The sequence below is a fragment of the Chiloscyllium plagiosum genome, unplaced genomic scaffold (genome assembly GCF_037043375.1).
Source record: "Chiloscyllium plagiosum isolate Xiang-an unplaced genomic scaffold, Cpla_swu_hap1 HiC_scaffold_26, whole genome shotgun sequence".
Classification (NCBI taxonomy): Eukaryota; Metazoa; Chordata; class Chondrichthyes; order Orectolobiformes; family Hemiscylliidae; genus Chiloscyllium; species Chiloscyllium plagiosum.
This window is the reverse complement of record NW_028270164.1, coordinates 52,170,982-52,459,339: the sequence shown is the minus strand read 5'-3', so window position 1 is coordinate 52,459,339 and position 288,358 is coordinate 52,170,982. Positions and strand designations below refer to the sequence as shown.

The window sequence follows — 288,358 nt, the reverse complement described above, 5'->3', positions numbered from 1 at the left end:
AGAATGAAATGTGCCTGTAAACAATGGTAGATGTTACAGACAAATAGATAAGGTGCTGTGAGGGGAGGGGGTGTAGGTTAAGCTAGATATGCCAGTACAAACAGTAGTTATAAGCATCTGTTTCCCACTTCTGCAAAAACAAAAACAAACCCCAATTAAAAGGTCATAATGCTCAGTATGGATGAGGAATGGGTAGAAATGTTACAAGTAAGGGAAACAGATGGTAGTGAAGGAGGAGAGACCTAACAATGGACCACAGCAGGATGTGGTGAAATGGCCATGAAAAACTTGTATTTGGATAAGGCTGGATAAGGAAGAGATAAACAATAGTAATGGGTGCTGGGTTTAGAGTGGTGGGAGGAGGGAAAGAGAAACGAATCCTATATAAGATATGTACTTGCTAAACTCTGTGTGTCTATTTCAGGCATCACAATTGCAAGCGTATAATAAACAATACTGTTGCTTCAGATCTTGTCTCGGACTGAAATTATTGAAGTGAATGAGTTCTATTTCCCACAACCATCAACCATGTTCAGAGAGGACTGCTACCATCTCCCAGCAGCTATTATTGTGTGGAATGGACCTTTCCAGCCCTTGAAAATAAGCAAGAGCCTAGGTGTTATCCATGATACAGGCAACTTCCAGGGAACCGAGCGCAGACCTCTAAGATATAGTTGTGATAATCATAGATGACGTGGAACCTTTTCCTATTCTAATAAATTTATCTGCATTATGATTTGGCTTTGGAACCTTTTCCTATTTTAATAAATTCATCAGGCTGCAGCATTGATTTCATCACAGGAAGACATAATGAAGCAATGTGATCTTGCAAAAACTGCATCCGCAACAGTCATGATCTATTTGTGTATTGAGGTATCAATTGGAGGCAGCTAATTACATAAAAATTAGCATTGCTCTTATAATGATGACTACTGGAATCGAATGGACACCTATCCCTTCAAAGATTATTCTAGTACAATTAGTAAGTTTTTAAAAAAAGCACATCTGCCTAACTTGAGTGCCGTTACAGGAGTTCTGATGACAAAGAACTTTGACCTAAATACTCACAATGAGAAACATTGTAGTGCATTATTGTCCAGCAGATACTTTAAGCAACCACATATTTTTCACTTCTTGGAAACTATAAACTGAAATGAAAGTTAGACACATATATAGTGAAACACAAGAGAGTTTTGCAATTTCAAAATTAAGTGTTACATATTGTTGAGCATGATATTGTAATGCACATGAATTTATTCAAGTAAGGAAAGGTTCCACATCATCTATGATCATCATGACCACATCTTAGAGGTCTGCACTAGGTGCCCTGGAAGTTGCTACATGTTTAAATTAAGGAAATTATACCTGACAACAGCCTTCTGATTGGTTGAGATGCAACATGTTCACAGCGCCAGGGACCCGAGTTTGATTCCAGCCTCGAGTCTGTGTGGAGTTTTCATATTCTCCCCAAGTCAGCGTGGGTATTCTCCGCATTTGGATGGGTATATGAACAGGAAGGGTTTGGAGGGATATGGGCCGGGTGCTGGCAGGTGGGACTAGTTTGGGTTGGGATATCTGGTCAGCATGGATAGGTTGGACCGAAGGGTCTATTTCCATGCTGTACATCTCTATGACTCGATGTGCAGGTTAGGTGAATTGGCCATACGAGATTGCCTGTAGTGTTCAGAGTTGCCTGTGGGATTGCTGTAGGTTAGGTGCATTAGTCAGGGATAAATGTAGAATAGGGGAATGGGCCTGGGTGGGATACTCTTCGAAGGGTCAATGTGAACCTGTTGGGCCAAATGGCCTGTTTCCACAATGTGAGATAGAATTGATTGCCATGCATTTGATTAGATTAGATTACTTACAGTGTGGAAACAGGCCCTTCGGCCCAACAAGTCCACACTGACCCGCCGAAGCGCAACCCACCCATACCCCTACATTTACCCCTTATTACCTAACACTAAGGGCAATTTAGCATGGCCAATTCACCTAACCTGCACATCGTTGGACTGTGGGAGGAAACCGGAGCACCCGGAGGAAACCCACGCAGACACGGGGAGAATGTGCAAATTCCACACAGACAGTCGCCTGAGTCGGGAATTGAACCCGGGTCTCTGGCGCTGTGAGGCAGCAGTGCTAACCACTGTGCCACCGTGCCATGTAGGGATTCTCTGATCCTAAGTTAAAAAGTTAAGCTAATGTCAGCAAATGCAGAAGAAACATCAGGAGCCTGCAGACTGAAAGTATCCCTCTCTGCGTTGGGAAATGACAGCAGTGTTAAAGCAGGGATTGATAGTTTCTGTGAGCCAAAAGAATTAAGATAGAATCATAGAAATGTACAGCAGAGAAACAGACCTTTCCGTCCAACTCATTCATATCGATCAGATATCCTAAATTAATCTGTTACCATTTGTCACCATTTGGCCCATATCCCTCTAAACCCTTCCTGTTCTGGTATTTGGCACAAAGACGAGTATTTAGATTTGCCAAGACATCACTAAATGATGGAATGAGGTTGTGAAGCTAAATGACCTGTTGTTTCTTTGTAGTGTTGCATGTGCACGGTGTTCCTTCTATGTCGTGCACTTTCCTCATTGCTCTGCCAATTGCTTGTGAGTGGGTTATATCCTCGATAAATGTTGTTAAATATTTGCATTGATTTTGAATACTGATGACTGTATCATCTTCACTGTTCAATAAAGAAATGTTAATATGGCTTGAATTAAATAGACACATTACCTGTCGCCATAGTCTTAATTGGTTGTTCAGGTTGGAAATAACTGGATAAATAAATCCCTGAGACTGGGACAAGCTGTATTTTTGATCTGCTTTTTAAATTATGAGACAGGGACATTACCAGGAGTTATTGAAGCTTTTTATTTTACAGTGTTTTTGTGATCCCAGAGCATTTGTGAGGTACAGAAATGATGCACCAACTGCATTAGTTTGAATTGCTGCATTCAGTTCTCGTGTCTTTGGAATTTTTCATTAAATATTAGAATCAGCAGCAATTGAAACCTATCCTTTTTTTGAAACTAAATGTTTCCATAACTGAGCCCACCTCATAACATCCAACTGGTTGTGACTAGCTCAGCAAAAAGGACATTTTCTTCTGTTCTCTTACGTGTTATTAAATGGACCAGAGATGGGAATTTAAATATCAGGGTCTTGTATGATTCCAGGTTCAGATTCAAATTAGGCCAATCAGTTTAAATTATACCCTGAAAAATTCCAAACTCCAATCAAGTTTGAGTTTACTTTATTGACAATCTTAAAAGCCAATGACACAATCCAATGCTGTTGGGGGTATGAGACAGGGGAACAGGTGGTAGGAGAACTACCAAGCCACCAGCATCTGCAGACTGCCCAGAGAATAGCTCTCATAATGGTACTTTATCGATTAGTGACCTGTGAAACAGAAATCCCTGAGAAAATCTGATTTTCTAACCATCTCAAACCACTAACCCAATCCCATGTGCTTAATTTTACACATTAATCTCTTATGTGGGACTTGTTCTGAAAATCAAAATAAAACACATCCACTGGCTCCCCCTAATCATCTCCTACTAGTTACATCCTTGAAGAATTCCAGTAGTTTGTCAAGCATGGCTTCCCTTCTATAAATCCATACTGACTGTGTCTGGTTCTAAAATTGTTTTCTAAGTGCTCTGCTATAAAATCCTGTTAATAGACTCTCGCATCTTTCTGCTCTCAACATCAGACTCACTGGTCTATAATTCCCTGTTTTCTCTCGACCTCCCTTTTTAAACAGTGGGGTTACATTAGCTAAAGTCCCTATGTTTGCACTCATTTCTGGTACATTATTCATGCCCTCCTTTGTGAAGACAGAAACAAACTATGATTGTAGTTCGTCAGCCACCTCTTTTTCCCCATTCTAAATTACCCGCTTTCTGGTTGTAAGGGGCTGACATTAGTTTTCACCAATCTTTTTCTTTTCAAATACCGATATAATTCACATTTACAGTCAGTTCTTACATTCTCTGCAAGCTTACTCTCATCCTCTCTCCTTCTTACTCAATCCCTTGGTCCTCCTTTGCTTGTGAACCATTCCCAATCCTCAGGTTTATTGTTTTTCCTTTCCAATTTGTATCTCTTTTTCATATCTCTAAGTTCCCTTGTAAACCATGATTTTATGACTGCTCTCTTTGCACTCTTGCGCCAGACCGGATTAAACAATTTTTGTTTATCACCCATTCACTCCTGAGTATTTGCCACTGCCTATCCACTGTCATTCCTTTCAGGAACATTTCCCAAACCATCATAGCCAACTCATACCCAGTATACCATCGTAGCTTCCCTTATGAAGATTCAGGACACGAGTCTCAGAACTAAATATCTCCACTGAGGAAGTTTGGGCTGAGGTTAGAAACAGGAAAGTAGAGGTCACCTGTTGAGAGTTTTTATAGGCCTCCAAATTGTTCCAGGGATGTAGAGGAAAGGATAGCAAAGATGATTCTCGATAGGAATGAGAGTAACAGGGTAGTTGTTATGGGGGACTTCGACTTCACCAATATTGACTGGGAATACTATAGTTCAAGTAGTTCAATGTGTGCAGGAGGGCTTTTTCACACAGTATGTAGACAGACCAACAAGGGGAGATGCCATACTGGATATGTTACTGGGGAATGAACCCGGCCAGGTGTTAGACTTGAAAGTAGGTGAGCACTTTGGCGATAGTGACCATAATTCGGTTATGTGTACAAAGGCAATGGGCAGGGATAGGTATATACTACAGGGAAAAAGGTATAACTTGGGAAAAGGCAATTATGATGTGATTAGGTAAGATTTAGGATGGGGAAGGAAACTGCAGGGGGTGGACACTCTTGAAATGTGGAGCTTCGGAGTATACTTAAGAGGGAAATCAGGAGGGCAAAAAGGGGACATCAGATAGCTTTGGCAAATAGGGTTAAGGAGAATCCAAAGGTTTTTTTCAAATAACTTAAGGAGAAAAGGATAACTAGGGAAAGAATAGGGCCGCTTAAAGACCAGCAAGGCAGCCTTTGTGTACAGCTGCAGGAGATGGCGGAGATATGAAACAAGTTTTTTGTATCAGTGTTTACTATGGAAAAGGACATGGAAGATATAGAATGTAGGGAACTATTACAGAGGAGGAAGTGCTGGATGTCTTGAAATGCATATAAGTGGATAAATCCCCACAACCTGATCAGGTGTACCCGAGATCTCTGTGGGAAGCTAGAGAAGTGATTGCTGGGCCTCTTGCTGAGATATTTGCATCATTGATAGTCACAGGTCAGCTGCTGGAAGATTGGTGGTTGGCTAATGTGGTGCCATAAGTTAAGAAAAGTGGTAAGGCCTAGCCAGGGAACTATAGACCAGTGAGCCTAACATCAGTGGTGGGCAACTTGTTGCAGGGAATCCTGAGGGACAGGATGTACATGTGTTTGGAAAGGCAAGGACTGATTAGAGATAGCCAACATGGCTTTGTGTATGGGAAATCATATTTCACAAAATTGATAGAGTTTTTTGAAGAAGTAACAAATCGGATTGATGAGGGCAGAGCGGTAGATGTGATCTATATGAACTTCAGCAAGGGATTCGACAAGGTACCCCATGCGAGACTGCTCAGCAATGTTAGAGCTCATGGAATACAGGGAGAAATAGCCACTTGGATACACAACTGGCTCAAACGTAGAAGACAGAGGGTGGTGGTGGAGGGTAGTTTTTCAAACTGGAGGCCTGTGACCAGTGGTGTGCCGCAAGGATTGGTACTGGGTCCACTACTTTTCATCATTTATATAAATGATTTAGAAAGGAGCATTAAAGCTAGAGTTAGTAAGTTTACAGATGACACCAAAATTGGAGGTGTCGTGGACAGCAAAGAAGGTTACCTCAGACTACAACGAGATCTTGATCAGATGGACCAATGGGTTGAGGAATGGCAGATGGAGTTTAATTTAGATAAATGTAAGGTGCTGCATTTTGGCAAAGCAAATCTTAGTAGGACTTATACACTTAATCATAAGGTCCTAGAGTGTGTTGCTGAACACAGAGACCTTGGAATGCAGGTTCATAGCTCCTTCAAAATACAGTCACATGCAGTTAGGATAGTGGAGAAGACATTTGCTATGCTTTCCTTTATTGGTGAGAGTATTGAGTACAGGTGTTGGGAGGTCATATTGCGGCTGTACAGGACATTGGTTAGGCCACTTTTAGAATATTGTGTGCAATTCTGGTCTCCTTCCTATTGCAAGGATTTTGTGAAAATTGAAAGGGTTCAGAAAAGACTTATACGGATTTTGCCAGTGTTGGAGGATTTGAGCGATAGGGAGAGGTTGAATAGGCTGGGGCTGTTTTCTCTGGAGCTTCAGAGGCTGAGGAGTGACTTTATCGAAGTTTATATAATCATGAGGGGCATGGATAGGATAAATAGACAAAGTCTTTTCCCTGGTGTAGGTGAGTCCAGAACCAGAGCGCATAGGTTAAGGCGGGGAGGGGAAAGATATGAAAGAGACCTATGGGGTAACATTTTCCTGCAGAGGGTGGTGCGTGTGTGGAATGGGCTGCCAGAGGAAGTGGTGGAGGCTGGTACAATTAAAGCATTTAAAAGGCATCTGGATGGGTATATGAATAGAAAGGGTTTGGAGGGATATGAGCAGGGTGCTGGTAGGTGGGACTAGATTAGATTGGGATATCTGGTCGGCATGGATGAGTTGGACCGAAGGGTCTGTTTCCGTGCTGTGCATCTCTATGACTCTATAACAGCTACTGCGGGTCCTTGGTAAATATATACCTATCAGGCAGGAAGGTAATTGTTGAGAGTGGGAGCCATGGCTTATGAAAGAAGTTAAAGCTCTTGCCAAGAGAAAGAAGAAGGCTTATGTGAGGATGAGTGTGAAAGCTCACTGAGGGAGCTTGAGAGTTATAAGTTAGCCACAAATATCTAAAGTGAGGACTAAGATCAGCCAGGAGTAGACATGAGAAGTTGTTGGCTGATAGGATGAAGAAAAACCCTAATCAGAAATAAAAGAATGATTTGAGTAAGATTGGGGCCAATCAAAGATAGTACTGGGAAGTTTCAAAGGAATAATTTGATTAGGGATAGTCAACATGGTTGTGTGAAGGGTAGGTCGTGCCTCATGAACCTTATTGAGTTCTTCGAGAAGGTGATAAAACAGGTGGATGAAGGTAAAGTGGTTGATGTGGTGTAGAAGGACTTCAGTAAGACATTTGATAAGGTAGGTTATTGCACAAAATACAGAGTTTTGAGATTGAAGGTGATTTAGTGGTTTGGATCAGAAGTTGGATAGCTGAAAGAAGACAGAGGGTGGTGGTTGATGGGAAATGTTCATCCTGGAGCTCAGTAACCAGAGGTGCGCCACAACGATCTGTTTTGAGGCCTTTGCTGTTTGTTTTTTATAAATGATCTGGATGTGCGTAGAAGGATGTGTTAGTAAATTTGTAGATGACACTAATGTAGGCAGAGTTGTGGTTAGTCTGAATGATGTTGTGGATTACAGAGGGACATAGATAACATGCAAAGCTGGGCTGAGAAGTGGCAAATGGAGTTTAATGTGGAAAAGTGTGAAGTATTCACTTTGGAAGAAGTACGGAATGCAGGAATGCAGAGTATCAGGCTAATGGTAAAAGTCTTGGCAGTGTAGATGAACAGAGAGATCTCGGTGTCCTGGTGCATAGATCCCTGAAAGTTGCCACCCAGGTTGATAGGGTTGTTCAGAAGGCATTTAGGATGTTGGCGTTTATTGATAGGGGGATTGAGTTTTAGAGACATGAGGTCATGCTTCAGCTGTACGAAGACCCAAATGCAATTGATACTTCCACTATTCGATAAAAAATGAACTAAGTGAGGGCAATCCCACCACAGAATGACAGATGATACTGTCAAACATTAGATAAGCATTGTAAACATAGGCTAACTGAGCACCATCAGTCTGTTGTCTACTACAGACAGCTGGTCTCTAATCCACCCCAGTATAGGGTGTACAGTTGACAACCATTGATGCTATTGGCTTGGTGAATCGAAGGAATCTGGGCAGCACTATTTTGACATGACATTAAGCAAGCGAATGTTTAAATCCTACACATCTCATGAAGGATGCCTCAATTGTTATCAATGTAGAAGACACATACAGGTCCCTTATTCCCTGTAGGGGGCACCATGCAGCTCACTTTTCAACTCTAACTCCTCGTGCAAAGCCTAAAGACTGCGACCAATTTTTAAAAGACATTTCTTCCACATGATGTGGACATTACAGACAAGGTCAACGTTTGTCCCCTTAGAATCTTGTTTGTTTCAATAAGGCCACCTTTCATTCTTGTAAATCCCCAATGGATATAGGCTCAACATCTCTGCATAACAATGTCCCTCCATACATGGGAGCAACCTGGTGACCCTTCTCTGGATTGCATCCAATGCCCATATATCATCCCTTGGATAATGGGACCAAACCTTTTCACAGTGTTCCAGATTTGGTCTGACTAGTGCCTTATATAGCTTTAACAAGGCCTCCCTATTTTTATGCTCTGTTCCCTTTGAAATAAAAGCCAACGATTCCTACTGCCTTCCCTATTTCCTGCTGAACTTTATGCTAGCTTTTCTTTAAAATTATTTACACATGAGGACTCCTAAATCCCTCAGTGCTGCAGCTGTCTCATTCAAGTGACATTCAGCTCCTGCATCCTCACTTTGCCAAAGTACATTGTCTCACAATTTTCCACATTAAATTTCATCTGCCAAATGTTCGCCCAATCACTTAATCTGTCTATATCCCTCTACAGACTGTCGTCCTCACTATTTGCCTTCTCACCTGTGCACGTCATCTGCAAACATAATTACACTACATTCACTTTCCTATACATTATAAATAATTGTGGCCCCAGCACCAATCCTTGTAGCACTCCACTAGTCACAGGTTGCCATCCTGAAAATGTCCCTCTACTCAAACTCACTGTTTCTATTGGCCAGCCAATCCTCACTACCTCTAAGAACATGGGTTTTTATCTTATTAAGTAACCTCACGTGTAATTTATCGAATGTCTCCCAACAAAATGTGTATTACATGCACATTTCTGGAATAAAATCTTTAAATTATCAGAAAGTGATTGCCAGATTTAGCGCAGAACTCTAGTTCAATAAATTGTACTTAGGTACAATTTTACACAATAGGAGAACATAACTGAAAAGTAACTATCATCAGAGGTAACTGTCCTCATCCTTACCCACTCACCACCCCTCTCCCCAGAAATAAAGAACAAAGCATCTACAAGAATAAATCTAACAGAACAAGCACATTAGCTAACATTTCCCTCTCTAAAAATAGGCCATTTTCAGACCTGAAGCACTATGAAACATGCTCGTAGAAGTCTGTGTTCATCAACAGCTACCTTCAAGTTCATCTTCACATTTTAGTCTGGTTCTCCTCTCAGCACACATGAATTGGAAGGAGCTGTCAGTGTTAGCAATTCTACAAGTTTAACTCCTGGACTTATTCAAAAACTTACCAATGAAAGTTATGTTATTTAATACAATGCTGTCATAAAATATTCAGTGATTTACTGGGGGTATGGAGCCTTAACCAAGAATGTCCAAAGCCAACTTGTAGAAAGAAAACTGTTTCTGCTCTCACAACACATCTCAATGGATGTGAACATTTGTCATCTGAAAATGTTTTACCTGCTGCAGCTATTTATTGGGAGATTGCTCCTAAACACACATATAAAGCCACTTTTAAAGTGTTTCGAACCTATGTTTTGCAGCATAGGTTAGACACCCAAAATTTCCCAAAAAGAAGAGTGGGAATGGGGTGGCCATTTTGGGCTGATCCCAAAGGCCAAATCAGCATGTTGTGGATGCATATCCTCAGAATTCACTGGAGTGTTTTTTTTTAAGATTACCTCATCCCAATCCATGTTTTTCTCTGATGATGCAGTCAGAGATTCTCTTCACAGTACCTGTCATGATTGGAGTGCTTTATTTCCCCTCCAACTCTATTTTGATTTAGTCCCTGCCCTCCCCTTCACACAGCTTTGCACATTGATGAAAAGGGCTGACTCCTCTCTTCCTGGTGGTGGAAAATGAATAAAGTTTTGCTCATTTGTTGTTCTTCACTGTGTCTCATACTTACACACAAACATCATGGGTACTGGGGAAAATACAAGCACTACCGCTGTTAGGCGGTAGTGTGGGGGAGAAAAGAGAAGGAAGAAAAAAATATAACCAGGAGATTTAGAATCTCCTCAGTTTAGGTGACTGACTCTGTGCTGGCTGGCTGGCTCCAGTCAGTGTTTACTGTTGACCTGGGAAAATCAGGAAAGCCCTGAAAAAAAATAACTAGGAGAAGGGAGAAGTGGGGCACTGCAGGCAGTGGAGTGTTTTATTTCCCTCTCCAACTCTATTTTGATTTAATCCCTGCCCTTCCATTCACTGTTTGATCACGCAGCATTGCCCTTTGATGAGAAGGGCACTTTTTGTCACTGGCTACTCTGCTGTTTCCTTTCTTCCTGGTGGTGAACAATGAATAAAGATTTGTACAGCCGTTATCTTTCACTGTGTCTCACACCTGCACACACACAACATGAGTGCTGGGGACAAATAAGCACTATTGCAGTTAGGTGGTAGTGTGGGGGTAAGGAAAAAATATATATAACCGGGAGAAGGGAGAGGAGGGCACCGCGGGGAGTGGAGTCTTTTATTTCCCCCTCCCATTTTGTTTTAACCTAATCCCCACCCTCCCCTTCATCTTTGGTTTCATGTAAGCATTGCTCACTCTGGGCTTTGCTTGTCACTATTTCAGAAAAAAATATAACCAGAGGATTTAGAATCTCCTCAGTTGAGGGGACTGACTCGGAGCTGGCTGGCCACACCCAGTGTACATAAAGGGAAGACTTGGTGACGGGATACAAGCCCCTGTGCAATTATTTCAGCTCCATTTGTAACAGTACTGGCCATCATTTTTCCCTGCCCTTATTAAGGAATTGGTCTATGTTTTCACTTTTCTAATGGACTGTCATCTAGTCTATTTACCCGACTGATTACAAAAATATCTAAAATCACAAAAATCTTTCGATCTGAGTTTTCAAACAGATTCATCTTCACGGGAACTGCAAAATATAGCATGCAGTTGGCAATTGCTGCTTTGTAATTGTTTTAAGAGGTAAGGAGTTTACTAGTTTTAAACATAAAACTGACATTTTACTGAACATGTCATGCTTCTTTTGTGCACAAAGATAAATGGATCGAATTCCCTTTTAATTCTCAGTCCAATAGAAATCATTGACGAAGAATGGCAAGAGACCGACCTTTGATTACTCTTCTGGTGCCAGGCTTCCAGATCAGAGCTTCAATGAGTCAAATTGTGTTCACAAAACTGACTTCACTGGTTTGCATTGTGCCATGGCTTCAAGTACCCCTTCTTTTTCCATTTCATTGGATAAGTACACCCTCTAGTGTCCCCCGAGTATTTCACATTCGCACTGAAGGTCTCAGGAATGATCCCTGGGCTGCCCGTGCATTATAGCTGCTAAAGTTACATTGAGTACCTTCACTAAGGAGGGGATTGATAAGAACTCCTGATTCAATCTCACTCTCTCTACACAAAATATTGGTGGATAGGCCGTGCTGAATTGCCAGTAGTATCCAGGGATGTGCAGGCTAGCTGGATTAGCCTTGGTAATGGGGATAGAGTGAGATACTCTTGGAGGGTCGCTTCAGACTTGATGGGTGGAATGGTCTCTTCCTGCACTGTAGGGATTCTATGAAAATTGGATCTTTTAGGATGTTAAAATGGTGATTTGATCTTGTAAGACAGTCTGAGTATGTTAAGTTCAGAATCAGATATAAAAGAATGGCAGGTTTCTGGTCACTATGCCAAGTTTATCAAGTGAGTGATTGAGAGGCACTGACCAGAGTACATCCTTGGCCTGTTCTGGGTTAGACAACCTTACTTTGTCCAGCAGTATGGATGTTATAGTTTGTGTCAGCCAATTTAAGGAGGGAAAATCCACAAGCCTGCCTGCCCTTTAATACCCTCTTTATGAACTTGCCTGCCCACACCCCATAGTCCTTCAACACATTACAAATTACAAATCTGACCGACATCCGTCACACTCTGGGGGAGTGAATTCCACAGATTGCCAATCCTTTGAGAGAAGTAATTCCTCCTCATCTGGACTTTAAATCTCCCCTTTATCTTAAAACTATGGCCTCTCATTCCAGACTGCCCTGTATGAGAAAATATCATTTCTACACCTACTTTGTCAATCCAGTTTAGTGTCTTATATCCCTTAATTAGATCTCCTCACATTCTTGTAAACTCCAAAGGGTGTAAATTTAAACTGCTCAATCTCTCTTCATAAGACAAACCCTCATCTCTGGAATCAATCAAGTGAACCTCCTCTGACCTGGAATGCAGTGCAACCACGTCCTTCCTCAGGTAAGGGGACCAGAACGTTACACAATATTCTGTGCACAATAGTGCAGTCTTGCTAAGATTTTGTATTGATGGAGCAATACTCTATTCCTTAAGCAATAAATGCCAAAATTCCATTTGCTTTCCTTCTTACCTGCAAAGTAGCTCACTGTGAATTATGGACAAGGGCACCCTCTGCACCTTTTTTTCCTCCCAGTTAGAATCATAGAATCTCCACAGTGCAGAAAGTGGTTATTCAGCCCATCAAGTTTACACCAACCCTCTCAGGAGCAATCCACCCAGAGTCATCCTCCCACCCTGTCCCTATAATCCCACAATTACCATGGCTAATCCATTAGCCTCTACACCTCTGGGACTGTGAGAGGAAACCCACACAAATATGGGAAAGATGTGCAAACTCCACACTTCCAAGCGTGGAATTGAACCCAGGTCCCTGGCACTGTGAAGTGGCAGTGCTAACCACTGAAGCACCATGCCACCTCTGAGTGTCTCTCCATTTAGAAAATAAGTTACCTTTCTATCCACCTGACCAAAATGGACAACCTCACACTTAGGTTAAATTCATCTACCAAATTTTGGCCTATTCACCTAACCTATCCATATCGACTTTGTCTTAACTTTAGTTCTTCATTGCAGCTTATTTTTCCACCTATTTTGGAATTGTGCAGTTTTTACTAGAGTAACTTCTATCTTTACATTCAAATCATGTAAGTAGGTTGTAAATAGTTGAAACCAGAGGATCAAACAAGTTACGTCTTGCCAGCAAAAAAAAAGTATCTATTTATTCTGACTCTCTGCTTTCTTTTGGTTCAACTGTAGCTTAATAGTATCCTTGCAGTGGGTCACAAGATTCTGGATTCAAGTTCCAATCCAAGACTTGAGATCCAAAATTAAGGCTTCCAGAGCAGTAATGAGTGACTGTTGCACCATTAAATCTGCTGGTTTTTGGTGAAAATAGATTTTTCATTGTAACATTGCAATTTGTGTGAGCATGCTGACTACAAATTAGGTAATATGTTTCCTACATTACAACAATGACTAACAGCACAATTATTGGTACATGAAAGATGTTATTACTTGTTAAAACCTGCGCATTTCTTTTGTTTGAAAAATTGAGTTTATTGAACTTCTAAAGTAGCTGCCACTAACCACAGAGCGTCACATTCTCCAAAGATCCAGAAGCTTCTAAAAGTAGATTGTAGGTGGACCCAGCTGGACAGATCACCCCTGTGGAATGGTTTGCTTGCTTTCATGTGGAAATGCCGCAAAGCAGCAAAACAATGAGGTTGAGTCTCCAAGCCTGGCTCAGTAACAGAAGAAACATTTCAAATTTCATTCTCTGTACAGTGGTGTTGAAAACAACTATCCCTCACTCAATAAGTATTAACAATGGATCTAACCAAGGCTGGAGAAACTCCATCATTAACTTAAATAACTCATTAACGGCTATCTATTGCTCATTAATAATATTTGATGACCAGAGTCACATGATCGGTACTTTAAAAAAATTTTGCAGCGTTTTAATCACATGTTCTGAAACGTTGGCATAGCTTGGTGCCATCAGGCAAGAAAGCAATAGACTCCAGGTTACCAGCAATACCTGCCTGAAAGGCAGAGACCTGTTTCTCAAGGATCTTGAACTCACCTTGAAAATGAAACTAATTCTCCATCTACCACACTTACACAGATTTGTCATCTCATGTCGGTTTCTTATCCCACCTCTGAAGGGATTCTTCAATTCGTGACTCAAGCTGCTTGCATTCTGATCTTTCAGTGAACTGTTAATCATACTTTGTCATTTTTATATCCATAGACACAAAACTCCTTTCTTTTAATATATGCTTGTGTGTGTTCAGCCAAATTCACAGCAGACCTAGGAGGAACCAGTGTGGGTGAGCTCACAGCACAGGGACAGACAAATGCATAGTTTTTAATGTGTAACCTTGATGTAAGTCTACGGTAGTGACTACAGTGGGTTCTTTCTTGATAATATGTTTTATTGAGATCTGTCTCTTGATAAGTTTTAAAAATAAAACCATGAGTACTAAATTAGCCTGGAGCACTGTTTTGTGGAGCAAAAAGATGGTGTTATTTTCTGAGTCTGTGGATTGTGAAGGAGCAAAGACAGCCTTGAGTAGAGTGATGGGCTCTTCCTGTCAGATGTGGGAGTTTAGGGAGAGTTTCCATGTTACTGATGATTATGTCTTCAGGAAGTGTATTTGGTTACAAATCCTATCATATCGCATGGACCAGGTGGAGCACCAGTTAGAGGCAATGAGGAATTTTCAGGAGCCAGGGGGTGTGATGGATGGCAGTTATAGGAAGGTAGAAAAGTTGCAGAAACAGTCAGGTAAATGGATTAACTCCAGGAAAGGTAAGAGAGGTAGGCAGGTAGTGCAGGAGTCTTATGTAGCTATCCCCATTTAAAACAAGCATGCTATTTTGGAAAATGTAGGGAGTGGTGGACTCTCAGGGGAATGTAGCACAAACAGCCAAGTTTCTGGTACTGAGACTGGCTCTACTATAATAAGGGGTACGTTGGGCTCAGAGCAATCGATTGTGATAGGGGACTCTCTAGTCAGAGGCACAGGCAGACATATGTTTCTGTCGCTAGCAGCGAAAAATCAGAGTGGTGTGTTACCTCCTTGGTGCCAGGATCAAGGATGTCTCAGAGAGGGTCAGAATGTTCTCAAGGGGGAGAAGGACCTGCAGGAGGTCATTGTACATATTGGAATTAATGACATAGGAAGGGAAAAGGATGAGATTCTGAAGGGGAAAACGTAGAAAGTTAGGCAGGAATTTAAAAAGGAAGTCCTCAAGAGTAATATTATCTGGATTATGTCTGGTGCTATGAGATAATGAGTGTAGGAATAGGAGGAGAGAGCTGATGAATGCATGGCTGAGGAACTGATGTATGGGCGAAGGATTCACATTTTTGAATCATTGCAATCTCTTCTGGAGTAGAATTGACTTGTACAAGAAAGATGGATTGCACCTGAATTGGAAGGGGACTCATATACTGGCTGGGAGATTTGCTAGAGCTGCATGGATTTAAATTAGTAAAGTGGGGGTGTGAAACCTAGGGCGATAGTGAGAAAAGAGATCAATCTAAGACTGGTACAGTTGGAAAAAGGCACGAGTCAAACAGTCAGGGCAGGCAGGAACAAAGCAGAGAACAAGATAGGACTGATAAATTAAACTGCATTTACTTCAATGTAAGAGGCCTAACAGGGAAGGCAGATGGTTAGGAACATGGGACTGGGATATCATAGTAATTACAGAGACGTGGGTCAGGGATAGACAGGACTGGCAGCTTAATGTTTCAGGAAGGTTTTGTTATAAATGCTACAAGAAGGATAGAAAGGGGGGCAAGAGAGGAAGAGGAGTGGCATTTTCGATAAGGGATAGCATTACAGCTGTACTGAGGGAGGATATTCCCGGAAATACATCCAGGGACGTTATTTGGGTGGAACTGAGAAATAAGAAAGGAATGATCACCTTATTGGGATTGTATTATAGACCCCCCAATAGTCAGAGGGAAATTGAGAAACAAATTTGTGAGGAGCTTTCAGTTATCGGTAAGAATAATACTGTGGTTATGGTCGGGGATTTTACTTTCCAAACATAGACTGGGATTGCCATAGTGTTAAGGGTTTAGATGCAGAGGAATTTGTTAAGTGTGTACAAAAAAAGTTTCTGATTCAGTATGTGTCTGTACCTAATAGAGAGGGTGCAAAACTTGACCTACTCTTGGGAAATAAGGCAGGGCAGGTGACTGAGGTATCAGTGGGGGAGCACTTTGGAGCCAGTGATGATAATTCTATTAGTTTTAAAATAGTCATGCAGTCATAGAGATGTACAGCATCGAAACAGACCCTTCGGTCCAACTTGTCCATGCCGACCAGATATCCCAACCCAATCTAGTCCCACCTGCCAGCACCCAGCCATATCCCTCCAAACCCTTTCTATTCATATACCCATCCAAATGCCTCTTAAATGTTGCAATTGTACCATCCTCCACCACTTCCTCAGGCAGCTCATTCCATACACATACCACACTCTGTGTGAAAGAGTTGCCCCTTAGGTGTCTCTTATATCTTTCCCCTCTCACTCTAAACCTATGCCCTCTAGTTCTGGACTCACCGACCCCAGGGAAAAGACTTTGCCTATTTATCTTATCCATGCCCTTCATAATTTTGTAAACCTCTATAAGGTTCCAGGGAAAACAGCCCCAGCCTGTTCAGCCTCTCCCAATAGCTCAAATCCTCCAACCCTGGCAACATCCTTGTAAATCTTTTCAGAACCCTTTCAAGTTTCACAACATCTTTCCGATAGGAAGGAGACCAGAATTGCAAGCAATATTCCAACAGTGGCCTAACCAATGTCCTGTACAGCCGCAACATGACCTCCCAACTCCTGTACTCAATACTCTGACCAATAAAGGAAAGCATACCAAATGCCTTCTTCGCTATCCAATCTACCTGCGACTCCACTTTCAAGGAGCTATGAACCTGCACTCCAAGGTCTCTTTGTTCAGCAACACTCCCTAGGACCTTACCATTAAGTGTATAAGTCCTGCTAAGATTTGATTTCCCAAAATGAAGCACCTCACATTTATCTGAATTAAACTCCATCTGCCACTTCTCAGCCTTTGGCCCATCTGGTCCAGATCCTGTCGTAATCTGAGGTAACCCTCTTCGCTGTCCACTACACTTCCAATTTTGGTGTCATTTGCAAACTTACTAACTGTACGTCTTATACTCGCATCCAAATCATTTATGTAAATGACAAAAAATAGTGGCACTCCACTGGCCATAGGACTCCAGTCTGAAAAACAACCCTCCGCCACCACCCTCTGTCTTCTACCTTTGAGCCAGTTCTGTATCCAAATGGCTAGTTCTCCCTGTATTCCATGAGATCTAACCTTGCTAATCAGTCTCCCATGGGGAACATTGTCAAATGCCTTATTGAAGTCCATATAGATCACATCTACGGCTCTGCCCTCATCAATCTTCTTTGTAACTTCTTCAAAAACTCAATCAAGTTTGTGAGACATGATATCCCATGCACAAAGCCATGTTGACTATCCCTAGTCAGTCCTTGCCTTTCCAAATACATGTACATCCTGTCCCTCAGGATTCCCTCCAACAACTTGCCCACCACCGAGGTCAGGCTCACCGGTCTATAGTTCTCTGGCTTGTCTTTACCGCCCTTCTTAAACACTGGCACCATGTTTGCCAATCTCCAGTCTTCTGGCACCTCTCCTGTGACTATCGATGATACAAATATCTCAGCAAGCGGCCCAGCAATCACTTCTCTAGCTTCCCACGGAGTTCTCAGGTACACCTGATCAGATCCTGGGGATTTATCCACCCTTGGAGGAGAAAATGAGGACTGCAGATGCTGGAGATCAGAGCTGAAAATGTGTTGCTGGAAAAGCGCAGCAGGTCAGGCAGCATCCAAGGAGCAGGAGATTCGATGTTTCGGGCATGAGCCTGAAGAAGGCTCTGAAGAATTCCTGAAGAAGGGCTCATGCCCGAAATGCAGATTTATCCACCCTTACCTGTTTCAAGACATCCAGCACTTCCTCTGTAATCTGGACATTTTGCACGATGTCAACATCTATTTCCCGTCAGTCTATTTCTTCCATATCCTTTTCCACAATAAATACTGATGCAAAATATTCATTTAGTATCTCCCCCATTTTCTGCAGCTCCACACAAAGGCCACCTTGTTGATCTTTGAGGGGCACTATTCTCTCCCTAGTTACCCTTTTGTCCTTAATATATTTGTAAAGGCCCTTTGGATTCTCCTTAATTCTATTTGCCAAAGCTATCTCATTTTGCCTTCTTGATTTCCCTCTTAAGTATACTCCTACATCCTTTATACTCTTCTAAGGATTCACTCGATCTATCCTGTCTGTACCTGACATATGCTTCCTTCTTTTTCTTAACCAAACCCTCAATTTCTTTAGTCACCCAGCATTCCCTATACCTACCAGTCTTCCCTTTCACCCTGACAGGAATATACTTTCTCTGGATTCTTGTTATCTCATATCTGAAGGTTTCCCATTTTCCAGTCATCCCTTTACCTGCGAACATCTGCCTCCAATCAGCTTTCAAAAGTTCTTAAAAATGTGTTGCTGGAAAAGCGCAGCAGGTCAGGCAGCATCCAAGGAGCAAGAGAATCGCGTTTCGGGCACAAGCCCTTCTACAGGAATGACGAAGGTGTGCCAAGCAGGCTAAGATAAAAGGTAGGGAGGAGGGACTTGGGGGAGGGGCGTTGGCAATGCGACAGGTGGAAGGAGGTTATGGTGAAGGTGATAGGCCGGAGAGGGGATGTGGGCGGAGAGGTCAGGAAGAAGATTGCAGGTCAAGAAGGCGATGCTGTGTCTGAGGGTTGGGACTGAGATAAGGTGGGGGGAGGGGAAATGAGGAAGCTGGAGAAATCTGCATTCATCTCTTGTGGATGGAGGGTTCCTAGGCGGAAGATGAGGCGCCATGTTGCCATGGTCTGGTGATGGAGGAGGCCAAGGATCTGCATGTCCTTGGCGAGTGGGAGGGGGAGTTAAAGTGTTCAGTTGGGCTGGTTGGTGCGGGTGTCCCAGAGGTGTTCTCTGAAACGTTCCGCAAGTAGGCGGCCTGTCTCCCCAATGTAGAGGAGGTCACATCGGGTGCAGCGGATGCAGTAAATGATGTGTGTGGAGGTGCAGGTGAATTTTTGATGGATATGGAAGGATCCCTTGGGGCCTTGGAGGGAAGTGAGGGGGGAGGTGTGGGAGCACTCTGATCTGCTCTTATTGAAAGTGGAGGGAATTCAGTTTGGCAATGCCATTGAATATCAAGTGATAATGGTTAGATTCTTGCTAGTTGGAGATGATCAATGTCTGTCATTTGTGTGATGCAAATGCTACTTGCTACTTGTCAGCCCAAGCCTGGCTATTGTCCAGATCTTGCTGCATTTGAACATGGGCTGCTTCAGTATCTGAGGAGTCACCACTGGGGCTGAGCAATCATTGGTGAAACATCCCCATGTCTGACCTCATAATAAAGAGTGAGATTCTGGTAAAGACCAAAAATACAGGTGTCCAATACCCATACAAGAAACAGGCAACACATCCTTCGCATCTGCAAATAAGAGAATGATTGAGTCCTAAACTGCAAAATTAGCTTGTCCCAAGGCAGTTGGTGCCTGGATTGTTCTCTCTGTGCCCTGTGTGCCCCAATACTGGGCATGCCCATAGTCCTAATTGTATTGTGCTTGCTGACTTCATTCTTTTCTGCTATACATTGCCAGCCAGTTGTGTGTGGCTGGAAATTGATCGAGAATGGACATTAGCTTTGTGTACATTGTTGGCTGTTGTCCCTGATGTACATCACATTTCAGTCCTATCCATGTACAACCCAATATGTCCCATTGCTTCACCCTTCATCTGTCCCGAATATATTCCTGTGCTAAAATACCAGGAAACTAGCCAAGGTGAAGCTGGGTTTGCCTCACAGCATGTTTTTCTTTTGTCAATATCAGGTTTGTAATTTTCTTTTTGTAAATTGCATGCCTGAGTCTCCAGCAGGCAATCTACTTTTAGTTGCTCAGATGCAATGAAGCAGAAAACGCGAGATGATATGATATTCTCAATCTTCCACTGGCTGGTCTATCAGTCTCTCAGCATCTGCTCTCCCAAATGCTATGCTACAAGAAGGAAGATACTGTTCATCCTGATGAGAGACATCTCATGTAGACTTGCTGCTGTTCCACAGTGCTCTTTTATTGGAATGACTAAATTCAGGAGCCAAAAATCACAGCGGAGTGCCCAGATGATGTGATTTTAAAGGGCATCTTGGTGGATACACAGGGGCCTGGGTGGACATAAACTGAGCAGCACACTTTAGGAGTCCTCGTGCTATTATCACTGGGCTGTTAATCCAGAGACCCAGGCAATGCTCTGAGGACCCAGGTTCGAATCGCATCACAGCAGATGGTGGAATTTAAATTCAATGAAACAAACATCTGGAATTAAGACTTGAATGATGACCATGAAGCCACTGCTGATTATCAGAAAGGTTTATCTGTTTCACTAATGAAACTGCCATCCTTTCCTGATCTGGCCTAGATGTGACTCCAGACCAATGGGATGGGCAATGAATGCTGACCTAGCTCAGAGATGCCCTCATCCCCATGAATTAATAAAAAAAAGTCCTCAACATTGACTCCGGATCCCCTTAAGTCTCATGGCTTCAGGTTAAACATGGGCAAGGAAACCTCCTGCTGGTTAGTACATACTGTCCTCCTTCGGTAAATGAATCAGTACTTCTCAATGTTGAACAACACATGGAGGGGGCATTGAGGGTGGCAAGGGCATGGAATGTACTCTGGGTGGGGGGTTTCAATGTCCACCATGAAGAGTGGCTCCCAAGTAGCACTACTGATCATGCTGGTCAGGTCCTAAAGGACATAGCTGCTAAACTGGGTCTAAAGCAGATGGTGAGGGAACCAACAAGAGGGAAAAACATACTTGACCTCGACCTTATCAATCTGCCAGCTATAGCTCCATCTATTCTTGACAGTTTTGGTGAGAATAACCACTGCACAGTTCTTGTGGAGATGAAGTCCAGCTTTCACATTGAGAATACCCTCCATCGTGCCGTGTGGCGTTATCACAGTGCTAAATGGGACAGATTTCAAACAGATCTAACAACTCAAGACTGGGCATCCAAGAGACGCTGTGGGCCATCAACAGCAGCAGAATTATACTCCAGCATAATGTGCAACCTCATGGCCCGGCATATCCCCCACTCAACCATTGCCAGCAAGGCAGGGGGGTCAACCCTGGCTCAATGCAGAGTGCAGGAGGGCATGATAGCAGTAACACCAGGCATACCTGAAGATGAGGTGTCACCCTGATGAAGCTACCAAACAGGACCACTTGCAGCCAAACAGCATAAGCAGCAATGATAGACAGAGCTAAGCAATCTCACAACCAAAAGATCTACAGTCCTGCTACATTTAGTCATGAATGGTGGTGGAAAATCAAACAACTCACTGACAGAGAAGGCTCCACAAATATTCCCATCCTCAAAGATGGAAGAGCCCAGCAAAGTAGTACAAAAATATGCTAAAGCATTTGCAGCAAATTTCTGCCAAACGTGCTGAGTGGATGATCTATCTCGGCCTCTTCCAGTGGTCCCCAATATTACAAATACCAGTCTTCAGCCAATTGGATTCACTCCATGTGATATTAAAGAACAGTTGGAGGCACTGGATACTTCAAAGGCTACGGGCCCTAACAACATTCCGGCAATAGTACTGAAGCCTTGTGCTCCAGAACTTCCCATTCCCCTAGCCAAGCTGATGCAGTACAATTACAATACTGGCATCAATGCGACAATGTGGAAAACTTCCCAGTATCCCTTACATAAAAAGCAGGACAAACCATCCCAGCCAGTTACTACAGTCTACTGTCGATCATCAGTAAAGTGATGGAAGGTATCACTAATGGTGCAATCAAGCAGCATTTGCTCAGCAATAACCGGCTCAGTGACGCCCAGTTTGGGTTATGCCAGGGCCTCAGCTCCTCACCTCATCACAGCCTTGGTTCAAAGATGGACAAAAGATCCGAATTCCAGAGGGTAGGAGAGAGTGATGGTCTTTGACATCAAAGCTGCATTTGACCAAGTGTGGCATCAAGGAACCATGGCAAAACTGGCATCAGTGGGTATCAGGGACAAACTTTTCGCTGGTTAGAGTCATACCTGGCACATAAGAAGATGGCTGTGGTTGTTGGTCAGTCATCTCAACTCTAGGACATCTCTACAGGAGTTCCTCCGAGTAGTATTCTAAGTCCAAACTTGTTCAGCTACTTACGGTGCAGGTTAGATGGACATCAGATTAATTTCACAGGTCGGCACAACATCGAGGATTGAAGAGCCTGTACTGCGCTGTAACGTTCTATGTTCTATGTTCTATGTTCATCAACAATCTCCTCTCAATCATTGGAAGTGGGGATGTTCACCAATGTTCAGCACCTTTTGCGACTCCTCAAATACTGAAGCAGTCCATGTTCAAATGTAACAAGATCTGGACAACATCCAGGCTTGGACTGACAAGTGGTAAGTAACATTCGCGCCACACAAATGCCAGGCAATGATCATCACCAATAGAAGCAATCTAATCACTATTCCTTGACATTCAATGATGCTATCATCTCTGAACTCCTCACTATAAGCATCCTGAGCATTACCACTGATCAGAAAGTCAACAGGATTCGCCAACTAAACACAGTGGTGACAAGAGCAGGTCAGAGGCCAGCAATACTGTGGTGAGCAACTCACCTCCTGACTCCCCAAAGCCTGTCCACCATCTACAAGGCACAATTCAGGAGTGTAATGGACTACTCCTTACTTATCTGGATGAATGCAGTTTCAATAACACTCAAAAGGCTGGACACCATCCTGGACAAAGCAGCCCTCTTGATTGGCACTATATCCACAAGCATCCACTCCTTCCACCATGGATACTCAGTCCCAGCAGTGTATACTATCTACAAGAAGCACTGCAGAAATTGACCAAAGATCCTCAGACAGCACCTTCCAAACCCATGACCACTTCCACCTCGAAGGGCAAGAGCAGCAGATATATGGGAACACCATCACCTTCATGTTCCTCTCCAAGCCACTCACCATCCTGACTTGGAAATATATCGATGTTCCTTCACTGTCGCTGGGTCAAAATCCTGGAATGCTCTCCCTGATGGTATTGTGAGGTGGACTGCAGCAGTTCAAGAAGGCAGCTCAACACCACCATTTCAAGGGCAACTAGGGATGGGTAATAGCCAGCCAGTGATGTTCACATCACAGCAATTAAATTAAAAACGTCACTGGGGAAGTTAATTACACCGAACCCAGGATCCCCAAATATTCAAATTCTGTTCTTTGTAGCTGTCTTCTTAGTAACAGTTGCAAACACACTTTTCAGAATATTGATGAGTATAAGATCAAAACACAAGAAAACAACATGTAGAATAAGGAATATGAAGTAATTAGTATTCAAAGCGATATTGTTCTGGAGCAATACAGGGGACTAGAAGACAACAATTCCCCTGAACACGTTAGTCTAAAACCAATAGTTGGCTGTAGAGTTCATGGATGCATTGCTTTGGATCTTGATAGTGTATCCCAGTCAATGTTGGGAAAATTAACATCTCCCATCACCACTAGCCTATTGCCTCTACATCTTTCCATAATCTGTTTACCTATTTGTTCTTCTACCTCACGCTCACTGTTGGGAGGACGGTAATACAGCACCCTTCTTATTTCTTAGCTCTACCCATAATGCCTCACTACCCAACACCTCCATAGTGTGCTCCTTTAGCACAGCCGTGATATCATCCCTGACCAGCAATGCAACTCCACCCCCCTTTTACTTCCTTCCCTGTCCTGTCTGAAACGTCTATATCCTGCAACATTTAGTTGTCAATCATCATGCCCTTCCTTCAACCAAGTCTCTGTGATTGCAATAAAGTCATACTCCCAGGCACCAATCCAAGCCCTAAGTTCATCTGCCTTACACACTATACTCCTTGCATTAAAGTAGATGCATTTCAGGCCACCAGTTCTTTTGCGCTTATCTGCTGTCTGCCTACTCTTCTCTTTATTAATGCTATCTTCATGATTCTTACAGTCTCCAGTCTCCACCTCGCTGCCTACTTGTTTTCTCTTCTGGTTCCCAGTCCCCTGGCACATTAGTTTAAAGCAGCAGTAGCAAAATCTCCCCAAGGATGTTGGTTCCGGTCTGGTTCAGATGTAGACTGTTCATTTTGTAATAGTCCCACCTTCCCCAGAACCGGTCCCAATGTCTAACAAATCTGAACCCCCCCTTCCTACACCATCTCTCAAGCCATGTGTTCATCCTGCCTATTTTTTCACTTCTACGCTGGCTAGCACACGGCACTGGTAGTAATCCTGAGATCACTACCTTTGAGGTCTTCCTCTTTAACTTCTCTCCTAGCTCCCTGAATTCTTCTTTCAGGACCTCATCTCGCTTTCTACTTATATCGTTGGTGCCTATATGCACCAACCCTCCCCTTTTAGAATACTCTGCAGCCGATCGGTGACATCCCTGACTCGAGTACCGGGGAGGCAACATACCATCTGAGAGTCTCATTTTCGGCCACAGAACCGCCTATCTACTCCCCTCACAATAGAATCCCCTATGACTATGGCCCTACGAGTCTTTTTCCCGCCCTTCGGAAAAGCAGTGCCCACCACGGTGCCAGGATCTTGGCATCTGCTGCCCTCCCCTGGTGAGCCATCTCCCCCAACAGTATCCAAACGGTATACCTGTTTTGGAGGGAGATGACTGCAGGGGACACCTGCACTGCCTTCCTATTCTTTTTCTGTCTTTTGGTCACCCATTCACTGTCTCCCACAGCAATTCTAACCTGCGGTGTGACCAGTTCACTAAATGTGCCATCCACGACCTCCTTAGCATCGCGAATGCTCCACAGTGAGTCCATCCGCAGCTCCAGAGCTGGACATGCTGGTTGCAAGTGTAAGAGTCAGGAATGTCAGACACGTTCCTAAGCTCCCACAACAAGCAAGAGTCACATGCCATGGGTCTGAGGTCCCCTGCCATTGTAAGCTTAGCTTTACATGAACTAACTAAACCCAAACAATGCACTTAAATATATGAAAAAGAAAAATAAAGAAAAAATAAAAGCCTTACTTTACAGAGTTTTTTCTTCTGGTTCGAGGAGGGATGCGGGAGGGAGATACTACACGTGTAGTATCTTGGGTTTAGCCACTGCCCAAATATAAACTATGCCCTACCTTCCCGGTAGCCCCTCGCTTCACCTCACTTTCTCTCCTCGCCGCTTTATCAAAAATCGTGACGTGAAGAAGGCGTTTGGTTACTTTGCCTTTATGGGTCAGTGGATTGAATATAGCACTTCAGATGTCATGTCACGGCTGGACAGGTCATTGGTTAGACCACTTTTGGAATAGCGCATTCACTTTTGGTCTTTCAGCTATAGGAACGATTTTGCTAATCTTGAAAGGGTGCTAAAAAGACTTACAAGGATGATTCTGAGGTTGGAGGGTTTGAGCTACAAGGAGAGGCTGTTTAGGCTGTGGCTATTTTGCTTGGAGTGTCGGAGTCTAAGGGGTGATCTTATAGAGATTTATGAGGGGCATGGATAAGGTGAATAGCCAAGGACTTTTTCCCAGAGCAGGGTAGTCCAAAACTAGAAGATATAGGTTTAAGGTGAGAGGGGAAAGATTAAAGAGGACCCTGTGGGGCAATGTTTTCACAGAGAGGATGGTATGTGGATAGAATGAGCTACTAGAGTAAGTGGTGGAGGCTGCACAATTACAATATTTAAAGGGCATCAAATGTGTACATGATTAGAAAGGGTTTAGAGAGATATGGTACTCGATTCATTTAGGATATCTGATTGTTGTGGGTGAGTTGGACTGAAGAATCTTTTACCTGTATAACTCTAAGAATTGTACAGTCACTACAGTGCTGAAAGAGTCCACATAGTCCATTGTGTCTGCACTGGTTCTGTTCCTTAGTGACAATCTCCTACCTTTGCCCTTCTTTCCTGCTCACCATATCAATCCAAATAATCATTCAATGCCCTCTTGATTTCTTCAAATCAACCTCCCTCTATCACATTTCCAGGCAGTGTATTCCATATCCTAGCTACTCACTGTGCGGAGAAAATTTTCTTCTTGTATCACCCATGCTGCCTTTGCACATCACACTACATGAATGCCCTCTTGTTCTTTCTTCTTTTCAGAGTGGGAACAGTTTCTCCCCCTGTACTCTATCCAGTCCACTCATTTGAAAACCTCTATCAGATCTCCTCTCAGACTTCTTCTCTCCAAGGAGAATTATCCCAACTTTTTCGATCTATCCAGATAACCAAGGTTTCTCATTCCTTGAACCATTCTTGTAAGTTTGTAGCGGCTTTGATAGTTTCCTGTTTACAACATTGCCTGCACTTCCAAACTACTTCAGTGGGCTTGAGACAGCTTGAGGTACAAAAGGCATTAGATCCATGGGAATCCGTTACTGTATTTTCTTTCTTCACAAGAACAAAAAAAGGTTAATTCTGAACATTTTAATCATAATATAATTAATGCTTCTTTAAATAATATGCTTCTTTTGATCTCCCTTCCAAAATGAACAATTTCACATTTTCATACTTCACTTGCCAACATTTTGCCCACTTATGTAAATTATAATTATCTGTCTGTAAACTGTTTGTAATCCCTTCACAATTTGCATCTTCACCCATCTTTGTGTCATCTGCAGATTTGGCTATTGTACATTCACTTCCTTCCTTGAAGTATTTATTGACTGGATGGCTGGTTTACAATGTTGACGTGGTGCGCTCAACTCCTGTGCCCCGACGTGACCATGAAGGACTCTCCTTCTCAATTTCTCCCCTCACCTGAGGCATGATGACCCTCAGCTTAAGCTACCACCAATTGTCTCTCTCTGGTGGGAAAGTAGCCCTATGATCCTCTGGGACTGTGCTGACATTAAACAAAGGAGTTTCATTAGATCAGTGGGCTGGATGGTTGGTTTATGATGAAGTGGAGAATATGGTATTGGACTGGGATGGACAAAATTAGAAACTATATGACTGGGGTGGCACAGTGGCTCAGTGGTTAGCACTGCTATCTCACAGACTAAGGACCCGGTTTCAATTCCAGCCTTGGGTGTCTGTCTGTGTGGAGTTTGCACATTCTCCCTGTGTCTGCGTGGGTTCCCCCCTGTCCCCCCACAACCCAAAGATGTGAAGGTTGGGTAGATCGGCAATGTTAAATTGCCCATAATGTTCAGGGATGTGTAGGTTAGATGCATTAGTCAGGGGAAACGTGGCATAATAGGGTAGGGGAATCTGTCTGGGATGGGGGTTAATCTTCGGAGGGTCAGTGTGGATGTGCTGGGCCAAATGGCCTGTTCCCATGCTGTAGGCATTGTTCAAGTTCTAAGAACAGGTTATAGTCCAGCAGGTTTATTTAGAATCAGAAGCTTTCGGAGTGCTGTTCTTTTGTCAGGTGAAATGGTTTATGATGTGCAGTGATGCTAAAGTGTATGAGTTCAATTCTCAATCTGAGGTCACCATGAAGGTCACACCCTCTTGATCTTCCCCCTTGCCTGAGGTGTGCGGACCCTCAAATTAAATAGAGTCATACACCTGTACAGCACGGAAACAGACCCTTTGGTCTAACTCATCCATGCCAACCAGATATCCCAACTCAATCTAGACCCATTTGCCAGCACTCAGTGACTTTACCTTTTGTACACGACTGTTGTTCAGAAGACCCTGACAGGTCTGGGGGCGTCTCTTGACTCCCTACAGAGTGGTCAAGGTACAGAATGATATTTCAACAGGTGGAAAACCTGCTCAGTAAGTGCAATGGTGTGCTTAGGTTGTGTTATTGCTTGGATTGAGTTTGACAATCCCTCTGTTTATATTAAATGCCATCTCCTTAGAGAGTGCCCATCCCTTGATGCCCAGAATCAACCCACTTCCTGGAGTGAGGTGTGGGGGGGGAGTTGGGATGGATGATCTGAGGCAGCCTTAGTTTACAGAATAGGGCGGAATAATACCTGCTCCTGGAAAACAAGGACAGAAGTTCTTCTTTGGGCCACAGACCCCCTACTGGCCATTGTTAGAATGGCAGTCTTTCCTCTTAATTATTCAGCCTGGTGTTTGCATGGGAATCTTTATTGTCACACGGGTGCTGTCCATTACACTGGCACAAACAGACTAGTGTTGCTAAACCCATTGCGTTATGTTTGTGGGGTCACGTCTGTTCGGAAACTGTTGGTTTCAGTGAAGAGAGCATCCACGACCGTATGAATATAGTGACCAACAGTCAATTGGGATACCCAGCTGTAGAGACCAATACTGAGAGGTTAAAGATCATGGTCACCTCAGTGCCAGCAGCAGGGCTTATCCAGAATTGTTGTCTGGATGAATTACACTGTTACAGTGCATGAGGCAGCCATTAAGCACACCATTTTTGCACCAGATTTCTGAAAGAGTATTCTGACAGTGTCTTTCTCCTGCCTTTATGTATTTAATCATCTAATACCCTCTCAAATGCCTGGTGATCATTAAGGAAGGCTCAGGGGTTGGTCAATATCTCGACTGGCAGCTAAAACCTCCTCCTGCACTGGGGTTCAGATATCTCCAGGAAAATGAGTTTGTTGCAGTGCGCACGATACTGAAATGTTCTCAGTTTGCACTTCTCGATGGTGCCCGCAACTCAGAGTGTAGGGGAATACTTTTCCAAACTATCCCACACCTTTGAGAAACCTTCTGAGCAGATATGCACCCTTCCAAAGCCCCCCGTGCAATGCACAGAACACTGTGAAGCAACTGTTCCGTCAGTCTCCTGAGTGACACATTAAGTCTCTTCTGTTGTGTGTCTTTGGAAAACCCTGCCCTTTTGATGTGCCAATGAAAATGGCCAGAGATACATGAGGCAATTTCAGTATGAACTTGGCTGCCATTTTCCCAGTACACAGTGGGATTGGGAGGGAGGCAGTGGAGGTGAGACTATCCTGGGGGCGGTGGGATTGATTGCAGAGGAATGTGGTCTTGAGACTCTGGAGTTTAAACAGGGGCCAGAGTCGAAGATGCACAAGCAAGTAGGCGTCGGCAGATATATTTCTGGCAGGCCGAAGGGGCCCAGCCTGTGAATTAAATGGTTTTCCTGGCTGGGGAAGGGGGGGATTAGGGGATTAGAAGGAGCCAAAGGTGAACTGAAATGATGAATAAAACAGAAATTACTAGAGAAATTCAGCAGGTCTCGCAGTATCTGTGAAGAGAAAACAGTTTATGTTTCGAGTACAACCACCTTTCTTGAGAAATGGCTAGATCATGCTCCCTTTCTCACCCTCCTGATTTCCTTCTTCAGTAACCTCCTGTATTCCCTGTATACCTCCAGGGATTCCCTTGATCCCAGCTGCCTGTACCTTGAGCCACGCCTCCTCCTTTTTCCTGGTCAATGCCTCAATGTCTGTTGTCATCCAGGGTTTCCTATTCCTGTCATCTTGCCCTTCACCCTCACAGGAACATATAGACCTTGTACTCTAGCTATCTCACTTTGAAGAACCCCCACTTGCCAGAGGTCCCTTTGTCTGCAAACAAACTACTCCAACCAACCCCTGCAAGCTCCAGTCTAATTCCATCCAAATTCACCTTGCCCCAGTTTAGAACTCAAACCTGTAAACCAGTTTTGTCCCTCTCCATAACTATTTTAAAATTAATAGAACTATGGCGACTGGTCCCAAAGTGCTCCCCCATTGTCACCTCCATTTCTTGTCCCAAGAGTAGGTCGAGGTTTCCCCTTCCTGAGGAGGACCCTGCTTGAGGAAACCTTCCTGAACGCACTTAACAAACTCCACCCTATCTAAGCCCTTAATGCAGTAGCATATCATAGAACATTGAACATCAAACAGTACAGCACAGTACAGGCCCTTCTGCCCTCAATGTTGTGCTGACCTTTTATCCTCCTCTAAGATCAAACTAACCAACATATCTTTCATTTTACTATCAAGCATGTGCCTATACATGAGTCAGTTAAATGTCTCTGATGAATGTAACTCTATCTCCACTGCTGGCAGTGCATTCCACGCACCCACCACTCTCTGTGTAAAGAACCTATCTTTGACATGTCCCTTAAACCTTCTTCCAATCACTTTAAAATTATGTCCCCTCATGATAGCCATTCCCACCATGAGAAAAAGTCTCTGGCTTATCACTCTATCTGTGCCTTTTATCATCTTGTACAACTCTATCAATGCACCTCTCATCCTTCTTCACTCCAATGAGAAAAGCCCTAGCTCTCTCAACATTTCTTCATAAGACATGCCCTCCAATCCAGACAGCATCCTGGTAAATCTCCTCTGCACCTTCTCTAAAGTTTCGATATCCTTCCGACAATGAGATGGCCAGAATTGAACACAATATTCCAAGTGTCGTCTAACCAGGCTTTATACATCTGCAGCATAACCTCGCCGCTCTGAAATTCAATCCCCCTGCTAATGAAAGCCAATGTACCATGCACCTTCTTAACAACCATATCAACTTCCATGGCAATTTTGAGAGATCTATGGACATTGACCCAAATTTCCCTCTGTTCCTCCACACTGCCAAGAACCCTGCCTCTAACTCTATAACCTGCAGTCAAATTCGACCTTCCAAAATTAATCACTTCATGCTTTTCCAGGTTGAACACCATCTGATCCTTCTCAGCCCAGCTCTGCAGCCTGTCAATGCAACCAACAACAGCACAGCCCTCCACAGTGTCCACAATTCCACCAACTTTCATGAGATTGGCAACCTTACTAACCAACCTTTCCACTTCCTCATCCAAGTCATTTATAAAAATCACAAAGAGCAGAGGTCCCAGGACAGATCCTTGTGGAGCACCACTGCTCACTGTGCTCCAGGCTGAATACTTTCCATCTACCACCACCCTCTGTCTTCTATGGGCCAGCCAATTCTGTATTCAGGCAGCCAGATTTCCTTTTTTCCCATGCTTCCTTATATTCTGAATAAGCCTGCCAAGGGCAATCGTATAAAACACCTTGCTAAAATCAGGGTCACCAGGAATTGGTGTTGGAGAGACTGTTAGGTCTGAAGGTTGATAAGTCCCCGGGGCCTGATGGTCTACATCCCAGGGTACTGAAGGAGGTGGCTCGAGAAATCGTGGATGCGTTGGTGATTATTTTCCAATGTTCTATAGATTCAGGATCAGTTCCTGCGTATTGGAGGGTGGCTAATGTTGTCCCACCTTTTAAGAAAGGAGGGAGAGAGAAAGCAGGGAATTATAGACCAGTTAGTCTGACCTCAGTGGTGGGAAAGATGCTGGAGTCAATTATAAAGGATGAAATTACGACACATCTGGGTAGCAATAACAGGATAGGTCAGAGTCAGCATGGATTTATGAAGGGGAAATTATGCTTGACTAATCTTCTGAAATTTTTTGAGGATGTAACTCTGAAGATGGACAAGGGAGATCCAGTGGATGTAGTGCACCTTAAGATTTTCAGAAAGCCTTTGATAAAATTTTACATTGGAGGTTAGTGAGCAACATTAGGGCGCATAGGGTATTGGGGGCAAAATACTGACTTGGATTGAAAATTGGTTGGCTGACAGGAAACAAAGAGTAGTGATAAATGGCTCCCTTTTGGAATGGCAGGCGGTGACCAGTGGGGTACTGCAGGGATCAGTGCTGGGACCGCAGCTTTTTACAATATACATTAATGATATAGATGATGGTATTAAAAGTAATATTAGCAAACTTGCTGATGACACAAAGCTGGGTGGCAGGGTGAAATGTGAGGAGGATGTTAGGAGATTACAGGGAGACCTGGACAGGCTAGATGAGTCGGTGGATGCATGGCAGATGCAGTTTAATGTGGATAAATGTATGGTTATCCACATTGGTGGCAAGAACAGAAAGGCAGATTACTACCTAAATGGAGTCATGTTAGGTGAAGGGGCAGTACAAAGAGATCTGGGTGTTCTTGTACACCAGTCAATGAAAGCAAGCATGCAGGTACAGCAGGTAGTGAAGAAAGCTAATAGCATGCTGGCCTTCATAACAAGAGGAGTTGAGAATAGAAGCAAAGAGGTTCTTCTGCAGCTGTACAGGGCCCTGGTGAGACCGCACCTGGAATATTGTGTGCAGTTTTGGTCTCCAAATTTGAGGAAAGACATTCTGGCTATTGAGGGAGTGCAGCGTGGGTTCACGTGGTCAATTCCCGGAATGGGGGGACTATCTTACGTTGAAAGATTGGAGCGACTGGGCTTGTATACCCTTGACTTTAGAAGGCTGAGAGGGGATCTGATTGCGACATATAAGATTATTAAAGGATTGGACACTCTGGAGGCAGGAAGCATGTTTCCGCTGATGGGTGAGTCCCAAGCCAGAGGACACAGTTTAAAAATAAGGGGTAGGCCATTTAGAACAGAGTTGAGGAGAAACTTCTTCACCCAGAGAGTGGTGGGTGCGTGGAATGCTCTGCCCCAGAGGGCTATGGAGGCCAACTCTCTGGATAATTTCAAGAAAGAGTTGGATAGAGCTCTTGAGGATAGTGGAATCAAGGGTTATAGGGATAAGGCAGGAACAAGATACTGATTGAGGATGATCAGCCATGATCGTAATGAATGGTGGTGCTGGCTCGAAGGGCAGAATGGCCTACTCCTGCACCTACTGTCTATAAGGGTAGCAGAGATAATCCAGGTAATTATAGATCAGTGAGCCTGACGTCAGTGGTAGGGAGGCTGCTGGAGAGGATATTGAGGGATAGGATCTATTTACATTTAAACGAAAATGGGCTTATCAGTAATAGACAACGTGGTTTTGTGCAGGGTAGGTCATGTCTTACCAACTTAATAAAGTTCTTTGAGGAAGTGACAAAGTTGATTGATGAGGGAAGGGCTGTAGATGTCATATACATAGACTTCAGTAAGGTGTTTGGTAAGGTTCCCCATGGTAGGCTGATGGAGCAAGTGAAGTCGCATGGAGTTCAGGGTGTTCTAGCTAGATGGATAGAGAACTGGCTGGGCAGCAGGACAGTAGTAGTGGAAAGGAGTTTCTCAAAATGGACACCTGTGCCCTGTGGTGTTCCACAGGGATCTGTGCTGGGGCTACTGTTGTTTATGATATACATAAATGATCTGGAGGAAGGTGTAGGTGGTCTGATTAGCAAGTTTGCAGGTGACACTAAGATTGGTGGAGTAGCAGATAGTAAAGGGGACTGTCAGAGAATGCAGGAGAATATAGATAGACTGGAGAGTTGGGCAGAGAAATGGCAGATGGAATTCAATCCGGTCAAATATGCAGTGATGCATTTTGTCAGATCCAATTCAAGAGTGAACTATAAGGAAAATGGAAAAGTCCTGGGGAAAATTGATGTACAAATATATCTAGGTGTTCAGGTCCACTGTACCTTGAAGGTGGCAACGCAGGTCAGTAGAGTGGTCAAGAAGGCATACGGCATGCTTTCCTTCATCGGACGGGGTATTGAGTACAATAGTTGGCAGGTCATGTTACAGTTGTATACAACGTTGGTTTGGCCACATTTGGAATACTGTGTACAGTTCTGGTTGCCACATTACCATTACCTTTTGGATGTGGATGCTTTGGAGAGGATGCAGAGGAGGGTCACCAGGATGTTGCCTGGTATGGAGACAGTTTGAGTAGATTAGGATTATTTTCATTAGAAAGACAGAGATTGGGGGGGGGGACCTGATTGAGGTCTACAAAATCATGAGAGGTATAGACAGATAGAAAGAAGTTTTTTCCCAGAGTGGGGGATTCAATTACTAGGGGCCACGACTTCAAGGTGAGAGGGGAAAAGTTTAAGATATGCGTGGAAAGTTCTTTATGCAGAAGGTGGTGGGTGCCTGGAATGTATTACCAGTGGAGCTGGTAGAGGAGAGAACAATAATGTCATTTAAGATGGATCTAGACAGATATGTGAATGGGCAGGGAGCAGAGGGATACAGGTCCTTAGAAAATAGGCGACAGGTTTAGATAGAGGATCTGGATCGGCGCAGGCTTGGAGGGCCAAAGGGCCTTTCTGTGGTGAAAGTTTCTTTGTTCTTTCATCCCTCCACTGTCCCTGATGGGCCCCACATTCCTGATGAATGGCTTATGACTGAAACATCGACTCTCTTGCTCCTTGGATGTTGCCTGAATGGCTGTGCTTTTCCAACACCACACATTTAAACCCTACCCACACTCTGGCCATCTTACACTTCACATAAGTGTGGAATGCCTTGGGGTTTTCCTTAATCCTGTCCACCAAAGCTTTTTCCTGCTCCCTTCTAGCTCTCCTAAATCCATTCTTCAGTTCCTTCCTGACTACCTTGTAACCTTCTAGAGCCCTGTCTGAGCCTTGCTTCCTCAACCTCATGTAAGCTTCCTTCTTTCTTTTGAATGGATGTTCCACATTTTTGTCATCCAAGGTTCCTATCCTTCTCTAAGATTATAATAAAGATCAGGACGTTGTGATCACTAGCACCGATATGCTCTCCCATTGAGATCTGACACCTGACCTGGTTCGTTGCCAAGCATCAGGTCCAGTACGGCCTCTCCTCTGGTCAGCTTATCTACATACTGATTCAGGAATCCTACCTGGATACACTGACAAAATCTGCTCCATCCAAACTATTTGTACTAAGGAAGTTCCAATCAATAGTCGGGAAGTTGAAGTCACCCATGACAATAACCTTGTTATTTCTGCACCTTTCTAAAATCTGCCTCCCAGTCTCCTCCTCTGTGTCTTTGTTGCTATTGAGGGGTCTATAGGAAACTTCCAATCAAGTGACTACTCCTTTCCTGTTTCTGACTTCCACCCATACTGGCTCAGTACACAAACCCTCCTCGAAGACCTTCCTTTCTGCAGCTGTGGTACTATCCCTAATTAGCAATGTTACTCCCCCACCTCTTTTATCTTCCTCCCTTTTCCTTTTAAAACATCCAGCAACCATTCCTACTCCTGAGATATCCAATTTTTCGTAATGGCCACAACATCATAGCTCCAAGTCCTGATCCATGCTCTAAGTTCATCATCCTTATTCCTGATACTTCTTGTGTTAAAATACACACACTTCAACCCTCACACTGACTGCAACATTGCCCTATCAATTGTCTACCCTTCCTCACAGACTCTCTGCACACTGTATCTGCCTATTCGCCAGCTACCCCATCCTCTGATCCGTAGCTCTGGTTCCTATATCCCTGCCAAACTAGTTTAAACCCTCCCAAAGAACTCTAACAAACCTCCCGCCCAGGATATTGGTGCCCCCCTGGTTCGGATGCAACCCATCCTCCTTGTACAGGTCCCACCTTCCCCAGAAGGTATCTCAATGATCCACATATCTGAAGCCCTTCCTCCTACACCAGCTCTGCAACTACATGTTCAGCTGCACTTGCTCTCTGTTCCTGGCCTCACTAGCCCATGGCACTGATAGGAATCTTGAGATTACTGCTCTGCTTTTCCTGCCTTCTAGCTTCCAACCTAACTCCCATTATTCACTTTTCAGGTCCTCATCCCTTTCCCTAGCTATGCCATTGGTACTGATGTGTCCCATGCCTTCTGGCTGCTCTCCCTCCCCTTTAAAAATCCTGTAGACTCGATCCCAGACATCTTGGATCCTGGTACCCAGGAACAACATACTATCTGGGAGTCTCATTCACGACCACAGAACCTCCTGTCTGTTCCTCACCATTGAATCTCCGATCACTGTCACTCTCCTGTTCTCTCCCCTTCCCACCTGAGCCACAGAGTCAGACTTAGCGCCAGAGACCTGCCACTGCAGATTTCCTCTGGTAGGTCACCCCCCCAACAGTATCCAAAGCGATATACTTATTATTGAGGGGAACGGCCACAGGGGATCCCTGCACTGTCTGCCTATTCCCTTTCCCTCTCCTGACGGTCACCCAGTTACCTTTATCCTGTAACTCAGATGTAACCACCTCCCTAAAACTGCTCTCTATCACCGGCTCAGCTTCCTGAATGATCTGAAGTTCATCCAGCTCCAGCTCCAGTTCCCTAACGCGGTCTGTGAGCAACTGGAGTTGGATGCCCTTCTCGCAGGTGAACTCAGCAGGGACATGAGTAGTGACCCTTACCTCCCACATCCTGCAGGAGGAGCCTGCGGCTGTCCTAGCTTCCAGCCCCTCTGCTCGAAATTACCAAAAGCGATAAAAACAAATCCTTATCTTACCAACCCTCCACACAGAGCCTATTTTGTTTTAGTGAAAGGAGGAGAAAGAATGGGAGATGCTATGCGTGTAGTGTTTCAGGTTTAGCCACTGCCTGAATGTATTAGTTCACTTACCCAGCAGCCCCTGTGTCCGCCTCTGTTCCTGTTCAGCCTTCGCTCTGCTGATTCATGAGGTAAGTATTTAATATTCAAATTGACCTTCCCGACTGCTCCCTCACTCGCGCTCTCTTGATTCCCGCTGCTCGAATGTCCTTTTTAAACCTTTCTCCAATCTTCTTAAAATATACCCTCTAGTTTTGAACTCCCCCCACACCAGGGAATAGACAGCTGCCATTCCCCTTATCTACACCCCTCATGATTTTATAAATCTCTATAAGGTCACCCTCACCCTCCTACATGCCAGGTGAGAAAAGTCCCAACCTATCCATCTTCCCCTTATAACTCAAACCCTCCAATCCTGGCAACATCCTGGTAAAACTTTTCTGAACCCTCTCCAGTTTAAGAATATCCTTCCTATAGCAGGTTGACCAAAACTAGACACAGTACTTCAGAAGAGACCTCAGCAACATCCTGTACAATCTCAATATGACATCCTCATTCCTATACTCAAAGGCCTGAGCAACGAAGGCAAGTATGCTAATGCCTTCTTAACCACCCTGTCTACTCTTCAAAGATTTATGTACCTGAACCCCAGGTCCCTCTGTTCTACAACACTACCCAGGGCCCTGCCACTATTTGTATAAGTCATGCCCTTGTTTGTTTAACCAAAATGCAGTATATCACATTTATCCAGATTAAACAAAGTTTTTTATATAAGATCACAGTACATTACTTTACTCTCACAGTTTCAGTGTTCACTTGCTTTTGGATATCCTAATAAAAGCTGAAATAATTTACATTTTCAAAACTAAATGTTTATTTGAAAATTTAGAGTGTAACAAAGGTTTAAAAAGTTTGTTTTGCTTCCATCACATTAAGGCTCGTGTCATTTCTACTGCTTTGTTGAGCGTTGTTTACGCGGACTTTAGTAAAGCCTTTGACAAGGTTCCGAACGGTTGACTAACCAGTACGGTTAGATCACACAGGATTCAGGGTGAGCTTGCTCATTAGGTACAACATTGGCTTCCATGACAGGAGACAGAGAGTGGTGGTGGAGGACTGTTTTTTGGACTGGAGGCCTGTTACCCCCGGTGTTGAACAGGGATCAGTTCTGGGTCCACTTTTGTTTGTCATTTACATAAAGGATTCAGATGAGAATGTAGAATGCATGGTGAGGAAGTTTGCAGATGACACCAAAACTGGTGGTATAGTAGACAGTGTAGAAGGCTGTATAAGGTTTCAAAGAGATCTTGATCAATTGGGTCAATGCACTGAGGAGTAGAAGATGGAGTTCAATTTGGATAAATGCAAGGTATTGCATTTTGGTAAAAGAAACACGGGCAGGTTTTATACAGTTAAAAGTAGGGCCTTGGGTAGTGTTGTAGAACAAAGAGACCTTGGGATTCAGGTACTTAATTCTTTGAAGTTTGCGTCACATGTAGGCAGGCTGGTTAAGAAGGCAACAGAAACAGGAATTGCTGGAAAAGCTGGCAGTGCCTGTGGAGAGAAATCAGAGTTAGCGTTTTGCATCTAGTGACCCTTCCTCAGAACTGGACCTGAAACGTTAACTCTGATTTCTCTCCACAGACGCCACCAGACCAGCAGAGCATTTGTGGCAATTTCTGTTTTTGTTTCTGATTTACAGTTCTTTCAGTTTTGGTTAAGAAGGTGCCTTTATGCTTGCCTTTATTGCTCAGACCTTTGAGTACAGGAGTTGAGACATCATGTTGAGCTTGTACAGGATATTGGTGAGCCCTCTCCTGGTGTACTGTGTCCAGTTCTGGTCTCCCTGTTATAGGAAATATATTAAGCTAGAGAGGGTTCAGAAGAGATTTACCAAAATATTGACAGGAATGGAAGGTTTAAGTTATAAGGAGATGTTGGATCGGCTGAGACTTTTCTCACTGGAGCGTAGCGGTTGAGGGGTAACCTTACAGAGGTTTATAAAATCATGAGGGGTATAGATAAGGTGAATGGCAGGTGTATTCTCCGTAGAGTGGGGGATTTCAAGACTTGGGAGCATATTTTTAAGGTGAAAAGAGAAAGATTTGAAAAAGACGAGGGTCAATTTCTTTACAAGGAGAATGGTTTGTGTATGGAATGAACTTCGAGAGGAAGGGGTGTATGCGGGAACAATTACAATGTTTAAAGACATTTTGATAAGTACATGAATAAGAAATATTTGGAGGGATATGGGCCAAGTGCAGGCAGGTGGGACTAGTTTAGTTTGTGGTTATAACTGGCATGGACTGGTTGGACCAAAGGTGTCTGTTTCAGTGGTGTATGACTCTGACTCTATTAATCAATGAGCTAATTTCACCTGCAAAGTTTAAACTCCAGATAAACATTAAAAAAGCACACAAATGTGAATATTGTATCAAGAGAAACGATTACATTGATATCATGAAGGTCCTCCAGATTTGAAGCCAATGCCAAAGCAGCTAGTCTGAGCCAGTCCTGTCTGTTTACAGGACAGTCACTTCCAGCTGGTGCCAGTGAATCGGAGAGCGACAAGTGCCCTCAGCCCCCAGAAATATGAGAAAATCTGGTGGCAAATTTGATGATGCTGCTCCTTTAACAAGGTTATGTTGTCCTTGGTTTTTGTTTTCAAAGGGGTCGTAAAGACACAGGTGCTGAAATGCCGAGGTTTATCTACTTGAAGAAGGTTTTAAGTTTAAGAAAAACACTTGGACAATTGAAAGGGGAGTGGCTGGTTCTCCCAGCTCAGCTTTGCTCTAGTTTGGTTTGTTTTTAACAGTATGTTAAACATACTGTTTTTAACATACTGTTAAAACTGAGTCAGTTTTGAGGCTGCAGGTCAAGGAAAGAGCTCCCTACTGATCCTCTATCGCTCTCTCTCTCTGACATCTCTCCTGTAAGGACCTGGGTTTGATTTTACTATTTATTTTCCAAGTATTTGGAACAGCATCATTAAGTTGCAATAGAGTTGATTGGGTTTTTAAATAGTTATATTGGTGTAGATTCAGTTTTATTTTGTTCATGTATAAATAAATCCTGTTTTGTTAAAAACTGAGTGGTTGGGCCAGGTACATCACTCCTGGAGTATCCACTTTACACCTGCTTCAAACAACTAGAAAGGTTAGGTGCGAGTTACGTTCTTGAAATGTTCTGAGGGAGTCTGGCCTGGTCCTTAACATGGATAACTGGGACTTACAGTATGGGGAAACCCATACAGACACAGGGAGAATGAACAAACTCCACACAGACAGTCACCTGAGGCTGGAATTGAACCCATATTCTTGGTGCTGTGAGGCAGCAGTGTTAACCACTGAGCCACCATGCCACCCTCAATCCTGAGCAAGCTTGTGAGAAGACATTCCCAGTTACAGGGAGTTGGTGTTTCAGACTGGGGAGCTGGCAAGGGGCAAGGAGCAAGGCTCCCCCAGAACCTCACCCAATTCCACACCAATTGCCTAATGTTTCTTTCTTCCCCTGAGCCAGATATGTGTCTTTTTCTTGTTTTAAGCAAAGCTTTGGATGAACACTGGATGGCAGCTTGTGATATATTACTGCTAATGAAGAGAGCGTGATGAGTGTGGGCCTTGTACAGATTTGGGACAACTCTGCACAGAGTTAAGTGTAGCTCAGAGAGTTTGCCCAGTCAGTAGCTGAAACCTGGGTTTATCCTCAGTGTGGTTTCTGCACCTTTCTGTTTGTTGCTGTGATCCGTACACAAATCAGGAGAAGACACGGGGTGTTTGTTTCACTTCCTTCCGCATTTATTTCCAGATGTTAAAGTTCAATTATTTCAGCCAATTAAACAATGTGTATAAAACCAACAGCAAAGTGACAGACAGAAAAGACCCTATTGGTCTATTCAGCCTGTTCCACACAACAGCAATGCCTTGTACATCTCAATATTCACCCTCCTCCCAAAGCCAGCCCTGACCAGGTGATCTCCTGGGAGAGGTGAAAAACCAGATCAAAAACTTGGATCAATTTGGGAAAAAGGATCTGGGAAATTCTCCTCCGACCCCTTTCAGAGTCCAGGAGATCACACTGGCGCCTGACAGGATGACAGCTCTCACCATTCACTCTGCTGACCCTATATGAGCGGAGACTGAGCACAGTGAGCTTACACCACACTCACTTCCACACATATATACTCAATCACACACTCACTCACACACAATTATACTCAATTACACTCACTCACTCACACACACATATACTCAATTACACACACACATATATACTCAATTACACACACTCACTCACACACACATATACTCAATCACACACTCACTCACACACAATTATACTCATTACACTCACTCACACACACACATACTCAATTACACACACTCACTAACATATACATATACTCAACAACACACACACAGGCACACAAATATACTCAATTACAAACACTCACACACACACACATATATTCAATAGCACACACTCACTCACACACACACGTTCCCAATAACACACACTCAATCAAACACATGCTCAATTACACACACACACACACATATACTCAATTACTCATACTCACTCACATGCACATAATTATACACACTCACTCACACACATATACTCAATTACGCACACTCACTCGCAAGCACACACATACTCAATAACTCCCACTCACACACATGTATTCATTTACACAGACTCACTTAAACACATATACTCAATTACACTCACTCGCACACACAATATACTCAATTACACACACACAAATATACTCAATTACGCCCCTCACTCACACACACATATACCCAATTGCACTCACTCACTCACATAAAAAATCATTTACATACACACATATACTCAATAGCACACACACACACATATTCTCAATTACACACACTCACTCACACACATATACTCAATTATACTCACTCACACACACATACTCAATTACACTCACACACACCCGTACTCAATTACACACACTTTCATACATATATAGGAGAAAGTGAGGTCTGCAGATGCTGGAGATCAGAGCTGAAAATGTGTTGCTGGAAAAGCACAGCAGGTCAGGCAGCATCCAGGGAACAGGAGAATCGACGTTTCGGGCATAAGCCCTTCTTCCCGAAACGTTGATTCTCCTGTTCCCTGGATGCTGCCTGACCTGCTGCGCTTTTCCAGCAACACATTTTCAGCTTCATACATATATACTCAATTACACACACTCACTCACACAGACTCAATTATCCTCACTCATACACACACATACTCAATTACACTCACATACACACGCATACTCAATTGCACACACACTCACACATACACTCAATTACATGTACTTATTCACACATACACACACGTACTCAATTACACTCACTTACACACATATAGCCAATTGCACACACTCAAATAAACACAATTACACCCCTCACTCACACACACATATACTTAATTACACTCACTCACACACATATATATTCATTTACACACACTCTCACACATGTATACTCAATTACACACACTCACTCACACATACATACTCAATTACACACACACATAATCAATTAAACACACACATACTCAATTACACACACTAACTCACTCACACTCCTACTCAATTACACAGTCATTCACATACACATATACTCAATTACACACACTCACTCACACACACTCAATTACACATACACACTCACTCACATATGCATATACTCAATTATACGCACACATACACACATGCTCACTTACACACACTCACTCACAGACACATATACTCAATCACACAGACTCACACACACGTATATACTCAATTACACACACACTCACACACATGCTCAATTACACACACTCACTCACATACACATATACTCAATTACATACACACACACACATACTCAATTACACACATACATGCTCAATTACACACACACATGTACTCACTAATACACTCACTCACACACACATTCAATTACACACTCACTCGCAGACACATATACTCAGTCACACACACATGCTTAATTACACACTCATACACACATATATTCAATAACACACACTCACTCACACACACACATATTCAATTACACAGACTCACACACACACTCAATTACACACACTCACTCACACACACATACTCAATTACACACTCACACATACATACTCAATAACACACACCCTCACACACATACTCAATTACACACACTCACTCACACACATATACCCAATTACACTCACTCACTCACACACACAGAAATACCCAATTACACTCACTCGCACACACATACTCAATTACACACACTCACACACACAAACATATACTTAAGTACACACACTCACTCATGTTTTCAGTTTCACATGCTCATATGTTCTGTAACATACACTTACTCACACACACATACACTCCATACACATACACACTCACACAAACATATACTCCATCACACACTCACTCACACACATACTCAATTACACACACTCACTCACACACATACTCAATTACACACACTCACTCACACACACATACTCAATTACACACACTCACTCACACACATATATACTTAATCACACACATGCTCAGTTACACACATTCACTCACACACGCATACTCAATTACACAAACTCACTCACACACACTCAATTACACACACTCACTCACACACATACACTAAATTACACACACTCACTCACACATACTCAATTACACTCACTCACAGACACATACTCAATTACACACACTCACTCAGTCACATATACTCGACCACAAACACACTTACACGCACATGCTCAATTACACACGCTCACACACACATACTCAATTACACACACTCAACACACACATATACTCAATTACACACACTCACTCACACACGCATATACTCAATTACACACACATACACACATGCTCAATTACACACACTCACTCACAAGCACATATACCCATAACACACACTCACACACACATATACTCAATTTAGCACACTCACTCACACGTATATACTCAATTACACACACACACTCACACACAAACATAATTACACACACTCACTCATACACAATTATACTCAATTACACTCACTCACACACACATATACTCAATTACACATATTCTCTCACACACACATATATTCAATAACACACACTGACTCACACACACATATTCTCAATTACACACAATCACTCACACACATATGTACTCAATTACTCACTCACTCACACATATACTCAATAACACACTGCCACTCACACATACTCCATAACACACACTCACTCACACACACACATACTCAGTTACTCACACACATACTCAATAACACACACACTCACAGATGCATATACTTAATTACACACACTCACTCACACACACACATACTCAATTACACACACATATATTCTCAATTACACACAGTCACTCACTCACACTCCTACTCAATTACACACAGTCATTCATATACACAAATACTCAATTACACACACTCACTCACACACTCAATTACACACACTCACTCTCACACACATACTCAATTACACACATGCACTCACATACGCATATACTCAATTATATACACTCACACACACATGCTCAATTACACACTCACTCACAGACACATATACTCAATCACACAGACTCACACACACATATATACTCAATTACACACACACTCACACACACATGCTCAATTACACACACTCACTCACATACACATATACTCAATTACACACACACTCACACACACATGCTCAATTACACACACACATACATGCTCAATTACACACACTCACTCACACACATGTACTCAGTAATACACACTCACTCACACACACATTCAATTACACACACTCACTCACAGGCACATATACTCAGTCACACACACATGCTCAATTACACACACTCACACGCACATATATACAATAACACACACTCACTCACACACACACATTCAATTACACAGACTCACTCACACACACTCAATTACACACACTCACTCACACACACATATAGTCCATAACACACTCACTCACTCACACACATACTCAATTACACACACTCACACACATACATATACTCAATAACATACACCCTCACACACACACATATTCAATTACACAGACTCACTCACACACACTCAATTACACACACTCACTCACACACACATATAGTCTATAACACACTCACTCACTCACACACATACTCAATTACACACACTCACTCACATACACATATAGTCCATAACACACTCACTCACACACATACCTAATTACACACACTCACTCACACACATATATACTTAATCACACACATGCTCAGTTACACACATTCACTCACACACACATACTCAATTACACAAACTTACTCACACACACTCAATTACACACACTCACTCACACACACATATACTAAATTACACACACTCACTCACACATACTCAATTACACTCACTCACAGACACATACTCAATTACACACACTCACTCAGACACATATACTCGACCACAAACACACTTACATGCACATGCTCAATTACACACGCTCACACACACATACTCAATTACACACACTCAACACACACATATACTCAATTACACACACTCACTCACACACGCATATACTCAATTACACACACATACACACATGCTCAATTACACACACTCACTCACAAGCACATATACCCATAACACACACTCACACACACATATACTCAATTTAGCACACTCACTCACACGTATATACTCAATTACAACACTCACTCACACACAAACATAATTACACACACTCACTCATACACAATTATACTCAATTACACTCACTCACACACACATATACTCAATTACACATACTCTCTCACACACACACATATATTCAATAACACACACTCACTCACACACACATATTCTCAATTACACACAATCACTCACACACATATGTACTCAATTACTCACTCACTCACACATATACTCAATAACACACTGCCACTCACACTCACGTATACTCCATAACACACACTCACTCACACACACATACTCAGTCACACACACTCACATGCTCAATTACACACACTCACTCACACACATACTCAATAACACACACACTCAGATGCATATACTTAATTACACACACTCACTCACACACACACACATACTCAATTACACACACATAGATACTCAATTACACACAGTAACTCACACACTCCTACTCAATTACACACAGTCATTCATATACACAAATACTCAATTACACACACTCACTCACACACTCAATTACACACACTCACTCTCACACACATACTCAATTACACACATGCACTCACATACGCATATACTCAATTATATACACACACACACATGCGCAATTACACACACACATACATGCTCAATTACACACTCACTCACAGACACATATACTCAATCACACAGACTCGCACACACATATATACTCAATTACACACACTCACACACACATGCTCAATTACACACACTCACTCACATACACATATACTCAATTACACACACGCTCACACACACATGCTCAATTACACACACACATACATGCTCAATTACACACACTCACTCACACGCACATTCAATTACACACACTCACTCACAGGCACATATACTCAGTCACACACACATGCTCAATTACACACACTCACACACACACATATATTCAATAACACACACTCACTCACACACACATATATTCAATTACACAGACTCACTCACACACACTCAATTACACACACTCACTCACACACACATACTCAATTACACACACTCACACACATACATATACTCAATAACATACACCCTCACACACACATATTCAATTACACAGACTCACTCACACACACTCAATTACACACACTCACTCACACACACATACTCAATTACACACACACATATACAATTACGCACACACTCACAGACACATATACTAAATTACACACACTCACTCACACATACTCAATTACACTCACTCACAGACACATACTCAATTACACACACTCACTCAGACACATATACTCGACCACAAACACACTTACACGCACATGCTCAATTACACACACTCAACACACACATATACTCAATTACACACACTCACTCACACACGCATATACTCAATTACACACACATACACACATGCTCAATTACACACACACACTCACAAGCACATATACCCATAACACACACTCACACACACATATACTCAATTTAGCACACTCACTCACATGTATATACTCAATTACACACACTCACTCACACATAAACATAATTACACACACTCACTCATACACAATTATACTTAATTACACTCACTCACACACACATATACTCAATTACACATACTCTCTCACACACATATATTCAATAACACACACTCACTCACACACACATATTCTCAATTACACACAATCACTCACACACATATGTACTCACTTACACACTCACTCACTCATATACTCCATAACACACTGCCACTCACACTCACATAAACTCCATAACACACACTCACACACACATACTCAGTCACACACACTCACATGCTCAATTACACACACTCACTCACACACACACTCAATAACACACACGCTCACAGACGCATATACTTAATTACACACACTCACTCACACACACACATACTCAATTACAGACACATATATACTCAACTACACACAGTCACTCACTCACACTCCTACTCAATTACACACAGTCATTCATATACACATATACTTAATTACACACACTCACTCACACACTTAATTACACACACTCACTCACACACATCCTCAATTACACACACACATATATGCTCAATTACACACTCACTCACAGACACATATACTCAATCACACAGACTCACACACACATATATACTCAATTACACACATACTCAATTACACACACTCACTCACATACACATATACTCAATTACACACACACTCACACACACATGCTCAATTACACACACACATACATGCTCAATTACACACACTCACTCACACACATGTACTCAGTAATACACACTCACTCACACACATATTCAATTACACAGCTGAAAATGTGTTGCTGGAAAAGCGCAGCAGGTCAGGCAGCATCCAGGGAACAGGAGAATCGACGTTTCTGGCATAAACCCTTTCCTGAAGAAGGGCTTATGACCGAAACGTCGATTCTCCTGTTCCCTGGATGGTGCCTGACCTGCTGCGCTTTTCCAGCAACACATTTTCAGCTCTGATCTCCAGCATCTGCAGACCTCACTTCCTCCCCATTCAATTACACACACTCACTCACAGGCACAGATACTCAGTCACACACACATGCTCAATTACACACACACACACATATATTCACTAACACACACATATTCAATTATACAGACTCACAGACACGCACTCAATTACACACACTCACTCACACACGCACTCAATTATACGCACTCACACACATACATATACTCAATAACATACACCCTCACACACACACATATTCAATTACACAGACTCACTCACACACACTCAATTACACACACGCACTCACACACACATACTCAATTACACACACTCACACACATACAAATACTCAATAACATACACCCTCACATACATACTCAATTACACACACTCTCTCACACACATACCCAATTACACTCACTCACTCACACACACAGACATACTCAATTATACTCACTAGCACACACATACTCAATTACACACACTCACTCACACAAACATATGCTCAAGTACACACACTCACTCATGTTTTCAGTTATACACACCCACTCACATGCTCATATGCTCTGTAACATACACTTACTCACACACACATACACTCCATACACACACTCACTCACAAACACATATACTCCATAACACACTCACTCACTCACACACATACTCAATTACACACATTCACTCACACACACATATACTCCATAACACACTCACTCACACACACACACACATACTCAATTACACACACATATACTTAATCACACACATTCACTCTCACACGCATACACAATTACACAAACTCACTCACACACACTCAATTACACACTCTCACACACATACACAAGTACGCACACTCACTCACTTATACTCAATCACACACACTTGCTAAATTACACACACTCACTCACAGGCACATATACTCAGTCACACACACATGCTCAATTACACACACTCATTCACACATATATTCAATAACACACATTCACTCACACACACACATATTCAATTACACAGACTCACTTGCACACACTCAATTACACACACTCACTCACACACACATACTCAATTACACATACACACACATATACTCAATAACACTCACTCACACACATATATACTCAATTACACACTCACTCACACACACATACTCAATTACACACACTCAATTACACACATATATACTTAATCACACACATTCACTCACACACGCATACTCAATTACACAATTCACTCACACACACTCAATTACACACACTCACTCACACATATACTCAATTACACACACTTACATACACAATTACGCACACTCACTCACAGACACATATACTCAATTACACACACTCTTACACACATACACAATTACGCACACTCACTCACTTATACTCAATCACACACACATGCTAAATTACACACACTCACTCACACACACATGTTCAATTACACACATTCTCTCACACACACATATTCAATAACACACACTCACTCACGCACCCATATACTCAATTACACACACTCACTCACACGCATATATACTCAATTACACACTCACTCACACATGCTCAATTACACACACTCACACACATATACTCAATTACACACACTCAAACACACACACATACTCAATTACATGCACTCACTCACACATACTCAATTATACATTCACACACACGCATATACTCAATCACACACACGCTCAATTAAACACACACTCACATACTCATACTCAATTACACACGCTCACTCACACACACACATATACTCAATTACACACACTTAGTTACACACACGTACTCAATTACACATACACACATATACTCAATAACAAACACTCACTCACACACATATATACTCAATAACACATGCTCACACACACACATACTCAATTACACACACTCACCCACACACATACATACTCAATTACACTTTCACTCACACACACACATATACTCAATTACACAGACTTGATCACACACACTAATACTCATGTGTTCAGTTATACACACCCACTCACATGCTCATATGCTCTGTAACATACACTTACTCACACACACATACACTCCATACACACACTCACTCACAAACACATATACTCCATAACGCACTCACTCACTCACTCACTCACACACATACTCAATTACACACTCACTCACACACACATATACTCCATAACACACTCACTCACACACACACATACTCAATTACACGCACTCAATTACACACAAATATACTTAATCACACACATTCACTCACGCGCATACTCAATTACACAAACTCATTCACACACACTCAATTACACACACTCACTCACACACATATACTCAATTACACATTCTCACATTCATACACAATTACGCACACTCATTCACAGACACGTACACAATTACATACAAAATTATGCACACTCACTCACTTATACTCAATCACACACACATGCTAAATTACACATACTCACTCACAGACACATGTTCAATTACACACACTCTCTCACACACATATTCAATAACAAACTCTCAGTCACGCTCACATATACTCAATTACACACACTCACTCACACACATATATACTCAATTACACACTCACTCACACATGCTCAATTACACACACTCACACACATATACTCAATTACACACACTCAATCACTCACACACATATTCAATTACACACACTCACTCACACATACTCAATTACACATTCACACACACGCATATACTCAATCACACACACGCTCAATTACACACACTCACTCACGTATGCATACTCAATTACACACGCTCACTTACACACACATATACTCAATTACACACACTTAGTCACACACACATACTCAATTACACATACACACACATATACTCAATAACTAACACTCACTCACACATATATATACTCAATAACACACACTCAATTACACACACATACTTAATCACACACATTCACTCACACACGCATACTCAATTACACAAACTCACTCAATTACACACACACTCACCCACATATATACTCAATTACACACTCTCACACACATACACAATTACGCACACTCACTCACAGACACATATACTCAATTACACACTCTTACACAGATACACAATTACGCACACTCACTCACATACTCAATCACACACACATGCTAAATTACACATACTCACTCACACACATATGTTCAATTACACACACTCTCTCACACACATATTCAATAACAAACACTCAGTCACGCACACATATACTCAATTACACACACTCACTCACACATATATACTCAATTACACACTCAATCACACACACATACTCAATTACACACTCACTCACACATACTCAATTACACATTCACTCACACACACACATACTCAATTACACACACATATACTTAATCACACACATTCACTCTCACACGCATACACAATTACACAAACTCACTCACACACACATATACTCAATTACACACTCTCACACACATACACAAGTACGCACACTCACTCACTTATACTCAATCACACACACTTGCTAAATTACACACACTCACTCACACACACATGCTCAATTACAAACACTCACTCACAGGCACATATACTCAGTCACACACACATGCTCAATTACACACACTCACACACACATATATTCAATTACACACATTCACTCACACACACACATATTCAATTACACAGACTCACTCGCACACACTCAATTACACACATACATATACTCAATAACATACACCCTCACACACACACATATTCAATTACACAGACTCACTCACACACACTCAATTACACACACTCACACACACATACTCAATTACACACACTCACACACATACATATACTCAATAACATACACCCTCACATACATACTCAATTACACACACTCACTCACACACACATATACCCAATTACACTCACTCACACACACACAGACATACTCAATTACACTCACTCGCACACACATACTCAATTACACACACTCACTCACTTATACTCAATCACACACACATGCTAAATTACACACACTCACTCATACACATGTTCAATTACACACACTCTCTCACACACACATATTCAATAACACACACTCACTCATGCACACATATACTCAATTACACACACTCACACACATATATACTCAATTACACACTCACTCACACATGCTCAATTACACACATATACTCAATTACACACACTCAGTCACTCACACACATACTCAATTACACGCACTCACTCACACATACTCAATTACACGTTCATTCACACACGCATATACTCAATCACACACGCTCAATTACACACACTCACATACGCATACTCAATTGCACACGCTCACTCACACACACATATACTCAATTACACACAGTCACACACACACTCAATTACACATACACACACATATACTCAATAACACTCACTCACACACATATATACTCAATTACACACTCACACACACACACATACTCAATTACACACACTCAATTACACACATATATACTTAATCACACACATTCACTCACACACGCATACTCAATTACACAATTCACTCACACACACTCAATTACACACACTCACTCACACATATACTCAATTACACACACTTACATACACAATTACGCACACTCACTCACAGACACATATACTCAATTACACACACTCTTACACACATACACAATTACGCACACTCACTCACTTATACTCAATCACACACACATGCTAAATTATACACACTCACTCACACACACATGTTCAATTACACACATTCTCTCACACACACATATTCAATAACACACACTCACTCACGCACCCATATACTCAATTACACACACTCACTCACACGCATATATACTCAATTACACACTCACTCACACATGCTCAATTATACACACTCACACATATATACTCAATTACACACACTCAAACACACACACATACTCAATTACATGCACTCACTCACACATACTCAATTATACATTCACACACACGCATATACTCAATCACACACACGCTCAATTAAACACACACTCACATACTCATACTCAATTACACACGCTCACTCACACACACACATATACTCAATTACACACACTTAGTTACACACACGTACTCAATTACACATACACACATATACTCAATAACAAACACTCACTCACACACATATATACTCAATAACACATGCTCACACACACACATACTCAATTACACACACTCACCCACACACATACATACTCAATTACACTTTCACTCACACACACACATATACTCAATTACACAGACTTGATCACACACACTAATACTCATGTGTTCAGTTATACACACCCACTCACATGCTCATATGCTCTGTAACATACACTTACTCACACACACATACACTCCATACACACACTCACTCACAAACACATATACTCCATAACGCACTCACTCACTCACTCACTCACACACATACTCAATTACACACTCACTCACACACACATATACTCCATAACACACTCACTCACACACACACATACTCAATTACACGCACTCAATTACACACAAATATACTTAATCACACACATTCACTCACGCGCATACTCAATTACACAAACTCATTCACACACACTCAATTACACACACTCACTCACACACATATACTCAATTACACATTCTCACATTCATACACAATTACGCACACTCATTCACAGACACGTACACAATTACATACAAAATTATGCACACTCACTCACTTATACTCAATCACACACACATGCTAAATTACACATACTCACTCACAGACACATGTTCAATTACACACACTCTCTCACACACATATTCAATAACAAACTCTCAGTCACGCTCACATATACTCAATTACACACACTCACTCACACACATATATACTCAATTACACACTCACTCACACATGCTCAATTACACACACTCACACACATATACTCAATTACACACACTCAATCACTCACACACATATTCAATTACACACACTCACTCACACATACTCAATTACACATTCACACACACGCATATACTCAATCACACACACGCTCAATTACACACACTCACTCACGTATGCATACTCAATTACACACGCTCACTTACACACACATATACTCAATTACACACACTTAGTCACACACACATACTCAATTACACATACACACACATATACTCAATAACTAACACTCACTCACACATATATATACTCAATAACACACACTCAATTACACACACATACTTAATCACACACATTCACTCACACACGCATACTCAATTACACAAACTCACTCAATTACACACACTCACCCACATATATACTCAATTACACACTCTCACACACATACACAATTACGCACACTCACTCACAGACACATATACTCAATTACACACTCTTACACAGATACACAATTACGCACACTCACTCACATACTCAATCACACACACATGCTAAATTACACATACTCACTCACACACATATGTTCAATTACACACACTCTCTCACACACATATTCAATAACAAACACTCAGTCACGCACACATATACTCAATTACACACACTCACTCACACACATATACTCAATTACACACTCAATCACACACACATACTCAATTACACACTCACTCACACATACTCAATTACACATTCACTCACACACACACATACTCAATTACACACACATATACTTAATCACACACATTCACTCTCACACGCATACACAATTACACAAACTCACTCACACACACATATACTCAATTACACACTCTCACACACATACACAAGTACGCACACTCACTCACTTATACTCAATCACACACACTTGCTAAATTACACACACTCACTCACACACACATGCTCAATTACAAACACTCACTCACAGGCACATATACTCAGTCACACACACATGCTCAATTACACACACTCACACACACATATATTCAATTACACACATTCACTCACACACACACATATTCAATTACACAGACTCACTCGCACACACTCAATTACACACATACATATACTCAATAACATACACCCTCACACACACACATATTCAATTACACAGACTCACTCACACACACTCAATTACACACACTCACACACACATACTCAATTACACACACTCACACACATACATATACTCAATAACATACACCCTCACATACATACTCAATTACACACACTCACTCACACACACATATACCCAATTACACTCACTCACACACACACAGACATACTCAATTACACTCACTCGCACACACATACTCAATTACACACACTCACTCACTTATACTCAATCACACACACATGCTAAATTACACACACTCACTCATACACATGTTCAATTACACACACTCTCTCACACACACATATTCAATAACACACACTCACTCATGCACACATATACTCAATTACACACACTCACACACATATATACTCAATTACACACTCACTCACACATGCTCAATTACACACATATACTCAATTACACACACTCAGTCACTCACACACATACTCAATTACACGCACTCACTCACACATACTCAATTACACGTTCATTCACACACGCATATACTCAATCACACACGCTCAATTACACACACTCACATACGCATACTCAATTGCACACGCTCACTCACACACACATATACTCAATTACACACAGTCACACACACACTCAATTACACATACACACACATATACTCAATAACACTCACTCACACACATATATACTCAATTACACACTCACACACACACACATACTCAATTACACACACTCAATTACACACATATATACTTAATCACACACATTCACTCACACACGCATACTCAATTACACAATTCACTCACACACACTCAATTACACACACTCACTCACACATATACTCAATTACACACACTTACATACACAATTACGCACACTCACTCACAGACACATATACTCAATTACACACACTCTTACACACATACACAATTACGCACACTCACTCACTTATACTCAATCACACACACATGCTAAATTATACACACTCACTCACACACACATGTCAATTACACACATTCTCTCACACACACATATTCAATAACACACACTCACTCACGCACCCATATACTCAATTACACACACTCACTCACACGCATATATACTCAATTACACACTCACTCACACATGCTCAATTATACACACTCACACATATATACTCAATTACACACACTCAAACACACACACATACTCAATTACATGCACTCACTCACACATACTCAATTACACACGCATATACTCAATCACACACGCTCAATTAAACACACACTCACATACTCATACTCAATTACACACGCTCACTCACACACACACATATACTCAATTACACACACTTAGTTACACACACGTACTCAATTACACATACACACATATACTCAATAACAACCACTCACTCACACACATATATACTCAATAACACATGCTCACACACACACATACTCAATTACACACACTCACCCACACACACACATACTCAATTACACTTTCACTCACACACACACATATACTCAATTACACAGACTTGATCACACACACAAATACTCATGTTTTCAGTTATACACACCCACTCACATGCTCATATGCTCTGTAACATACACTTACTCATACACACATACACTCCATACACACACTCACTCACAAACACATATACTCCATAACGCACTCACTCACTCACACACATACTCAATTACACACTCACTCACACACACATATACTCCATAACACACTCACTCACACACACACATACTCAATTACACGCACTCAATTACACACAAATATACTTAATCACACACATTCACTCACGCGCATACTTAATTACACAAACTCATTCACACACACTCAATTACACACACTCACTCACACACATATACTCAATTACACACTCTCACACTCATACACAATTACGCACACTCACTCACAGACACGTACACAATTACACACACTCTTACACACATACACAATTATGCACACTCACTCACCTACTCAATCACACACACATGCTAAATTACACATACTCACACACACATGTTCAATTACACACACTCTCTCACACACATATTCAATAACAAACTCTCAGTCACGCTCACATATACTCAATTACACACACTCACTCACACACATATATACTCAATTACACACACTCACACATGCTCAATTACACACACTCACACACATATACTCAATTACACACACTCAATCACTCACACACATACTCAATTACACGCACTCACTCACACATACTCAATTACACATTCACACACACACATATACTCAATCACACACACGCTCAATTACACACTCACTCACGTATGCATACTCAATTACACACGCTCACTTACACACACATATACTCAATTACACACACTTAGTCACACACACATACTCAATTATACATACACACACATATACTCAATAACTAACACTCACTCACACATATATATACTCAATAACACACACTCAATTACACACACATACTTAATCACACACATTCACTCACACACGCATACTCAATTACACAAACTCACTCAATTACACACACACTCACCCACATATATACTCAATTACACACTCTCACACACATACACAATTACGCACACTCACTCACAGACACATATACTCAATTACACACTCTTACACAGATACACAATTACGCACACTCACTCACATACTCAATCACACACACATGCTAAATTACACATACTCACTCACACACATATGTTCAATTACACACACTCTCTCACACACATATTCAATAACAAACACTCAGTCACGCACACATATACTCAATTACACACACTCACTCACACACATATACTCAATTACACACTCAATCACACACACATACTCAATTACACACTCACTCACACATACTCAATTACACAATTCACTCACACACACTCAATTACACACACTCACTCACACATATACTCAATTACACACTCTCACACACATACACAATTACGCACACTCACTCACAGACACATATACTCAATTACACACACTCTTACACACATACACAATTACGCACACTCACTCACATACTCAATCACACACACATGCTAAATTACACACACTCACTCACACACATATGTTCAATTACACACACTCTCTCACACACATATTCAATAACAAACACTCAGTCACGCACACATATACTCAATTACACACACTCACTCACACACATATATATTCAATTACACACTCACTCACACATGCTCAATTACACACACTCACACACATATACTCAATTACACACACTCAATCACACACACATACTCAATTACATGCACTTACTCACACATACTCAATTACACATTCACTCACACACGCATATATTCAATCACACACACGCTCAATTACACACACTCACTCACATACGCCTACTCAATTACACACGCTCTCTCACACACATATACTCAATTACACACTTAGTCACACACACTCAATTACACATACACACACATATACTCAATAACAAACACTCACTCACACACATATATACTCAATAACACACGCTCACACACACACATACTCAATTACCCACACACACATACTCAATTACACTTTCACATTCACACACACACACATACTCAATTACACAGACTTGATCACACACACAAATACTCAATTACACACACTCACTCACACACACATATACTCCATAACACACTTATTCATACACACACACACCTATTCAATAGCACACTCACGCACTTACACACACATACATACTCAATTTCACAAACTCAGTCACAGGTACATATACTCAATTACAGACACTCGCACACAAACATTCTCAATTACACTCTCTCACACACGCTTACTAAATTACACACACTCACTCACACACACATGTTCAATTACACACACTCACACACACACATATACTAAATAATACAAACTCACTCACACACACATGTACTCAATTACACACACACATATACTCAATCACACACTCACTCACACACAATTATACTCAATTACACTCACACACACACACTCACTCACATACTCAATTACACATACTCACGAACATATACATATACATATACTCAACAACACACACACTCAGGCACACAAATATACTCAATTACAAACACACACATATATATTCAATAGCACACACTCACTCACACACACACGTTGCCAATAACACACACTCAAACACATGCTCAATTACACTCACTCACTCTCACACACACATACTCGATAACACACACACATATACTCAATTACACACACTTAGTCACACACATATATACTCAATTACTCCCACTCACTCCCACACACATATACTCAATCACACACACACATATACTCAATTACACACACACGTATATACTAAATTACTCACACTCACTCCCACACACATATACTCAATCACACACTCACTTACATACACACACTCACACACATACTCAATAACACACACACATATACTCAATTACACACACACACTCACACACATATACACTCAATTACTCACACTCACTTATACTCAATCACACACTCACTCACACACAATTATACTCAATTACACACACACACATATACTCAATTATGCACACACTCACACACATATACTCAATGACTCACACTCAATACCACACATATACAAAATCACACACTCACAATTATACTCAATTATACTCACTCACACACACACACATATACTCAATTACGCACACTCACTCACAAGCACACACATACTCATTACCTCCCACTCACTCACACACATATTCATTTACACAGACTCACTCACACACATATACTCAATCACACACACTCACTCACAAATACACACGTACCCAATTACACTCACTCACTCACTCACTCACACATACTCAATTACACATACTCACTCACACACATTTACTCAGTAATACACACTCACTCACACACACATTCAATTACACACACTCACTCACAGACACATATACTCAGTCACACACACATGCTCAATAACACACACTCACACACACATACTCAATTACACACATTCACTCACACACACACATATTCAATTACACAGACTCACTCGCACACACTCAATTACACACACTCACTCACACACACATACTCAATTACACACACTCACACACGTACATATACTCAATAACATACACCCTCACATACATACTCAATTACACACACTCACTCACACACACATATACCCAATTATACTCACACATTCACACACACAGACATACTCAATTACACAGACTTGATCACACACACAAATACTCAATAACACACACTCACTCACACACACATATACTGCATAACACACTTATTCATACACACACACACCTATTCAATAACACACTCACGCACTCACACACACGTACATACTCAATTTCACAAACTCAGTCACAGGTACATATACTCGATTACACACACTCGCACAAAAACATTCTCAATTACACTCTTTCACACACGCATACTAAATTACACACACTCACACACACGTTCAAATACACACGCTCACTCACACGCACATATAGTAAATAATACAAACTCACTCACACACATATATACTCAATTACACACACACACACATATATACTCAATTACACACACTCACTCACACACACATATACTCAATCACACACTCACTCACACACAATTGTACTAAATTACACTCACACACACACATACTCAATTACACATACTCACTAACATATACATATACTCAACAACAAACACACTCAGGCACACAAATGTACTCAATTACAAACACACATACACACATATATATTCAATAGCACACACTCACTCACACACACAGGTTCCCAATAACACTCAAACACATGCTCAATTACACTCACTCACTCTCAAAGACACAAAATCAATAACATACACACATTGAATTACACACACACACTCACACACATATATACTCAATTACTCCCACTCACTCCCACACACATATACTCAATCACACACACAACATATACTCAATTACACAAACACACTCACACACATATATACTCAATTACTCCCACTCACTCCCGCACACATATACTCAATCATACACTCACTCACACTCACTTACATACACACACTCACACACATATATACTCAATTACTCACACTCACTCCCACACACATTCTCAATAACACACACACACATATACTCAATTACTCACACACATATGTACTCAATTACTCACACTCACATATACTCAATCACACACAATTATACTCAATTACACTCACACACACACATGTACTCCATAACACACTTATTCATACATACACATCTATTCAATAACACACTCACGCACTCACACACACATACATACTCAATTTCACAAACTCACTCACAGGTACATATACTCGATTACACACACTGGCACACAAACATTCTCAATTATACTCTCTCATACACGCATACTAAATTACACACACTCACTCACACACACATGTTCAATTACACACTCACTCACACACACATATACTAAATAATACAAACTCACTCACACACATGTACTCAATTACACACACTCACTCACACACACATATACTCAATCACACACTCACTCACACACAATTATACTCAATTACACACACACACACACTCACTCAAACACACACATACTCAATTACACATACTCACGAACATATACATATACTCAACAACAGACACACTCAGGCACACAAATATACTCAATTACAAACACACACACACACACATATATATTCAATAGCACATACTCACTCACACACACACGTTCACAATAACACACACTCAAACACATGCTCAATTACACTCACTCACTCTCACACACACATTCTCAATAACACACACACATTCAATTACACACACATACTCACACACATATATACTCAATTACTCCCACTCACTCCCACACACATATACTCAATCACACACACACATATACTCAATTACACACACACACATATATACTCAATTACTCCCACACTCTCCCACACACATATACTCAATCACACACTCACTCACACTCACTTACATACACACACTCACACATACTCAATAACACACACACACATATACTCAATTACACACACACACACTCACACACATATACACTCAATTACTCACACTCACATATACTCAATCACACACTCACTCACACACAATTATACTCAATTACACACGCACACACACATATACTCAATTATGCACACACTCACACACATATACTCAATGATTCACACTCAATACCACACATATACAAAATCACACACTCACAATTATACTCAATTACACTCACTCACACACACACACACATATATTCAATTACGCACACTCACTCACAAGCACACACATACTCATTACCTCCCACTCACTCACACACATATTCATTTACACAGACTCACTCACACACATATACTCAATTACACACACTCACTCACAAATACACACGTACCCAATTACACTCACTCACTCACACACACACATAATCAATTACACACACTCACTCACACACATGTACTCAGTAATACACACTCACTCACACACACATTCAATTACACATACTCACTCACAGACACATACTCAGTCACACACATGCTCAATTACACACACTCACACACACATATATTCAATAACACACACACTCACACTCATATTCAATTACACAGACTCACTCACACACTCAATTACACACACTCACTCACACACACATACTCAATTACACACACTCACACACGTACATATACTCTATAACATACACCCTCACATACATACTCAATTACACACACTCACTCACACACACATATACCCAATTACACTCACACACACAGACATACTCAATTACACAGACTTGATCACACACACAAATATTCAATAACACACACTCACTCACACACACATATACTCCATAACACACTTGTTCATACACACACACACCTATTCAATAACACACTCACGCACTCACACACACATACATACTCAATTTCACAAACTCAGTCACAGGTACATATACTCGATTACACACACTCGCACAAAAACATTCTCAATTACACTCTTTCACACACGCATACTAAATTACACACACTCACACACACATGTTCAAATACACACCCTCACTCACACACATATAGTAAATAATACAAACTCACTCACACACATATATACTCAATAACACACACTCATATATACTCAATTACACACACTCACTCCCACACACATATACTCAATCACACACTCACACACACAATTGTACTAAATTACACTCACACACACACATACTCAATTACACATACTCACTAACATATACATGTACTCAACAACACACACACTCAGGCACACAAATATACTCAATTACAAACATACATACACACATATATATTCAATAGCACTCACTCACTCTCACACACAGGTTCCCAATAACACTCAAACACATGCTCAATTACACTCACTCACTCTCACACACACATACTCAATAACACACACACATTCAATTACACACACACACTCACACACATATATACTCAATTACTCCCACTCCCACTCACTCTCACACACACATACTCAATCACACACACATATACTCAATTACACACACACACTCACACACACATATATACTCAATTACTCCCACCTTCTCCCACACACATATACTCAATCACACACTCACTCACACTCACTTTCATACACACACTCACACACATATATACTCAATTACTCACACTCACTCCCACACACATTCTCAATAACACACACACACACACATATACTCCATAACACTCACTCACACACACATACTCAATTCCACACATGCATATACTCAATTACACACACACATATATACTCAATTACTCACACTTACATATACTCAATCACACACTCACTCACACACAATTATACTCAATTAAACTCACACACACACATATACTCAATTACACACTCACTCACAATTATACTCAATTACACTCACTCACACACACTCACTCACTCACACACATATACACAATTACACACACTCACTCACAAGCACACACGTACTCAATACTTCCCACTCACTCACACACATATTCATTTACACAGACTCACTCACACACATATACTCAATTACACACACTCACTCACACATACACACGTACCCAATTACACTCTCTCACACACACATATACTCAATTACACACACACAAATGTACTCAATTACACCCCTCACTCACACACACATATACCCAATTACACTCACACACACATAAAAAATCATTTACACACACACATACTCAATAGCACACGCTCACACACACACATAAACACAATTACACACACTCACTCACACACATATTCTCAATTACACACACTCACACACACATAAACTCAATTATACTCACTCACTCACACACACATACTCAATTACACTCACTCACACATACTCAATTCCACACACACATATATACTCAATTACACACACTCTCATACACATATACTCAATTACACACACTCACTCACACTCATATACTTAATTATACACACTCACTCACACACACATGGACTCAATTATACTCACACACACATACTCAATTGCACACACACAAACATATACTCAATTACACGTACTTACTCATAAGTACACACACGTACTCAACTACACTCACTCACACACACACAGACCCAATTGCGCACTCAAATATACACAATTACACCACTCACTCACACACACATATACTGAATTACACACACTCACTCACACACACATACACTCAATTATACTCACTCACACACACAATACTCCATAACACTCACTCACACACATACTCAATTCCACACATGCATATACTCAATTACACACACACTCACATATTCAGTAACACACACTCACGCTCTCACATATGCTCTATAACATACACTTACTCACACACATATACTCCACAACACACTCACGCACTCACACATATATTCAATTACACACACTCACTCACACATGCATATATTCAATCACACACACACATCCTCAATTACACACACTCACTCACACACACATATACTCAATTACACACACTCACACAGACATACTCAATTACACTCACTCACAGACACATACTCAATCACACACACTCGCTCAGACACATATACTCGAGCACAAACACACTTACATGCACATGCTCAATTACACACACTCACACACATATACTCAATTACACACACTCACTCACACAATTACACACACTCACACGCATATACTCAATTACATACTCACACATACACATATACTCAATTACACACACTCACTCACAAGCACATATACCCATAACACCACACTCCCACACACATATACTCAATTAAGCTCACTCACACGTATATACTCAATTACACACATTCACTCACACACAAACATAATTACACACACTCACTCACACACAATTATACTCAATTACACTCACTCACTCACAAACACATATACTCAATTACACACTCACTCTCACACATATATACGCAATTACACACTCACTCACACATGCTCAATTACACACATTCACTCACACACAAACATTCTAAATCACACACACACATGCTCAATTACACACACACATGTATTCAATAATACACACTAAATCACACACATATGTATTCAATTATACACACTCACACACATACATATACTCAATTACATACACTCACTCACACACCTACTCAATTACATATACTCCCACGCATATATGCAATTACACACAGGCTCACACACACATATGCTGAATTACACACACTCATTTACATTCACATATACTCAATTACACACACTCACTCACACACACACTCAATTACACACACACTCACACACACATACTCAAATACACACACTCGCTCACAGACACATATACTCAGTCACACATACACATGCTCAATTACGCACACACGCATATACTCAATTACACACACTCACTCACACACACATATACTCAATTACACACACACATGCTCAATTACGCACACACACATATACTCAATAACACACTCACTCACACACATATTCAATTATACAGACTCACACACACATATACTCAATTATACACACACATACACACATGCTCAATTATACACACTCACTTACACATACACGTATACTCAATTACACACACACACACTCAATTACACACACTCGCTCACAGACACATATACTCAAGACACACACACACACACACACACATGCTCAATTACACACACACATATACTCAATAACACGCACTCACTCACACACAAAGATATACTCAATTGCACAAACCTGCTCACTCACATATATATTCAATTACACTCACTCGCACACGCATACACACTCATACACACATGATCAATTACACGCTCACCCACACACACATATACTAAATTATACACACTTTCTCACACACACATATATTCAATAACACCCACTCACACAAACATATACTCAATTACACACGCTCATTCACACACCTATATACTCAATTACACTGATTCACTTACACACACATACTCAATTACACAAACTCACTCACACACACATGTACTCACTTACACACACTCACTCCATGCACATATATCTAATAACACACACACTCACACAGACACATACTGCATAACACACACACACGTACTCAATTACACACACATATTCAATTACGCACACTCACTGACAAACATACTCAGTCACAAACACATGCACACACTCAATTACACACACTCATTCACACACATATATGTTCATTTACACACACACACATGCACAATTGTCCACTCAGACCCACCTTAGTTCTGCCTTCCCTTGCAGTTTGATGCAGGCACAATGTCAGACAAAGCTTGTCATGGTAGTGAGCAGGCTTTTGGCTTGGGGGGGGGGGGCGGTCCCAGTATGTCATGTCAAGGGCAGCCTCTGATACCAGAGCAGGGGTTTGGACGAGAGGGCGGGGTGTCAGTGAACCACTCAGAGTCAGGATGCTGCACATGTAAGGAGTAGGATGTCATATGTCAGGCTGCCCACCACCCAGCTTGACATCCTCTGCCCTATCATGGGATGATTTCCTACTGCAATAATAGTAAGGCAGGTATTACAAGTGGATGGAAGAGCTGCAGCAGCAAATTAGTGTCCTAAGTGAGTGAGTAGGCAATGCAGAGGACATGCAGGGTTAGCGGTGTCAGAGATTGGGATGCACCAGAGCGAGTGACGGACAATATTGCAGGCAATAGGGACAGTGGCAGAGGATGAGCATTGGTGGGAGCTCTATACAGTAGCAGAGGTAGTGTGAAGTATCAGAGATAAGATGGTGGCACCAATCCTGATGGGGTGGAAACAATCATTGGCCATCTTCCTTTACCTCTGGGCATTGCTGTAGAGATTGCATTAGCCCTCATGACAACCCTGGGCCAGACTGGCATTGTCTAATTCTGCAGCCTTCTTTGTTCGTCTTGGGGATTGAGGAAGTCCTACCTCAGTTCTGCCCTGTCCAGCCACACCTCTAGGTCACTGCCCACAAAGCAGGGCACTGATTTCCTCTTGTCTCCCATGTGCAAGGAAAATGTCAGGAAACATGCAGGGCAGCTCCAGACTGCCAGCAGTTGGCACAGACCATCGAAACACAACACTGATACTAGGGATACAGGTTTGTCAGAGAAAATCTGATGGCTTGCTAACGGTTCTGGGCACAGCGAATGGTAAGAATTACACATGAGAGATGCCATTGGATTGAGGTAGATAGTTCACAAGGCAAGTTGGGTAAGTTACTGTGAGAAATCTCGCTTGGCTAATCCCAGTCGAAAACTCAACGTCACACTCACTCTCAGCCAAAGAAAACTTAAGATTCAGCCTGACGTGTCAAAAGATTTTCATTTTGCAACAATTTGCAAGAAAGCCAGTTCAAGTGGAAAACCAATATTTATTCTGTGTGAGAGGAGAGTGCTGATTTAAGATTAATTCGAGAGATTAGCTCATCTGGTCAACAACACGTCCTTTTGACATTTGAGAGGTTGAATTTGTATCTCTTAACCTATCCCAAAGCTGCTACCTCTGTGCTGTTCAGAATTTGACATTTGTTTTATTCATTGCTCATCTTAACATTGTTCTAAATACCACAATCTTCAATGTAGAACAACACAAACTGCTTGTGACTGCCCATTAAAAAAATCATATAAATTGTCCAGAAAACCGCTCTAAAATACTAAGAAAGATGACAGAAAATATGAGTTATGACTGCCTTTGAGAGTTAAAGCATATAAACGTTCTCCTGAAGCTATATTTCTAATCGTAGAGAAAACAGAAAATGCTGCAGATATTTAGCAGACTTGCTCTGGTTAGTTACAATTAAGGCAGTCATTTTCGGACTAGGTTGCATTTTCTGATATATAATATCGAGATATGTGGAAGATGATTATCACCATTCTATTTGCAAGAGATGATGCGAATAGTACTCCTGAACATTTGTGACATTAAATGAGATCATCGGCTGCACTTATTTTGATGGCTGAACACGTCAGTTCTGAGAAGGCAAAGGTTTCCACACATGAAGACGTCCTTTGACAATGTTGTGGGACAATTTTTGCTCTTGCTTCTGTTGCAGGGTTGGCATCAAAAAGTGTGGCCCTGGAAAGGCACAGCTGGTCAGGCAGCATCCGAGGAGCAGGAGAATTGACATTTCGGGCATAAATCTATCATCTGAGACCGCTTAGGAGTTTTTTGGAATCACATGTCCTAATGGTGGTGGATTCCTGCCCTTAGTTGCCATCACCATTCACATTGATCATCACCTTAAATTTCCCAATTCTCACAGCTCGTTCCATACATGCACCACCCCCTGCATGAAAAAGTTGCCCCTCAGGTCCTTTTTATATCTTTCCTCTCTCATATTAAACCTATGTTCTCCAGTTTTGGTATCTCTCATCCTCAGAAAAAGTATTTTCTATTTATCCTATCCATGCCCCTCATGATGTTATAAACCCTGATAAGGTCACCCCCTTCAGCCTCTGACATCCCAGGGAAAGAAGTCCCAGCCTATTCAGCCTCTGAACAAAAGTGAGGAGTGCAGATGCTGGAGATCAGAATCTAGATTAGAGTAGAGCTGGAAAAGTACAGCAGGTCAGGCAGCATCCGAGGAGCAGGAAAATCGATGTTTCAGGCAACAGCCCTTCATCAGGAATGAGTGCTTCATTCCTGATGAAGGGCTTTTGCCCGAAACGTCAATTTTCCTGCTCCTCGGATGCTGCCTGACCTGCTGTGCTTTTCCAGCCTTACTCTAACCTAGACACGATTCAGCCTCTCCCTATCGCTCAAACCCTCCTGGTTCCATAGAAAGTACAAACATATTTTTTTAAGCGGCTTTTAATCAACCTGCACAGTGATGTTATTACCCATCACTGGAACAGGTGGGACTTGAACCCGGGTTCCTTGGCTCAAAGATAGGGATACTACCACAGCACCTAGCAACATCCTTGTCAATGTCTTCTGTATCCTCTCAAGCTTAACAACATCCTTCCTATAGAAGGGCAACCAGAATTGTACGCAGTATTCTAAAAGTGGCTGCACCAATGTCCTGTACAGATGCAACATGACATTCCAAATCCTACACTCAATATCCTTTAGATTCGGGGTGATGTCAAATGACTGATGATTTGTAAATATTGCATCCTGTTCATAGAATCTTATAAAAGAATGATTCACCCAGCCAGCAACAATAGGCCATTCCGTTTGAACATGGTGGTGGGAGGATTCTGAGAATTCGGAAGCAGAGGGGGCAAGGATGGATCCTTCGGGGGTGCATAAGGTAAGGAGCACAAATAAAAGTCATTACAAGCAATTCTCCGGCTACAATTAGATGGATAAGATTTAAACAAAGTGAGGGTAGTGATACTGAGCTGCATGACATTGGCCATCATTACAGGAGGATGATGCAATCAAGGTCATTAAAGGTGCAGACAGGTTGAGATGGAGAGAAAGTGAAAATGTGTTTTTCTCACAGTCACATAGGATATTATTTTGGTAAGAATTAGTTTCGTATTCTGGCAGGGAGAAAGTGAGGACTGCATATGCTGAATGATTTAAATATGTGTGCATGTGGGTCTCTGTCTGTCTGTGTGTGTCTGTGTGTGTCTGTTTGGGTTGGGGGTTGTGAGTGTGAGAAAGTGTATGCGTGTGTGTGTAGTGAGTGCAGAGTGTCTTAAGTCTGTGAGGGGGTGCATATGTGAGTGTGGGAGTATGTGTGTCTGTAAGGGTGTGTGTGGGTGTCTCTGTGCGTGTCTGTGTGTCCGTGTGTATGTGTATATAGGAGTGCCTGTGTGTGTGTGAGAGTGTGTGTGTGTAGAAGTATCTGTGTGTGTATAGTGCAATGGTGGTCACCTGTAATGTGACATGATCCCAAGGTCCCAGTTGAGGCCCTCCCTATGGGTATGGAACTTAGCTATCAGCCTCTGCTTGGCCACTTTTCTCTGATGTCTGTCCCGAAGTCCACCTTGGCGGATGGTCACCCGAAGGTCCAAGGCTGAATGTCCTGGACCACGGAAGTGTTCCCCAAACGGGAGGGAACCCTCCTGTCTGTTGATTGTTGTGCGGTGCCCATTCATCTGTTGTCGTAGCCTTTGCTCGGTTTCCCCAATGTACCATGTCTCCGGGCATCCTTGCCTGCAATATATAAGATAGATAACGTTGGCTGAGTCACATGAGTACCTGCCATGTACAAGGTGGGAGGTGTTCCCACGCGTAATGGTGGTATCTACGTCCACACTCTGACACGTCTTGCAGCATCTACCGTGACGGGGTTGTATGGAGTTGTCCTGAGAGCCAGGCAGCTTGCTACAAACAACGATCTGTTTGAGGTTTGGCGGTTGTTTAAAGGCAAGCAGTGGAGGTGTGGGGAAGGTCCTGGCGAGGTGCTCATCCTCATTGGTAATGTGTTGCAGGTCACGAAGACCATGGCGTAATTTTTCAGCTCCTGGGAAGTACTGAACAATGAAGGGTACCCTGTCAGTTGCAGCACGTGTCTGTCTCCTGAGGAGGTCATTACGGTTCCTTGCTGTGGCACGCGGAACTGGTGGTCGATGAGTTGAGCATCGAACCTCGTTCTTGTGAGGGCATCCTTGAGTACTTCCAGGTGTCCGTCACGTTCCTCCTCATCTGAGCAGATCCGGTGTATGCGTAAGGCTTGTCCACAGGGGATGGCTGTTTTAATATCTTTTGGTTGGAAGCTGGAGAAGTGTAGCATTGTGAGGTTGTCTGTGGGTTTGCGGTAGAATCCTTGATGGAGACGCATGTGTCCAAGAATGAGACAGACAGTCGAGAGTAGTCCATGATGAGTTTGATGGTGGGATGAAACTTGTTGACGTCACTGTGTAGTTTTATCAGTGACTCCTCACCATGGGTCCAGAGGAAGAAAATGTCGTCAATGTACCTGGTGTATAATGTTGGTTGGAGATCCTGCATAGAGAAGAAATCTTGTTCGAACATGTGCATAAAAATGTTGGCATATTGGGGTGGAAATTTGGTCCCCATGGCTGTTCCATGCGTCTGGATGAAGAACTGGTTGTCAAAGGTGAAGACGTTGTAATCGAGGATAAAGTGGATGAGTTGCAGTTGTTGGTGTTGAGTACTGAGGCTGTTGCCGCGATGCCATCATTGTGGGGGATGCTGGTGTAAAGTGCGGAAACGTCCATTGTGACGAGGAATGTTCCCGGTTCGACTGGTCTGTGGGTGCTGAGTTTCTCTAAGAAATCTGTAGAGTCGCGACAGAAGCTGGAGATCCCCTGTACAATAGGTTTCAAGATGCCTTTCACATAGCCGGAAAGATTCTCACATAGGGTCCCATTGCCCGACACGATGGGACGTCCCGGTGTGTTGGCTTTGTGTACCTTTGGAAGGCAGAAGAAGTTGCCTACAAGAGAAGCATGTGGGATGAGGGCACGTAGGGAACTCTGAAGGACTGGATCCAAAGTTCTGATCAGTGTGTTTAATTCTCGGGTGTGTTCTTTGGTCGGATCAGCTGGTAGTTGCCTGTAGTGTTCCTGGTTTTCAGTTGTCTGTACACTTCCTTGCAGTAATCTGTTCTATTCTGAATGACAATGGCTTCTCCTTTATCTGCTGGTTTGATGACAATGTTGTGATTGGTTTTGAGAGCCTGGATGCATTGCGCTGTGAACGGGTGATGTTTTGCTCTACCTTGTTGGTACGGCTGATGAATCTGGCATTTATATATTTCCTGACAGTTTGAGCATACATGTCGAGCCCAGGGCAGCGGCCCTCTGCTGGGGTCCAAGTTGACACCTTCTGTGGTCGCTCCTCTTCAGATCCCTGTGATGACTGTTCCAGTTCATCAGTGGGATCATTGGGATCACTGCTGGTATCATGAAAGAATTCCTGGAGTCGGAGTCACAGACACCCTCACACACCCTTACAGACACACATACTCCCACACTCACACATGCACCCCCTCACAGACTTAAGACACTCTGCACTCACTACACACACATACACTTTCTCACACTCACAACCCCCAACCCAGACAGACACACACACAGACAGACAAAGACCCACATGCACACATATATTTTGTGGGGTGAATTTGTACTTGCAGGGTTACATTGTACTTTGCTCAAAAACTGCATGCATTCATGTAGAACTCTGAGCTCAAAAACTGCATGAATGTAAAACTCCGTTATCTCACTTTTTAGATTAGAATCAATCTAAGCATCATGGCATAGACAGAGAACACAGGGGGCCAACACCTTCAACATATTGTCTAGCTATCACCATTGTTAACAGCTAACCCGAGAATGCAACTTTTTAAAAAAAAGGTTTTGTGATTTACACATGAAGGAAGTGAAACTATCATTGTATTCTAACAGATGAAAGGCTTAACAATCAATTTTTCAATGTATAATTTCAGTTACATCACACCGTAAATTTTTGCTATAAATTCTGTGTTAGGATTGAGCCCTCCACTATTACCTGATGAAGGAGCGTCGCTCCGAAAGCTAGTGTGCTTCTAATCAAACCTGTTGGACTATAATCTGGTGTCGTGTGATTTTTAACTTTGTACACCCCAGTCCAACACGGCATCTCCAAATCAGTCTAAGTACAGGCTGTGTTGGAGATCACTCTATACTCAACGCATTAGTTTGGCTGTAAATACACTCACCAGTGATCTTCAGACAAGCAGAATCTACATATCCCATTTGTATTAAATTTAGATCACCTAAGAATGCAATGACGTGATGCGCAGCTGAGTTTATTTCTTGAAAAACCAAAACAACGTAAAAACCTAGAAGTTTGGAGTTTAGTGGGTAGGGCAGTAAGAGGAAAATTACAGTAATGCAGAGATTTCCAAAGTGCAGAAAACAGAGGAGTACAAGATTTCTTCACAAACTGGGAATATCTCTGCATTGGCCAGGTTCATGCTGTTGCAAATCCACCTTAGCTAAAGACTATTCCAAATTCAAATGGCCATCAAGTGTCAGCTCATCATTAAACAATGCAAGAAAGCGATCTGCAATTCAGGAACAGCGCTGAGTGAACAGAACAAACACGAAAGCATGTTTTGGGTCAAAATCTAAAAAGAACATAGAGTACACTGCCGGAAGCACAGAAGATTTAAAATGCAAAGTATAAAGTGAAAAACAACAGCAGAAAGGTGGATACCAATTCCTGACCAAGAACGGAAAAGTCATGGATCTCCTATTCAAGTTCAACCTTTCTAAACAAAGGATGCAGCTATGCATCATAGACCAAGCAGTTGCAGAACCAGTTAGGCATGCTGGGAAAATATCCCAACCAATTATTATTAACCTGTTACACAGAGTCCATCCTTTGGAGTTATGTGAAGAGGACTACAAAGATCCAATAAAGATACAGGAAGTGTGAGAAGGTCAGCGGGCATGTGAACTTCAACTTTCGAATTTGTTGCTTAGAACAGTTTCCCTATCGACAAAATTGGTCAATCAATAGATTAATTTGTCAGTGGGTGCTATAACAAGGGTAACACATGCAACATTCCAGGTGGTGAACTGCCAGAATGGATCAGTGAAATGGTGAACACTTGTCAAAACATTTCAAAAAGACCCTTTGGAGAAAACGAGGGTCACAGCTTTGATTCAATGTTAGCGTATGGCAGAAAATATCAAGCCTTTGCAATTCAGCAACAAACATTAGGTGCAGCAAATGGTATTTTCATTATTGTCAGGGCATAAAATCCAAGCAAGCACTTTGACAAGTGAAATCCATCAAATCCACTGCAAAGCTGTCCTGAATTCCAAGATCTGTGTACAGCACACAGGACAAAAGTACTGGGCCAGTCTATGTAAGGAATTTCGCTTCAATAATGCAGCCACAGTACGAAACAAGGCTCAGCCAATCAAGAGACAGGCATGACACGAAGGCAGCAGAGACAATGACAGCTCAACAAGACAGACCCGGGTCAAATCACAGATCGAACAACTTCCAACCAGAGGCTTTTCACATTGTGAATGCAAAAACATTGTGTGCTTGTAATCAAGTAACTAGAAGATCTTGCCGCAATGAACATCAAAGAAAACTGGCCAAAGCACACTTCTGACTTGAAAATATGTTGCCATTTCTTCACTGTCGCTGGTCAAAATCTTGGAATTCCTTCTCTGAGGGCATTGTGGGTGTACCTGCACCCAAGGAGTGCAGTGATTCAAGAATGCAGCTCCCACCAGCTTCGACAGGGCAATTAGGGATGAAAACTGATTACTGGCTTAGTCTGAAAGAAATAAAGCTCTTCAAAATTATTTACGAGGGGAGAAAAGGGATGCATCTGGAAGATGGGGAAGATTTCAAAGCGTAAATATTCAGAATTATGAAAGGCCTTGTTGGGCAAAAAATAAATCCCATTGACTGGAGAGTCAGGAAATAGGAAATATTAACATTGCATCCTGCAGAAAAAGGTGGAAGAAGTTAGGGTTTATTTACACATAGGGCCAAGTTAGGAGAAGGTATACCTAACCAGCGACAGTATTCACAAGAACTTTCAAATCCGATGAAGATAAGTCTGTGATAAGTTAATGAACCAGAGAAGCAAAAGGCAAAGGAATGGAATTGAGAAGTTCTGCTTTATTAGGAATACCATCCAAACACAATGGTCTGTTAGATTCTAATGTTGCAGCAAAAATGAATAATTGAGGTTATCTTCCATGAGTTTTGTTTTTCAGTGGTTTTTGAAGGAAAAGGGAGGGCTAACAAGACGATAGGAATTGGGAAGCAGGCTTCAAACAGCAAGGATTTCTGTTACCTTGTCTTGTGGATTGACAGGTCTTTACTGAACTCTCTCCCTTACCCTTAGAACAGCAACAAATGGCATTCAGATTGTGTGGCCGACATGAAAAATATCTCAATCCATTTCATACTTCAAAATAAATTCATATTTTGAAGTATTTTCATACTTCAAAATAAAATACTTTAAAAAGGAGTTAGCAGTCATACAGAGTAAGAAATCTCATCAAGATCAGACCACTGAACTTTTATGTAAAGTCGAATTGATTAGAGCCACATTGTATAGATTCTGACTATGAAATCATCCAGGATATTTCTGTTTACTGCCTCTGGGGTAATACTCAAAGTACATGGCCTTGAGATAAATTATTTTATAATATTTCATAAATGATTTTAGTCAAATTTGGTCAGATTTTAGAGTCATAGTCACAGATTCATATAGCTTGGAAACAGACATTTCAGGCAGACGAAAGTGGGTACTGCAGATGCTGGAGATCAGACTCAAGATTAGAGTGGTGCTAGAAAGGCACAGCAGGTCAGGCAGCATCCAAGGAGAAGGAAAATTGATGTTTTGGGCAAAACATTCCTGATCTGCTTTTCCAGCACCACTCTAATCTTGAAACAGACATTTCAGTCTAACCAGACTACGCCGATCATGTTCCCAAACTAATGTAGTCCCACCTGCCTGCATTTGGCCCATATCCCTTCCAACCTTTCCATTTCATGCATTTATCCACTGTCCTTTAAATGTTGTAACTTGTACCTTTATGCAATACTTTCTTTGCAGTTGATTCCACACACGAACTGCCCTCTGTGCAAAAAAGATTGCCCCCATGTCTTTTTTTAAATCTTTCTCCTTAGAAATCTTCCCCCAAGCTTTGAACTTCCCCACCCGGGGGAAACAACGCTTGTCATTCACCTTATTAGATTCCCTACTGTATAGAAGCAGGCCCTTTAGCCCAACAAGTCCACACCAACCCTCCGATGAGTAACCCACCCAGCCCCATTCCCTTATCTGAGATCTGTCTCTGACTAATGCACCTAACACTATGGGCAATTTAGCATGGCCAATTCATCTAACCTGTACATCTTTGGACTGTGGAAGGAAACTGGAGCACCCAGAGAAAACCCACACAGACACAGGGAGAATATGCAAACTCCACACAGACAGTGCCCGAGGCTGGAATCAAACCCAGGTCCCTGGTGCTGAGGGGCAGCAGTGCTAACTACTGAGCCACTGTGCTACCCAAATCTATGCCTCTCATAATTTTATAAACCTCAATAAGGTCACACCTCATGAGGAAATATTCATCTCATCAGAAGCGGGTCCTCACTCATGCTTGCTGGTTGTAGGGAGTGGGAGAGAAGCTGGCTGTGAGTGGGGGTGAGTAAGGATGCCGAACCTGGGGATAACGAGACATGAACAACTGTGGTCACTCAGGCACTGAGGCTTGTGTGGAATAGGAAGTGGGGGTGAAGCGCTGAGTTCAGTGGCTGGGAATAAAGATTATCTGCAGTGGAGAAAGAGTTGGGCAGTGAAGAGGAGGAGGGGACAATTAAAAAGGTAGAGGGTTGAGGAGAGAACAGTTTTGAACCTTTCAGCAAAGGAATTGTATGTTTTATGCACATCACTATTGTAATGGACACTGTCATCTGGATAATTTAATACTGAACAGTTTTATTTCAAAAGGCTTGGCATTGATCAGTATTATGTTCCAAAACATCTCACATATTGTGAATTACTCAGAGTTCAGCAACCATGTCGGAGACAAACCCAGCAACCACTTAGCTATGATCTTCCTAGTCATTTGAAAGCAGTTTCATAGTGGGTTGTTTTGTGTATGACTGAGCAAATTCTTAAAGATATCTTGCCAACAGGTAACTATTATCTTGTGCCAAATTAAATGCAACCCTGTCTTGAAATTGAGAGCATCTTTGCATGTTGTAGTTTAAATGAAGTGATGTTGATTATTGGGAATTTTGTTGAAATCTGCTAATTCTGTTTTGGTGAGTTCAAATGCCCTGTACTTCAACGCAAATGCAGACTGTATTAATACTGCATGGCTGCCGGATCTAAAAAAGCAGCTCTTGAGAATGGAAAAGGAGGAAGCCCCAGAAAATCAAAATGTAGTCCCTGCAAATCAAAAGGTGGCCCTCAAAAAAGTCTCGTAGCCCTCGAAACAAAAAGCAGTTGACCCCTGCCTCGGGGCGTATTCTGACCAGGGTGTATCAGCTGAGGAAATGTGTCAAGTCATTATTGGGGACATTTCTTTTGGAAAGATTGAGTTTACATGAATGAGTACCTTCTTTCTGTCAATAAAGGGGAAGAGACCATATCAGACAATAACTTCTGTAAAAGAAATACCGAAACTGGTGGGCAGTGCTTGTTAATTACTCTTCTTATTGGTGAAACAGGTGATTCAGTGATGGTTTATTTAAAGAAAATGCATCTATAGTATAGGGTTTTTTGGTAGATTGGTATTGTCCCTACCTTTGAGTCAGGAAGTCCAGATTCAGGAGCCACTTGCTCCAGAAGGTTGTAATAACATCCCTGGTTAGGTTGATAGAAAATATTTAAAGTTGAGAGTGTGGTACTGGAAAAGCGCAGCAGGTCAGGCAGTATCCGAGGAACAGGAGAATCGAGGATTCGGGCATGAGCCCTTCACCAGGAATGAGGCTTGTGGGCCGGAGGGGTGCTGAGAAATAAATGGGAGGGCGGTGGGGCTGGGGGGAAGGCAGCTAGGAATGCAATAGGTAGATGATGGTAGGGGAGAAGATAATTGGTCGGAGAGGAGGGTGGAGTGGATAGATGAGAAAGATGATGGACAGGTCAAGAGGGCAGTGCCACGTTGGAGACTTGGGACTGGGATAATGTGAGGGGAGGGAAAATGAAGAAACTGGTGAAATTGACATAGATCCCATGGTTGAAACTTTATTGCTGGAACAGCACAGCAGGTCAGGCAGCATCCAGGGAACAGGAGATTCGACATTTCGGGCACAGGCCCTTCTTCAGGAATGAGCAGAGAGTGTTCAGCAGGAGAAGATAAAAGGTAGGGAGGAGGGACTTGGAGGAGGGGCATTGGAAATGTGATAGGTGGAAAGAGGTCAAGGTGAGGGTGATAGGTCGGAGTAGGATGGAGGCGGAGAGGTCAAGAAGAAGACTGCAGGTCAGGAAGGCGGTGCCGGGCTGGAGGGATTCGGCTGAGACAAGGTGGGGGGAGGGGGGATGAAGAAACTGGTGAAGTCCAAGTTCATCCCCTGTGGTTGGAGGGTTCCCAGTCGGAAGATAAGACGCTCCTCTTCCGACCATCGCGTTGTTGTGGTTTGGCGGTGGATGAGTCCAATGACCTGCATATCCTCGGTGGAGTGGGAGGGGGAGTTGAAATGCTGTGCTACAGGGTGGTTGGGTTGGTTCGTCCGGGTGGCCCAGAGGTGCTCTCTGAATCGCTCCGCAAGTAGGCGGCCTGTCTCCCCAATATAGAGGAGGCCACACCGGCTGCAGCGGATGCAGTAGATGATGTGGGTGGAGGTGCAGGTGAATCTGTGGCGGATATGGAAGTTTCCTTTGGGGCCTTGGAGAGAAGTGAGGGGGGAGGTGTGGGCGCAAGTGTTGCACCTCCTGCGGTTGCAAGGGAAGGTGCCGGGAGTGGAGGTTGGGTCGGTGGGGGGTGTGGATCTGACAAGGGAGTCACGGAGGGAGTGGTCTCTACGGAAAGCTGATAGGGGAGGGGAGGGAAATATATCCTTGGTGTTGGGGTCTGTTTGGAGGTGGCGGAAGTGACGGCGGATGATGCGCTGTACATGGAGATTGGTGGGGTGGTAGGTGAGGACCAGTGGGGTTCTGTCCTGGTGGCGGTTGGAGGGGCGGGGCTCAAGGGCGGAGGAGCGGGAAGTGGAGGAGATGCGGTGGAGGGCACCGTCGACCACGTCGGGGGGGAAATTGCGGTCCTTGAAGAAGGAGGCCATCTGTGTTGTACGTATTTTGATCCCATGGGGTTGGAGGGTCCCAAGGCGGAAGATGAGGTGTTCTTCCTCTTAAGCATTGGGTGGTTAGGGTTTGGCAATGGAGGAGGCCAGGACTTGCACGTCCTTGGTGGTGTGGGAGGAGGAGTTAAAGTGTTCAAGCCTATTGCTTTTGCATGAAATGGTCAGAGTTTGTAACACACAAGGAAGTCATGAAGAAGGGTCACCAGGGATCAGGAGCCTGCAGATGTGTGACTGTCCTAAACAGTGAATGAGTCAATGTGTCATCTTGTCTTCCCTTAAAGGCCTTGACATTGTCGGGGCTTTGCAGTCCCCACCCTCACAGTTTAAGACATTGCCCCCTCCAGGTCCTGCTCTGGGTCACTGTCATTGTCCTCCCCACGGTGCAGTTGCAAATTTCAAAGTTCCACCCTTATACGTCAGCGAGGCTCCTGAACATCCAAATCCACTTCCGGGTAGCTCTGCCTACAAACCCTTTTGGTTTCCCTCGTTCTCAGGTCCCTAGCCAACATGGCTACACAAGCCCATAGCATCCACCATCCCCACTCTAATCCCCCGGCAGATGAGGTCAAGTCAGGCCAAGTCTGGTCATACACTGTTCCCAAAAAGGCAGTGTGATGCTGCCATTTTTGACCCCCCTCCTGCATGACCCCATTCCCATCCATGCTTTACCATATTCACCCCGTTCCCCCATATGTACAGCTGCCCTCCTCCTTTACATGCATCATTCCCTCATCCCCTTTAGCCTATAGCTGCCAATCACCACAAGTAGGTTCCCAGTGTTCTTCCCACAGCGGCCCTCTTTTTCCCCCCACCCCACTTACCCCTTGCCTTTTACTTGATGGACACAATGGACTGACAGTGAACCAGACAGGCCAAGACAAAAAGTGCCCACACCACTGACTGATAATTGTACATCATCCCAAATGGGCCAATGGTAACCCCTGGACTGGTCATTCTGGAGCCATTTGACCCATTCCCTGGACAGTAGAAGCACAGATTCGAGTATTTTGTGCTGTTCTGGTCACTACATTACAGGAAGGATGCAATTGTTCTGGAGAGAGTGCAGAGAAGATTTACTGGAATGTTGCCAGGGCTGGAGAATTGTCGCTACGAGGAGAGGTTGGAGAGGTTGAGGTTGTTTTCCTTCAAACAGAGAAGGCTGAGGGAGGCTATTATGGATGTATACAAAATTGTAAGGGCTAAAGACAGAGTAGAAAGGAAAAACCTGTTTCCTTGGCAGACAGTTAAGAAACCGTGGTCATAGATTGAAGTCAAGTGACTGAAGAATTAGAGGGGACATGAGCAAAAATGTTTTTATGCAGAGGATGGTGGGGGTCTAGAATTTGTTGTCTGTGTTGGTGATGGAGGAAGAGACCCTGACTCTTTTAAAAAAGCACCTGGACTTGGACCTTAAGTGCTGCAAGCTGCCGGGTTATGTGCCAGAGGGATGGGATGAGAAAGGGCATAGGGGTGTCCTTGGGTTGGCATGGACAAGATGGCCTCCTTCTGTGCTGGCATTTCCACAGTTAGATGGACCCCTGGACTGAATGCCGTCCAACCAAATGCCTGATTGTAGTCAAACCCCCTGAACTGATTCCCAGAGGCTGCCAGAAGTTTCTGACTCATGGGTGTCTCCATGGACCTCACTGGGGACCACTGCCCTTAAACTTCTGAGTCCTAGCTGTTTGCTTGTAGCATGTGCAGTGTGCTTCCCCCATTCACTGCTGGCTTATAGTGCAGGTGTCAGACTGATGCTCCAATGCACCATGGTGGGATGTCGGGCACCTGGAATGAAGACTGCTGACCAGCTGCCTTGCTCAGTGACTGTGCTCAAAGGCAAGACAAGGATGTTGTGAGTAAGCAGCTAGATGCTAGGTGAGTGAGCACTAAGAGAGCCAGTGAGCAGCCCTGAGCTGTAGCCTGGTCCAATCTGACACCTGGATCTCCCTGTGTGCAAGGTGCCCTTGTAGTGGCAGTTCAATGCCAGTTCCTGATGTGCCCCGAAGTGCAGCTTTAAAGTACAGACGGTTCCTGTAAGTGGATAGGAAAGGTGCCATGAGGGTTCTCTAAGACTGGCGGGGTCCGATGCCGGCTTCATGAGCATGGATTGCTGACACGTTTGGTGCCCTGGAATGTGTTCTGAGATGTTGTTGCTGGGTGTCCAAGATTGGTGCTCAGAGAAGCACAGGGTAAGCTGGTGTCACCAGGTGCCCGCTCTGACTTCCATGTCGGGAATGTTCACTGCCTAGTTTCCTCACGCTGGTGATAGAATCGGAAGCTATATATTAATGAGGCAATATTCATTCTTAATTAAGCTGGCAATGAGTAAAGATCCCCTTTTAAAGACATCTTGCCATTGCCTTGTGAGAATCTCACCTTAATGCCTGCAATTCCGTTTATAAATGGAGCAAGCTGCTTCCGATATCAAGTAAGGTCTCGCTTGACTTCTGACATGATTCTGCCCAATTTCTCACCATACTCCACATTGTTCATGCCCCTATGACATTCCACCCAGAATTCCTCTGTTATCTCTCCAATAGGCTGCCAGGCCTGTTGACTTTCAGATTTCCCAGCATCCACTGAATTTTGTTGATATTCTTCGTAGGATTGAGTTGAGAACAAGATGAAATACCTTAAGAATTGAAATTGGAACTGAGTCGATTCCCTTGCATGGGGAGGTGATGGCATGGTGGTATTATTGCTAGACTGTTAATCCAGAGACCTGGAGAAAGTGAGCACTACAGCTGCTGGAGATCAGAGTCAAAAAGTGTAGTCTCCTCACATTCCTGATGAAGAGCTTATGCTCGAAACGTTGACTCTCCTGCTCCTCGAATGCTGCCTGACCGGCTGTGCTTTTCCAAGGTCACACGGTTTGAATCCAGAGGCCTGGTCATGCTCTGGGCACCTGGGTTTGAATCCTGCCAAAACAGATGGTGGAGCCTGATTTCAATTAATATCTGGCATTAAGCATTTAATGATGACCATGAAAACATTGTCGCTTGCTTTTGTTGCTCAGGCATTTTAAGTAGAGGAGTTGGGATGTCATGTTGAGTTTTTTCAGGATGTTGGTAAGGCCTCTTCCTGTCCAGTTCTGGTAGCCCTGTTATAAAATACTATGCCTCCCAGGGACGATGGACTCCCTTTATTGTGACAAAGTGCAGATGTGGAGGTGGAAAGTCCATCTTGGGAGCTAGCCATTAGCTTGATATAAGCATGCGGTTCACTGTTTGTCTCCAACTAACAGCTGAGCAAAAAAAAACTCAATGGATTTATGTATTTATTAGATTTTATTGTCACGTACTCGAGTCCAGGTGTACATTGAAAAGTGTACAAGTTGTCACTGTCTGGCACCATCATAGAGTTAAAAGGCAGGATTAAAAAACAGGAACACAAATAAATGAAACAGCCAAGAGAAAAGGAAACATTCCAGATCACTCTCCCCTGCCTCCATGAGTCTTCGCTGCCAGACAAAGTCCATCCCGCAGTCTGCGATCTCTCAGATGCCCTGAGTCCCCGAACATTGCTGCAGTTCGAACACCAACACCTCTGCCATCAGGTTACCCGAGTCCAGCCGCAGCCTGGAGCCAGTCCACCGCCACTGGAACCCGTATCACTATCCTTCGGCTCCATCGCCGATGGGATCTTATATTGTGACGTGAATTTGGAGAAAGAAAAACAAGATGTTTATTTTTGTACACAAGGTAAGGGTTCACCAAGGTGTGGGTAACAGATTGATACTGAGCCATATAATAGGCAAGATGGCAAAAAGCTTGGCCAAAAAGCTAGGTTTTGAGGTGGAAGGTTTAATGGAAAACTACAGAACTTAAGCTGAAGCAGCTGAAGGCACACCCAGATAAGTGGCTACAGTTTTAATAAGTACATCCATCTCTCCTTTCAGACCAATCCCCACTGAGTAACCTGCTCTGATGTCAGTTTGACTATGATGGCTAAGAAGGAAACAGAGCTTGGATCAGAGATCAAAAACAATTGTTTCATTCTTCCCAATATTCAATTAAAGAAATTAAATGCCCATTTAGCAATCAGTACTTAGTGGAGGAGTCAAGATTGGTGCGACTGAGGTAGAGGTGGAACTCACCCATGTGCACTGAAATTAATGCAGTGCTTTGAGATGATGGGGAGCAGGTCAATGGCACAAGACACTGGTAAGGCCGCACAGTTCTAGTCACTGCAGTATAGACATAGAATATAGAAAAGTACAGCACAGAACAGGCCCTTTGGCCCACAATGTTGTGTCGAGATTTAATGCTAATGTATAGTAACTTACCCTACGCACCCCTCAACTCACTACTATCCATGTGCATGTCCAGCAGTCACTTAAATGTCCCCAATGACTTTGCTTCCACCAACACGGCTGGCAACGCAGTCCATGCATTCACAACTCTCTGCATAAAGAGCCTACCTCTGACGTCTCCTTTATACCTTCCTCCTAATATCTTCAAACTGTGACTTCTCGTACCAGTCAATCTGCCCAGGGGAAAAGTCTTTGGCTATTGACTGTATTTCTCTCATTATTTTGTACACCTCGATCAGGTCTCCTCTCTTCCTCCTTCTCTCCAGAGAGAAAAGTCTGAGTTTATTCAACCTTTCTTCATAAGGCAAGCCCTCCAGTCCAGGCAGCATCCTGGTAAACCTTCTTTGCACCCTGATTCTGGATAATCCAAGAAGGAGGACGGGAAAAATTTCTGGCTGTAAGAGCTGCTCCTTCTTTTGAGGTATTTTAGGTGCTGGAGGTGATTTCCTTGAATTCCAGGAGCAACAATTACTGTTTTATATGCTGTTGCACTGTTTTTGAACTTTGGAAAAAAAAAAGTCAAAACAACAGCAGTTTTAAAAGGGAGAAAACCAGACAAAGGAAGCACATGGTGAGGACAGTGCAGGAGGGGGGGGGGGGGGGGAAGAGAGAGAGAGAGAGAAAACCTGCACAGTTACTGCCTTTGCTGTTTTTGAATTTGTGTGTCACTGGACACTGGAGTGAATTTCACAACTAATCTGGGATGAACCAGTTTGGGTGAAGTTCACAACACAGAATCAGATAAGTTAATTGTTGTTTTAAGTCTGTCCAAGAGAAAGGCTGGATTAGTGAGTACAGTGGGTTTTTTCTTGATTATATGTTTTTGGAGATAGGTCTCTTGATTAAACTTAAAATATAAGCCATAACTATTAATTTAACCTGGTGCAGGGTTTAGTAGAGGAATAAGACGGTGTTATTTTCTGGGTCTGTAGATTGTGAAAGAGCAAATATGGCCTTTGCAGTGATATGTACTTCTTGTCAGATGTGGGAGTTTAAAGAGAGTTCAAGGGTTACTGCGGATTATATCTGCCACAAATGCTGTTGGAAGCAAATCTTATCAGATTGGTTGGAGAGACAGACAGAAACGATAAGGAATTTGCAACAGTAACAGTATGTGATGGATGGCAATTATAAGAAACAGGGAAAGTCTCAGTTACAGTCACATAGATGGGTTAACTCCAGGAAGCGTAAGAGAGGTAGGCACCTAGGGCAGAAGTCTTTTGTGGATATACCCATTTCAAACAGGTATGCTGTTTTGGAAAATGTAGGGGGTGATGGATTCTCAGGGGAACATAGCACGAACAGCCAAGATTCTGGTATTGAGACTGGCTCTAATGCAAAGAGGGGTACGTCGGCTTCCAAGAGATAAATTGTGTTAAGGGATTCTGTAGTCCGAGGTACAGACAGATGTTTCTGTGGCGAGCAGAGAAAAAGCAGAATGGTGCAATGCTTCCCTGGTGCCAGGATCAAGGATGTCTCAGGGAGGGTGCAGAATGTTCTCACGGGGGAGAGGGGCGAGCAAGGTCATTGTCCACATTGGAACCAACGATATAGGAAGGGAAAAGGTTGAGATTCTGAAGGGAGATTACAGAGAGTTAGGCAGAAATTTAAAAAGGTCTTCAATGGCAGTAATATCTGGATTACTCCCAGTGCTACGAGCTAGTGAGGGCAGGAATAGGAGGACAGAGCAGATGAATGCCTGGCTGAGGAGCTGGTGTATGGGAGAAGGATTCACATTTTTGGATCGTTGAAATCTCTTTTGGGGTAGGAGTGACCTGTACAAGAAAGATGGATTGCACCTAAATTGGAAGGGGACTAATATACTGGCAGGGAAATTTGCTCGAACTGCTTGGAAGGATTTAAACTAGTAAGGTTGGGGGGGGGGGACCCAGGGAGATAGTGAGGAAAGAGATCAATCTGAAACTGGTACAGTTGAGAACAGAAGAGAGTCAAACAGGCAGGGACAAGGTAGGACTAATAAATTAAACAGCATTTATTTCAATGCAAGGGGCCTAACAGGGAAGGCAGATGAACTCAGGGCATGGTTAGGAACATGGGACTGGGATATCATTGCAATTACAGAAACATGGCGCAGGGATGGGCAGGACTAGCAGCTTAATGTTCCAGGATACAAATTCTACAGGAAGGATAGAAATTGAAAAATGTGTTGCTGGAAAAGCGCAACAGGTCAGGCAGCATCAAAGGAGCAGGAGAATCGATGTTTTGGGCATAAGCCCTTCTTCAGGAATGAGGTGGGTGTGCCAAGCAAGCTAAGATAAAAGGTAGGGAGGAAGGACTTGGGGGAGGGGCGTTGGGAATGCGATAGGTGGAAGGAAGTTAAGGTGAAGGTGATAGGCTGGAGAGGGGGTGAGGGTGGAGAGGTCAGGAAGATGATTGCAGGTCAAGAAGGCGATGCTGAGTCCGAGGGTTGGGACTGAGAAGAGGTGGGGGGAGGGGAAATGAGGAAGCTGGAGAAATCTGCATTCATCCCTTGTGGTTGGAGGGTTCCTGGGCGGAAGATGAGGCGCTCTTCCTCCAGGCGCGTGTTGCCATGGTCTGGCGATGGAGGAGGCCAAGGACCTGCATGTCCTTAGCGGAGTGGGAGGGGGAGTTAAAGTGTTCAGCCACGGGGCAGTTGGGTTGGTTGGTGCGGGTGTCCCAGAGGTGTTCTCTGAAACGTTCTGCAAGTAGGCGATCTGTCTCCCTAATACAGAGGAGGCCACATCGGGTGCAGCAGATGCAGTAAATGATGTGTGTGGAGGTGAATTTGTGACAGATATGGAAGGATCACTTGAGGCCTTGGAGGGAAGTGACGGGGGAGGTTTGGGCGCAAGTTTTGCATTTCTTGCGGTTGCAGGGGAAGGTGCCAGGAGTGGAGGTTGGGTTGGTGGGGGAGGGAGTGGTCTTTCCGGAATGCTGATAGGGGAGGGGAGGGAAATATATCCTTGGTGGTGGGGTCTGTTTGGAGGTGGCGGAAATGACAAAGGATGATACGATGTATCTGGAGGTTGGTGGGGTGGTAGGTGAGGACCAGTGGGGTTCTGTCCTGGTGGCGATTGGAGGGGCGGGGTTCAAGGACAGAGGAGCGGGAAGTGGAGGAGAAGCGGTGGAGACCATCGTCAACCACGTCTGAGGGGAAATTGCGGTCTTTGAAGAAGAAGGCCATCTGGGTTGTTCGGTATTGGAATTGGTCCTCCTGGGAGCAGATGCGGTGGAGACGAAGGAACTGGGAATATGGGATGGTGTTTTTACAGGGGGCAGGGTGGGAGGAGGTGTAGTCTAGGTAGCTGTGGGAGTCAGTCGGTTTATAGTAAACGTCCGTATTGAGTCGGTCGTCCGAGATAGAAATGGAGAGGTCTAGGAAGGGGAGGGAGGAGTCTAAGACAGTCTAGGTCGGGGTGGAAGGTGTTAGTAAAGTGGATGAACTGTTCAACCTCCTCGTGGGAGCATGAGGTAGCGCCGATACAGTCATCGGTGGAGCGGAGGAAAGGGTGGGGCGTGGTGCCAGTGTAGCTGCAGAAGATGGACTGTTCCACATACCCAACGAAGAGGCAGGCATAGCTGGGGCCCATGCGGGTGCCCATGGCTACTCCTTTGGTTTGGAGGAAGTGGGAGGATTGGAAAGAGAAGTTGTTCAGAGTGAGGACCAGTTCAGTCAGTCGAAGGAGGGTGTCAGTGGAAGGGTACTGGTTGGTTCGGCGGGAAAGGAAGAAGCGGAGGGCTTTGAAGCCTCCGTGATGGGGGATGGACGTCCATGGTGAAGATAAGGCGTTGGGGGCCGGGGAAGCGAAAATCATGGAGGAAGTGGAGGGCGTGGATAAAAAGGCAAGCAAGAGAGGAGGGGGAGTGGCATTTTTGATAAGGGTTAGCATTACAGCTGTCCTGAGGGAGGATATTCCTGGAAATACATCCAGGGAAGTTATTTGGGTGGTACTGAGAAATAAGAAAGGAATGATCACCTTATTGGGATTGGTTTATGGACCCCCCAATAGTCAGAGGGAAATTGAGAATCAAACTTGGAAGGAGATCACAGCTACCTGTAAGAATAATAGGTTAGTTATGGTAGAGGTATTTAACTTTCCAAACATCGACTGGGACTGCCATAGTGCTAACGGTTTACATGGAGACGAATCTCTTAACTGTGTACAAGACAATTTTCTGATTCAGTATGTGGATGTACCTACTGGAGAAGGTGCAAAATATGACCTACTCTTGGGAAATAAGGCAGGGCAGGTGACTGAGGTGTCAGTGGGGGAGCACTTTGTGGCCAGCGACCATAATTCTATTCGTTTTAAAATAGTGATGAAAAAGGATAGACCAGATCTAAAAACAGAAGTTCTAAATTGGAGAAAGGCCAATTTTGACGGTATTAGGCAAGAGCTTTTGAAAGCTGATTGGAGGCAGATGTTTGCAGGTAAAGGGACGGCCTTCAGAAATGAGATAACAAGAATCCAGAGAAAGTATATTCCTGTCACAGTGAAAGGGAAGGCTGGTAGGTATAGGGAATGCTGGATGACTAAAGAAATTGAGGGTCTGGTTAAGAAAAAGAAGGAAGCATATGTCACGTATAGATAGAATAGATCGATGAATCCTTAGCAGAGTATAAAGGAAGTAGGAGTATACTTAAGAGGGAAATCAGGAGAGCAAAAAGGGGATACGAGATAGTTTTGGCAAATAAAATTAAGGAGAACCCAAAGGGTTTTTACAAATATATTACGGACAAAAGGGTAACTAGGGAGAGAATAGGACCCCTCAAAGATCAGCAAGGTGGCCTTTGTGTGGAGCCACAGAAAATGGGGGAGATTCTAAATTAATATTTTGCATTAGTATTTACTGTGGAAAAGGATATGGAAGATATAGATTGTAGGGAAATAGATGGTGACATCTTGCAACATGTCAGATTACAGAGGAGGAAGTGCTGGATGTCTTGAAACGGTTAAAGGTGGATAAATCCCCAGGACCTGGTCAGGTGTACCAGGGAACTCTGTGGGAAGCTAGAGAAGTGATTGCTGGGCCTCTTGCTGAGATATTTGAATCATCGATAGTCACAGGTGAGGTGCCAGAAGACTGGAGGTTGGCAAACGTGGTGCCACTGTTTAAGAAGGGCGGTAAAGACAAGCCAGGCCACTATAGACTGGTGAGCCTCAGTGGTGAGCAAGTTGTTGGAGGGAATCCTGAGGGACAGGATGTACATGTATTTGGAAAGGCAAGGACTGATTGGGGATAGTCAACATGGCTTTGTGCATGGGAAATCATGTCTCACAAACTTGATTGAGTTTTTTTGAAGAAGTAACAAAAAAAATTGATGAGGGCAGAGTGGTGGACGTGATCTATATGGACTTCAGTAAGGCATTCGACAAGGTTCCCCATGGGAGACTGATTAGCAAGGTTAGATCTCATGGAATATAGAGAGAACTAGCCATTTGGATACAGAACTAGCTCAAAGGTAGAAGACAGAGGGTGGTGGTGGAGGGTTGTTTTTCAGACTGGAGACCTGTGACCAGTGGAGTGCCACATGGATCGGTGCTGGGCCCTCTACTTTTTGTCATTTACATAAATGATTTGGATGCGAGTATAAGAGGTACAGTTAGTAAGTTTGCAGATGACACTAAAATTGGAGGTTTAATGGACAGCGAAGAGGGTTACCTCATATTACAACAGGATCTTGACCAGATGGGCCAATGGGCTGAGAAGTGGCAGATGGAGTTTAATTCAGATAAATGCGAGGTGCTGCATTTTGGGAAAGCAAACCTTAGCAGGACTTATACACTTAATGATAAGGTCCTGTGGAGTGTTGCTGAACAAAGAGACCTTGGAGTGCAGGTTCATAGCTCCTTGAAAGTAGAGTCACAGGTAGATAGGATAGTGAAGGCGGCGTTTGGTATGCTTTCCTTTATGGGTCAGAGTACTGAGTACAGGAGTTGGGAGGTCATGTTGCGGCTGTACAGGACATTAGTTCAGCGACTGTTAGAATATTGCGTGCAATTCTGGTCTCCTTCCTATCGGAAAGATATTGTGAAACTGGAGAGGGTTCAGAAAAGATTTACAAGGATGTTGCCAGGATTGGAGGATCTGAGCTACAGGGAAAGGCTGAACAGGCTGTTTTTTTTTTCTCTGGAGCGTTGTAGACTGAGGGTTGACCTTATAGAGGTTTACAAAATTATGAGGGGCATGGATAGCATAAATAGACAGTCTTTTCCCTGGGGTCGGGGAGTCCAGAACTAGAGGGCATAGGTTTAAGGTGAGAGGGGAAAGATATAAAAGAGACCTAAGGGGCAACGTTTTCACGCAGAGGGTGGTACATGTATGGAATGAGCTGCCAGAGGATGTGGCGAAGGCTGGTACAATTGCAACACTTAAGAGGCATTTGGATGGGTATATGAATAGGAAGGGTTTGGAAGGATATGGGCCGGGTACTGGCAGGTGGGACTAGATTGGGTTGGGATATCTGGTCGGCATGGACAGGTTGGACCGAAGGGTCTGTTTTCATGCTGTACATCTCTATGACCCTCTCCAAAGCTTCTGTATCTTTTCTATCGTAGGGCAACCATAACTGAACACATTTAGAAAATACCTCTCCAACATCGAACCTTTCCAATGTATAAAAAAGATATGACCATTCTGCCCAATCAAAAGCCTTCTCTGCGTCCAAGGAGACAATTAATCCTGGTATACTTCCCTGTTGACAGGCTTGTGTCATATTTAAGTCCCTTCTAATATTATTAGTGGATCTGCGGCACTTAATAAACCCCGTCTAGTCCTCTTTTATGAAGTATGGTAAGATCCTCTGCAATCTTAATGCTAACATTTTAGAAAGAATTTTAAAATCCACATTTAGCAAGGATATTGGTCTACATGATGAGCAATCTTCTGGGTTTTCCTTTTTTAAGAATGAGAGAGATATTTGCTTCTCTCAACAAAGGCTGGAGGCAGCCCTGACTATGTGGGTAATTATACATATTTATAAGTGGCCCAGCCAGTTCCCCTATAACTTTTTTTATAAAACTCAATCTGAATCCGTCTGGTCCAGGCGCTTTGCCACTCTGATTGCGTTGAGTACTTCCTGGGTTGTCAGGGGGACATTCAAGATCGACACTTGCTCCGAGGTTAAGTCCGGAAAGGCCAAGTTTTTAAAGAAGGCCTCCATCTTCTCAGTTCTATCCTCACAGTCCTGCGATTTATACAGTTCAAAATAGAACTTTCTAAAGGCTGTATTGATCTTCTTACGATCACAAGTCAGAGTACCAGCACTTTCTCTAATGAACGTAATAGCTTGAGGAGCATTTTTTTCCTTGCAAGATATGCTAAGTATCTGCCAGGCTTGTCGCCATATTCATATAATCTTTGCTTTGTGAATAATATTTCCCTCTTTGCTGTTTGGGTAAGTGCGGTATTCAAGGCTGCCCTAAGGGCTCTGATCCTTTGTAGCTTAGTAATAGAGGGCCTATCAACATACGCTGTCTTCAAGCGAGCCTCAAGCAGGCGCTGTTGTTCGCCCTTTTGTCTTTTCTGGGTCGCAGAATATCAGATGACCAAACCTCACACATACGCCTTAATAGTCTCCCACATTGTCGACGGGTTACTGACCAGACCTAATTAATTTCCAAAAAGGTTTTGAATTCCTGAGAAAAATATTTTATAAAAGAAAAATATTTTATAAATCCCTGCACCTTTTGAAAAGAGGAGTTATATTAGTTCTCTTCAATCCCCTGGAACTGTTCCAGAGACTAAAGAGAATAAGCTTGAAGGTGACATGAAAACTGATTGTAAAAATTTCTATAGGTATGTGAAGAGAAAAGGGGTATGTGAAGAAAGGAGAATTTTCAACCACAGGTCGCTTACAGCCAAAAACAAGGAAATATAAAGAATCTTGGAAGATGATCACTATTTATAGGACCACTTCCTGAAGTACTCTAGGATGTGGATTATCAGGCCCTGAGGATTATTCAATTTTTAATCTCCCATCAATTTCCCCAACACGATTTCCCAATTAATACTGATTTCTTTTCATTCCTCCCTCTCAGAAGATCCCTTGTTTCCCTATGTTTCTGGTATGCTAATTGTGTCCTTCTTTGTAAAAATATGACTGAATTACACATTCAGTTGGCTAGCTACTTCTTTGTTTCCTATTATATATTCCCCTGTTCCTGACTGTAAGGCACTTACATTTGTCTTTGCAAATCTGTTTCTCTTCATGTATCAATGTAAACTTTTATGATCATGTTCCCCATAGGTTTACTCTCAGAGTCATTGAGATGTACAGCATGGAAAAAGACCCTTCGGTCCAACCCGTCCATGCCAACCAGTTACCCTTTCTGTAGGGTTATGCTCAGGAATTTCTTTTCCATTTAAGCTGCACAACATTAGAAACAAACTTGAATTAATAGCAGATAAATATTGCTTTTACCTGCTTAATTTATTTGAAGACACAATGCAGGTGAATTTTCAAGATATTGTGAAGGAAAACTGAAGTGAATAACTCTAAGCAGCACAAGGGTATTTTTACAATCACAACTGCAAAAAAAACGACATTAGAGTCTGATGCTGCACAATAATAAGAATTTTTTTAATGCTTCAGGAACAATTTGCACACACCTTCTGGCTAACCCTTCCAAAATCTAGGACTTGGCATTCACATAACATGACTAACTCATGCCTGACCTGCTGTGCTTTATCCAGCGCCACACTCTACCCTGACTCTCCAGCATCTGCAGTCCACACTATCTCCAAATAAATAATATATATTTTTACCCTTTTCTTGGAAAGTTATTGCTGACATTTTTTCTTACATACTCATAGTAGAAGACTATGCCAGATAACCAACTGACTAATAGGAATGAGAAAATTAATATCAGCATATTAAAAGTATTGTGGAAACACTTAAGGACTAAAGTTGGCAAAACCCCAAGACCTGAAGATCTACAATAAGTTTATAAAAGAGGCAACTGCAGAAATAGTAAATGTTCTGATTATGATTTTACAAAGGTCTTTGTATTCTAAAATGGTCACAACAGACTAGAAGTTAGAAAACGCAACACATGACATATGATGAGCTCCCAAGTGAAATGATTTGTAGGAATTACTATGGAATGGGGATTTTTGTGGGAATTTACCATTCATTTTCTGGTATTCTAACTGATTTATTTTCTCTCAGATAACGCTGATGATATTGTGTATATAAGCAGGACACTTCAGCAGATGGGTTACCAACTAAATGACAATTATGACCATAATGTGTCATTCATTAAGCCTGCTCTCCTCACCATTGACGAGCTGATAAGCTTAAAGGTTAATATCAGTGCTAAAGCTCTGTCCAGGTCCTCACACCAAAGTCTTAGCCATTAACATAGATTTGCAATTCAAAGACTAAAGCAAGTTGGGCACTCATTAAATCTGCAGGAGGTTGGAGAATTTGAGTGAATTGAAGCTATGGAAGGATCTAAAGACAAGGACTAAAACCTCGGCGTTAATTTACTGGAAGATTCAGGTTAATGATGAGACGGGCTTAATATGGGACAGACTATGAATAGGAATGTTTGGACAAATTGGAATTTGCACCAGAAAGCCACAGAAGTGTATTAGATAATGTTTAAATCGTACATTTTAGCTGTTTCTTTGTTGTGCAAACTTTCGTTGTCGACAAACTCTAAATGAAAACATAAAGTGCTGGATATCACAGCATCCATGGAGAGAGAGTAAGCTACCTCTTCATCTAGACTTGAAATGTTAGCTTGCTGTCTCTCTATAGATGCTTACTAACCTACTGTGATCTCCAGCATTTTTTGTTTTCAGAACTGATTCCAGCATCAGCAGTAATTTGCTCCTACAACTCAAAATGAAAATGCCTCAAACCATACTCAAAAACCATCATCTTACTTTCTTCCGTCTCAAATCTATGCACACAGAAAATGGTATGAAGAAATCATTACTTCTTTCAATTCATTTGTGGGACGCGGGCATCCCTGGCTGGCCAGTATTTATTGCCTATCACTCGTGAAACTTGAAAGGGTCCAGAAAAGATTTACCAGGATGTTGTCAGGGTCAGAGGGTTTGAGCTACAGGGAGAAGCTGAATAGGCTGGGGCTGTTTTTCGAGCAACATCGGAGGGTGAGGGGTGACCTTCTAGGGGTTTATAAAATCATGCGAGGCACAGATCGGGTGAAAATTCAAGATCTTTTTCCCAGGGGAAGGGACTCCAAAACTAGAGGGCACAGGTTTAAGATGATAAGGTAAAGATTGAAAAGGGACCTAATGGGGAACGTTTTCAAACTGTTGGATGGTGTCTACTAGAATTGAGCTGCCAGAGAAAGTGGTTCAATTACAACATTTAAAAGGCATCTGATTGGGTATATGAATAAGAAGAGTTCAGAGGGAAATGGGCCAAGTGCTGGCAAATGGGACTAGGTTAATTTAGGATATCTGGTCAGCATGGTCAGGTTGGACCAAAGGCTCTGTTTCTCTTCTGTACATCTCTATGACTTTAATGTCTCATATAGTTTTAGTTTTTCTACTTTAAAATAAAGGACAACATTCCAATTGCCTTTCCTATTGTCACTGAACTTGAACGCTGGCTTTTTGTGGTTCATGGGCAGGATTCCCATATCTGTGTTCTGTCGCTTTCTGCAGTCTTTCTTCATTTAAATTATATTCATTTTTCTTGCCATAGTCAATAACCTCACATTCCCCCACATTACATTCCATCTGCCTAGCTTTTGTCCCTCTTAATCCCTCTATCCCGCTCTGCAGAGTCTTTGTGTCATCCTCACCACTTGCATTCGCACAAGAGTTTATGTCATCTGCAAACTTGGCCATAGTGTATTCACTTTTCTCATCCAAGTTTCTAATATTGTGAATAAATGTGGCCTTGGCACTGACCCCAGTGGCCATGAGATACAAGTTTTATTGCTGAAAATGTGCCCATTAACACAACTCTCTGTATTCTGTTAGTTAGCAAATCCTCTATTCATTATAATATTATATGTCCAGTACCACGGGCTTTTATTTGACTAAGTATTGTTATGAACCAGATCCGACTCCCTCAAAAATATTTTAAGAAGGTAGACCAGACCCTAACTTTTTCTTATTTTAAAGGCAACTCTAAAGTCTCTCAGATGCAACATGACTGGTCAAGCTACTAGACAGCATCCAAGGAGCAGGAAAATCAACGTTTCGGGCAAAAGCCCTTCATCAGGACTTCCTGATGAAGGGCTTTTGCCCAAAACGTCGATTTTGGACAGCTTCTTGGATGCTGTCTGAACTGTTGTGTTTTTCCAGCACCACTCTAATCCAGAATCTGGTTTCCAGCATCTCACTTTTTAGATTAGAATCAATCTAAACATTATGGGACAGACAGGGGACACAGGGGGCTAACACCTTCAACATCTCAATATCTTATCTGTGCTGACACCAATTGTTAAGTTAACCTGAGAATGTAACTTTTAAAAAAAGGTTTTGTGATTTACATATGAAAGCAGTGAAACTATCATGGTCATTCTAACGGATGAGAAACTTAACAATCAAGGTATTTTTCAATGTGTAATTTCAGTTACATCACACTGTAAACTTTTGCTATAAATTCTGTCTTATAATTGTGCACACCACAACCACCTGATGAAGGAACGGCGCTCCGAAAGCTAGTGCTTCCAATTAAATCTGTTGGACTACAATGTCGTGTTGTGTGATTTGTAACTTTGGAGAGTTATAACAATTCACGTTTCCTAAATAACATTATTACAAACAAATTGTTTTTAACCAAACAATTACCTTCTTAATCACAGACACCTATGAGTGTTATCTATTAGAGTTTCAAATCACTCAACACCAGGTTATAGTCCAACAGGTTTAATTGGAAGCACTAGCTTCCAACAGAATGCAGACTGGTTCCCGTACTGTAAAGAGCCTGATATAAGGCAACAAGCAAAACAACTATTTCCTACCTTCCTATGCCTTGTAGGGATGAGCAGTAAACAAAACCTTAACGTATTGCAGAGGGAGGTGGTCATGCATTTTCTTTTTATTTACTCCCGGGATGTGGACATTGTTGGCTGGCCAGTATTTCTCGACCATCCCCCGTTGCCCTTGAATTGAGTACAGTTCAGAGTTGACCATATTTCTGTGGCTCTGGAGTCACATGTAGGCCAGCAGATTTGCCTCCCAGAAAGTCATTCGTGAGCCAGATGGGGTTTTCTTACAATCAGCAACGGTTTCATTATCATCAGTTGTTTCATAACTCCAGATTTTTCAAATTGAATGTAAATTTCACCAGCTGCCATGGCAAGATTTGAATCCACATCCTCAGAACATTAATCGTCTAACAATAATAGTCTAACCACTCAGCCATCACCTCCCCTGATAGGGCAGAGAGCACTCAGCATTGTATAGTAAATTCACTGAATGGTTAAACACAGGAGACAACCGCTTGGCCTGTTCTATCTGTTCTGCCTCTCTGAAGGTCAATTCACCCAGTGTTTTCTCCTTTTCTCTGTTAATTTCACATCATGATGTCATTTCTCTTTGAAGGACTTACTTGGCACTGTCCCAATCCCACACTCGTGCAATTCTTTCCAGATTCTGACCAGTCTCTGAGGATAAAGTTTCTCCTCATAACACCATCATTTCTTTCTCAGGTGACTTTCAATCTGGGTCCTCTTTGTCCCTCCAGAAATGGGAAGTTTCTTCCTGTCCATTCTGTCCAAACACTACTATTTTGATCATTTCTACCGAATCCCTGCTCAACCTAGTATTTACCAAGGAGACCAGTTCCAAATCTCCAATCTACCCACAGAACTGAAGTTCCTCATCCCTGGAAAAGATTGAGAATGAGAGGGCACCCATAGAAAGTAGTTGGTCAAAGAAGAAAAAAAATGAGGTGAGAAACCATGCAGAGAGCGTTTAGGGTCAGGGTGATAGTGTCTGAAAGTGTGTGTGTGTGGTGGGTTGGGGGGCAGTTTCAACCAAGGCTTTCAAAAGGAAATTGAGACAGTTGCTGGAAAAGGCAGAGTGTGCAGGGGATGAAGCACTGAGGATAGTAAGGCCACAAAATGTACTCTGGGTGGGAGATTTTAATGCTCACCACCAGGTGTGGCTTGGCAGCAGTACTACTGATCGAGTTAGTCAGGTCCTAAAGGGCATAGCTGCTAGACTGGGTCTGCGGCAGGTAGTGAGGGAACCAACAAGAGGGAAAAAACATACTTTACCTCTTCGTTACCAATCTTCCAGCTGCAGATGCATCTGTCCATGACAGTTTTAGCAAGAATGACCACTGCAAAGTCCTTGACGGGACAAAGTACCAGCTTCACATTGAGAGTAACATCCATCATGCTATTTGGCACTGACACCACGCTAAATTGGACAGACTTCAAACAGATCAAGCAACTCAAGTCTGGGCATCCATGAGATTCTATGGGCCATCAACAGCAGGAGAATTGTACTCCAGCACAATCTGTAACTTCATGGCCAAGCTCAACCCCCCACTCAACCATTAGCATCAAGCCAGGGATCAACCCTGGTTCAACGGTGAATCCAGGAGTGCATGCCAGGAGCAGCACCAGACACACCTAAAAATGAAGTGTCAACCTGGTAAAGCCACCGAACAGGATTACTTCCTCGCCAAACAGCATAAGCAGCAAGTGATAGAGCTAAGCGAGCCCACATCCTATGGATCAGATCTAAGCTCTTCAGTCCAGCCACATCAAGTTGTGAATGGTGGTGGACGATTAAACAACTCACTACAGGAGGAAGAAGCTCCACAAATATCCTCATCCTCAATGATGGAAGAGTCCAGCACATCAGTGCAAAGGATAAGGTAAAGCTTTCAAAGCAATCTTCAGCCAGAAGTACAAAGTGAGATCATCAGGTCTCTCGTCCCTCCATTACAGACATTTACACCACACACTGCATCTGAAAGGCTAAGAACATTGTACAAGACCCCGCAGTCCTCACTCAAACTCCTCTCCCTCCTGCCATCTGGCAGAAGATACCAGAACATTCGGTCTCTCACGGCCAGACTGTGCAACAGTTTCTTCCCCCAAGTCATCAGGTTCCTTAACACAGCGTGATCAGACTCTTTGCCATCTGAAATTTTTTGCATGACTTTGAATTGCCGCTAGAGAAACGTCTATGATTTATCATTCTTCTATTCCACTGTAGCTTGCATGTTTTTCACTTCTTATGCACTTTATGCCATGTATGATTGTGTAGTTTGTGCTGTCCATGTAGCACCCTCGGTCCTGGACGAACACTGTCTCAGTTGGTTACTGTATCAGTTGTATATGGTAGAACTGACAAATAAAAGCTACTGTCTCTCTCTCTCTCTCTCTCAAGTGGATGATCCATTTCAGCCTACTCCAGTGGTCCCCAGCATTACAGATACCATTCTTCAGCCAATTCAATTCACTCCATGTGATATTAAGAAATGGTTGGAAGCACTGGATACTGCAAAAGGTATGAGCCCTGACAACATTCTGGCAACAGTGCTGATGACATGTGTTTCAGAACTTGCCGCTCCCCTGGCCAAGCTGTTCTAGTACAGTTAGAACATACGTATCTATTCGACAATGTGGAAAATTACCCAAGTATGTCCTGTACATAAAAAGCAGGATAAATCTAACCTGGCCAATTACCGCCCAAACAATCAGTCTACTCTCCATCATCAATAAAGTCATAGAAGGTGTCAACAGTGCTATCAAGCAGCATCTGCTCAGCAATAATCTGTTCAGGGATGCCTAGTTTAGATTGTCGTGGAAATTAAATCGACTCAACTCAAGTGCTAGCAAGAGCAAAGAAAAAGCTTTATTTAACCTCTGCAGGGACCCAATACACTTGGCAAAATGCCACATGTAAGGGGCTGAACAACTTTCACATATTCCTTTTATACATTTCGCTTATCCCTACCACATGCTCAAGGACAAGAACTGGGAACATTCGGCTGTTGATATGAAGTTTATGTTTTCCTTGACTCTTGTTGAATTTGACTGTTTGCAAGACTTGCTGTTTTCAAAGCATTGCAAGGCCAAGCTGTCTGCTTGCAGAATCCAGCAAAGCCAGGCTGTCGACTTAAAATTTTAGCCAAGTGTTGGTTTTAGCAGAGTGTTAAATTCAGCAAAATATTCTCTTTCAGGTTTCACAATAAATGTTAATTTTGTTACTTCTCCATTACAGGGTTCTGCCAGGGCCACTCAAAGCCTGATTTCATTACAGCCTTGATTCAAACATGCACAAAAGAGCTGAATTGATGAGAGTGACAGCCCTTGATATCAAGGCTGCACTTGACTGAGTGTGGCATCAAGGAGCCATAGCAGAACTGGAAGCAATGGATATCAGGGGGTAAGCTCTCTGATGGTTAGAGTCATACCTGACACATAGAAAGATGGTTCTGGATGTTGGAGGTCAGTCATCTCAACTCCTGCACATTTCTGCAGGAGTTCCTCAGGGTAGTGTCCTCGGCCCAACCATCTTCAGCTGCTTCATCGATGACCTTCCTTCCATCATAAGGTCAAATGTGGGGAGATTTACTGATGATTGCACTATTCACAACTCCTCAGTTTGTGTCCAAATGCAAAAAAAATCTGGGCAATATCCAGGCTTGGGCTGACAAGTGGCAAGTAACATTTGTGCCACACAAATAGCAGGTTATGATCATCAGGTTGAGATTCTGAAGGGAGATTACAGAGAGTTAGGCAGAAATTTAAAAAGGAGATCCTCGAGAGTAGTAATACCTGGATTACTCACTGTGCTACGAGCTAGTGAGGGCAGGAATAGGAGGATAGAGCAGATGAATGCATGGCTGAGGAGCTAGTGTATGGGAGAAGGATTCGCATTTTTGGATCATTGGAATCTCTTTTGGGGTAGAAGTGACCTGTACAAGAAGGACGGATTGCACCTAAATTGGAAGGGGACTAATATACTGGCAGGGAAATTTGCTAAAGCTGCTCAGGAGGATTTACACTAGTAAGGTGGGGAGGGGGTGGTGCGACCCAGGGAGATAGTGAGGAAAGAGATCAATCTGAGACTGGTACAGCCGAGAACAGAAGTGAGTCAAACAGTCAGGGCAGGCAGGAACAAGGTAATAAATTAAACTGCATTTATTTCAATGCAAGGGGCCTAACAGGGAAGGCAGACAAACTCAAGGTTAGGAACATGGGACTGGGATATCATAGCAATTACAGAAACATGACTCAGGGATGGGCAGGACTGGCAGCTTAATGTTCCAGGATACAAATGCTACACGAAGGATAGAAAGAGAGGCAAGACTGGCATTTTTGATAAGGGATAGCATTACAGCTGTGCTGAGGAAGGATATTCCCGGAAATACATCCAGGGAAGTTATTTGGGTGGAACTGAGAAATAAGAAAGGGATGATCACCTTATTGGGATTGTATTATAGACCCCCTAATAGTCAGAGGAAACTGAGAAACAAACTTGTGAGGAGATCTCAGCTATCTGCAAGAATAATAGGGTGGTTACGGTTGGGGATTGTAACTTTGCAAACATAGACTGGGACTGCCATAGTGTTAAGGGCTTAGATGGAGATAATTTCTTAAGTGTGTACAAGACAATTTTCTGATTCAGTATGTGGATGTACCTACTAGAGAAGGTGCAAAACCTGACCTACTCCTGGGAAGTAAGGCAGGTGACAGAGGTATCAGTGGGGAGCACTTTGGGGCCAGCAACCATTATTCTATCAGATTTAAAATAGCTTGGAAAAGGATCGACCAGATCTAAAAGTTGAAGTTCTAAATTGGAGAAAGGCCAATTTTGGCAGTAATAGGTAAGAACTTTCGAAAGCTGATTGGAGGCAGATGTTCACAGGTAAAGGGATGACTGGAAAATGGGAAGCCTTCAGAAATGAGATAACGAGAATCCAGAGAAAGTATATTCCTGTTAGGGTGAAAGGAAAGACTGACAGGTATAGGGAATGCTGGATGACTAAAGAAATTGAGAGTTTGATTAAGGAAAAAAGGATGCATATGTAAGGTATAGACAGGATAGATAGAGTAAATCCTTAGATGAGTAGAAAGGAAGTAGCAGTATACTTAGTGGGAAATCGGGAGGGCAAAAAGGGGACATGAGATAGCTTTGGCAAATAAAATTAAGGAGAATCCAAAGAGTTTTTACAAATACATTAAGGACAAAAGGGTAACTAGGGAGAGAATAGGGCCCCTAAAAGATCAGCAAGGTGGCCTTTGTGTGGAGCTAAACAAAATGGAGGAGATACTAAATGAGTATTTTGCATCAGTATTTACTGTGAAAAATTATATGGAAGGTATAGACTGTAGGGAGGTAGATGGTGACATCTTGCAAAATGTCCATTTTACAGAGGAGGAAGTGCTAGATGTCTTAAAATGGGTAAAGGTGGATAAACCCCCATGACCTGATCAGATGTACCCTAGAACTCTGTGGGAGCTAGGGAAGTGATGGCTGGGCCTCTTACTGAGTCACAGGTGAGGTGCCGGAAGACTGGTGGTTGGCTAATGTGGTGCCACTGTTTAAGAAGGGTGATAAAGACAAGCCAGGGAACGATAGACCAGTGAGCCTGACGTTGGTGGTGGGCAAGTTGTTGGAGGGAATCCTGAGGGACAGGATGTACATGTATTTGGAAAGGCAAGAACTGATTATAGATAGTCAACATGGCTTTATGCATGGGAAATCATGTCTCACAAACTTGATTGAGTTTTTTGAGGAAGTAGCATAGAGGATTGATGAGAGCTGAGCGGTGGATGTGATCTATATGGACTTCAGTAAGGCGTTTGACAAGGTTCCCCATGGGAGACTGATTAGCAAGGTTAGATCTCATGGAAGGAGAAAGTGAGGTCTGCAGATGCTGAAAATGTGCTGCTGGTAAAGCACAGCAGGTCAGGCAGCATCCAAGGAACAGGAGAATCGACGTTTCGGGCATAAACCCTTCATCATGGAATACAGGGAGAACTGGCCATTTGGATACAGAACTAGCTCAAAGGTAGAAGACAGAGGGTGGTGGTGGAGGGTTGTTTTTCAGACTGGAGGCCTGTGACCAGTGGAGTGCCACAAGGAAAGGTGCTGGGTCCTCTACTCTTTGTCATTTACATAAATGATTTGGATGCGAGCATAAGAGGTATAGTTAGTAAGTTTGTAGATGACACCAAAATTGGAGGTGTAGTGGATAGTGAAAAAGGTTACCTAAGATTACAACAGGATCTTAATCAAATGGGCCAATGGGGCTGAGAAGTGGCAGATAGAGTTTAATTCAGATAAATGCAAGTTGCTGCATTTTGGGAAAGCAAATCTTAGCAGGACTTATATACTTAATGGTAAGATCCAAGGGAAGTGTTGCTGAACAAAGTGACCTTGGAGTGCAGGTTCATAGCTCCTTGAAAGTGGAGTCGTAGGTAGATAGGATAGTGAAGGCGGCGTTTGGTATGCTTTCCTTTATTGGTCAGAGTATTGAGTACAGGAGTTGGGAGGTCATGTTGCGGCTGTACAGGTCATTGGCTCGGCCACTGTTGGAATATTGCATGCAATTCTGGTCTTCTTCCTATCAGAAAGATGTTGTGAAACTTGAAAGGGTTCTGAAAAGATTTACAAGGATGTTGCCAGGGTTGGAGGATTTGAGCTATAGGGAGAGGCTGAACAGGCTGGGGCTGTTTTCCCTGGAGCATTGGAGGCTGAGAGGTGACCTTATAGAGGTTTATAAAATTATGAGGTGCATGGATAGGGTAAATAGACAAAGTGTTTCCCCTGGGGTTGAGGAGTCCAGAACTCGAGAGCATAACTTTAGGGGTGAGAGGGGAAAAATATAAAAGAGACCTAAGGGGCAACTTTTTCACACAGAGGGTGGTACGTGTATGGAATGAGTTGCCAGAGGAAGTGGTGGAGGCTGGTAGAATTGCAACATTTAACAGGCATTTGGATGGGTATATGGATATGAAGGGTTTGGAGGGATATGGGCCGGGTGCTGGCAGGTGGGACTAGATTGGGTTGGGATATCTGGTTGGCATGGACAGGTTGGACCGAAGGGTCTGTTGGGGAGAAAGTGAGGTCTGCAGATGCTGGAGATCAGAGCTGAAAATGTGTTGCTGGAAAAGCGCAGCAGGTCAGGCAGCATCCAGGGAACAGGAGAATCGACGTTTCGGGCATAAGAAGGGCTTCCTGAAGAAGGGCTTATGCCCGAAACGTCGATTCTCCTGTTCCCTGGATGCTGCCCGAAGGGTCTGTTTCCATGCTGATAATGGGAGATGAGTAATTGAATTGGGAACAGCGCAGAGGTCGGGATAATTGAAGTGGGGACAGTGCAGGGAGATACCGGAGTGTGGGAGAAGATGTTAGTTAGCGTGGGGGCATGAGGGAGGGACTAATTGGACTGAAGACAGAACATGAAAGGGAATGATGAAATGGGGGACACTACAGGGGAGGGGGTCATTGGAATGGGGACAGTGCAGGGGAGGGGCAAATTCAACAGAGGGACCATGTAGCAGAGGGGCAAATGGTCCAGTAGATGTGGTGACTGGCAGGGAGGGAATGGCGACAGTGTAGAGGTGAGGATGACTAGCATGGAGACAGCGCAGGGATGGACTAACTTGAGGAAGACAGTGCAGGGGAAGGGATATTCCAAAGTGAGGATGATGTGGCCCACTGCTGCCAAGAAGTAAAGCACCACCCATGCATGCACAGAATTGGAGTGTTGTAGTGCCAGATCACAACAAAGCAAAGGAGGAACGGGTGTTCTTAATAAAGTTGGCCGCTGTCATTCATACTTTCAAGATCTAGAGCATCCCAGCAATTATCAATAGTTTGAGCATACAAGTTTAAATCCTATAGAATGCCAGATTGGAGTCTGTCGGCCATTCCATTTTAGTTAGGATTATTCAAGTGTAAATACAATTATTTGAGAGAATTTCTATCAAGTGCATACTGGTTCAAGGTTTATGAAGCAGGTTGTTTTTGTCGCAATGAGGTCTGCAGGATGTGAGAGGTTATGCACATTCAGATTATACCAGCTGTTCAATCCTGGGGAAACTGTACATCATGAGTCACTTTGGTTCAAAGTCATTGAACACGTGGGAACTCGCTCACTGACTAACACACAAAGGGCTATCCAGATGGGACATATTGCAATGAACCTAGGAGCAGGAGTAGGCCATTATCATGGTTGATCTTTTATCTCAACATCATCCTCCAATTCTCTCCCCATATACTTTGATGTCTTTAGCTTCTAGAAATCTTTTTTTTAAACAATATATTCATTGCCTTTGCCTCCACAACCTTCAGAGGTACAGAATTTCACAGGTTCATAACTAAAGACATTTCTCCTAATTTCAGTCCAAAACAACCTGCAGAATATCATGAGTCTGTGACGCCTTGTTCTGCACTGACAAGCCAGGAGAAACATCATCCCTGAATGTCTGTCAAGCTCCCCCCCTCTTTGTCAGAATTTTATAGTCAACCCAATTACTTCTCATACGACACACTGCCAACGTCCACTCTGTCCAGGCCGTTCAATATTCTGCAAGTTTCAATCAGATCCCCCCCACATCCTTCTAAACTCCATCAAATGTAGAGCCCAAAGTCCTCAAACATTCTTCATATGCTAAGCCTTTCATTCTCATAAACCTCCTCCAGACCCGCTCTGGGGTCAATACATCCTTCCTGAGGTATGAGGACCAAAACGTTGTTCATAATACCTAAATGTGGTCTGACTAGAGCCTTATAAAGTCCCAGTGTGGACTTGTTGGGCCAAATGGCCTGTTACCATACTGTAGGGAATCTAATCTAATCTGAAAAAGTACATCCCTGCTTATATATTCTAGTCCTCCCGAGATGAATGACAACATTGTATTTGCTTTCCTAACTGATGATTCAACCTACAAGTTTACCTTAAGAGTAACTTGGACTAGGATTCCCAAGTTACTTTGCACTTCAATTTTATGAATTTTCTCCCCATTTAGAAATAGTCTATGCTTCTATTTTTCCACTGAAGTGCGTGATCTCACACTTTCCCACATTATATTTCAACTTTGAGCTAAATGCCCAAAGAAAAACATTGCACTGCATCATTATCCAGCAAATACTGTAAAAGACAACATAATTTTCACTTTTTGCTAACTATAAACTGAAATGAAAATCTGACTGTTACAACTGATGCTGATATCGTTACAACTGAAGTTCCAGTAGGGGATTACTTTGGGAATAATGATCACAATTCTGTAAGTTTTAGAATACTCATGGACAAAGACAAGAGTAGTCCCAAAGGAAGATTGCAAAACTGAGGGAAGGCCAACTATAGCAAACTTCAGCAGGAGCTGGGGAACGTGTAATGGAAACAGCCGTTTGAGGGTAAATCAACATTTGATGTGTGGGAGACTGTAAAAGAGAGGTTGATTAGAGTGCAGGACAGACATGTCCCTGTGAAAACGAGGGATAAAAATGGCAAGATTAGGGAACCATGGGTGACAGGTGAAATTGTGAAACTAGCTAGGAGGAACAAAGAAGCATATATAAGGTCGAGGCGACTGAAAACAGTCAAAGCTCTGGAAGAATATCAGGAAAGTAGGACCAATCTGAAACGAGGAATAAAGAAGGCTAAAAGGGGTCATGAGATATCTTTAGCAAACAAGGTTAAGGAAAATCCCAAAGCCTTTAATTCGTATAAGGAGCAAGAATATAACTAGAGAAAAGATTGGCCCACTCAAGGACAAAGGAGGAAAGTTATGCGTGGAGACAGAGAAAATGGGTGAGAGATTCTGAATGAGTACTTTGCATTGGTATTCAGAGGAGAGGGACATGATGGATGTTGAGTTTAGGGATAGATGTTTGATTACTATAGGATAAGTCGGCATAAGGAGCGAGAAAGTGTTGGGTATTTTAAAAAGCAATAAGGTAGACAAGTCTCCTGGTCCAGATCCGTCCCAGGTTACTGAGGGAAGCCAGAGAGGAAATAGCTGGAGCCTTTACAGATATCTTTGCAGCATCCTTGAACATGGGTAAGGTGCTGGAGGACTGGAGAATTGCTAATGTTGTCCCCCTGTTTAAGAAGGGTAGCAAGGATAATCCAGGTAATTAGAGACTGGTGAGTCTGACGTCAGTGGTAGGTAAGCTGCTGGAGAAGATGCTGAGGGATAGAATCTATTTACATTTGGAAGAAAATGGGCTTATCAGTGATAGGCAGCATAGCTTTGTGCAGGGAAGGTCATGTCTTACCAACTTAATAGAATTCTTTGAGGAAGTGACAAAGTTGATTGATGATGGAAGGGCTGTAGATGTCATATACATGGACTTCAGTAAGGCATTTGATAAGATTCCCCATTGTAGGCTGATGGAAAAAGTCGCATGGGGTTCAGGGTACACTAATTAGCAGACAGAGAACTGGCTGGGCAATAGGAGACACAGAGTAGTAGTGGAAGGGTGTTTCTCAAAATGGAGAACTGTGACCAGTGGTATTCCACAGGGATCCGTGCTGGGACCACTACTGTTTGTGATATACATAAATGATCTGGAAGAAGGTATAAGCAGTCTGATTAGCAAGTTTGCAGATGACACTAAGATTGATGGAGTAGCAGACAGTGAAAGGGACTGTCAGAGAATGTTGCAGAATATAGACAGATTGGAGAGTAGGGTGGAGAAATGGCAGATAGAGTTCAATCTGGGCAAATGCGAGGTGATGCATTTTGGAAGATCCAATTCAAGAGCAAACTATACAGTAAGTGGAAAAGTCCTGGCGAAGATTGATGTACAGAGAGATCTAGGGGTTCAGGTCGATTTTACCCTGAACATGGCAATGCAGGTCGATAGATTGGTCAAGAAGGCATATGGCAGACTTTCCTTCATCATACGGAGTACTGAGTACAAAAGTTGGCAGGTTATGTTACAGTTGTATTGGTATGGCCATATTTGGAATACTGTGTACAGTTCTGGTCACATTAACAAAAGGATGTGGATGCTTTAGAGAGAGTGCAGAGAAGGTTTACCAGGATGTTGCCGGGTATGGAAGGCGCTAGCTATGAAGAGAGGTTGAGTAGATTAGGATTATTTTCACTGGAAAGACGGAGGTTGAGGGGGGACCTGATTGAGGTCTACAAAATCATAAGAGTATAGACAGGGTGGATAACAAGAAGCTTTTTCCCCAGAATGGGGGACTCAATTACTAGAGGTCACGAGTTCAAGACAGGGAAAAAGTTTAAGGGAGATATGTGTGGAACGTTCTTTACGCAGAGGGTGGTGGGTGTTGGGAACGCGATGCCAGCAGAGGTGGTAGAGGCGGGCACAATAGCATCACTAAGATCTATCTAGACAGATACACGAATGGGCAAGGAACAGAGGAATACAGATCCTTGGAAGATCGGCGACAGGCTTAGATAAAGGATCTGGATCGGTTTCGGCTTGGAGGGCCAAAGGGCCTGTTCCTGTGTTGTAATTTTCTTTGTTCTTTATACAAAAGTTTTGCAATTTGAATATGAAGTGTCACATATTGTTGAGCTGTGGTATACAATATTACTTTTTCAAAATCATAAGGGAGAATTCAAAACTGAGCAGCTCTGAGAGTGTTTCAAATTAAGGAAATTATATCTGATAACAGCCCTCTGATTGGTCGAGATGCAACATGTTAAGAAGTTAAACCAATATCAGCAAGGGTGGAAGAAACATCTGCAGACTGAAAGTATCCAGTTCTCCCTCTCTGGGAAAATGACAGAAAGACCAATAACTATAATATGTGCAAGAAAATACCCAAGTTTACCTCATCAGTTGTTGAATTGAAGGATGATGGTCATTCCATAGCCAATAGCATAGCATCTTTGCAAACATCAAAAGGACTGTGACCAAAATATCTTTCCAACTGGTAGTCTGGTATTTGGATCTTTGGAACTTTGTTTACCCTATCTATATTTATTTTCACCCTTAGTATATGTGTTAAACTGTGTTAAAAGTCACTTTCTGTCTGTCTTAATTGTGGTTGTATTTGTACATTCAGGGTTTTATACTACAGTTTAAGTTGCATAGCTATACATTAGAATCTTTTTGGTTTTTTCCTGCTAAAGTTAAGTATGTTATAATGCAGCGATAGTTTTCTATTACAGAAAACAAAAGTAATTTGCAAATTTATTTTGTCTGAGTCACAGTCAGTCAGGTAAATTAGTCATTTTGGTCCATTCTTTGAGATTTTATATATTTATACATTTTGTGACAGTTTGTGGACAATAAGCATGATTATCAGCGCACTGTTTCAAGTTAAGTCATGACAATGTTAGCAGCCATGTATGTCACAAATTTATGAATGTTAAGCTACTTTACTGCACTAATTGCTATTTAAGAGATCTGAAAATGTTTCAGACTTGCTAAGTGCCATCAGCGCTGCGCTAAGATTGAAAATTAAAATTGAAAAACTGTTTTTAATGCTATAATTATTTTAAACAACTACAATTCAGTTGTTTGATATTCAGTTTGATATATTGGCAAAAATTAAACTTTTAATGTTTGGATTTCATTTCTTTATGTGTACAAAATTTAGCAGCATTTGCCACTATTGTGCTAAATCTTTCTAAAGCTCCTCACATACCAGACTTCAGGAATGAATCAAAATAAACACTAGATTAAGTTTAACAATAGCGAATTAAAAAAGCCAATCCAGAATTTCAAGAATATTGTAAGCAATCTTAATTACATTCACTTCTCTTCAACTGTATATTGAATGTAAGACGCCACAATGACACCCAACTAATGCTGGGTTTTAAATGGATATCAAAATTGAACAACATAGAATGTTATCAGTATTTCTACAAGGAAAAAAAATGGGCAGAATTCTTTCGTTTCAAAATTAATGACCATATCTGCTGGTGTGGAAAACAATTTGTTATTTGCTTATCAATTTAAATCCAGTTGGTTTTCAGATCGCTTTGTTTGGCAGATTTCGGCACCCCGCTGGAAACCTTGCCACTCTAAGGGATGCACTGGCCCTAAGTAATGAGTACAAAAACAAGGAAGCACCCTCAGAATGATGGATCCAAAGTCAACACAAAATTCATATCAGGTTACAAAATGTGATTTGAAAAAAACTCAAACTTATATTGAAATAATAGATTCCTGACTGATATTGGGTGACTTGCAAATCCTAACCTTACATTCTTGAGGCAAAACCAGAAAATGCATTAGAAAAGCTCAGCAGCATCTGTGGAGGGAAATAATGTTAATGTTTCAGGTTGAGTTTTTCCAGTTTTCTGCTTTTGTTTCTGACATACAGCATCCCCAATTCTTTTGGTTTTAAATTTAGAGGATCGCAGTGCTATCTTAAGGCAGCTGCTGCACTTGCAATACTCAGCTCTGCGCATGCAACTCGCAACCTGGAGGTCATAGCGGCCTCAACTCCCAGAAATTTGGATAAATTGCATTTTGTCCTCATTATATCATTGACAATTTCAGATCAAACTCACACTGTAATACCATTATAACTTTCACAATCTCTCTAATACTGCATTAAAATGCCTATATGGAGAACAAGAACCAGCACAGGGAATCATTTAACTTCCACCAAAGTTTTTTCTCAATCTGTCGGTTTGATGCAGCACACGAGCACATCCAAGTCTGATGCTTATGGTTCAAAATCCTTTGTGAGTAAACAGACTTTTAACAGACTGAGGGAGAACAAAATCCAGTACATATGAATGTTCTTATCAGAATATTTAAATTCTTTATTTTAATGGAAAATGACTCATATGCAATGGAAACTTTACATATATATGCTAGTAAAACTGCCAATTTACCGATTACCTCAGTGAAAGGTGCAGGTGAAATAAAATATAGGCTTGATGAGTTAGAAAAAACTCTTCAAGTTCAGATCATATAAGAATTAAATAACCATCATCCTTGACTGAAACATTCCAACTTATCAATGGACAGAAATATTACTTGACATTTTGATGAGAAAAAACCATTGCCTGCCCCATGGGAATGTGCTGACTTATCTGAATTATTTGAACCTGTCATTTAAAAAGGGGGAGAGGGGGGGCCTCAGAACAAATAAAAAATATTTAAAAAGTTGAGGTTGAAAAATGTGGTGCTGGAAAAGCACAGCAAGTCACACAGCATTTGAGGAGCAGGAAAATTGACATTTCCCCTGCATATGCCCTTTGGGCATGAGCCCATCAGTTGAGAAGAGTACATCATGGTAACCTCAATTGGTGCAGGAATGAACCACATTGTTTTAGAGTGACAAAAACAATAGATTTATTTATTATGTGGACATTTGTGCTTAGATGCAGTGTTTTTGTCACTCTACGTTGCAAAGCAGCCACCCAAACAACTGAGCTAACCAAAGTGAAATTTATGGGAAGACATAAAATAGATTGGGAGAAACTCATTTCCACCAGTTGGAGAGTCCAGGACTAACATGCACAATCTAAACATTAGAGCCAATCCATGCATAGGCATGGTATCCCTTCCATGTATTGGACTTTCCTCATGGCTTTGACAGTGGTTCACATTGTCTTATATCCTCGATATAGGTTGTTAAATAATTGCACTGATTTTAAATATAGATAACTGGATTGCCTTCACTGTTCAATAAAGACATATTGATATGGTTTGAGTCAAATAGATACATTACCAACAGAGACATTTTCTATTCAGTTGACATTTTTCAAGATCTTTATCAATCTATCCTTAGTTATTGGCTCTAGCAATGCCCCTATAACAGAATAAAGTTAACTGGTTTATAATTGTTTGATTTCTCTCTACCAACTTTCTTAAATTTGTGAATATCAGGTACAGTGATTGAATCCAATCAAATACTTTAGAAATTGACATAACCTGATAGCCCCTATAATCTATCTATGATGATCTCACCTTTATATCAAATAGATACATTACCTGTTGCCATAGTCTTGACTGTTTGCTCAGGTTGGAAATAACTGGATACATAAATCTGCTTTCCCTAGGTCCACCCCTGAGACTGGAAGGGGTGTTTTTTTTAATGTGGTTTTTAACTTATAGAGTCATAGAGATGTACAATACGGAAACAGACCCTTCAGTCCAACTTGTCCATGTCAACCAGATATCCCAACCCAATCTAGTCCCACCTGCCAGCACCCAGCCCATATCCCTCCAAACCCTTCCTATTCATATACCCATCTAGATGCCTTTTAAATGTTACAATTGTACTAGCCTCCCGTATTTCCTCTGGCAGCTCATTCCATACAAGTACCACCCGACATTCCCCTGTCCGCTACTTTAGCCCCCTCTTCAAAAATGTCAGATTTATCAAGCCCTTTGAAAGTTTATGCTGTCTGTATTCAGCTGACATTTTTCAAGATCTTTATCATCTATTCTTAGCAATTGGCTCTAGCAATGTCCCTGTAAAGAAATATTTTAGAAAGTGACATAACCTGATAGATTATAGTTATCTATAATGGTCTCACCTTTAAATTCTTTTAAAACCCTGGGAAGGATCTATGCTGTCCTAAGGAATTGTCTCTTTAGGATCATTGATTTCATCGAGTCTCTGTCAGCGTTTCATTGGTTTGTCAGAATTACTTAGCTTGTACATACTTCCTTCGTTCCAATGAAAATATTAATATTTAAACGCTCCACTTAGGTTCCAACCGCCGTCTTTGACCTGAAACAATTGTCATATATTTCGATTTTTATTGTCTTGCATGCTAAAATCAACAATGAATTTAACAAAACATAAGATCAATTATAATTACTATTCATCAGTTGCGGGTTTATGTCGATCCTATTGTAGTTACAGGAAGGTTCACTTTTAAGATCCTTGCAGCATTAAGATACTGTACTCTGCCTGAAATAGAAACTCTTTGATTTTATTTTCTGTTTTAAAAAGTACTTCGTTTGACGGTGGTTGTTTGCCTTTAGAACAAATCACTTCACTTTAAAATTGAAGGCACCAGATATACTTTGAGATGTGCTTAAAAAATCCGTGTTTTTTTCTGGTTCGCAATGTTCCTTACAAAGGTGTTTATGACCTTTTCCAATTAACCAGCTCAGAGATATTAATACAGTCTCTGGACAGGTAGGACGTGGACCCGGGCCCCCAGCTCAGAGATATTAATACAGTCTCTGGACAGGTAGGACGTGGACCCGGGCCCCCAGCTCAGAGATATTAATACAGTCTCTGGACAGGTAGGACGTGGACCCGGGCCCCCAGCTCAGAGATATTAATACAGTCTCTGGATAGGTAGGACGTGGACCCGGGCCCCCAGCTCAGAGATATTAATACAGTCTCTGGACAGGTAGGACGTGGACCCGGGCCCCCAGCTCAGAGATATTAATACAGTCTCTGGATAGGTAGGACGTGGACCCGGGCCCCCAGCTCAGAGATATTAATACAGTCTCTGGATAGGTAGGACGTGGACCCGGGCCCCCAGCTCAGAGATATTAATACAGTCTCTGGACAGGTAGGACGTGGACCCGGGCCCCCAGCTCAGAGATATTAATACAGTCTCTGGACAGGTAGGACGTGGACCCGGGCCCCCAGCTCAGAGATATTAATACAGTCTCTGGACAGGTAGGACGTGGACCCGGGCCCCAGCTCAGAGATATTAATACAGTCTCTGGACAGGGAGGACGTGGACCCGGGGCCCCAGCTCAGAGACAGGGGCATTACCAGGTGTTTTTGAAGCTTTTTGTTTCGGTGTTTCTGAGATCCCCAGGTATTTGCGGGCGCACACACCAACTGTGTCAGAATTGCTGCATTCAGCTCTCGTGGCTTCAGAATTTTTAAATTAAAAATATAATCAACAGCAATTGAAATCTTTCCGTTTATTTTTAAAAAGGTAACTTGTTCCATAACTGAGCCCACCTCATAACATCCAACTGTTTGTGAACGGTTCGGTAAAACCGGCATTTTCTTCCGTCCTCTTGCGTGTTTCTAAATGGACCAGTCTTGGGAATTTATATATCAGTGTATTATGTGACTCCGGATTCAGATTCAATAATTATATTTGAACAAATTGTTTATGAAACAATTCAGACCCAGGCTTCGCCCTCACAAAATGGCGCCGCCGTTCCACAGCGCGCGTCCCTTCCCGCCACAATGAGCGCATGCGCGAGGACACTCTGCCCATCAGCTCCATGTGCTACCGAGATACTGCAACCATTTCATTCTGCAGGCAGCAAACCAACCCATTTCCTTTCGTTAGGATCTCACATGTTGCTGCTTAATTTCCAAACAGAAACATATCCATTGTTTTTGCAAGGTTTGTAGCACAGGTTGAGGTTTAGGGTGTAGGTTTGATATTTCATTACCTGGCTCGGTATCATCATCAGTGGCGACCTCCAAGTGAAGCGAAGCTGTTGTCTCCTGCTTTCTATTTATATGTTTGTCCTGGATGGGGTTCCTGGGGTTTGTGGTGATGTCATTTCCTGTTTGTTTTCTAAGGGGTTGATAGATGGTATCTAGATCTATTTGTTTGTTTATGGCGTTGTGGTTGGAGTGCCAGGCCTCTAGGAATTCTCTGGCATGTCTTTGCTTAGCCTGTCCCAGGATAGATGTGCTGTCCCAGTCGAAATGGTGGTTTTGTTCTTCCGTGTGTAGGGCTACGAGGGAGAGAGGGTTGTGTCTTTTTGTGGCGAGCTGGTGTTCGTGTATCCTGGTGGCTAACTTTCTTCCTGTTTGTCCTACATATTGTTTGTGGCAGTCCTTGCATGGAATTTTGTAGATGACGTTGATTTTGTCCATGGGTTGTACTAGGTCTTTTAAGTTTGTTAGTTTTTGTTTGAGAGTGTTGGTGGGTTTGTGTGCTACTAGGATTCTGAGGGGTCTTGGTAGTCTGGCTGTCATTTCTGAAACTTCTTTGATGTATGGTAAGGTGGTTAGGGTTTCTGGCTGTGTTTGGTCTGCTTGTCGTGGTTTGTTCTTGAGGAATCTGCGGACTGTATTTTTTGAGTATCCGTTCTTCTTGAATACGTTGTATAGGTGGTTCTCCTCTGTTTTCCGAAGTTTGTCTGTGCTGCAGTGTGTGGTGGCTCGTTGGAATAGTGTTCTGATGCAGCTTCGTTTGTGTGTGTTGGGATGATTGCTGGTGTAGGTAAGTATTTGGTCAGTGTTTGTCAGTTTTCTAGATACGCAGGTTTGTAGTTCTCCGTTGTCCTTTCTTTCGACTGTGACGTCCAGGAATGCGAGTTTGTTGTCGGTTTTTTCCTCCTTTGTCATCACAAAATGAAACAAGATAGAAGAAACATTTATCATCATCAACAACACCCTCACAGGCATAATGTTCACCAAGGAGGAAAAAACCGACAACAAACTCACATTCCTGGACGAACCTGCGTACACAGAAAACCGACAAACACTGACCAAATACTTAACTACACCACCAACCATCCCAACACACACAAACGAAGCTGCATCAGAACACTATTCCAACGAGCCACCACACACTGCAGCACAGACAAACTTCGGAAAACAGAGGAGAACCACCTATACAACGTATTCAAGAAGAACGGATACTCAAAAAATACAGTCCGCAGATTCCTCAAGAACAAACCACGACAAGCAGACCAAACACAGCCAGAAACCCTAACCACCTTACCATACATCAAAGAAGTTTCAGAAATGACAGCCAGACTACCAAGACCCCTCAGAATCCTAGTAGCACACAAACCCACCAACACTCTCAAACAAAAACTAACAAACTTAAAAGACCCAGTACAACCCATGGACAAAATCAACGTCATCTACAAAATTCCATGCAAGGACTGCCACAAACACTACGGAGGACAAACAGGAGGAAAGTTAGCCACCAGGATAACGAACACCAGCTAGCCACAAAAAGACACGACCCTCTCTCCCTCATAGCCCTACACACGGAAGAAAAAAACCACCATTTCGACTGGGACAACACATCTATCCTGGGACTGGCTAAGCAAAGACATGCCAGAGAATTCCTAGAGGCCTGGCACTCCAACCACAACGCCATAAACAAACACATAGATCAAGATACCATCTATCAACCCCTCAGAAAACAAACAAGAAATGACATCACCACAAACCCCAGGAACCCCATCCAGGACAAACATATAAATAGAAAGCAGGAGACAACAGCTTTGCTTCACTTGGAGGTCGCCACTGATGATGTTACCTAGCCAGGTAATGAAACATCTGGATATCAAACCTACAGCTCAGTGAGCAAACCTACACCCTATATCCATTGTTTCTATGCGACTTCTACCAAAGCTTATTTAAACAGCTTTTTTTTTCAAAAAAACAGCTTCTGTAACTTTAACCATAACCTTTCTATTCCATGAGCCTCAATTCTGTTCACCCGTGTTTCATGTGGTACTTCTATACTATTTTCATATCATCTTTTGGCCAATGTTCCTTTCCTCTTCATTGTTTGTATTGTATTTGGCTTGGTTCTCACTTTAAAAATTCACTTGACAATTATCATATACAGTAGTGCCTCGACATACGAACAACCCCGTGCACGAACAAATCGGTTTACGAACAGCATTGTACATTGAATTTTGTACGTATGTTGAAGCAAAATTTTAAGTACGAACGAAGGTACGAGCAATTTGTCTTTGGCGCGTGCGCAGTTCGCCTTTGGAGCGTGCGCTGTGAACGCTATCCGAACAATGGGAAAAATTGATTCAGTTCGCGAACTTTTCGGTTCGCGAACCGGGTCCCGGAATGGATTAAGTTCGTTATTCGAGGTGCTACTGTACCTTCCTTATCCTGTTTCATCATACTCTTGATCCCCTTCATCATCAAAGGATCGTTGGATTTCTCACTTGCCAGTTATAAATCCTGTATACCAGAATATCTCTGTTTACTAGCTCTTGCAGATTATTTCTTGATTTTCACCATTACTAATGAGATGGTGATCACACTTACCTTGACCAACCTTATTCCCCACCAGCAAATCCTGCCATGTTCTCATACTGAGGTACTGTAAAACACAGCCTGATGAATCGACAATGTTGCCTGGTAAAATGTGCCAATCACTTCACATCAGTGATAACAAGTTATAACTAGCCAGAGGGAGATATTAGGCCAGATGCCTAAAGAGATTAGATTAGATTTAGAACGTACATTGACAGAGAATAGAAAAACATTTTGAAATAGAATGCACAAAGACCTAGTAATAGATGACAGGAAAAGGGCAACTTCATGGTTGTAATTAGTGAGATGGTGATAGTCGAATATGTAATGATTGATCTGTATTGTTATTTTGGGCAGTCAAGATATTACTTTGGAAAAAACAACTATTTATTATGGTCTCAAATTTTGGAATATAGTCAGATTAATAATTAATGAAGTAAGTTTTGTGCAGTAATGGGTGAATGCTTGCATGTAATACCAGAAGCTTAAGTAAATTAATCCAATATCAAATAATTTAGACAGGTGTAGACCATTTGGCCCTTTGATACTATTCCGCCATTCATTCTGGGTGGCACAGTGATTAGCACTGCTGTCTCACAGCGCCACAGACCCAGGTTCAATTCCCACCTCAGGCAACTGTCTGTGTGGAGTTTGCACATTCTCCCCATTTCCGCGTGGCTCTGGCTTCCTCCCACAGTCCAAAAATGTGCAGGTTTGGTAAATTGGCTATGCTAAATTGCCCGTAGTGTTAGGGGAATGGGTCTGGGAGGGTTGCTCTTCGGAGAGTCAGTGTGGACTTGTTGGGCCAAAGGGCCTGTTTACACACTGTAAGTAATCTAAATATTATAATTATGGAAGATTATCCAATTCAGAAAAAACATTAATTCTTTCCGACATTTTGTTTCCTGTCAGCTGACCAATTTTCTATCGGTCTCAAGCTACCATCCCCAATCCCATGCGCTTTCATTTTACATATTAATCTCTTATGTAGGACTTTTTCAAAAGCCTTCTGAAAGTCCAAATAAACCACATTCACTGCCCCCCTCCCCCACACTAGTTTCTTCCTTGCAGAATTCCAGTAAATTCACCAAATTCCCTTTTGTAAATCCATGCTGACTGTCTGATTTTAAATTGTTCTCTAAGTGCTTTGCTTGTTAATGGACTCTAGCATCTTCCCCACTGTTGACATCAGATTCACTGATCTATAATCCCATGTTTTCTCTCTACCTCACTTTTTCAACAGTGGGGTTCCATTAGCTACTGTTCAATTTGTAGGAACTGTTCCAGAGTCCAAAGAATTTTGAAAGATGGCCACTTCCTTTAATTCTGTGGCAAGGATATTGTCATCCCCTGAGGATTTATCAGCCTTCAACCCCATCAATTTCTCCAATATCATTTCTATGAATACACATTTGCTTCAGTTCCTCCTTCTCATCACTGATGGGGAAGCCTGTGTTCCATCATTCCTGTTACATTATTCATGTTCTCCTTTGATAAGGCAAAAACAAAGTGTGAATTTTGTTTGTGAACCATTTATTTCTCCTCATCATAAGTTGCCCTGTTTCTGGCTGTAAGGGACCTTAGTTTGCACCAATTTTTTTTCTCTTTAAATACCTACATATTTAACATTTACAGTCAGTTCTTACACTCTCTGCAAGCTTACTTTCATACTCTACTTTCTCCTTTGCTGACTTCTAAATCATTCCCAAACCTCAAGTGTATTGTTTTTTTCTTGCCAATTTGTATCTTTTTTTACATCTAAGTTATGTCTAACTATCCTCATTAGCATGATGTTATGACTGCTCTCTTTGCACTCTTGCGCAAGACAGCAATAAACAATTTTTGTTTTTTACCCATTCACTCCTGAGTGTTTGCCACTGCCTATCCACTGTCATTCCTTTCAGGAACATTTCCCAATCCATCATAGCCAACTCATGCCCAACACACCATTGTAGTTTCCCTGATGAAGATTCAGGACCTTAAGACTCAGAATTAACTACCTCACTCTTCATCTTGATGAAAATGTTTACCATATTATGGTTACACATCCCCAAGAGGTATCTCACAACCACCTTACCAATTATTCCTTTCTCAGTGCCTAATAACCGATCTAAAATGAGCTGTTCTCTGGTTGCTTCCTAATGTATTGGACCTGCAAATCATCCAGAACACTCTTGGAATTCTTCCTTTACGATATTGGTTTGCTCAATCTATATGTAGGTTAAAGACACCCATAAGTACAGATGCTCCTTTACTGCATATATCTCTGATTTCCTGTTTAATGCCATTCCTAACATCACCACTACTGAGTGTCTAAATATCCACACTAAGTTTTTTTGCACCTTGGTGTTTCTCAATTCTACCCGTGCAGATTCTACACTGTGTGAGCTAATATCTTTCCTCAGTATTGTGTTTCTATCCTATTTAACCAGTAATGCAACTGCATTGCCTTTTCCTTTTTGTCTGTCCATCCTAAATACTGAACCATCCATGGTCACACTGCATCCAAGTGTCTGTAATCTCAACTACATCATCGCCATTTATATCGATTTGCGTGATTTTTTTCATCCACTTTATTTCAAATGCACAAAGACTTAAGTCTTGTCTTTTTAACACTCCCTGTCATTCTCACTTTTGTTTTACTATGACTTTGTTTAATTCTGGCCTTTGATTCCTCTGCCTATCACCTCCCTTATTCCTCTTTTTTCTTTTGCTCTTGTTCTAGATTCCCCTTCCCCTGACTCCTCGCACAGATTACCATCTCACTGTCAATTTAGTTTGAACCCTCCCAAACCCAACCATTCGAGCAGATACTCCCCTAAAAGACATCATTTGTGATCCCACCCAGGGGTAACCTGTCCAGTTTTTTCCAATTTCCCCTAGAAATCCCAATGCCCCAGGAATCTGAAACCTTCCACCTCACGCCATCTGCTTAGCCACTTATTCATCCAATACATCCTGCTACTTCGACTCTGAATAGCACGTGGCACTGGTAATAATCCTGAGAACACAACGTTTCAGATCCTACTATTCAGCTTACCTCCTATATTTTGCATGTGGGAGCTCATCCCTTTTTTTAAACTGATGTATTTGGTACCTTTGTATACCCTTAGATGTTCATCCTGCCCCTTTTGGGATGTCGTATCTGCTCTGAGATATCCTTGACCCCAGCACCACAGAGGCAACATACCACCCTGGAGTCTTGTTTGTGATGATAGAAACACTATTCCCATTATAACTGAATCTGCTATGTTACTGAATTTCCCCACTTTTTGTTCCTCTCCTGTGCAGCAGAGCCAACTGTTGCGCCTTGAATTTGGCTCTTATGGTTTTCGGCTGTGAGGTCATTCCACTCAAAAGCATCCAAAGAGGTTCATTCGTTTTGCAGGGGAATGGCCACAGGGGCTTCCAGCACTGCCTCCTTAGTCATAGTCATAGAGATGTACAGCACAGAAGCAGACCCTTCAGTCCAACCCATCCACGCCGACCAGATATCCCAACCCAATCTAGTCACATTTGCCAGCACTTGGCCCATATCTCTCTAAACCCTTCCTATTCATATAACCATCCATTTACATTTTGTAATTTACCAGCTTCCACCAATTCCTCTGGCAGCTCATTCCATAGACGCACCACCCTTTGCATGAAAAAGTTGCCCTTTAGGTCCCTTTTAAATCTTTCAAGTCTCACCTTAAACCTATGCCCTCTAGTTCTGGACTCCCGCACTACAGGGAAAAGGCCTTGTCTATTTACCTTATCTATTTACCTTACCTCATGATATTATAAACCTCTATAAGATCACCCGTCAGTCTATGACACTCCAGGGGAAACAGCCCCAGCCTATTCTGCGTCCCCCTCTTCGTCAAACCCTCCGAACCTAGCAACATCCTTGTAAATCTTTTTTGAACCCTTGTAAATTTGATAACATACGTCCTTTAGGTGGGTGGCCAGAATTGCTCACAATATTCCAAAAGTGGCATAATCAATGTCCTGTACTGCTGCAACATGACCTGCCAACTCCTATACTCAATGCTTTGACCAATAAAGGAAAGCATATCAAATGCCTTACTGAAGCCCATAAAAATCATGTGTACTGCTCTACTCTCATCAATCCTCTTTGTTACCTCTTCAAATAACTCAAACAAGTTAGTGAGACATGATTTCCCATTGACTGTCCCTAATCAGTCTTTGCCTATCCAAATACATGTAAATCCTGTCCCTCAGAATCCCCTCCAACAACCTGCCCACCACCAATTTCAGGCTCACCAGTCTATAGTTCCAAGGCTGTTCCTTACCATCTTTCTTAAAAGTGGCACCACGTTAGCCAATCTCCAGTCTTCCAGCACTTTATCTGTAACTATCAATAATCCAAATATCTCAGCAAGGGGCCCAGCAATCATTTCCCTAACTTCCCACAGAGTTCTAAGGTACACCTGGGGATTTATTCAACTTTATGCATTTTAAGTCATCCTCTGTAACATGGGCATTTTTCAAGATGTCACCATCTATTTTCCTACATTCTATATGTTCCATGTCCTTCTCCAAAGTAAACACTAATGCCCTCTTACTCTCTCTGGTAGCCACCCATTCCCTTTCTGCCTGTGAAATCTTAGCCTATGGTATTTCTATGAGATACCCTCTCATTCTTCTGAACACCAGCAAGTATCATTCTGATTGATTCAACATCTCCTCAGATATCAGTCCCAGTCTGGTAAACCGCTGTACTCCCTTTATAACAAGAACATCCTTCCTCAGCTAGGGACACCAGAACTGCACACAATATTCCAGATGTAGTCTCACCAAAGCCTTTTGTAATTCCTGCAAGGCATCCGAGCTCCTGTGCTTGAATCCTCTCACTATTAAGGCCAACATACCATTTGCTTTCTTCAGGTAATGTGAAGAGAAAAGGATTTGTAAGGTCAAATGAAGGTCTCTTACACTCAAAAACAGGGAAATTTAAAAATGCATCCAATATTTATAGAACCACTTCCTTTAAGTACTCTGCAATGTAGATTATCAGGTCCTGGGGATTATTCAATTTTTAATCTCATCAATTTCCCCAACACCATTTTCCTATTAATGGTGATTTCCTTCCATTCTTCATTCTCACTAAACTCTTTGTTTCCCTATAGTTCTGGTATGTTATTTGTGTCCTCCTGTGTAAAAACATAATCGAAGTATGCATTCATTGGTCAGCTATTTCTTTGTTTCCCATTATAAATTCCCCTGTTCCTGACTGTAAAGGACTTACATTTGTCTTTGCCAATCTTTATCTCTTCACATACCAATGTAAACCTTTACAATCAGGTTTTATCTTCCCTGCAAGCTTACTCTCATACTTCTCCTTTCTTAATCAATCCCTTTGTCCTCCTTTGCTGAATTTTAAACTGTTCCCATGCCTCAGGTCGATAATGAAGACGTGAATGAGGGTTTCTGCAACAGATGAGCAGAAACAATGAAATCAAGCATTGTTTGGCAACCCAATCTGAAAGTTTAGGGACTAATAAACAACTATTCAATAGAGTTGCTCTTTTCACCTTTTCAAACCTACTGTCCCCTGAGTTGTGGATTAGGTCTCAAGGATTTTTCTTTCTTTTTAAGTTGCACAACATTTAGAAATGAATTTCAATGAATTGCAGATAAATATTGACTTTATCTGCATAATGTATTTGAAGAGACAGTGCAGATGAATTTTGAAGATATTGTGAAGGAGAAAATAGGTGAATAACTCTGAGTAGCACAAGGGTACTTTTACAAACACAACTGCAAGAAAATCACATTTGAGTTTGATGCTATACAATGATGAGAATAATTTTGTAATGCTTCAGGAACAATTTGTAGATGCCATCTGGTTAACCCTTCCAAACTCCAGGATTTGGTATTCACACAACATGAATAACACATGTCAGCACTTCAATTTGAAGTAAACAATATCACAAATTTTTACCCTTTTCCTGAAAAATTACTGCTGATTTTTTTTTTGCAAACCTGCAGTAGAAGACTATACCAGAATCAAGGGGTAACCAACTGACTAATAAGAATGAGACAAGTAATACCAGCTCATTAAAAATATTATGGAAATACTTGCAGGACTAAAAACTGTCGAAATCCCAGGACTTGGTCTATAAAAGAGGTAACTGTAGAAATAATAGATGCTCTGATAGTGATTTTACACAGGTCCTTCTATTCTAGAATGGTTACAACAGACTGGAAGTTAGAAAATGCAACAAATGACATATGACGAGCTCTGTAGGATTTGTAGGAATTACTGCAGACTGGGGATTTTTGTGGGAATTTACCATTCATTTTCTGGTGTCTTACTGCTCTATTTTCTATCAGATAATGTTGACAATATTGTGGATATAAGCAGGAGACTCCAGCAGATGGGTGACCAACTAAATGACAATTACGACCATAATGTGTCATTCATTCAGCCTGCTCTCCTCGTCATTGATGAGCTGGTAAGTTTGTAAGTTAACACTGGTTTTAAAACTCCACAGACAGAATCATAGAGTCATAGAGATGTACAGCACGGAAACAGACCCTCGCTCTAATTCATCTGTGCCGACCAGATATCCTAAGTAAATCTAGTCCCATTTGGCCTATATCCCTCTAAACCCTTGCTATTCATATACCCAACCAGATGCATTTTAATTGTTACTTGTACCAGCCTCCACCACTTTCCCTGGCAGCTTGTTCCATATGCGCACCACCCTCTGTGTGAAAATGTTGCTCCTTCAGTCCCTTTTAAATCTCTCCCCTCTCACCTTCACCCCATGCCCACTAGGTGTGGACTCCCAACCCAGGGAAAAATACTTTGGCTATTCATCCTATCCATGTCCCTCATTATTTTATATACCTCTATAAGGTCATCCCTCAGCAACCAATGCTTCAGAGAAAATAGCCCCAGCCTATTCAGCCTGTAGCTAAAACCCTCCAACCCTGGCAATATCCCTCAGTAGATTCTTAATTCCAACATCTGTCATGGTGGGATACACAGCCACATCCCCAGAACATTAGCTGAACTTCTGGATTAATAGTCTACTGATAATTCCATTAGGTCATCGCCTCCTCAAACTGGTAGGAGGGCACTCAGAATTATATAGTAGAATCGCTGAGTGGTTTAAATGCAGAAGGTAGCCACTCAGTTCATTTTACCTGTTCTAACTCTCTGAAGGATCAGTTCAACCAGTGCCTTTCCTCACTGCTCTGCTAATTTCATATCATGATGTAATTTCTCTTTAAAGGACTTGGTTGGCCCTGTCCCAACCCCACACTCAGGCAATGCTTTCCAGATCCTGACCACTTTCTGAGGATAAAGTTTCTCCTCATGTCGCCATCATTTTTTTCACAGGTTACTTTCAATCTGGGTCCTCTGGGTCTTGATCCCTTCAGAAATGGGAATAGTTTCTTCCTGTCCACTCTGTCCAAACACTATTAGTTTGAACATTTCTATCAACATTTTCTTCACCGAGGAGATTAGTGCCAGCTTTTCTAACCTACCTACAGAATGTGAGTTCCACATCCCAGGAATCATTCTTGCGACTTGTCTTTGCACCCTCCAGAAGTATGCTGTTTAGAATTCAACTGAAAATTCCAGATGAGTCTGGGCTAGGGTTTTTACAGGTTTATTGATAAAATCCTGACTTTTGTACTTTATATCCTTATTGATGCTCAATGATTTGATAATTGCTGTCTCCACCTGTCCTGTCACCTTCAATGATTTAAGCACATTTACAGCTAGGACCCTTTGCTCTTTTGATTTAGGGTAGGGTTAGAGAGAACCTTTCTTATTGTCTGTCAGCATAATTCTTGTTACCAAAATATTTTGCTTCTCTGAGTTGATGTGTCAAATGTCTGCTCCTCCATCACTCTGTCTACATTCTTTGGAAGTTTTAGAATATCCTTTTCACAGTTCACAATACTGCCACATTTTGAGTCATCTGCAGATTCTGAAATTGTGCTATGTGCACCACATGTTGAATTTTATGAATTTCAGGACCACAGTTGCATGATATAGGCACTTGATGTTCATGAGGCATTTTCAGATCGTCCATTACATTTGATAAGACGCTGCTGTTTGGATGCAATACATTAATAATTACAGTGAAATGGCGAGGAGGGTTGATGCTAGAGAAGGATAAAGAAATAATGAGGGGCATAGGGACTGTAGGAGATTACAGAGATAATGAGGTGTGTAAGGGATGCAGAAGGCTATAGAGATATGCCCTCCCTACCTCTGTAACTTCATCTAGCATCAACATCCCCTCCCATCTGTGTAACCTCCTCCAATCCCTACATTCTTCCTATTACGTATCCTCCTCCAGCACTTGCACTTCTCATTATCTCTGTCATTATCTCTAGGCATATCCCATCCCTATCCCAGTGAACCCCTCCAATATCCACACTTCTCCCTATCTATGTAGCCTCCTCCAGCCCCTTCCTATTGCTGTAATCTATAGTATGTGGTCTGCACTGGTTCAAGAAGGCAGCTCACCACCATCTTTTCATGGGCAACTTGAAATGGGCAATAAATACTGCCAGCTAGCAAAGCTCACTTCCCATGAGCAAATTAAGAAAAAGCAAATAAAAATGTATGACCCATGACCGTTGATAATAGTTCACTGATATCAATGGACAAATAGTCAGTGGGTATGGAGTGTGTGAAGGCAGCAAAGTGTTAGAGGACTCTTTGCTAGATCTTCCCTCAATCCGTTCTCTTCCACTTTTCACTGAAGAAGACAGCTGTCGAATGAGGACTGCCACCTAACAAGGATCAAGATTAGAGAGGTGCTGGAAATGCACAGCGGGTCAGGCAGCATCCGAGGAGCAGGAAAACTGACGTTTTGGGCATAAACCCTTCATGAGAAAGAGGCTGGAAGCCTCCACCCCCAAGGCTCCCAGCCTCATTCCTGATGAAGGGCTCCTGCCAAAGAGTCAATTTTCCTGCTCCTCGGATGCTGCCTGACTTGCTGTGTATTTCCAGCATTACACTCTAATCTCCAGCATCTGCAGTCCTCACTTTCACCTAACAAGGACCACCTAATGAGTACTGCTTGTCAGTTCTGAACACTTGTTGCTTTATCCTGTTTTTGGGACTGATAATTCCCAAATCCTTTTTAGCCAATCAGCACAGGATAATTCTTTACTATGTCAGGACAACCATGGCTTAGTTTCCCAGTTTCATCAGTCGGTTAACTTTCATTACTTTCTTGGGAACAAAACTTTTATTTTCCTAAACACTGTATCAATAATAGGGTACACATAACACAAGATTATTTCTTCATATCAGTTCAATGGAACATAGCAGCTTCATAATCTTTGTGACCTTTATCATACTTTTGTCCTTGTTGATTAGAAACTGTAACAGCATTACATGAGATCTCATAACTACGCAAGGAATAGTGGAAACATTCATCTTTAAAGGGAACCCGATTTCTGATGCAGGGTCTAGGCCATTAATCTTCATACAAAAGAGCAGGGTTTTAACCCTGAAGAACACAACTGCAAACTTTATTCTTGTCTAAAACAGTGCACCACTGGTTTTTGACTCCTGTCAACTAGCCAACTTCATAACCATGTTATTACTGTCCTTTCTTCACATGAGCTCTAACATGATAATCAAGTCCTTTGCAATGGCACCATATGAAATACCTTTTGGCAATCTATGCACACACATCAACAGCATTACCCTGATTAACCTTTTCTGCTTCCTCATCATAAAACAAAAGCAAGCTAATTAAATATGACTAGTTCCATGCTGTCTTTCCTTAAGCTGTATTTTCCCAAATTTTGTCCTGATTATTTTTGTCCTAATTATCATTTCTAAAATCTTTCCCACCTCTGAGGTTAAACTAACTGGTGTGCAGCTGGTGGGCAAATATTCATACTTTTGTTTTGAACAAGGGCATAACATTTATAAATCTCTAGCATCTGGTATCAACATTGAGTCTGACGAAGTCTGGAAAACAATGATTGAGTGTTTTCACTATTTCCACTCTCACTTCCTCAGTATCCCTGGATTTATTACATCTAACCCTGTTTGAATTATCAACTTTAAGTACAGAGAGCATATCTAAGACCTTCTTATAAATTTTAAATCCTTTGAGCCATTTTCCATTTCACCATGATGTGGATAGTGTCATTTTCTTTAGGAAAGACAAATGCTAAGTTTTCATTTTGTTCCTCAGCTATACCCCCATCTCCATGCATAAATCTTCATAGTGCCAAATCCTTCTCTTATGATTACAGATATTTTTAATCATCATGTTCAAACAAGTTATGATACATGGCTGTGACAGGTGTGACTTCAACCTGGACCTTCTGGACCAGAGATAGGGTTGTTACCACTATGCCACCAGAGCTCTCTCCTTTTACTATAATATTCTTATCACCTTTATATTATTTGCTTTGTTCTTCTGACCAATTCTCAATTACATTATCCACCTGATGATTGTTATAGCCCACTTTCTCTGCTGCATCTTTATCTCTCGCCCTTTCCTCATCCAACCCAAACTCTGAATCTCTTTGTCCTACCTTTCCCCTTCTCAGAAAATATAGCCTAAACTACCTTATTTTATTCATTCATGGGATATTGGTGTCAGTAGCTGGGCCAACGTTTATTACCTATTCCCAGACAGATCTCTGGAAAGCACAACCATCTGCCTTTGTGCCAGGTATGACTACACTCAGTGGGCAGCTTTCTGCCTGAAGCCCATACAGCCCAGTTTTGAGCACTATTTTTATTTGAGTTCCTTGATGCTACACTTGACCTTGATATCAAAGGCAGTCACTCTCATCTCCGGAGTTCAGCTCTTTTGTCCATATTTTAATCAAGGCTGTATTTAGGTGAGGAGCTAGTGGAGCCAATTGGCTATGGCCCATTCCAGAGGTTAAGTGGAAGATCTTCTTACTTGATAGCGTGACCTGAAATTCTAAATTAAAGACCAAAATTTAAAGGCCAAGCCCATAGGACCTTCTGGATGAGAAAATTACACAAAGCGGTCTTTTAATCTCCATTTTGTAAGCAACACATCTTACTTTTAAGCTGTTTGTAATAGTTTAATATTTCCCACAAGAAGAAACATCCCCTTCTGTCCACCCTATCCAGTGCCCTTGGGTGCATGTACCTACATTAATGAACTGCAACAGTTCAAGGAGACTGCTCAACACCACTTTATTTACAGCACAGATAAAGGTCCTTCGGCCCATCCCATTCTCGCTATTCTAAAACAGCCACCTGACAATTCTAATCCCAGTTTTCAGCTCCTGGCCCATAGTCTTGAATGCCTAGGCAACACAAGTGCACATCTAATACCTCTGAAATGTGATGAGGGTTTCAGATTCTACCATCAGGCAGTGAGTTCCAGATTCCCATGATCCTCTGGGTGAAAATATTTTCATCACATCCTGTCTAAACTTCTGGCCCCTTACCTTCAATCTACACTCCTTCCCCAGTCATTGATCTCTCCACCAATGTGAAGTGATTCTTCTTGTCTTCCCTATCTATGCCCCTCATAATTTTATACATTTCATTCATGTTCCCTCTCAATATCTTCTGTTCCACAGGAAACAACCCCAGTCTGTCTCATCTCTCTTCATAAGTCAAACTCTCCAGTCCAGACAGCTTCCTGCTAAATCTCCTCAGACCCCTCTCCAGTGCTACCACATCCCTCCTAAAATATGGATTCCAGAACTGCACACAATACTCTCACTGTGGCCTAAACAACATTTTATACAATTCCAGCATATCTTCATAAAAAAACAAAAGAACTGCAGATGTAGTAAATCAGAAACAGAAGCAGATATTGTTAAAAATCGCACCAGATCTGGTAGCGTCTGTGGAGAGAAATCAAAGTTAACATTCTGGGCCCAGGGATCCTGCTTCAGAATTGATGCTGTCAGACGTGCTGAGCCTTTCCAGCAATTTCTGTTTTTGTTCCAGCATTATCTCACTGCTCTTAAACATGTCTAATAAAGGCAAGTAAACCATATTCCTTCTTAATCACTTTATCCACTTTCCTGATACCTTAAGGAGCTGGTGTACATGCACACCCAGGTCACTTAGTGCTTCCCAGGGCCCTATTGTTCTCAAGGGCAACTAGAGATAGGCAATAAATGTTGTTTTTGCTAGTAATGTTCATGTTCCAGTAATGAAGAAAACAATGTTTTGATCTTGTTTCAAGGGTTAATCACTTGCAGTTCCCCAATAATCCTCTAGATGGTACAGTCATTCACAGATTTCTGGAATTCTCTTTTAGTGAATACACTTTAAAATATAAGATGAACACTGTCTCTTATTCAATTCACTTGCCCATTCTCTCTCCCCAGCATACCTACTTACCCCATTCTGTTCCCCAGCCTATGTGTGCAGCTCCCACCCTCCCCTGTCTCCTTTGCCCATCTCACTGCGGTTCTCCCCTCTACAGCCAATTTTCTCTCTCCACTCTATGATTCTTAGACTCATAGAATCTGAGATATCTGCAGCACAGAAAAAGCCCTTTGGCCCAATATGTTCAATCTAGTCAAAAACAACTACCTGACTATCTTAATCCCATTTTCCAGCACTTGGCCCACAGCCTTGTATGTCTTGGCATCATAACTGCACATCTAAATATTTCTTAAATGTTATGAGTGTTTCTACCTCTGTTACCCTTGCTGACAGTGAGTTCCAGAAAATGTTTTTTCTCACGTCCTCTCTAAACTTCCTATACTTTACCTTAAATTAACGTCCAATGCACCTCCCCCTCCCCCCCACCACCCCATCCTCTATCAAATATCCTTCAATCAAGGGGAAAGGTTTCTTCCTATCTACCCAACTTTGGCCCTCTTAATTGTATACATCTCAATCATGTCCCCTCAATTTCCTCTGCTCTAAGGAAAACAATGCAGTATGTCCAACCTCTCTTCATAACTGAAACTCTTCAGCCCCTGCAACTGGTAAATCTCTGCACCTTCTCCAGTGCAATAATATAACTCCAATAATGTGGATTCCAGAACTGCACACAATACCCCAGCTGTGGCCTAACCAATATTTCATACAATTCCAACATAGCCTCCCAGCTGTTAAATTTTATCCCTTTGTTAATAAAGGTAAGAATATCATTTGTCTTCTTAACCACTTTATCTACTTATCCTGAGATCTTCTGGGATCAGTGTGCAAGCTCAGCCAGCCTTGGTGCTTCCTTGGGTGTTATTGTTCATTGTTGCCTTATTATGTCCATGTGCATCAGCTCACGGGATGGGTGCAAAATATATCCTGGCTCCATTGAACAAAGTCCAATTGGAGCTGACTTGTTGTCAGTACTAATGGTAGTCAGGATAGTTAAGGAATTACCTGTGAATGGAGTTGATTTACTTTTTAGAGTCATAAAGTCATAGAGATGTACAGCATGAAAACAGACCCTTCGGTCCAACCCGTCCATGTTGACCAGATATCCCAACCCAATCTAGTCTCACCTGCCAGCACCCAGCCCATATCCCTCCAAACCCTTCCTATTCATATACCCATCCAGATGCCTCTTAAATGTTGCACTGGACCAGCCTCCACCACATCCTCTGCCAGCTCATTCCATACACGTACCACCCTCTGTGAGAAAAAGTTGCCCCTTAGGTCTCTTTTATATCTTTCCCCTCTCACCTTAAACCTATGCCCTCTAGTTCTGGACTCCCCGATCCCAGGGAAAAGACTTTGTCTATTTATCCTATCCATGCCCCTCATAGTTTTGTAAACCTCGATAAGGTCACCCCTCAGCCTCTGACGCTCCAGGGAAAACAGCCCCAGCTTGTTCAGCCTCTCCCTGTAGCTCAGATCCTCCAACCTTGGCAACATCCTTGTAAATCTTTTCTGAACCCTTTCAAGTTTCACAACATCTTTCCGATAGGAAGACCAGAATTGCGTGCAATATTCCAACAGTGGCCTAACCAATGTCCTGTACAGTCGCAACATGACCTCCCAACTCTTGTACTCAGTATTCTGACCAATAAAGGAAAGTTTACCAAACGCCTTCTTCACTATCCTATCTACCTGCGACTCCACTTTCAAGGGGCTATGAACCTGCACTCCAAGGTCTCTTTGTTCAGCAACACTCCCTAGGACCTTACCATTAAGTGTATAAGACCTGCTAAGATTTGCTTTCCCAAAACGCAGCACCTTGCATTTATCTGAATTAAACTCCATCTGCCACTTCTCAGCCCATTGGCCCATTTGATTAAGATCCTGTTGTAATCTGAGGTAACCTTTTTCACTATCCACTACACCTCCAATTTTGGTGTCATCTGCAAACTTACTAACTGTATCTCTTATGCCCGCATCCAAATCATTTATGTAACTGACAAAAAGTAGAGGACCCAGCACTGATCCTTGTGGCACTCCACTGGTCACAGGCCTCCAGTCTGAAAAACAACCCTCCACCACCACCTTCTGTCTTCTACCTTTGAGCCAGTTCTGTATCCAAATGGCTAGTTCTCCCTGTATTCCATGAGATCTAACCTTGCTAATCAGTCTCCCATGGGGAACCTTGTCGAATGCCTTACTGAAGTCCATATAGATCACATCTACAGCATAGTTACACAGTGTGCTTTCAACTTTTCTACCAAACAACTGGAAGCAATTCACAGCAAAGAATATAACCATCATCACTTGTTGTTCAATGGCTTTAACCATCGCTGAATCCCCCATTATCAATCTTCTTTGTTACTTCTTCAAAAAACTCAATCAAGTTTGTGAGACATGATTTCCCACGCGCAAAGCCATATTGACTATCCCTAATCAGTCCTTGCCTTTCCAAATACATGTACATCCTGTCCCTCAGGATTCCCTCCAACAACTTGCCCACCACCGACATCAGGCTCACCAGTCTATAGTTCCCTGGCTTGTCCTTACCACCCTTCTTAAACATTGGCACCACGTTTGCCAACCTCCAGTCTTCCGGCACCTCACCTGTGACTATCGATGATACAAATATCTCAGCAAGAGGCCTAGCAATCACTTCTCTAGCTTCCCACAGAGTTCTAGGGTACACCTGATCAGCTCCTGGAGATTTATCCACCTTTAACCGTTTCAAGACATCCAGCACTTCCTCCTCTGTAATCTGGACATTTTGCAAGATGTCACCATCTATTTCCCTACAGTCTATATCTTCCATATCCTTTTCCACAGTAAATACTGATGCAAAATATTCATTTAGTATCTCCCCCATTTTCTGTGGCTCCACACAAAGGCCACCTTGCTAATCTTTGAGGGGCCCTATTCTCTCCCTAGTTACCCTTTTGTCCTTAATATATTTGTAAAAACCCTTTGGATTTTCTTTTAAATCTATTTGCCAAAGCTATCTCATGTCCCCGTTCTGTCCTCCTGATTTCCCTCTTAAGTATACTCCTACTTCCTTTATACTCTTCTAAGGATGCACTCAATCTATCCTGTCTCTACCTGACATATCTTCTTTTTCTTAACCAAACCCTCAATTTCTTTAGTCATCCAGCATTCCCTATAACTACCAGCCTTTCCTTTCACTCTGACAGGAATATACTTTCTCTGGATTCTCGTTATCTCATTTCTGAGGGCTTCCCATTTTCAAGCCATCCCTTTACCTGCGAACATCTGCCTCCAATCAGCTTTCGAAAGTTTTTGCCTTATACTGTCAAAATTGGCCTTTCTCCAATTTAGAACTTCCAACTTTTAGATCTGGTCTATCCTTTTCCATCACTATTTTAAAATGAATAGAGTTATGGTCGCTGGCCCCAAAGTGCTCCCCCACTGAAACCTCAGTCACTTGCCCTGCCTTATTTCCCAAGAGTAGGCCAGGTATTGCACCTTCTCTAGTAGGTACATCCACATACTGAATCAGAAAATTGTCTTGTACACACTTAACAAATTCCTCTCCATCTAAACCTTTAACACTACGGTAGTCCCAGTCGATGTTTGGAAAGTTAAAATCCCCTACCATTTATTCTTACAGGTAGCTGAGATCTCCTTCCAAGTTTGTTTCTCAATTTCCCTCTGACTATTGGGTGGTCTTTAATACAATCCCAATAAGGTGATCATCCCTTTCTTATTTCTCAGTTCCACACAAATAACTTCCCTGGATATATTTCCAGGAATATCTTCCCTCAGCACAGCTGTAATGCTATCCCTTATCAAAAATGCCAGTCCCCCTCCTCTCTTGCCTCCTTTTCTATCCTTCCAGTAGCATTTGTATCCTGGAACATTAGGCTGCCAGTCCTGCCCATCCCTGAGTCATGTTTCTGTAATTGCTATGATATCCCAGTCCCATGTTTCTAACCATGCCCTGAGTTCATCTGCCTTCCCTGTTAGGCCCCTTGCATTGAAATAAATGCAGTTTAATTTATTAATCCTACCTTGTCCCTGCCTGCCCTGACTGTTTGACTCGCTTCTGTTCTCAGCTGTACCCATCTCAGATTGATCTCTTTCCTCACTATCTCCCTGGGTTCCATCCCCCCACCTTACTAGTTTAAATCCTCCCAAGCAGCTCTAGCAAATTTCCCTGCCAGTATATTAGTCCCCTTCCAATTTAGGTGCAATCCGTCCTTCTTGTACAGGTCACTTCTACCCCAAAAGAGATTCCAATGATCCAACAATGTGAATCCTTCTCCCATACACCAGTTCCTCAGCCATGCATTGATCTGCTCTATCTTCCTATTCCTGCCCTCAGTAGCTCATAGGACTAGGAGTAATCCAGATATTACTACCCTTGAGGACCTCCTTTTTACATTTCTGCCTAATTCTCTGTAATCTCCCTTCAGAATCTCAACCTTTTCCCTTCCTATGTCGTTGGTTCCAATGTGGACAATGATCTCCTGCTGGCCCCTCTCCCCCGTGAGAACATTCTGCACCCTCTCTGAGACATCCTTAATCCTGTCACCAGGGAAACCAGGTGAACAATTTAGCAGGAGTGAGAGTTATAGATTCACCAATAATCACAGAAAGTCTAGTTCAGGCTGAATGGATGGAACAGTTGCAGGTTTCGGGTCGTTTGCCATTGTGTGTATAATGACTAGAGCAATGGCTAGAGGTATGAGTAATACCATGAGAAGAGAGTGGATTGGCTGAAACCTTCTTGCAGGAAATAGTTAAATTCAAAAGAGGTATTTGGCACGTTTTCATTAATTGAGGCTCAAAAGTTGAGTAGGATAGCATAGACAGCTCACACTGAAGCTGAGGTTAAAAGATATTCAAGGTGTTATTATCTTGAAATGTTTGACTTTTGCGATATGGGTTTGATTTCCCAGGGAGGTGTAGCAAAGTGAATGCAATTCTAGTGGGGTTGGTATTAACAAATATTCATTATATGCTATTATTTGTAAAAGAGTTGAAGATCAAGAAAGCCTAAGAAGTTCGGAGAATTTAATACCAAAACCTCAATCCCTTAATTTTGTCCATTACCCAATTAAATTATGAAGGAAGTTTTGAGCAGAAGTAGGTCATTTGACCCTTTGAGTCTAATCTTCCGTTCGATAAGGTCATAGCTGATCTGTTTGTGATCCAAGTTCCACATTCACATCTACCCTCAATAACCTTTGATTCCCTCACCTAACAAGAATCTATTCCCTCTGCCTTAAAGGTATTCAGACTTCACCTTCTGAAACAGAGGGCTACAAAGCCTCTCAAGGCCCTGAAACAAAACATTTCTCTTTATCTTTATCCAAAAGGAGAACCTATCATTTTAAAACTGTGTGCCCATATTTGGGATTCACTCACAAGGCTAAAATTCTTTTCCGTATTCGCTTTGTCAAGATCGTTTTGATGGAAATCATCAAGACTACAGAAATATTTACCAGTTAATTATTAACTTCCAACACATGAAAAACCCCAAGTGTCACAATCCTGAAATCCACAGTGTTCAAGACAAAACATTACCGATACTTTGTGTAAGTGAAGTTTAACACCTTCACGTTTATGTTCAATTCCTCTTGTAATAAAGGTTAACATCCTATTACCCATCCCAATTACATGCTGTACATACCTATTAACCTTTTGTGACTCATGCACTAGAACACCTAGATCCCTCTGCACTTCAGAATTCCATAATTATACTTTGTTTAAGTGATACTGTCTTTTATTCCTCCTCTGGGCAAAGTAAATGATAATTTCCGATATTATACTCCATCTGCCAGATTTATGCCAACTCTAGCTGTCAAAACATCACCCCCTGCTGAGAAAATCATTCTAGAAGTCTATGCTTTCAGCTAAGCATATATAGGAGATGGTCCCATTTCACTGAAGGAGTTCTTACACTGATCCATGGTTCTTTTTATTAATAAGGAGATTTGTGAATGGGTTCTTTTTTTGTTTGCAGTTGCACACTTGTCATTGTGTATGTAGATTGTGTATGCTGGGTGAATGAACAAGGAAGATTCATGAATTGGTACGGAGGGTACAAAAGGCTATTAGGGGTTGGTGTTGGTGTGTGTTGACATGAGTTGACACTGAGTTGGCATGGAAGAGTCCATGTGAGTGGGTGAGGGCCAAGAGTTGGCAAGGGGGGTAAAAGGGTCATGGAGAGTGAGTGAAGGCATGAGGGGGTGGGTGAATAGACTGAACAATCTTTTAATACAACTGGACCGAAGAACTAAAGAACCAAGAAGTCTATTTTAACCAACCTGCATCAGAGGTCAGCAGCCTCTGTTGTCTCCACCAATTCTCTTCAAAGTACAGCAAGCTCGGGTCTGGCTGGCACCACAAACCCTCTCCCTCGTCCTTCCATCTGGATTTAGGGAGCCCAGGTTAAGGATAAGAAGTCTCCCATTTAAGGTGCACACAAAGAGCAATTTTTTCTTCTAGAAGGTCATTAATCTCCGGGGTGTCTACCCCAAACAGGTCACTGAATATGTTCAAGGCTGGGTTAGAGAGATTTTTGATTGATAAAAGATTCTGGGGAATGGGTGACAGACCGGTAAGTGGAGTTAAGGTCACATTTACTGAATGTAGAATAGGCTAGAAGGGTTGAATGGCCTTCTCCTGCTCAGTTTTAATGTTCTAATATTCTGCATTTGACATTTGAGGCCTCTTCTGGAGTACTGTGTGCAGTTATGGTTGTCCTGCTATAGGGAGGAAATTATTAAATTGGAGAGGGTTCAGAAAGGATTTACAAGGATGCTGCCAACAATAGGGGATTGGTGTTATAAAGATAGACTGAAAAAGCGGAGACTTTTTGAACTGGACCAGAGGAGATTGAAGGGTGACCTTATGGAGGTTCATAAGATCATGAGGGCCAAAGATAAGGTGAATAGCAAAGGTCTGTTCCTGAGGGTGGGGGGTTTCAAAATTGGGTGGTATATTTTTAAGTTGAGAGGGGAAATTTTTAAGAGAGACACGAGGACAACTTCTTTACACAGATAGCAGTTTGTGTGTGGAATGAACATCCAGCGGAAGTGGTGGATGTGCGTACTGTTACAATGTTTAAGACATTTAGACATGTGCATAAATAGAAAAGGTTTGGAGAGATATAAGCCAAATGCAGGCAAATGGGACTAGTTTAGTTTGGCAACATGGTTGGCATGGACGAATTGAACCAAATGATCTGTTTCCATGCTGTATGACTCTATGACTGTATCTAGTTTGCAGAATAACTTTCTATATACTAATTAGTAAACAAATATTCACCAGTGGGAAAGTATTATTCTCAATTATATTATTTACTGTTTCTTTATAAGCTGCATAAATATAAATGGAGCTGTCTGCCTTGTGAATGATCACAATGAATGTAGTCCATTCACTGTTCTTCACCTTCCTAATGACCCCTGTTCTTTCTAATTTCTCCACTGTTTATTTACCCTTTTATGGATACAGCACTGGCTTTGCCTTGCAAAATATTAACTGTGCATCATCCTTGATTTTGACTTCCACTCTGGTGATGGTTAGTGTTCCCTGCTCAGGGACAACCTTTTGTGTCTCTTAGCCCTTTCTCAATCTCAGAAATTGCTTACCGGCTCCATCCCCATCCATAAATACCTCTGATTCTTCCTGATGAAGAGCTCATGCTCAATACATTGACTATCCTGCTCCTTGGATGCTGCCTGTCCAGCTGTGTTTTTCCAGCACTGCACTTTTTGACATAAATATCTCAGACCAGTTTAACTGTAATTTGAAGGATAGTTTCTTCCATCCAAGAGACTCTGTTCCTTTCAACTAATAACGAGTAATTGGGTGGATCACAGTAGCCCACTCATTGGATCAGAAATAGGCCATTCAGTCCCTTGAGCCTGTTCACCATTCACAGTCATACAGTCACAGAGTCACGGAGTCATAGTCATAAAGCGATAGTCATACAGTCATACAGAGTCACAGAATCATAGAGACACACAGTCACACAATCACAGAGTCATAGATTCATAAAGTCATAGTGTCACACAGTCACAGTCATAGACTCAGAGTCACAGGGTCATATAGTCACACAGCTAGAGAGTCTTGGAGTGATACAGCTCAGAAACAGATGCTTCGGTCCAACCAGTCCACGCTGAATATAATCCCAAACTAAATTAGTCCCACCTGCCTGCTCCTCGCCCATATCCCTCCAAACCTTTCCTATTCATGTATCCATCTAAATGTCTTTTGAATGTTGTAGTTGTAACCACATCCACCGCTTCCTCAGGAAGTTCATTTCACACTCGAACCACCCTCCATGTAAACAAATTGCCTTTTATGTCTTTTTAAAATCTCTCTCCTCTCACCCTAAAAACATGCCCCCTTGTCTTGAAATTGCCCATCCTTGGAAAAAGACAACTACCGTCAATGCTATCTATGCCTCTCATGATTTTATAAACTTCTATCAGGTCACCTCTCAACGTCCTACGCTTCAGTGAAAAATGTCCCAGGCTATCCAGAATTTCTTTAAAACTCAAATCTTCCCATACCTGGCAACATCCCAGTAAATCTCTTTTGAACCCTCTCCAGCTTCATAATATCCTTCCTAAAACTGGGTGACTAGAACTGGACCCAGTATTCCAGATGAGGTCTCACCAATGTCTGGTACAACTTCAACATAATGCCCAACTCCTGTACTCAAAGAACTGAGCAATGAAGGCAAGTCTGCCAAATGCCTCTTTACCATTCTGTCGAAATGTGATGCAAACTTTGAAGAATTATGTACCTGCACCCCTTGTCCTACATCACTACCCAAGGCCCTACCATTAATTGTATAAGCCCCACCCTTGTTTGTTGTACCAAAATGCAATACCTCTATCCAGATTGAACTTATCCAGATTGAACTTCATCTTCCATTTTTCAGCCCATTGACCCATTTGATCAAGATCCCTTTGTAATCTTAGAAAATCGTCTTCACTGTCTATCATGCCACCAGTTTTGGTGTCATCCACAAACTTACTAATCATGTCTTCTATATTCTCATCGAAATCATTTAAATAAATGACAAGCAAAAGAGGACCCAGAACTGATCCCCATGGAACACTGCTGGTCACAGGCCTCCATTCTGAAAAGCAACTCTCCACCATTACTCTCTGTCTCCTGCTGTTAAACCAATTATGTACCCAATTAGCAAACTTACTCTGAATTCCATGTGATCTAACTTTACTAATTAATCTACCATGTGGAATGTTGTTAAAGGTTTTACTAAAATCCAAATAAACAATGTCTGCTCTGCCCACATCAACCGTTTTGGTAACTTGCTCAAAAAACTCAGTCAAGTTTATGAGACATGATCTTCCTTGCACAAGACCTAACTATATCTAATCAATTTGTGCCTCCTTAAATGTCCATAAATCCTATCTTTTATAATTACCTCCAACAATTTACCCACAACCAAAATCAGACTCGCAGGTTTATAGTTCCCTAGTTTCTCCTTATAACCTTTCTTAAACAAAGGTACATTAGCCACCCACCATTCATCAGGCACCTCACCCGTAGTTATAGTTGATGCAAATATTTCTGCAAGGGATCTCGTAATTTCCTTCTGTACGTCCCACAGCATTCTGGGATACATTTGATCAGGTCCCAGGGATTTATCCATCTTTATATTCTCTCAGACCGTCCCAACTTCCTCTTCTGTAATGTGAACTATTTTGAAAACATCAAAGTTTATTTTGCTGCATCCTCTCAACTCCAAATTTTTTCTCGACAGTAAAAGCTGACAGGAAATATTCATTTGGTATCTCTCCCATCTCCTGCTTTTACCACAATGACAACCTCCTTGACCTTTAAGAGGTCCTATCCTCTCTCTAGTTACCCTGCTGCTCTCATTCAATGAGATGCTGGCTGATCTGTGGCCTAACTCCAAATATTTCACCTACCATTGGAATAATGAGTTATATATTATAATATTATAATGATGGATTATAAAAACCCACTGTAACACGTCATTGTCAGGTGTCCCTTGATTTGAGGATGATGTCTACCCGGGGTCATTACCCGCCATAAGTGTACCTTCATGTGACAATCCAGCTAATTCTTGATCCACAAATCATAGAGTCAGAGAGATGTACAGCACAGAAACAGATCCTTCAGTCCAACTTATCCATGCTGACCAGATATCCTAGCCTAATCTAGTTCCATTTGCCAGCACTTGGCCCAAATCCTCTAAACCCTTCTTATTCATATACCTATCCAGATGCCTTTAAGATCTCTTTTAAATTTTTCCCCTCTCGCCCTAAACCTATGCCCTCTAGTTCTGGACTCCCCCACCCCAGGGAAATGACCTTGTCTATTTACCCTATCCACGTCACTCATGATTTTGTAAACCTCTATAAGGTCAAGCCTCAGCCTCCGATACTCCAGTGAAAACAGCCATAGTCTAGTCAGCTTCTCCCCATAGTTCAAATCCTCCAACCCTGGTAACATCCTTGTAAATCTTTTCTGAACCTTTTCAAGTTTCACAATATCTGTCCGATAGGAAGGAGACCAGAATTGCACGCAATATTCCAACAGTGGCCTAACCAATGTCCTGTACAGCCGCAGCATGACCTTCCAACTCCTGTACTCAATATTCTGACCAATAAAGGAAAGCACACCAAACACCTTTTTCACTATCCTATCTACCTGCGACTCCACTTTCAAGAAGCTATGAACCTGAACTCCAAGGTCTCTTTGTTCAGCAACATTCCCTAGGACCGTACCATTAAGTGTCTCAGTCCTGGTGTGGTTTGTCTTTGCAAAATGCAGCACCTCACATTTATCTGAATTAAACTCCATCTGCCACTCCTAGCCTGTGGGCCCATCTGATCAAGTTCCCATTGTACTCTGAGGTAATCTTCTTTGCTGTCCACTACACCTCCAATTTTGGTGACATCTGCAAACCTACTTACTATATCTCCCATGTTCACATCCAAATTACTTATGTAAATAATGAATAGCAGTGGACCGAGCACCCAACCTTGTGGCATACCACTGGTCACAAGCCTCCAGTCTGAAAAGTAACCCTCCACCATCACCCTCTGTCTTCTACTTTCGAGCCAGTTCTGTATCTAAATGGCTTGTTCTCCCTGTATTCCATGAGTTCTAACCTTGTTAACCAGTCTACCATGCGGAACCTTTTTGAACGCCTTACTAAAGTCCATACAGATTATGTCCACCGCTCTGCCCTCATCAATCCTCTTTATTACTTTTTCAAAAAACTCAATCAAGTTTATGAGACATGATTTACCATGTTCAAAGCCATGTTGACTATTCTTAATCAGTCCTTGCCTTTCCAAATATATTTAAACCCTGACTCTCAGGATTCCCTCCAACAGCTTGCCCACCACTGATATCAGGCTCACCGGTCTATAGTCCCCTGCATTTTTTATCACCTTTCTTAAACAGTGGCACCACGTTTGCCAACCTCCAGTCTCCCGGCACCTCATCTGTGATTATTGATGATACAAATATCTCAGCAAGGGGCCCAGCAATCACTTTCCTAGCTTCCCACAGAGCTCTCGGGTACACCTGTTTAGGTCCTGGGAATTTATCTAACTTTATGCGTTTTAAGTCATCCAGCACTTCCTCCTCTGTAATATGAGCATTTTTCAAGATGTCACCATCTATTTCCCCCCATTCTATATCCTGCATGTCCCTCTCCACATTAAACACTGATGGAAAATACTCATTTAGTATCTCCTCCATCTCCTGCAATTCCACACATAGGCTGTCTTGCTGATCTTTGAGGGGTCCTATTCTCTCCCAAGTTACCCTTTTTTCTTTAATGTATTTATAGAATCTCTTTGGATTCTCCTTAACCCTATTTGCCAAAGCTACATCATGTCCCCTTTTTGCCCTCCTGATTTTCCTCTTAAGTAAATTCCTACTGCCTTTATACTCTTCTAATGATTAACTCGACCTCTGCTGTCTATACCTGACAGTTGCTTCCTTCTTTTTCTTAACCAAAACCTCATCAAGCATTCCCAACACCTTACCAGTGTTTCCTTTCACCCTAACAGGAATATACAGACTCTGGACTCTCGTTATCTCATTTCTGAAGGCTTCCTATTTTCTAGCCATCCCTTTACCTGCGAACATCTGCTCCCAATCAACTTTTGAAAGTTCCTGCTAATACCATCAAAATTAGCCTTCCTCCAATTTAGAACTTCAACTTTTAGGTCTGGTTTATCCTTTTCCATCACTGTTTTAAAACTAATAAAATTATGGTCTCTGGCCCCAAAGTGCTCCCCCACTGACACCTCAGTCACCTGCCCTGCCTTATTTCCCAAGAGTAGGTCAAGCTTTGCACCTTTTCGAGTAGGTACATCCACATACTGAATCAGAACATTTTCCTGTACACACTTAACAAATTCCTCTCCATCTAAGCCCTTAACACTATGGCAGTCTTCGAGCACATGAGGCAGGATGATCCATGGGATACTAGGATCTGATGTGCAGAGTTCCCCCTCATCAATAAGGTGACGAAGGTAGGTGAGGACCTGAAAAAATCTTTATCGTGGAAGAGGTAGTGTTGGGCATGCTAATGGAGCTAAAGATAGACAGACTCCTGGCCCTGATGGAATACATCCCAGGGTACTAAAGGAGATGGTGGGAGAAACAGCAAGTGCATTTGTGGTAATTTTCTAAAATTCACTGGATTCTGAGACAGTTCCAGCAGATTGGAAAACAGCAAATGTGATGCCACTGTTTAAAAAAGGGTGGTAGACAAGAGATGGGGAATTATAGATCAGTTAACTTAACGTCTGTAGTGGGGAAGATGCCTAAGTTTATTATCAAGGAAGAAATAGTAAGGCAGCTAGATAGAAATTGACCCATTGGGCAGACGCAGCATGGGTTCATGAAGGGCAGGTCATGCTTAACCTTTTGGAATTTTATGAAGATATTATGAGCATGGTAGACAACAGGGATCCAGTAGATGAGGTGTAACTAGATTTCCAAAAGGCCTTCGACAAGCTGCCACACAAGAGGCTGCTGCTAAAGATAAAGATGCATGGAATTATGGGTAAAGTATTAGCATGGATACAAGATTGGTTGACTAATAGGAAGCAAAGAGTAGGGATAAATGAGTGTTATTCTGGTTGGCAATCAGTGACTATGGTGTGCCTTCGGGATCGGTGTTGGGACAGCAATTATTTACAGTTTATGTAGATGATTTGGAGTTGGGGACCACGTGTAGCATGTCAAAGTTTGCAGATGACACTAAGATGAGTGGCAGAGCAAAGTGTGCAGAGGACTATGAAACTTTGCAAAAGAACATAAATACTTTAAGTTTGGGCAAAGGTCTGGCAGATGGACTACAATGTTAATAAATGTGAAGCCATCCATTCTGATAGGAGTAACAATGAGAAGGACAATTACTTGAATGGTAAAAAGTTGCAGTATCCTGCTGTGCAGAGAGACCTGGGTGTCGATGCGCATGAATCATATAAAGTTGGTCTGTAGGTACAACAAGTAATTAGGAAGGCAAATGGAATTTTGTCCTTCATTGCTAAAGGGATTGAGATTAAAAGCAGGGAGATTATGTTGGAGCTATACAGAGTGCTGGTGAGGCCACACCTGGAGTATTGTGTGCCATTTGGTCTCCTTATTTGAGAAAGGGTGTACTGGCACTGGAGCGGGTGCAGAGGAGGTTCACTAGATTGATTCTGGAGTTGAGGTGGTTGGCTTATGAGGAGAGATTGAGTAGACTGGGATTATATTCTTCGAATTTAGAAGAATAAGGGGGGGATCTTACAGAAACGTATAAAATTATGAAGGAAATAGGTAAAGTAGAAGTAGAGAGGATATTTCCACTGGCTGGTGAAACTGGGATGAGAGGACATAGCCTCAATATTAGGGGGAGCAGATTTAGGACTGAATTGAGAAGGAACCCATTCATCCAGAGGGTTGTGAATCTCTGGAATTCCTTGCCCAGTGAAGTAGTTGATGCTACTTCAGTAAATAATTTTAAAGCTCAGATGGATTTTGTTTGAATAATAAAGGAATTAAGGGATACAATGAGAGGGCAAGTAAGTGGAGCTGAGTCCACGAAAAGATCAGCCATGATCCTATTGAATGGAGGAGCAGGCTCAAAGGCCCACATGGCCCTTCTTATGTCTTATGTCATGTATGTGTTTGGTTCCACACATGTACCAGCTGGAGGGACAAGTTATCCACATTGTCAATGATGTGTCACACCCTCCTCCCTGTCATTAATGGTAGTCTATTCATTAAGCTAAGCTTGAATGGACTGCACAGTGCATACAGGGAGGCTTCAAAGCAGCTCTGTAGCCAGGTCCTGTTTGCTTAACTCTCTAATGATCATTCTTCAGAAAACATGAAGAAACATTGCAAAAGCAATCTGATACTAACTTGGCCTAATATTGGAATACCACTAATAGAAGAAGTCATCACTTTCACATAACAGAATGTCACTTAGAAACTTCGTGAACTTTCCTTCTGAGATAGCAGAAATGGCTGCAGCATGATGGAAAGTAAGTTGTGAATTGTCAATGTTTATTTCTAGTGTGGGTGCTGGGAATATACCTTCAGCCTATTTCTTGCCTTTCCTGTCTTGTTCTCTGCGTGAGGACCACTCTCGATCTCTCTGCTCAAAACCATCAGCTTTTGTTTCCATATCTACCATGTGAACATTGCAGAGTCCTGAACCAGCGTCAGGTCCATCCTTACGGCAACCTGATGTTGGGCCATGAATCATGTTTGACCAGGACCTCAGGCTGAAGTGCCAACCATGGCAGTGATAGCATTGGAACTTTTGATTAAGATTGTGGACTTGGTTGTTGTGGCCTGGACCCTGCAGAAATCTTTAGAATTGTCAACTGCAGGGGCTTGGAGATATGCCATTAGTCAGCACATATAAAAAACTGAGATAGATCGTTGGTGTCTCAGGAATTCGATAGAAGTAGGGAAAGACTGGGAAAGTGGAGTTAAACCCAAGATTGAATTGGACGGGGGAACAGGTTTGATGAGCTGAATATTCAGTACTGCTCCTATATTTTCTGATCTTAAATCCAATTTGGGAAAATAACTCCCTTATAATTAGCAACAATCTCTTTCTCTAATTCCTTTGGATATGACCTCATTGCTGGTCTCTTTCCACAGCTTTGCTCAGGAACGTGGTCTGTTCTTTAGGCCTCCTCCAATAAAGTCTCAGGGGCTAATTTCTACGTTTATACATTATCTGCAGTGACAAGATTCTTCAATTCAAGAATATATTGTACTCTCAATTGACAACTGTTTCTTTTAAGGAAATGCAGTTTCATTCTTAGTCATGCTAAGTCCACAATATCATTTATTTTAGTCTATTTCAGAGTACTGAGCTCCGTGCAGTAAATCTGGTTAAACAGTACATCATTAGACACTACACCACTGACTCCATCATTATTTTTGACACCTATTTTATTCACTTTCTTCTAAATGAAAAAGCTTTGTTTGTAAGTGTTTCAGTCATATTGAAGAGAAAATGAGGTCTGCAGATGCTGGAGATCAGAGATGGAAATGTGTTGCTGGAGAAGCGCAGCAGGTCAGGCAGCATCTAGGGAACAGGAGAATCGACGTTTCGGGCATTAGCCCTTCTTCAGGAATGAGGAAAGTTTGTCCAGCAGGCTAAGATAAAAGATAGGGAGGAGGGACTTGGGGGAGGGGCGTCGGAAATGTGATAGGTGGAAAAAGGTCAAGGTGAGGGTGATAGGACAGATTGGGGTGGGGGCGGAGAGGTCAGGAAGAAGATTGCAGGTTAGGGAGGCGGTGCTGAATTTGATGGATTTGACTGAGACAGGCTGGGGGGAGGGGAAATGAGGAAACTGGTGAAATCCGAGTTCATCCCTTGTGGTTGGAGGGTTCCTAGCCGGAAGATGAGGCGTTCTTCCTCCAACCGTCGTTTCGCTGTGGTCTGATGATGGAGGAGTCCAAAGACCTGCATATCCTTGGTGGAGTGGGAGGGGGAATTGAAATGTTGAGCTACAGGGTGGTTGGGTTGGTTGGTCCGGGTGTCCCAGAGGTGTTCTCTGAAACGCTCCGCAAGTAGGCGGCCTGTCTCCCCAATATAGAGGAGGCCACATTGGGTACAGAGGATGCAATAGATGATATGTGTGGAGGTACAGGTGAATCTGTGGCGGATATGGAAGTTTCTTTTAGGGCCTTGGAGGGAGGTGAGAGGGGAGGTGTGGGCGCAAGTCTTGCACCTCCTGTGGTTGCAGGGGAAGGTGCCGGGAGTGGAGGTTGGGTTGGTGGGGGGTGTGGATCTGACGAGGGAGTCACGGAGGGAGTGGTCTTTACGGAATGCTGATAGGGGAGGGGAGGGAAATATATCCTTGGTGGTGGGGTCCGTTTGGAGGTGGCGGAAATGACGGCGGATGATGCGCTGTACATGGAGGTTAGTGGGGTGGTAGGTGAGGACCAGTGGGGTTCTGTCCTGGTAGCGGTTGGAAGGGCGGGGTTCAAGGGCGGAGGATCGGGAAGTGGAAGAGATGCGGTGGAGGGCATTGTCGATCACGTCGGGGGGGAAATTGCGGTCCTTGAAGAACCCGAAGATGTATTTTCCTCAGTGAACCCGAAGATGTATTTTCTGCCATTTTTCCAATTCAATTACACTAGTCTCAATTCCGATCTGCACCCATTTTTTTACACATGGGGAGCTCAGTTCTGAGAGAATCCACACCATATACTGTCTGCTGACTCACTGTGATGGGTACATTCACAGCAATCTTCCACACCACTTAAAACATCCTCAAATTTAAATGTAGCTGTTCCAAATATTGTATCAGGGTGATTTCCAGTTTTTGATTATTCAAGTAAAACATAAAGAGTGTAATTTCTTCCTCATTAGCACCTTTCTGTGAAAGTGTTCACAAAGGGTTTCCCATAACAAAGTGCCAGGATCCCATAACAAAGTGCCAGGACCCCTGGCGGCACGGTGGCACAGCGCCAGAGACCTGGGTTCAATTCCCGCCTCAGGTGACTGACTGTGTGGAGTTTGCACATTCTCCCCGTGTCTGCGTGGGTTTCCTCCGGGTGCTCCGTTTTCCTCCCACAGTCCTAAAAAATGTGCAGGTTAGGTGAATTGGCCACGCTAAATTGCCCGTAGTGTTAGGTGTTAGGTCTGGGTGGGTGTGCTTCGGCGGGTCGGTGTGGACTTGTTGGGCCGAAGGGCCTGTTTCCACCCTGTAAGTAATCTAATCTAATCTAATCTAATCAAGTGGGTTTGTCAGTGAAACCATTGAGTTGATGCTCAGACCTTTGAGCATAGGAGTTGGAACATCATGTTGAGGTTGTCCAGGACATTGGTGAGGCCTCTTCTTCAGTATCGTGTGCAGTTCTGGTCACCCTGGAAGGATATTATTTAACTGAAGGCGGCTCAGAAAAGATTTACCAGGATGTTGCCAGGAATGGAGGGTTTGAGTTATACAAATAGACTGGATAGGGTGGGACTTCTCTCACTGGACTGTTGGGTTGAAGGGTGAACTTACGGATGTTTATGAGGGGCACACATAAGGTGAGTGACAAGGGACTTTTCCCTCAGGTGGGGGAGTTCAAAACTAGGGTGCATATTTTTATGGTGAGAAAAGAAAGGTTTAAAAAGGACATGAAAGGCAACTTTTTTATGTGTGGAATGCATTGCCAGAGGAAGTGGTGGATGCAGGTACAGTTACAATGTAGGACATAAAACACAGATGTTGCACTGACCCCTTATCCTACTCTAAGATCAAACTAACCTACATACCCTCCATTTTATCATGTGCCTATCCAAGAGTCGCTTAAATGACCCTAAAGTATTTGACTACCATTGCTGACAGTGCATTCCATGTTCCTTCCACTCTCTGTGTAAAGAACCTATTTCTGACATCTCCCTAAACCTTCCTCCAATCACCTTAAAATTATGCCCCATCGTGATAGCCATTTCTTCCCTGGGAAAAAGTTTCTGGCTACCCTTTCTATCTATGCCTCTCATCATCTTATACATCTCTAACAAGTCACCTCACATCCTTCTTTGCTCCAATGAGAAAAACCCTAGCTCCCTCAACCTTTCTTCATAAGACATGCCCTACAGTCCAGGCAGCATCCTGGTAAATCTCCTCTGCACACTCTCTAAATTTCCACATCCTTCCTGCAATGAGGCGGCCAGAACTGAACACAATATTGCAACTGTGGTCTCACCAAGGTTCTATAGAGGTGCAGCATAACCTCATGGCTCCTAAAATCAATCCCCCGATAATGAAAGCAAACACACCATATGCCTCCTTAATAACACTATCAACTTGGGTGGCAACCTTGAGGAATCTATGGACGTGGATCCTAAGATCCCTCCATTGCTCCACACCGCCAAGAATCCTGCCTTTAACCCTGGAATCTGCATTCAAATTCCACCTTCCAAAATGAATCTCTTCACACTTTTCCAGGTTGAACTCCATCTGCCACTTTTCAGCTCAGATCTGCATCCTGCAACCTACAACGGCCCTCGACACTATCCACCACTCCACCAACCTTCGTGTCGTCAGCAAACTTACTAACTCACCCTTCCACTTCCTCATCCAAGTCATTTACAAGAATCACAAAGAGCAGAGGTCCCAGAACCAATCCCTGTGGAACACCACTGGTTACTGTGCTCCAGGCTGAATACTATCCATCTACTACCACTCTCTGTCTTCTATAGGCCAGCTAATTCTGTATCCAGACAGTCAAATTTCCCTGTATCGCATGCCTCCTTACTTTCTGAATGAGACCACCATGAGGAACCTTATCAAACACCTTGCTAAAACTCATACACAATGAGAAAGTGTATAAGGTATGAGCAGATAGGGAAAGAGGTAAGTTTTGGGTTTTGTGAAACAAGGGTTCAGTTTGGATGAGATAAGAACTTGCAGTAAACAATGAGGTGTTGGAGACAAGGATAGTGGGTTAATGAGGTGGAAAAGCATTCATTATGTAAAGCCATTTAACAAGATGAAGAAGCATTCAGAATGTAAAGTCAGTTAACAAGGTGAAAACTATTCATTATGTGAAGCCAATTAAAATTAAGAACATTCATTGTGTAACATCAGATGGCTTAATCATTATTATTGACACTTGCTGATTGTAACAGTCACCCAATCAATATGTATGTTGCCTTATCTGGATGCTCCTCTCTGTAAGTGACTATATAATTCATTAAGGGACTGCTGTTCAAGAGAAGACTGAGAACTCATGTCTCTGTGCACATGGGTGGTCGTTCTCTCTCCCTCCAGGGCCCAGAATAAAGATGAAGGAGGTAACACTATACTGTGTCTCTGAATGTTTTGCTTCTAGGGGGTGGGAACAGGATGACAATACCACATCTATTTCTCTACCTTGATCAATGTGTTTTGTCACATCCTCAAAGAATTCAATAAGACTTGTGAAGCATGACCTGCCCCTCAGAAATCCATGCTACTCTCTTTAATCAAACTATGCTTTTCCAAATAATCATAAATCCTATCTCTCAGAAGCCTCTCCAATAATTTGCCCACCACCGACATAAGACCGACTGGTCTGTAATTCCCAGAGTTATCCCTATTCCCTTTCTCCATCCTCCAGTCATCTGGTATCACTCCAGTGGACAATGATCATTGCCAAAGTCACAGCAATCTTGGGTATATCCTGTGTGGCACAGGTGAGAAAGCTTGTAGCCTTACATGTTATACATCTGCTAAGGAAATGCGGGAAAGCGCTTAACCAAGAGGGAGGGGGTGCATTTATTCAGAAGAATTGGGGACAGATGTTCTTAGTGTCAATGGATTGGTGTAAATGAGGTGTTAACATTTGTTCACTTGTGGAATGTGTGGCAGTACGTCCTTCTCACCTCAGGGGCTGGAGGCACGCGTATTTCACAGTGGGATGTTGGATAATTAAAAATTCTGGTTATATCAAAGATTCATAACAAATGTCATACTCAATAGGAAAATAACTTGTAATTTAGTAAGCTGAGTAGAATATGCACATAATAGAACAAACTAGATACATTTTCATGTATACCACACTGACCAGATTTGAATTTATGAAGCTCAGCTCCCTCATCTTGACTGTTCTGGAATGTGAACGTCTCATTACCCTTACAGGCTGGGAAACACAAAGGTTGAAAACTGACATAGTAAGGAAGTTGGAAGATATTCATGTGTGAGTGAGAGAGAGAAAACATTCTTCTGTAAATTACATTCACTGACTGAAGGTCTCAAGGGACACAGAGAGAGAGAGAGACAGACAGGACAGAAGCTGGTGGAAAGATTAACTCTTTGTGGTATGATTTGAGTGAATACTGGCTTGTAATGGATTGAATGTTTGTGTGTTGTTCCCTGGAACTCAAGATCCGGGAATGTTATGAATTTAATTTGCATTCTGGGAATCTAAGATGGTTTTAAAAGAAAAAGCCATTTTGTAGGACAATGATACTAGACATGTTAGTTGAGCAAGATTACCTCATGACCTTTCCCACATAGTTTAGACTAGCCCTCGTTATGGCGTACTGTTAAAAGGGAGGCTAATCTAGCCAAAGCAATCGGCCATTTGGGTCTGGCTGGATCAAGGTTTCCCACTTTGATGTGCATGTAGCTTAATTAGTCAAGCATACACAGACCTGTCAATAAGTTACTCCTCCTCTGCAAACTTTTGCCATTTTATTGCTGCTTATTTGATTAAGGACGTTTGTGATTTTAATACCAAATTCTGTCTCAAGGCAGTGTTATGAAGATGTGGGTGCACTGTACCTTTAAGAGAGTTAAAAGCTGGTAGAGCTACATGAAAACACCAAGTGTTCTCAATAAGGTAACAATGTAACACTTGGTCAAAAGCTAGATCAGCTGGTTGCCTGGAAATGACAAAACAGATTCAAATTAGGCAAATCAGTTTAAATTATACACCGAAAAATACCAAACTCCAATCCAGTTTGAATTTAGTATATTGGCAATCGTAAATGCCAATGACATAATCCGATGCTTTGGGGGTTCAAGACCAGAGAAAATTGAACAGTTGAGAGGAGTTACCAGCATGCAAAAAGGCTGCTTGAAAATAGCTCTCTTAAAAGGTATCTTTATCGATTCGTAACCCATGAAGCAGAAATCCTGAAGAAGAAGAAGAAAAGGATATGTCTATACCTGACATGGGATTCCTTCTTTTTCTTAACCAAACCCTCAATTTCTTTAGTCATCCAGCATTCCCTACACCTACCAGCCTTTCCTTTCACCCTGACAGGAATATACTGTCTCTGGACTCACGTTATCTCATTTCTGAAGGCTTCCCATTTTCCAGCCATCCCTTTACCTGCGAACCTCTGCCCCCAATCAGCTTTTAAAAGTTCTTGCCTAATACCGTCAAAATTGGCCTTTCTCCAATTTAGAACTTCAACTTTTAGATCTGGTCTGTCCTTTCCCATTATTATTTTAAAACTAATAGAATTATGGTTGCTGGTCCCAAAGTGCTCCCCCACTGACACCTCAGTCACCTGCCCTGCTTTATTTCCCAAGAGTAGGTCAGGTTTTGCACCTTCTCTAGTAGGTACATCCACATACTGAATCAGAAAATTTTCTCGTACACACTTAACAAATTCCTCTCCTTTTAAACCCTTAATACTATGGAAGTTCCAGTCTATGTTTGGAAAGTTAAATTCCCCTACCATAACCACCATATTATTCTTACACATAACTGAGATCTCCTTACAAATTTATTTCTCAATTTCCCACTGACTATTAGGGCGTCTATAATATAATCCCAATAAGGTGATCGTCTCTTTCTTATTTCTCAGTTCAATCCAAATAACTTCCCTGGATGTATTTCTGAGAATATCCTCCCCAAGTACAGCTGTAATGCTATCCCTTATCAAAAACACCACTCCCCTTCCTCTCTTGCCTCCCTTTCTATCCTTCCTGTAGCATTTGTATCCTGGAACATTAAGCTGCCAGTCCTGCCCATCCCTGAGCCATGTTTCCGTAATTGCTCTGATATCCCAGTCCCATGTTCCTAACCATGCCCTGAGTTTGTCTGCCTTCCCTGTTGGGCCTCTTGCATTGAAATAAATGCAGTTTAATTTATTAGTCCTACCTTGTTTTCTCCTTTGTCCCTGCCTGCCCTGTTTGATTTGCTTCATTTCTCAACTGTACCAGTCTTAGATTGGTCTCTTTCCTCAGTATCTCCCTGGGTCTCAGCACTCCGCCTCTTACTCGTTCAAATCGTCCTGAGCAGCTCTAGCAAATCCCCCTGCCAGTATATCAGTCCCCTTCCAATTCAGGTGCAATCTGTCCTTCTTGTACAGGTCACTTCTACCCCAAAAGAGATTCCAGTGAACCAAAAATGTGAATCCTTCTCCCATACACCAGCTCCTCAGACATGCATTCATCTGCTCTATCCTCCTATTCCTACCCTCACTAGCTTGTAGCACCAGAAATTACTACTAATAATCTAGATATTACTACTCTCGAGGATCTATTTTTTAAGTTCCTGCCTAACTCTCTGTATTCTCCCTTCAGAATGTCATCCCTTTCCCTTCCTACGTCATTGGTTCCATTACTCCTGCATCCCCTCTGAGACATATTTGATCCTGGCACCAGGGAGGCAACACACCATTCTGATTTTTCGCTGCTGGCCACAGAAATGTCTGTCTGTGCCTCGGACTAGAGAGTCCCCTAACACAATCGATCTCTTGGAACACAATCTATCCTTCATTGCATTAGAGCCAGTCTCGATACCAGAAACTTGGCTGTTCGTGCTACATTCCCCTGAGAATCCATCACCCCTACATTTTCCAAAACAATATACTTGTTTGAAATGAGGATAGCCACAGAAAACTCCTGCACTACCTGCCCACCTCTCTTACCTTCCTGAAGTTAACCCATCTATGTGACTTTATCTGCAACTTTTTTCCCTTCTTATAATTGCCATTCTTGCTCTTATAAATTCATCATTGCCTCTAACTGTCGCTCCAACTGATCCATTCGATCTGATAGGGTTCACAAGCCTTTGTTTTGTAAATTGTAATCGGGAGTTTTATCAGACTAGTATTATAGAAGGCAAGGTAGAAGACAGGTTAGAGGAAGGAATTGTAAATAGTTGTTAGTTAGCTTCAGAAATGAAGTTTTTAATTTTTACTTTAACTAGTTCTTGGCCGATCCAGCTTTCACAGATGACTGCACACAATATATCTTTTCTGTGTTGCCGGTTTTAAATTAAGCAGGAGGGTTTACCCCATGTCATTTGTTTGCAGCAATTAGGGGTGTAGCCTGAGTGAGCTCTTAGGGGGTAAGAGCCGGCGCTGCTACTCTGCTCTTGGTTTTAAAACCTTAATTCAAGCCTGGTTTGGGGGTATCTATGTTATAGTGTAACATTGATGCCATTGGTAAATAAAGGAAATAATTTAAACTAAACTGTGTGTAAGAGTTTTATATTCCAGACTACCACAGAGTACGATCTCCGGGACGAACTATGAGACGCTACAGGTCAAGTCCATTAGGGATTCCCTGAGCCATCTCGAATAGGTACTTTAACAATTGGGCACTGCGAGCAGGGTTCCAACAAGGGATACATGTGAATGAAACTGGAAAGGTGGAGCTTCATCTAAAGGTTGGACTGAAGACCAATGGACCCACAAGGTGAGGTTATACCGTGGTTGCTCTCTGTCTGCATTTTTGTGTGTCGTTTCCCCCATTTCACTTACATGTACCCTGATGGAAATCTGAATGAAATTGTTTCAATAGGCACTAAAAATAGAGATCTTGTGAAGGTAAGAGGCAACGGTAAGAATTTTGTGAAGGTATACAATAAATAGGATAAATATTGGTGTGACCACAGATAAGATAGAGGGCAAATGTCCCTTAACAGAGATAGTGAGTATGTGTCCTAATTATGAGAGTTGAAACTTTATTGCTGGAACAGCACAGCAGGTCAGGCAGCATCCAGGGAACAGGAGATTCGACGTTTCGGGCACAGGCCCTTCTTCAGGAATGAGCAGAGAGTGTTCAGCAGGAGAAGATAAAAGGTAGGGAGGAGGGACTTGGAGGAGGGGCGTTGGAAATGTGATAGGTGGAAAGAGGTCAAGGTGAGGGTGATAGGTCGGAGTAGGATGGAGGCGGAGAGGTCAAGAAGAAGACTGCAGGTCAGGAAGGCGGTGCCGGGCTGGAGGGATTCGGCTGAGACAAGGTGGGGGGAGGGGGGATGAAGAAACTGGTGAAGTCCAAGTTCATCCCCTGTGGTTGGAGGGTTCCCAGTCGGAAGATAAGACGCTCCTCTTCCGACCATCGCGTTGTTGTGGTTTGGCGGTGGATGAGTCCAATGACCTGCATATCCTCGGTGAAGTGGGAGGGGGAGTTGAAATGCTGTGCTACAGGGTGGTTGGGTTGGTTCGTCCGGGTGGCCCAGAGGTGCTCCCTGAATCGCTCCGCAAGTAGGCGGCCTGTCTCCCCAATATAGAGGAGGCCACACCGGCTGCAGCGGATGCAGTAGATGATGTGGGTGGAGGTGCAGGTGAATCTGTGGCGGATATGGAAGTTTCCTTTGGGGCCTTGGAGAGAAGTGAGGGGGGAGGTGTGGGCGCAAGTGTTGCACCTCCTGCGGTTGCAAGGGAAGGTGCCGGGAGTGGAGGTTGGGTCGGTGGGGGGTGTGGATCTGACAAGGGAGTCGCGGAGGGAGTGGTCTCTACGGAAAGCTGATAGGGGAGGGGAGGGAAATATATCCTTGGTGCTGGGGTCTGTTTGGAGGTGGCGGAAGTGACGGCGGATGATGCGCTGTACATGGAGATTGGTGGGGTGGTAGGTGAGGACCAATGGGGTTCTGTCCTGGTGGCGGTTGGAGGGGCGGGGCTCAAGGGCGGAGGAGCGGGAAGTGGAGGAGATGCGGTGGAGGGCACCGTCGACCACGTCGGGGGGGAAATTGCGGTCCTTGAAGAAGGAGGCCATCTGTGTTGTACGTATTTTGAACTGGTCCTCCTGGGAGCAGATGCGGCGGAGACGAAGGAATTGGGAGAATGGGATGGTGTTTTTACAGGGGGCAGGATGGGAGGAGGTGTAGTCCAGGTAGCTGTGGGAGTCGGTTGGTTTGTAGTAGATGTCCGTGTTGATTCGGTCGCCTGAGATAGAAACAGAAAGGTCTAGGAAGGGGAGGGAGGAGTCCGAGACTGTCCAGGTGAATTTGAGGTCGGGGTGGAAGGTGTTAGTGTAGTGGATGAACTGTTCAACCTCCTTGTGGGAGCACGAGGTAGCGCCGATACAGTCATCAATGTAGCGAAGGAAAAGATGGGGGGTGGGGCCAGTGTAGTTGCGGAAGATGGATTGTTCCACATACCCTACGAAGAGGCAGGCATAGCTGGGGCCCATGCGGGTGCCCATGGCTACTCCTTTTGTTTGGAGAAAGTGGGAGGATTGGAAAGAAAAGTTGTTCAGGGTGAGGACCAGTTCGGTCAGTCGAAGGAGGGTGTCGGTGGAAGGGTACTGGGTGGTACGGCGGGAAAGGAAGAAGCGGAGTGCTTTGAGTCCTTCGTGATGGGGGATGGAGGTGTACAGGGACTGGATGTCCATGGTGAAGATGAGGCGTTGGGGACCGGGGAAGCGGAAATCCTAGAGGAGGTGGAGGGCGTGGGTGGTGTCATGAACGTAGGTGGGGAGTTCTTGGACTAATGGGGACAGGACCGTGTCGAGGTATGCCGAGATGAGTTCGGTTGGGCAGGAACCGAACTCATTCCTAGACCTTTCTGTTTCTATCTCAGGCGACCGAATCAACACGGACATCTACTACAAACCAACCGACTCCCACAGCTACCTGGACTACACCTCCTCCCATCCTGCCCCCTGTAAAAACGCCATCCCATTCTCCCAATTCCTTCGTCTCCGCCGCATCTGCTCCCAGGAGGACCAGTTCAAAATACATACAACACAGATGGCCTCCTTCTTCAAGGACCGCAATTTCCCCCCCGACGTGGTCGACGGTGCCCTCCACCGCATCTCCTCCACTTCCCGCTCCTCCGCCCTTGAGCCCCGCCCCTCCAACCGCCACCAGGACAGAACCCCACTGGTCCTCACCTACCACCCCACCAATCTCCATGTACAGCGCATCATCCGCCGTCACTTCCGCCACCTCCAAACAGACCCCAGCACCAAGGATATATTTCCCTCCCCTCCCCTATCAGCTTTCCGTATAAACCACTCCCTCCGCGACTCCCTTGTCAGATCCACACCCCCCACCGACCCAACCTCCACTCCCGGCACTTTCCCTTGCAACCGCAGGAGGTGCAACACTTGCGCCCACACCTCCCCCCTCACTTCTCTCCAAGGCCCCAAAGGAAACTTCCATATCCGCCACAGATTCACCTGCACCTCCACACACATCATCTACTGCATCCGCTGCAGCCGGTGTGGCCTCCTCTATATTGGGGAGACAGGCCGCCTACTTGCGGAGCGATTCAGAGAGCACCTCTGGGCCACCCGGACGAACCAACCCAACCACCCTGTAGCACAGCATTTCAACTCCCCCTCCCACTTCACCGAGGATATGCAGGTCATTGGACTCATCCACCGCCAAACCACAACAACGCGATGGTCGGAAGAGGAGCGTCTTATCTTCCGACTGGGAACCCTCCAACCACAGGGGATGAACTTGGACTTCACCAGTTTCTTCATCCCCCCTCCCCCCACCTTGTCTCAGCCGAATCCCTCCAGCCCGGCACCGCCTTCCTGACCTGCAGTCTTCTTCTTGACCTCTCCGCCTCCATCCTACTCCGACCTATCACCCTCACCTTGACCTCTTTCCACCTATCACATTTCCAACGCCCCTCCTCCAAGTCCCTCCTCCCTACCTTTTATCTTCTCCTGCTGAACACTCTCTGCTCATTCCTGAAGAAGGGCCTGTGCCCGAAACGTCGAATCTCCTGTTCCCTGGATGCTGCCTGACCTGCTGTGCTGTTCCAGCAATAAAGTTTCAACTTTGATCTCCAGCATCTGCAGACCTCACTTTCTCCTCCTAATTATGAGAAACAATTAAGGGGAATATCGGGTGCAGCTGCCCAACAGAACAAGGACTGGCCTCTGGGAGGCACACAGGAGTTAAATCTACTTATGAAAGTTGAACAAGAGATATGGAAGGAAAGGTTGTGGGAGTAAAAAGAAAGAAGCCTTATCAGTGTGGAAAAATGTAATGAAAAAAATGAGAAAAATCCATGCAGTCATCATGGAGACAAAACTGTATTAAAAGGAGTATCGGTCCATTAACTGAGGAAGGATTTGAATTACATTGGACAGAACGAAAACGCAAATGTGAAGCACATGATTTAGAAACAGAATTGGAGTTGGCCAGAGATAAAGTAGCAAAAAGTAAAGAAGGCAGAGAACCACAACCTAACCTGAAATTTCAAGGGCCCCAGAGAAAAGGGAAACTGATAAATAAAAATCAGACTGCAACTGCAGCCGTGCGGGACCATACAGACAACAAGGACAATTCTTTATACCCCGCCCATCCCAAAGACCCATTATTAGAGGCACTGCAAGCGAGGAATTTGAATCAGATCCAAAGGGGGAGATCTTTTATTATATCCCTCTCTCCTGTTAACCGACCTCTTACGGTTCCCCAACAGGGACTTCCTTAAAACCCCACCCGTAGTACGATCAAAGCGAACACGCGCTATGAAACGAAAGCACTTGAACCCCACTTCCTATTCTGAGGATGAATGTGCAAAGGCACATACCTTTTTTTTCATTTGCCTGTCCTGTCCAGCATAATGAGAATTTAGATGATCAAAGTTACCATAATCCCATTCCCTGACGTAGATCATCATCCTCCCTTGAATCTTCCCGTGTTTACTGCTAGCCCTGAAGATGAACCTATGCTAACCCTTAAGTTTAATCGTCATGATATTGAATTCATGGTCAACACAGGAGCCACAATGTCATCGCTTCCCGCTAATCTTGTAAATGCCTTTAACTTTCAAATCTCAGACGATGTTGAAGCCCTACAAAAGGTTTTGATGGTTCCTCTAATTGTTATGTATACACTGTCCCTGTCAGAGTGGTGTGGAAAAATTGTACCTCGCTCTCTTTTCACTTTGCTGTTACTGATAGGTTACGTATCCCTCTACTCGCTGGAGATCTTCTCTGTCCTCTACATATTACTATTGAATGTCATGACGAGGGTATCCTAATTCAGGGTCCACCTCATTTTGTTCAATGCTTCAACACCAAACCAAAGCCCCTCAGTGGTGGTCTCTTGATTTGGATCCTTGCTCTTTTAATCCTACTTTACATAATGTCCCGCACCCTCACGTCACTTTAGCTTATGACCCCTCCGGAACAGACCACAGCCTTGAACAAAACTTTGACCCCTTGTTGGGCACAACTCAACGTGCTTGGGTGATTGGTGAGATCACTTCATCTGCTGGTGGTGCCCTCCTCATGTTGGTTTCTCCTCATATTTGGAAGGCAGGCCCTCTCATTTTCCCTCACATCACCATTTACATGAATCCAGACTACCAAGCCAAAGAACTAGACTTTGTCACTAAGATTCTTTTTGAACAGGCCGATCAGACCTCCCATAATATTCAGATGCTTGCTCCGTGTTTGATCTTGCTTTACGCTCAGCCTTATTCAATTCACGGCAACATCCCTCATCATCACGCCCACCACCACCTGCAGGATGCAGTGTACCCTGAAGTCTGGGCAGCCTCTAAAACAGAAGTGGGCCTTGCTAGAATCCCACCCATCTCCAATGCTGTTAAACCTAATTCCACTCTCTCCTCTATGCCCCAATACCCCTTGAAGCCAGAAGTTGAAGCTGGCGTTCAACCTGTTATTGACTCTTTCTTACGGCAAGCCATCCTAGACCCATGCCATTCTCTCATCAATATACACATTTTTCCGATTCCTAAACCTGGATGTCCTGAATGGCAACTTGTTCAAGATCTTCATGAAGTAAATAAAATCGTTGAGCCCCTTCACCATCTCATTGCCAATCCTGCTACTATCCTCAGCCAAGTCCTAGCTAATACCCAAGATTTTTACTATTGTTGACCTCCAACATGAATTTTTTTTGCCTTCCTTTGCATCCAGATAGCCAGAACCCTTTTACCTTGACTTTTAAGGGCCATCAATATACATTGACCCACCTACCTGAAGGGTTTGTTCACTCACCCACACTTTTTCAGAGACGTTTCACACCCAACGTGAATCATTTGAATTTCCTGGAGACTCTACCCGAGTTCAACACATTGATGACCTCCTTCTCACTAGCGCTGATGAACCTTCCAATCAACTGACTCCACTACATGACTGAACCATCTCCATCAATGTGGCTACGCTGTACCTCCCAGTAAGGTTAAGACGAATCAGAAAGAAGTCAAGTTCCTACATACTCTTATCTCTGAAACTGATTGACGCTTGACACCTGAACGTATTGATCCTATTCCTTGTATTGTTCCTCCAACCACTCCCAAACGGATGAGGTTGTTTCTAGGTCTTGTCAATTATTGTCGACAATGGATTCCCAATTGTGCCCTTCTAACTCAAAGAATTATCTCCCTTGTCCTCATCTAATGCAACTCAACAGTATGATCTCATTCCTGAACAACTACAAGCCGTTATGGAAATTAAAACTATCCTCTCTTCAGCTCCTGAGTTAGGCTGATCTTTGTATGGTTGCCACTCCCGCTTCTATGTTGCCATCCTTGAAAACTGTGCTACAGCTGTTCTCACTCAGCAACATGGCTCCTCATGGCACCTTGTTGCTCAAGGAATGCCTTTATGCACCCAGATTCTCCCAGCCATCCATACCATGGTATTGGCTGCCTCTAATATAACTTTACATCAAACTGTGGAAGTCTGAACCTCCCATTCTGTGGTGTCTTTGCTTACCTCTAAATGTACTCAACACCTCACTGTGGCCCGTCTTAGTCTCTGTGAGATCTCATTGCTCCAGAATCTGCTTCTCTCTTTTAAAGACTGCTCTAACGTTAACCCCACCTCATTCTTGCAGGAGGAACCTCTTGAATTGCCTGATCCTCCCCATGACTGTGTTGTTAAAAATGACCTTGTTCTGATCTTATGGATCAGACTCTTGTTAACCCAGATTTTACACTTCTTGTTGATGGCTCTTCTTCTATTTCTCCAGAGGGCAAATGCAAATCAGGATGTGCGATTGTCACTTTGTCTCCAACAAGAGAAGCTTATTCTGTCGATCCACCCTGTTCTGCCCAACAAGCCGAGCTCCTTGCTCTCTCATCCGTGCCTGCATAGTTGCTGAAGGGAAATCAGCTAATATACACACTGACTCCCGCTACGCCTTTGGATATGCCCTTGATTTTGGTCAACTCTGGCAACAGCACATCTTTCTTACCTCATCACGAACCCCTATCCTCAATGCTGTCGATGTTGCTAACCTACTCCGTGCTATTCAACTTCCCTCTCAATTGGCATTCATCAAATGTTCCGCTCACTCCTCCAATTCTTCTGATGTCACTAAAGATGACCATGCCACTGATGCGGCTGCTAAGAAAGCAGCTCTTTAACAAATAGATATGGTCACTCAAATGACGAACATAAAACCAAAGGAAGATCCTCCTTTTTCCTCTTCTGACTCCCCGACCATGCCTGACCTAGCACAACTACGGACCCATCAGGGGAATGCCTCTGATGAGGAAAAACAAAGATGGATGAACCATGGTTGTTATGTAAACAGTGATACTGAACTTTGGGTTACACCGGTAGGACAGATATGCCTGCCCGATTCACTTCCGCCTATTCTAGTTGATTATATTCACATGCATACGCATGTAGGTAAGGAGGGAACGGTGCACAGAATTCTCCAAACTTGATGGAATCCCCATCTGCAAGAAAAGAAAACAAAACAAGCAGCTGCAAATTGCCAAATTTGTCAAAAGTATAATCCCAGGAAAGGAGTAAAGTGTCCACCAGGTGAAATTCCCTTGCCGAGTGCACCTTTTGATACTATCCAGATAGATTTTATAGAATTACCCAGATGCCATTGTTATAAGTATTGCGTAGTGATTACTAATGTACTTAGTAAATAGATTGAAGCTTATTCCTATACTGACTGCACAGCAAGAACTACTTGTAAAATTCTACTAAGGGAAATCATACCCAGGTTTGGAATACCAGTAATGGTCTCTTCCAATAATAGCTCCCACTTCTGTAAGGAGCTAAACAAGGAACTATGCAAAAGTCTGACTATGAATCAGAGATTCCATTGTGCCAACCGTCCCCAAGCAGTGGGAAATGTAGAGAGCCAATGGTACTTTAAAAGGCCAGCTAAGCAAGTTGGGAGAGGAAACGGGCCTTAATTGGCTGCTCCCAATTGACCTTTTTAATATAAGAACCATGACCCAGAAAAAGACAGGATTTTTGGCGGCTGAACTAGCATATGGAAAGCCCCTGAGGACTCCCTGGTCTGCACCATTGATGGCCCAACATCCTGTTGATGTGCATGTCATGGCAGAAGAAATGCAAAGGTACCTGATTAAGCTAACCAAAGGATTACAGTCTTACCATCAACAGGTCAAAGAAGCCTATTGGGACCAGGGAAGGAAGAAGAAAGAGCTCCAATGTTTAAAGACATCAACCCTTGTGACTACGTACTATTGAAAGACTTTTATCGGGCTCTTGCTGGAAAAGTCCTTATCAAGTTCTGACAACTGAAACTGCAATAAAAGTAGAAAGACATCCAACACGGATGTACAAAGCACATTGCAAGCTTGTATCACTCTTTCAATCCTAGTATTAGTACGACTGCAATTATCTGATGAAAACCCAACCCAAGTAGATGCGCCCAGATGTAGTCTGCCCATCTGTAATACCTCTGATGGGCTAAACCTCCAATGTGACTGTATGAATGGAATTTGTATCAATGCGACTGAATCAGATGGAGAAGTGACTAAGGTGGTATGTACATTTGTTGGTATGAACAATGTCACTGGAATTACTTTTATCAATCTAAATGATACTTTGGAGAATGTTACAAGCTGTTAGATGCCCATTGTCTAAGCCAAAAAAGAATCTTGTTACTCGACCTTTGTTTACTCCTACACCTCCCTGTCCAAACCTTTATGCTGAAATCAGGTATCTTTCTGCTACTCCAGACGATGACCTGCCAGAAGAGATGCTTTAATTGTTGAAAATGCAAATGGACTGAATGGATTCATTGTGCTTGTATATGCTGTACTGTTATCATGAAATGATAAAAGGAGGGAATGAGAAAGCTTATAGCCTTACATGTTATACATCTGCGAAGGAAATGCGGGAAAGCGGGGGGGGGGTTGCCATTTATTCAGAAAAATTTGGGACAGATGTTCTTAGTGTCAATGGATCGGTGTAAATGAGGTGCTAACATTTGTTCACTTGTGGAATGTGTGGCAGTACTTCCTTCTCACCCCAGGGGCTGGAGTATTTCACAGTGGGATGTTGGATAACTAAAATTTCTGGTTATATCAAAGACTCATAACAAAACTCATACTCAACAGGAAAATAACTTGTAATTTAGTAAGCTGAGTGGAATATGCACGTAATAGAACAATCTGGATACGTTTTCATGTATACCATACTGAGCAGATTTGAATTTATGAAGCTCAGCTCCCTCATCTTGACTGTTCTGGAATGTGAAAGTCTCAGTAGCCTAACCAATGTCTTGTACAGCTGCAACATGACCTCTCAACTCCTGTACTCAATACTCTGACCAATAAAGGAAAGCATACCAAACGCCGCCTTCACTATTCTATCTACCTGCGACTCCACTTTCAAGGAGCTATGAACCTGCATTCCAAGGTCTCTTTGTTCAGCAACACTCCCTAGGACCGTACCATTAAGTATATAAGTCCTGCTAAGATTTGTTTTCCCAAAATGCAGCACCTCGCATTTATCTGAATTAAACTCCATCTGCCACTTCTCAGCCCATTGGCCCATCTGGTCAAGATCCTGTTGTAATCTGAGGTAATCCTCTTCACTGTCCACTACACCTCCAATTTTAGTGTCATCTGCAAATTTACTAACTGTACCTCTTATGCTCGCATCCAAATCATTTATGTAAATGACAAAAAGTAGAGGACCCAGCCCTGATCCTTGTGGCACTCCACTGGTCACAGGCCTCCTGTCTGAAAAACAACCCTCCACCCACCACCCTCTGTCTTCTACCTTTGAGCCAGCTCTGTATCCAAATAGCTAGTTCTCCCTGTATCCCATGAGATCTAACCTTGCTAATCAGTCTCCCATGGGGAACTTTGTCGAACGCCTTACTGAAGTCCATACAGATCATATCTACCGCTCTGCCCTCATCAATCTTCTTTGTTACTTCTTCAAAAAACTCAATCAAGTTTGTGAGACATGATTTCCCACACACAAAACCATGTTGACTATCCCTAATCAGTCCTTGCCTTTCCAAATACATGTACATCCTGTCCCTCAGGATTCCCTCCAACAACTTGCCCACCACCGAGGTCAGGCTCACCAGTCTATAGTTCCCTGACTTGTCCTTACCACCCTTCTTAAACAGTGGCACCACGTTAGCCAACCTCCAGTCTTCTGGCACCTTACCTGTGACTATCGATGATACAAATATCTCAGCAAGAGGCCCAGCAATCACTTTTCTAGCTTCCCACAGAGTTCTAGAGTACACCTGATCAGGGCGTGGGGATTTACCCACTTTTATGTGTTTTGAAGACATCCAGCACTTCCTCCTCTGTAATATGGACATTTTGCAAGGTGTCACCATCTATTTCCCTCCAGTCTATATCTTCCATATCCTTTTCCACAATAATTACTGATGCAAAATACTCATTTAGTATCTCCCCTATTTTCAGCAGCTCCACACAAAGGCCACCTTGCTGATCTTTGAGGGGCCCTATTCTCTCCCTAGTTACCCTTTTGTCTTTAATGTATCTGTAAAAACTCTTTGGATTCTCCTTAATTTCTATTAGCCAAAGCTATCTCGTGTCCCCGTTTTGCCCTCCATATCCCTCTTAAGTATACTCCTATTTCCTTTATACTCTTCTAAGGATTCACTCGATCTATCCTGTCTATACCTGACATATGCTTCCTTCTTTTTCTTAACCAAACCCTCAATTTCTTTAGTCATCCAGCATTCCCTACACCTACCAGCCTTCCCTTTCACCCTGACAGGAATATACTTTCTCTGGATTCTCGTTATCTCATTTCTGAATGCTTCCCATTTTCCAGCCGTCCCTTTACCTACAAACATCTGCCCCAATCAGCTTTCAAAAGTTCTTGCCTAATACCGTCAAAATTGTCCTTTCTCCACTTTAGAACTTTTGCTAATAGTTTTAGAACCTTAGCTCAAGCCTGACTTGTAGGTATAAATGTTTTTGTGTAACATTGATGCTATTGGTAAATAAAGGTAATAATTTAAACTAAACTGTCTGAAGGAATTTTATATTCCAGCCTACCACAGATTACGATCTCCAGGACAAACCAAGAGAGTCTTATAGGTCAAGTCCATCAGGGATTCCGTGAGCCGTCTCAAATTGGTACTTTAAAACGGGGACTTATCTACCCTCATGTTTGTCAAAATTTTCAGCACATCCTCCTTCTTGTCATCAACCTGTTCGAGCATAGCAGCCTGTTTCTCGCTGTCCTCCCAAATAACAAGGTCCCTCTCAGTAGCGAATACTGAAGCAAAGATTCATTAAGGACCTCCCCTACCTCCTCTGACTCCAGGCACAAGTTCCTCCACTATCCTTGATCAGCCCTACCCTCACTCTGGCCATCCTGTTGTTCTCCTGTTGTAGTACACCTTGGGGTCTTCATTAATCCTACCCATCAAGGCTTTTTCATGACCCCTTCTTGCTCTCCTAAGTCCATTTTTCAGTTCCTTCCTGACTACCTTGTAACCCTCTAGAGCCCTGTCTGATCCTTGCTTCCTCAACCTTAAGTAAGCTTCCTTCTTCCTCTTGACTCCATGTTCCATATCTCTTGTCATCCAAGGTTCCTTCATCCTGCCATCCCTTCCTTTCCTCAGTGGGACAAACCTATCCCAACAAGTGCTCCCTAAGCAACCTCCACATTTCTGCCATGCATTTCCCTGAGAACATCTGTTCCCAATTTATGCTCCACAGTTCCTGCCCAAAAGCATTGTAATTCCCCCTCCCCCAATTAAATACTTTCCCATACCGTCTGCTCCTATCCCTCTATCTCTATAACTATAGTAAAGGTCAGGGAATTGTGATCACTATCACCGAAATGCTCTCCCACTGAGAGGATCTGACACTTGGCCTGGTTCGTTGCCAAGCACCAAATCCAATATGGGTTCCCTATCTACATATTGAATTAGGAATCTTTCTTGGACACACCTGACAAAATCTGCTCCTTCTGTTTAAAAGACATTTGGCTAAGTACCTGAACAGGAAAGGTTTGGAGGAATACGGGCCAAACGCAGCTAGGGAGGACTAGTTTAGTTCAGAAACATGGTCAGCGTGAACTAGTTTGACTGAAAGATCTTTTCTCATGCTATAAGACTCTGAGCTCTAAGGCAGCTGTGTCTGTGTCTCTCTCTGCTCTCGTGCATCCCCTCTGCACACTCACTGGCGGGGGAGGGGGAAGCCATGACAATTTTCAAGCCTCGAAAAGGAAAGGGGGGGGGGAGTGGTCACACCGGGAAACAATTTGAGAAACATTAATCAATCATGTCTGCCAACAGGGGACAGTGTCACAATATTATCAACTCCCTGACCACATTCCTGGGACAGATCTCTGGTCATCACAATATATATCAGACAAGGCACCAGACCTTTAATTATGTTTCTCTCTCCACAGAGGCTGCCAGGCCTGCTGAGGATATCTATCTGGTTTTAGTCCAGATTTCCTCACTGCTGTTTCTCATCCAATTCTGCCAATTCCTGAGGGGTGTCCTTATCGAGATTTATAAAATTAGGGGAGATTCAAGATGGCGGCGACCCAGTAAGCCTGAGTCTGTAGTGCTCTGTCTAAGACTCGGGCAAAGTGGGGTGCCCACCTTCACCTCACCTTTTAAATCATTTAGGATAGCTTTTGCCCAGCGTACTCAGTCATTTTACATCAAACGTGAACAGTTTGGTTTTTTCTTAAATGTCTAAGGACAAACACTCCAGCAGCTCGCAACAGACAGGGACCCGTCCCCCACCCCCTCACCCACCCCTTCCTGCAGCAGCAGAGACGTCCGCGGCTGTCACGGGGGACTTACCTTCGGTGGCGAGCCTGCTCTCCTGGATCACCAAAATCCAGGAGAAGATCGACACGTCCATCTTGGAGACCTGGTCCAGGTAGGAGTCAATCTCGGTCATCCTGCAGAAGTGTGACCGAGAAATCGAAAAACTCGGGCAGTGCGTCGGAGGTGCGTCGCAACGGGCCGCGGCCTCGGAGACTGCTGCCGAGTCATCCGTGGGTCAGGTCCAGGCTCTCAGGCAGCGAATCCGGACCCTGGAGGAGCGCATCAATGACTTTGACAATCGGGGTTGTTGAAAAAATATTCCGTTGCTGGGCCTTCCCGAACGGGAAGAGGAAGGCCAGCTTGTGGATTTTTTGGAGCGATGGCTCCCACAATTATTGAAGTTGGAGTCAGGACTGGGCCAGGTGTGGGTGGAGTGGGCCCACCGGGTTGCTGTACGCAGTTCCGGGTCGGACCAACCCCCCCCCCCTGCCTGGTTCTAATCCGACTCCAATGTTATAAAGAAAAACAAATACTCCTAGAGGCTTACAGAGTCTTGGGGAAGGATCCCCAGGCCATGATGTACAAGGGCTCCAAGATAATGCTATTTCAGGACTTCTATCCAGTCGTGGTCCACAAGAGGAGGGCATTCGATGAGGCGAAGAAGCATCTGACAGACCTAAATATCCAATATTCCATGCGATATCCGGCAACGCTGCGCTTCAGCCATGGAGGATCCGTTTATAACTTTGGATCACCAGAGAAAGTAAAAGAATTCTTGGACTCTCTCAAATAGACTGCGGGACTCGACCCGTATGGATAACAACTTTATTTTGCTCCCCCCTTTGTCTACCCTTTTTTCCTTCTTCATCTCTCTTCCACTCATCTTTCCCTGGGTGTTGGGGGTGGGGGGTGGGGGGGTTGTTCTTTACTCTTCCTTTGGGTTATTTTATAGTTCGTGCAGCTTGCTCGATTTGTGGGGGGGGGGGCAGGATTTGCTCTATTTTGCCTTTATTTTTCTAGAGCGGGGTTTTCCTCTTTCTTCATCTTACTTCGTTGCCTAATACTTGCTGGGATTGTAATTTTGTAACTTTATATATTTCTGTTTTGTATTGTGTTTGCTAAACGCACCCAGGTGTTGGTGTGTGTGTGTGTGTGCTGGGGTGGGGTGCCTTTTAATTCTGGTTTTATAAAACATTTGAATTTGTTCACTCCATTCTGTAATGCCTGGGGCTGAGGGCAGGGCCCTAGCGAGGAGAGGTTATGGTGGGGTTATTGATGGGTAGTTATGCCCCCTGGGAACAAGGGGGAAAGTCTCCTTTCAAACATGTTTTGCGTTGTTTTTTTTATGTTGGAGTAGTTCTTAATTGTGTTGATTTAAATGATTTAAAGAATTTTTGTATTTGTGAATTTTCTATGGTCTTTATTCAATGTCTTTTGGGTGGGGTTCTTCCTCCTGGGGGCTCTCGGGCCTTGCCTGGACGATCATGGCTAGCCATTCATTTAGGTGGTGCACCTAATTCGCCAATCAAAAGGAAAAAGATATTATCAAGTCTTAAAAAAGAAAGGTCGATGTAGCTCTCTTACAGGAGGCACCTCTACTTGATAAAGAGCACTTAAAGCTACAACAGGGTGGGTTTGATCAGGCTTTCTTTTCATCTCTCAGTTCAAAGCGTAGGGGAATAGCCATTCTTATTTGGAAGAACTGTCCTTTCCAAATGTTAAGACAGATAAAAGATGAGTCTGGACGTTGTATATTGATCAAAGCCCTAATACATGAAGAGGAATATGGAATTTTGAATCTTTATTGCCCGCCAGCATGCCCTTTTAAATTTGTAACGGAAGAGTTCTCTAAGTTAATGGCTTTTGGGGTCTGCCAAACAAATATAGGTGGAGATTTTCTCTATTATGGACCCAGAGATGGATGGGATACTTAGGAGCACGACGGGTATATCTCTGAGATCTAGACAACTAGCGGATCTGAATAAGGAGCTAGGACTAGTAGAAGTATGGAGGTGTCTTCATCCCAGGGCAGAGACTTTACTTTCTACTCTAACCCACACAAGTGCCATACCAGAATCGATATTCTTTTTGCCCCCTCAACCCTTTTAAATTGATACTGTCTTGTAAAACAGGTAATATAGCTATTTCTGATCATGCCGCAGTACATATGGAAGTCAAGACTAGGGATGATGGGATAAGCCCCTGACATTGGCGAATGGATCCTTTCTGATTGAAGGATAGCAAATTTATAAAGTATCTTTTGCAGGAATTCAAAACCTTCTGGGAAATTAAATCAGGTCCGGCCAGTAACCCATCGATGATGTGGGAGACCACTAAGGCATATGCACAAGGCTTGGTCATCTGATATTCTGCGACCCGGAAAAGACAAAAGGGAGAGCAACAGCGCCTGCTCGAGGCTCGCTTGAAGGCAGCTGAGACAGCGTATGTTGACAGGCCCTCTATTACTAAGCTACAAAGGATCACAGCCCTTAATGCAGCCTTGAATACCGCACTTACCCAAACAGCAAAGAGGGAAATATTATTCGCAAAGCAGAGATTATTTGAATATGGCGACAAGCCTGGCTGATATCTAGCGCACCTTGTTAGAAAGAAAAAGGCTCCCCAAGCCATTACGTTCATTAGAGAATGTGCTGGTACCCTGACTTGTGGTCGTAAAAATATCAGTACAGCGTTTAGAAAGTTTTATTTTAAATTGTATAAATCGCAGGACTGTGAGAATAGAACTGGAAAGATGGTGCCCTTCTTTAAAAATTTGGCCCTTCCGGGCCTAACCTCGGAGTAGGTGTCACTCTTGAATGTCCCCTTGACAACCCAGGAAGTACAGGACACGGTTAGGCAGCTTCAGGCAAAGCTGGGCCAGACAGATTCCAGGTTGAGTTCTATAAAGAATTTATAGGGCAACTGGCCGGGCCACTCATAAATATGTATAATTACTCACATAGACAGGACTGCCTCCCGCCTTCCTTGAGAGAAGCAAATATCTCTCTCATTCTTAAAAAGGGAAAGGCCCCAGAAGACTGCTCTTCATATAGACGCATGTCCTTGCTAAATGTGGATTTTAAAATTCTTTCTAAAATGTTAGCATTAAGACTGGAGAGGGTCTTACCATACATCATAAAAGACGAACAGACGGGGTTTATAAAGGGTCGCAGGTCAACTCATAATATTAGAAGGGTCTTAAATATGATACAAGCCTGTCAACAGGGAACAATACCGGGTTTAGTTGTCTCCTTGGACGCAGAGAAGCCATTTGATTGGGTAGAATGGCCATATCTTTTTTATACGCTGGAAAGGTTCGGTGTTGGAGAGGTCTTTACTAAATGGGTTTCAGTATTATATAATGATCCCACAGCAGTGGTGATCACCAATGGTTTAGGTTCAGATAGCTTTAGTGTTGGCAGAGGCTGTCACCAGGGATGTCCTCTTTCACCATTATTATTTACGCTAGTGATTGAACCACGAGCAGAAGCTATACGAACTGACCTTAATATAACGGCTCCGAGCGTTGGATCGGGCAAGCATAAAATCACTCTCCTTGTGGCTGATGTCCTCCTTTTCTTAAGTGATCCTTTGACATCCGTGCCCCACTTAATTCAAGTGGTCAATCTATTCGGTATGTTCTCAGGTCATAAAATCAATTTCCTGAAATCGGAGGCCATGCCATTGGGAGGCCTTGCCAGCATATCCAATTTACCGGACGGATCTTGTTTCCCCTTTTGGTGGTCACTAGAAGGTTTTCTGTACTTCGGAACTTTTATTACCCCGGTATTTGGTCAGCTATATAAAGCCAATTATACACACTTATTAGAGAAAATAAGGCAGGACTTTCAACGCTGGGAAGATCTCCCAATATCCTGGCTGGGCAGAGTAGCCTTAGTTAAGATGAGTATTTTACCTCGTCTTTTATACTCTATGAGGATGCTCCCCTTGATGATGCCGAGACAGGCGTTGCGTAAGTTTTACGGCTGGCTCGGCTCCTTTATTTGGAATCATAGACGGCCCTTAATCAAATTAGAAAAGATGCAGCTCCCACAAGTAAGGGGAGGACTGGACTTTCCAGATTTCAGGAGGTTGAAACTTTATTGCTGGAACAGCACAGCAGGTCAGGCAGCATCTAGGGAACAGGAGAGTCGACGTTTCGGGCACAGGCCCTTCTTCAGGAATGAGCAGAGAGTGTTCAGCAGGAGAAGATAAAAGGTAGGGAGGAGGGACTTGGAGGAGGGGAGTTGGAAATGTGATAGGTGGAAAGAGGTCAAGGTGAGGGTGATAGGTCGGAGTAGGGTGGAGGCGGAGAGGTCAAGAAGAAGACTGCAGGTCAGGAAGGCGGTGCCGGGCTGGAAGGATCCGGCTGAGACAAGGTGGGGGGAGGGGGGATGAAGAAACTGGTGAAGTCCAAGTTCATCCCCTGCGGTTGGAGGGTTCCCAGTCGGAAGATAAGACGCTCCTCCTCCGACCGTCGGGTTGTTGTGGTTTGGCGGTGGATGAGTCCAATGACCTGCATATAACCCCTCCCACTCCACCGAGGATATGCAGGTCATTGGACTCATCCACCGCCAAACCACAACAACCCGACGGTCGGAGGAGGAGCGTCTTATCTTCCGACTGGGAACCCTCCAACCGCAGGGGATGAACTTGGACTTCACCAGTTTCTTCATCCCCCCTCCCCCCACCTTGTCTCAGCCGGATCCTTCCAGCCCGGCACCGCCTTCCTGACCTGCAGTCTTCTTCTTGACCTCTCCGCCTCCACCTACTCCGACCTATCACCCTCACCTTGACCTCTTTCCACCTATCACATTTCCAACTCCCCTCCTCCAAGTCCCTCCTCCCTACCTTTTATCTTCTCCTGCTGAACACTCTCTGCTCATTCCTGAAGAAGGGCCTGTGCCCGAAACGTCGACTCTCCTGTTCCCTGGATGCTGCCTGACCTGCTGTGCTGTTCCAGCAATAAAGTTTCAACTTTGATCTCCAGCATCTGCAGACCTCACTTTCTCCTCGAAGATTTCAGGAGGTACCAACTGAGCTCCTTATTATTCTATGTAGCTGATTGGGTCTCTTATGACCCACAGTCAATCTGGTTAGATATTGAGACCTCCAAAGCAAAATGTCCCCTCATCAATCTATTATTTATGGACAAGATGAGATTATTATGGACTACTGTAAAAACCCTATTGTATTAAATACAATTAAAGCCTGGTGGATAATGCAACAAGATGAGGGTAATCTGCAAAAAACCTCCCCTTATACCCCTATAGTGGGAGCATTGGGTTTCCAGCCAGGGCTGACGGATACGGCATTTAAAACTTGGGAGTCCAGAGGTATCTCCTGCTTGGGAGACCTGTTCGATGGGGAGGTTATGATGTCCTTTGAGCAGTTGCACCAGAAGTTTGGACTGCCTAACAGGGACCTCTTTTGGTATTTCCAAATACGGGACTTTATACAAAAGAAGACCACACTGATAGTCAATCCTTACAAATCGGATAGGGAAAGGAGAGTGCTATGGTCGATGGGGCCGCCCTCAGTCAGTACTCTTTATCACTCACTATACAATAAGGTCTCGAAGGACATGGAACAATTATATAAAACCTAGAATCAAGAATTAGGGTTGGAAATATCTTTAGAAATGTGGGAGGACATCTGGGAAAATGCCAGAAAGATCTCTATTTGTAATAGAACTCAAGCTACTCAATTGAAGATACTTTACAGGGCTCATATGGCACTTGAGTGACTCGCAAAGTTCAAGGCAGGAGCATCCCCAATGTGTCCCAAATGTAAAATAGAAGTTGGCACTGTCACGCATTGTCTGTGGACATGCCCTAAGATCCACAGGTATTGGAATAGAGTAGCGAATGCCTTGACAGAGATCTTGGGTACGGAGATTGGATTGGATCCAGTGTCCCTACTTTTGGGCTCTTCAGATTTTCCCTCCCTGGATGTATACGAGAGGAAATTATTTGCCATTCTCTCCTTTTGTGTGAGGGAAAATATTTTAGTGAATTGGGTAGCTGAGGACCCCCCAGGACTTTCAAACTGGCACAGGTTAGTCATGGAATATATCCCCCTTGACTTCCTCACAAATATGGTGCACCAAAAAACAGAATTATTTTATAAAACATGGCAGCCCTTTTTGAACTATATCGACACAGATATTTCGGCCATATTGTCCAGGGCTTTTTGTCTAGCTGTGGTAATGGTTCTGGCTGGTTCGGGCCCCCCCAGGAGGCGGAATCCCGTATAAATACATGTTTTATCATATCTTGATGTAAATCTGTTTGAACATGTATCTAGTTATTTAATTATTTTGTTGTTTCCTGCTCGTATTGTATGATTTCCTATTTTATGTTTTGGTTGTTTGTAGGTTAGATTAGTAGATAGTTCATTTTTTCCCTTTTTTTTCTCTCATTTATTTAATTTTGTATTGGTGCTTATACGTGTTTGTATTACTTTTGTAAGTTTGTAAAAAATCTTAAAAATAAAAACACCTTTAAAAAAAAAATGAGGGGCACAATTGGGCTGAATGTTCAAGGTATTTTCCCGGGGCAGGGGAGTCCAAAACTGGAAGGTGCAGGTTTAAGGTGAGAGAGAAGAGATTTTAAAAGGAACTAAGGGGCAACTTTTCCACTCAGATGGAACGAGCTGCCAGATGGAGGTCGGTACAATGACAACATTTAAAAGGCATTTAGATAGGTACATGCATAGGAAAGGTTTAGAGGGATATGGGCCTATCTCTGTGTTCACACACACCCTGCCCAGGACTTCAGCCTTTTCCACTTCTCTCTCAGTGGGAGGAGTATTGAGTGTAATGTTGGGGGAAAAGGTTCTTGATTTTATTAACATGGGGTACAATTATTAATTTTAGCGCTGCCTACTGAGGTCTGGTGGCCGATTCACCACAAAGGTGTTAAATTTGACCACTCGCCCGCCTACCTGGACAAAAACCGTAGGAAAGCCCACGGTTAGCCTCAATACACAGGAGCATCCAGCATTCTCATCTCAGTCTGGGCAAAAAAAAGGGGTTTACTTCTTGTTTCAGTCTGCAGTGACTTCATTCCTCCCTCAGATGATTACTTTAGCCTGTTCAGAGGCAGACGGGACCAGTTTGACCTGTTTGGAGTTTTAGTCAGCGCCGTTCCCTGAGGAAGTGACCCTCCCTCGGCTCCAGATCCGGCCGCTTTCGTTTTTGTTTCCCGGAAGAATTCCGCAGCGGGCGATGTGAGCGGAGCGGAGCGGACCGGGCTGGGCTGGGCTGGGCTGGGCTGGGCTGGGAGCCTCTGGGAGCCCCCGGGAGCAGGCTCCTCTTCCTGCCCACACACCATGACAGGCTGTGAGCGCCGTGCCAGGCTCAAGGTAAGCCCCGGGGAACAGACCTCTCCTGCCAACCGGGAGAGTGTGCAGGCGCCTGGGGATGGGAGACACCGCGAGAGGGCTGTTTCTGCACAGACAGACCGAGAGAGCCAGCGGGGAAGCTGTCCCTTCCACACCGCTGGGAAAAAAAGCTGCTCAACCTCTCCCAGCGACACTTAACATGTCCTGGGCCAACCTCCCCCCCAGGTAGCCCTCCCATTAACCTCAATCCCATCGTTACCCCCACAACCCTTTCCCATCACCAACAGAGCGTCCCTCCACTTTTCCCCAAACCTTCCACTCTCTGCTTACCCCCCGATATTCCCCTCCTCGTAAATCCCCCCGCTCACCACCCCCCTGACTTGGAGCTGGCTGAAATGCAGCAATAAATCAAAGCAGGACTGTGTCATCAGGTCAATCCCTGGGCTGGGGACTGTTGGCTCACTTCAGGCCAGGTTGACATGTGACCTTTACTTTGGTGCTGAAGTGTTCTGATGTTTTTGAAAGGAATGAATGTGGAGGGCCGCACTGTCCCTGGCATCTGCCTGAGACAGAAATGGGTGAGGAACTGCTCAGGAACCCAACACTTCCCATCTGCCTGGGGGCTGCAATAGGGGAGTCAAACTGAGAGCAGCCTCTGAGCAGGAACATCCAGCTCCTCATCCAAACCTGACCAATGCCCAAGCTCATTGCTCAGTCTCAGTCACACCACACCTCCTTTGACTCTGACCAGCACCAGAACAACCTGCTGGCGTGGAAGTGTAACATGAGCAAGTTGGAGCATTGGGGGTCAAGGTGGGGTGTTTGCTCTCCTGGTCAAATAACAGATTATTCGATCTGTCATTCGGCACGGAAACAGACTCTTCGGTCCAACTCGTCCACGCCGACCAGGTATCCTAAACTAATCTAGTCCCATTTGCCAGCACTTGGCCCACATCCCTCTAAACCCTTCCTATTCATATATCCATCCGAATACCTTTTAAATGTACCAGCCTCCATCACTTTCTCTGGCAGCTCATTCCACACACACACACCACCCTCTGTGTCAAAACGTTGCCCCTTAGGTCTCTTTTAAATATTTCCTCTCTCACCCTAAACCTATGCCCTCTAGTTATGGACTCTCCCACCTCAGGGAAGAGGTTTATAAAATCATGAGGGGCATGGATAGGATAAGTAGACAAGGTCTTTTCCCTGGGGTGGGGGAGTTCTTGTGTTGTTTTATTGCTGTGGGGGGGGGGGGGGGGTTGAGGATCTTTCTGACTGCTGCACTTTTTTAACCAGCAATAGCAAGGATGTTAAGATGTTTTGAGAATGTGAAAGGTGCTATGTAAATGCAATGGTATTTATACTTTCAAACTGCTGTGCATGCAGAATGCATTTGTTGTCTTAGGGGAATCTCAAACATCCATAGCAGAGGCCTCAGCATCTGGTGATACCTTGACTATGTCATTGGTGATTATCCATACCTTGGGGTGACTTCCCGAGCCAATGGTGCTACGGTCACTAATCTACAAACAAGCAACTTGGACCAAACTATGATGGCTGGACAAGGTGGCTCGCCACAATCAGATGAGGCAATAAACACTGACCCAGCCAGGACAAAAGAACATTTAAAAAACATCAACTGCACAGGTCATCTTGGTTTTCCAATGACACTGACAAGAGCATTGATTAGAGCTGAAAATGTGTTGCTGGAAAAGCGTAGCAGGTCAGGCAGCATCCAGGGAACAGGAGAATCGACGTTTCGGGCATAAGCCCTTCTTCAGGAATGCCCGAAACGTCGATTCTCCTGTTCCCTGGATGCTGCCTGACCTGCTGCGCTTTTCCAGCAACACATTTTCAGCTCTGATCTCCAGCATCTGCAGACCTCACTTTCTCCTCAAAGAGCATTGATTACACTTGGAGAAGATGGGCTTCGATTCCCCATATATCTTGATTCCCTGAATAATCTGTCTGTCTCAGCCTTAACCATATTTAACAATGGAGCAACCACAGCCCTCTGGAGTTAAGAATTTGAAAGACTCACAGCCCTTTATGTGAAGGAATGTTTCCTCATCTCAATCCCTAATCTGTCCAGACATATTGCAATGTGTGATTGGAGCAGGTGGGACTTGAACCCAGGTCTCCTGGTTCAGAGATGGTGACACTACCACAAGAGCCATCAACCAATTTTGGTTTTTGCTTTTTCCATATCCAGAAGTGCTCTTGTGCACAACTGAGTGTTATTTTTGACCCGTACTTCCTATTACTGAAATTATGTGCAATGCCTCGCACTGGCAATGTAGACACTAAAGGTGAGGTATAGGTAGGGACAGAGAGAGGGAGCTAAATCAAAATGGAGTTGGAAGACAGATTGAGCACTCTACCCTCTGCAGTGCCCACCTTTCTGTAGCAACTCATTTTGTTCACTCCAGATGAGAACAGCAAACAACTGAAACTATTGGATACTGCAAAGACTATGGGCCCTGACAACATTCCGGCCATAGTACTGCAGACTTGTGCTCTAGAACTTGCCACTGTCTTAGCCAAGCTTTTCCAGTACAGTTCCAAAACTGGCATCTAACCGACAAAGTGGAAAATTGCCCAGGTATGTCCTGTTCCCAAACACCTACACTTCCAACCTGTCCAACATCTGCCCAGCCCAGGGTCAGTCTACTCTCAAACATCAGCACAGTAATGGAAAGGATCATCAATTGGGTGATCAAACAGCCACTTGTAAAGGAGTAACCTGCTCAGCGATGCCAGTCAGGGTTCTGCCAGGGCCACTCAGTTCCTGACCTCATTCACTTTGGTTTTAGCCATGGACAAAAAAAAATGAATTCCAGAGATGGAGTGAGAGTGACAGCCCTTGACATCAAGGCTGTATTTGACTGAATATGGCATCAAGGAATCCTAGCAAAACTGGAGTCAATGGGAATCGGAGGACAAACTCTCTGGTGGTTGGAGTCATACCTAGCACATAGGAAGATGGTTGTGGTTGTTGGAGGTTAGTCATCTCCGCCCCAAAACATCTCTGCAGGGGTTCCTTAGGGTAGTGTCCTTGGCCCAACCATCTTCAGTTGCTTCATCAATTACCTTCCCTCCGTCATAAGGTCAGCAGTGGGGATGTTCTCTGATGATTGTACAATGTTCAGCACCGTTTGCCGCTCCCTCAGATACTGATGCAGTACATGTCCAAATGCATTTAGATTTGAATGATATCCAGACGTGGGCTGACAAGTGGAAAACAACATTCATGCCAGACAATGACCATCTCCCCGTAACATTCAGTGGTCTTACCATCACTGAAAGCCCCATTATTAACATTCTGGGAGTTAGCAATAACCAGGAATTGAATTGGACCAGCCATATAAATATAATGGCTACAAGAGAAAGTCAGAGGCTAGGAATTCATAGAATGACAGAAACTTTGAAAAAAGGAGCAGGAGTAGGTCATTCAGCTCATCAATTGGCTGATTTTCTATCTCAATGCCGTACTCTCCGCCCCATATTCCTTAATATCATTCGCTTCAAGAAACTTATATTTCTTTCTTAAATATACCCAGTGACCTGGTCTCTGCCACCTTGAGAGAGAGAGAGTTTGTCAGGTCCACCATCCTCTGGGTGAAAACCTTCACTTCACCTCAGTCCAGAAAGGCAGACCTCCTATCAGGAGCAGGTGACCCTTTGTTGTGGATTCCCTGCCTGAGTAAAATCATTCCCATGCCCTAATCGTCCAGCCCCAGTTAAAACTTTATACATTTCAATCAGATTCCTCTCATCCTTCTCCACTCAAGTGAATACAGGCCAAGTCCACATATTCTGCCCTCATACAATAACCTGCCATCCCAGGAGTATGTTTAGTGAACCTTTGCTGTACTCCTCTCGATGGTAAGTATATATTTTCTTAGGTAAGGATTTTGAAATTGCACACCATACTCCAAGTGTGGCCTCACCAAGGCCCCACACAGTTGTACTACGACTTCCTTGCTTCTGAGTTCAAACCCTCACAGTGGAAGGCAACACACCTTTTTCCTTTTTAACTGCTTGTTGCACTTACATGTTTACTTTCATTGCCTGTTGTACAGGGACACCCAGGTCCCTTTGCATATCAAGATTTCCTGATCTACAACTGTTTAAATGAAACTGTGCCATCTGTTTTTCCTACTAAGTGGACAACTTCACTTGTATCCATATTATTCTTGCTTCTGCCATGCATTTATCCTCCCAGTCAGTATTTCTCAATCACCCTGAAGCTGCTTATTTCCTCCTTACTGCTCACGTTTTGTGTCATCAGCAAATTTGGAAATATGATACTTCATTTCCTCATTCGTGTTGTTGCTGTATGTTGTTAGTAGCTGGCATCCAAACTCTGATTCCTGCAGCACCCCTTTCAACACTGCCTTTCACCCTGAAGGTGACCCATGTATACCTACTTTATTTCCTGCCTACTGACCTGTACTCAATCCCACCAACAAACGTATCCCACCACCAGGGATATATTTTCCACCCCACCCCTATCAGCGTTTCAGAGAGGCCATTCCCTCCACAACTCCCTTGTCAGATCAACACCAGCCCACACCCCACTCCCGGCACCTTCCCTTGCCGTTGCAGGAAGTGCAAAACATGCGTCCATACCTCCCACCTCACCTCCGTCCAAGGCCCCAAAGGATCCTTCTACGTCCGACAGAAATTTACCTGCACCTCCACTAATGTCATCTACTGTATCTGTTACACCTGATGTGGTCTCCTGTACATTGAAGAGACAGGACGCCTACTTATGGATCGTTTCAGAGAACATCTCTGGGACACCCGCACCAAGCAACCCCACTGCCCTGTAGCTGAACACTTCAACTTCCCCTCCCACTCAGCCAAAGACATGCAGGTCCTGGGCCTCTTCTATCGCCAAATCCTAACCACCTGATGTCTGGAGAAAGAATGCCTCATCTTCCACCTTGGGACCCTGCAACCATACGGGATCAATGTGGATTTCCCCATTTTCCCCATTTCCCCTTCCCCCACACTATCCCAGTCCCAATCTTCCAACTTGGCACTGCCCTCTTGACCTGCCCGTCGTCTTTCCCACCTATCCGTTCCACCTTCCTGTCTAATATATCACCTTTACCCTCGCCTTCATTTACCTATCCCATTCCCAGCTACTTTCCCTCCAGCCCCACCCCCGTCCCATTTATCTCTTAGCTCTCCCCTTCCCCCGGTCTACAAGCCTCGTTCTTGTTGAAGGATTTATGCCTGAAATGTCGATTCTCCAGCTTCTCAGATGCTGCCTGACTTGCTGTGCTTTTCCAGCACCACATTCTCGACTCATGTTTAATCCAAGTCAGTGTATTACCACTGATTTCCATGTGCTTTAATTTACTCACTAACACTTGTGTGGAAATTTATCAAAGCTTTCTGAAAATCAAAATACACCACAATCACTGATTCTCCCTCACCTATTCTTCTAGTTACTTCCTCAAAATTCCCCAGTAGGTTTGTCAAACCTAATTATTTTTTTCGTAAATCCAGTTTGACGTTTGTAATCCTGGTGGTATTTTTGAAGTGACCTGTTATCATTTCCTTTGTAATATAGCCCAGTATTTTTCCTACTACTGATGTAAAGCTAACCAGTCTGTTTTCTCCCTACCTTTTTTAAACAGTGGGTTTAAGTTTGGCACCCTTGATACTGAACCTACTGAATTTCAGAAGATGACAATCAATATACCCACTATTCCCATTGCTATCTCTTTTCGTACTCAGGTATGCAGATTATCAGGCCTTGGACATTTATTTGCTTCCAGTCCCATTCATTTCTCCAACACTATCTTTCACCAATAATTCTGCACTGACTAACTCATCTTCTGACTGCCAAAGCTTGTCCACTATTTACAAGGCACAAGTCAGGAGTGTGATGGAATACTCCGCACTTGCCTGGATGGGTGCAGCTCCAACAACATTCGAGAAACTTGATACCATCCAGGACAAAGTAAATTACTTCATTGGCATCACGTCCACAAACACTCACTCCCTCTGCTGATGCACAGTGGCAGTAGTCTCTACCAGATGCACTGCAGAAATTCATCAAGGTTCCTTAGACAGCATCTCCCAAGACCACTTCCATCTAGAAAGACACATGGGAACATCCCCATCTTCAAGTTCCCATCCAAGCCACTAACCATCCTAACTTAGAAATATATCATCAATCCTTCAGTGTTGCTGAGTCAAAAATCCTGGAATTTCGTCCCTAGGGGCATTTTGAGTCAACCCACAGCACATGGACTGCAGCAGTTTAAGAAGGCAGCTCACCACCACCTTCTCAAGGGGCAACTAGGGATGAGCAATAAATGCTAGGCCCAGCCAGCAATGTCCATGACCCATGAATGCATGTAACAAAATTCATCACGGTCTTTAATTATGTCTTGGGATGTGGTCACTGATGGTATTTATTGACCCTCATGGATGGTTTATTCACAGAATTTGTCATGTTACTGAGGGATAGGTTTCTTTCTGTAAATAACGTTAATGAGCCAGAAGAACTTTTGAAACCGAATTCGCATTCTGTCACAGCCATGGTGGGATCTGAGTTTTTCACTCTGAATTATTAATCCATTATCACAAAATGGTAGCCTCATTCAGAAAGTAAGGATGCATGGGATACAGGGAAATTTGGTTGTCTGGTTACTGAATTGGCTGGCCCGTGGAAGACAGAGGGTGGTAGTATTCAGACTAGAGCTCGGTGATCAGTGGTGTTCTGCTGGGACTTCTGCTCTTTGTGACTTTTATAATTGACTTGGATGAGGAAGTGGAAGGGTGGGTTAGTAAATTTGCTAATGACACGATGGTTGGTGGAGTTGTGGATAGTGTGGAGAGCTGTTATAGATTGAAGGATGCAGAGCTGGGCAGTTGGTGTTCAACCTGGAATAGTATAAAAGTGATTCGTTTTAGAAGGTGGAATTTGAATACAGAATGCAGGGTTAAAAGCAGGATTTTTGGCAGTGTGGAGGAACAGAGGGATCTTAGGGTCCACGTCCTTACATCCCTCAAAGTTGCCACCCAACTTGATAGGGTTGTTAAGAAGGCATATGGTGTATTGGCTGTCATTAGCAGGGGGCTTGAGTTTAAGAGCTGTGAGGTTATGATGCAGCTCTATAGAGCCCTAGTTAGGCTACACTTGTGTCCAGTTCTGGTGACCTCATCATAGGAAGGATGTGGAAATGTTAGAGAGGGTGCAGAGATTTACCAGGATGCTGCCTGGACTGGAGTAGTGTCTTATGAAGAACGGTTGAGAGAGCTAGGGCTTTTCTCATTGGAGCGAAGAAGGAAGAGAGGTATTGATAGAGGTGTACAAGGCAATTAGAGGCATAGATAGAGGAGATAGCCAGAGACCTTTTCCCAGAGCAGAAATGGCTGTTACAAGGGGCATAATTGGAAGGTAATTGGAGGAAGGTATAGGGGAGATGTCAGCGGTAGGTTCTTTACACAGAGAATGGTGGGTGTGTGGAATGCACTGCCAGCGGTGGTAGTAGTCAGAAACATTAGGGATGTTTAAGTGACTGTTAGACAAGCACATGGGTGATAGTAAACTGAAGGGTATGTCAGTTGTTTTGATCTTAAAGTAGGATAAAATTTGGCACAACATTGAGGGCTGAAGGGCCTGTACTGTGCATTCTGTTCTATGTTCTATGACCATTATGTTATTAGCGCCTGTGTTTCAGCTTGTGAAATGTTTGGGGAGGGGTATGCTGATTGACTGTTTTTTCATAGATGATCACAGTGGATGGCTGATCACAGTGGGCAATTAAGAAGGCAAATCGAATACTGCCCTTTATTATTCGAGGGATGGAATTTAAAACCAGGGAGCTTATGCTACCATTCTATAGGGTGCTGGTGAGGTGCACAATTTTGGTCTTATTTGAGAAAGGATGTACCGGCACTAGAGGGGGTACAGAGGAGGTTGATTCTGGGGTCAAGAGGGTTGGCTTATGAGGAGAGATTGAGTAGACTGAGACTATACCCATTGGAAATTTGAAGAATGAAGGGGGGGGGGTGTTATAGAAACATATAAAAGAATGGTGGGTGAAACTAGAATTAGAAGGCATAGCCTCTAGATGAGGCGGAGCTGATTTAGGACTAAGTTGAGGAGATTTTCGAACAGTAAAGGAATTAAGGGTTATGGTGAGTGGGCAGGTAAGTGGAGATGAGGCCACGAAAAGATGAGCCATGGTTTTATTGAATGGTGGAGCAGGCTTGGTGGGCCAGATGGCCGACCCCTGCTCCTATTTTCTATGTAATTTGGGGCCTTGATACTGTCTGTGCGTTTCTGCATTGCTGTGAATGAGACCAGCGGCACCATTTTCCTGGAGACCACTTCCTAATTGGCTTGTTCCAGCGATGCGACCTTGGGGGCCCACTCAGAGCTTTGGGCTGTGGAAGCTGAGGGGGAACGGTGAGGCTGTCTCAGATCGGAGTAACATTGTTCGGAACATGGAGCTGCAGGTTTATGGACAGAATTGAGGTGGCTTGGTGGAGGCAAGCTACACTCCAGATTGCTTTCAGCCATCATTGTGGCCTTCTGTGACTGTAACCCACTCTTTGTGGCATGGGGCTGCTGCCACTTGCTATTATTATTAGAATGTAAATAGACATCCTCATCAGCTCGGCCTCCCCCACCCCAGATCAGAGGAAGCCCTGATCATTTGACTGGCTGGTGCTAGATAATTAGCCTATTGTCAGGTAGCCCTTGGTTGCTTCGTTCCTTGTGGGTAGTTGATGTGGGCTAACAGTTAACCAGACAGCGTTCTGCAGGCAGTCCAGGAGAGATCATGATCAGAAACACTGGCAAGTTACACTTGGCTGTATTGAGCTGTGGAAACTGTCTTCACGTGTGGGGTTTGTGTTTCCTCAGGAAGAGCATGTATGTGAAGTGACAAGCTGCAGCCCCACGCCAAGGGCCGTGTCTTCGCCAGTGGATCCCAGACCAGTCACCAGTGTTCACAATCGCCCTCAGAATGACCTTAGCTACCTGCCCAGGCCGTTGAGTGAGTATTGACTGCCAGATCTCTGCAGATCTCATCTGTTGCCAGATGTGTGCGGGTCATTTCCGACTGCTGGGGATGCTACTGTGGAACCCACGTTGTCAACGTTTACCTCGTTTTCCGTGTGTACCCGGGCCCAAGTCTGAAAAATAACAAAGCGGTCATTTCTACAGGACACTGCCACATCTGACCACAATCACCCCAAAAAAATCTTCCTTACATATACTTTGTATGTCACTTTTATGCAGGACATGTACTCCATGTGTTGCAATGTGGGTGCAGATGTGTTCTGTTCTCGTGTTGTAATATGCCTGCAGATGTGTAATCCTCATGTTGTAATGTGCATGCAGGTGCGTATTCCTCACATGCGTGCACACATGTGCTCTTTACATGTTGTAATGCATGTGCAGAAATGTACTCCGAGTGTTGTGATATGTGTGCAGTTGTGTCCGCCTCACGTGTTGTGATGCGCGCAGTCATGTCCGCCTCACGTGTTGTGATGTGTGCGCAGTCGTGTCCGCCTCACGTGTTGTGATGTGTGCGCAGTCGTGTCCTCCTCACGTGTTGTGATGTGTGCGCAGTCGTGTCCTCCTCACGTGTTGTGATGTGCGCGCAGTCGTGTCCGCCTCACGTGTTGTGATGTGCACGCAGTCGTGTCTGCCTCACGTGTTGTGATGTGCGTGTAGTCGTGTCCTCTTCACGTGTTGTGATGTGCGTGTAGTCGTGTCCTCCTCACGTGTTGTGCTGTGCGTGCAGTCGTGTTCTCCTAACATGTTGTGCTGTGCGTGCAGTCGTGTTCTCCTAACATGTTGTGATGTGCGTGTAGTCATGTCATCCTCACATGTTATGATCATGCAGTCATGTCCTCCTCACGTGTTGTGATGTGCAGCAGTTGAGTCCTCCTCACGTGTTGTGATGTGCACGCAGTCGTGTCCTCCTCACGAGTTGTGATGTGCATGTACTCGTGTCCACATCATGTATTGTGATGTGCGTGCAGTCGTGTCCTCCTCACGTGTTGTGAGGTGCACATAGTCGTGTCCCCTCCACGTGTTGTGATGTGCATGTAGTCGTGTCCTCCTCACGTGTTGTGACATGCGTGCCGTCGTTCCTCCTCACATATTGTGATGTGTGTGCAGTCGTGTCCTCCTCACGTGTTGTGATGTGATGCAGTCATGTCGTCCTCACGTGTTGTGATGTGATGCAGTCATGTCGTCCTCACGTGTTGTGATGTGCGCGCAGTCGTGTCCTCCACACGTGTTGTGATGTGCGCGCAGTCGTGTCCTCTTCACGTGTTGTGAGGTGCACATAGTCGTGTCCGCTCCACGTGTTGTGATGTGCGTGCAGTCGTGTCCTCACGTGTTGTGATGTGTACGCAGTCGTGTCCTCCTCGCATGTTGTGATGTGCGTGCAGTCGTGTCCTCCCCACGTGTTGTGATGTGCGTACTGTCGTGTCCTCCTCACGTGTTGTGATGTGATGCAGTCATGTCGTCCCCACGTGTTGTGATGTGCGCGCAGTCGTGTCCTCCTCACGTGTTGTGATGTGCGCTCAGTCGTGTCCTCACGTGTTGTGATGTGTACGCAGTCGTGTCCTCCTCGCATGTTGTGATGTGCGTGCAGTCTTGTCCTCCCCACGTGTTGTGATATGCGTGCAGTCGTGTGCTCCTCACGTGTTGTGATGTGATGCAGTCATGTTGTCCTCACGTGTTGCGATGTGCACGCGGTCGTGACCTCCTCACGTGTTGTGATGTGCATGCAGTCGTGTCCTCCTCAAGTGTTGTGATGTGCACGCGGTCGTGACCTCCTCACGTGTTGTGATGTGCATGCAGTCGTGTCCTCCTCACGTGTTGTGATATGCGTGCAGTTGTGTCCTCCTCACGTGTTGTGATGTGCGTGCAGTCGTGTTCTCCTCACGTGTTGTGATGTGCACACAGTCGTGTCCTCCTTACGTGTTATGATGTGCGCGCAGTCGCATCCTCCTCACGTGTTATGATGTGCATGCAGTCGTGTCCTCCTCACGTGTTGTGATGTGCACACAGTCGTGTCCTCCTTACGTGTTATGATGTGCGCGCAGTCGCGTCCTCCTCACGTGTTATGATGTGCATGCAGTCGTGTCCTCCTCACGTGTTGTGATGTTCACGCAGTCATGTCCTCCTCACGTGTTGTGATGTGCACAGTTGTGTCCTCCTCACGTGTTGTGATGTGCACCATCGTGTCCTCCCCACGTGTTGTGATGTGCGTGCAGTCGTGTCCTCCTCACGTGTTGTGATGTGCGTGCAGTCGTGTCCTCCTCACGTGTTGTGATGTTCACGCAGTCATGTCCTCCTCACGTGTTGTGATGTGCACAGTTGTGTCCTCCTTACGTGTTGTGATGTGCACCATCGTGTCCTCCCCACGTGTTGTGATGTGCGTGCAGTCGTGTCCTCCTCACGTGTTGTGATGTGCGTGCAGTCGTGTTCTCCTCACGTGTTGTGATGTGCACACAGTCGTGTCCTCCTTACGTGTTATGATGTGCGCGCAGTCGCATCCTCCTCACGTGTTATGATGTGCATGCAGTCGTGTCCTCCTCACGTGTTGTGATGTGCACACAGTCGTGTCCTCCTCACGTGTTGTGATGTGCGTGCAGTCGTGTCCTCCTCACGTGTTGTGATGTGCGTGCAGTCGTGTTCTCCTCACGTGTTGTGATGTGCACACAGTCGTGTCCTCCTTACGTGTTATGATGTGCGCGCAGTCGCGTCCTCCTCACGTGTTATGATGTGCATGCAGTCATGTCCTCCTCACGTGTTGTGATGTGCACAGTTGTGTCCTCCTTACGTGTTGTGATGTGCACCATCGTGTCCTCCCCACGTGTTGTGATGTGCGTGCAGTCGTGTCCTCCTCACGTGTTGTGATGTGCGTGCAGTCGTGTTCTCCTCACGTGTTGTGATGTGCACACAGTCGTGTCCTCCACACGTGTTATGATGTGCATGCAGTCGTGTCCTCCACACGTGTTGTGATGTGCACACAGTCGTGTCCTCCTTACGTGTTATGATGTGCGCGCAGTCGCGTCCTCCTCACGTGTTATGATGTGCATGCAGTCGTGTCCTCCTCACGTGTTGTGATGTTCACGCAGTCATGTCCTCCTCACGTGTTGTGATGTGCACAGTTGTGTCCTCCTTACGTGTTGTGATGTGCACCATCGTGTCCTCCCCACGTGTTGTGATGTGCGTGCAGTCGTGTCCTCCCCACGTGTTGTGATGTGCACGCAGTCGTGTCCTCCTCACGTGTTGTGATGTGCGTGCAGTCGTGTGCTCCTCACGTGTTGTGAAGTGCGTGCAGTCGTGTCCTCCTCACGTGTTGTGATGTGCACGCAGTTGTGTCCTCCTCACGTGTTGTGAAGTGCGCGCGGTCGTGCCTCCACACGTGTTGTGATGTGCACGCAGTCATGTCCTCCTCACGTGTTGTGATGTGCACAGTCGTGTCCTCCCCATGTGTTGTGATGTGCGTGCAATCGTGTCCTCCTCACGTGTTGTGAAGTGCGTGCAGTCGTGTCCTCCTCACGTGTTGTGAAGTGCGTGCAGTCGTGTCCTCCTCACATGTTGTGATGTGCACGCAGTCGTGTCCTCCTCACGTGTTGTGAAGTGCGCGCGGTCGTGACCTCCTCACGTGTTGTGATGTGCATGCAGTTGTGTCCTCCTCACGTGTTGTGATGTGCGTGCAGTCGTGTCCTTCTCATGTGATGTGAAGTGCGCGCAGTCGTGTCCTCCTCACGTGTTGTGATGTGCACAGCTGTGTCCTTACGTGTTGTGATGTGCACCATCGTGTCCTCCCCACGTGTTGTGATGTGCGTGCAGTCGTGTCCTCCCCACGTGTTGTGATGTCCGTGCAGTCGTGTCCTCCTCACGTGTTGTGATGTGCACGCAGTCGTGTCCTCCTCACGTGTTGTGATGTGCATGCAGTCGTGTGCTCCTCACGTGTTGTGAAGTGCGTGCGGTCGTGTCCTCCTCACGTGTTGTGATGTGCGCGCGGTCGTGCCTCCACACGTGTTGTGATGTGCACGCAGTCATGTCCTCCTCACGTGTTGTGATGTGCACAGTTGTGTCCTCCTTACGTGTTGTGATGTGCACAGTCGTGTCCTCCCCATGTGTTGTGATGTGCGTGCAGTCGTGTCCTCCTCACGTGCTGTGAAGTGCGCGTGGTCGTGACCTCCTCACGTGTTGTGATGTGCATGCAGTTGTGTCCTCCTCACGTGTTGTGATGTGCGTGCAGTCGTGTCCTTCTCATGTGAAGTGTACGCAGTCGTGTCCTCCTCACGTGTTGTGATGTGCGTGCAGTCATGTCCTCCTCACGTGTTGTGATGTGCGTGCAGTCGTGTCCTTCTCATGTGATGTGTACGCAGTCGTGTCCTCCTCACGTGTTGTGATGTGCACGCAGTTGTGTCCTCCTCGTGATGTGCAAGCAGTCGTGTCCTCCTCACGTGTTGTGATGTGCAAGCAGTCGTGTCCTCCTCACGTGTTGTGATGTGCACACAGTCGTGTCCTCCTTACGTGTTATGATGTGCGCGCAGTCGCGTCCTCCTCACGTGTTATGATGTGCATGCAGTTGTGTCCTCCTCACGTGTTGTGATGTGCGTGCAGTCGTGTCCTCCTCACGTGTTGTGCTGTGCGTGCAGTCGAGTCCTCCTCACGTGTTGTGATGTGCACGCAGTCGTGTCCTCCTCACGTGTTGTGATGTGCATGTAGTCGTGTCCACATCACGTGTTGTGATGTGCGTGCAGTCGTGTCCTCCTCACGTGTTGTGAGGTGCACGTGGTTGTGTCCGCTCCACGTGTTGTGATATGCGTGCCGTCGTTCCTCCTCACATGTTGTGATGTGCGTGCAGTCGTGTCCTCCTCACGTGTTGTGATGTGTGCTGTGTCGTGTCCTCACGTGTTGTGATGTGTACGCAGTCGTGTCCTCCTCGCATGTTGTGATGTGCGTGCAGTCGTGTCCTCCCCACGTGTTGTGATGTGCGTGCAGTCGTGTCCTCCTCACGTGTTGTGATGTAATGCAGTCATGTCATCCTCACGTGTTGCGATGTGCGCGCGGTCGTGACCTCCTCACGTGTTGTGATGTGCATGCAGTCGTGTCCTCCTCACGTGTTGTGATGTGCGCGCGGACGTGACCACCTCACGTGTTGTGATGTGCATGCAGTCGTGTCCTCCTCACGTGTTGTGATACCCGTGCAGTTGTGTCCTCCTCACATGTTGTGATGTGCGTGCTGTCGTGTCCTTCTCATGTGATGTGTACGCAGTCGTGTCCTCCTCACGTGTTGTGATGTGCGCGCGGACGTGACCACCTCACGTGTTGTGATGTGCATGCAGTCGTGTCCTCCTCACGTGTTGTGATACGCGTGCAGTTGTGTCCTCCTCACGTGTTGTGATGTGCGTGCTGTCGTGTCCTTCTCATGTGATGTGTACGCAGTCGTGTCCTCCTCACGTGTTGTGATGTGCGTGCAGGCGTGTCCTCCTCACGTGTTGTGAAGTGCGTGCAGTTGTGTCCTCCTCACGTGTTGTGATGTGCACGCAGTCGTGTCCTCCTCACGTGTTGTGATGTGAGTGCAGTCGTGTCCTTCTCATGTGATGTGTACGCAGTCGTGTCCTCCTGACGTGTTGTGATGTGCGTGCAGTTGTGTCCTCCTCACGTGTTGTGATGTGCGTGCTGTCGTGTCCTTCTCATGTGATGTGTACGCAGTCGTGTCCTCCTCACGTGTTGTGATGGGCATGCAGTCGTGTCCTCCTCACGTGTTGTGATACGCGTGCAGTTGTGTCCTCCTCGCGTGTTGTGATGTGCGTGCTGTCGTGTCCTTCTCATGTGATGTGTACGCAGTCGTGTCCTCCTCACGTGTTGTGATGTGCGTGCAGGCGTGTCCTCCTCACGTGTTGTGATGTGCGCGCGGACGTGACCACCTCACGTGTTGTGATGTGCATGCAGTCGTGTCCTCCTCACGTGTTGTGATACGCGTGCAGTTGTGTCCTCCTCACGTGTTGTGATGTGCGTGCTGTCGAGTCCTTCTCATGTGATGTGTACGCAGTCGTGTCCTCCTCACGTGTTGTGATGTGCGTGCAGGCGTGTCCTCCTCACGTGTTGTGATGTGCGTGCAGTCGTGTCCTCCTCACGTGTTGTGATGTGCGTGCAGGCGTGTCCTCCTCACGTGTTGTGATGTGCGTGCCGTCGTGTCCTCCTCACGTGTTGTGCTGTGAGTGCAATTGTGTCCTCCTCACGTGTTGTGATACGCGTGCAGTTGTGTCCTCCTCACGTGTTGTGATGTGCGTGCTGTTGTGTCCTTCTCATGTGATGTGTACGCAGTCGTGTCCTCCTCACGTGTTGTGATGTGCATGCAGTCGTGTCCTCCTCACGTGTTGTGATACGCGTGCAGTTGTGTCCTCCTCACGTGTTGTGATGTGCGTGCTGTCGTGTCCTTCTCATGTGATGTGTACGCAGTCGTGTCCTCCTCACGTGCTGTGATGTGCATGCAGTCGTGTCCTCCTCACGTGTTGTGATGTGCGCGCGGACGTGACCACCTCACGTGTTGTGATGTGCATGCAGTCGTGTCCTCCTCACGTGTTGTGATACGCGTGCAGTTGTGTCCTCCTCACGTGTTGTGATGTGCGTGCTGCCGTGTCCTTCTCATGTGATGTGTACGCAGTCGTGTCCTCCTCACGTGTTGTGATGTGCGTGCAGGCGTGTCCTCCTCACGTGTTGTGATGTGCGTGCAGGCGTGTCCTCCTCACGTGTTGTGATGTGCGTGCAGGCGTGTCCTCCTCACGTGTTTGATGTGCGTGCCGTCGTGTCCTCCTCACGTGTTGTGATGTGAGTGCAATTGTGTCCTCCTCACGTGTTGCGATGTGCACAGTCGTGTCCTCCTCACGTGTTGCGATGTGCATGCAGTCGTGTCCTCCTCACGTGTTGTGATGTGCACGCAGTCGTGTCCTCCTCACGTGTTATGATGTGCACGCAGTCGTGTCCTCCTCACGTGTTATGATGTGCATGCAGTCGTGTCCTCCTCACGTGTTGTGATGTGCACGCAGTCATGTCCTCCTCACGTGTTGTGATGTGCACAGTTGTGTCCTCCTTACGTGTTGTGATGTGCACAGTCGTGTCCTCCCCATGTGTTGTGATGTGCGTGCAGTCGTGTCCTCCTCACGTGTTGTGATGTGCGTGCAGTCGTGTCCTCCTCACGTGTTGTGATGTGCGTGCAGTCGTGTCCTCCTCACGTGTTGTGAAGTGCGTGCAGTCGTGTCCTCCTCACATGTTGTGATGTGCACGCAGTCGTGTCCTCCTCACGTGTTGTGAAGTGCGCGCGGTCGTGTCCTCCTCACGTGTTATGATGTGCATGCAGTCGTGTCCTCCTCACGTGTTGTGATGTGCACGCAGTCATGTCCTCCTCACGTGTTGTGATGTTCACGCAGTCATGTCCTCCTCACGTGTTGTGATGTGCACAGTTGTGTCCTCCTTACGTGTTGTGATGTGCACAGTCGTGTCCTCCCCATGTGTTGTGATGTGCGTGCAGTCGTGTCCTCCCCATGTGTTGTGATGTGCGTGCAGTCGTGTCCTCCTCACGTGTTGTGATGTGCGTGCAGTCGTGTCCTCCTCACGTGTTGTGAAGTGCGTGCAGTCGTGTCCTCCTCACATGTTGTGATGTGCACGCAGTCGTGTCCTCCTCACGTGTTGTGAAGTGCGCGCGGTCGTGTCCTCCTCACGTGTTGTGATGTGCGTGCAGTCGTGTCCTTCTCATGTGATGTGTACGCAGTCGTGTCCTCCTCACGTGTTGTGATGTGAGTGCAGTCGTGTCCTTCTCATGTGATGTGTACGCAGTCGTGTCCTCCTCACGTGTTGTGATGTGCGTGCAGTCGTGTCCTCCTCACGTGTTGTGAAGTGCGCGCAGTCGTGTCCTCCTCACGTGATGTGCACGCGGTCGTGTCCTCCTCACATGTGATGTGCGTGCAGTTGTGTCCTCCTCACGTGTTGCGATTTGCATGCAGTCCTGTCTTCCTTGCATGCAGTCGTGTCCTCCTCACGTGTTGCGATGTGCGTGCAGTCGTGTCCTCCTCACGTGTTGCGATGTGCGTGCAGTCGTGTCGTCCTCACGTGTTGCGATGTGCACGCTGTCGTGTCTTACTCACGTGTTGCAATGTGCACGCAGACGTGTCCTTCTCACGTGTTGTGATTTGCGTGCAGTCCTGTCTTCCCCGCGTGTTGCGAAATGCGCGCTGTCGTGTCCTCCCCATGTGTTGTGATGTGCGTGCAGTCGTGTCCTCCTCACGTGTTGTGATGTAATGCAGTCATGTCATCCTCACGTGTTGCGATGTGCGCGCGGTCGTGACCTCCTCACGTGTTGTGATGTGCATGCAGTCGTGTCCTCCTCACGTGTTGTGATGTGCGCGCGGACGTGACCACCTCACGTGTTGTGATGTGCATGCAGTCGTGTCCTCCTCACGTGTTGTGATACGCGTGCAGTTGTGTCCTCCTCACGTGTTGTGATGTGCGTGCTGTCGTGTCCTTCTCATGTGATGTGTACGCAGTCGTGTCCTCCTCGCGTGTTGTGATGTGCGCGCAGTCGTGTCCTCCTCACGTGTTGCGATGTGCGTCCAGTCGTGTCCTCCTCACGTGTTGTGATGTGCGTGCAGGCGTGTCCTCCTCACGTGTTGTGATGTGCGTGCCGTTGTGTCCTCCTCACGTGTTGTGATGTGAGTGCAATTGTGTCCTCCTCACGTGTTGCGATGTGCACAGTCGTGTCCTCCACACGTGTTGTGATGTGCATGCAGTCGTGTCCTCCACACGTGTTGTGATGTGCACGCAGTCGTGTCCTCCACACGTGTTGTGATGTGCACGCAGTCGTGTCCTCCTCACGTGTTATGATGTGCACGCAGTCGTGTCCTCCTCACGTGTTATGATGTGCGCGCAGTCGTGTCCTCCTCACGTGTTATGATGTGCATGCAGTCGTGTCCTCCTCACGTGTTGTGATGTTCACGCAGTCATGTCCTCCTCACGTGTTGTGATGTTCACGAAGTCATGTCCTCCTCACGTGTTGTGATGTTCACGCAGTCATGTCCTCCTCACGTGTTGTGATGTGCACAGTTGTGTCCTCCTCACGTGTTGTGATGTGCACAGCCGTGTCCTCCCCATGTGTTGTGATGTGCGTGCAGTCGTGTCCTCCTCACGTGTTGTGATGTGCGTGCAGTCGTGTCCTCCTCACGTGTTGTGATGTGCGTGCAGTCGTGTCCTCCTCACGTGTTGTGATGTGCGTGCAGTCGTGTCCTCCTCACGTGTTGTGAAGTGCGTGCAGTCGTGTCCTCCTCACATGTTGTGATGTGCACGCAGTCGTGTCCTCCTCACGTGTTGTGAAGTGCGCGCGGTCGTGTCCTCCTCACGTGTTGTGATGTGCGTGCAATCGTGTCCTTCTCATGTGATGTGCACGCAGTCGTGTCCTCCTCACGTGTTGTGATGTGAGTGCAGTCGTGTCCTTCTCATGTGATGTGTACGCAGTCGTGTCCTCCTCACGTGTTGTGATGTGCGTGCAGTCGTGTCCTCCTCACGTGATGTGCACGCGGTCGTGTCCTCCTCACGTGTTGTGATGTGCGTGCAGTTGTGTCCTCCTCACGTGTTGCGATTTGCATGCAGTCCTGTCTTCCTTGCGTGCAATCGTGTCCTCCTCACGTGTTGCGATGTGCGTGCAGTCGTGTCCTCCTCACGTGTTGCGATGTGCGTGCAGTCGTGTCCTCCCCACGTGTTGTGATGTGTGCGCAGTCGTGTCGTCCTCACGTGTTGCGATGTGCACGCTGTCGTGTCTTACTCACGTGTTGCAATGTGCACGCAGACGTGTCCTTCTCACGTGTTGTGATTTGCGTGCAGTCCTGTCTTCCCCGCGTGTTGCAAAATGCGCGCTGTCGTGTCCTCCTCACATGTTGTGAAGTGCGCGCAGTCGTGTCCTCCTCACGTGTTGTGATGTGCATGCAGTTGTGTCCTCCTCATGTGTTGCGATGTGCGTGCAGTCATGTCCTTCTCACGTGTTGTGATGTGCGTGCAGTCATGTCCTTCTCACGTGTTGTGATGTGCGTGCAGTCGTGTCCTTCTCACGTGTTGTGATATGCGTGCAGTCGTGTCCTCACATGTTGCGATGTGCGTGCAATCGTGTCCTCACATGTTGTGATGTGCGTGCAATCGTGTCCTCACGTGTTGAGATGTGCGTGCAGTCATGTCCTCACGTGTTGCGATGTCCTCGCAGTTGTGTCCTTCTCATGTGATGTGTGCGCAGCTATGTCCTCCTCACGTGTTGCGATGTGTGCACAGTCATGTCTTACTCACGTGTTGCGATGTGCGTGCAGTCGTGTCCTCCCCACGTGAAGTGCGTGCAGCCATGTCCTCCTCACGTGTTACGATGTGCGTGCAGTCGTGTACTCCTCACGTGTTACGATGTGCGTGCAGTCGTGTCCTCCTCACGTGTTGCGATGTCCTCGCAGTTGTGTCCTTCTCATGTGACGTGTGTGCAGCTATGTCCTCCTCACGTGTTGCGATGTGTGCACAGTCATGTCTTACTCACGTGTTGCGCTGTGCGTGCAGTCGTGTCCTTCCCACGTGATGTGCGTGCAGTCGTGTCCTCCTCTCGTGTTGTGATGTCCGTGCAGTCGTGTCCTCCTCATGTGTTGTGATGTGGACGCAGTCGTATCCTCCTCACGTGTTGTGATGTGCGTGCAGTCGTGACCTCTTCATGTGTTGTGATGTGCGTGCAGTCATGTCCTCCTCACGTGTTGCGATGTGCGTGCAGTCGTGTCCTCCTCACGTGTTGTGACGTGCGTGCAGTCGTATCCTCCTCACGTGTTGTGATGTGCACGCAATCATGTCCTCCTCACGTGTTGTGATGTGCACACAGTCGTATCCTCCTCACGTGTTGTGATGTGCACAGTCGTGTCCTCCTCACGTGTTGTGATGTGCACGCAGTCGTATCCTCCTCACGTGTTGTGATGTGCACAGTCGTGTCCTCCTCACATGTTGTGATGTGCACAGTCGTGTCCTCCTCACATGTTGTGACGTGCACGCAGTCGTGTCCTCCTCGCGTCATGTGTGCGCATTCGTGTCCTCCTCACGTGTTGTGATGTGCGTGCAGTTTTGTCCTCCACACGTGTTGTGATGTGCGCGCAGTCATGTCCTCCTCAAGTGTTGTGATGTGCACGCAGTCATGTCCTCCTCACGTGTTGTGAAGTGCGCACAGTCGTGTCCTCCTCACGTGATGTGCGTGCAGTTGTGTCCTCCTCACGTGTTGCGATTTGTGTGCAGTCCTGTCTTCCTCGCGTGTTGCGATGTGCGTGCAGTCGTGTCCTCCTCACGTGTTGCGATGTGTGTGCAGTCGTGTCCTCCTCACGTGTTGCGATGTGCGTGCAGTCGTGTCCTCCCCACTTGTTGTGATGTGTGCGCAGTCGTGTCGTCCTCACGTGTTGCAATGTGCACGTAGACGTGTCCTTCTCACGTGTTGTGATTTGCGTGCAGTCCTGTCTTCCTCGCGTGTTGTGAAGTGCGCGCAGCCGTGTCCTCCTCACGTGTTGTGATGTGCGCGCAGTCGTGTCCTCCTCACATGTTGTGATGTGCGCGCAGTCGTGTCCTCCTCACATGTTGTGAAGTGCGCGCAGTTGTGTCCTCCTCACGTGTTGTGATGTGCATGCAGTCGTGTCCTCCTCACGTGTTGCGATTTGCGCGCAGTCGTGTCCTCCTCACATGTTGTGATGTGCGCGCAGTCGTGTCCTCCTCACATGTTGTGAAGTGCGCGCAGTCGTGTCCTCCTCACGTGTTGTGATGTGTGCGCAGTCGTGTCGTCCTCACGTGTTGCGATTTGCGCGCAGTCGTGTCCTCCTCACATGTTGTGATGTGCGCGCAGTCGTGTCCTCCTCACATGTTGTGAAGTGCGCGCAGTTGTGTCCTCCTCACGTGTTGTGATGTGCATGCAGTTGTGTCCTCCTCACGTGTTGCGATGTGCATGCAGTCGTGTCTTCCTCGCGTGTTGTGAAGTGCGCGCAGCCGTGTCCTCCTCACGTGTTGCGATTTGCACGCAGTCGTGTCCTCCTCACATGTTGTGATGTGCGTGCAGTCATGTCCTCACGTGTTGCGATGTCCTCGCAGTTGTGTCCTTCTCATGTGATGTGTGCGCAGCTATGTCCTCCTCACGTGTTGCGATGTGTGCACAGTCATGTCTTACTCACGTGTTGCGATGTGCGTGCAGTCGTGTCCTCCCCACGTGATGTGCGAGCAGTCGTGTCCTCCTCTCGTGTTGTGATGTCCGTGCAGTCGTGTCCTCCTCATGTGTTGCGATGTGGACGCAGTCGTATCCTCCTCACGCGTTGTGATGTGCGTGCAGTCGTGTCCTCTTCATGTATTGTGATGTGCGTGCAGTCATGTCCTCCTCACGTGTTGCGATGTGCGTGCAGTCGTGTCCTCCTCACGTGTTGTGAAGTGCGTGCAGTCGTGTCCTCCTCACGTGTTGTGATGTGCACGCAATCATGTCCTCCTCACGTGTTGTGATGTGCACACAGTCGTATCCTCCTCACGTGTTGTGATGTGCACAGTCGTGTCCTCCTCACGTGTTGTGATGTGCACAGTCGTGTCCTCCTCACGTGTTGTGATGTGCACAGTCGTGTCCTCCTCACATGTTGTGATGTGCACAGTCGTGTCCTCCTCACATGTTGTGACGTGCACGCAGTCGTGTCCTCCTCGCGTCATGTGTGCGCATTCGTGTCCTCCTCACGTGTTGTGATGTGCGTGCAGTCGTGTCCTCCTCACGTGTTGTGATGTGCGCGCAGCAATGTCCTCCTCACGTGTTGTGATGTGCACGCAGTCGTGTCCTCCTCACGTGTTGTGAAGTGCGCACAGTCGTGTCCTCCTCACGTGATGTGCGTGCAGTTGTGTCCTCCTCACGTGTTGCGATTTGCGTGCAGTCCTGTCTTCCTCGCGTGTTGTGATGTGCGTGCAGTCGTGTCCTCCTCACGTTTGCGATGTGTGTGCAGTCGTGTCCTCCTCACGTGTTGCGATGTGCGTGCAGTCGTGTCCTCCCCACTTGTTGTGATGTGTGCGCAGTCGTGTCGTCCTCACGTGTTGCAATGTGCACGTAGACGTGTCCTTCTCACGTGTTGTGAAGTGCGCACAGTCGTGTCCTCCTCACGTGATGTGCGTGCAGTTGTGTCCTCCTCACGTGTTGCGATTTGCGTGCAGTCCTGTCTTCCTCGCGTGTTGTGATGTGCGTGCAGTCGTGTCCTCCTCACGTGTTGTGATGTGCGTGCAGTCGTGTCCTCCTCACGTGTTGTGAAGTGCGTGCAGTCGTGTCCTCCTCACATGTTGTGATGTGCACGCAGTCGTGTCCTCCTCACGTGTTGTGAAGTGCGCGCGGTCGTGTCCTCCTCACGTGTTATGATGTGCATGCAGTCGTGTCCTCCTCACGTGTTGTGATGTGCACGCAGTCATGTCCTCCTCACGTGTTGTGATGTTCACGCAGTCATGTCCTCCTCACGTGTTGTGATGTGCACAGTTGTGTCCTCCTTACGTGTTGTGATGTGCACAGTCGTGTCCTCCCCATGTGTTGTGATGTGCGTGCAGTCGTGTCCTCCCCATGTGTTGTGATGTGCGTGCAGTCGTGTCCTCCTCACGTGTTGTGATGTGCGTGCAGTCGTGTCCTCCTCACGTGTTGTGAAGTGCGTGCAGTCGTGTCCTCCTCACATGTTGTGATGTGCACGCAGTCGTGTCCTCCTCACGTGTTGTGAAGTGCGCGCGGTCGTGTCCTCCTCACGTGTTGTGATGTGCGTGCAGTCGTGTCCTTCTCATGTGATGTGTACGCAGTCGTGTCCTCCTCACGTGTTGTGATGTGAGTGCAGTCGTGTCCTTCTCATGTGATGTGTACGCAGTCGTGTCCTCCTCACGTGTTGTGATGTGCGTGCAGTCGTGTCCTCCTCACGTGTTGTGAAGTGCGCGCAGTCGTGTCCTCCTCACGTGATGTGCACGCGGTCGTGTCCTCCTCACATGTGATGTGCGTGCAGTTGTGTCCTCCTCACGTGTTGCGATTTGCATGCAGTCCTGTCTTCCTTGCATGCAGTCGTGTCCTCCTCACGTGTTGCGATGTGCGTGCAGTCGTGTCCTCCTCACGTGTTGCGATGTGCGTGCAGTCGTGTCGTCCTCACGTGTTGCGATGTGCACGCTGTCGTGTCTTACTCACGTGTTGCAATGTGCACGCAGACGTGTCCTTCTCACGTGTTGTGATTTGCGTGCAGTCCTGTCTTCCCCGCGTGTTGCGAAATGCGCGCTGTCGTGTCCTCCCCATGTGTTGTGATGTGCGTGCAGTCGTGTCCTCCTCACGTGTTGTGATGTAATGCAGTCATGTCATCCTCACGTGTTGCGATGTGCGCGCGGTCGTGACCTCCTCACGTGTTGTGATGTGCATGCAGTCGTGTCCTCCTCACGTGTTGTGATGTGCGCGCGGACGTGACCACCTCACGTGTTGTGATGTGCATGCAGTCGTGTCCTCCTCACGTGTTGTGATACGCGTGCAGTTGTGTCCTCCTCACGTGTTGTGATGTGCGTGCTGTCGTGTCCTTCTCATGTGATGTGTACGCAGTCGTGTCCTCCTCGCGTGTTGTGATGTGCGCGCAGTCGTGTCCTCCTCACGTGTTGCGATGTGCGTCCAGTCGTGTCCTCCTCACGTGTTGTGATGTGCGTGCAGGCGTGTCCTCCTCACGTGTTGTGATGTGCGTGCCGTTGTGTCCTCCTCACGTGTTGTGATGTGAGTGCAATTGTGTCCTCCTCACGTGTTGCGATGTGCACAGTCGTGTCCTCCACACGTGTTGTGATGTGCATGCAGTCGTGTCCTCCACACGTGTTGTGATGTGCACGCAGTCGTGTCCTCCACACGTGTTGTGATGTGCACGCAGTCGTGTCCTCCTCACGTGTTATGATGTGCACGCAGTCGTGTCCTCCTCACGTGTTATGATGTGCGCGCAGTCGTGTCCTCCTCACGTGTTATGATGTGCATGCAGTCGTGTCCTCCTCACGTGTTGTGATGTTCACGCAGTCATGTCCTCCTCACGTGTTGTGATGTTCACGAAGTCATGTCCTCCTCACGTGTTGTGATGTTCACGCAGTCATGTCCTCCTCACGTGTTGTGATGTGCACAGTTGTGTCCTCCTCACGTGTTGTGATGTGCACAGCCGTGTCCTCCCCATGTGTTGTGATGTGCGTGCAGTCGTGTCCTCCTCACGTGTTGTGATGTGCGTGCAGTCGTGTCCTCCTCACGTGTTGTGATGTGCGTGCAGTCGTGTCCTCCTCACGTGTTGTGATGTGCGTGCAGTCGTGTCCTCCTCACGTGTTGTGAAGTGCGTGCAGTCGTGTCCTCCTCACATGTTGTGATGTGCACGCAGTCGTGTCCTCCTCACGTGTTGTGAAGTGCGCGCGGTCGTGTCCTCCTCACGTGTTGTGATGTGCGTGCAATCGTGTCCTTCTCATGTGATGTGCACGCAGTCGTGTCCTCCTCACGTGTTGTGATGTGAGTGCAGTCGTGTCCTTCTCATGTGATGTGTACGCAGTCGTGTCCTCCTCACGTGTTGTGATGTGCGTGCAGTCGTGTCCTCCTCACGTGATGTGCACGCGGTCGTGTCCTCCTCACGTGTTGTGATGTGCGTGCAGTTGTGTCCTCCTCACGTGTTGCGATTTGCATGCAGTCCTGTCTTCCTTGCGTGCAATCGTGTCCTCCTCACGTGTTGCGATGTGCGTGCAGTCGTGTCCTCCTCACGTGTTGCGATGTGCGTGCAGTCGTGTCCTCCCCACGTGTTGTGATGTGTGCGCAGTCGTGTCGTCCTCACGTGTTGCGATGTGCACGCTGTCGTGTCTTACTCACGTGTTGCAATGTGCACGCAGACGTGTCCTTCTCACGTGTTGTGATTTGCGTGCAGTCCTGTCTTCCCCGCGTGTTGCAAAATGCGCGCTGTCGTGTCCTCCTCACATGTTGTGAAGTGCGCGCAGTCGTGTCCTCCTCACGTGTTGTGATGTGCATGCAGTTGTGTCCTCCTCATGTGTTGCGATGTGCGTGCAGTCATGTCCTTCTCACGTGTTGTGATGTGCGTGCAGTCATGTCCTTCTCACGTGTTGTGATGTGCGTGCAGTCGTGTCCTTCTCACGTGTTGTGATATGCGTGCAGTCGTGTCCTCACATGTTGCGATGTGCGTGCAATCGTGTCCTCACATGTTGTGATGTGCGTGCAATCGTGTCCTCACGTGTTGAGATGTGCGTGCAGTCATGTCCTCACGTGTTGCGATGTCCTCGCAGTTGTGTCCTTCTCATGTGATGTGTGCGCAGCTATGTCCTCCTCACGTGTTGCGATGTGTGCACAGTCATGTCTTACTCACGTGTTGCGATGTGCGTGCAGTCGTGTCCTCCCCACGTGAAGTGCGTGCAGCCATGTCCTCCTCACGTGTTACGATGTGCGTGCAGTCGTGTACTCCTCACGTGTTACGATGTGCGTGCAGTCGTGTCCTCCTCACGTGTTGCGATGTCCTCGCAGTTGTGTCCTTCTCATGTGACGTGTGTGCAGCTATGTCCTCCTCACGTGTTGCGATGTGTGCACAGTCATGTCTTACTCACGTGTTGCGCTGTGCGTGCAGTCGTGTCCTTCCCACGTGATGTGCGTGCAGTCGTGTCCTCCTCTCGTGTTGTGATGTCCGTGCAGTCGTGTCCTCCTCATGTGTTGTGATGTGGACGCAGTCGTATCCTCCTCACGTGTTGTGATGTGCGTGCAGTCGTGACCTCTTCATGTGTTGTGATGTGCGTGCAGTCATGTCCTCCTCACGTGTTGCGATGTGCGTGCAGTCGTGTCCTCCTCACGTGTTGTGACGTGCGTGCAGTCGTATCCTCCTCACGTGTTGTGATGTGCACGCAATCATGTCCTCCTCACGTGTTGTGATGTGCACACAGTCGTATCCTCCTCACGTGTTGTGATGTGCACAGTCGTGTCCTCCTCACGTGTTGTGATGTGCACGCAGTCGTATCCTCCTCACGTGTTGTGATGTGCACAGTCGTGTCCTCCTCACATGTTGTGATGTGCACAGTCGTGTCCTCCTCACATGTTGTGACGTGCACGCAGTCGTGTCCTCCTCGCGTCATGTGTGCGCATTCGTGTCCTCCTCACGTGTTGTGATGTGCGTGCAGTTTTGTCCTCCACACGTGTTGTGATGTGCGCGCAGTCATGTCCTCCTCAAGTGTTGTGATGTGCACGCAGTCATGTCCTCCTCACGTGTTGTGAAGTGCGCACAGTCGTGTCCTCCTCACGTGATGTGCGTGCAGTTGTGTCCTCCTCACGTGTTGCGATTTGTGTGCAGTCCTGTCTTCCTCGCGTGTTGCGATGTGCGTGCAGTCGTGTCCTCCTCACGTGTTGCGATGTGTGTGCAGTCGTGTCCTCCTCACGTGTTGCGATGTGCGTGCAGTCGTGTCCTCCCCACTTGTTGTGATGTGTGCGCAGTCGTGTCGTCCTCACGTGTTGCAATGTGCACGTAGACGTGTCCTTCTCACGTGTTGTGATTTGCGTGCAGTCCTGTCTTCCTCGCGTGTTGTGAAGTGCGCGCAGCCGTGTCCTCCTCACGTGTTGTGATGTGCGCGCAGTCGTGTCCTCCTCACATGTTGTGATGTGCGCGCAGTCGTGTCCTCCTCACATGTTGTGAAGTGCGCGCAGTTGTGTCCTCCTCACGTGTTGTGATGTGCATGCAGTCGTGTCCTCCTCACGTGTTGCGATTTGCGCGCAGTCGTGTCCTCCTCACATGTTGTGATGTGCGCGCAGTCGTGTCCTCCTCACATGTTGTGAAGTGCGCGCAGTCGTGTCCTCCTCACGTGTTGTGATGTGTGCGCAGTCGTGTCGTCCTCACGTGTTGCGATTTGCGCGCAGTCGTGTCCTCCTCACATGTTGTGATGTGCGCGCAGTCGTGTCCTCCTCACATGTTGTGAAGTGCGCGCAGTTGTGTCCTCCTCACGTGTTGTGATGTGCATGCAGTTGTGTCCTCCTCACGTGTTGCGATGTGCATGCAGTCGTGTCTTCCTCGCGTGTTGTGAAGTGCGCGCAGCCGTGTCCTCCTCACGTGTTGCGATTTGCACGCAGTCGTGTCCTCCTCACATGTTGTGATGTGCGTGCAGTCATGTCCTCACGTGTTGCGATGTCCTCGCAGTTGTGTCCTTCTCATGTGATGTGTGCGCAGCTATGTCCTCCTCACGTGTTGCGATGTGTGCACAGTCATGTCTTACTCACGTGTTGCGATGTGCGTGCAGTCGTGTCCTCCCCACGTGATGTGCGAGCAGTCGTGTCCTCCTCTCGTGTTGTGATGTCCGTGCAGTCGTGTCCTCCTCATGTGTTGCGATGTGGACGCAGTCGTATCCTCCTCACGCGTTGTGATGTGCGTGCAGTCGTGTCCTCTTCATGTATTGTGATGTGCGTGCAGTCATGTCCTCCTCACGTGTTGCGATGTGCGTGCAGTCGTGTCCTCCTCACGTGTTGTGAAGTGCGTGCAGTCGTGTCCTCCTCACGTGTTGTGATGTGCACGCAATCATGTCCTCCTCACGTGTTGTGATGTGCACACAGTCGTATCCTCCTCACGTGTTGTGATGTGCACAGTCGTGTCCTCCTCACGTGTTGTGATGTGCACAGTCGTGTCCTCCTCACGTGTTGTGATGTGCACAGTCGTGTCCTCCTCACATGTTGTGATGTGCACAGTCGTGTCCTCCTCACATGTTGTGACGTGCACGCAGTCGTGTCCTCCTCGCGTCATGTGTGCGCATTCGTGTCCTCCTCACGTGTTGTGATGTGCGTGCAGTCGTGTCCTCCTCACGTGTTGTGATGTGCGCGCAGCAATGTCCTCCTCACGTGTTGTGATGTGCACGCAGTCGTGTCCTCCTCACGTGTTGTGAAGTGCGCACAGTCGTGTCCTCCTCACGTGATGTGCGTGCAGTTGTGTCCTCCTCACGTGTTGCGATTTGCGTGCAGTCCTGTCTTCCTCGCGTGTTGTGATGTGCGTGCAGTCGTGTCCTCCTCACGTTTGCGATGTGTGTGCAGTCGTGTCCTCCTCACGTGTTGCGATGTGCGTGCAGTCGTGTCCTCCCCACTTGTTGTGATGTGTGCGCAGTCGTGTCGTCCTCACGTGTTGCAATGTGCACGTAGACGTGTCCTTCTCACGTGTTGTGATTTGCGTGCAGTCCTGTCCTCCTCGCGTGTTGTGAAGTGCGCGCAGCCATGTCCTCCTCACGTGTTGCGATTTGCGCGCAGTCGTGTCCTCCTCACATGTTGTGATGTGCGCGCAGTCGTGTCCTCCTCACATGTTGTGAAGTGCGCGCAGTTGTGTCCTCCTCACGTGTTGTGATGTGCGTGCAGTCGTGTCCTCCCCACTTGCTGTGATGTGTGCGCAGTCGTGTCGTCCTCACGTGTTGCGATTTGCGCGCAGTCGTGTCCTCCTCACGTGTTGCGATGTGCATGCAGTCGTGTCTTCCTCGCGTGTTGTGAAGTGCGCGCAGCCGTGTCCTCCTTACGTGTTGCGATTTGCGCGCAGTCGTGTCCTCCTCACATGTTGTGATGTGCGCGCAGTCGTGTCCTCCTCACATGTTGTGAAGTGCGCGCAGTTGTGTCCTCCTCACGTGTTGTGATGTGCATGCAGTTGTGTCCTCCTCACGTGTTGTGATGTGCATGCAGTTGTGTCCTCCTCACGTGTTGCGATGTGCATGCAGTCGTGTCTTACTCATGTGATGTGATGTGCACGCAGTCGTGTCCTCCTCACGTGTTGTGATGTGCGTGCAGTCATGTCCTTCTCACGTGTTGTGATGTGCGTGCAGTCGTGTCCTTCTCACCTGTTGTGATGTGCGTGCAGTCGTGTCCTTCTCACGTGTTGTGATGTGCGTGCAATCGTGTCCTCACGTGTTGTGATGTGCGTGCAGTCGTGTCCTCACATGTTGCGATGTGCGTGCAATCGTGTCCTCACGTGTTGTGATGTGCGTGCAGTCATGTCCTCACGTGTTGCGATGTCCTCGCAGTTGTGTCCTTCTCATGTGATGTGTGCGCAGCTATGTCCTCCTCACGTGTTGCGATGTGTGCACAGTCATGTCTTACTCACGTGTTGCGATGTGCGTGCAGTCATGTCCTTCCCACGTGATGTGCGAGCAGTCGTGTCCTCCTCTCGTGTTGTGATGTCCGTGCAGTCGTGTCCTCCTCATGTGTTGCGATGTGGACGCAGTCGTATCCTCCTCACGTGTTGTGATGTGCATGCAGTCGTGTCCTCTTCATGTGTTGTGATGTGCGTGCAGTCATGTCCTCCTCACGTGTTGCGATGTGCGTGCAGTCGTGTCGTCCTCACGTGTTGTGATGTGCACGCAGTCGTGTCCTCCTCACGTGTTGTGAACTGCGTGCAGTCGTGTCCTCCTCACGTGTTGCGATGTGCACGCAGACGTATCCTCCTCACGTGTTGCGATGTGCATGCAGTCGTGTCCTCCTCACGTGTTGTGATGTGCACGCAGTCGTGTCCTCCTCACGTGTTGTGATGTGCACGCAGTCGTGTCCTCCTCACGTGTTGCGATGTGCACGCAGTCGTGTCCTCCTCACGTGTTGCGATGTGCACACAGTCGTGTCCTCCTCACGTGTTGTGATGTGCACAGTCGTGTCCTCCTCACGTGTTGTGACGTGCACGCAGTCGTGTCCTCCTCGCGTGATGTGTGCGCATTCGTGTCCTCCTCACGTGTTGTGATGTGCGCGCAGTCATGTCCTCCTCACGTGTTGTGATGTGCGCGCAGGCGTGTCCTCCTCACGTGTTGTGATGTGCACGCAGTCGTGTCCTCCTCACGTGTTGTGAAGTGCGCACAGTCGTGTCCTCCTCACGTGATGTGCGTGCAGTTGTGTCCTCCTCACGTGTTGCGATTTGCGTGCAGTCCTGTCTTCCTCGCGTGTTGTGATGTGCATGCAGTCGTGTCCTCCTCACGTGTTGCGATGTGTGTGCAGTCGTGTCCTCCTCACGTGTTGCGATGTGCGTGCAGTCGTGTCCTCCCCACGTGTTGTGATGTGTGCGCAGTCGTGTCGTCCTCATGTGTTGCAATGTGCACGTAGACGTGTCCTTCTCACGTGTTGTGCTTTGCGTGCAGTCCTGTCTACCTCGCGTGTTGTGAAGTGCGCGCAGCCGTGTCCTCCTCACGTGTTGCGATTTGCACGCAGTCGTGTCCTCCTCACATGTTGTGATGTGCGCGCAGTCGTGTCCTCCACACATGTTGTGAAATGTGCGCAGTCGTGTCCTCCTCACGTGTTGTGATGTGCATGCAGTTGTGTCCTCCTCACGTGTTGTGATGTGCGTGCAGTCGTGTCCTTCTCACGTGTTGTGATGTGCGTGCAGTCGTGTCCTCCTCACGTGTTATGATGTGCATGCAGTCGTGTCCTCCTCACCTGTTGTGATGTGCACGCAGTCATGTCCTCCTCACGTGTTGTGATGTGCACGCAGTCATGTCCTCCTCACGTGTTGTGATGTGCACGCAGTCATGTCCTCCTCACGTGTTGTGATGTGCACAGTTGTGTCCTCCTTACGTGTTGTGATGTGCACAGTCGTGTCCTCCCCATGTGTTGTGATGTGCGTGCAGTCGTGTCCTCCTCACGTGTTGTGAAGTGCGTGCAGTTGTGTCCTCCTCACGTGTTGTGATGTGCGTGCAGTCGTGTCCTTCTCATGTGATGTGTACGCAGTCGTGTCCTCCTCACGTGTTGTGATGTGCGTGCAGTTGTGTCCTCCTCACGTGTTGTGATGTGCGTGCAGTCATATCCTTCTCACGTGTTGTGATGTGCGTGCAGTCGTGTCCTCCTCACGTGTTATGATGTGCATGCAGTCGTGTCCTCCTCACCTGTTGTGATGTGCACGCAGTCATGTCCTCCTCACGTGTTGTGATGTGCACGCAGTCATGTCCTCCTCACATGTTGTGATGTGCACAGTTGTGTTCTCCTTACGTGTTGTGATGTGCACAGTCGTGTCCTCCCCATGTGTTGTGATGTGCGTGCAGTCGTGTCCTCCTCACGTGTTGTGAAGTGCGTGCAGTCGTGTCCTTCTCATGTGATGTGTACGCAGTCGTGTCCTCCTCACGTGTTGTGATGTGAGTGCAGTCGTGTCCTTCTCATGTGATGTGTACGCAGTCGTGTCCTCCTCACGTGTTGTGATGTGCGTGCAGTCGTGTCCTCCTCACGTGTTGTGAAGTGCGCGCAGTCGTGTCCTCCTCACATGTGATGTGCGTGCAGTTGTGTCCTCCTCACGTGTTGCGATTTGCGTGCAGTCCTGTCTTCCTTGCGTATTGTGATGTGCGTGCAGTCGTGTCCTCCTCACGTGTTGCGATGTGCGTGTAGTCGTGTCCTCCTCACGTGTTGCGATGTGCGTGCAGTCGTGTCCTCCCCACGTGTTGTGATGTGTGCGCAGTCGTGTCGTCCTCACGTGTTGCGATGTGAGTAAGACACGACAGCGTGCACGCAGACGTGTCCTTCTCACGTGTTGTGATTTGTGTGCAGTCTTGTCTTCCCCGCGTGTTGCGAAATGCGCGCAGTCGTGTCCTCCTCACGTGTTGCGATTTGCGCGCAGTCGTGTCCTCCTCACATGTTGTGAAGTGCGTGCAGTCGTGTCCTCCTCACGTGTTGTGATGTGCATGCAGTCGTGTCCTCCTCACGTGTTGTGATGTGCGTGCAGTCGTGTCCTTCTCACGTGTTGTGATGTGCGTGCAGTCGTGTCCTTCTCACGTGTTGTGATGTGCGTGCAGTCGTGTCCTTCTCACGTGTTGTGATGTGCGTGCAGTCGTGTCCTTCTCACGTGTTGTGATGTGCGTGCAGTCGTGTCCTTCTCACGTGTTGTGATGTGCGTGCAGTCGTGTCCTTCTCACGTGTTGTGATGTGCGTGCAGTCGTGTCCTTCTCACGTGTTGTGATGTGCGTGCAGTCGTGTCCTTCTCACGTGTTGTGATATGCGTGCAGTCGTGTCCTCACATGTTGCGATGCGCGTGCAATCGTGTCCTCACATGTTGTGATGCGCGTGCAGTCATGTCCTCACGTGTTGCGATGTCCTCGCAGTTGTGTACTTCTCATGTGATGTGTGCGCAGCTATGTCCTCCTCACGTGTTGCGATGTGTGCACAGTCATGTCTTACTCACGTGTTGTGATGTGCCTGCAGTCGTGTCCTCCCCACGTGAAGTGCGTGCAGCCATGTCCTCCTCACGTGTTACGATGTGCGTGCAGTCGTGTACTCCTCACGTGTTACGATGTGCGTGCAGTCGTGTCCTCCTCACGTGTTGCGATGTCCTCGCAGTTGTGTCCTTCTCATGTGACGTGTGCACAGTCATGTCTTACTCACGTGTTGCGATGTGTGTACAGTCGTGTCCTCTTCACGTCCTGTGATGTGCGTGCAGTCGTGTCCTCCTCACGTCCTGTGATGTGCGTGCAGTCGTGTCCTCCTCACGTCCTGTGATGTGCACGCAGTCGTGTCCTCCTCACGTCCTGTGATGTGCGTGCAGTCGTGTCCTCCTCACGTGTTGTGATGTGCGTGCAGTCGTGTCCTCCTCACGTGTTGTGATGTGCGTGCAGTCGTGTCCTGCTCACGTGTTGCGATGTGCGTGCAGTCGTGTCCTCCTCACGTCTTGTGATGTGCGTGCAGTCGTGTCCTCCTCACGTCTTGTGATGTGCGCAGTCGTGTCCTCCTCACGTGTTGTGATGTACGCGCAGTCGTGTCCTCCTCGCGTGATGTGTGCGCAGTCGTGTCCTCCTCACGTGTTGTGATGTGCACGCAGTCATGTCGTCCTCGCGTGTTGTGATGTGCACGGAGTCGTGTCCTCCTCGAGTGTTGTGATGTGCGTGCAGTTGTGTCTTCCCCACGTGTTGTGATGTGTGCGCAGTCGTGTCGTCCTCACATGTTGCGATGACCGCGCAGTCGTGTCCTCCCCACGTGTTGTGATGTGCGTGCAGTCGTGTCGTCCTCACGTGTTGCGATGACCGCGCAGTCGTGTCCTCCCCACGTGTTGTGATGTGCGTGCATTCGTGTCTTCCTCACATGTTGTGATGTGTGCGCAGTCGTGTCGTCCTCACGTGTTGCGATGACCGTGCAGTCGTGTCCTCCCCACGTGTTGTGATGTGCGTGCAGTCGTGTCCTCCCCACGTGTTGTGATGTGCGTGCAGTCGTGTCCTCTCCACGTGTTGTGATGTGCATGCAGTCGTGTCTTCCTCACATGTTGTGATGTGCACGCAGTCATGTCTTCCTCACGTGTTGTGATGTGCACGCCGTCGTGTCCACCTCAAGTGTTGTGATGTGCGTGCAGGCATGTCCTCCTCACGTGTTGTGATGTGCGCGCAGGCATGTCCTCCTCACGTGTTGTGATGTGCATGCAGTCGTGTCCTCCTCACGTGTTGTGAAGTGAGCGCAGTCGTGTCCTCCTCACGTGATGTACACGCAGTCGTGTCCTCCTCACATGTGATGTGCGTGCAGTTGTGTCCTCCTCACGTGTTGCGATTTGCGTGCAGTCCTGTCTTCCTCGCGTGTTGTGATGTGCGTGCAGTCGTGTCCTCCTCGCGTGTTGTAATGTGCGTGCAGTCGTGTCCTCTTCATGTGTTGTGATGTGCGTGCAGTCGTGTCCTCCTCACGTGTTGTGATGTGCGTGCAGTCGTGTCCTCCTCACGTGTTGTGATGTGCATGCAGTCGTGTCCTCCTCACGTGTTGTGATGTGCGTGCAGTCATGTCCTTCTCACATGTTGCGATGTGCGTGCAGTCATGTCCTTCTCACATGTTGTGATGTGCGTGCAGTCGTGTCCTCACGTGTTGTGATATGCGTGCAGTCGTGTCCTCACATGTTGCGATGTGCGTGCAATCGTGTCTTCACGTGTTGAGATGTGCGTGCAGTCATGTCCTCACGTGTTGCGATGTCCTCGCAGTTGTGTCCTTCTCATGTGATGTGTGCGCAGCTATGTCCTCCTCACGTGTTGCGATGTGTGCACAGTCATGTCTTACTCACGTGTTGCAATGTGCGTGCAGTCGTGTCCTTCCCACGTGATGTGCGTGCAGTCGTGTCCTCCTCTTGTGTTGTGATGTCCGTGCAGTCGTGTCCTCCTCATGTGTTGCGATGTGTACGCAGTTGTATCCTCCTCACGTGTTGTGATGTGCGTGCAGTCGTGTCCTCTTCATGTGTTGTGATGTGCGTGCAGTCATGTCCTCCTCACGTGTTGCGATGTGCGTGCAGTCGTGTCCTCCTCAGGTGTTGTGATGTGCACGCAGTCGTGTCCTCCTCACGTGTTGTGAAGTGCGTGCAGTCGTGTCCTCCTCACGTGTTGTGATGTGCACGCAGTCGTGTCCTCCTCACGTGTTGTGAAGTGCGAGCAGTCGTGTCCTCCTCACGTGTTGTGATGTGCACGCAATCATGTCCTCCTCACGTGTTGTGATGTGCACATAGTCGTATCCTCCTCACGTGTTGTGATGTGCACGCAGTCGTATCCTCCTCACGTGTTGTGATGTGCACGCAGTCGTATCCTCCTCACGTGTTGTGATGTGCACGCAGTCGTGTCCTCCTCACGTGTTGTGATGTGCACAATCGTGTCCTCCTCACGTGTTGTGATGTGCACAGTCGTGTACTCCTCACGTGTTGTGACGTGCACGCCGTCGTGTCCTCCTCGCGTGATGTGCGTGCAGGCATGTCCTCCTCACGTGTTGTGATGTGCACGCAGTCGTGTCCTCCTCACGTGTTGTGAAGTGCGCACAGTCGTGTCCTCCTCACGTGATGTGCGTGCAGTTGTGTCCTCCTCACGTGTTGTGATGTGCACGCAGTCGTGTCCTCCTCACGTGTTGTGAAGTGCGCACAGTCGTGTCCTCCTCACGTGATGTGCGTGCAGTTGTGTCCTCCTCACGTGTTGCGATTTACGTGCAGTTCTGTCTTCCTCGCGTGTTGTGATGTGCGTGCAGTCGTGTCCTCCTCACGTGTTGCGATGTGCGTGCAGTCGTGTCCTCCCCACGTGTTGTGATGTGTGCGCAGTCGTGTCGTCCTCACGTGTTGCAATGTGCACGTAGACGTGTCCTTCTCACGTGTTGTGATTTGCGTGCAGTTCTGTCTTCCTCGCGTGTTGTGAAGTGCGCGCAGACGTGTCCTCCTCACGTGTTGCGATTTCCGCGCAGTCGTGTCCTCCTCACATGTTGTGAAGTGCGCGCAGTCGTGTCCTCCTCACGTGTTGTGAAGTGCGCGCAGTTGTGTCCTCCTCACGTGTTGTGATGTGCATGCAGTTGTGTCGTCCTCACGTGTTGCGATGTGCATGCAGTCATGTCTTACTCACGTGATGTGATGTGCACGCAGCCGTGTCCTCCTCACGTGTTGTGATGTGCGTGCAGTCGTGTCCTCCTCACGTGTTGTGATGTGCGTGCAGTCGTGTCCTTCTCACGTGTTGTGATGTGCGTGCAGTCGTGTCCTTCTCACGTGTTGTGATGTGCGTGCAGTCGTGTCCTTCTCACGTGTTGTGATATGCGTGCAATTGTGTCCTCACGTGTTGTGATGTGCGTGCAGTCGTGTCCTCACATGTTGCGATGTGCGTGCAATCGTGTCCTCACGTGTTGTGATGTGCGTGCAGTCATGTCCTCACGTGTTGTGATGTCCTCGCAGTGGTGTCCTTCTCATGTGATGTGTGCGCAGCTATGTCCTCCTCACGTGTTGCGATGTGTGCACAGTCATGTCTTACTCACGTGTTGCGATGTGCGTGCAGTCGTGTCCTCCCCACGTCATGTGCGAGCAGTCGTGTCCTCCTCTCGTGTTGTGATGTCTGTGCAGTCGTGTCCTCCTCATGTGTTGCGATGTGGACGCAGTCGTATCCTCCTCACGTGTTGTGAAGTGCGCACAGTCGTGTCCTCCTCACGTGATGTGCGTGCAGTTGTGTCCTCCTCACGTGTTGCGATTTACGTGCAGTTCTGTCTTCCTCGCGTGTTGTGATGTGCGTGCAGTCGTGTCCTCCTCACGTGTTGCGATGTGCGTGCAGTCGTGTCCTCCCCACGTGTTGTGATGTGTGCGCAGTCGTGTCGTCCTCACGTGTTGCAATGTGCACGTAGACGTGTCCTCCTCACGTGTTGCGATTTGCGCGCAGTCGTGTCCTCCTCACGTGTTGTGAAGTGCGCGCAGTCGTGTCCTCCTCACGTGTTGTGAAGTGCGCGCAGTCGTGTCCTCCTCACGTGTTGTGAAGTGCGCGCAGTTGTGTCCTCCTCACGTGTTGTGATGTGCATGCAGTTGTGTCGTCCTCACGTGATGTGATGTGCACGCAGTCGTGTCCTCCTCACGTGTTGTGATGTGCGTGCAGTCGTGTCCTCCTCACGTGTTGTGATGTGCGTGCAGTCGTGTCCTCCTCACGTGTTGTGATGTGCGTGCAGTCGTGTCCTTCTCACGTGTTGTGATGTGCGTGCAGTCGTGTCCTTCTCACGTGTTGTGATGTGCGCGCAGTCGTGTCCTTCTCACGTGTTGTGATCTGCGTGCAATTGTGTCCTCACGTGTTGTGATGTGCGTGCAGTCGTGTCCTTCTCACGTGTTGTGATGTGCGTGCAGTCGTGTCCTTCTCACGTGTTGTGATCTGCGTGCAATTGTGTCCTCACGTGTTGTGATGTGCGTGCAGTCGTGTCCTCACATGTTGCGATGTGCGTGCAATCGTGTCCTCACGTGTTGTGATGTGCGTGCAGTCATGTCCTCACGTGTTGTGATGTCCTCGCAGTGGTGTCCTTCTCATGTGATGTGTGCGCAGCTATGTCCTCCTCACGTGTTGCGATGTGTGCACAGTCATGTCTTACTCACGTGTTGCGATGTGCGTGCAGTCGTGTCCTCTCCACGTGATGTGCGAGCAGTCGTGTCCTCCTCTCGTGTTGTGATGTCCGTGCAGTCGTGTCCTCCTCATGTGTTGCGATGTGGACGCAGTCGTATCCTCCTCACGTGTTGTGAAGTGCGTGCAGTCGTGTCCTCCTCAGGTGTTGTGATGTGCACGCAGTCGTGTCCTCCTCACGTGTTTTGAACTGCGTGCAATCGTGTCCTCCTCATGTGTTGTGATGTGCACGCAGTCGTGTCCTCCTCACGTGTTGCGATGTGCATGCAGTCGTGTCCTCCTCACGTGTTGCGATGTGCACGCAGTCGTGTCCTCCTCACGTGTTGCGATGTGCACGCAGTCGTGTCCTCCTCACGTGTTGCGATGTGCACGCAGTCGTGTCCTCCTCACGTGTTGCGATGTGCACGCAGTCGTGTCCTCCTCACGTGTTGTGATGTGCGTGCAGTCGTGTCCTCCTCACGTGTTGTGATGTGCGTGCAGTCGTGTCCTCCTCACGTGTTGTGATGTGCGTGCAGTCGTGTCCTTCTCACGTGTTGTGATATGCGTGCAATCGTGTCCTCACGTGTTGTGATGTGCGTGCAGTCGTGTCCTCACATGTTGCGATGTGTGTGCAATCGTGTCCTCACGTGTTGTGATGTGCGTGCAGTCATGTCCTCACGTGTTGCGATGTCCTCGCAGTTGTGTCCTTCTCATGTGATGTGTGCGCAGCTATGTCCTCCTCACGTGTTGCGATGTGTGCACAGTCATGTCTTACTCACGTGTTGCGATGTGCGTGCAGTCGTGTCCTCCCCACGTGATGTGCGAGCAGTCGTGTCCTCCTCTCGTGTTGTGATGTCCGTGCAGTCGTGTCCTCTTCATGTGTTGTGATGTGCGTGCAGTCATGTCCTCCTCACGTGTTGCGATGTGCGTGCAGTCGTGTCGTCCTCACGTGTTGTGAAGTGCGTGCAGTCGTGTCCTCCTCATGTGTTGTGATGTGCACGCAGTCGTGTCCTCCTCACGTGTTGCGATGTGCACGCAGTCGTGTCCTCCTCACGTGTTGCGATGTGCACGCAGTCGTGTCCTCCTCACGTGTTGCGATGTGCACGCAGTCGTGTCCTCCTCACGTGTTGCGATGTGCACGCAGTCGTGTCCTCCTCACGTGTTGCGATGTGCACGCAGTCGTGTCCTCCTCACGTGTTGTGATGTGCACGCAATCATGTCCTCCTCACATGTTGTGATGTGCACGCAGTTGTGTCTTACTCACGTGATGTGATGTGCACGCAGTCGTGTCCTCCTCACGTGTTGTGATGTGCGTGCAGTCGTGTCCTTCTCACGTGTTGTGATGTGCGTGCAGTCGTGTCCTCCTCACGTGTTGCGATGTGCACGCAGTCGTGTCCTCCTCACGTGTTGCGATGTGCACGCAGTCGTGTCCTCCTCACGTGTTGCGATGTGCACGAAGTCGTGTCCTCCTCACGTGTTGCGATGTGCACGCAGTCGTGTCCTCCTCACGTGTTGCGCTGTGCACGCAGTCGAGTCCTCCTCACGTGTTGCGATGTGCACGCAGTCGTGTCCTCCTCACGTGTTGCGATGTGCACGCAGTTGTGTCCTCCTCACGTGTTGCGATGTGCATGCAGTCGTGTCTTACTCACGTGATGTGATGTGCACGCAGTCGTGTCCTCCTCACGTGTTGTGATGTGCGTGCAGTCGTGTCCTTCTCACGTGTTGTGATGTGCGTGCAGTCGTGTCCTTCTCACGTGTTGTGATGTGCGTGCAGTCGTGTCCTTCTCACGTGTTGTGATGTGCGTGCAGTCGTGTCCTTCTCACGTGTTGTGATATGCGTGCAATTGTGTCCTCACGTGTTGTGATGTGCGTGCAGTCGTGTCCTCACATGTTGCGATGTGCGTGCAATCGTGTACTCACGTGTTGTGATGTGCGTGCAGTCATGTCCTCACGTGTTGCGATGTCCTCGCAGTTGTGTCCTTCTCATGTGATGTGTGCGCAGCTATGTCCTCCTCACGTGTTGCGATGTGTGCACAGTCATGTCTTACTCACGTGTTGCGATGTGCGTGCAGTCGTGTCCTCCCCACGTGATGTGCGAGCAGTCGTGTCCTCCTCACGTGTTGTGATGTCCGTGCAGTCGTGTCCTCCTCATGTGTTGCGATGTGGACGCAGTCGTATCCTCCTCACGTGTTGTGATGTGCGTGCAGTCATGTCCTCCTCACGTGTTGCGATGTGCGTGCAGTCGTGTCGTCCTCACAGGTTGTGAAGTGCCTGCAGTCGTGTCCTCCTCACGTGTTGTGATGTGCACGCAGTCGTGTCCTCCTCACGTGTTGCGATGTGCGTGCAGTCGTGTCGTCCTCACAGGTTGTGAAGTGCGTGCAGTCGTGTCCTCCTCACGTGTTGTGATGTGCACGCAGTCGTGTCCTCCTCACGTGTTGTGAACTGCGTGCAGTCGTGTCCTCCTCACGTGTTGCGATGTGCACGCAGTCGTGTCCTCCTCACGTGTTGCGATGTGCACGCAGTCGTGTCCTCCTCACGTGTTGCGATGTGCACGCAGTCGTGTCCTCCTCACGTGTTGCGATGTGCACGCAGTCGTGTCCTCCTCACGTGTTGCGATGTGCACGCAGTCGTGTCCTCCTCACGTGTTGCGATGTGCACGCAGTCGTGTCGTCCTCACAGGTTGTGAAGTGCGTGCAGTCGTGTCCTCCTCACGTGTTGTGATGTGCACGCAGTCGTGTCCTCCTCACGTGTTGTGAACTGCGTGCAGTCGTGTCCTCCTCACGTGTTGCGATGTGCACGCAGTCGTGTCCTCCTCACGTGTTGCGATGTGCACGCAGTCGTGTCCTCCTCACATGTTGCGATGTGCACGCAGTCGTGTCCTCCTCACGTGTTGCGATGTGCACGCAGTCGTGTCCTCCTCACGTGTTGCGATGTGCACGCAGTCGTGTCCTCCTCACGTGTTGCGATGTGCACGCAGTCGTATCCTCCTCACGTGTTGTGATGTGCGCACAGTCGTGTCCTCCTCACGTATTGAGATGCGCACGCCGTCGTGTTCTTCTCATGTGATGTGCACGCAGTCGTGTCCTCCTCACATGTTGCGATGTGCACAGACGTGTCATCCTCGCGTGTTGTGATGTGCATGCAGTCATGTTCTCCTCACGTGTTGTGATGTGCGTGCAGTCGTGTCCTCCTCACGTGTTGCGATGTGCACGCAGTCGTGTCCTCCTCACGTGTTGCGATGTGCACGCAGTCGTGTCCTCCTCACGTGTTGCGATGTGCACGCAGTCGTGTCCTCCTCACGTGTTGCGATGTGCGTGCAGTCATGTTCTCCTCACGTGTTGTGATGTGCGTGCAGTCATGTTCTCCTCACGTGTTGTGATGTGCGTGCAGTCATGTTCTCCTCACGTGTTGTGATGTGCGTGCAGTCATGTTCTCCTCACGTGTTGTGATGTGCGTGCAGTCATGTTCTCCTCACGTGTTGTGATGTGCGTGCAGTCATGTTCTCCTCACGTGTTGTGATGTGCGTGCACTCATGTCCTCCTCACGTGTTGTGATGTGCGCGCAGTCATGTTCTCCTCACGTGTTGTGATGTGCGTGCAGTCATGTCCTCCTCACGTGTTGTGATGTGCGTGCAGTCATGTTCTCCTCACGTGTTGTGATGTGCGTGCAGTCATGTTCTCCTCACGTGTTGTGATGTGCGTGCAGTCATGTTCTCCTCACGTGTTGTGATGTGCGTGCAGTCATGTCCTCCTCACGTGTTGTGATGTGCGTGCAGTCATGTCCTCCTCACGTGTTGTGATGTGCGTGCAGTCATGTTCTCCTCACGTGTTGTGATGTGCGTGCAGTCATGTTCTCCTCACGTGTTGTGATGTGCGTGCAGTCATGTCCTCCTCACGTGTTTTGATGTGCGTGCAGTCATGTCCTCCTCACGTGTTGTGATGTGCGTGCAGTCATGTTCTCCTCACGTGTTGTGATGTGCGTGCAGTCATGTTCTCCTCACGTGTTGTGATGTGCGTGCAGTCATGTTCTCCTCACGTGTTGTGATGTGCGTGCAGTCATGTTCTCCTCACGTGTTGTGATGTGCGTGCACTCATGTCCTCCTCACGTGTTGTGATGTGCGCGCAGTCATGTTCTCCTCACGTGTTGTGATGTGCGCGCAGTCATGTTCTCCTCACGTGTTGTGATGTGCGTGCAGTCATGTCCTCCTCACGTGTTGTGATGTGCGTGCAGTCATGTTCTCCTCACGTGTTGTGATGTGCGTGCAGTCATGTTCTCCTCACGTGTTGTGATGTGCGTGCAGTCATGTCCTCCTCACGTGTTGTGATGTGCGTGCAGTCATGTCCTCCTCACGTGTTGTGATGTGCGTGCAGTCATGTTCTCCTCACGTGTTGTGATGTGCGTGCAGTCATGTCCTCCTCACGTGTTGTGATGTGCGCGCAGTCATGTCCTCCTCACGTGTTGTGATGTGCGTGCAGTCATGTTCTCCTCACGTGTTGTGATGTGCGTGCAGTCATGTTCTCCTCACGTGTTGTGATGTGCGTGCAGTCATGTCCTCCTCACGTGTTGTGATGTGCGCGCAGACAGTATTTCTCTGTATGATGATGTGAATGTGGGTGTGTATGCCGGTGTGTTATAATGAGTATGTTGGAGTGTGGTTGGTTGTGTTGAATAGGAGCTTCAACTGCTGGGAGTTCTCTGCACACTCGCAGGTATCCAGGCACTGCTGTAAAGTAAACAGCAGGCTGGTTTTGAACATGTCACAAATTAAATTGGGTGCCTTTAATGGGAGAGGCTCCCTGCTCAGGAGTGTGAGGTTGTTTTATTACTCCAGTGTTTACTGGGACTGGGCTGCTGATCATGATCTACCTGGCACAGGAACAGTTATTGGGAATGTAGCACTATCATTGTGGGATTTCTGGCTTCTCCTGATTGATTGTTGCAGTTTCCGTGCTGTTTCCCACACGTCGGGATATGTAGATGTTGTTCATTCTCCTGTCTCATGGCAGTGTTTGTGCTCAGTCTCAAATGTGGATGGACTCAGTTTGATCTTGTAGGAACAGGAACTTTTTGTACATTAAGGAGGGTTCCATCCCTGAAGCTCTGCAATGCTTTACATATTTCTCTCTCTTGTCTGTTAGTTATCTCCCAAGAAGTGAATGAGTTAGAGCTGCTGTCCCTGTCCCAGTCCTTTTCCTGCAGAACCAAGACCGTTGATAGGTTGTTTTAAAAAAATTCTCAAGGTCAAGGACCAGGCTCGCAGGAAAGTAGTCTGACACAGAATAAACAGCCAAGAGGCGAGTCTGCTAGAATATAAGTGTTTTATTCCCCGCAGCGTCGCCACAACCAGGTCTCGTACTTACAACGGGTCTGGTTTATACTCACTCTACGTGTTACCGGAACTGGGAGCCATCAGTTCTCGTAGAGCGGTTGCCAACAACCCACGCTCGGCGGTAAAACGCAACCCCGGAGCAGACTCTACCGAACTGGAGACTTTTCCAGCTGATATACTCTTTTCGAGATCTAAACATTCATGTGAACAGCAGAGCAAGGCTGAAAAACACATTCCATTCTGGTCACATACAGATAAGAAGATTCACACGGGAAGGTGTGTAATAAGATTCACACGGGACTAAGCGACACCTTCCATTTTCGGTTAGATTCACACATGTATTGGGACACAATTTTAACCCTTTCACCACATTCCACTGCTTGGCCCAATACATGTGTTACATTATGATTCCCACATGTATTGGGACATAATTTTCCACTGCTTGGCCCAATACATGTGTTACATTATGAGCACACATGTATTGGGACACACCACATTCCACTGCTTGGCCCAATACATGTGTTACATTATGCCCATATATATTCTTTCTAACAAGCGCCTACGTACACGCCAAATATACAAGCAAGTCAGGACATTACAGCATGTTAAAATCACCAGGACCGCTACCAGGATCGACAAGGGTGGGAACAGGAATGTCCCCGCAGTGGAGGACATACCACTCAATATGTCCCACCAATGATGAGCTGACTCCACGTCCACTACACGGGCAGCATGTACTACCTCCTGTCCATGTATAAAGGTAGACACCGTAACCTTGGTGACATTGGTTTGATGCTTTCGTAATATCTGCTTAAGCTCCTCGGATCGGTCCAATGCCCGCTTAAACCGATCCAGGGAAATGTTCCAAGGATTCATCAGCACTTTCCACTGCACCTTGGTAAAGTGGCGAGCACTGCTATAAGTGGTCAACAGATAGGTCTGATTCTGCCAGTGCCACTGATAGACATTTGAGAGGCATCCCGAGAACGGTGCTGAGGGAAGCATAGGATGTGGATTATTGGTAACCACACAGAGCGTGTGTGGCCCAATCTGCCACATCATGTCCCTTGGAGTTTCAACAGTCCATTCGCACAGGGCCGTTCCCTTAGTCAAGCAAGGGTCCCGATACCTGTCCATCAGTAGGCAAGTTTTCCCCTGATCAGTCTGTTCACAAGCGGACAGATCATAGGTAATATTGGTATCTGGGCTAAACCACTGTCCCCTTGTCTTCAGCGACAGACCGTAACAGTGTGGGTTACATTCCGTTACACATAGTTGCGTTCAACATTTGAATATGACAGGCAGTCCAATTTAACTGAGCCGTAATGTTCTCAAACAGTTCCTGAGTGGCACCCCAGACATCCAGTTCCCATTGCAGAGATCGTATCATTATTTCAGCTGTCTCTCCTTGAGTCATCATTACGGATGGCATCCACCTTCCAATAGTATGTAGTCCTTGTGAGGTGGCCTGTCCCGTGTTAGATAATTTAGTACGGGTTACCTCAGAGTCAATGGCATTCGAGATACCCATAACAGTTCCTGCGCCTCCCAGCAGGGTGTCGTACCACGCTCGTCGCCACAACCAGGTCTCGTACTTACAACGGGTCTGGTTTATACTCACTCTACGTGTTACCGGAACTGGGAGCCGTCAGTTCTCGTAGAGCGGTTGCCAACAACCCACGCTCGGCGGTTAAACGCAACCCCGGAGCAGACTCTACCGAACTGGAGACTTTTCCAGCTGATATACTCTTTTCGAGATCTAAACATTCATGTGAACAGCAGAGCAAGGCTGAAAAACACATTCCATTCTGGTCACATACAGATAAGAAGATTCACACGGGAAGGTGTGTAATAAGATTCACACGGGACTAAGCGACACCTTCCATTTTCGGTTAGATTCACACATGTATTGGGACACAATTTTAACCCTTTCACCACATTTTAATAGGCTGAGTCTTTGGGGTATCACATACTCGTATCATCCTATTCAAGGGTGTTACCCCATTTCCTAATGGGCGGTTATTAATTTGTTTCACCACCCGAATTAGTTGCTTCTTCCAACCTGTTAAGTCATTGCAACCTCGTGCTTTTCGTAGTGAGGACTTCAGAAGCCCATTCATTCGTTCTATAAGTCCCGCAGCTTGTGGGTGATAGGGTACATGATAAACCCATTCCACGTGGTTATCGTGACACCACTGCTTTACCACCCTTCCTGTGAAATGGGAGCCATTGTCACTCTGGACCTGTATGGGCAATCCATAAAATTGTTCAATCAAATCTAAACATCGCAAGGTAGCCTGTTGATTGTTGTGACGACAGGGATGGGCTACCAAAACCCCAGACATAGTGTCCACAGCTGTACATATGTGGTTACATCCTTGTGAGGAGGGTAAGGGACCCACAAAGTCCATTTGCCAGCTCTGTCCCGGACCATCCCCCCGATGGATATGTCCCATCATGTGTTGGGGCACTCCCTGCCGCTGATGTTGACACTGCTCACACTGGTTTACTGCAGTCTTAACATCATCTACCATAAGATCTATTCCTCGGTCTCGAGCCCATTGCAAGGTTCCTTGCACTCCCCAGTGCCCAGCCTTAAGGTGTGCCCATCTAGCTAGGTCCACTGAGGTGCCCCTTTGCACAATCATGGTTCGGACGATACCATCCACATATCGGTTATGTAGAGCTTCCACATCATTTCGAGATGTATGGGCATCTACGTGGGTGATGTATATGACCAGGTATTGAGCTTTCTCCCATATATCTTCCCATAACTGTTTACCCCATACTTCCCTATTCTGGATCATCCACTGATTGGCCTGCCAAGTTGGCATCCATTGTGTCATGCCGTTAACCACTGACCACGAGTCAGAGAACAAACAAACTCCCATGACCCCTGCTTGCATGACTACCATATGCACTGCTTTTAGTTCTGCCCACTGACTACTTTTTCCCTCCCCTAATTCTTCTAGGGTAGTGCCTTGTTTTGGGTTAAAGGCGGCAGCTTTCCATCTACGCTGTCCCGCTTTCCATTGGGCTGACCCATCTACGAACCAAGCCGTGGCTTGTTCATCCGGGGTCAGTTCATCATACCGTTTTCCCATCTTAACGGGTGATTCCTTGTATTCAATCACCTCAAACCGTTTTTCCCCTTCCTCAGGGGCCTCCGCCACTTGCTCATGTAGGACTGACACTCCTTTCTGTCCAGTCCGCACTCTCTCCGACACATACCATTTCCATTTAATGATGCTGCTCTCTTGGGCAGTTCCTATTCGGTGGGTAGTGGGGTCACTAAGTACCCACGGAAGAATAGGGATAGCTGTTCTCATGATCACTTCATGTCCAATGGTCAGGGCTTCGGTTTCCACCAAGCCCCAGTAGCATGCTAATAACTGTTTCTCAAAGGGGGTATACCGTTCCCCTGCCGGGGGTAATTTTCGGGACCAAAATCCCAATGGCTTACGGGTTCTTCCCTGTTTTTTGCCATAAGCTCCAATTGGCATAATCCCCCTGTGCTGAGACTTGCAGTTCTACAGGTCCTGACTGCATCTTTCCCAAGGATACAGCTTGCTGTATCGCTTGCTTGGCCATTTCAAATGCAGTTTGATGGACCTCCGTCCATTCGAACGCTGCCTTTTTCCTCGTAACTCGATACAAAGGTTTTAAAATTTGTCCTAAATGGGGAATATGCTGTCTCCAGAATCCGAATAACCCAATAAATTGCTGCACGTCCTTCTGGGTGTGAGGGACGGCAAAGACCTGAATCTTATTTTTAGCTTTCGCAGTGATTTCCCTTTCCCCCTTGTTCCACACGATTCCTAAGAATTTTACCGTTTGTGAGGGACCCTGGATTTTGGCTGGGTTGATCTCCCACCCATATCCTCGCATATGTTGAACCAGTTGGTCCAGCAATTCCTGAACCTGCTTCTGACTTGTCCCCTGTATCATCATATCGTCAATATAGTGCGAGATCATCACTTCGTCAGGCACTTTAAAGGCAGCCAAGTGTTCTGCAACTATCCGGTGGCAGATAGTAGGGCTATGCAGATATCCTTGGGGCAATCGCGTGAACGTGAATTGTCTACCCTCCCAAGTGAATGCGAACTGTTCCTGCCTATCTTCGGGAATAGGAATTGTGAAGAAGGCATTAGCCAAATCAATTACTCCGTACCACACCCCTGGATGATGTTGGATTCGTCCTATAATAGTGACGGCATCCGGGACCGCTGCCGTCAAGGCCGGAGTGTGACGGTTTAGTTGCCGATAATCTACCGTCATCCGCCATGACCCATCGGCTTTATGTACGGGCCATAAGGGGTTATTCCACGCCGTGGTGCATGTCCTAAGCACTCCCGCTTCCAAATAATCCTTAATTGTGGCGGATATTTCTTTATGCCCGCCGGGAATCCTATACTGTCTAAGACTTATTACGCGATCGGCGATCGGGATGGGGAAGGGGTCCATTTTAACCTTTCCCACTAACACCGTCCTACAGCGCAAAGCCATTTTCGTGATTCCAAATTCAAACTTCCTTTGTTGGAGGTGAAGTGTTAAACCGGCCAGAATGTCCATTCCCAGGATCCATTCTCTAACCGGTGTAATGATAATTGAATAAGTTTTAATGGGCATTGTACCTATCTTTAGGGGCAATTGTACTGTTTTTCCTTCAATCAGATTACCTCCCAGCCCAACCAGCGTGACTGGGGTTCCTTTAAACTTATGGGGCGTCCCATAGATTAAGGTGGCCTCCGCCCCTGTGTCCACTAGAGCCATAACGGTTTGGACGGATTTGCGCCAATAGATAGTCAATGATACATGAGGTCGAATGTCGTCTGCTGACCATTGGCTCGTTCGTGGGCAAACCCTTGGGGCTTGGCCCGATTCCTATTGTTCCTCCCATTCATCTTCCCCAGACAGCACTGGGTAAAGACGTTTGCCTCGCCCTTCTTTGTTCTTGCCTTTCTTACTAGGTTTCCGGCCACGCCTATCCACTTTATAACACTCTCGGAGGGGAGGCCGTACCTCCTCCTCCTCCTCGTCCTCCGAGGATTCCCACCGCTGGGAAGTGGAAGTTCTACCCCTTCGAGGCTCATTAACAACCGGACCCCGTGTCTGACATTTTTGTGTTAGTAATTCCACTAGGTCTTCCATAGTGGGTCGGAACTCCGTCTCTACCCGGGACACCTTCAGTCCCTTTCGTCTGCATAAGTCTTTTAATTCCGGTGTAGGTAGGCCATCAATCTCCGATGCTGGGACCTGCACCCGTATCAAAGCTTGCCACAAAGCACGCCGTGAGGGGCCTTGGTTACTTCCTTGATTAGGGTTTACTTTTCCCCCTGCCCGAGCCTCAGGGCGACGCCCCTCCGTGCCCCCCTGAGAAGCACGGGTTGTGGGTCCCCAATCCCCCAAACCACCCATCTCCCTCATCATACTACGGGCATCTCCTAGGGTTTCTCCCCGTCCACTCAACATTATGGTTAATAACAGTGGTTTATAATGGGGGGGGGCAGTCTTCACTAGGTGGTCTCTAGTCTGTCTACTAACATTTGTGTTATCTACCTCGTCCAGCACTCCCAGCAACAGGGCATCCCGCAAACACAAACGGGTTAGCCTCTGAACCCCTTCCTTAATTGTTGTCCAAGTTCCTTCCAAGGGGGGCCAATCGGACGGGAAGGGATACTGTTCGGCCACTGCCCTGGCATACATCCCAAATAAGGTCCCCATACTGCGATCTATTACCATATCCTTGGCTTGTCTGCGGTACCCCAGGTCTATGGCAGCATCCTGTGCTAATCCACCAAACTTGGGAGCATCCTGATAGTCTACCTGCACTTGTTGCCCCCCTTCCTCGAGGAGCCGAATTAGCCATAGCTCTAACGGCTCCCCAGGATTACGTCGGGTTTTCTGGGTGATAAACAGCACCTCATCGGTAGTGAAGTCTTCCGTTAATTCAGAGAATTCTGCAGGAGGCTGAGCCCGCGGTAATTCATGCATAATTGCCTCCCCTTGTTCATTCCGTATAGGGTTTCCTTCCTCATCTAACATTACCTCCCGTTGCACTGGGAGACGTCTCTGAACCTGCTTTCTCCTAACCACTGGTTTAGCTTGGAGTACGGGTGGGTCCTCTTCGTACTGATCATCTGAATCTCCCCAAATGTTCCCATCCCAATGATCGATATCCCACCGATCCCCGTTATTTAACTGGGCTACAAACGCCCGTACTTGTACTGGGTCCGGGGTTCGAGGGACCTTCCTTTTCTCTTTCCGTTTCTTAGCAGACAGATACATAATAGTTCGTCCTGCTAGTTCAGTTAATGCTGTCAATTCAGCTTTTAACTTCATAATTTCCTGCCTCAACATAGAGGCATCTCCCGAACTGAGTCCCTGCTCATGTTTCAGGAGGGCTAATTCTGCTTCAGCTTTTTGGCGCTTGTCTGACTGTTGTCTACAAGCCGCCGCACAGGCCCACATCCTCCGCTGTACCCCAGGCAAGGGGTTCTTCGGCAGGACTGGGATCCTCTCAAGGGTGGACAGCAGCGACCCTGGGGTTCCTACGCCCTCGGCCTCCCAGTTCTCCGGTCGCCCCCCACCATTTCTCAAACAAACTGCCACGCCATGCCACGGTCCATGCCATCCCGGGACGGTCGGGACCTCCACAGTTTGTTCCTCTGGTTTCTTAGCCTTTTTCCAAAACATTGTTCTGTATCAAAATCTTTCCTCAATTGCGATTGATCCTGCCGACTACGCCAAAATGTTTTAAAAAAATTCTCAAGGTCAAGGACCAGGCTCGCAGGAAAGTAGTCTGACACAGAACAAACAGCCAAGAGGCGAGTCTGCTAGAATATAAGTGTTTTATTCCCCGCAGCGTCGCCACAACCAGGTCTCGTACTTACAACGGGTCTGGTTTATACTCACTCTACGTGTTACCGGAACTGGGAGCTGTCAGTTCTCGTAGAGCGGTTGCCAACAACCCACGCTCGGCGGTTAAACGCAACCCCGGAGCAGACTCTACCGAACTGGAGACTTTTCCAGCTGATATACTCTTTTCGAGATCTAAACATTCATGTGAACAGCAGAGCAAGGCTGAAAAACACATTCCATTCTGGTCACATACAGATAAGAAGATTCACACGGGAAGGTGTGTAATAAGATTCACACGGGACTAAGCGACACCTTCCATTTTCGGTTAGATTCACACATGTATTGGGACACAATTTTAACCCTTTCACCACATAGGTGGACACTGCATTTGACATTCTCCAATAGGATTGAAGCCAGGCTATCTTCTCCTCTGTGTCATCTGGTCCTCCTTTCAGGACCGGGGCAGTGGAGAGACAGAGAGTTTATGCTTCAGATCAAGAGCTGGTCACAGAGCTGAAGTGTTCACCCCGTTTGTGTTCTCACAGATGCTCCCAGACCTCCCGCGTCTTTCCAGCCTTTTCTGTTGCAATTTTAGATTTCCAGCATTGGTGGGAGTTTGCTTTTGCACTTTTTATACAACACTCCAATGGCACTTCTTGATATTCTGTGATCTCTTGCCCCCACTGTCTTCACTTTTGCCCGATGCATCAAATGCAGCCCTGGCCTCTTGCCATCCATCAGCTGAACAAGCTTCTGTAATTAGATTTCTTCCATCCTTTCTCATCTGTGTTCTTCGCCATTTTAGGATAGTATTCTTTTCCACCAGAAACTCTGCAGTGAGGTACCTATCCTGTCCTTTCATGGGATAAATATTCCATTGGTCAAATCAATATTTGTGGTCTTTTGCTAATTGCTTTGGAGGAAGTGATGTCAGCTGTCTTTTGACCTGCAGCAGACCATATACAGTATTGTAGATGACACAGAGAGAAGTGGAGGGTAAGGGAGTTTTGAGGAGACAGGGAGGTTGCAGAAGGATTTGGACAGACTAGGAGAGTGAGCAAAGAAGTGGCAGATGGAATACAATTGAATGTCAAAGAACAATACTTAGATTCTTTCTTGTTGGAGATGGTCTTTGCCTGGCACTGATGTGGGTAAGAGACACTCAACGTACACATCAGCCCAAGGCTGAATGTTGTGATCTTGCTACATATCATCATGGAACTGCTTCAGTACCTGAAGAGTCATAAGTGGCGGCGAACATTGTGCAATTATCAGTGAACACTGCCAGTCCTGACCTTATATTGAAGGAAGGAAGATGAAATAGCTGAAGATGGCTGGGCCTAGCACATTATCCTGAGGAACTCCTGTCACATTGGCCTCAACTGAGATAATTGGCATTCAATCTCCACAGCTGTCTTCCTTTATGCTAAGTATGACCTCAGAGATTCTCATTGACTTAAATTTTGTGAGATCTCCTTAGTGTCACGTTCAGCCAAATTCTATCTTACTGTCAAGGGAAGTCACTCTTACCTGACCTCCCATTTCTGCTAATATCTTTTTCTTTTGTCTCTTAATTCATTTGTTTGTAAAATAATTTAGTGTTTCTTTTTAATATTTCACCTTGCATTCCTTGTTCTTTTCTGAGCTCTTTGCCTTATTTTCTTGTATTCTGTCTGACTAATAGCAATTGTGTATATGTCGTACCTTTTAACAGGTTTCTCATGTTTGTGTTCATCCATATAACCTTCCAGCTTGAAATCATCCCCTTTTTAATGGCATTAATTTGTTCTACATGGTTTCAGTTTACCGATGAAGATAGCCTAGTCTTGTACCTGCAGTGCTGCCTTGATCAGAACAGGTTGGAAATTGGAAATAATGTGCTTGATTGCTGCATAATTTCTCAAATTTAGTATGAACTACTCCCACATTATACAATGTCATCATATTCCTGTAAAAAGGTGTACAGCATTGTTTACGACTGAAACGTGGAAAAGTTTCAGGCAGGAGGTTCTGGACATTTTTATAAGTTTAATAGAATCAAACTTCAACTGACTTGGACTAAGGACTCAGTATGTACAGGCCATTGGCACCAGCACTCGGAGATACTGGCTTACAAAGGGACACTGGTACATATCTGGTCTCTGGCAGATGCGTGGACTAGTGCTGGTCCATATACGGGTACTGGGCTCACATATAGACATGAGCGCTGTCTCAGAAGTGGGCACTGACTCACAAACAACACTGGCTAATGGAGAGAGAGTGTCTCTGGTGAGAGCATTAGTTCATGCAGGGTTTAAAACTGTCTCGGCCACACACTATGCTTCAGTCACATCTTCTCCTGTTGTATCTTGATTCTCAGTGACTGCATTTTAAAATGGCTTCACTTACTTGATGATTCATATAGTCACACAGCATGGAAACACATCCTTTGGTCCAACTCATCCATGCTGACTAGACAACCCAATCTGCCCTAGTCCCATTTGCCAGCATTTGGCCCATATTCTTCTAAACCCTTCCTATTCATATACTCATCCTGATGCCTTTTAAATGTTGTAATTGTACCCACCTCCACCACTTCCTCTGGCAGCTCATTCCATACATGCACCACCTTCTGTGTGAAAAAGTTACTTCTTGGGTCCCTTTTAAACCTTTCCCCTCTTACCCTAAACCTGTGCCCTCTACTTCGGGACACCCTCTTCCTAACCCCAACCCTCGGAAAAAGACCTTGGGTATTCACCCTATCCAAGCCCTTCACGATTTTATTAACCTCTATAAGGTCTCCCCTCAGCCTCTGAAACTACAGGGAAAAAATGTTCCAGCTTATTCATCCTCTCCTTATAATTCAAACCCTCCAATACAGGCAACATTTTTGTAAACCTTCTCTGCAATATCTCAAGTTTAACAAAATCCTTCTGCTGGAAATATGTTGCTGGAAAAGCGCAGCAGGTCAGGCAGCATCCAGGGAACAGGAGAATCGACGTTTCGGGCATAAGCCCTTCTTCAGGAAAGGGCTTCCTGAAGAAGGGCTTATGCCCGAAACGTCGATTCTCCTGTTCCCTGGATGCTGCCTGACCTGCTGCGCTTTTCCAGCAACACATTTCCAGCTCTAATCTCCAGCATCTGCAGACCTCACTTTCTCCTAACAAAATCCTTCCTCTAGAAGGGCGACCAGAATTACACGCAGTACTTCAAAAGGCCGAATCGATCTGCTGTAGAGCTGCAATACAATATCCCAATCCTGTACTTCACGCACTGACCAATGAAGGCAAGTGGACCAACATCACCTTCACTACCCTATGTACCTGTGACTCCACTCTCAAGGAACTCTGCACCTGCGCCTCTCAGTCTCTTTGTTTGGCAACATTCTCCAGTGACCTACTATTAACTGTATAAGTCCTGCCCTAGTTTGCCTTGACAAAATGCAACATCTATCATTTATCTCAATTAAATTCCAACTGTCACTCCTTGGTCTTTGGCCTATCTGATCAAGATCCTGTTGGATTCTAAGGTAATCTTCTTCACTGTCCACTACACTATCTATTTTGGTGCAATCTGCATACGTTCTAATTTGTTTGCAACATCTGGTTGTACTGAGTGCTGCAGAGACCACCCTAGTCACCGTACATTCTAACAGCATGTTTACATTTAATCGTGGTTTGTAAATTAATGGGTGTTCCAGAATAATGATGTGTTTCCACCTTTATTTGGAGTTGATTGCTGTGCATGTGCCAAGAAGCAGTGTGTCTGTCCCTACTCAACCTGAATCAAAATAAACCACTACTTTACTCCCTGCTCTTCAACTCCCGCCCTTCCTCTTGCTGGTTCCTTCTCCTATGCATTATTCCCTCGGTCCCTGACTCTAACACTCATTGCCTCTCTTGTCACGTCTTGCTCCAGACTCCTCTCTCGCTGCTTCCTAATCATGAGCAGGAGTCAGCTGAAGACAGGAGGCGAGGGGCAAGATGTGGGAGGGAGACACAGGGTTAGGACAGGGAAACAGTAATTGTGAGCTGGTTGGGATGAGGACTGAATGGGAAGGAGGTAAGCACGAAGAATAGTACACTCGCAATTGGAGTAAGTTGAAAGGTCTTTGGCTTGTTGGATTCAAGGCAGTCAGTAGGTTTTTAATGTTAAAATTACAGGTCAAGTCCATAACCCAGTCTTAATACAAGCTTTCAAATGGGAAATACATTTTGTAGAGCGCGTTGTGTTTTTTAAGGAACATATTAGGAGTGTTAAATGAGGCAGTCATTCAATCGCTGGCCTGTGTGAAGACCATTTTTTTTCCCTTGTATTTTTTGACTGTGAGCTGACATGGGAAATGGATGATTTTACAAGCCAAGGTGAGGGATTACTGCACTTTTTTAAAAAAAAGTTACAAGATACTCCGTGTAAGTGTTGTTTGTACAGCTGAGGTTGGGACGGGGGGAGTGGAAGGTTTGCGGACGAGCTGGAGCTGAGGAGTGTGTTCGGAGGGTGATTCACCGGCAACTCAAGGACAAATGAGGAAAGATATGCGTGGAGGCGGAGAAAATGGGTGAGATTCTTAATGAGTACTTTGCATTAGTATTCACCGAGGAGAGGGACATGGCAGATGTCGAGGTTAGGGATAAATCTTTGATTACTCAAGGTCGACGTAAGGAGGGAGGAAGTGTTAGGTATTCTAAAAGGCATTAAGGTGGACAAATCCCCAGATCCAAATGGGAGCTATCTCAGGTTACTGAGGGAAGTGAGAGAGGAAATAGCTGGGGCTTTAACAGATATCTTTGCAGCATCCTTGAACACAGGGGAGGTCCCAGAGGACTGGAGAATTGCTAATGTTATCCCCTTGTTCAAGAAGGGTAGCTAGGATAATCCAGGTAATTACAGACCTGTGAGCCTGACATCACTGGTAGGGAAGCTGCTGGAGAAGATACTGAGGGATAGCGTATATACCCATTTGGAAGAAAATGGGCTTATCAGTGATAGGCAACATGGTTTTGTGCAAGGGAAGGTCATGTCTTACAAACCTAATAGAATTCTTTGAGGAAGTGACAAAGTTGATTGATGAGGGAAGGAATGTAGATGTCATATACATGGACTTTAGTAAGGCATTTGATAAGGTTCCCCACAGTAGGCTGATGGAGAAAGTGAAGTCGCATGGGGTCCAGGGCGTACTAGCTAGGTGGATAGAGAACTAGTTGGGCAACAGGAGACAGAGAGTAATAGTGGAAGGGAGCTTCTCAAAATGGAGACCTGTGACCAGTGGTGTGCCACAGGGATCCATGCTGGGCACACTGTTGTTTGTGATATACATAAATGATTTGGAGGAAGGTGTATGTTGTCTCATTAGCAAGTTTGCAGATGACACTAAGATTGGTGGAGTAGTGGATAGTGAAGGGGACTGTCAGAGAATGCAGCAGAATGTAGATATGTTGGAGAGTTAGGCACAGAAATGGCAGATGGATTTCATTCCAGACAAATGTGAGGTGATGCATTTTGGAAGATCCAATTCAAGAGCAAACTATACAGTGAGTGGAAAAATCCTGGGGAAATTGATGTACAGAGAGATCTGGGCGTTCAGGTCCATTGTTCCCTGAAGGTGGCAATGCAGATCAGTAGAGTGGTAAAGAAGGCATATGGCATGCTTTCCTTCATTGGATGGGATACTGAGTGCAAGAGTTGGCAGGTCATGTCACAGTTGTATAAGACTTTGGTTTGGCTACATTTGGAATACTGCGTACAGTTCTGGTCACCATATTACCAAAGGGATGTGGATGCTTGGGAGAGGGGGCAGAGGAGCTTCACCAGGATGTTGCCTGGTGTGGAGGGGGCGAACTATGAGTAGAGGCTGAGTAGATTAAGAGTATTTTCATTAGGAAGACAGAGGTTGAGTGGGGACCTGATTGAGGTCTACAAAATCATGAGAGGTATAGACAGGGTGGATAGCAAGAAGCTATTTCCCAGAGTCAGGGACTCAATTACTAGGGGTCACGAGTTCAAGGTGAGAGGAGAAAAGTTTAGGGGAGATCTGCGTGGAAAGTTCTTCACACAGAAGGTGGTGGGGGCCTGGAACACATTGCCAGCGGAGATGGTAGGGATGGGCATGATAGCATCATTTAAGATGTATCTAGATAGATATACATGAATGGGCAGGGAGCAAAGGGATACAGATTAGATTAGAATCCCTACAGTGTGGAAACAGACCCTTCGACCCAACAAATACATACTGACCCTCCAAAGAGTATCCCACCCAGACCCATTTCCCTCTGACTGATGTACTTAACAGTATGGGCAATTTAACATGGCCAATTCACCTAACCTGCACATCTTTGGACTGTGGGAGGAAACCGGAGCACCCGGAGGAAACCCACGCAGACACGGGGAGAATGTGCAAACTCCACATAGACAGTTGCCCGAGGCTGGAATTGAACCTGGGACCCTGGTGCTGTGCGGCAGCAGTGCTAACCACTGTGCCATCGTGCCGCCCGATCCTTAGAAAATAGACAGCAGATTTAGATAGAGGATCTGGATCGGTGCAGGCTTAGCGGGCTGAAGGGCCTGCTCCTGTGCTGTAATGTTCTTTGTTCTTTTTTAGACTGGTGACCATTATTGATGACAGAGGCCTTCTGTCTGTCAACAGCAATGTGATTGGTTCTCAGGTAGCTGACCAGCTTGCCAATGTGAACGAGAAAAGGAGAAGCCTTCAGCTCTCCATTAGCTCAGGAGCTCTGTGTCTCTCTTTTGCTCTTGCTCTCACTCGTGCTCTTTCTCTTGCTGTCTCTCTTTCTTTCTCTCGCTCTCTCATGCTCTCATTCGCTCTTTCTTTCACACACTCTCGTTGTCTAGCTGGTTGTTCTCCCTCCCAATTTTTTCTCTCTCTCTCTCTCTCTCCCATATTCTCTCTCTCTCTCTCTCTCTCCCCCATATTCTCTCTCTCTCTCTCTCTCCCATATTCTCTCTCTCTCTCTCTCTCCCATATTCTCTCTCTCTCTCTCTCTCCCATATTCTCTCTCTCCCATATTCTCTCTCTCTCCATATTCTCTCTCTCTCTCTCCCATATTCTCTCTCTCTCTCTCCCATATTCTCTCTCTCTCCCCCATATTCTCTCTCTCTCTCTCCCATATTCTCTCTCTCTCTCCCATATTCTCTCTCTCTCTCTCTCTCTCTCCCATATTCTCTCTCTCTCTCTCTCTCTCCCATATTCTCTCTCTCTCTCTCTCTCCCATATTCTCTCTCTCTCTCTCCCATATTCTCTCTCTCTCTCTCTCTCCCATATTCTCTCTCTCTCTCTCCCATATTCTCTCTCTCTCTCTCTCTCTCTCCCATATTCTCTCTCTCTCTCTCTCTCCCATATTCTCTCTCTCTCTCTCTCTCTCTCCCATATTCTATCTCTCTCTCTCCCATATTCTATCTCTCTCTCTCCATATTCTCTCTCTCTCTCTCTCTCCCATATTCTCTCTCTCTCTCTCTCCCATATTCTCTCTCTCTCTCTCTCCCATATTCTCTCTCTCTCTCTCCCATATTCTCTCTCTCTCTCTCCCATATTCTCTCTCTCTCTCTCCCATATTCTCTCTCTCTCTCTCCCATATTCTCTCTCTCTCCCATATTCTACTCTCTCTCCCATATTCTCTCTCTCTCTCTCCCATATTCTCTCTCTCTCTCTCTCTCTCTCCCATATTCTCTCTCTCTCTCTCCCATATTCTCTCTCTCTCTCTCTCTCCCATATTCTCTCTCTCTCTCTCTCCCATATTCTCTCTCTCTCTCCATATTCTCTCTCTCTCTCTCCCATATTCTCTCTCTCTCTCTCCCATATTCTCTCTCTCTCCCATATTCTCTCTCTCTCTCTCCCATATTCTCTCTCTCTCTCTCTCCCATATTCTCTCTCTCTCTCTCTCTCCCATATTCTCTCTCTCTCTCTCTCTCTCCCATATTCTCTCTCTCTCTCTCTCTCCCATATTCTCTCTCTCTCCATATTCTCTCTCTCTCTCTCCCATATTCTCTCTCTCTCTCTCCCATATTCTCTCTCTCTCTCTCCCATATTCTCTCTCTCTCTCCCATATTCTCTCTCTCTCTCTCTCCCATATTCTCTCTCTCTCTCTCCATATTCTCTCTCTCTCTCTCTCTCTCCCATATTCTCTCTCTCTCTCTCCCATATTCTCTCTCTCTCTCCCATATTCTCTCTCTCTCTCCCATATTCTCTCTCTCTCTCTCCCATATTCTCTCTCTCTCTCTCCCATATTCTCTCTCTCTCTCCCATATTCTCTCTCTCTCTCCCATATTCTCTCTCTCTCTCCCATATTCTCTCTCTCTCTCCCATATTCTCTCTCTCTCTCTCTCTCTCTCCCATATTCTCTCTCTCTCTCTCTCCCATATTCTCTCTCTCTCCATATTCTCTCTCTCTCTCCCATATTCTCTCTCTCTCTCCCATATTCTCTCTCTCTCTCCCATATTCTCTCTCTCTCTCTCCCATATTCTCTCTCTCTCTCTCCCATATTCTCTCTCTCTCTCTCCCATATTCTCTCTCTCTCTCTCCCATATTCTCTCTCTCTCTCTCTCCCATATTCTCTCTCTCTCTCTCTCCCATATTCTCTCTCTCTCTCTCTCTCCCATATTCTCTCTCTCTCTCTCTCCCATATTCTCTCTCTCTCTCTCCCATATTCTCTCTCTCTCTCCCATATTCTCTCTCTCTCTCTCTCTCCCATATTCTCTCTCTCTATCTCTCTCCCATATTCTCTCTCTCTCTCTCTCCCATATTCTCTCTCTCTCCCATATTCTCTCTCTCTCTCCCATATTCTCTCTCTCTCTCTCTCTCCCATATTCTCTCTCTCTCTCTCTCCCATATTCTCTCTCTCTCTCTCTCTCCCATATTCTCTCTCTCTCTCTCTCTCCCATATTCTCTCTCTCTCTCCCATATTCTCTCTCTCTCTCCCATATTCTCTCTCTCTCTCCATATTCTCTCTCTCTCTCTCTCCCATATTCTCTCTCTCTCTCTCTCTCTCCCATATTCTCTCTCTCTCCCATATTCTCTCTCTCTCTCTCCCATATTCTCTCTCTCTCTCTCTCTCCCATATTCTCTCTCTCTCTCTTCCATATTCTCTCTCTCTCTCTCTCTCCCATATTCTCTCTCTCTCTCTCTCTCTCCCATATTCTCTCTCTCTCTCTCTCTCTCCCATATTCTCTCTCTCTCTCTCCCATATTCTCTCTCTCTCTCTCTCCCATATTCTCTCTCTCTCTCTTTCTCTCTCTCCCATATTTTCTCTCTCTCTCTCTCTCTCCCATATTCTCTCTCTCTCTCTCTCCCATATTCTCTCTCTCTCTCTCCCATTATCTCTCCCATCTCACTCTCCCATTCTCTCTCTCCCCATCTCACTCTCCTATTCTCTCTCTCTCCCATTCTCTCTCACACTCCCATTATCTCTCACATTTTCTCACACACACATTCTCTCTCTCTCTCACACACACACATTCTCTCTCTCTCTCTCTCTCTCACATACATTCTCTCTCTCTCACACACACATTCTGTCTCTCACACACATTCTCCTCTCTCTCACACACACATTCTCTCTCTCACACACATTCTCCTCTCTCACATACATTCTCTCTCCCACACACATTCTCTCTCTCACACACACATTCTCTCTCACACTCTCACTCACTCTCTCTCACACACACACACTCTCTCTGTCTCTCGCACACATTCTCTCTCTCGCACACATTCTCTCTCTCGCACACATTCTCTCTCTCACACACATTCTCTCTCACACACACTCTCTCGCACACACACTCTCTCGCAAACACACTCTCTCTCCCTCACACACTCTCATACACACTCTCTCTCTACACTCGCATTCTCTCTTTCACATTCTCTCACACATTCTGTCTCTCACAAACACATTTTCTCTCTCACACACATTTTCTCTCTCACATTCTCACTCTCTCTCTCTGTTCTTTGCAGTAAAAGCATTAAACCTGAAAAAAAACAGTTTATTTTTCCTCCAGTAATTGCTATAAGCTGTGACCTTTTTAATGTATAAGTCAAGAAACCTTTTATAAGTGTTGAGCCAGTCACTTCATACCTCCTGTAAACATCCTGAGAAGGAAGATTGTGAAGTAGTGCTCTGATCAGTTCAGGAATCACTTCAGTAAATCCTGTGAAAAGAGATTACTGACAAGCCTTCCAAGTCTTTCCCTCCATCCATAGCACCTGTATTTTTTTTCCTGTCCATATGTGTAAGGGGGAAGTTCTGAAGGGCAGTTAGAATTTTAACTCGGTGAATAATATGATCGTTGACTTATTTGTAATAAATAGTGATTTTAATAAAGTGCAGAAACCTGAACAATGCTTTCTGTTGGCCTTGGTCAGAAAGACAGGTAATCTGGGCAATTCTGCATACTTTTAAAGAGTTTGATTCTTTTATAATGGCTCTGGGAATAACAAGGCCTGATTTTCAGCATGCTACCCCGTGTATTTCTTGCTTCTGATGTTTGGCATTTATTGTCTTCTGACTGCTGAACAATAAACCGTCACATGTTAGACCAGGCTCCTTTGTTTCTCCCTCTTTCCTGTCATTTAAAGAGATATTTACTTTTGGAATTAGAACCTGCCTCCATGGTTGATCTCTGGCTGCCCATGCTAGTAGCTGACTCATTCCTCAATGGGGTGAGCCTTGGCTTTCTGAGTCACCTGAGCTGATTTCATTTCTCCCGTCTTCCTCTCCCTTTCCCTCCTTTCCTGAGAATGATTCTTTAATTGACAATTCACTGTGTTGAGATTGAGTGTAAATGGTGTTTCCTGTACCCACACAATGCACCCCGTTTCACTTCTACATTTCTCAGCAGTTCATGCACAGACCAACAAGAGAAATATGTGTTTTTTTTTTTAAAAAAGCATTCATCTGGTCCTTTTACTTAAGGAGTGCTGGAAACACCCAGTAGACTGGGGCTTTCCAGCTGAGTGCAGGTAAATGAGCAGGTTGGCTTCCTGCCAAGAGCTGATGTTTACTTGGCACTGATATTAAAGCATTGCATCATTGAACAGCAGAGGATATAGCCCAGGCCTTGCTCTCAATCTGGTCTGTACCTTCTTTCAAAACCAGGGGAATGCAAGGTATGGACAAAATGACAGTAGGATAAATGAGAATGGCACGTATCCTGACCATTGTATATTTTAACCAAAGCAAACCTGGCCATGAGAGAGTAGGCAGAACAAGCCTAGTGCCTGGAGCTCAGACCCAGAGCAGAGCTTTAGCATTTAGCTGCTCTCAAAGGGAAGGCAACATCACTGGAAGAACAAAGTTAAATTCAGTTCTGTTTCCCACTCCCACCTTGGCATGAATACCCCCAGACCCATCCTCCCGAGATCGAATTCTCACCATAGGTGGGATATGGTCAGACCCTCGGCATGGCATTCCCCAAAGCCTCAACAAGTGAGTAGATAAACCATCTGGCTTGCTACTGAGATCAAAACCTTTTAGCGATCTCAATCAGCCAATGCCCAACGTTCCTGATTTTGGGAAATGTAAACTGCCCTCCTGATTTCCGTCCAGTCACCCACATTGAACAGTTGGATCTGGAGAGGGTATAATTGGTCATAGCCTGTTAGAACTCCACAATGGAGAGTACAAATCGATTGTGATGATGGGGCTTTCAGGAGAATAAATATTTACAGCAATTCTTGTCATTTGTTTGTGGGAGGTTGGCATTTGCTGATCAAGCCAATATTTATTAGTCATTCCTAATTTCCCTTGAGATCTGGTGGTGACTCTCTGCAGTCCATGTGCTGGAGGTAGAGCCACCGTGCTGTTAGGGAGGATGTGTCTGGATTTTCGCTCTAAATGTTTCCAAGTCAGGATTGAGAGTGGCTTGGATGGGAAATTGCAGGTAGGCTGTGTTCCCATCTATCTGTTGCCCTCTTTCTCCTGGTTGTGGAGGTTATGAAAGGTTGATTAAGGAACTTTGGTGAGTTGCTGCAGGGCTTCTTGTCAATGGCACATTGTACATCTGCCAGTGGTAGATTGAGTGTGTTTAAGGTGGTACGTGAGGTGCCAGTCAAATAGGATCCTTTGTCCTGGATAATGTTGAGTTGTTTAACTATTGTTGGACCCACACCTATCCAACCAAGTGGGGAGCATTCCATCACATTCCTGACTTGTACCTTGTAGATGTATTCCTGAATACATTCCTGAAGAAGGGCTCATGCCCAAAACATCGATTCTCCTGCACCTTGGATGCTGCCTGATCTGCTGCGCTTTTCCAGCAACACATTTTCAGCTTGTACCTTGTAGATGGCAGGAAGACTATGGAGCCAGGAGGTGAGTTGGGGGTCAGTTCGCTGGACAGCTGGTTTGCCAAGCAATAGCAGCAGTGTGGGTTCAATTCCCGCACTGGCAGAGGTTACCATGAGATCATGTACCTCCTCACTACTACCAATCATTTCTCTGAGAGAGAGAGAGAGAAGCCCTATGTTCCTCTGGGACCAGGGCAGCTTTACCTACTCCCTGAAAAATGTTACTGGGTTGCAGGCCAATGTCCAGGTTTTCTGCTTTTGCGATGCATTTGCAGTAGTTTGACATGGCTGACTGAGTGCTTCGCTGAGACCGTTTCAAAGAGAGTTTGAGAGTGTGAATTCTGTGTCAGTTGGAGGGGATTTTCTTCTTGAAAAGATATTCAAACCAGATAAGGCTTTGAAACAATTTGACAGTTTCATGGTCACCAGATCTGACATTGACTTTTTACTCCATATTTCTTCAGTTCACAATAGAATAAGAGGATTTGAATTAATTTCCCCAGAGCATTCATCCATACATTTGAATTATAATCCAGTGACATAACTAACGTGCGATCATTCTGATCAGAATTTGGGTTCTCCTGGTCGACTGCATGTGTTCCATTGTCTGTTCCAATTGATCTGAAGTCACTGCACGTTGGTCTTTCTTCTACACTTTGGGAAGCTACACTGACATATATTCTGTGGGAGTGTGGTTACTTCTGTAAAAAGTGGTTTTATGTTGTTGATTTGTGACAGAAATGCAGCCATCACTATGGAGCAAGGCAGACGTTACACAGTGGCTGAAATGGGCAGAGAGAGAATATTCCCTGCGTTTTATTGAGGAGAGCAAGTTTGAAATGAATGGGAAAGCTCTGTGCTTGCTCACCAAGGAAGACTTCAGGAACCGCTGTCCCAGTTCAGGTAAGAGCCGCTGTCCCAGTTCAGGTAAGAGCCATTCAGAGGTTTCCTTCAGAATTTGCTGTGAAGTAGGAAAGATGTTATTAAACTGGAAAAGGGGACAAAAAGGATTCATGAGGATGTTCTTTATTAGGAGAGGCTGGGACTTTCACTGGGCTGAGAGCTGACATTACAAAGGTTTATAAAGTCATGAGGGATATAGATAAGGTTAATAACCAAGGTCTTTTCCCCAGGTAAGGTGGGGGTCCAAAATTAGAGGTTTAAGCTGAGAGGGGAAATATTTAAAAGAGATCTGAGGGACAACGTTTTCACACAGAGGGTGAGGCATAGGAAGCTGCCAAAGGAAGTGGTGGAGGCTGGTACAGGAACAACATTTGAAAGGCATTTGGACAGGTAAATGGACGAAAGGTTAAGAGGGATATGGGTGAAATGCAACCAAACAGTACTAGTTCATGAATGAGTTGGGCTGAAGGGTCTGTTTCTGTGCTCTTTGTAAGGCTTATAGATTCATAGAGCCAGTGTTTATAAACAGAAAATAACATAATGTCCCAGTCAGGAATATATGGGGACAATAGTTCAATATACCAATCTCATAAATGTTGTGGATAGGGGAATGATAGTTCAGTGTATCAATCTGAAGTATATTGTGTACACACCAATAACAGTTCCATGCACCAATCTAAAGTATATTCGATGTCTGAGGATAAAAGCTTTGTGTATTAATCTGAAAAAATCATGTACAGGATATATGGGGATGACAGTTCTGTGTACCAGTCTGGAATATATCAAATTTATGAGGATAGGATTTGTATGCTGATCTTGGGTTTAACGATAATTACATCTCTCAAAACACCTCAAAGTGTCTTATGGAGGTAGAATGGCGACAAAAGGACACTGACCCAAAGTAGAAGACATTCAAGAGCAAAGGAGCTGAACATTGAAAGCAAAAGCACTGAGATTGGGAGCTTCATGAGAGACCAGCATTAGGGGAACAGAAAGTTCAAGGATGGTGTTAGATTTCTGGAGAAAGTTAAAGTGACAGCGAGGGACAACAGAAGGCTGGATGTTTTACATGTGAAAGGTAAACAAAAACAGAGATTTGAGGTTGGAGGCTCGAGAGGAATATGCAGTTGGAAGGTCAACTTGGGGTCAATTAGATAACGATATTTAAAACAGTTTGGATGAATCCAGGGATGTGGTTTGAGGGAAGTTGTGGTGGAGGGACCAAAGGCTATGGCTTTGGTCTTAACAGTGTTTAGCTGAAAGAAATAGTCGCTCTGTTGATGTCAGACAAGCAATATGATGACACAGAGTGGGACAGGGTTATGAGTGATGCTATTGAAACTGTACATAGTCTCCTCAGTGCAGTATAGATGCTGATTCATGTCTCATGAGGTTGCTAAGATGAAGCATGTAGATTGAAAACACGACAGTTTAACTTCTGAGACGACTTTGAGTCCAGGAAGTTACTGTTCCTAGAAACACCAAGATGGCAGGCAAAGATCGTTGTCATTACTTGCTCATGTATTCGGGATGCCCCAGACTTGTGCAAGGCCCCCTTTGTTGGGATGTGATTGTGCATGTATGGATACAAATCCCCCAGTCCTTCCCTCACACAGGGAGCACTGGCTCAGAGCTCTTCTGGGCGACAACCAAGGCTGTTCCCTGGCCCACACCCACAGCCCCCATCCCAAAGAGATGCCAACCATTTCATCAGGATATCATCCAACGTATTCCAGGGAAAAAGACCTCCAACACAACCTGTCTGACATGTTTGTCCAGATTTTGCAAAATCTCTCCCCTCCCATTTCTTTTTTTCCTGAGCATTACTGACCTCCTCTTGCTTTGCCTGACTCTCTTTGATCAAACTGAGCTAAACTTTCTCCAGTTGTTCATTTTGAGTTGAATTGCTTTTTAATGACCATCGCAGGAAGAGGTAAATTGTCAGCGCATTGCAGTGGACTGACACTCAGCGGGCTGACTCCATACTGCCATGTCATGTTAAGGCCACTGAGCAATGCCACCTTTCCCCTAGCCTCTGCTCGTCTGTGTTGTGGCATGTGATGCTGCGATTGTACATGTGCACAGTCACTCTGCCCCCTAGCAGCAGCATTGACAGCAGAGAGAAATCAGCAAAGGTGGGAACTGGTGAGCATGGGCTCATTCTGGTGGGAAAGGTATGTGGTGAAAAGCAGAAGATATGATTTGCTGTGCTCAGCCAAGGTATATACCACTGTCTCCTCAATGTTTTGTGCTGCTGTGAGTATGAATTAGCTTTAGTAAGGTTGGCAGGACAGAGGACTGCCACACAGGAGGCTGGGACCAGAAATCTCCATCAGACCCTCGTGTGTAATCAGTGCCAGTGTATAGGCAATGGAGTGTGGTAGGGATGGTATAAGGCTCCTGAACACTTTGAGGGACAGGCTGTTGAGCTGCCCAGGGAACATCAATGAGGAGAAAGTGAGGTCTGCAGATGCTGGAGATCAGAGCTGAAATTGTGTTGCTGGAAAAGCGCAGCAGGTCAGGCAGCATCCAGGGAACAGGAGAATTGACGTTTCGGGCATCCTAAAGAAGGGCTTATGCCCAAAACGTCGATTGTCCTGTTCCCTGGATGCTGCCTGACCTGCTGCGCTTTTCCAGCAACACATTTTCAGCAGGAACATCAATGCCCATCAAGTGAGAAAGCTTCCAATTTGCTCCTTCCAGTTGTAACAGCAAGCTGGAAATTCTCAATACTCCCCTTGCCTAACAGTGGCCGCTCACGCTGCAAAAATGGTTGTGTATTTCAGTGCAGCATCTGATCCCACTCCCACTCCAGGGGGATTAAGAAATGAAAACCATCCCTTCTCCAGTCCCCATCTCCACCAGCTCCTCTGAATGAACGAGCTAAAGGAGATATAAAGACCAGCAGAGGACAGTGTCAGATAGGGTAGAGATCATACAGAGACTGGGGTGAAGGGCAAAGGAGATATTTTGACTCTGATGTGCACGTGTGTGGCTGCCTTCCTGGATAGGGTGGTGATCATTGTGGAGAAACAGGTGCACAAGAACTATCCTGAACAGGTCCTCACCCTGAACAACTTCTCTTTCCAATCCTCCCACTTCCTCCAAACCAAAGGAGTAGCCATGGGCACCCGCATGGGCCCCAGCTATGCCTGCCTCTTCGTAGGATATGTGGAACAATCCATCTTCTGCAGCTACACTGGCACCACCCCCACCTTTTCCTCCGCGACATCGATGACTGTATCGGTACTGCCTCGTGCTCCCACGAGGAGGTTGAACAGTTCATCCACTTTACCAACACCTTCCACCCAGACCTCAAATTCACCTGGACAGTCTCAGACACCTTCCTCCCCTTCCTAGACCTTTCCATTTCTATCTCGGGCGACCGAATCAACACGGACATTTACTATAAACCGACTGACTCCCACAGCTACCTAGACTATACCTCCTCCCACCCTGCACCCTGTAAAAACGCCATCCCATATTCCCAATTCCTTCGTCTCTGCCGCATCTGCTCCCAGGAGGACCAGTTCCAAAACTGTACAACCAGATGGCCTCCTTCTTCAAGGATCGCAATTTCCTGCCAGATGTAGTTGATGATGCCCTCCACCGCATCTCTTCCACTTCCCGATCCTCTGCCCTTGAGCCCCGCCCCTCCAACCGCCACCAGGACAGAACCCCACTGGTCCTCACCTACCACCCACCAAACTCCATGTACAACGTATCATCCGCCGTCATTTCCGCCACCTCCAAACGGACCCCACCACCAAGGATATATTTCCCTCCCCTCCCCTATCAGAGTTCCGTAAAGACCACTCCCTCCATGACTCCCTCGTCAGGTCCATACCCCCACCAACCCAACCTCCACTCCCGGCACCTTCCCCTGCAACCACAAGAAATGCAAAACGTGCGCCCACACCTCCCCCCTTACTTCCCTCCAAGGCCCCAAGGGACACTTCCATATCCGCCACAAATTCACCTGCACCTCCACACACATCATCTATTGCATCCGCTGCACCCGATGTGGCCTCCTCTATATTGGGGAGACAGGCCACCTACTTGCGGAGCGTTTCAGGGAACACCTCTGGGACACCCGGACCAACCAACCCAACCACCCCGTAGCCCAACACTTTAACTCCCCCTCCCACTCCACCAAGGACATGCAGGTCCTTGGACTCCTCCATCGCCAGACCGTGGCAACACGACGGTTGGAGGAAGAGCACCTCATCTTCTGCCTGGGAACCCTCCAACCACAAGGGATGAACTCAGATTTCTCCAGTTTCCTCATTTCCCCTCCCCCCACCTTGTCTCAGTCAAATCCCTCGAACTCAGCACCGCCTTCCTAACCTGCAATCTTCTTCCTGACCTCTCCGCCCCCACCCCACTCCGGCCTATCACCCTCACCTTGACCTCCCTCCACCTATCGCAATTCCAACGCCCCTCCCCCAAGTCCCTCCACCCTACCTTTTATCTTAGCCTGCTGGACACACTTTCCTCATTCCTGAAGAAGGGCTTATGCCCGAAACGTCGATTCTCCTGTTCCTTGGATGCTGCCTGACCTGCTGCGCTTTTCCAGCAACACATTTTCAGCTCTGATCTCCAGCATCTGCAGTCCTCACTTTCTCCCCGCACAAGAACTATCAGCATGTACTTGGACCTTAACTCCATTGCTCCATGGATACATTCATTCAGTGACTCTGAGAGGGGATTGAGGGACCTTAACCTCACTTGGAGAGTTGTGGAGTCATTCAGCTCAGAAACAGACCCTTCGGCCCAACCCATCCATGCCAACCAGATATCCTGAATTAATCGCTTCTCATTAGTCTGTGTTTGTCCCATATCCATCTAAACCTTTTCTCTCCATGTACAGTATCTGTCCAAATGCCTTTTAAATGTTGTGATTGTATCAGCCTCCTCCACCACCTCTGGCAGCCCTTTCCATACACATACCATCCTCTGTGTGAGAAAGTTGCCCCTCAGATTTCTTTTAAATATTTTCCCTCTCCTCTTCAACCTCTAGTTTTAGACTCTCCTACCCTGGGAAAAGACCTTGGCCAATCACCTTATCCATGCCTCTCATGATTTTACAAACCTCTATCAGGTCACCCCTCACCCTCCGATGCTTCAGGAAAAAGTCTCATCCTATCCAGCCTCTCCCCATAACTCAAACTCTCCAGTCCCGGCAACATCCTTGTAATTTTTTTTTGCATCCTTTCCAGTTCAATAATATTCTTCCTGTAGCAAGGTGACCAGACTTGGACACGATAGTCTATCTATCCCGATCACCTCAACGGCTGAGGGACTTCTCATTGTGCGTTGACAGGAGGAGGAGAGACAAGGATTTTCACCTTGGGACAGTGCAGATGTGCTCTGCAACATCAGTTTCCCCTCAACCAGGGACCCCCCCCCCATCTCCACCAGGGCAGCCTGTTGCAGCTGAACCTGACCAGGAGAGTCTTCTGGGCCCACGACCACCAAAGGATGCACACCAGGGGCACCCGAACAAGCCAGGCTGGTCAGCAGGCATCCTCCATCTCAGCTGTGCCAGCAAGGGTGGCACAGGGACAGAGCAGAGAAAGATTGTTGAAGACACTTAGCAGAGACAGGTGTCAATTCTGTCCAACCTGACACTGAGCACAAAGACAGCACTTAGTAAGGTGACAGTGTGGTTAGGCCAGCCTTTGCTCTTCCCTGTGTTCCTTGTAGGTGACCCTGTGCCTGATCACCCCACACACTCGCATCACTGGGAAGCAGTACCAAGAGCATTGAGATGGTGAGCCTCTGCTGCCCCCTGAGAGGAGCATCACCTCCAGAAAGTGGGATCTTCAACTTGAGATTTAGGTTTCAGGTGTTCAATTCTCTATGTTGCTACGTAGCATCCCGCCCCGCAGGGACAGCGCTGCCTCCCGCCCCGCAGGGACAGCGCTGCCTCCCGCCCCGCAGGGACAGCGCTGCCTCCCGCCCCGCAGGGACAGCGCTGCCTCCCGCCCCGCAAGGTTACAGATCTGACTGCAGAAAGTGGCAGATGTAGGTGACGGTGTTCCTGGGGAGTCCTCCTGCACTGTCTTTCACTCATCCCTGCGGGGAGAGAGGAGCTGTCAGTGTACCCTGTCCCAGTACACTGCTTAATGGCACTGAAGACCCTGGCCCCCCTCTTGTTCTGTTGGTACTGGGCATTCCTCCTCCTTAGCAATACTACTATAGCTGCTGGGTTACATTACTCAAATATCTGACATTGAAGTGCTCAGCTGTGAGGAAAGATCAGGATGGAACTGGAAGAAGTCTACCTGCCAGGTACATCCCTCTTGGATACAGTCAGTTTTGAAAACATGTGTTTCCTGTTCTGTCCAACAACATTTTGCCTGGGAATGTAATTTCAGTGGAACTAGGGTCTTAATGAGTATGTATGACATGCTAATAAATGTAAAGGAGTTTCCTAACCATTGGTTCTAAGGACACGGTCACAAAACTTTAGCATCCTGCTCTCTGCCTGGCCATGTGAAAGCAGCTGTCCACTATGTCACAATTCACAATTTAATGTTGTTTCGGTAAGATTCCTTAATTCTCTTGTGGGGGAAGGGTGTAAGTACCAGATTGAAGAGACTCTCACTCCATTGGTCAGAAGCCCTTGTATGAGGTGGACGTACGTTGGGTATTTTGGAATAGTATCACACTGTAACAACTCAAGACATATTACAATTGTGGTGTAAGAACTGCTGCCTTTAGAAAGGAGATTAGGAACATCTTACTCGAAAAGGAAGGACAATATATTGAGAGGTTCCTTCTTCGTGTTGCCCCTGTGTTTCCAGTGGCTGGGTCTAGAATATTATCTGGAGCTAAAATGGTCAGGATTCGGGAACCTTTTCCCCTATGGGATCAGGAGTGAGGTGAGGAAGGGTGGAATCTTTCTTTGCTTTGTGTCAAATAGACCATGATGTAGCAAAACCACAAAGGCCGACCTGTGGTTGCGGGTTAATTCCATGTCTCTGACCCTGTGTGCCTTGTCTATGGATCATGCCTCATGGAAGTATTGATGCCGTGCCTGTAGGCTGTTCTGCAATGAGGGCAGTAGGACTGAGATTGGCTTAAAGAAAATTCCCATTGAGACTGTTGGAAAAACCCAGAAATCCTCCAATACAAAGGGTTTTAATTCGATTTCTCTTTTAGGGGACGTGCTGTATGAAATACTGCAACAGATCAATAACTACAGAAACTTTGCACAAAGGAATTTCATCGTGAATGTGCCAGCACAACAGGCCATGCACACATCCCCTGGAACTCTCCACAACCCTTTCGAAGGTATGATTGTATCCATCAGACAATTTCCTGGGAGATTCCACTTCCAGGATGGGGAAAAGGTCAATACACAGCATTACTCAAGGTCATATCCTCCCTACGTGACTTTCACTCATGCCCAGTCCAAGGTAGACAGAGAACTGGAACCTGAGCAGGTTTATTCAAGGACCCAAGGAAATGTGGGAATGATAGCAGTTACTCTGAAGTTGGACTGTGCAATATAAACAAGAGGATTGAAGAGTGAGCCATGTGAAACCCATTTTTCAAAGGCAGACACTGCAAACATTGATAATTACAGCCCAATTGATTAAAAATGCATACAAATAAAATTATAAAGAACTAGTTGAGGGAACTAAAACCAAACTGTCAAATCAGTTCAAGCCCATTTAAAACTCTGTGTCATACTGATGTCTGAGGTCCTGTTTCAATCTAAAAGACTGATACAGACAGGAAGGGAATCCAGGATGATCGGAAAGTGGAGTTGAGGATTACCAGATTGGCCATGATCACACTGAATGGAACTCAATGGGCTGAATGGACTATTTCTGCTTCTATATACTATATTTCTGTCTTCTTTCCTTGTGTTTGTCTCTGTCACATTGGACGTTATTCCTGCTGCTCTTTCCTGTGATTTCAGGAAATACCTTTTCTTTTTTAACCCTTGCTAACAAAAAGTAGCCCTCAGTGCAGACTGAGTACCAGGCCGTGCACTCAGAGCATGTACAGATCAACTGGCAGAGGTCTCCTCGAACATCTTCAACCCCTCCCTGCAGCAGGCCACTGTCCCTGCCTGTTTCCAGAGGGGTAACATCATCCCTGTGCCTAAAAAGGCTCATGCAGCATGTCTCAATGACCACCACCCAGTGGCCCTAACTTCGGTGGTCGTGAAGTGCTTTGAAAGGCTGGTCGTGGTATTAATCAACTCCAGGCTCCCCACTACTCTTGACCCACTCCAACCTGCCTATTGGACGTCAGATGCCATATCACTTGCATTTCACTCCTCCCTGGAACATCTTGACACCAAGAACAGCTATGTAAGAATCCTACTCATTGACTACAGTTCAGCCTTCAACACTATTATCCCCTCGAAACTAATTACTAAACTCACTGATCTTGGACTAAGCCCCACTCTCTGCAACTGGATCCTCAGTTTCCTGACTGACAGACCACAATCAGTGAAGATTGGGGACAATATTTCATCCTCACTAACACTCAACACTGGTGCCCCCCCAGGGGTGCGTACTCAGCCCTTTACTGTACTCACTGTATACCCATGGCTGTCACCAAATACCAGACTAATGCCATTTACAAGTTCGCTGATGACACCACCATAGTCAGTCGAATCTCAGATGGCGACAGAACAAACTACAGACGGGAGGTGGAAGACCTGGAAAAATGGTGAACTGAAACAACTTAGCTCTCAATGCCAGCAAAAACTAAGAACTCATTTTAGACTTTCGGCAGGATGTTACTCCTGCCCCGCTACACATTAACAGCACAGGGGTGGAAAGAGTCGAGAGTGTCAAGCTCCTGGGAGTGGTCATCCACAACAAGCTTTCTTGGAGTCTTCATGTGGATGCACTGGTTACACAGGCCCAACAACGTCTATTATTCCTCAGGCAGCTGAGGAAACTTGGCATGATGGCGAATACCCTTGGCAACATCGAGAGCATTCTGTCTGGATATATCACTACCTGGTATGGCAACTGTACCATGCAAGATCGAAGACTGTTACAGAGAGTGGTGAACTCAGCCCGGACAATCACAAAAGCCAACCTCCCATCTACAGAATCCATCTACCAGGCCCACTGTCAAGGAAAGGCCGCCAGCATTCTCAAAGATCCACCCCACCTTGGCAATGTTTCTCTACAACCTCTACCATCGGGGAGAAGGTACAGAAGCCTGAACATGCACCAGCCGGTTTCAAAACAGTTTCTACCCTGCTGTTGTTAGAATACTGAATGGACTCTCAAACTCTTAACATTCGCTTGTATCTGTGTTTTTGTATTTGCCGCTGTTTACCTTTTCTTTACTTATCTACGCTACTTAACTCTGTGATCTGCCTGTATTGCTTGCAAGACAAAGCTTTTCACTGTGTCTCTGTACACATGACAGTAAATTCAATTCAATTCAATTCAATTCAAGTCTGTCATTTAAAATTGTAATTGGCCTCACTAGTTCAAAAAAATGAGTGGGCAAAGGCCGCACTTAATTTCTATCTCTCTCATCCATTCCCAATCTCTCTCCCATGACCTGCAGAGACAGGGGATGGTGTTAACATGGACCTCCAGTTTCAAACAGATTTTTCTGAGGACAAAGTAAATCTGTCACAAAAGGGCAGGTTATTGATTGTCATATCTCTCTGTAGTGGGACAGTCATCATGGAAACTCCCTTGTCTGTACCTCACTGTGGTGAGCTTACTTCATTGTAGTAGCAGTTAAATCAACTTGAGCCTGACAAGGCATTTTATTTAAAACAAAAAGGCCTCAAACAAGGGTGAGATGTCCCTTTCCTTCCAGAGAATATAAGACCATAACACCATAAGAAATAGGAGTGGAAGTAAGGCCATTTGGCCCATCGAGTCCACTCCACCATTCAATCATGGCTGATGGGCATTTCAACGCCACTTACCCGCACTCTCCCCATATCCCTTAATTCCTTGTGAGATTAAGAATTTCTCAGTCTCTGCTTTGAAGACATTTAACATCCCAGCCTCCATAAAATAATACTCTACTTGGGTCGCCATTTCAGTAGCCACCATTTTTGCTTCAAAAATCTCTATGCTTAGCTAGAAATTCATACAAAATCCTGAGCTGCAAGGTTCATTTCTAGACGTTTCGTTACCCTACTAGGTAACATCTTCAGTGAGCCTCAGGCAAAGCGATGCCGAAAAGTTCTGATTTCTATTTATATGTTTGGGTAGGTGATGTCATTTCCTGTGGTGATGTCACTTCCTGTTCCTTTTCTCAGTGGGTGGTAGATGGGGTCTAACTTGATGTGTTAGTCCCCATTTACCACCCACTGAGAAAAGGAGCAGGAAGTGACTTCACAGGAAATGACATCACCAACCCAAAGAGGCCCAAACATATAAATAGAAAGCAGGAATTTTCAGCATCACTTTGCCTGAGGCCTGATGCAGAGAGGATCAAGTGTCTCCTCCAAGATCCCATGATATTTCTGTCACTGCCCCACAAAAATTGTAAGACTGTCCCTAAGACAATGGCTTGAAGAAACCAGCCTAAGCATTAGTCACATCAGTGACTAAAACCCCTCACTTGTGAATCAGTTCTCTGCCAAAGGCACACTTGATAGATTTGAGCCTATGGGTAAGAATAAATAAGAAGCATTTTATCAAAATAATGAGAGATTGCAGAGCTCTGAAATGCAGAGGGATCTGAGTGCCCTAGTGCATGAATCCCAGAAGGGTAGGTGCAGCAAGTAATCGGGAAAGCAAAGACAGCAAACCTTGTTTTAACTGGCACTCTCGATAATCCGGCAAAAATAATATACAGTATCTCAAATACCGGAAGCTTACTGTATTATCACAATGTCCAAGTCATCAGTTGAGTGTGAGTGAGAAGGAATTCTGCCAATAAAATTTATTTAAGGCAAAGTTGTATTATTATTTCAGTGATTTATGCTGTAAATAAAATATAACAGTCATGTGTATATCCCCTGCACTATGTATCTATTAGCTATTGTGTGTATTTACACTGATTATATGACTGTAACCTCTTGATCAACTGGAATATTTGATCAATCTGGTCGCATAGGTGCTTGTTAATAAAATGTTTTTTATAAATGTAATGTATATTATGAGGGGAATTGATTGCAAGAGTAGGGAGGTGATACTTTGAGAGCATTAGTGAGACCCCATCTGGAGTACTGTGTACAAGACTAGTCACCATACTTATAGAAGGATATTAATGTATTAGAAGCAGTTCAGAGAAGGTTTACAGACTAGAATCTGGAATAAGCTTATTGCCTTATGAGGAAACGCTTATGAGGAAAGGCCTATATCTGTGGAGTTTACAAGAGTCGAAGGTGACTTAATTTAAACATGTAAGATACTGAGAGGACTTGACCGGGTGGTTGTGAATGTTTCTTCTTATGGGAGAATCTAGAAGTTGGGGCATAGTTTAAAAGTTAATGGTCGCCCATTTAAGACCGAGATATGGAAGCATTTTTTTTCAGGGGATGGGGTCCTCTGGAAGTCTTTTCCTCAAAAGATAGTTGGTGCAGAATCTTTAAATATTTTTAAGGCGGAGGTAGATAGAATCTAGCAAGGGGATAAAAGATTTTCGGGGTTGTACAGGAATGTAGAGTTAAGGTTAAAATCTATCGCCATGATCTTATTGAATGGTGGAGCAGGCTCGATAGACCATGTTTGTGCATTTCAGACTGAACGTTCAGCAGGATGTTGAGAGAATATTGCGCTGCCTGAGACCCCTTTCAGGTGAGATGTTAAGTTGGAATCTGTCATTCTTCCGCCATTTTAGCTGACCCTCCTCAACCAACATGACCAAAAACAGCTTGTCCACTCATTTACTGATGTGCTGGTGTCTCCCGCAGCCACAAGTATGCTTCAAATTAATTCATTGTCACTGAAACGCATTGGAACATTCTGAGAAAAACTCGGTATGACAAATGACTTCATGGTCCCCACATAGTCTCTAAAAGCCAATCTGATCTAGCCCTGGCTCTCACTGAGGTTCCTGAATTTGCTTTCACTGAATGCTGCTGTGTCAAATATGTTCATTCATAAGCACAGAGCACAGTCATAACACCATGGCTGCCTTAATACTGCTCTGGATAATGACCTCTCATAGAGTCATAGAGATGTACAGCATGGAAACAGACCCTTCGGTCCAACCCGTCCATGCCGACCAGATAACCCAATCTAGCCCCACCTGCCAGCACCTGGCCCATATGCCTCCAAACCCTTCTTATTCATATACCCATCCAAATGCATTTTAAATGTTGCAATTGTACCAGCCTCCACAACTTCCTCTGGCAGCTCATTCCATACCCGTACCACCCTCTGTGTGAACAAGTTGCCCCTTAGGTCTCTTTTATATCTTTCCCCTCTCACCCTAAACCTATGCCCTCTAGTTCTGGACTCCCTGACCCCAGGGAAAAGACTTTGCCTATTTACCCTATCCATGCCCCTCTAATTTTGTAAACCTCTGTAAGGTCACCCCTCCGCCTCCGACACTCCAGGGAAAACAGCCCCAGCCTGTTCAGCCTCTCCCTGTAACTCAGATCCTCCAACCCTGGCAACATCCTTGTAAATCTTTTCTGAACTCTTTCACGTTTCACAACATCTTTCCGTTGTAGGAGGGAGACTAGAATTGCATACAATATTCCAACAGTGGCCTAACCAATGTCCTGTACAGCCGCAACATGACCTCCCAACTCCTGTACTCAATACTCTGACCAATAAAGGAAAGCATACCAAACGCCTTCTTCACTATCCTATCTACCTGCAACTCCACTTTCAAGGAGCTATGAGCCTGCACTCCAAGGTCTCTTTGTTCAGCAACACTCCTTACCATTAAATGTATAAGTCCTGCTAAGATTTGCTTTCCCAAAATGCAGCGCCTCACATTTATCTGAATTAAACTCCATCTGCCACTTCTCAGCCCACTGGCCCATTTGGTCAAGATCCTGTTGTAATCTGAGGTTACCCACCTCCAATTTTGGTGTCATCTGCAAACTTCCAACTGCACCTCTTATGCTCGCATCCTAATCATTTATGTAAATGACAAAAGTAGAGGACCCAGCACCGATCCTTGTGGCACTCCACTGGTCACAGGCCTCCAGTCTGAAAAACAACCCTCCACCACCACCCTGTCTTCTACCTTTGAGCCAGTTCTGTATCCAAATGGCTAGTTCTTCCTGTATTCCATGAGATCTAACCTTGCTAATCAGTCTCCCATGGGGAACCTTGTCGAACGCCTTACTGAAGTCCATATAGATCACATCTACCGCTCTGCCCTCATCAATCCTCTTTGTTACTTCAAAAAACTCAATCAAGTTTGTGAGACATGATTTCCCACACACAAAGCCATGTTGACTATCCCTAATCAGTCCTTGCCTTTCCAAATACATGTTAATTAGATTAGATTAGATTAGATTACTTACAGTGTGGAAACAGGCCCTTCGGCCCAACAAGTCCACACCGACTCGCCGAAGCGTATACCACCCAGACCCATACTCCTACATTTACCCCTTCACCTAACACTACGGGCAATTTAGCATGGCCAATTCACCTGACCTGCACATTTTTGGATTGTGGGAGGAAACCGGAGCACCCGGAGGAAACCCGCGCAGACACGGGGAGAATGTGCAAACTCCACACAGAGAGTCGCCTGAGGCGGGAATTGAACCCGGGTCTCTGGCGCTGTGAAGCAGCAGTGCTAACCACTGTGCCACCGTGCCGCCCACATGTACATCCTGTCCCTCAGGATTCCCTCCAACAACTTACCTACCACTAACGTCGGGCTCACTGGTCTATAGTTCCCTTGACTTTACCGCCCTTCTTAAACAGTGGCACCACGTTTGCCAACCTCCAGTCTTCTGGCACCTCATCTGTGTCTATCGATGATACAAATATCTCAGCAAGAGGCCCAGCAATCACTTCTCTAGCTTCCCACAGAGTTCTCGGATACACCTGATCAGTTCCTGGGGATTTATCCACCTTTACCCGTTTCAAGACATCCAGCATTCTCTCCTCTGTAATCTGGACATTTTGCAAGATGTCACCATCTATTTCCCTACAGTCTATATCTTCCATATCCTTTTCCACAGTCAATACTGATGCAAAATACTCGTTTACTATCTCCCCCATTTTCTGCTGCTCCACACAAACGCTGCCTTGCTGATCTTTGTGTGGTCCTATTCTCTCCCTAGTTACCCTTTTGTCCTTAATGTATTTGTAAAAACCCTTTCGGTGCTGTTAAATGAAGAATTGGCTGCATTTCAGATGCCATTGATGTATACAAGGGAGAAATTAGAATATTAGCATTTAGAAATATTTCTTATTGAGATCCTGTATCAGACTGAGTTATATTTCTAGTTGTTCAGCCTGTCTTGTAAATAACACACTGTACTTAGTATAAATGGCACAGTGCCATGTCTCAGTGAGCTGGGGCTGAGCGAATTGCAAAATAGACAGCAGCAAACAGAATGCTGCTGGAAAACCTAGTTTAAGCTGTTTAATACTGAGGAATTTCAGAAAGTTTCCCAATGGTTTCCATTGTCAGTCAATTGCATGGACTCTAACCCTGGTTACTACACAGAGCAGTCAGTGGGACACACCCCAGCCTGTCAGTGAATGGTATTTATCGAATCCTAACAGAGAGGGTTTTGTAGTCAGTTAAACCTGAAGAAATAAATAACTCCACTTATCATCTGCTCTGCAAAGATATTGCGAGGAACTGCTGTTCTGTGCCATAATACATTGAACATCTCTGAGAAATACAAAGAACTTTTGAGGTTCAGCTATTTAAATGGGTCTGTGAGTTTTATCTAGCCATTGTATTTTTAAATACAATTCCTGTGGAGTTTCCTCATTGGCAGTTGACCTTCTAGAACAGAGAGGCTGTTCTTTGACCTTGCAAACAGTGATTGCTATCACTTCTCCCATTGCTTCCATATATGAGTCAATCTACTTCCTTGTCAGTAATTACTCACAGTTCCCATCGCTCGCCTCCCCCACCACTACCTCCCACCATATCTGCTCCAACCAGTTCTGCTCTTCCCCACGATTGGCAATGACAGTTCCAGCTTCACCAGGAAGTAGAGGCTGTTGTCACGGTGACTCAATCAGCAAACAGAGAAACAGAAGGCCGAGAGTTTCAGTTTCATCGGTTCTTTTACGGAACCTGTTCTAATCAGGCACAGAATAGTAAAATAACACAATCCTGAGAGAAATTAGTTACTTCACTCTGCCAGTTTTAAAGGAGCATGTTGCACTCTCATATATTGAACTTCCTTTTAAAAGTCAGTCTTGAATCTGCTTCTGTCATGCCTTCAGATAAAACACTCCAAATGAGGAAAACTTGATGTTTTAAGAAAGATAGACATTTCCTGTCACTTCTGGTTAGTTTATCAGTTCCCTCTGTCTGTATCCCAAGTCACCATTCCTTCTGTCATAGAGTCATCGAGATGCACAGCATGGAAACTGACCCTTTGGTCCAACTCGTCCACACTGACCAGATATTCTAAATTAATCTCGTCACATTTGCTAGCACTTGGCCCATATCCCCCTAAACCCTTCCTATTCATATAGCCATCCAGATGCTGTTTAAATCCTGTAATTGTACCAGCCTCCACCACTTCCTCTGGCAGTTCATTCCATACACGCACACACCTTCTGTGTGAAAAGGTTACTCCTTGGGCTCTTTTCATATCTTTCCCCTCTCACCTTTAACCTGTGCCCTCTAATTTGGTACTCCACTACTCGGGTAAAAACACTTTGGCTATTCACCTTATCCATTGCCCCACATGATTTTATAAACCTCTATAAGGTCACCTCTCAACCTCTGATTCTCCAGAGAAAATAGCTCCAGCCTATGCAATCTCTCTCTGTAGCTCAGACCCTCCAATCCAGGCAACATTCTGGTAAATCTTTTCTGAACCCTTTCAAATTTCACAACATCTTTCCTATAGCAGGGAGACCAGATTGAATGCAGTATTCCAAAAGTGCTACTTGAAAATAGTATTTCTGGATTTATTTGAACATCTCGATCAAATTCCCTTAACCTTTCCTGCTGCAGGGAGATAATCCCAGGTTTACATTTGTCTCAATGTAACTGCCTTTTTGATAGCCTTCTCATGAATTGATTACTTAATTAAGACTCAGTAACGTGTAAAGATGGCAGGTGATGCGTTGTGACTGCCGAGTGTGGCAGCTTTGTGTTGCTAGTGTGATCCATGGCAAACACTTCTCCAGTAAGTGTCTGCAACTCTGGCAACGCCAGCTCAGAACTGATGAGCTGGAGGCTGAGCTGCAGACACCCGGACATTTGTGTCAGAAGGTGGTCAAACATTTTATGGGCAGATATTGAAGCTCTGGTAGATGAAAAGGCTGGAATCTCAGACTTTAGCCAGTTGTTCAACAGGTTTGAGCTTCTTGAAGTCTGCGTGAATGAGAGTGGGTGCTGCACAGTAATTAATCAAACTGAATATGACACTCTGGTACAGGAAGTCATAGAAACATAGCAAATAGGAGCAGGAAGAGGCCATTCAGCCCTTTGAGCCTCCCCTATGTAGTTAGCATTTCAGGTAAAGGGAGTTAACAGAAATTTTGGGGGTAGTATAGTCAATATTGTTAGCTAATGGTAAACCTTATGGAATGGAGAGAATTGATGTTAAGGATAGAGAGAGAAGTGATAAAGAGTTGGTAGTCTGGATGGGTTTTCACATGAACAGCATGTGAGCAATGGCATTCTGCAGGGATTTATACTGGGACCTCAACTATTCATTGATTCATGACTAAAATAATTGAATGGAGAGTCTAGCAATGACAATAAGATCACTGGCATTGTCAATAGCCCAGACAGAAATGTAACAATACAAAGCTGTGAACAGACAAAGTGAATTATAAAAAGATGGATCACATGAAGTTTCAAATCGGCAAATCTGGCATCATCCAAGTTGGATGAGGAGAGTAGAGGATGTTCTAAATGTTGAGTAGTGAGAAACAGCAGGGACCCAAATACTGAGAAACCCTTCCATTGATTAGTGATGTAATGAAGGGCTTGGCCTCTGCTCATCTCTTGCGTGCCTCACCATCTTCCACCTGCCTCGTCTGGTGCTCATCAAAGCTCCCATTTTCAAGTTCAATGACATATCTGAGAATGCATGGAGTAGTTGCCTGTTGTCTTCCTTGTGCTTAAAGCAGGCACAAGTTCGCTTCCTGAAGGATCTTCCACTTGGAAACAGCCATTGTCCTGTCAGGTTCCAGCTCTTCCACAATCAGCTGTCACCAGTTTTGCAATTGGCTATGGCACGTAGCCATGAGCATTGCACCCTCACCTGCCAGATGACTGTTTACACAATGACCGAACTCTCTGTCATGACCCTGCTATCCTTGACATCTGTATGGACCTCATTAAAATCAATGTTGGTACAATAGTGACCTTTCTATCTTGTGGAATGGAATACTAGGGGGGAAAAGTCAGGTACAGCTCCAGTAAGATGCTGCCCAGACTAACCATGAATTTTACTGGAAACTCTACTTTAGGCATGTTGTTATGGACCACGCCAGGCCCTCTCAAAACATTTCAATAAAGTAGTCGGGATCCTAACTTTGCTCGTTGTTTAAGCAGGATATCCCAGGAGTGATGCAACTGGCCCAACCACTTAGTTTTCAACAAAAAATAATTTATCTGCAAGATTACCGAATGAAATGCAAACAAAAGAGAACGGAACTTAACCTCTCCGAAAACAAACATTAGCCCACCTGTTCCAAGTACATGCTGCAATCCCCATAAACACCCCTTTGCAAAGAAAGGAAAAATCTAAGATAGGTTCTTACAGGAGACATGTCAGAGAGAGGGAGGGAGGATCAGCAGCTTCACAACTGACTGACTGACTGCTCTCAGTGAACAGCCAGACTGCTAAAACCAAACCAAACCAGAGAAAAGCTGAGTGCTGGTGGAGGGTTGCTTTTCAGACTGGAGACCTGTGACCAGTGGTATGCCCCAAGGTTGGGTGCTCGGTCCACTGCTATTCATCATTTACATCAGTAATTTGGATGTGAACATGGGAGATATAGTAAGTAGGTTTGCAGATGTCACCAAAATTGGAGGTGTAATGGACAGCAAAAAAGGTTACCTCAGAGTACAATGGGATCTTGATCAGATGGGCCAACAGGCTAGGAGTGGCAGATGGAGCTTAATTCAGATAAATGTGAGGTGCTGCATTTTGCAAAGACAAACCACACCAGGACTGAGACACTTAATGGTATGGTCCTAGGGAATGTTGCTGAACAAAGAGACCTTGGAGTGCAGGTTCATAGCTCCTTGAACATAGAGTCACAGGTAGATAGGATAGTGAAGAAGGCGTTTGGTATGCTTTCCTTTATTGGTCAGAATATTGAGTACAGGAGTTGGGAGGTCATGTTGCGACTGTACAGGACATTGGTTAGGCCACTTTTGGAATATCGTGTGCAAATCTGGTCTCTTTTCTATCAGAAAGATGTTGTTAAACGTGAAAGGGTTCAGAAAAGATTTACAAGGATGTTGCCAGGGTTGGAGGATCTGAGCTACAGGGAGAGGCTGAACAGGCTGGGGCTGTTTTCCCTGGAGCGTCGGAGGCTGAGGGGTGACCTTATAGAGGTTTACAAAATTATAAGGGGCATGGATAGGGTAAATAGGCAAAGTCTCTTCCCTGGGGTGGGGGGGTTCAGAAGTAGAGGGCATAGGTTTAGGGTTTGAGGGGAAAGATATAAAAGAGACCTAAGGAGCAACCTTTTCACACAGAGGGTAGTACATGTATGGAATGAGTTGCCAGAGGAAGTTGTGGAAGCTGATACATTTGCAACATTTAAGAGGCATCTGGATGGGTATATGAATAGGAAGGGTTTGGAGGGATATGGGCCAGGTGCTGGCAGGTGGGACTAGATTGGGTTGGAATATCTGGTCGGTGTGGACGGGTTGGACCGAAGGGTCTGTTTCCATGCTGTACATCTCTATGACTCTATAACTGGCCACTCCCCTTTCATTGTGTTTCTTTTTAAACTGGAAAACTTTTTGCCCTCGGCAGTATCTGTTAGCTTTAATCAAACTGGCCCTAAAACCCTTCAAACCTAGGCCTTTCGGAATCGCTGCTTTTACAACCTCTCTGAGAAAAAAGCCAAGGAGTGCATAACCTTGTTAAAGGAGCAGCTTAAACTCTAGAGAGAGTTTTGTGATTCTCAAAATTGGGACTATGCTTGTTGGTGAGGGTAGAGAATGAGGTGTGAACAGAGGGAAGTGGGAGTGACAGTAAAATCACAGGGGAGCCAGAGGGGGTGAGCTGTCTGACCAGGTTCTGTTGTCGGGAGGTTTTACCGGCAGTGGGAAGGGCTTTGGACCAGCTTCCCAGCAAGAGAAGCAATCGACAAGGCAGTTTCAGTGCTCCCAGCCGTTTTCTCAGAGGAAGGAACCAGTAGATGTGTTGTGTTTGGACACTCAGACGTGGTTTGATAAGGTATCTCACAAAAGGTTAAGTCATACCTAAAGAGTCCACAGTGTTAGAGGTAGGATAAATAATTGACTCGTGCATAAAACAGAGTGGGGTAAGGCGACCTGTGACCAGTGGAGTTCCACAGGGACCAGTGCTGGGACCACAACAGTACAATGTATATTAATGACACGGGGGAGGAAATGGATGTATTGCAGCCACACTTGCAGGCAACACAAAATAGGTTGAACGGCAGGTTATGACAGGAATACAAACAATTTACAGGGAGAGGTTGACAGGTTAAACAAATGGGGAAAAGTGTTGGCAAATGGGGTATAAACATTGGGCAAACATGGGGTTGGAAGGGAGAACAAAAGAACAGAATATTATTTAAATGGAGAAGAACTGCAGAAAGCTGTAACACAAAGGGACTTGGGTACTTGTGCACAAACGCAGAAAGCAAGCACAGAGGTGCAGCAGGTAATTGGGAAGGTGAATGGAATGTTGGGCCTTATTTCAAGGGGGTTGGAGTATTAGAGTAGGATGGGATGCACTTTGGAGGGTCGGTGTAGACTCGACAGGCCAAATGGTATCTTTTTGTAGGGATTCTATGATTCAAAGGTCAAATCTGAGACTGATTAATTTTTGTTATCCAAAAAATATTAAAGGATATCATGTAAAGAACAGCGGGTGGTGTTGTTATGTAGAACCATAGAACAGGAGTAAGCCATTCGGCCCATCCAAACTGCTCTGCCAGTTAATCATCCAATTGAATAACCTGTTCCTGTTTTCTCACCGTACCCTTTGATTCCTTTAGCCCTAAGAACAATATCTAATGCCTTCTTGAAAACATGCAGTGTTTTGGCCTCTGTTGTGGCTCACACTACTCTCTGGGTGAAGATAATTCTCCACATCTCAATCTTAAATGGCCAACTCCATATCCTAAGACTGTGACCCATGTTTCTGGACTCCCTGGTCATTGGAAACATCCTTCCTGTATTTACCCTGTTGAATCCTGTTTGAATACTCTTGGTTCCTATGAATTTCCACAAACTCCCACCCACTGTTTTAAACTCCAGTGAACAAAGTCCTAACCAATCTACTCTTTATATGTCAGTCCTGCCACCCCAGGAATTAGACTTTTGTTGCTCTCCCTCCATAGTCAGAACATTCGTCCTCAAATAAAGAGACCAAATCTGCAGACAATATTGCAGGGATGGTCTCACCAAGTATGATTGCAGCAAGTATACCTGTTCCTGTACTCGAATCCCCTCGCTATGAAGGCCAACATACCATTTACCTTCTTCACCATCTGCTGCCCCTGCAATGCTTCCTTTCAGTGATTGGTGTACAAGGACACCCAGGTCTCATTGTACCTCCCCCCTTTCCTAAACTGTCACCAGATAATAACCTGCCTTCCTCTTTTTGCTACCAAAGGGGATAATCTCACATTTATCCCCATTATACTCATCTGCCATGCATTTGCCCACACACTCAACTTGTGCAGATCATTCAAGATTTGATTGAACATCTGTACAATCTTGAGGGGCAAATGAGCCTGATTATGTTCCTAAGTTCCTATAATATTTCTCTTCATTCTTCCTTCTAAAACAAATTTCTTCACATTTATCTGTGCTCTGTATCTTCCCAGCCCTTTGGCCTGCCCATGTTGCTCAGAGAACTAGTTAACATTCACCTGTATATTCTGCAATTATGTCCTGCTTACTAAGGTTCTGATCATTAATATACATCAACAACGGAAGGGCTGTGTAATAAGCCCTGGCAAACACCACTCTAATCTTCTCAGAAGCCTGAGAATCGTCTATATAAAACAAACTCTCTGCTTCTGATTCCTGAGCCAGTTTCAGATCAGCGGCCTGAATCATTATCACAAGTCAGCTCAATGATATATTTGGAGAAAGTGAGGACTGCAGATGCTGGAGATCAGATGTGAGAATGTGGTGCTGGAAAAGCACAGTAGGTCAGGCAGCATCCGAGGAGCAGGAGAATCGACTTTTCAGGCAAAGGCCTTTCGTCAGGAAGGATTCATGGAGGATTTCTCTCTACATGGCATAGCAACCTTCCTCACTATTCTCTTGAACCAACTCATTACCCACACTCCAATGGTAGCCACTTGTCCTCCCATTATCACCACTGCCAGGACTCCCTGGCACTGGCTAGTGCTGGTGATCCACTGTTGCCCTGATTGGCTCCTATCAATTGTCTCCAACATATCAGAGGGGAATTGTCACTTCACTTTGCTGATGAGACTTGGAGCTCCTGGTGGCCCGGGGTGTGTGGATATCGCTGCCCAAGGAACATGTTGTGGGATTTTAAAAAATTCATTTGTGGGATGAGGGTGCCACTGGCTAGACCAACATTTAGTGCTCATCCCTAATTGTCCAGAGAGCAGCTAAGTGTCAGCCATATTCCGGTGGGTCACATGTAAGAATGACAGTTACCTTCCCAAAGGAACTAGATGGGTTTTCTGATAGTTGGCAACAGTTTCATGATCATCATTAGAATCTTATTTACAGTTTTTAAAAATTGAATGCAAATTCATCATCTGCCATGGTGGGATTCAAACCCGATCACCCAGAATATTACCTTGGTCTTTGGGTTAACAGTCTAGTGAGAATACCACTAGGCCATCACCTCACCCAAGTGCTATGTATTGAGATGACAGGAAGGTGATGGCTGTCAGCTGGTTACCTGTGCTTGCCACCAGCTTTCCCCACTGGTTGATATAGTTGATTCATCTGATGCCTGCAGCCAAGTTGGAGCAGCAGTGAGTTTGGAATCACCAGCTACCTGCTCTGACTTTTCTGTTCAGAATTGTTGCTATCGGGTTTCTATATGTGGGTGGGAGAATGGGGAACTGAGCATTAATGAGGTGAGGTGACACATTAAAGAAAATGGTAATGCGTATACTGATAGATCCGTCGTTATCTTGCCATTCATAACTTGGTGGCAAAAAGGGACTTTTTGCTCTCAATCTCGAGCACCCCCTCTCCGCTGATCTCTCCCAAGTTTTACAACTCTTGCATCATTGCCTTTTGTTATTGAAGTACCGACTCCACAATTGCAATATTTAAAAAACATTTAGATAGATACATGGATAGGAAAGGATTGGAGGTGGGACAAGTTTAGTTTGAGATTATGTTCAGCATGGACTGGTTGGACCAAAGGGTCTGTTTCTGTGCTGTATGACTTTTATGTTTCCATTGCGCCTTTATTCTTATTGCCTTTTACTTCCCCAACCAATTTATTGTGAGGTACTTTTACCAAATGTTTTTTCCTCCCCAAGTTCAGAAATATGTCAATCACATTAGCCTAGACACTGCTTCCTCTCAGTTACTACATCAAAAGCCTGATCACGTTACTTGACCGTGACTCTGCTGCTGATCATCTTCTGGATTATTGTCTCTGCTGGAGGGATTTTCCTCACCCCCCCCCCCCTCAAGAAGCAACAAGGGCAGATAATGGGGCGGTTAAGTTTCAGGAGATTGTTCCCGCCTTCCTGCCTCAGGTCAGTTCTGAGCAAGAGGCCCACAATTGCTGCCAATTGAGGTCCTTTTCGACCCACAAATTCCTCGTCGTACCTGGACCGCAATTCCCTCAGGCTGCAAGCAATATGAGAAAGATTTGGCCTACCTGACTGGTGAGCTAATGGGGCCTTGGCTGTCCACAGATGCTGCCAGACCTGCTGAGATTTTCCAGCAATTTCTGTTTTTGTTTCTGATTTCCAGCTTCAGTAGTTCTTTGAGCTTTTTATTTAGTGCTGGCTGTCGGTGTGTTTGGGGGGGTTAAGCAGGGGTGGGGCTCTATCGTTCTACATTAAAATGTGAAAGATTGAGGGACAGGACCTCAGGCAGGGTGGAAAACACAGAGAGGGACTCTCCTGTTGTTACTTCTTGCTCCCACCCATCCCCCTTTCTCCACAAGGCAGGACTTCTTAGTAATTTGGGCAGGAAATCTGCCAATGCCCAATCAACTGTCTGATTGACAGAGTTAGGCCTGGGCCCAGTTTCTGGGCTCCTCTCCAGGAACCATTTTTCTCCTAAGTACCTCTACACAGCTAATGTTGAAGCTGCTGTCTCCCTCTCATCTTTCTCAGGCAGCATTTAACCCTCTGGTCCCACCCCATATCCAAGCAGGATTGGAAAAGTTCAGTTACAACCTTTTGAGTCTCCAGTGTTACATCCCTCAGTACCTAGAATGCAGTCCATGTGGACTGGATAATGCCCTAATGTACCCTTTGGAATACAATATCTGGGGATGCAGTCTCCTGGCAATTGGTGCAAATCTATTGAATGTGCTTATATCGGAGAAATTTAACTATCCAATTAAAATACATTACAGAATATATGTACTAAACTTCAGTAATGGTATAAATTCAGAGTTCAAATTACAGATGTACTTTTTCTCTGTATCTACTATTTGTTGTAAATGGTATATTCTTATTTATGTCTCATGATGTTACTGGGTTTAAGTTGCTCTCTAGGAGGGTATCTGAAATGATCGTGATAGTGTTTGAGTAATTTCATTGCTAGCTTCTGCTTGACTGGTTATTTTCATGTATTGACATTATTTAGATTTATTTTTAGCACCCCTTGTGCCAGCTTTAAATTGGCATATTCCACAAATGGTACAGTGTTGCCCAACAAGGTGTGGATGTTGTCAAGATTTTGCAAATTGTTACATTAAACGTGAGGATATTTATAAACAGAGAAACATAGAAAGTAAGAGCAGGACTAGGCCATTCGAGCCTGCTCTGCCATTTAATATGAATATTCAACTCAGCCCCGTGTTCTCTCTTTCTCCCCTTACCCTTTGATTCCTTTAGCTCTAAGAATTTATTATAATCCCTAACTCCCTCTTGAAAACATTCAATGTTTTCACCTTGACAGTTTCTCATGGCAGAGAATTCCACAGGCTCACCACTCTCTGCATGAGGACATTTCTCCACATCAGTCCTAAAGTTTGGGAGAAGATTTGTAGCTCGGGTGCTTGTTGTTGTGGTTCTGTTCGCCGAGCTGGGAATTTGTGTTGTAGACGTTTCGTCCCCTGTCTAGGTGACATCCTCAGTGCTTGGGAGCCTCCTGTGAAGCACTTCTGTGATGTTTCCTCCGGCATTTATAGTGGCTTGTCTCTGCCGCTTCCGGTTTTCAGTTCCAGCTGTCCACTGCAGTGGCCAGTATATGGGGTCCAGGTCGATGTGTTTGTTGATAGAATCTGTGGATGAGTGCCATGCCTCTAGGAATTCCCTGGCTGTTCTCTGTTTGGCTTGTCCTATAATAGTAGTGTTGTCCCAGTCGAACTCATGTTGCTTGTCATCTGTGTGTGTGTGGCTACTAAGGATAGCTGGTCGTGTCGTTTCGTGACTAGTTGGTGTTCATGGATACGGATCGTTAGCTGTCTTCCTGTTTGTCCTATGTAGTGTTTTGTGCAGTCCTTGCATGGGATTTTGTACACTATGCTGGTTTTACTCATGCTGGGTATTGGGTCCTTTGTCCTTTGTCCTTTGTCCTCCTGGTGAGATGTTGTCTGAGGGTGGCTGTTGGTTTGTGTGCTGTTATAAGTCCTAGTGGTCGTGGTAGTCTGGTGGACAGCTGGAACTGACAACCGGAAGCGGCAGAGACAAACCACTGAGGATGTCACCCAGACGGGACGAAACGTCTGCAACACAAATTCCCAGCTTGGCGAACAGAACCACAACATCAGTCCTAAATAGCCTACCCTTAAACTGTGAATCCTTGGTCAGTGGGAAGATCCTTCCTGCGACTACCCTGTCTAGTCCAGCTAGAAATTTATATCTCCACAAGATCTCCATTAAAGATCCCCATTCAGAGCAGAAGAGATTAAGGAATGATTTGATGTATAAGGTTTTATAAATTATTAAGTATAGCTAGGAAGAATCGGGCCAGTATTTATATAGCACCTGACTTGGACTCCAAGTCCAAGAAGTATTTTTAAAATGTGGTTTTACTGTAGTAATGTTTGCAGATGTGACTGCCAATTTAGACAGTGGCAAATTATGCCAATTCCTAGGGAATTTGATTTTTAGTGATAGGATGAATGTTAGCAAGGACGCTGGAAGCACTCTCTCATATTTCATATAGTATCCCTTGGGATAAGTGATTGAGTGTTTTCATGACTTAGCTGAAGTCAACACCTCTGACAATGCAGCTCTCTCTCCGTTTTGCACTGAAGGATCAGCCTAGGTAACATGCCTCTGAAATTGGTCTTAAATCAATAACTTTCTGAATCCAAAGCCTGGATGCAACGACTTTTTAAAAAGAGGCTGACACCTGGGGAAGGGAAAGATTTTGTTAAAAAAATCTACCTACAGCACATGGACTGCAATGACTCAGGAACGCAACTCATCACTGCCTTCTGAAGGGCACCTAGGGTCAGACCCTAGTCACCAGCCCAGCCAATGATGGCCACATCCGACAAATGTTCTTTTTTCAAAAATCTTTATCTGTGGTTTGACCCACAATGCCCTTAGGGAGGCACTTCTATAATTTTGACCCAGCGACAGTGAAGGAACGGTGGTATATTTCCAAGTCAGGATGGTGAGTGGCTTGGTGGGGAACTTGAAGGTGGTGGTGTTTCCATATATCTGCTGCCTCTGTCCTTCTGGTTGGAAGTGGTCATGGGTTTGGAAAGTCTGCCTGAGATCTTTGGTGAATTTCTGCCATACATCTTGTAGATGGTACACACTGCTGTTGCTGAGTGTCAGTGGAGAGGGACTAGATGCTTGAGGATGTGGTGCCAATCAAGCAGGCTGCTTGTCTTGGGATGGTGCCTAGTTTCTTGAGCATTGTTGGAGCTGCACTCATTCAGGCAAATGTGGAGTATTCCATCACACTCCTGACTTGTTTTTAAAGGGAATCAATCAATCCCTCCAGACTAAGAGTAAAGGCTTCAGGTGGTGTGGAAATCGTACCTCTATGCACCAGCACTGTGTAGAAGATTCAACAAAACACATTAAGTTCAAAACAGCCCTCTGAACTATAACCTTTATATCGTCTTCACACCAGGTATTCCTCAATCATGCCAGCCCATACTGTCTCCATGCCAACCTATGCCCCTATACCTACCAGCTGGCCCTTTATAGCTGCTCTGCGAAATTCAGGTCAACAAATGCCTACCCACACTCCTAAACTTACCACCTTTTACCATTCCATCTACTGGGCCAGCTTATCCAGTGTCCACCATGAGTAGACCCTGGACCCATAAGACTTCGGAGCAGAAGAAGGCCATTCAGCCCATCAAGTCTGCTCTGCCATTCAATGCGATCCTGGCTGATCCAACAATTCTCAACTTCATTTCCTTGACTTTTCTCCATAACCCTTGAATCCTTTACTGATTAAAATCTGTCTGTGTCCAATTTGAATACACTTAATAGCCCAGTCTGGAGAACCCTCTGCAGTAAAGAATTCCACAGATTCACTACCCTCTGAGAGAAACAGTTCCTTGTCACTTTCCTAAGAACCTTGTGCATGTCAATAAGGTTGTCTCTCGTTGCAAGTTTTTGCCCACCCTTAACCTGATTTGATTCATTATTGTCACATGTGCCTAGGTACAGTGAAAAGTGTTGTTTTGCATGTAAAACAGGCAGATCATACTGTACAAAAGTGCACGAGGGTAATGGAACAGGGCGAGGAATACAATGTAATGGCTGCAGAGAAGGTGGACAAAAAGCGAGATTAACATTAAGTTTAAAATTTGAGAGGTCTATTCAGAAATCTAATAACAGCAGGGAAGAAACTAGTCTGAATCTGTTGGTCTGTATGTTTAAGCTTTTAAATCTCCTGCCACGCTGGGCACAAGAGGTTGGAAGAGATTATAACCAGCATGGGAGGGGTCTTCGATGATGTTGGCTGCCTCCCTGAGGCAGTGAGAACTGTAGATGCAGTCAATGGTTAGAAGGTTGGCTTGCGTAATGGTCTGGGCTGCATTCACAAATCTCTAATTTCTTATGGTCCTGGGCAGAGCAATTGCCATACCAAGCTGTGATGCATCCAGATTGCATGTTTTCCATGGCGGATCTATAAAAATTGGTAAGAATCTTTATGGACATGCTGAATTTCCTTAGTCTCCTGAGGAAGTAAAGTGTAGTTGTGCTTTATTGACTGGTACATCAATGTGGTTAGACTAGGACAGATTGTTGGTGATTGTCATTCCTAAGAATTTGATGTTGTTGACCATCTCCACCTTAGAGTTTAGTGTGTGGTGCTGGAAAAGCACAGCAGGTCAGACAGCATCCGAAGAGCAGGAGAATCAACATTTTGGGCAAAAGCCCTTCAGGAATGAGGCTGTGAGGGGAGGGGGTGGTGAGATAAATGGGAGGGGGGTGGGGTTGGGGTAAGGTAGCTGAGAGTGGATGGAGGTGGGGGTAATGGTGATAGGTCGGAGAGGAGGGTGTGGGACAGGTCATGAGGATGGTGCCGAGTTGGAAGGTTGGAACTGGGGTAAGGTGGGGAGGGGAAATGAGGAAACTGGTAAGATCCACATTGATGCCCTGGGGTTGGAGGGCCCCAAGGCAGAAGAGGAGGTGTTCTTCCTCCAGGCATGGGGTGGTAAGGGAGTGGTGGCGGAGGAGGCCCAGGACCTGCATGTCCTTGGCAGAGTGGGAAGGGAAGTTGAAGTGTTTGGCCACGGGTGGTGGGGTTGGTTGGTGTCACTCCACCTTAGCACCACTGATGCAGGCCAGGGGTATTCCTTCCACCTTGCTTCCTGAAGTAAATGACTAACCTTTTTATTTTGCTGATGTTGAGGGAGAGATTATTATCTCTACACCGTGCCACCAAGCACTCTATTTCTTTCCTGTATTTCTGTCTTGTCATTGTTTGATATCCAGCTTACAAAGGTGGTGTCATCAGTGAACTGGTAGATGGAGTTAGAATGAAATTTGGCTATACAGTCATGAGTGTATGGGGAGTATAGTAAGTGGCTGAATACACAGCCTTGTGAGGCAGTGGTGCTGAGGATTATTGTGGAAGAAATGTCACATATTCTTATTGATTGCGGTCTGTGGGTCAGGAGGTCAAAGATCCCGTTGCAGAGGGCGGAGCAGAGATCTTGGTCTTGGAGTTTGCAGATTAGTTTGGTTGGAATTATGATGTTAAAGGCAGAGCTGTAGTCGATAATTCGGAGCCCAGCCTGTCTATATCCACAGCAAACTCATCGTATTACCCTCATCATTTGCCTTCAGACCTACTCTTGTGTCACATACTGATTTTAAAAGAAGTAAATTTCCATTATGTCAATGTATTTCAGACTTCACTGTATTAGCAAAAATACCCCTGCTCATTTAAAATACATTTACTAAATTTAAATTCCTTCACTTCATAAAAACAAAAAAGTAATTCAACTACAATGAGCGTTGAAATTCAAAGTTGCACATCAGAGTCCAAAATTACTTGTGGCTGTCAAATTGTGAAATGGAAATCGCCCCACTATCATAACATAGCCTTATGAAATCAGTCAGATGGTACTAATCCAGTAATGCAAATCTTTGAGTTGGTAGCAACCACATTGAAATGGAACACTTTATTTTTCAACTCTGTGGACATCTTTCCTACAAAGATTAAAAGGTTAAAAAGATATAAAGGAACTTTGACTGGTCTCTTCACCAGTTTGGCACGTCTTTTATAATTTGACGGTTTGATGCCTACATTAATTTATGCACTTGTTTCCACACAGTCTCAAAGAGCACCTGGCATCTCTCAATCAGTTACCTTACCTGTCCAAAAGGGCTGATTTATTGCTGTAAGGGTTCCATACTCCACCTCTTTCAAAGGTGTCCTGGAGCCGATCTAAAGAGGTACCTGGTCATACAAAGGAGCTCCTGACCTACTCATACCTTGTCCTGTTCTGCACATTCTGGGGTACGTACACTTGCCTCACCAACCACACAAGGACAGGAGACTGCTCAACCAAATTCCCAGCCCCATGAAGATAACAAAGGCCTTGTACAGGGGCATTCTTCGGGATTTCTGAGAATTTCTGCTGTTTTTCTTTCCATGAACGAAAGGCCATACCTTACAATCAAACATTGCAGTAAAATTTCTATCTAACTATTAAATTGAACATTTTAAACTGTGTTTCAATTCAGTCTGTGGTTTATTTCAAAGCCACTTGTGACTGGGATACACCCTGTGTTGTTGCCTCCTCCATCAGGCAGTGAACCAAGCCCAGAGACTGAAAGAGGCAGATTTAGGGGGATTGTTAAAATGTTTGTTCATGCAATGGAACCAGTGAATGCTGAAGAGCTCCTTCAAAACTGACTTATTAAAAATTGATGAAGGCATCACTGGCTGGGCCATCATTTATTACCCATCCTTAACTGCCCCTGAGAAGGTGGTGGTGAGCTGCCTTCTTGAACCACTGTTATCCATGTGCCACAATGCCCTTGGGAAGGGAATCCCAGGATTTTGATGCAGTGACATTAAAGAAGTGGTGATATGTTTCCAAGTCAGGATGTTGAGTGACTTGGAGAGGAACTTGCAGGTGTGGTGTTCCCATATATCTGCTGCCTTTCTTCTAGACGAAAGTGGTCGTGGTTTTAGACGGTGCTGTTTTGGTGAATTTCTGCAGTGCATCCTGTAGATGCTGTCACAGCAGAAAGGCTGGTGATGGTGGTCTGCCCTCATTCTTATCCTACACTCACATACTTTGCTGGAAAGAGAAATGCTGGCCAGAATCTTGGAATCGGGTCCTGCCCCCAAGTCATCCTGAGTCAGCAGAAATTCAGGCCATATGATGTAAAGCAGAAATCAGGAGAGTGTTTCCTTTGTACAGAAAGTGTGATGCTGGAGGAGTCACTATCAAAATTCAACATTTGAGGGTCAGTTTGCCAGGGTATCTAAAGGAATTAGGAATAAAGGGATGAGTTATACTGCATATTGTCAAGGTTAAACACGAACACAGTCTGTTGTTACAAAATGACTTCTTCTTGTTTCACTGTTATAATGTACTGACACCAGTTCCCAGTGCTTTTGTTAACAGCACAGAGGCTTATTACAAATAATCTTGTAATTTTTCCTTTATAAATATTTATCTAATTCCCTTTTGAAAGTTATGATTGAATCTGCTTACAATTCTCTTTCTGGCAGTACCTTCCTGAATGTGATAACTCACTTGGATGAATATTGTCCAGGAAATATTAAGACACTTGGATTTGATACATTGTATGTTGCAGGTAGTTACATAATGGAGATCCACATGTAAATCAGTAATGATTTAAACACTCAAGGGAGTGGGAATGTTTAAAAAGAGAACAGAGGTCAATAGTTTTTTTCTGTCTCAGTCTGCTCGTTTGTTGCTGCTGCTGCTTTTCAAACTGCAATCCACTTCAAACCTGGTGGTCACCTCTGGGTCTTAAGAACATTAGAACGAGAAGCAGGAGTAGGCTATCTGTCCCCTTGAGCCCTGCTCCACCATTCAATAAGATCTTTTTGTGGACTCAGTTCCACTTACCCGCCCACTCACCATAACCCTGAATTCTTTCACTCACTGTTTAAAAATCTATCTTTGCCTTAAATTGCGTCATTGGGCAGGGATTTACACGGATTCACAACTCCTTGGATGAAGTAGTTCCTCCTCAACTCAGTCCTAAACCTGCTCCTTCCTATTTTGAAGCTACTTCTTTCTAGTAACAAAAATAATGGTAATAATTATCAGTCAATCTCCACTGATAATGGATTACCATCTTTCTATCTGTTGAAGGATGCCTCCATTGCGCTGGAAGCTGGAGTCGGAGCTAGGGCCAGGATTTCTACCTCAGCACACTTGTCAGCAAAGGTGGAGGTGATGGTGGGTGGGATTAAAAATGGGACTGAGAGTTCTGAAATGAACGGGTGTTTCAGAAATGAGGGACATGAGAAGATCAGGGAAAGTGAGTGATCAGTTACTGAGAATCGAGCTTTCTGTCATCATGAAAATGAACTGAACAGTGTTTCAGAGATCGAAACTTACCGTCTTGGAAGATTGACTGGATTGTGCATTAGAACTCAACCAAGGTTCAGATAGGAGTGAGGTATACAGAGATTTATAAAGCAAATTAGTTCAAGGGCTGTTCACCCCTAATTACATAGATTCCACTATCACTGATCAATCCTTTCCCAGCCAATCATCATCTCACCATGGGAGAGTGTCTCCTTTAGCAGATGGTGTTTAAGATAGTCATGAACTGACAATAAATTTGAAGAATTTTTATCCCTCCATTTGAACAGCTCTACCAAAACTTTACTTCTGGTGCAATCCCAGCTGCTCTGAGAGTGACTAGACTTTCTGCTTAATGGACAGCAACCATTTGGACTGTCTTGTTCAATATTTTTTCCAGCAGTTTGATATAGTCTTCATCTTGCCAGCTCAGATCTAGCAGGATACAATCAAAAAGGAGAACCCCTACAGGGTACAGGTACAGATAGGCCATTCAGCCCGTTAGGTTGAAATTGACCCTCTGAAGAGCACCCCAGCCAGCCCCAACCACCCCCTCTCCGCAACAACCCTATCACCCTGCACCTAACCTGCACATCCTCCAACTGTGGGAGGAAACCCATGCAGACACAGGGAGAACATGCAAACTCCACACAGACAGTCACCCGAGGCTGGAATTGAACCCGGGTCCCTGGCACTGTGAGGCAGCAGCGCTAACCACTGAGACTGATCTGGAACATTGCAGCTAGTTTCTGTTGTTTTGGTTCAGTCATTCCACATATTGAGCTTTGCTGGGCTAAAAGTTTATGGTTATTGTTCATTTCATTGGATAAAGGTGGACATTTCAATACGCGATGTTAATTAATTATTATCTTGGTACCAAGAAACATTTGCTTCCTTGAAGTTACTGTATTTGTAAATTATACTTATAACTTGTATTATACTTATAATTATACTTATAAATTGTATTTAGAAATAGTGCTGCAGTCACTGACTAGGCATAACCTCTTGCGCTTGAATGTTTTAGTTACTCAGGAGCCAACAACAATATTCCGATTGCCTGGATACAGGCCTAGCAGCTCCGTCCTATCCCATGGAGACACCTTCCAAACTTGGAGTCAAGTGCAATCGATGGGAACGACGATAGGTGGAAGAGGAGAGGTGGCACCATTTCAAAGGTTCCAGGTTCACACAGGTATGTCCCAAAGAGCACGGTCACCTCAACCCTGCACCAACCAGACAATCAACACCTACTGAAACCAAATGGACATTTACATCAATACTCGGACTTACCAGACAGTTTCCTGCGAACTGTTGGTCCAAAAGCAAAATTGAAGAATTTATCAATAATGCCAAAATGGTTGCAATTTCAGCACAGACGTAGCCCGTGATGTCAGCCAGTCAGGATGGGACAGGATGTAGGAAAGCCCAGCAGCAGTGGCACTGAAGCGAGGCGAGGCAGAGGCTGGGGCTCATAAGGGGGCAGGGGCAAAGGCCGGGAGTGAGTGTACGGGAGAGGTGTGTACCCAGAGAAGAAGTGATCGGAGATGACTGCACCAAAATTGGGAGTGGGAAAGGGGCCTGCGCCGGAAGCAGGAGTCTGAAAAGGACCTGCACCGGGAGAGGGAAAGAGACCTGCACCCGGAGTAGGATTGGGAAAGGGGCCTACACCAGAAGTGGGAGTGGGAAAGGGGCCTGCACTGGGAGTGGGAAAGGGGCCTGTACCAGGAGTGGGAAAGGGGCCTGCAATAGGAGTGGGAAAGGGGCCTGCACCGGGATTGGGAAAGGGGTCTGCAACAGGAGTGGGAAATGGGTCTGCACCGGGAGTGGGAGAGGGGCCTGCACCGGGAATGGGAAAGGGGCCTGTACCAGGAGTGGGAAAGGGGCCTGCAATAGGAGTGGGAAAGGGGCCTGCACCGGGATTGGGAAAGGGGCCTACACCAGAAGTGGGAGTGGGAAAGGGGCCTGCACCGGGAGTGGGAAAGGGGCCTGTACCAGGAGTGGGAAAGGGGCCTGCAATAGGAGTGGGAAAGGGGCCTGCACCGGGATTGGGAAAGGGGCCTGCACCGGGGTGGGAAAGGGGTCTGCAACAGGAGTGGGAAAGGGGCCTGGACCGGGAATGGGAGAGAGGCCTGCACCAGGAGTGGGAAAGGGGCCTGCACCGGGAGTAGGAAAGGGGCCTGCACCAGGAGTGGAAAGGGGCCTGGACCGGGAATGGGAGTGGGGCCTGGACCAGGAGTGGGAAAGGGGCCTGCACCAGGAGTGGAAAGGGGCCTGGACCGGGAATGGGAATGGGGCCTGCACCGGGAGTCAGAAAGGGGCCTGGAGTGGATGTGGAAGTGGGAAAGGGGCCTGGACTAAGAGTAGGAGTGAGGAGAGAGGGGCGAGGGGCACACTGGGAGTAGGGGGAGGAAAGGCCAGAAGTGGAACCAGCCAGTCTCCATTTGTCCATATTGTGCATTAGATTTTTAAATAAATTATAAAGATAATTTTCCTGAACATAGACTCCCTGCAGCACCACGAGACTGGCTGCTGCTGGGGAAAATTGATGTAGGTGTTCAGGTCGATTGTACCCTGAAGATGGCAGCGCAAGTCAATGAAAGGAGCCTAACAGGGAAGGCAGATGAACTCAGGGCATGGTTTTGGAACATCGGACTAAGATATCATAGCAATTACAGAAACATGGCTCAGGGATGGGCAGGACTGGCAGCTTAATGTTCCAGGATACAAATGCTACAGGAAGAATAGAAAGGGAGGCAAGAGAGGAGGGGGAGTGGCGTTTTTGATAAGGGATAGCATTACAGCTGTGCTGAGGGAGGATATTCATGGAAATACATCCAGGGAAGTTATTTGGGTGGAACTGAGAGATAAGAAAGGGATGATCACCTTATTGGGATTGGTTTATGGACCCCCTAACAGTCAGATGTAAATTGAGAAACAAATTTGTAAGGAGATCTCCACTATCTGTAAGAATAATAGGGTAGTTATGGTCGGGGATTTTAACTTTCCAAACATAGACTAGGACTGCCATAGTGTTAAGGGTTTAGATGGAGAGGAATTTGTTAAGTTTGTACAAAAAAATTTCTGATTCAGTACGTGGATGTACCGACAAGAGAAGGTGCAAAACATGACCTACTCTTGGGAAATAAGGCAGGGCAAGTGACTGAGGTGTCAGTGGGGGAGCACTTTGGGGCCAGCAAAAATAAGTCTATTAGATTTAAAATAGTGATGAAAAAGGATAGACCAGATCTAAAAGTTGAAGTTCTAAATTGGAGAAAGGCCAATTTTGAAGGTATTAGGCAAGAACTTTCGAAAGCTGATTGGGGCAGATGTTCGTAGATACAGGTACGGCTGGAAAATGGGAAGCATTCAGAAATGAGATAACGCGAATCCAGAGAAAGTATATTCCTGTCAGGGTGAAAGGAAAGGCTGGTAGGTATAGGGAATGCTGGGTGATGAAAAAAATTGAGGGTTTGGATAAGAAAAAGAAAGAAGCATATGTTAGGTATAGACAGATCGGTTGAATCCTTAGAAGAGCATAAAGGCAGTAGGAGTATACTTAAGAGGGAAATCAGGAGGGCAAAAAGGGAACATTAGATAGCTTTGGCAAATAAAATTAAGGAGAATCCAAAGGGTTTTTACAAAGACATTAAGGACAAAAGGGTAACTAGGGAGAGAATAGGAGCCCTCAAAGATCAGCAAGGCGGCCTTTGTGTGGAGCCACAGAAAATGGGGGAGATACTAAATGAGTATTTTGCATCAGTATTTACTGTGGAAAAGAATATGGAAGATATAAAATGTAGGGAAATAGATGGTGACACTTTGCAAAATGTCACAGAGGAGGAAGTGCTGGGTGTCTTGAAATGGGTAAAGGTGGATAAATTCTCAGGACCTGATCAGGTGTACCCTAGAACTCTGTGGGAAGCTAGGACTCTTGCTGAGATATTTGTATCATCGATAGTCACAGGTGAGGTGCCAGAAGACTGCAGGTTGGCTAACGTGGTGCCACTGTTTAAGAAGGACATGAAATACAAGCCAGGGATCTATAGGCCAGTGAGCCTGACATCGGTGGTGGGCAAGTTGGTGGAGGGAATCCTGAGGGACAGGATATACATGTATTTGGAAAGGCAAGGACAGATTAGGGATAGTCAACATGGCTTTGTGCATGGGAAATCATGTCTCACAAACTTGATTTGAGTTTTTTGAAGAAGTAACAAAGATGATTGATGAGGGCAGAGCGGTAGATGTGATCTATATGGACTTTAGTAAGGCATTTGACAAGGTTCCCCATGGGAGACTGGTTAGCAAGTTTAGATCTCATGGAATACAGGGAGAACTAGCCACTTGGATACAGAACTGGCTCAAAGGTAGAAGACAGAGGGTGGTGGTGGAGGATGGTTTTTCAGACAGGAGGCCTGTGACCAGTGGAGTGCCACAAGGATCGGTGCTGGGCCCTCTACTTTTTGACATTTACATAAATGATTTGGATGCAAGCATAAGAGGTACAGTTAGTAAGTTTGCAGATGACACCAAAATTGGAGGTGTAGTGGGCAGCGAAGAAGGTTACCTCAGATTACAACAGGATCTTGACCAGATGGGCCAATGGGCTGAGAAGTGGCAGATGGCCTCTATTCCTGATGAAGGGCGTTTGCCCAAAATGTCAATTTTCCTGCTTCTTGGATGCTGCCTAACCTGCTGTGCTTTTCCAGCACCACTCTGGCAGATGGCGTTTAATTTAGATAAATGTGAGTTGCTGCATTTTGGGAAAGCAAATCTTAGCAGGACTTATACACTTAATGGTAAGGACCTAGGGAGTGTTGCTGAACAAAGAGACCTTGGAGTGCAGGTTCTTGCTCCTTGAAAGTGGAGTCGCAGGTAGATAGGATAGTGAAAGCGGCGTTTGGTATGCTTTCCTTTATTGGTCAGAGTATTGAGTACAGGAGTTGGGAGGTCATGTTGCGGCTGTTCAGGAGATTGGTTAGGCCACTGTTGGAATATTGCGTGCAATTCTGGTCTCCTTCCTATCGGAAAGATGTTGTGAAGCTTGAAAGAGTTCAGAAAAGATTTACAAGGATGTTGCCAGGGTTGGAGGATTTCAACTTTAGGGAGGGGCTGAACAGGCTAGGGCTGTTTTCCCTGGAGCGTCAGAGGTTGAGGGGTGACCATATGAAGGTTTTCAAAATCATGAGGGGCATGGATAGAGTAAATAGACAAAGTCTTTTCCATGGGGTCGGGGAGTCCAGAACTAGAGGGCATAGGTTTAGGGTGAGAGGGGAAAGATATAAAAGAGACCTAAGGGGCAACTTTTTCACACAGAGGGTGGTACGGGTATGGAATGAGCTGCCAGAGGAAGTTGTGGAGGCTGGTACAATTGCAACATTTAAAATGCATTTGGATGGGTATATGAATAGGAAGGGTTTGGAGGGATATGGGCCGGGTGCTGGCAGGTGGGACTAGATTGGGTTGGGATATATGGACGGGTTGGACTGAAGGGTCTGTTTCCGTGCTGTACATCTCTATGACTCTATTTGTGGAGGGAGAAATTCTGTAACTGTTCACCCAGCCAGTGGTGCCCACGTCCCTGAATTTTAAGCACATTCAGGTATTGAGCCTTTCATGTTATCCTTTCATTAGTCTTCTCAAATCCAATCCTGAATATTTGTGTACTCTCTCTTTGCCCCTCGCTACCATTATCTGAGCCTCATGTCCCATGTTGCTATGTTACTGTCTACCTTTGCCTCTAGCCTTGGATATACCTCATCTTTCTAAATTTGATCCCTAATCTTCACTATTTAATTTAAAGCCCTCTCTGCTTCTCTAGGTGTGTGATTTGCTTGCCCAAAATCTTTTAAAAAAAAATTCATTCATGCACTGAGGGCTTCCCTGCTCGGCCAGTATTTATTGCCCATCCCAAATTGCCCAGAGTACAGTTAAGAGTCAGTCACATCGCTGTGGGTCTGAAGTCACATGTCAGCCAGTTCAGGTAAGGATGGCAGTTTCCTTCACAAACAGGCATTAATGAACCAGATGGGATTTCCCCACAGTCAGCAATGAATTTGTGGTCTTCATTAGACTCTTAATTCCAGATACTTATTGAATTCAAATTTAATAAATCTGCCATGGTGGGATTTGAACTTGGGTCCCCAGAATAACACCACCAGGCCATTGCCTCCCACATATGTACGACACACTTTCCTCAGTACCAGTACCTGCTTCTCCCCAGCCGTCTTTCAGTCAAATACTTATCTCTCTAATTTGATGAACTCTATGTCAATTTGTATGCAGTTCAGTAATAATCCAAAAATTATGATCTTTGAGGTTTTGCTTTTCAATTTCTTGCCTTCCACCATACTTTCTCTGTAATGCTGCATCTCCCTGTGTAAGAAGGCTGTCCATGGTGAGACATCTCTATAAAGACATCCTCAATAGTGAGACTGTCTTGTGAGATGAGATCCTGATAGTGAGAATCTCTAAGTGAAAGTGGTCCATGATGATTAGAGTCTCCTAATAGAAGATTATAAGAGAGGGATAAACCAATCTTGGCTAACCAAGGAAATTAAGGAGAAAATAAAGTTGAAAGAAAACTCATATAAAGAGGCAAAAGTCAGTAGAAACCCAATAAACACAAAGATGATAAAGAGAGACAAAATAAACTATGAGGATAAGCTAGCGAGTAATATAAGAACTGACAATCAGAGTTTGTTTAAATATATTTTAAAAAGAAAGAGAGAGGTCAAAGAAAACATAGACCTTAGAAAATGAATCTGGGGAGACGGTTATGGGGAACAGGGAAATGACAGAGGAGTTCAAACATTAAATATTTTGCATCAGTCTTTACGGTGGAAGATACTTTGAACATTCCATTAATATTTAATAATTCAAGGGAAGAATTAAGTGCTATCATGAACATTAAAGATATAGTATTAAACAAACTCCTGGAACTGAAGGCAGATATGTCCCCAGCCCTGAAGGATCCTAAAAGAAGTAGCCACAGAGACAGTAAATGCATTGGTTGTAATCTTCCAAAAGTCCTTGGATTCTGGAGGAGTACCAGAGGGTTAGAAGCTGTCAATGTGACATCCCTATTCAAAAAGGGAGGGGGGCAATGAAAGCGGTCACTGGAGGCCAATTCGTCTAACATTTATCCTTGGAAAAGTATTGGGATCGATTGTTAAGAGAGTAATAGCAACACATTTGTAAAATCATAATCTAATCAAGCAGAGTTGGCTCAATGAAAAGGAAATTCAGATTGACTAATTTGTTCGAGTTCTCCATAAAAGTCTCAACCAGAGTGGACAGAGGGGAATCAATCGGTGCATGTTTATTTGGACTTCCAGAAGGCGTTTGACAAGGTCCCTCACAATAGGTTAAGTGATAAGATAAGAGCCCACAGTGTTGGTGGAGGTAGTTTATTGGCAAGGATAGAGAATTGATCTTGGGCAGGTAACAGTGAGTGGAGATAAAGGGTTCTTTTTCAGATTGGCAACCTGTGACCAGTGACATTCTCCAGGGATCAGTGCCGGGACGTAACTGTTTACAATGTATATTAATGACTTGGAGGAAGAAAGTGAATGTTTGGAGTTAGATTTACAGGCAGCGCAAAAATAGTTGGAAAGGCAATTTGTGAAGGGGATACAAACAACTTACAGAGAAATATTGATAGGTGAAGTAAGTGGGAAAAAGGTTGGCAAATGGAGTATAATGTGGGAAAATGTGAAGTTAATTTTGGAAGGGAGAAGAAAAGAACAGGGTGCCATCTAAATGGAGAAAACTTGTAGAAGGCTGCAACACAAAGGGACTTGAGGGTACTGCATACAAAACACAAAGGTATGGTAGGGAACCGGACACATGGAATATTGGCCTTTATTTCAACGGGGTTTGAGTCTAAGAGTAGGGAAGTCTTACTGCAACTGTACAAGGTGCTGGTGAGACCACATCTGGAGTACTGTGAGCAACTTTGGTCCCTTTATTTGAAGGAAAGATATTAATTCATGGAGGCAGTTCAGAGAATGTTCAGTTGGATGATCCCTGGTATGGAGGATTGTCTTAGGAGCAGAGGTGAAATTGGTTGGGGCTCTACTCACTGGACTTTAGAAGAATGAGTGGTAATCTCATTGAAACATAGAGGATTGGTAGGGGGTTAAATGCTGAGAGAATGTGTCCCCTTGTGGGAAAGTCGAGGACCAGAAGGCATCATCTCAGAATTAAGGGTGCCAATCTAAGATTGAGATGAGGAGGAATTTCTTCTCAGGATTGAGACTCTTTGGAACTTCTTGTGTATATTTAAGACTGAAATAATGAGATTCATCATCAGTTGGGTATTATGGGGAAAACACTGGAAAGTGGACGTGAGGAATGCCAGATCAGTCATGATCCTGTTGAGTAGTGAAGCAGGCTCGAGGGGCCGAATGGCCTACTGCTTTTCCTATTTTTTTATAGTTTCATTGTCTTAAAGAAATACGCGATGGTAAAAGTCCCACTGTAAGAGGGTTTTTGATGCTGAGATTCCCTCTATGAATGAGTCCCTGGTGGGAAGCAATTTCTGTAAAGGGTTTCTGATTGCAAAATGATTCCAGCACAGCAAGAGGCCCACACAGTGTTTATATTTCATATCACTTCTGTTCATCTAATCCTATCAACATCATCTTCAATCCTTTTGTCCCTCATCTAGCTGACACTTAAAAACATTTTCATATTTATCTTAATCAGTCTCTGTGGTTGTGTGTTCCACATTTGCAATACTCGTTGGTGAAGGTACTTTCCCTAAATTCCTGTTAGAGTTGTTAGTGCCTGCCTTAGGTTTAAGGCATCTGGTTCTGGCCTTCCGTACACCATCACACCCTTTAAATCTTCAAATTATTAGCACATCCCAGAATCTCCTATTTTCTAGAGAAAAGAGTTTCAGCCTGTTCATTAATTCCTTCTGGATATAATGTTTGATATCCTTTTTAGAGTTTGGAAGCCAGAGCTGTCTCCAGTATTCTAAGTGTGGTTTAACCAAGGCTTCACACAGAACACAACGTAAACCTCTCTGCTTTTCAAAGTCTCTGCCTCAAGAATTTGTTTAGTTCTGAAGAAGGTTCACTATCCCTAAAATAATTTCTCTCCACGTTTGCTGCCAGATCTGCTGGGTTTTTCCAACAATTCCTGTTTTCGTTTCTGATTTCCAGCATCCAAAGTTCTTTGGGATTGTTTTCTTTTAAATATATTAGGTGTCTCTCTCTCCCATTCCTCCCTCTCCCATTCCTCTCTCTCCCATTCCTCTCCCATTCCTCTCCCTCCCATTCCTCCCTCTCCCATTCCTCCCTCTCCCATTCCTCTCCCTCCCATTCCTCTCTCTCCCATTCCTCTTTCTCCCATTCCTCTTTCTCCCATTCCTCTTTCTCCCATTCCTCCCTCTCCCATTCCTCCCTCTCCTATTCCTCCCTCTCCTATTCCTCCCTCTCCCATTCCTCTCTCTCCCCCCATTCCTCCCTCTCCCATTCCTCTCCCTCCCATTCCTCTCCCTCCCATTCCTCTCCCTCCCATTCCTCTCTCTCCCATTCCTCTCTCTCCCATTCCTCCCTCTCCCATTCCTCTCTCTCGCATTCCTCTCTCTCGCATTCCTCTCCCTCCCATTCCTCTCTCTCCCATTCCTCTCTCTCCCATTCCTCTCCCTCCCATTCCTCTCCCTCCCATTCCTCTCCCTCCCATTCCTCTCCCTCCCATTCCTCTCTCTCCCATTCCTCTCTCTCGCATTCCTCTCCCTCCCATTCCTCTCTCTCCCATTCCTCTCTCTCCCATTCCTCTCCCTCCCATTCCTCTCTCTCCCATTCCTCTCTCTCCCATTCCTCTCTCTCCCATTCCTCTCCCTCCCATTCCTCTCCCTCCCATTCCTCTCCGTCCCATTCCTCTCCGTCCCATTCCTCTCCCTCCCATTCCTCTCCCTCCCATTCCTCTCCCTCCCATTCCTCTCCCTCCCATTCCTCTCCCTCCCATTCCTCTCTCTCCATTCCTCCCTCTCCCATTCCTCTTTCTCCCATTCCTCCCTCTCCCATTCCTCCCTCTCCCATTCCTCTCTCTCCCATTCCTCCCTCTCCCATTCCTCTCTCTCCCATTCCTCTCCCTCCCATTCCTCTCCCTCCCATTCCTCCCTCTCCCATTCTTCTCTCTCCCATTCTTCTCTCTCCCATTCCTCTCCCTCCCATTCCTCTCCCTCCCATTCCTCTCCCTCCCATTCCTCTCTCTCCCATTCCTCCCTCTCCCATTCCTCTTTCTCCCATTCCTCCCTCTCCCATTCCTCTCTCTCCCATTCCTCTCTCTCCCATTCCTCTCTCTCCCATTCCTCTCCCTCCCATTCCTCTCCCTCCCATTCCTCTCCCTCCCATTCCTCTCCCTCCCATTCCTCCCTCTCCCATTCCTCCCTCTCCCATTCCTCCCTCTCCCATTCCTCTCCCTCCCATTCCTCCCTCTCCCATTCCTCCCTCTCCCATTCCTCCCTCTCCCATTTCTCCCTCTCCCATTCCTCCCTCTCCCATTCCTCTCTCTCCCATTCCTCCCTCTCCCATTCCTCCCTCTCCCATTCCTCTCTCTCCCATTCCTCTCTCTCCCATTCCTCCCTCTCCCATTCCTCCCTCTCCCATTCCTCCCTCTCCCATTCCTCCCTCTCCCATTCCTCTCTCTCAGAAACATATTTCCTAAAGAATGCACAGCCTCCTTACTCTTGACATCAAAGTGTATAATTTCGCACATAGTTATTTTTGAGTATGTTTTCCAGTTATATGTCCATTCTGACGTTATTAATGTCTTCCTGTATTTTATGGCAGTTATTATCTACATTAACTAATCCCTATCTCAGTAATTGCTTTGAACTCTCTGCTGTTCCCTCTTTAGTAGTCATCTTGCTATCTCTGCTATTACTTGTTCACTCATTCCACATGTACACATTCTAGTCACCAGCTTACCATTAAACGAATTCCGAAAATCCTAATCAATCATGTATCCAACATCAGCCGTATTCATTTTTTCAGTAGGTTAGGTTTAAGCACAGTCTTCCCTTTTGCAATGTGTGCTGACTATTCGTTATTATAATTCAGCTCCTGGATATTTTCTTGAATACATCTTTTATTCACGGATTCCATGACTTTCCAAGCACCAGTATTGAGCTGATTTAAAACTTGTTCTATCTTGCTTTCTCCATCTAAAGATTTCACATTAGAGGTCATTCTGGGATAGATGCTGTCTCTATTAATTTAATAATCATTACATGGAATGATTCCTGTTGTCTCTTGCTTTAACATGCATGTGTACAATTCAGCAGAACCAGAATCTTAACTTTGATTTCTCACCTACTATTTTGTCCCTTTCTACCTGAAATGTTTATAATTTTTTAAAATCGTTCCATTTAATGTCATATTCACAATGTCAGTCTCCCTGTAACTCTGTTAGTAGCATACTTGTGTTTAACTCACGGCCTGGGGACAAAAAAAAGCAAAGTTGCCAGTGCTGTGATGCAGTACCGAGGGAGTGCTGCCTGTTTGGGTGAGATGTTAAACTGAGCTCCCATGTTGGGTGAGCATGAGGGGTTCCATTTCAAAGAATAGCAGGAGTATTACCAATGGTGCCATCGCCAGTAATTCCCTTTCAATCAACATCACAAAAGACAGATTGTCGCTCAGTTGTTTGTGAGAGCTTTCTGTTCACAAATTGACTGCCACATTTCCCAACTTAGAACAGCATCTCTACTTCATTGACTGGGATATCGAATGGTTATGGAAAGCACCAGGTGGATGGAAATCTTTCTTTTTTTGTCTCAGTTAATTAATATTTCTGCCATTTCTCTTGCAGTAACCGAGAGTTTTGTCATACGTAGCTTTAGTGAGCGTATCCGTCACCTGGTTTTACTTTTGTCATTTATATGTCTGTGGAGCTCATTACAAATGCTTTTTATATTGATGGTTGCTTAACTTTGTAGTTTCACTGTGTCTTCCTCACTTTTTTTCTTGACTTCTTTTCCAACCTCCTCAAATATCCCTTTGCCACCTTCTCCTATGTCGTCAGTCTCTTTTCCTGTAGCTTCAATTTCACACATTTTGTTATTTATCCATTGTGTATTGTTCCTGGGTAGTCTGATCTTGATTTTTAGTTCAGTATAATTTCTTTGGCCACTAATAATTGCTCTGTTAAATATTCTGCACACTGCTCTCCTGCCATGTTTGAGCGTGTATATTTCTAAATTATTTCCCTCATTTCCTTCTCACCCCCTTATAATCAGTCCCCTCCTCACCAGTTTGTTAGTGTTGGCTTTGTCTTTCTCAGTCTTTATCGTTAAACCTCCTTGTGTTGTGGTTGTTATGATTGCTATTACCTCGATGTTTGGCTACAAAGACTTCTCTTATCTCTTCAGGTTCAGTTTTCTTCACTGGATCCAGCAGTGCTCTCTCTCTGTCATTGGGCTTTTTACCTACAGGGTAAGGAAGGAGACACTCTACTCCTTTACCACATCATATTCCCAGTTACTTTGGGAATAATTCAATCTCCCTTTAATGTTGTCTCCTTTACTAATTTCATATGTTTTTGCTACATATTTTATCTTTGATCTCCTTTCCACTATTAGCTACGCCATTGTAACCACTTTTCGCATGACCATTCCCTTGGCTTTTATTTCCAAATATCTGCAGTTTTGTTTCTAACCTGCTGTTAGTTATGTCGCTCTTCTCTCTCCTGCTGTTCTGTAATCCATGAGTAGCCCAGTTTCCCCTTTCTGTTCCTTCCCTTCCCTTCCGTTCCCTTCCCTTCCCTTCCCTTCCCTTCCCTTCCCTTCCCTGGCTGATCAGGTCATAACCAACAATTCTTATGTCAACAGGCCATGCAGCCACCTTTCAGGTGCTGTTGCTGCTGCTACATTGCAGAGCCCTGGTGGTATATTGGCAATGTTCACCTGTCTGAGTTTGGACTCTGTGTGCATTTCATCCAGTTTAACTCATCTTTTGCCATTGTTTATTCTGTTTTGAGCAGTCCTTTAAACTCTTGTTTTATAATTCATTTGTTCTTTGACACTTTATGTTAACACTGTTCACTTTGCTGTCATCTCCTAATTCTGATATCTTCAGGTTTAATTCATTTTCACCAGTTCCCTTTTCCACCTACCAAACCCACAACCACTTCTATCTAGAAGGACAAGGGCAGCAGATATATGGGAACACCACCCCCTGCAAGTTCCCCTCCCAGCCACTCACCATCCTGACTTTAAAATATGATTAGATTAGATTCCCAGAATGGAAACAGGCCCTTTGGCCCAACAAGTCCACACTGACCCATTCCCCTACCCTATATTTACCCCTGACTAATGCACCTAACACTATGGACAAGTTAGCATGGCCAATTCACCTAACCTGCACATTTTTGGACTGTGGGAGGAAACCGGAGCACCCAGAGGAAACTCACGCAGACACGGGGAGAATGTGCAAACTCCACACAGACAGTCGCCCAAAGCTGGAATGGAATCTGTGTCCCTGGAGCTGTGAGACCTTATATCTGTGTCGCTGGAGCTGTGAGACAGCAGTGCTAACCACTGTGCCACCGTGCCACCTTATATCGACGTTCCTTCAGTGTCGCTGGGTCAAAATCCTGGAATTCCCTCCCTAATGGCATTGTGGGTCTACTTATAGTAGGTGGACTGCATCTGTTCAAGAAGACAGCTCATCACTGCCTTCCTAACGGCGTCCAGGGATGGGCAATAAATGCTGGGCCAGCCAACAATACTCACATTCCATGAGCGAATTTGAAAAAAAACCTCCCACATATACAGCCCTGACACATTGCCATTTTGAATTTATTTGTTTATCTATTATTTAGGGTCTATAAATGCTTGCTTGAGATCTCGACTATGTTTCCGTGTTAGAGTTCAGGTTGATCTCATAGAAACATAGAAAACAGGAGCAGGAGTAGGCCATTCAGCCCTTCGGGTCTGCTCCACCATTGATGATGATCAGTCCCGTTCCCTCTTCCTCCCTGTACCACTTGATCCTTTTGCCCAAAGAACTATATGTAACTCCTTCTTGAACACATTCAATGTTGTGGTCTCAGCCACCTTCTGTGGTAGAGAAGTCCACAGGCTCACTACTCTCTGGGTGAAGATCTTTCTCCTCATCTCAGTCCTAAATGGCCTACCCTGTATCCTGAAATTGTGGCCCACCCACCCCAGTTCTGGATTCCCTGGACATCAGGAACATCCTTCCTATGTTTACCCTGTCGAGTCCCGTTAGAAACTTAAAGGTCTTGATGAGATCCCCCTCATTCTTCTAAACTCTAGTGAATATTGTGTCAATCGATTCAATCTCTCTCCATATGTCAGTCCTGCCAACCCAGGACTAATTACTAACTAATTATCGCTATTTATTTTATTGTACTCTTTATATATGTCAGCTTTTACTGTGACAAAACATCTAGAACCTGTTTGTTCTGAGTATATACAAATATTCTCCAACAAGTGATACAAATGACTGTCACATCTTCTCCCCATCCCTTGAAGGAGCTTGTATTTGAAGTTTCGTTTCCTGTTTTAGACAGGACTGCACCGCGAATTGTGAGCATTGTGCAGTGTCCGAGACCTGCCAGTGCGATGAGCTCACCGACGCCGATTCCCAGCAGTAAGCTGCACAACACTGAGGCCTTCCAGAATGGTCACTGGGAGGAACCACTAAACCTCTCCAACAGGTCAGAGGGGAAGAGGGGTCTTGACACATGCTCACTCCCTTCAGCATGGCAACCGCCAGTCACTGGGAAGATAGCAGGTGAGGCTTCTGAATATTGCGAGCTGTTTAGTGTCCATATGGTCAGCAGGATGTTACTAATTTAGTTTGTTGTATTTATCTGAGAGTCCAGATTAATTTTGTAAAATCATGCTCCAGTACCAGGCTATAGAGACAGGAAAGCCCAGGATTATTGCTTGTTCTGAGCTATTGGCTGAGCTGGGGATCATGGTCAGGGTCCCCAATGCCAATCAACATGTGTCTGCCACCCAGAAATAAAATAATCATCAAAAGGCATGATTGAGTTTGATGGGCAGCCAACAGTGGATAAATAACCTCAACCTTGGCAACCCATGGCTGTGTGGAGCTCTGTGTCTCAGTCAGAGGCCACAAGTCTCAGTCCAGGGTCTGGGTTACCATGGGTTACCACCTCAGTGCAGTGCTGAGGGAGTGCTGCACTTTCAGAGCCGCAATCTTTTGGATCAAATGGTCCATCTTCTTTCCCAAAGGATCCCATGGCACTTCTCAATGAAGAGCTAGGCTGGTCCTGATTCTGTAACTGTTTCCATAAAGCAGCTGGTGTTTTGCATTGCTGATGGCAGGATCACACTGTGCATAATCTCTGCCTCATTTCCTTCTGTGCGATAGTAATGACACTTTGAGATATCCTGAGATCACGGATTGTACTGCATGGATTGTAAATGTGTTTTTCCCTTAGATCACTGGGCTAGCCAATTGGGGATTGACATCTCATGCTGGCTTTACCTGTGAAGTCCCCAGCCCATTAAGAACAACTTAAACATTCTCCCTCTAATGTTATCCCTTTCATTCTAGCTATTTCTTTCTAAATCCCTTACCCTCATTCATATTTCTGCTTTGGCTCCATCTGCTTCTGATTCTCTTGAATCCTATCATCAATGACAGAAGACATTGTTGTGAGCTGGCATTACTTATACAGCTCTCACAGAATGAGCTGATGTGGAACACAGAAACGTAGGGGTAGGAGAATAGGCCATTCGGCCCTTCAAGCCTGCTCCTCCATTCAATATGATCAAGGCTGATCATCCAATTCTGTCCCCTATCCCACTTTCTCCCAATACCTTTGATCCCTTTAGCCCTAAGAACTATATCTAACGTCTTGTGGGAAACACTCATTGTTTTGTCCTCAGCCATTTTCTATGACAGAGAATTCCACAGGCTGTTTGGGTGAATAAATTTCTCCTCCTCTCAGTCATACATGGTCTACCATGTTACAGCTGTAGAAAACTTTGGTTAGGCCACATTTGGAATATTGTGTATCGATCTGGTCGCTATAGGAAGGATGTGAAGGCTTTGGAAAGAGTGCAAAAGAGGTTTACCAGGATGTTGTCATTAGCTCCAGGATAGGTTGGGCAAACTTGGTGGTTTTCGCTCTAGCATTGGGGCTGTGTCTTTCTCCCAGGGTGGAACTGTCAAATAGTAGGGGACAAAAGTTTAAGGTGAGATGTGAAAGTTTTAAAGGAGATGTGTGAGGTGATTTTTTTTAAACAGAGGATGCTGGGTACCTGTAACATCATAGCAGAGAAATCCTGATGAAGAGTTTATATCTGAAACGTTGATTCTCCTGCTCCTCAGATGCTGCCTGACTTGCTGTGCTTTTCCAGCACCACACTCTTGACTCTGATCTCCAGCATCTGCAGTCCTCATTTTCCCCACTCTGTCACTAGGCTCTGGATTCCCCAGTCATTGGGAACATCCTTCCTGCAGTTACCTTGTCTTAGTCCCATTAGAATTTTATAGGTTTCTATGAGATATCCCCCCTCCAGTGAATTTAATTCTAATTGATTCAACCTCTCCCCATTTGTCAGTCCTGCCATCCCAGGAATCAGTCCGGTAAATCTTCATTAAACTCCCTCCATAGCCAGAACATCCTTCCTCAGTTACAGAGACTGAAACTACACTCAATACTCCAGGTGTGGTCCAACCAAGGCCCTGTACAATTACAGAAGCCATCCCTGCTCTCAAATCCTCTCACTATGAAGGTCAACATACCATTTACCTTCTTCACTGCCTGCTGTACCTGCAATGCTTCCTTTCAGTGGCTGGTGTACAAGGACACCCAGGTCTCATTGCACCTCCCCCTTCCCCAATCTCTCACCAGATAATGGTCTGTCTCCTCTGTTTGCTGCTAAAGTGGATAGCATCACATTGATCCAAATCACATTATAAAGATGAAATATTTTATATATATTGTATTATCCACATTATTGAATTAAATATTGGAAAATATCGGGCCATTGGGGTTTGTTCCTGGAACAGGTGCTCAGAGGCAGCAGGTTTCCCATTTCAGCATTCGGGACCAGTAAACATTGCTACCCACAATCCTCTGAGATCTCTATGCTCTCTTGCTCTGGCCTTTGCTTCTCTCTGATTTTAATTGGTCCCCCATTGGCAGCCCGGCCTGAGGTCACAGGGATCCAAAGCTCGGGATTTCCCTCCCTAAACCTCTCCATTTCTTTTCTCTCCTTTTCAAAGCTTATTGAAGTCCCTCTTTGGTCATTGGTCATCCACCTGAACACATGACTGAACGTGAATTTGGTTTGATTTGTGAAATTTTGCAAGTCCCATCAGGGAAGTTCATCAAATAATGAAGAACAAAGAAAGCTGAGATAAACAATGCAATAATGGTTGGGATTTTGAAGATGAAAGTAGATAGGAGATATGGTCTGCAGGTACTCGATGAGAATGCCCAAGATTAAGCGTGCAGTGAAGTTGCAGGAAGACCTGTTTGCTGCTGATGTTAACCTCTAATGAGACTGATTTCTGTGTAGACTGCAGGCTACTGTGGGACTACGTTTATCAGCTACTGTCTGACAGCCGATATGAGCAGTACATCAGGTGGGAGGATAAAGAGTCCAAGATCTTCCGTGTCGTTGATCCCAATGGACTGGCACGACTCTGGGGAAATCACAAGGTGAGCGGCTGTCAGTTTCTGGGTGAGGAATCCAACAGATGGTTCTGTCTTTGGGAAAGAGACATTCGATCAGCTTTCAATCAAAAGTTACAAATCTTCATTGATAAACCTCACCTGATACTGTCAGTCTCTTCAACAAATGCTTTCCATGTGGAACCATTGTGTCAGTTAAAGTTTCCCGTATCACTTCAGCTGAAGTGTTCTTACCAGTGGAATGACAATACCCATTCACCTGTCGAGTCTGCTCCACTATTTAACTGAATCATTGATTGCAGAACCCTAATTGCCCCAGTAAAGGTGATGCTGAGCTACCTTCTTGAAGCACTGCAGTTCTTGGTGCATTAAAAGTAGAGGGTTTTGACCCAGTGACACTGAAAATAAAGCAATAAATTTCTAAAGTCCGGATGGTTTATGGAGGGGAACATACAATGTTGGTGTTCCCATGTGTCTGCTGCCCCTGTCCTCCGTGATAGAGATCATGGACTTGGAAGGTGCTGCTGACAGAGCCTTGGTCATTTCCTGCAGCACATATTTAGATCCACACAGTGCTGCCACTGGGCATTACTGGTAAAGAGAGTGAAAGTTGAAGGTGATAGATGTGGGCCAATCAAGCGGGCTGCTTTGTCTTCGATGGAGTTGCATCCATCCAGACAATTGGGAAGTATTCCATCACACTCCTAACTTGAGCCTTGTAAATGATGGACAGGCTTTGAGGAGTCAGGAGGTGAATTACCGCTGCAGTATTCCGAGCCTCCAACCTGCTGTTATAGCCACTGTGTTCATTTGGAGATCCCAGTTGACTTTCTGGTCAATGGTAACCCTAGGATATTGATAGTGAGGGATTCAGAGATGGTAATACCATTGAATGTCAAGGTGTGCTGATTAGATTGTCTCTTATTGGAGGTGGTCATAGCCTGGCATTTGTGTGGCGTGAATGTTGCTTGCCACTTGTCAGCCCAAGCCTGGATACTGTCCAGATCTTTTTACATTTGAACATGGACTGCTTCAGTGTCTGAGGAGTCACAGATGGTGCTGAACATGTTGCAGCGAACATCCCCATTTCTGACCATTTGATGGAGGGAAGGTCATTGATGAAGCAGTTGAAGATGGTCGGGCCTAGGACACTACCCTGAAGAACTCCTACAGAGATGACCTGGAGCTGAGATGACTGACCACAACCATCTTCTTATGTACCAGGTATGACTCTAACCAGCATAGAGTTTGCCCCACCCCATTGATCCAGTTTGGCTCAGGTTCCTTGATGCCCTTCCTTGGTCAAATGCAGCCTTGATGTCAAAGGCCTGTCACTCAAACCTCACCTCTGGAATTCAGCTCTTTAGGCCAAGTTTGAACGAAAGCTATAATGAGGCCAGGAGCTGAATGGCGCTGGTAGAACTTAAACTGGACATCACTGAGCAGGTGCTGCTTGACAGCACTGGTACTGACACCTTCCATCACTTTACGATGATCAAGAATAGATTGATGGGGCAGTAATTGGCCAGGTTGGATTTGTCCTGTTTTTTGTGTACAAGACATACCTCAGGAATTTCCCACATTGCCAGGTAGGTGCCAGTGTTGTAATTGTACTGGAACATCTTGTTTATGGGAGAGGCAAGATCTGGAGCACAAGTCTTCAGTACTGTTACTGGAATGTTGTCAGGGCCCATAGACTTGGCAGTATCCAGTGCTTCTAGCTGTTTCTTGATATCACATGGAGTGAATAAAATTGGCTGAAGACTGGTATCTGCTGGCGACCACTGGGGGAGGCCGAGATGGATCATCCACTCAGCACTTCTGACTGAAGATTGCTGCAAAAGCATCAGCCTTATCTTTTGTACTGATGTGCTGAGCTCATCCATCATTGAGGATGGGGATATTTGTGGAGCCTAATCATGTTTTACAAGATCCTTTAGATTTGTCCATCTCTTGTTGCTTATGCTGTTTGGCGTGCAAGTAGTCCTGTTTGGTAACTTCACCAGGTTGACACCTCATTTTTAGATATACCTTAGGCATGCCTTCCTGCACTCTCCATTAAACCAGGGTTGATTTCCTGGCTTGATGGCAATGGTTGAGTGGGGGATATGCCGGGCCATGGGATTACAGATTGTGGTTGATTATGATGACAGTCCTCAGTACGTTAGGAAATGCTAGTCTTGACTTGCTAGGTCTGCTATGGAATGATCCCATTTAGCATTTTTCAATGTGAAGGTGGGACGTGGTCTTCCCAAGGACTGTGTAGTGGTCACTCCTGCCAATACTGTTCCTGAGACTGGTCAAGGGCTTGCAGATTTCCTCTCTTGTTAGTCACATTGCCACCAGGTGCAGAGCCAGTCCAGTAGCTATGTCCTTTCGGGCTTGGACAGTCATGGTGCTACAAGCCAATCTTGGTGATGGCCATTGAAGTTCCCACATTAAGTGCATCCTGTGTCACCACCATCATGAGTGCTGCTTCCACATCGTGGTAAAACGGAGGAGGACTGAGGGGAGCAGTCAGCAGGAACTTTCCAAACCGTTTTTGCTGATGGCTGAGATTCTGCGAGGTTTCGAGTCAATGTTGATGACTCCCTCCAGACTTCGAATGAGTTGATTCTGCAGGTGGAGAGAGGAAGCGTAGAAGGGGATTAAATCAGTGCGTAGACTCCATGATGTGTGCATGCACTGAGATTGATTTTTATTTTGAAAGGATGTCAGGAATGTGAAACCCAGGCATGAAAATTACGTCAGGGTTCCAATTAAATGTCAAAATAGGCTTGTGGGGTTGAATGGCCTCCTCCTGTACCCCCGCCTTGTCTGAAGAAGTTATTGCACTGGGCTCCTGCTTTCCCAAAATGGCCCAACATAAAATGAAACCACAGTTTGGCAGAGTCTATTCATTGAAGTTCCTGGAGAGCTTGATATCGGGTGCACCTTTGAGTGTCCTGCGGCAGTTTGTCTTCCAGTTTCTGTTTTTTAAAAAAAGATTTTGCTTTTGTTTCCACCCAGAACCGAGCAAATATGACGTATGAAAAAATGTCAAGAGCTCTACGGCATTATTACAAACTAAACATCATCAGAAAGGAGCCCGGCCAGAAACTCATCTTCAGGTAAGTCTCACCATCTTTGCTGAGTGCTCGGGATCACAATTTGTCATGGGAATCCCTCTCCATTCTCACTCTGACATTCTTGCAACATTATGGCCTCTCTGTAAATTAGCAAACAGAGCTGTATGATTCAGTGAAGTGATGGGTAATGCACACACACTGTACCTTGGGAGTAGGCTGGGATTGGACTGGCAGTATCATGTAGGACAGAGCCTGCTCCTAACAGCTGAACACTCCTTTTGAAAGACTTGCATTTATATAGCACTTCCCACAACCCAGCATTCTCAGCCAATGATGTGCTTCTGAAGAGCAATCACTGTTGAAATGTAGGAAACATGTGACGCACTGTAAGATCCCACAAACAGCAATGTGATAATGACCAGATATCAGTTTATGGGGTATTGACTGTAGGCTAGATATTACCTGGGAAAACTCTCCATGCTTATCGTTGAAATGGTGCTGTGGCTGCTTCTAGTTTCACCTATCAGGGCAGTCAGGACTTCAGTTCAACTTGTGTTCCAAAAGATGGCACCCACAACAAAGCAGCATCCCCTCAGTGCTCCACTGGAGCGTTAGCTTTCAATTGTGTACTGGAATCCTGGAGGGCTCCATGATTTCACAATCTTCTGAGTCTGAGACCAGTGTGGACCCTACTTGAGGGAGTGGCTCTTTGAAACCCAGTGTCTCTTCACTCCCCACCAGTAACCCCACAGCTGTCACACAGTGAGCGACAACAAACCGAAAGCATTCGAGTCTTCAATCTGTATTGGAAAAGGCCTCAAGTGAAAATATCTTTGAGATATGGGAGAGACATCTACGTCCAGTTAATAATAAATCAGATTTTCAATAAAGAGACCTCCATGAGTCTTGAAGAGGATTGTGGGATTATACACTGCATTAGTTGAATTAGAGGGTGATACAGGTTACCCTACCTCCTAAATTAGTATGTTATCACACTGCATGTGTATTGGTACTGATGTAAGGAGCTTACCTGAGTACAGTTACAAATATCCACCTGTCCAATTGGCTCTTCAGTTAACGATAAATAGTGAAAACAAAATGAACTTTGTGTATGCCGTTTCCAGACACATGCTCCAGATGAGAAAGACTTACACAGTATTATAGACCAGGCCAAACGCCCTCAAAACATATCAAATACCAATAGTCTAAACCCTAACTTTTATCTTTATTTAAAGGCAGGTGGAAGGCGCTGTGCTCTAGATGTGATTTGATTTATCAAACTACTAGGTTATAATCAAATAGCACTTTGTTCTTACACCACGTTTAAAATACAACAAAATAAATTACATAACTTTAATTCTATTAATGTATATAACAAAATAATATTGTATTTAACTACCACCGTTCTAATATAGAAGCATCCCATAAACACACCCTTGGCAAAGGCAAATTCAGCAAAGCAGATTTCCCTCACTTGCTATCTCCTCCAGCCCAGGAGAAGGAACACCAATGGAATGAATCCAGCAGCAGAGAGAAAGAGCTGTATCTAACAGCTTCAATTCCAAAAACTCAACTTCCACAACTGAAAGCAAAACTAAAATCCTGAATCTGAGGGAGCTTGGCTGTGCCCACTCATGCTTCCTTTGTCTAATTGTTTTAAAAACCCATAGTTATTTACAGTGCTTTCCATGGAGCAGAGGCATCGGGCCCAGATTGACAATGCCCCTCCCCTTGAAGAAAAATAGGACAGAACAAATCCCTCTCAAAGACACATCCCTCATCACAAGCGGAACATACATTGGGAACATGTGGGCTACAATCACACTGGCACTAGCTATCATGATATCTCTCAACCAGCTTCACCTGGCAGTGAACCCTGGGAGCTACATCATAAGAAGCACGTCAAGAGGGCTAGGGATCAGAAAGTTTACAAGTCCCTGGGCCACACTCAAAGTGAGGAGTGAAACATTGTCACATTTGATTGGTAGCTTTCATAGCAGGAAGTGCTTCTGAGGAACATCATTGTATTTAGTGTTGCAATTCCACAGGCCAGGAGGAAATCACAGCAGAGGTGGCTTTCAGAAAGTTGCTCTGCGGATTGCCAGCTGTTTACTGTTGTTGGATTTGGGGTCAATTCTGCTGTCAGAATTATCTTCAACATAATGGCTCTGAGATCATGTGTACTGACAGTACAGCAGTAAAAGTCCAACCTACCCCATCTTACCACAAAGAGAAGGTCACTCACACCAAACCATTTGGGGGCAAATTGTGCCATAATTAATATGTGATTGTCCATGGACTGTGATGAGGGTGGGGGAGGCAGAGAGGAGATAAAACAGGTAAGTGCCCATGATGGGGGGGTGGGGCATGAACATGGACAGCATTGATGGGTTGGTTGGTATTTTCAGATTGTTGACTTTTCTATGTTCATGAATATTCCAAAATTACAGTTTACTGTTCTGAAATTGTCCTCCTTTCCCTAGACTGTGTTCCAACCCAATAGCTCACATCTCCCTGTTTCCAACCATCAGTGTAGTCAATCTTTGAAAGGTCAGAGTGTGACCCCTTCCATGACCCCTAACCACATCTGTTTACACAGGTTCCTGAAGACCCCAGATGAAATCACCCATAAACCGGAAAAATTGGAGCAACTGGAATTACATGAGCAGGAAGGAGCCGATTTTAAAGAGGACACATTTCAGCTCTCTCCGTGACAGTGACATTACAAATGGCACCCACCTGAGCCCTGAGCCTGCCCAGTTCCGGGCCCTGCAGACTGACACTTAGCAACCCAAAACAAACTTTCTCTTTTCCGAATGGTACCGACGTGAAGTTTTCCTTGCTTTCTGGGGTTTGTGATTTTGGTTTGTTGATAATAGCACTACATTCAATACATGCACTGGCAAACCTGTAAGATATGTTGAGAAGCTTGCTGTGAGAGTTGTGAAGAAAAATTGTGAATAAATTCTTAATACTTTGAGTCCTATCTGTCTGACTCCCTCGTGTTTGTTCAGCTCTTTAGAAGTGACAAGTGCAGGATAGCGGAACTGAGCGAATGAATTAAGAGTTGGAGGCTTCATTTTGACCTTTGGGTGATGGTGTGAGCACTGTGTTGGTTGGGTCTTGATCTGGGAGTGAACAGGCCCCCCTCTCCACCCAGTGTAAAGCCCCAGATCTCGTTTAAACCTCATTAGTGAACAGCAGGGTGCGCAGCAAGCATCCACATATCACTCCTTTCAGGTCTCAGGCTGAAGGGCCACCGATAAGTTCATTTGTGATGCTGGGTGGGAATGATGCCAACCTGGACTCAGTTTCTCACTGGAGGTATATGAATGTGATGCTGCTGCCCCTTTAACAAGGTTATTTTGTCCTTGGTTTTTTTCCGAGAGG

At 44.9% G+C, this 288,358-nt stretch overlaps 1 protein-coding gene across 3 annotated transcripts; it reads left to right on the top strand.

Moving 5' to 3' along the window:
* Window positions 1-170,018: 170,018 nt before the first annotated feature.
* Window positions 170,019-287,954, top strand: LOC122563320 (transcription factor ETV7-like). Of its 3 annotated transcripts, XM_087973725.1 has the most exons (9): window positions 170,028-170,635; window positions 179,514-179,646; window positions 232,658-232,822; window positions 239,990-240,121; window positions 265,270-265,437; window positions 278,789-279,016; window positions 281,785-281,927; window positions 284,910-285,010; window positions 287,568-287,954. In XM_087973725.1, the coding sequence occupies exons 1-9, from the start codon at window positions 170,603-170,605 to the stop codon at window positions 287,680-287,682; spliced, it is 1,218 nt and encodes a 405-aa protein (XP_087829851.1). In that variant the 5' UTR covers window positions 170,028-170,602; the 3' UTR covers window positions 287,683-287,954. The 3 variants fall into 3 exon arrangements, with proteins under 3 accessions (XP_087829852.1, XP_087829851.1, XP_087829853.1); XM_087973726.1 differs by lacking the exon at window positions 239,990-240,121 and having other exon boundaries at window positions 170,019-170,635; XM_087973727.1 differs by lacking the exon at window positions 179,514-179,646 and having other exon boundaries at window positions 170,500-170,635.
* The last annotated feature ends 404 nt before the right edge of the window (window positions 287,955-288,358 follow it).

Bases quoted from the DNA above. Each gene is read 5' to 3' on its own strand.
- LOC122563320 (XM_087973725.1), top strand. From the start codon at position 170,603: ATGACAGGCTGTGAGCGCCGTGCCAGGCTCAAG. The intron at 240,122-265,269 runs GTATGATTGTAT...TGAATGTTTTAG, and splicing joins TCTCCACAACCCTTTCGAAG to TTACTCAGGAGCCAACAACA. The intron at 285,011-287,567 runs GTAAGTCTCACC...CTGTTTACACAG, and splicing joins GGCCAGAAACTCATCTTCAG to GTTCCTGAAGACCCCAGATG.